This window comes from Thunnus maccoyii, chromosome 2, assembly GCF_910596095.1.
Source record: "Thunnus maccoyii chromosome 2, fThuMac1.1, whole genome shotgun sequence".
Classification (NCBI taxonomy): Eukaryota; Metazoa; Chordata; class Actinopteri; order Scombriformes; family Scombridae; genus Thunnus; species Thunnus maccoyii.
This window is the reverse complement of record NC_056534.1, coordinates 28,891,519-29,178,833: the sequence shown is the minus strand read 5'-3', so window position 1 is coordinate 29,178,833 and position 287,315 is coordinate 28,891,519. Positions and strand designations below refer to the sequence as shown.

The window sequence follows — 287,315 nt, the reverse complement described above, 5'->3', positions numbered from 1 at the left end:
GGGAGCAGGGTTGACCTGGAGCTGGAGATGAACTGATGGAACTGTTCGTTTTGGGGGGGTGCATGGCTTCTAACATGCCACTGCTGACCAGCTCCTGGACAGTGTCGATCGCAGAGCCTTTCCCCAGCAGGTCCACCACCCCAATCTGACGCAGGTGAGAGCGTGCGTGGGAGGCCAGGCCTTTTCGGTTTTCAAACTCCTCCCCGCAAAGAATACAGGTGGACTCCTCTGAGGATTTAGGTCGTTTGCTGGGAGGAGACGCAGGTGGAGAAGACTGATCAGAGGACCGTTTGGAGGAGGGCGTAGAGGGGCTGTTTGAAGAGAGCGACTCCTGTTGCTCTGTGCTGATAGGCTTGAGGTCCTCCTCCTCCATGATCTGGTAAAGAACATCAATAGGGCTGCCCTTGATCTCACTGTCAGGGATTCCAATCTGCCGCAGATGGGACCGAGCATGACTGGACAGGCCTTTGCGTGTCTCGTACCAGCAGCCGCAAAGCTGGCAAACATGGACCTCATCATTGTTGTCTGAAGCTGCAAGAATAAAGAAAGTTATGAGTAAAAGGCCTCACATCAGAAGGAAACTATTCTGTCAAGTCTTGTACATACAAATAAGAGTGTCATACCTAAAGTAATAGGGGCGTCAGTTTCCAGTGGCGCCCACAGTGGCTTGGTTGTGGTTTGGTGCTCTAAGGAGGATGAGCTGCTGCCTTCAGCCAGCTTAAGAGCAGGAGGAGATGAGGGGAGGTGAGAGGCTGTGGACTCTTTTGATCTGGCTGGAGATCCCTGATGATCCATCTTTTGTGGGGTAGTCATGACTCTACTCCCTGCTTTGTAGGAGGGGCTCTTGTCTTCTGGTACTGAGGGAGTCCTGGACTCCTGCTGGGATGTTGTTTTGGTAGGTGTCAAGGGTGCAGAGGACTCTGCTTTGAAGTTGGGCAAGGAGCCGTCTCTCTCCTGGATAAGCTGGTATAGAAGCTCTATGGGAGCTCCGCTGCTTTCTGACAAGGTCACACCAAGCTGCCGTAGATGGAGCCGGGCGTGGCTGGAGAGCCCTCGTCGTGTCTCAAAGTATGTTCCGCAGACTTCACATATAACTGGCATTGGGGTCGCTGTGGGGCAGTTCAGGAGGGAGTTTGTCATCACAAATGGAGCAGGAGAACTTAAGTCAATGTCTCTAGTCAAGAAAAAGAGCTAACACTCACTCATTTTACATATAAGATCTTGCCATTTACTTCCAGACTTGACAACCACTACTTATGTCAAGATCAATAACAATATAAGTAGCAATGAACATTAGTCACTGTGGATGCACTAATCTGACTTTTTCTCTCTAGATTACCAATTCTGATACCTGAAGTCAGTATAAATGCATAATTATCAGAAACTATGTGTAATTACCGGTAACTCATAAGCGTCTCTCTTACCTTGTGAATCCATGGCTGCTGATAATGCTGTGGGTTAATTTTGAGGGATGAGAAGGTTGACTTTCCCCAGACCCTTTGTGCCCGAGTGACAGAGGATGATATAATAATAACATTTTTTTAAAGTGACTGATATCAATCTGGTCCAAAGCTGAGTGGGGACACTGTTACTAATATTCACAACAATTTACAGATCAGCATGGATTTTTGTTGTTGTTGTTTTAGCTTCTAAAGTTAATAAAAAACTAAACCTGTTGCAGACAGGCAAACTTAAAATAACGTGACACGATTGTAACCTCGCGACAAAAAGCAGCATGTTGAGAATAACGTTATCCACTGTTAGAGAAACTTAATTACTATTTCTAATTTTACGGCTCGCATTTTAACAAAGTATCTCTAAGAGCAAAACTCAACAGACTACCATATAAAATTGGAAGTGACTGAAGATTTAAAAGCTCACTTTCTGTTGCAGCCTTTGTTTTGCTATGGAAGCATGCTAACGTTAGCTGCAGTGTAGCCCTAATAATTTTTTATTTTAGCGGAATAGCTCAACTAGCTACACATCCTGCGCCCTCGATTGGAAACCAAATTACAATTACCACTTATAAATAAATGTTAATTTACCGAAAAGCCTTGACAGACAGCCCCAGTACATCAGTTTCACACACGCTGACAAGCTTACCGGAAGTAGCAGGCAACATACCGGTTGGCGATAATTTTTTTCCCAGGATGGCGAAGTCATGACCCGCCCTACTCTGCCTCTGATTGGATTACCCTGATATTCTTACCCTAACCTTAACCAATCTCACTCCTCATTCCTAAACCTAACCAACCCAACCAACGAAAGCAACGAGTACTAGCCAATCAGAGGCAGAGTAGGGCGGGTCTTGACTTTGCCATCCTGGAAAAAAAATTGGGATGATTTCGGAAACTCACGCGAGATTTGAACACTATCCTTTACCTTAACTTAACCCCAATCTCGCGAGAGTTTGCCCTCTTGTTCTTGTTCTTCTTCTTCTTCTTCTTCTTCTTCTTCTTCTTCTTCTTCTTCTTCTTCTTCTTCTTCTTCTTCTTCTTCTTCTTCTGGTTTTATTCGCGGTTGGTAAATAGCTTTCAGGCGCATGACCGCCACCCACTGCTCTGGAGTGTAGACTAAAGATCTCCCCCCCTCCTCTCTTGCGGTGCCCCCTAGTGACCATCCACAAAGAAAGGTTTCATTGTTCCGCTAAATATTAGGTATAGTTCTTTATTTTTAAATAACTAGTAACTATTGTCCCACTGAAAAGTAAGTAATTTAATGTTGCTATTAAGTGAACAAACACTTTTAGTTTTAATCTTTTAATTCAACCTAATAACCTTCACTTTAGTCACCTAATAAAAATATGTATTTCATGTCACCATTTCATTTGTGCTAACTCTCATAAAATGTTAACACATTCTAGTTTTATTACCATACTACAACACATTTTAGGATGGAATATTTCCTTTAAATAAATGATAATAACTAATCAGAGGTTTAACATGCAATTGTCCATTTTGGTCAAGATGAACATATTGATTGTTTCTTTTAAAGCAAGTGCAACTGCTCCTTATTTTAAATGTAAGTATTTTTTAAACCTATTGAAAGTGCACTCATTACATAAAATAAAGAAGGTACTGAAGAGCAAACACTGGTAGACATGAACTGAGTCACAACAGGAAGTGGTGAAAAAAAACAGGGAACATTGAGATGGCAGGCAGACAGCTGTTGTAATCTGTAGACCTAAATTAATTTAGTCTATTGAAACCAATATAACATGACTAGTGTTAATTCAATACTAAAGAGAGTTATTTCCATTGATCTTTATTGATTATGTCTTTTCTTCTGTTAGCAGAACATCGCAGTCTGCAACATCTGTGGTCCGAATAGTGATTCACCTGCTGGCCCAGATCCACCATCACTTCTGCCTGCCATTTCTACCAGTGTATAGACAAAATCAAATGCTGAACATACACTGAAGTTTGACAGTTATGTTCATGCTTAAAAGGTTTGAACATGTAGGGGAACCTACTGTATATGCAGAAAAGTCTTATAAATCTTATAAATTCCAAAGTATAAAGTATTGTACTGTTATATTTGTTTTTCTGTGTGTCTTGTTGTCAAGTATTATAAACATGTTTTGACCAGTGACCTTACAAGTAAGGAAAACTACACTATACAATAATTAATGAAGTACAGAAGGAGGTTATAATCACAAGAAGAATCCCACATGGTTATGTTCAGTTATGTTTTAATCTTTATACAGTCTATGGTTTTAATACATGAGGTTTTTTGAAACTTTAAAAAAAATTATATTTGCATTTGTCACTCTGATTAAAGAAATCTATATAGCTGTCCTCACTGAAGCAGCTGAGTTCAGCCCAGAGTTTGATGAACAGTTTGGAGGTACTTCAGTTGGATTTTTCATGTTGTTTGACTATACTTTTTCTCCTCTGCTCTCATTCAGTAAATGGAAAATTTAGTGCCACCTATAACATGAAAATACTTCAAATCCATTAACAATAGCACTTTTCATCATCATGCATCAGCTTTTACTGTCAACGCTATCTTTTTTTTGGAGTGCCAGTTTTACTTGTGTAATTTTCCCACAGGCACTATTTGCCATTGATAGTGACATTAAATGGGTTGAAAATGACAGATGAAGATCTCCTCTTAAATGAGCACTGCAGAGCAAAAACTCTGATATCAAGTTACAACATAAACTCCAAAACAACTATCATCTGGAAATTTTAAAGGCAGTGGTGCAGAGAGAGTATCAAACATCCCTGCTGTGGCAAACTGAACAAAAAAAGTGAAAATCTATTGCAGCCATTTTAGCAATAAAATAAAAATTTTAAAAAAGCTTTTTAACTGTTTTGATTTGTTTAATTATTCTCTTTATTTAAACCTATTTTTCTCACTGTTTTTATTTCTATTGTGTGTTACTTTTTGTGATATTTCTTCTTTTATTCTTATTATTGATGAATGATTCTGGTTTCATGTGTCTATTTGCTGCAAAACTGATTTCCAAAGTGAGACATTAAAGAATGAACTAAACTGAAGTCATTTCTAGCCATTGAGGCCCTGTCAGAAAACTGCAAGAAACTCCATCCACATCCATGGAGTTTTACTGTCAGACTTGATATTGATTTGTAGATAGATGAATATATTTTCCCTTTACATCCCTGCTAAATGATCCCTATATACATGACAGTAATTGTTATATACATTACATTACACATGTAACTCAGTGAAAGAGGAGTTCTGTTCCACACTGTACAGACTGTGATGCTGCAGAGATCTGGAACCCGCTGATGATACAGAACCACAGACAGACAGACACAGTGCTGCCAGAACAAATCAGTCCTTCAACTCACATCTACTGAAAGTTCACAGAAATCTACTCAGAGAGACTTTTCTTTTGTTCTTTTTGTTCGTATTACTAAATTTGCATTGAATTTACTTCAAAAATGTCCATGGAATTGAGTGACATGTCAGGTAAGCTAGTAAAAAAATGTCATATGTCTTAAACTCTGAAAAACTGAGAAAAATTCTTCAATTCTGTATGTGAATATAGCTCAAATTTATGTGGTTAAACAATATTGATAAAGCCTTTAACAAGAGATAATCCTTACATTTGTCTTGAAATAAAGTTATTCTAAGGTACGCAATTACAATGTTTCAGAAGTTGTGTATTATTCTATTAATATGAGTATAAAGTATATGTATCAATGTTGAAAGGTCACTTTTTTAGTTTTAGATAGTGATAGAGTAAAGCCTTTGAGCAATCTATGTTAATGAGATCAACATTAATTTGTTTTGGGAAATATCTCTTGATAATTTTTTCCTTGTTGTATGAGATTCATTTGTCAAGAAAAAGTTTGTTGAAAAAGTAGTCAGTAAATGCACTAGTAAAATTTGAGTACATGGTGCTTTAACAATTTGAAGAAAAAAAACTGAAGCAATTTCATAAAATCATGTTTTTATATTTGAAAAAAAAAGGTAATTGTTTAATTTAATAGCAGGAAGTCACATGGCTAATTACAGAGTTCTAGGTTTAAAGAAAACTAAACCTGAAAATGTTTAGGTTGAAATAAACATAGTGGATTTTCATTCATGTCAGTGGACTTGCATTTATTATGCTTCCACTGGTTTGCACTTCGCTGTGCGTGTTTTGGAGTTAAAAGTTTGGGTTATTATCAAAAAATGTTTGCAATACCAACACATGATGACATAGATAGTGAGATAAAAATATACAATATATGTGGAATATAGTTTCTTTGGTCATCAGTTTCTCAGGTTTGCAGCAATTAAAGCAACCTGGAGAAAGATTTAATATTGACATTTTGATTTGAAAGAGCTTTTATGTCACTGGCCTTATTGGAAGTCGCTTATCTGGTGAGTTAGGGATTATTTTGCTTGTTTATTTCTCTGCTTCTACAGAAGAATCCTAACTTTTATCCCAAAAGATATGATCTCAAAGTGTTTGATATAATTTATGTGGTGAAGGAGTTTCTCAAAGTTTTAAACATGTGCAGGTGTGTGTTCAGGTACACCACAAAGCAGGAAACAAGCAGGAAAACTTGCATTAGAGATGAGTGACAGCATGACAAGGCCTGAGACACACTTCTTGTGTGTTTTGGCCGTATATGCTGTTAGGTGTACTGTTGATTGTGTCATGCTCTATGTGACAACATGTAATTTCATGTCGTGCTTTTCTCCTCTCATCTCTATCTCCTCTTCTTCCACAGATATTTTCCCAATATGTAAAGGAACCCTGCTGGCTTCACGCTACAAGGTGCAGGCCTTTCTTGGGGAGGGGAGCTTTGGAAAGGTTGCCAAGTGTGTGGATATTGTTAATGACACAAAGATGGCCGTGAAAATAATCAAAGACAAGCCCTATTTCACTCAGCGAGCATTGGAAGAGGTAGAGCACAAACAAAACTGAAACTGGACAACACACGTAACTTACATGCAGTTACATCTATCACATACTTAAAACCTCCCCACAGTAAAAGATTGCCATTCAGTTTGTCTTTAAGGTGACAGTGAGCAATAAAAATCTTCCACAGATAAAAATTCTCCAACAACTGCAGACTCTGGATGAGGACAAATGCAGTCTCGTAAGATGGAATGGCTTGTTCTTCCATGAAAGATTCATTTGTCTGAAGTTTGAGCTTCTTGACCTGAGTCTGTATGACTATATGAAGCAGAGAAGCTTCCAGCCTCTGTGCATAAGTGAGGTCCGCCCAGTTATACATCAGGTATGTTGGATTTCCTTCTTTACTATTCTCGGAAGTATCCATTGCAATGAGAAATCAATATCTATGTACTTTGTCTTGACCTAACAAGAATTAATAATTGTGTGTTGTCAGCTGACCACAGCCCTGCTCCACCTCGAGGCCCTGGAAATCATGCACGCTGATTTAAAGCCTGACAATATAATGGTTGTGGACCGTAGGCAGGAGGTGCTGCAAGTCAAGATCATTGACTTTGGCCTGGCTCGCCACGTGTCCGATGCTGTCCCGGGGTCATGTGTACAGTCACTGTGGTACAGGTAAGTGCAGCAACTGGAGAGTCATGTGGCAGAGATGCTGTACTGGGGAGCTCCCGGCTGTGTGGAAGTGTGTGAATGTGAGACACAGAATCACAGGGAAAGAGCCAGAGCTGATGTTACCCAGGAAAAATAAGGGTTTAGAACTGACAGCGTGACTGAAGATTTTCCTTTTCCTCTTTGCTTAGGGCTCCGGAGGTCATGCTGGGTCTGGTCTTCATGGAGCCAATAGACATGTGGTCTCTCGGTCTGGTTGCCGCAGAAATTGCTCTGGGCTTCCCACTTTTTCCCGGGTCTCACGAATATGACATGGTAAGCATCCTCTTTACAGACTGGAAAAAGTCCCTAAATTCTGGATTAGGTCCTCAATGAAGTATATTTACAAATGAGACGTCAGCACCTAGATCAAATGACAATATCTCTGTCTGTGTGTGTGTGTGTGTGCGCGCATGGTGTCTCCAGATGAAATTCATTGTGGAAACCCTGGGTCAGCCACCAGACTATTTGCTGAACAGTGGGCAAAACAGCACCCGCTTCTTTTGCATTGAGGGCAACTATAACAAGCAGACCTGGAAACTTAAGGTATCTATCGATCTATCGATCTATCTATCTATCTATCTATCTATCTGATGTAATGTTATGTGTCTGTCTCTTTGTAGACTCCTGAGTTATTTGCCAGGCAGACAGGGCACTATTACAAAGACACCAGACTCTTTCACTTCTGCTCTCTGGATACGTTGGAGGAGGTAAGTTGTCAGCTGTTAACTGACATTTAACAATAATATCTTCGGTTTAAATTGATATCTTGATTGGTATCCAATAAAGTTATTAGACCTGTTTTGACTGTAATTTCTTGTTGTTCCAGGGGATGTGTTTTGGTAACAAAGCTGAGCAGAATGAGCTGCGAAACTTTGTGGACCTCCTAAAAAAGATGCTACTGGTGGACAAAAATAGGCGAATAATACCCCTTCAAGTGCTGGAGCATCCATTCTTCTCTGTGGAGCAGCACGCTCACAGCAGCCAAAGTATAAACGATAAAAACCTGATGGTTGACATGGAGGAGGCTGAGGCATACGTCAGTCAACAGCTTTCCTCACAGGAGACGAGTGTCCACTCTTTTGCACTTTGCGATGTTGCATCCATGACCATGACTCCTCATATGGAAACAGTTTTTATTCATCCAGAAAATGTCTCGGCAAAGCTGGAGGATGAAGCAGCAGGGATCCAGCCTGGTTAGTCACATGTCTAAAGCCCTCACGATCTTCTTGAGTTTATTGCTTTGATCAAACTGACAACATACATCTTTGTGGCTTTCAGAGGTCACAGTGAAAACCAACAAGAGAGGCGGTGGTGTCAAGGAGTTCTTTAAGAGTATGAGACGAACCGTCGTCTCCTGGTTCCACCGTGAGGACAAAATGCCATGAATAAGCAAACCATCTGATCTACATGATCAGTCATGATTTATCATTTTTTTCATTTTTCATTTTATCATTTTGTCATTAAACCTGTTAAAAATGTGTTCATGATGTGTGAAGATAAGGCAAAGTGTAACAGAAATAACTGTGAAGTAAAATGCACAAATACACAGAACATACAGGTTTTTATACTGCATAGACATCATGCAAAGTCCTGGAGGTGCTCAGAATCATGCAAAGTTTGAAAATCAATGTTTCCATGGCAACTGAGCAAACTCTGCTGATAAGGACCATGAGATGTGGTTGAAGATTCCAGGGCAGCTACTTCTGCAAATGAACTTTGGGATGAGATTGTTTGTCAAATATGGTCAATATTTTCTAACATGCAAAAAGAAAGAGTCTGAGTTTTTCCCAGAAATGAACATTGAGATGTAACCCTGTGGATGGTATTTCATTCTCACTTAGCTGAGAGAGAGAAAATTAGATATTATTTGTTTTGTGTCGTGTACAAAAAAATGTAATCCTACCTCTGTCACCGTACTGCCTTATATGATATATGAAGTATTGATTGGGAGTGGTTTTACCAAAATTGAAGTACAGCTTTGGTCAGCAAAAGTGCATTAAACAAATCACTTGTCTAATTATTTGGCCAAATTTATGATCCCAACATAAGTATAGTAAATGTGTGTCCCCCATCGCCCAGAAATTCAATACAGAAATAGTAGAATGATTTCAATCTCTGTCACATAATTACAGAACAAACAACATCACACTTATTGTATATAACCAAATGTAGTAAATTAGACACTTTTGGCAAAGGCAAACTGTTGGTGTGATTCAGGTGGGAAAAGCCCTATGATCAGCACTCTGGACAGCACTGCTAACAGGGAATGTTGTCAAGCAGATATTTTGACTTGACATAGCAGGAAAAGCACTGGTGTCACCAATAACATTGTATGGATAACTCACTAAAATATTTTGTCTATCAAATATTACATTGTCATGCCTGCTTAAAGCCATAGCACATAGGTGGATTCACTCAGACACTGGTGTGGCAATACTGATCGATGTGTTGACCCTAAAATGTGCACGAGCATTTCTTGGACTAACCAGACAATTAGTACTCACGTTTTAAAAAACTGACCAATTGGTTCTGATAAAAGGTGCATACCTGTGTGTGGAAGTCAGTGGTGGTATTCAGATTTTAACTTACAGTAAGTCAAAGTAGCAATAACACACAATAGACATACTATGTTACCAGTAAAACTTAAGTAAAAGTACAGGAGTACTAGCAACAAAATGTACTTAAAGTATCAAAAGTACTCATTGGACAGCAGAATGGCCCCTGACAGTGAGTGATATATTACCATCATATTATCAGATTACAATTACTGAGGGAGCACTTTTAACATTGTAGCAGGTCCACATGGAGCTAATTTTAACTACTTTATATCCTGTTTGGTGGTTTAATCCTTAACACAGTGTATCATTCATTCATTTGTGAAATCCTGTAGGAATTATGTATTGTGCAATGTAAAGGGAATTACAGAACTATATATTTGAGTAAATGTGATTAGTCTGGAATTCTGTGTCTCAATCAGCAACATATAGGCAGACATAACATATTACACCAAAAATAATGTGTGTGCGCATGTGTGTATGTGTGTGTGTGTGTGTGTTTAAGAGTAGCTATATGCATATCACATAGGTGCAAGTCTTTTAGAAGCAGCATCAATAAAAAAAGGTAACTCCTGCACACTTACTCCAAGCCACAAAATTTAATCAAGATGTTTGGATCCAACTCGGATCTTTGTCATGTCAGAATGTTTGTAAAAATGGAAAAGCACACCCACATTTACACATGATGTGTACCAGCGGTGGAAGAAGTACTCAGATCCTTTACTCAAGTAAAAGTACACCTATGTAAAAATACTCAATTACAAGTAAAAGTCCTGCATGAAAAATCCTACATAAGTAAAAATGCACAAGTATTAGCAGCAAAATATAGTTTAAGTACTAAAATAAAAGTAGTGGTTTGGTCCCTCTGACTGATATATTATTATATATGACATCATTAGATTATTAATACTGAGGCATCAGTGTTAGAGCAGCATGTTACTGTTGTAGCTGCTGGAGGTGGAGCTAGTTTCAACTACTTTATATACAGTTAGCTAGTTTAGTCCAGTGGTTCCCAACCTAGGGGTTGGGCCCCTCCAAAGGGTCACCAGATAAATCTGAGGGTTCATGAGATGATTAATGAGAGACAAAAGAGGAAAAAACAGTTCAAAACAAGTTCTGATACACAAATCTGTTTTCAGTTTTTGTCTTTGATTTTTGATGAAATATTGGATCATATGAACATTTATTAAAATGAAACCATGTGAGAAGTTTAGAGGGATGAAATCACTATTTGGTGGAGCTGTTAACAACTCATAGACATCTGAAATGTGACCCTGACTACACACTGTTTTTTGTAAGATGTCAAAAGCCAAAAAGGTTGGAAACCACTGGTTTCATCTTTAACAATGTGTTTAAAAGCTTGTTATATTATCTATTGTGTCAAATCTTCATCTGAAAAGTAACTAAAGCTGTCAAATAAATGTAGTGGAGTAGAAAGTACAATATTTCCCTCTGAAATGTAGTGGAGTGGAAGTATAAAGTAGCATTAAATGAAAACACTTCAGTAAAGTACAAGTACCTAAAAATTGTACTTAGGTACAGTACTTCAGTAAATGCACTTAGTTACTTTCCACCACTGCTGCGCACTAATAGGCTGACAAACTCTGTGATGACAGGTGTGGTTAACCATCCAGCCAGCCCAGGGTGATAAACATCTCCAAGCAATTAACAATTCAATGAAGTACATGGAAAAAAAGCTGGAATACAAAGCCCATACTTCAAAAAATAAAACACCAAAAATATCACAAATATCAAAACATACATCTTATATATAAACATTACATCAGAGTCATCACCACATATATGAGAATCAACAACACCTCTGTTCAAAAATATATTGTTGTAAATTGGTGTGTGTGTGTTTGACATTATATGAATATCAGAGTTAATGTTGACATGGTTTATGTGTTCACCTGCTGCCCATAAAATCAATCAATCTCAACTTTTACTTTGAAGGAAGTTGTTTTCACTTCCGGAAAGCACAGCTGGTGCTGCCAGCCGCCTTTTAAACACTTGTTTTATTTTATCTCTAATGCTCCCTGTACAGTTATTTGTATTGCAATAATAATACGCCGCCTGCTTCTTGTGCGTTATTTTATCTCCCACCGGCATTCTGTGAAGACCCGCCCTACTCTGCCTCTGATTGGCTCTGACCCTGACATTCTTACCCTAACTTTGACCAATCTCAATCCTCAAACCTAAACCTAACCAATCTAACAAACGAAGGAATCGAGTACTAGCCAATCAGCGCCAGAGTAGGGCGGGTCTTCACGTAATACGGGTGGGAGAAAAAAATTAGGCGCTTGTTGCTCTAAGCCGTCCCTGCTCTGAGTCCTCTCTCCTCCTGCCAGCAGCGCGCCTCCGCTCTGCCAACTTCTCCTCGGCTTTACGTAAAGACAGGTGAGGAAATAAAATGTTTTGTTTGTGTGACTCTGCACTTTCACTACTTGACAGTACATGTGCGCGGCTCGGCCAGCAGTAGTCACCATTTGGCCTGGAACAAAGACAGGGTGAAGAAACTGGTTTACTATCGTTAGATAAGCTAACGTGAAGCTAAGTTAGCCAGGCTCTGCGGGTCATTTGCTCCTCTCCTTTAGTATTTGGGCCTGTTTCTGGCTCTTTCTTTGTCCCTGTGGCTGCGGCTTACTGGCAAGACAGGGCAGTGCACCCTCGCTTTGTTTAATCTTAGCTGCTGCCAATTAATTTAACTGCCTACTTTGACTGTAAAGCCCTCAACTGCATGGCTGAACTTTGACCAAGCAATGTGCCTTGCAGCCGCATATTCAAGATGACAAAGGATTTTCATCTATATTGCCTGTTTTTGAGTTAAGATCATGGCAAACAAATAGAGACGTTTCTTACTGCACATAGTGTGCGTTGAATCACCCTTTTTGCAGCAATTTCAAAAATTAAACACCTCATGGCTGTTGTTAAGGCCTGGTTGGATCAACATTATATTTAACGTGTAACATAACGTATTTCTATAGTTGCACGAGATAAAACTCCAACATTTATAAAAGTACCTATACATCCTTCTTATAAAGACATGTTTATGTTTCCGCTAAGTGTGACCCCTTAGTGGTTTTTGCTTATCATGGTTATGTAAGCTTCCTAATAGGCTATTGTTCCCTGCTGGCTGAACATGACTTGCATGTGACTTTACATGGTTTTTCTAACTGAGCAAGCATTTAGGCAGTGCACCAAGTATGAAAGAGCTGCTAAACCTGGGTAGTTAAGCCTCAAGCACTTGGTCTTTTCAAGTTTAAATGTAATGTTTGTTCTTGTGCTTATGTTGAGCATTTTGCTGCTGCTACCAGGTGGTGCCTCAGGCTCCACCCAGGCTGACTTATCTGTATGATGGTTCGTGAGAGTCAGGAATATTCTAGTCACTATATTTGCTCTCTCTCAGTCATTTACCACCACCACCACCACCATGTCCTCTGGAAATGCTAAGATTGGCAAGCCTGCCCCAGACTTCAAATCCACAGCTGTAGTGGATGGACAGTTCAAGGACATCAAACTGTCAGACTACAAAGGTAACGTGATGTTATTTCACAAAGATTGTGTACACAAATGGTAGTATTATTTAGTGTTTGTACCTTTTGTTAACTATTTCTGTTTGTCAGTCTAACGTTGTATTTACAGTACATGTAAACCCACCCTTTTTGATTTTGTGTAAAAGTATCAATGTTTTTATTTATTAAGAGCATATTTAAAGTGGGTTGACTGTAATCAGTTCTTCATTTTGTGCTCTTCAGGGAAATATGTGGTCTTCTTCTTCTACCCCCTGGACTTCACGTTTGTGTGCCCCACTGAGATTGTGGCTTTCAGCGACAGGGCAGAGGAGTTCCGCAGTATTGGCTGTGAGGTTATTGGCTGCTCCATCGACTCTCACTTCAGTCACCTGGCCTGGTGAGAACTCCTGCTAGCTGAAAGGAAACCATGACTTGAGTTTAATTATAATTCATGTGCTTGAATGCACTGGGGACCTCACCACTTTGTGTGTCCAGACGCTTCACAAGATTAGCATTTTGGCCAATAATTGAATTTAGCTAAAACACACACCGGCCAAATAATGTTATCCACATTGACAGCATGTGTCAGCAAGTAGAGCCGCATTAGCAACAGTTTTTACTGCCTCTGTTTCAGCCATTATTTTGCAGACAAACAGTGTCTTTAAAGCACTGATGATGCATTTGAACTGTGTGTCACAGCAGATCAAACTGTTGTGTATCTCCACAAATATACAAAACACTGACTTGTTTTCTGAAAAAGAAGAAAGCTATTAGACAATAGCTGTAGTGCAGACTTTACTTCCTTAAGATTTTTAGATAAGACCTTAAGTGTAACTCTTAAGAACTTTAGATGAGATTGACAATTAATTTTGATTGGTGTAATAAACTTTGATGAAAAGGAAATATTGGATAGGGACTCAGCAGATATTGTCAGATTGGCAATTTCTAATTACATCGTTAATAATGGGGTTTTTTGGCTGATCTGAAGAAATACCCACCCCAGTTTATCAGTTTATCTCCTCTCACTCTGCTTCTCTGCATTCTCTCGATAAGTTCTCAATCCTGATATGCGGAGCAGAAGTAACGGTCTCTCGGTCAAACTGCTCTTTCTAGAAGGAATCAGAAGTTGTGAGAAATTTGGTGTCATGAGTTACACTGCCCAAACAATTCTGAGTGTATTGTATTACAGTTTAAAATTAGATTTGGCTTTTTGTGGATGTTACCTCAGTATGATCAACACGCAATGTCTTGTTTCAGTGTGTCATTATAGTTTTAAGGAAGCCTCATTTATTATTATTATTATTATTATTATTATTATTATTATTATTATTATTATTATTATTATTATTATTATATATTTCATTTTATTTTGTAATTCAAATTTTTATTATATGTTTGGTGCATGACAGTGCAGTGTTTCACATTGTGAGACATTCCTTGTTGCTTACATGTAGCATCAGTGGCATATAAAAACAAACAAAAAAACACAAAATTAATAAAATCAGAAGTGCAAGGGATTGTTAATAAAATATAACTAAGAAGAAAATCCATGCAACAGATTGTAATATTAATTACTATCAGGACGCAACATTCATACTACTGACTTATCAGTCAATGTGATACGAGATCCCAGACTGGTGCCTTGCTCTTGTTTCCGTCATTCATCCTGTTAAGCATAAGCTTTTCCATTGTTTAAGTATTGTAGGAAGCCCCATTTATTGAACCAGTTATTTAAAAAAACTAATTTATATTTTAGATTTCCAAAGATATTTTTCATCTTGCAGCATGAGTTTAGTTATTTTGTCCACTGTTATACAAATAGTTTTCTTGTTTGAGATCTTGGAAGGATTCTACACAGTACCTTAAAAAATACATTATGCTCTGTGTATAACATCACCTTTTTAAAACAAAGTTTATATATAAAGTACCACTACATGCAATATGTATTAGTGATGGGGAGTTTTTTTTTAAATGCTTGAAGTGTATCAGAATAAGAAAAGAGTAACATGGTCCTGCAGTGTTGGTGCACTTAAAACACTAAATGGGATTTTTTGATTTGCTGATATATTGTCTTTTTTTTTTCCTACAGGATCAACACACCAAGGAAGCAGGGAGGTCTGGGTAGCATGAAAATCCCCCTCATAGCAGACCTCACCAAGACAATCTCCAGAGACTACGGTGTACTGAAGGAGGATGACGGCATCGCATACAGGTAGCCACTGTCGAGAGGGAGCTTGATAAAATATAATACTCACTCTGCTGTATGATGACTACGTTAATAACCAAGTGCGCACTGAAAGTGTGGAGAGACTAAATGAAGTAGAATGAACAGTTTTTATGAAATGGTGACTCGGAGTAACCGATTTATATTCTGGCATCCAAATGTGTGTCTAACAAGGAAAACACAATGAGATTCAAGTTTTGCAATATTGTGCTTTCAGTCGGTTAATAACAATTTAAAATTTGTAGTATCAGGACACGATGATCATACAGAATAACTGTGACTATCGACCAGGAATGTCCACTATTGCACAATACTTAAACCTCTCACTTTGTGCCTCTCAGGGGTCTGTTTGTGATCGACGACAAGGGCATTTTGAGGCAGATCACCATCAATGACTTGCCTGTTGGTCGCTCTGTGGACGAGACTCTGCGCCTGGTCCAGGCCTTCCAGCACACTGACAAACATGGCGAGGGTGAGTAAAGGAATAGTCCGCTGTTTTTTCTGTTCAGGTTGTTTAAAACACACGTAACGTAAACAGGCACTTTGACAAGTATCACTTCTGTTTTTATTTTTTGAAAAAAAGTCAGTTTAAGCAGGTTTTTTCTTAACTGTTGTGTGATCATCACACGTAAACTTATCTATAGGAAACAAATTTCTTCTTGTTGAAGTTTCCTGTTGCGGTGAACTAACTTTGAGTAAATGTAGTTTAGACGCATGACCTTGCATTATTAGCTTACTCTCCTGGGTATTCACACTTGCACTTTGTTCCTGCTCTATGCAGAGTTCAATGTCTGTCACAGATACCTTACAGTACACTTTGTCCCTTCTCCCTCTGCACACAGTGTGTCCTGCTGGCTGGAAACCTGGGAGCGCCACCATCATCCCTGACGTCGAGAAGAGCAAAGACTTCTTCTCCAAACAGTAAATGTGAAGGTCTTCTCGCTGACTTCCTATCTGTAGCACTTGCCTTCAGATGAGGGGTGTCCCTGTGAAGCAGTACCTCATGGCATCTAATCTATTAAACCCAACAAATTTTCAGTTGTTAGATAAAAATCCTTTTGTTGCAAATCTTATCTTTGTACGTCTGGTGTACAACTGGTGGGACAACCTCATAGTCTCAAGCACTGAAAGTTTAGTATTGTTTCTTCTTTTTTTTTTTCCAAGAAAAGTATTGATATTTTTCCTTGTTGTCATTAATAACTCATGTTGCCATCATTATTAAAGCCGTGGGAAAATCATGATTGAGGTGTTGGAAGTTTTTTTGTCTCTGGACTGCTGTATGTTATGCAGTGAATGTGATTCCATTTGTGACCTCTAGGTGGTGCCATCAATCTTCCTGAATGAGTTTTTGGTGCCTTCTAAGTTTAGTGACTTTACAACTTAGAGATATCATGCAAACAGACACGTTTGCTGTATGTGACCTGGGACGTGTGCCTGGCGGAGGACTCGAGTACGTCACAATATCATCAAGTATTGGTTAATTTTGGAGTTATTGTGACTCAGAACAACAACCTGGTATTGCCAAATAACAGTGAGGCTCATTGGGAAAGAGGGGATTGTCGGATGTGACTTAATACAGTCCTGCATGACTGTCCCAACCACAGATACTTTATACTGGTTAGGAAGATAACCATCTGTATGTATCCCAGTGTGTTTTATATCTTTACCAGGGTGATGTCTACGGTTTTTGTTCCCCATTTAGTTTGGAGGTAACATTGGGTGACACTTCTTTGCTAAATTAACCGAAGTAAAAACATATCTGATATTTCATTAAACGGCATGTAAGTTTTTCTCTGTCCAGATAACATAATTATAATTTATGTCAAAGATTATATACAACTTCTAGGACATTTCCTGTTACATGTGGAGCCTACAAATAATTTGTGACCTTTAGTCTTCAATATTTGGGTCTGACATCATTTGCTGACACCAATTCTTGTAAGTAGCAACCAACTTTTAACCATCAGAAAGAAAGCCTGCTCTGCATGTTTGTCTGGAACTTTCTACAACCATTTTTCCTGAACTAGTGTTCTCACGGCTTGTTTTGGGAAATTGAAAGCAGAATAGGGAAACTCCCCAAACCTGAATATACCACTCATTGACAAACCTCTTCATCTACACACACACATTGTGGTGTGAAGGGGGCGTGATGGGGAGAGCGCAGTCTCTCTGACGGGCAATGTAGGAGGGAGTTCCCGGAAACCTTTCGTGATGTGACGTTTCTCGGCGAAATTGACCTTATATGGACTGACGTATGTACGTCAATAAGGAAACAATCCTACGCTGGGACGTCTCCAACGTCAAGCAACTGCTGCTGCTGTAAACTTTTACTGCTGACCAGAAATATCACTGACAACAGTGTGGTTAGTTAACGAGAAATAGACTATTGCAGTAATTCCTATGAGGGGACATTTTAAAAATAGACATTACCTCAATAACAAACAACAACACCACATATCTCTTATTTCATAATTTCATTTACTTAAATATATACTGTACAAGTAAAAAAAAGACAGGCTCATCAGGCTCAACCCGACAAACACAAATAACTTACATCAGAATTGATCACAAATAAAGTAAAATGTAAACAGCCAAGACGACACTTTTAAAAACGTAGTCAAAAATGCCCAAAGTGTTTTAGTCTTGTATGATATATGTGTAGGCTACTTTTCTTTGAGCCAAAGAAACCATAATGATCCAGTTCTCATACAGACAATGTGTAAAGACATTGTTCATGGTGTAATTGTCAGTGCAGTTGTTGTCCAGTGTTTTTTTTTAAAAAGTGCATTGTTTCTTCAGTAAGACTTCACTTTGGGCGCTAACATGAGCTGGCAGCCACTGCTCACATGTGTCATCACTTTCTGTTTGAGTTGGGCCACCTGCTCCCGCAGTACAGAAGCTGTGTTTGAGAGTCCGGCGTTGTCTGTTTTCAACACTTTCACCTTGTCCTCCAGGCGAGCGATGCGTTCCAGCTTTCGCTTCCGACACTTAGAGGCTGCCAGCCGGTTCCTCAGCCGCTTGCGCTCCGCTTTCATGCGTTCCTGGTTCTCGATATCGACGGGGGACATCGGCGGAGAGCTGTTGTCGCTGCTCAGCATGTCGGGGACTGTCTGAGGCTCCTCTTTCAACCCGAAGCGTTGCGAGTGGATGCCGGCCCCGGCCAGGGAGTGCTGGAAATGGTGAGAGCCGTGCGCAACGGCCTGGGGGTGCTGGTGATACTGGTGGTGTGGCAGGTAGCTGATGGTGGTGGAGGGGTAGCTGGCAGCAGATGACAGGCTGGGGTTCGTGGTGCAGCTGCTCAGGGTGGTGTACTCGAGCGGTTCTGGCTGCATGGAGGAGCCGAACACCGAGGCGGGCGCCGAGCAGGCAACGCCACCCGTGCCGATGGACACATTTGGGGGGGCCATCTGGTTCATCTTGTGTAAGTCGTCCAGCGCTTTAACAAAACCGTCAGCAAAACCCTCCTGCTCCTCTGTGATCCCGCGGTTGTAGAGATACTGGGTAGGTGTCGGCGTTGTAGTGATGACCCCGTTGCTATTCTGGATGATCAGTCGCTCCAGTTCAGGAGAGGCGAGCTTCAGGGAGCCCACGTCCGCCGTCCCCGCTGAATAGAAATCACTGTCGGCGCGCAGGTGCTGTGACTTGAAGTTTGAGTTCCGATATGAATCGGAGAAGTTCAAGTTCATGTTCTGCTTTAGCAGCTTGTAGTCTGGCAGGGCTGCGCCTGGATGGCCATAAGCAGAGAGAAACGAGTCGTCATAAAAAGGCTGTTCCATTATTGTGGACATATTTCAAATCAGACAGTCAAATACAAGAGTGCGCTGCAAGGATGCTGCTTGGACACCGAGTCTTCAGTGTCCAGACTGATTCAGTCTCCAAGCACAAAGTCCCGCTGTACTATTATACTGAAGATCAAAGCTATCAAAAACAGAGCAAAACTTCCAAAATAGTGGAACTGTACTGTACCAAGTCGTCGATTTGTACCTTTAGTTGGAATCAAAGGCGGAGTCCAGTGACTAATTCAGATGTTTTCATTCCACTCGTGTGTAGGTGAGTCTTTTGCGCTCAGAGTATGAGCTTCACTTCAGTTTCCTCGTAAATGACAAGCGGCTGACGCGATCCGCGGTATTTATATGATCCGAGCACCAACTTGTAGCTGATTGGTTGTCTCCTCAGCAGTCCCCACCTTATAGACTGTCATAGACTCATGACGTTGTTGCCAGGAACAAGGACTGTAAACAAGACGAGGCCTATCGGCGTGGGGGGAAACTCAACCCAGGTAAACACTTAAAATACATAAAGTGCGCATCCACACTCTGTATTTTATGAACAAGTCAGTTTACATGAGCCTCACAGCTCAAAGTCATCAAAAAAAAAATCCAGCCTATTCCAGCCTTACTGGGACACTTAAAACACACCAACATCCACTTTTGTCCTTCAGAACAGTCCCATCCATAAGGATATATAGGCTGGCGCTGAGTCATGCGATCCAAAGTGATATCGGTCAGTCCATATTTGGGTATCCTGGCGCACCAGTTCCTCCCTGACATGAGCGGGAAGCCAATCCCCTCCTGGCGCTCATCCAGCTCTCCGGGATGTGGGAGGCGGAGGAGGCGCACTGCTGCCCTCCCTCACCCTGCAGGCGGGGACAGGATGGTTAGGTGAGGAGGGTGCGTAAACTATTGGGCGTGATGTCTTCAAAAATGCATGAAGCATAATAGGTGTCTGGCAGAGGAAGACATACTCAGGATATCAGACAGGTACAGTTAAAGTAAGTTATACTCATGTAGTAAAAACAATAGGCCAATAAGTGGAGGATAATCAGATCATTCTCACAATTTTTACAGTGCGTAAAAACAGTGGAGCCAGATTGAACTTCTCTAGTGTTCAGACTTTATGCGTTCCTATAGAAATTACAGGAGCGTAAACAAATGACGGAGCCTTGAAGGTATTTCAGACTGAAGACATATCCCCTAAACTGAACACCTGTTTGATAGAAAGACATCTTTGTCTTCTCTGTATGATAATAACCTCTGAATCACTTCCCAGAGGGCCATGCGCCCACGCATGTTTGTGTCTTCTGTTCGACTTTCCAACCTTCTGCTTTTACCTATCCTCAGGTCACGTGTGTGTGTTAGTGTTTTCCTCATTATCATAGGACCTCATCAGGTATTTAATCTTTTAAAAATGGCAAATTGACCAGAGGAAAGTTAAAGCTTAATAGATCTAAAAATGGAATTAAAGGAACTGTCCAACCAAAAGTGAAAGTCATTACGTTTTCACAACCATGTCAGTCGAAACACTGAACAAACTGATAGTATCAGCTTTTCTCCCGGGCTGAATTTCAATAGAATATCTTTTACTTAGAAAAGCAGCCCCCACCCTCCTCCCCGCAAAGAAAAAAAAAAGCTCAATTAAATATAAACCGTTCACAGTCGAGTCAAATTTTCAACGACAACATCTCCTGTTTTTTTTTCAATGACAGACTCTTCTGGCAGTCTGCAGCTGGGTACACACATGTTATGAGACATTCCAGTGAGGAGGAAAATGTGACAGATATTGTGGTAATAACTGGACTTTTGGATTCATAGTGTCATTGTTATGTGTGGATCTGAAAGATTTTTTTTTTTTGAGCTGTAAAAAACTGTCCAGTTATTGTGTGTATTTTAGGGTTTACAGAGGTATTCTAGCGATTTAGTATTGCACCTCCATAAACATACAGGACTCATTAAAGAAAGAATAGTCAAAATCGAAGCAGCAGAGGCTGAGAAATTCTGACTTTTAGTCTCTAGTGTGCAGCGCCTTTTTCCTGTAATGCACTCACTTAAGTCTCTCTTCAGACCCCTTTCCCTTTCTGTTTCTCCCTTTCTATTCTCAAACTGAGATACTGAGATTACTTTATGACATCATCAGGATTGTTTTCTCTTTGGAAAGCTCTCACTAGACATGATATACCTGTTTTGACAGTTAGTACTAGTTAGTACTAGTCAATTGGTACTCCTCATGACGAGTAGACTGAACTTAAATGTACAAACTTGGTGGAGTGTACTTTCGATTTGATCGGTACCTGGCTGTGTTCCGTGGCCATACAAATTTCAGCAGTTTCATTTGATACAGAATTTGAATTACAGGTTGAACTCTTTTTAACTTGTTAATAGGTGTTTTTCTCATATAATAAAACCAGATTGACCCTTCAAACTTTGGCATTAGCCAAAGCAACTCTTTTAGGCTATAGCTGATGCAACACTATGCTCTTCCTCAAGTTTTCAGCTTGGTCAGAAGTCATGCAGTGGTCAGTTTGGTCTGAGTCCCTCCCACTGAAACTATGGCCTGATGTGCTGGTCAGGTCTCCTGTCAGTGAGAAGAAACATCAGGGGAAGCAGAGAAACAGAAGTAGTTTCAGGGAAACAGAGTGAAGTATCACTCAGTGGTCAGTTCCAGTTTCAGAGTGACCTAATCTACTCACTAAAGGTCACCATAGTTAGGCTACTGATATGAGATGTCACAAAACACTGACCTCCTATTGCATGGTGTATAAGACTGTACATAAATGGCTCAGGGGATGATGATTCTTAGGAATATTTCATTTTATTTATTTACTTATTTTGTTTTTGCTTTTGTTTTCTGGCCTGAATATGTGACTCAGAATCTCATCTTGAGCCTGATTGAGTGAGGAACATTCAAAATTCTTCTGTGGTTTGCAGTTACTTAATTTGCATGCGCTAGAAACTCTACGCTGGATTATTTACATGGGACTTTCCTATTTGAGACCCTTAATTGGCTGCGAGGCTGTGAAGAATTTCTTGCTTACATGCACATGATTATGTGCGGCTATGCACAGAGTATTCACAGAAGCACAGTTCAAACACCTCATACATGCAATTCTGTCACTGTGTTTGAGCGCTGGTGTGATTAAGGTTGACAGATAGGACGACGAAGAACAAAAGCAGCAGGAATATGAAGGGAACACATGAAAGCAACAGAGGAGCATATAGGTGCAATCATTGCAGACGGCGCCTGTGGCTGAGCCACATAAAGACACTTTTTCTGTTTTTCATTGGCTATTAGCACATCATAGGGGTATGTGGTGACTGCTGGCAGTACCCAGGAGAGAGACCGAGGGAAGGTGAACGGAACTGTGAGAGGCAGAAGCCCACAGAAACATACATGAGAGGAAATATTCAATTTGTCATGCCATGCAGCGTGTCATTTATAGGAAAATCTATTATCTTCATCACACACCTGTACCCACTCAGTTATTACAATTAGTTTTTTTGCTGACAGAGCTGATTTAACTACAGCGTGAAAGGTTGTAAAGGTTTTGTCATTATCTGTCAAATTGACTTTACAAGAAATTAAGAGATGGTATGTTTAAAATAATGGTTTGAATTTGGATTCATGAAATTTGGGTTGTCTGCAATCGCTGAAAGAATCATGATAATTTCTTTTAGCTGAATGGTTTAACTCATTCAGCTTACATGAATATTCACAAAGGGGAAAAAAAAATATACCATGAGATCAATTATAACAGAAATACAAAAACCCCTATACCTCCTCCAAAAATAAAACAATGATAATAAACAGTAGTAAAATACAGATAAACAAGTTCTGGTGAATACCTGAAGTAGGTTTTGTCATAAAGAATAAGAAGATTGGGTTTTATTGGACATGTTGAATGTAATTCAAGTCCACAATTATTGTTAATGTGGTCCAGGAATGGGCTCAGTGTTGGTCTAATGACAGTCTAAATATAACTTGATATTTTGAACATTAGTTCTAGCTAGTGCTCAAATGATGAATGAGTAATTCATTTCTATTGTCTCACAATGATTCTATATCCTGCTGGCCAAGCCGCATCACAGTGTGTTGTAGCTACGCTGTAAATTCTCAGGCATCTCCCTTTTTACAGCTGACATGTTGTTGTGAGGTTTGAATTTCAGTGGTTGGGGCAGAGATATTACCAGAAATGTGCCAAATTGTAATTTTGTTTTATATATGAACATCTTTATGAAGATCACTTAAATAAAACATCACACTTCAACCAGCAGAGCTACCTCTGAATCCTGTCTGACTATTCTCTATAATTACTTCACTGACTTCAAATACAAAACTTTTTGTCAGAAAAGGACAAAACTGTAAGAACGCCTGAAAGCTGATGACGTTCATTTGGCCTTCATCATGACTTTAACTCCCTCCTTCCCTCCCATCACGACCTCCACAGCTTATTCAGGCACTAAACACTGGCCAGCTTCATTAAATGAACCAGAAGTAACATCTCTCCTGCGTCTTTGGCAAGGTCTTCTGTGCTGGAAGCTCAATGACCTGGAAGTGGCCTGTGGGTGTGGTGAGTCAGGTAGGGGTGTTCGGCGGGGCAAAAAGCTGGCCGTCCCCACGAGGAGACAACAACTCACTCCCGCACACAGCATATTAAGTCAGAAGATTGTTAGTCAGTTCTTTAAGTGTGTGTGTGGGGGGGGGGGGGGGGGGGGGGGGTCACTTGAATTAGTACTAACAAGCAGCCATTTTCAATTTTTCTTTCACCCCCTTCTCTCCTCTCTGAACTGAACCCCCTCCCCACACCAGAAGCCCTTTCTTTCTTCTTCTTCCCCCTCTTCGTTATTTGGCTGCCTGTGGGAAATTGAACCGCCTTGTGCATGTAATCGTTTTAATGAAGGCATGTTTAATCAGCATATTCTTCGTCTGTAGCTCCCAGATAGTGCCAAGGAGCCTTGTAGCGACGAGAGACCTTTAGCACAAGACAGGATGATTGCTGGGGCCAAATGAGTGTGGCAGGAAAAGACAGTCGGACCCAGCTGTCCCCTCGGGCTGACATAACGCATATGGAGCTGTCCTTCCCACTTCCCCTCCATCTACACGGATGCTTAAACTCCCTGTCACTCTTCCAATCTGTAAAAAAGGCAAACAGCAGGAAGTGCAGGATTTAATTAGGTCTAATCTGATTTTACATGCCCGTTTGGTTTATTAATTGAGCTGGCTCATGTTGCCTATTTGGTTTGAAAAAGGCGAAAATGTGAACTTAACGGATAGGTTTGGGTTTTTTCAAGCCTGTCTTACTAAAATACTGACATGCTCATATGTACACGGGTTGCTACCAAAATATTTGTGTCCAAAAACACAGACTGTAAGAATACTCCAGCTATCAAATCTGCACTTTGCAGACTTTGAAATTTACTCTGAGCATGTCTTGAGAAGTGAAAGCCAGATAGAGTCAGCAGACTTAACACGCCGCTACCAGAATGTATCCCTCCAGGGACTTCATTCCACAAAAACAAAAAGAGGGAATTTTGTACTAAATAGACTGTAACTTTGGAAAATACCAACTCGATTTAGCTAACTCTGAAGCCTCATTATAGCTTCAGCTATACTTTGGAATGCATGTTTGCACAGAACAAGGGCTGTGGATGTTGTCCTCCATCTCTTACAATGTACTCGCTCTGGGTGATTAACTTCAGGGTCAGTATGGAGAGTAGGAATTGTTACAGCAACATGTACATATTGGCATGTCAGTACTGTGTTAAGACAGACTTGAAAAATGCGCAAACGTATCCTTTAATTTTAAGTGGGGGACGAAACTGAGGATAATGGTGTTGATTATAATAATAGTATTAAAAGTATTTTGACATATTTTAGTCAATGCTGTTGGAGACTGTAACATCCTTTGTCTTGTTCTGATCAATTATATAGTAACAAGAGTACAGCCATGCTAACGACTCTGTGAGGCTGTACTGGCACAGTAGAGCTTTAAGCTAAATGCCAACATCAACATGCTAACATGGTCAGAATGACAACAACAACAAAAGCTTCGACCTGATGATGGTGCTGGATGAAAAGTTAAAGGATCACCTTTAACCAAGGTTCACCCTCAGGGGAACATGAATTTCTGAACCAAATTTCATGACAATCCATCCATTAGTTGTTGAGATATTTCACTCAAAACCACAAATGTGAACCTAATGGTGGCAGAGAGGTCAGGGGATCTCCCAAGTCATTGAATGTCTGTACCAAATAGTGCGCCGATCCATGTAGTATATATTGAGATATTTCGGTCTTTGCCTTCCTACCATCCCTCGACTGCTAGTGTGGCTAAAAAAAATCCCCCAGTATGAATTTTATTGTGTATGTTTTATAAGCCTATGTACATTTGTGTGTATAATGCAGTCATCACTGATAACTGCCTTCTAATAATAAGAGAAGGAGTTTGCTTTTCTGGCCATTGTAGGAGAAGTACCTCAAGTGGATATGAGCTGTTATTTAAAAAAACACACAAAAGGTCCCAGGCAGGTCATACACTGGTGTTAAATGAGCGTAATAATAAAGTGACAAAGCTGAGTAAGAAGCCAAACACACCCTTCTCTGCAAATGCACCCAAACACGACACATCATACGTTTGCTGTGAAACCATGAGGGCTGACATACTGTAAGTGACTAAAAGGTTGCTCAGAGTGCAGTGACATAGTCTAGCATCTGATCACGTAAATCCACATCATAATAGATCAAATGAAATGCTCATACAAAACAATATATATCTTATCAGGCAGCAGCATAGCACTGTATGGGCCTTTTTGTATTTGTTTTTCACCTCAGTTAGCAACACACAGACACCAACTGGATTCAGATTTGTTCTAAACTGCAGGGAGGAGAGGTGGGATGTGTTGCGGATGTTTGATTCCTCTGTCTGACGTGGGTCCAGAGTTCCTCTTTGTGTGAAAATAGGAGAAGTGAATGTGAGGCGGCAAGAGGCCAGGGTGTGGAGGATTTGGGTACACCGCATTTTCATTTCCTCAAAAGTTGCGGTAATGTGCCAGCTGCGGTGCTGGTGTGGCAACAGCAGGCTTGAAAAGGTTGAGGCCTGGATTCAAGGTAACAGGTCAACAGATAGGACAAGGATAGAACAAGAACAAGGACACGATCAGGAGCAGATAATCATTCAAATTGATTGATTTATGGGCTGGGATTTCTCATGAGGGGGCTGCATGTGCGTCACTAACCCATCCTCAAACAGGACCGGTAGCTTTTTATACGAGACGCATTAAACCGAGATGTGAGATACAATTTTTAAATTCGGCTGCTGCCTTCATTAACCTTAATAAGTCACACATTACTCACTGAGTCATTGCTGGGTACACCTCATCGTTCAATACAATGAAGTTATCGTCTGCAGCCTGAAGAGTGGTATCAATCTTATCCTCTAACTCTTGCCAAGAAAGCAAATAAGAGAATTCTAAAGAAGTTGAACTATTCTTAAAATGTTGGCTGTTGCACATGTGTTTGCTGGGATTAAAAGATTCTTACACAGCCTTAATAGTATAATTTGGGCTTGCATGCACTTGTGAAAAGGCATGTTGTTGCATATCTACCATGCATTTTATCCTTTTTGTTCCTTTTTTGATTAGTCAACGTTGTCAAGATGAGGCTGGGTTAAGCATTAGGTTGCTTTTCATTGTCACTCAATTCAGGCCTGATCAGAGGCCCTGAAATTGTCTCTGCACAGTCCGACCTCGTGTAAATGTCTCACCCTCCCACTTGGCATTTCTGCAACATTCCTCCACTGAACTCATCGCTCCTGTGAAAATAAAGATGGAGTGAAAATATGTATTGACCTGTGAGAAAGCGGACTCATTCACATAAGGGCAAAGTGTAACATTAATCACAGTAGCTGGTAAATGACTTGGCTTATTTACTCTCGACGTGTAAAATGAGAAGCTGTGGTATTGGTTTGAGGTTAGAGCCTCACTTCAGCCTACACAATTTCCCAGCAGGTAATTTAAATGAGAGACGGTAGCTATGTTTATCTTTCAGTGCAGAGACAGTGTCACTAATGGTAGATGTTGTTCCTGATATAGAAAAATAGGTTAAATGGGTATATCTGGTTGCTGTAGTAGGAGTTTGAAACCCAAACAACACACCAGGAAAACTGATTTCCAAGAACTTTTTAGTCTATCTCTAATTTATCTCATCGTACATCTTTTTCTCTACATGTATTAATGTGTATATTTCTATAAATATAGCTGATCCATATACTAGCTTAGACTCACAAAGCCATGTGCTTTGTGAGTCTAAGCATATCACCTCTCTGCATTTTTGTGTGTCCCTGCCTGTGATTTAGGGCACCTGCATTATGAGAAATGTTTACCAAAAAGACACAAAACAGATACAGGGAAAGGACAGTGTGTCTAATCGCGTGGTTACTGGCGAGATCATTGGTGCGAGCTGGGTTGAAACTGTGTAGGCGCTCGAGGCGCATTCTGATGCCTCTCACTGTCTGATGATCATTGAGACTCAGCACTTCTAGCCTCTATTGCTTCCTGGAAATAAAGCAGAGTGAAGTGAACAGAAGTGGATGCCATGATATGGCTGCCCGAAAATACTTATCATGAATTTCTGAGCCTTGTATAACGGGCGTAACAGTAAACAGAAGAGGAAATTGTAGAGCACTTAGTACGTAGATTTATCTAGGTGAGCAGTATGTAACTTCCGTGATTGCCCCAAACCACAGAAAAGATCATCAAAGTCAGTTTCAGCCGTTCATTCTTTCATTCATTCATGAGAAGAGTGAGCACATCATACTGTGCTTTACACAGAGATGTACATTTTGATAACAAAGCAGACTGATAATGCCCACGCTGTCCTGGTTTACGGCTTTCATAGTTTTCAGAGAGATTTGGTCATACTTTGAAAGCTTGAAATGTCTTAGTTTAAGCCTTTTCATGAATACATGTGTGTATTTGTGTGGCTGTTACAGTGCCTTATGCAATGTCATCACAATATATCAATCCCATGATATAATGCACATAGCACAACATGATATTAATCTCATAATCAAATTGCCTACAGTGAGAGGGATTACAGTCATAATACATGCTAACTTAATCTCCTAATTAGTCATTCGAGCCACTTAAACATTCGTCTGAATTCGGCAGTCAGAGGCAATTCACTCAACCTCATAATTTACTGTTTCACAGCAATGTCGAGATGACACCAACGAGTAAAGCCCACTTCTATTTTCTTTACCAGAAGTGGTTCACCAGTTTGGGTTTTCACACACACTCACTTATACGTGCACACACACACACACACACATAGACAGACAGGAACTTTCCTGCCAAAGGATAGTTGGTTTCATTCTAAGAAAGCCAAATGAGTGAGAACAAAGGCGATCAAAGGCGAATGCTTTTTATATCTGTGCATCAAATGCATCTATTCAAAACCATAAAACAAGCCCCTAGATCATTTGTGGCAGCCGATATACAACTATCAATCTGCACAGAGAGACATTTCACACCTTGAATGTAGACATATTACTGCCGTGTCTGCTCCATCATTTACTGTATCCACTGTTTTCAAGACCTTTTACTGACGTGTGTATGATGATTCTGGTTGTGCCCTTTGTTCCTAGTTGTCTTTTATCTGACAGCTCTATGATGTAAATAGAATTTCCTGATACATTACTCACTGCTTTATTACAGCTTCCAGACCTTATAGTGCAACACAGTACATGCATAAAGGTTATACCGTATGGGTGGTAGTGTGGGCCAGCCACATACTGCGTATCATTAACAGCACCTGCAAAGGGAAAGTTCTAATTGCCAAATTATAAATTACACACAGTAGCAGGTCGTTTTAGCCCACAATAACAAAGGCTGCGTCCCCATGAAAACAACAAACCACAGACACTTTTTGTAAACGTGAGACTCATTTGTGTCATTTGTACATTCACACTCTCCATTTAGTCATGCGGTAACATGACACATACACTCACAAATACATGTTCATGTCACATGTGTATGTATGTATATTTCGCTTTTCATGTTTTCAGTTTCTGTAAATTCCACAGCAGTCAGTCTTGTGAGGGGTTATGGTAAAAAACTGCAAATCTCTCGGTACTGACAGATTTAATTTGTTTTGATAAAGACATAAAAATAAAACTTTTCTTTTCTTTTCCTGGACTTAACAAAGTTGCAATAAAATGCACCTTTGCTCAGTTCAGTACAGTCGGGGGGGTTTTGCCTCTACAATGTCAGTTGGTCTGGTATGACCAGTAGCTGGTTGTTAATGTCAGATGGATATTGCTGTGTAACTGACATTAATGAGTCACTTGTCACAGTAGCCAAAAGTTACATAGAATTGCTTTCAAACAGAATTGATAAAGGCAGCACCACTGCTTAATAAAAACATGAATCAGGCCTGGTTTGATAAACTTCTTCATGAGTCATATACAAGTTTCCACTGGTGTATCTATTGTATTTTATGTTAATGTCCCCCTCCAGTCAAAAATGTGTTTTTCTTGTTGTTACATAACTGATGATGATGATGATGATGTTTGAGCTTCATTCTGCAGAATGATATATGTGCAGTTTGACAATTTGAAGGCTCACATTTATCTGCAGAAGGTGGAAAGTTTTGTGCAGAATGAGAAGGTTTCTCCTAAAAAACTACGTATAGACTCATACAAAAATAATCCTTCTCAATCATCACTTATGACCCACTAAAAGTGTGTGGCAGTGTCTGTATCTACAGAGACTCTGCCTTCTGCCTGTATTTTCTTATTTTACTGTGTTCAAGACGTTTCTAGGCATCAACCTTTGGGCGGTAGGTGTGTAGCCTCCAACCAATATAGCGTGCAGGGTGTGAGGGCGGGACTCTATAAAAGCGTAGCAACTTACGTAGAGCTTCTGGTGTCTTTGAGCCGGGGAGGAGGAGCCAACTTTGAATGTTGTGTTTACAAACCACAACTGACAAATCCTACAAATTCTGCCTTTAAATCTGCATTAAAGGCATGTACCTATGAGTATGATTTTTGACATCACAACTAGTTTGGACCCAATCCTGGTCCAATATGCAACTTACACAATTGTGATGTGGAAACTTGGAGCCACCAGTGCATAAACACTGAGAATAGACCTTTCAGTGAAGTAGGAGACATCTTAAAACCAGCGGTTAAACTTTGCAAAAGTAATATTTGCATATTCATATTTTTTTTATTTTTTTAAGAGAGAAAAGGAGAAGATGTAATTTTAAGGACTTTAATTAGAACTAGAATTAGAACTTCTTTGTGGAAAAACATATCAGACACAAATAATTGTTCAAGGCAGAGTATTTTTATATTTCTTAAAACCTGTCAGGAGGGGACCTTTAAACATGTGAACCACACCCATCACAGTACTGGCTAATGTTATTAGCATGCCAGTTTTTTGTAAGCCAACAGCCACATGGCAGTGGTGAGTAATGAGAGAGACGCATGCAAATGTATCCAACACAAGCTTTAGCAGAGACTTTCTTGGTTTGATCAGTTGTGACATGCTTCACTGTCACAAATACTGACTTTATACACTTGTTAAAGCCAAGGACCAAGCAGAAGCATTGCTTTTATTAGACACATTAGTGCACATGCTATAATTCTTCATCACCAATGCAAATGTTAAACGATACAGCCAAGATTGATATCAAATCAAACCTGTTTTTATCCAGTTATTCATATCAGATCAACATAAAACTTTAGAATCAGCTATGCTATAATCACATCTGTTTTAAAATTTAAGACTAACTAATTAATTTAGTTGCTCTCCTCATCTGTTTTTTGTCATATAATTTTTGTGAATTCCACCTTTCATATTCATCCCCCTCTCATTCCCATGAGAGCAAAGGGGAAAGAGAAACACAGAGGGGGGGAAACTCAGAGTCATTTGTAGTCATAGGTTCTACAAAGAAACATCCCCTCTGCAGCGGCACTGAAATTCAAAAGTGGTGAGCGCTTCATTTTTAGCCTTTTTGGTGAGGTGATGAACCATATGTGCGTGTCTCATGAATTCAGGACTTTTATCAGAACATTTGGTTTCATTTCAGTTAGGTGCAGAATAGACGGATAATACACCAGCCCTTAGTAATCAGAGCTGATGCTTAAAGATGTCTCCTCATAGTGTTCAGTAATCTGTCAGGTAGTGGTGGAGACAGGCGTGACTGGGAGAGGCCTAGTGACACTTTCATCAATGCTCATTGTAGTGAAACCACTAATATATAGAGAGTGAGAGAGAAAGCTTTTAGTCAGACAACCACAGCCAACTCAATTCTGTCTGGCAGTGAAACGGTTAAACTGCGCTTTTGCTTTTTCTGCCTCCCAGCTGTCTGGTATTACTGGTGGAGTCTGGTGCCCAGAAATGAGGTGGAGGGTGTTATCAGTCAATCAGATGGGTATGATAGTATCTATCTATCTATCTATCTATCTATCTATCTATCTATTTGTCTCTATTTGTCTCTTTTTCTCTCCTTTTGTACAGGCGTGCATTATGTGTGCTTTGCTGAGCATGCTGTTTGCCCTTGGGGTGTTTTTTATGTAGACATTCTTGGCACAAGTAATGTATTTAAAATTCTGCCCAGGGGTAACACTTGACCCTTGTTTACTCTGCAAGAGCACATAGATGCACACACACACACATACACACATAGTAATGATGAGAGTCCTCTTGTATGGTCAAAGCAAACACACATGCATGTGTGCACATGCAGACACCCGGCTAATTGACCCTTCCCTAAGCCCTAAAACCCCACTGTTTTCCAGTGAAGCACTGAACATGCAGTTTACAAAGATAACGGCAGCAGATTTACTACTTGAAATTGTAGTCATTTTTGAAACAATGGGTCTTTAATTTAAGACAGAAGTAGACAAAAACAGGCTTATAATTTCTCACCAACAACTCCCCCCTGCAGATTTGATTAGCTGTAGCTAGCTAGCTAATCAACACTTTTCAGTAAATTGGTTTAGAACTCCATCTCCGGCTGACTTTTTAATATTTCCAGCTGACTTGTTTTAAAACAAGAACCCAGAAAAGGTTATTATGTACATATAGTACATAAGGTCAAAAGGTCAGCATCCACACTGGTCAATGATTCATGTAGAAAACTTGGAAATAAGGAGCAGCTTGTTTGTGTGTTGCAGGGTAGAGCTAGTTTGCCTATAGTAGTTACAATATTATAAATAAAAATGTAATTTAAACGTTATTCATTAAAACATACAACAACAACAGGTTTCTAACACATAAAGACAAACCTAGGCGAGCCACAAAGAGGTTAGAGTTTTTTTCTTTTATGTTTGTATTTTCAAATAGCATGTTTCACTTTTACAGGAAACTATGCTTCAAGCAGTTTGGCAGACGTAACGCTACAGTGCCTCCAGTTGCTTGAGTGTTAACTTCCCCAAACCAAATATGGATGTTTCAGTCCTGAACAGAGGCTTTTTCTAAAGAAATCTGTAACCTCACAAAATAATTACTCAACATAATGTTGTCAGATACTATTTGCTCTTTTGCTTTGGAAGTGTTACTCTTGTAAGTTTTGCACCTTTTGCACACATTTGCACCTTGCTTTGTATTCCATTCCATTACATTCATTTTGCAAACGTTTTTGTCCAAGGCACCTTGTATTTTTTCCTGCCACATACATTTATTCTTACACAATTTGCAATTGCACAATTTGACGTTAATTTCAAGGAATAATAGACCTCTAAAGTTGGAGTTTTACATTAACATGAAAGACAACAACGCTAAATAAATTAATTTAAAAAGCTGTTCCTGAATCTGATTAATGGAAATAGCCAATCAGTTCTCTCAGCATGCTTCCTGTTTTTAGTTTACCTTCTTGTATTTTTATACTCATATAAGTACACATTTGTGCCACTGTGTCTTTATATAAACTCAGAACGTGTGTGGGAGCTGAGCATGTCATATAAATATGATTACCGCTGATTATAGTACTTCAAAAGTGCTGTGAGTGAGACTGTGGTCCACAGTGAGAGTGTCTCTCTCATTCATAATACACTGAAACACGCCAAGTTACTAACCTCACATCCTGTGCCAAATGCAGCAGGAAATGCATTTCCTGTCATGAAATGCGTGTGTGTGTGTGTGTACGTGTGCGTGTCAATATTTCGTCTGCATATGAGCATCTCTTAACCAGAGTATACTTTTTTCACAGCCTTTAATTAATTACAAATTAGAACAGCTGGTTTATTTTCAAGGCCGACGACCTCCTCTTGATAATTATTATGCTGCTACAGAGGCGTGAGGGTTATTAACAAGTTGGAAGACAAGCGTAAAGTTCCATGGTATCAGCAGATCTAACGCACCAGTATAGCAGTAAAGGAAGTGCACCTGATATTGTCAAATTCATCCACATTTGTCATTAGTTTGTTGTCTCTGTCCCTAAATGACGTCAATGAATTTCTAAGCAATTAGATGATCTGAGAATAGATCCAACACAACGGCGACATTATGTGACTGTGTCACCAAACATAATCAGACCTCTGCTGCTGTGTGTGGGCCTTTGAAGCATCTCCGGGGCCTTCAATCACTCTCTAATCTCTCGTCTCTCCTTTATTTTACACACACCGATATTGAATATTCCTTTTCGTAACTTTATTATTTGTGATGACTTATTTAGCTTAGTGTGGGCAAAGTAGTCCCTGTGACGCAAAACTGTTGACTTCTCCAGAATTGTTCGCCACATCCCTCTTGACTAACAAGCTTTTTAACAGCTGTTGGATTGTAAAATCTCTCTCTTACACACACATAGATGAAACAAACACACGCACATACACACATCTGCCATCTCTGATTAACGAAAATACTATACTGTTGTCAAGGAAACAGCCAAAGTCTATCAAAATGTGCGTGTGTGTGTGTGTGTGTGTGTGTGTGTGTGTGTGTATGTGTGTGAGAGTGCATTTGTGCATCTTGGAATGGCTTCAGTGACGCATACATTTGCTCACAAACACCATGCCAGCTAACCGCCCTCTTTCACCTCCCATTCTGTGTTACAACATCCATCCATCTGTCCTCTCATCTTTCTCTTTTCTTTCTCTTTTCTTTCTATTTTTTTTCTTTTCTTTGCTCTTCTTTTCTATTCTATTTTTTTCTTTTCTCCCCTGTCTGAGCGTGTGTGTTCAGGGAGTTGTGGAACACTCAGTCCTTCTTCATGGAAAATATGAGGCTTTCCCTGGATTAGACATTTCTTCTACCTCACTGATTGATTCCTTATATTTCCAAGTATCACATCTTGTTGGTTTTAAACCTAATGAAAACTAGCAGAAACACAATTTATCAGTCCTGCTTATCTGGGCTGATTTGATTTGTTGATTTGATAAAAGGATCCTTGTAAGAATTTTTTATTTTCAAAATTGTTACCATAAAATAAAGAGCACATTGCCGTCTGCCAAAGCATGTTAGTTCGTGATACAAGTGTTAGCAAAACTAAGGTTTATTTTTACAGGCAGAAAAATCCCATGAGGGAGCGATGACTTCATATTGTCTCTGATTAATGGTTCTGCATGAGGATGGGGGGTGGATGGAAAACTCAGCCAAAATCTCTTCTCCTCTGTCCCTTCAAGGCATCTACAGCCTACATTTATACAACAGTGTTGCTCTAGTGGCAAACTTTAATCTTCTTCTATATCTAATTCTTGACTGTAAGGCTGTCCATCTGTCATTTTCCATGTGACACGCATCAAATTGTTGTTGATGTTAATTATCCCCCACAGATAAATAAAAATGTGTTTTCTCCAAGATTCTGTATAACCCTTTTGGCGTGTTTTAAGCCGTAGCTCCTAATATGGATTAATTTTGACAAGACAACAATAGCTATATTTAAAGACTAATCCCTAATCCACCGTTAAAGAAAGATTTAGGACTGGTACCCTTCAGTACTGATAAATATAAACTTCAGCTTCAATGTCAATCAGTTACATTTGACTGATTCATTTTCAGTTACAAGAGGAAAATGAAATTTATAGATGATAAAAAGAGTGATATGTGACCACATGTGACGACAGATCATAAGGTCACACAACTATCATCAGTAAGGTCGGAGAGTTGTATGATTTCAGCCTCTATAAATCCAGATTATTTAACTCACTCTAAATATAACAACACTCCTGTATCTACGGGAGCTCAGAGGACTGCAACCAATAAAGTTTGCCGCAGTTGGGCATTTTGGCAAGTGCTTGCGTGTGTGTATGAGAGTTTGAGACGAGTTTGTGTGTGTGTGTGCATGACTCGATCTGACTCACTGCTGTCCCCCCGAGTGCAGAGCCAGGGCAATGAGGAAGGGTTTATGTGTGAGTGTGTTTGTGTTATAGAGAGAGAGTGAGAGAGGGAGTGTGTATATCTGTACACACATATGTGCATACACGCTTGCCTGTGTGTGTGTTCATTTGTTCCATGAAGCTGCCCAGACCTGAACACTCTCCTCTGATGACTCAAGTCTATGACTGCGTCCCAAACTGAGCCTTTTTTCTATTTTGAGATGTCCAAATCTATGTTGTTATAAAATATTGTTTTGTACTCATTTTACCACCTGATTATAGTTTTTCACATCAGCAATCAAACTTTAAAGTCCCTCCTTTTAAAGGATTAGTGATATTCTGTATTATTTCTTATTGTCAGCAAATCCCATGAAAAGTCTGAAACCTACAATGAACTAACAAGTTTTTATTCCTCTTTGCTATAGACCTCCACTGTTGTCCAAAAACCACTTGATTTTGTGTAAATCACACATGTCGTCCTGCTGCTGTAAAAACTCACCAGAGCACCCAATCTGTATAGTATAGTCCCCCCAATAAAGAATAATTTACCCTGTTTGAGTAAAGTTTGCTAAAAATCTACAGTGCCCAGCTGTTTTAGGAAATTATTTAGCCTTACAAAAAAATATTTGTGACCCATTTTCAAAAATTCCCCTCTTGAGTATAAACAAATGGGCTCGGGGCTGATTGCCAGCGAAAGGATTAAGGACTCCCATAATGCAACTGAGTAGCGCTTTTCATTTGAAGCCCTCCACCCCTGCCTTCAAAATGCTTACTTCTTTCAATCCCCACATCTCCAGTTGAATATGTTAAGCCTCTAGCCCAAGCTGAGATATTTATTTCCAGAATCACAGAAGACATAACACGACTGCTTTCACAGGTTGAGTCACACTTCTCATGACAAATAAACTGAACTTCTTGTGTAAAATTAGTGGACTGCTCCTTTAATGCATTGTGGGTTTTTGTTCTACAGCATTTGTGGACAATAGAAAAAACATAGAATAAGACCAGATGATGTGAACACTGCCTCTAATTTTCACCAGAAGGCACCTTAAGAAAAGACAAGATAACAAGAACTTATAGATGAGGAGGACACAAGACGATGACTTAACAGCGGCAAAAACAAAAAGCCCTGAGCCAGCTGGCCTATTCATGTGATCTGACATTAATCAGGCTGCCTGTTGAGTGTGAACAGATTCGGCTGATAGCTGGTCCACCTGAACTTCAGTGTGTGACTCAGTCCCGCCAGCAGGAGAGTTGATAGAGAACAGATATCATGGACTCTTCCTCAGCAGAGTCAATTAAGCTGTCAGCGTGTGTGTGATGGGAGCGAGACCTGCTGCCTGTAAACTAAATGGAAAATCAGCATCATTTCAGGATTTTGGGTCTGTTTTTGGGGGGCCACCGTCTAGACTGATGGGAGGAGACTGAAAGATGAAAAAGAAAGAGAGGGGAGGGTTTATTCCCACTATGATGGTGCAATTTGACTTCTCAGTAAAAATCTTTTCCTGGTATCAATGTCGGGGGGGGATCTGAATGTGGTTTATCAAAAACATACTGCTGAGATTAAATGTGTGGTTTTCTTTTTGGCTTCGTACCTTATGTGTAATCATATGTGTTATAATGTGGTTGTATGTGTGTGTGTTATGTAAAATACTCTGACCGTAAAGAATAATTAAAATAATACATTAGAAAAACTGTGAGCTTATTGAAATCATTCATCATCCTGTCCACATCGCACAGTACCTATATGACCTGCAGTTGAACTGAGCAGATGAGAGTGAGGATCACTTTCAGACGAGCTGTCATGAGCCACAGTCAGTGAATGAGTTGTTTTAGTCGCGGCTGAACAAATAGCAGGAGGTGGGATGAAGGAAGGAGAGCGGCACCATCAACAACATTAGACAGAGAGGACCCACGGAGGTTAAAAGCTCCACGTGGAGACGTTCAAAGACGACGCGTCTGGAACTAAAAAGAGCCCATTTCAAACTGCCCCAGTGACTCACGGTTCCGTCTCCCGGCTTTACGGGAAATGGAATGTGTTTTTATTCTTCAAGGATTTTTTTTTTTTTTTTTCTCTTCTCCTTACCCGCCACCTCCTCCTTTGGTGGAGTAGAGAAGGGTCAGACCGTGGGTTAATGTTTGTTTGTCTGTGTGAATGTTGTGGCGTGTCTGTTAGTTCATGTGTGTGTCTCAGGTCTATACTTCAGGGCAGTTAGACCAAATTATCTCACTGGTGTCTAGAGAGAGCCATTCAGACTCTCAGGCTTATGTGGGTCTACTGAGTCCAAAACACCAGCTTAACCAAAACTGACACAAAGCTAATATAGTTGATCAGATAGTTGATCAACTTTCAATTTAGATATGAAAAACAAATCAATTTTAGAAAATGCGCTTTTTTGCTTTCTTGTGAGAGTTAGATGAAAAGATTGATACCACTATCATATTTATCTATTAAAGGCTACAGCAAGCCGCCAGCTAGCTTAGCTTAGCATAACGAGTGGAAACAGTTGGAAACAGCTAGCCTGGTAACAAAGGTAACAAAATCTGTTTACCAGCACCTTTGACGCTCTAACTAATAGGTTATATCTTGTTTGTTTAATCCAAATGAAAACCGAACTGTAAAACGACAAGTTGCATTTTTTCAAGGGGTTATGTTCCGCACAATTTCTTAGCCTGGAGCAGTGACTTCATGAGGTTTTTGCTTGTTAACTGGCAACCTCACTGCGATGACAGATCTTGCTGAACTATTCCTTTAAGCAAATACATGAAATGAGGGAAGCGCAGGTTTAAAACCAGAGAAGAATCTATTAAAAACAGAAGCGAAAGACTTGAAATTTCTCCCTTTTTTCCTGTTAAGCCTTTCAGTCCGAGTCCGAAAACCTCCATTTATCTGCCTGTTAACCAAGACCATTTGAAAATGAAGAACATTTTTGATGTGAATAGCTTCATTAGAAGATTTATGATGAATTACATATATGTCAAATTTAGTCAATTTTGGGTTTTTTTAAACAATTCTATTAAAAATAATGTCATTTATGGTCAAACATGTAAAGATGAGGGGTGTTGTATGTTGTAAACTGTAAATGCCTCTGAATGAAATAAGTAAAACTGATTCGACCTATTTCATCTGCATTCCTTAACATAATACTGGTGTGGATTGCAGCCTTTTCCCTATGGGTAACACGTTAAGTCCCCTTATTCAGCATTCATGAGCAGTATATTAACAGTTAATAAACGGTTTATAACACACTATAATGTAGTTGTAAGCAGATTTAAGTTTATTAATATATTTGTCACCCATGGGTGCTGGTGTATAAACATATAATGAATGACAATATAGTAAAACAGTTGTAATAATATAAAATATGCCTTCATATGAGAAGTTATAATTGTTGACAAATACTGCACATTAATAAACACAAAAATGTCCTTATGTTATTACATGTTTATATACTGCTTATAAATGCTGTATAGGGAGACTTAAGATAAAGTGTTTCCAGTAAGCTGCAAATCACCAGGATCACCTTACAAGGGATGCACAGATACATCATCAAATACATCAGCCCTCCATCAAATACTTTTTTTGTGAAGCTCAAATTGTTCTATTTTTCTCACTTGTTTGACACTGTTCAAGTGTTGCAGTTGATGTGTCCACCCCCTGTATTCCCATTGTCTTTCAGTAGCACTAGAATAATAAGAGTTTTTATTTATCTCCCCGTAACCATCACCTTACAGCAGTAAATACAGAGTCTTGTTCTGTTGCCCTGTGGCTGTTGTCAGTCAAAACCATCACCTCCGGCCCAGACTGGCTTCCTTGGAAACTCTTGGCCTATTTCTGTTTGCCTTGACGAGGGTTTTTCCAGCCTGAGGTGGCTATTTTGGTCAGATAAATACACAGTTGTTTTGGGAGCGGGGGTTGAGGAGCGAGGCGCAGATGAGATCACCTCTCAAGGCTTCTGAGCTGCAAAACAACAGGCAGCAAGACAAGACAAGAACTGCCTGGAATGGAGGCGGAAAATAAAGGCTTGGGAAATTATTGACATCCCGTCCTGGCTTCAGGTTGGCCTGAGGCAAGGAATCGGGAGAGAACCTGTCCGAGATCGAGAGATTTGGAAACATTTTTTTAAACTGAAGTAATATGTGTGATCATAAAACTGTGAATGAAGTAACTGAAAAGAAGGAAATGTGTTAAATAGCTGCTGAGTGTGTTCTGAGGCCTTTACCACAGAACAGAACAGACACGTCTGTGTTTTGTTATGTGATTAGTTTTGTTTGTGTGTTGCCGTGAGGCCATGGGAAAATGAAACTCACAACGTCTTTTTTTCCTTTGCAAGGAGGGACCATACTACAGTAGTCTTCATATTTGAGGGCGTCTTTCTTGCTGCCTCACTGTCTGTCTGTGTTTTACAATGAGAATGACTTGTGCTGCAGTTATCTTCCAATCAGTGGCTACAAGTGTGTGTGGGTGTGTGTGTTGCTGTGTACACTCATGGCTCTGTGTGGGAAAGACAATTTATTGCCATGTGGTTGTCTGCGGTTCCAGCCAGGTGTGGTGGTTGTCGGACGGGTGTTTGGCTTCGCTGCCAGGTACAACACCTGAGCTCCAGACAACAACAGATGAGCACAGTGTGCCGTGTGTGTATGTGACTGTGTGTGTGAGGATATTTTTAATCCACTACATGTATTTGACAGCGGTAGTTACTAGTTACCTTTCAGATTAAGATTTAACTGTAAAAATGTATGATGTTTTTGCATTTAATTTCTAAATTAAGTTAAAGAGTATACCTATGGTTGTCAGCCTTTTTGGCTTGTGAACCATTAGAGAAAAAAGCAGTGTCTTCTTGGGTCCTCATGTCACATTTCAGATGTCTATTAGTTGTTAGTGGGTTTCTAAAGAGACACTTCCTCTCTAACTTCTCCAGTGGTTTGATTTAAATAGCAGTTCAGCCTCAAAGAGGTACGATTATCCGATATTTCACAAAAAAAGAATACATATTTTTGTATCAGAACTTTGTTTTTTCTTCTTTCCTGCCCTATTAATCATCTCACAACCAATCAGATTTACCTTGTGACCTTTTGGAGGGGGCCCGACCCCCAGGTTGAGAACCACTGCACTAAATTAGCTAACTAGCTCCACTTTGACCAGTTAAAACAGTAACTTATACATCAATGGTATCAATATTAAAGGCCTTAACAACTTGGTGTCAACTTAACATAACGTTTTTAAACTTTCACTTTGGTAAAGAACCTGAATACTTCTTCCACCACTGACTGTGTGCGTGTGAGAGAGAGAGAGAGAGAGAGAGAGAGAGAGAGAGAGCGAGGCAGAGATTGTACTGGTGTACTTCTAGAGAAAGCGGAAAGGGACACACCCTATTTGTAAACATAATTTACGTGCATTATTACATAAAAAAGTATAAGACAAACATAATTGCACACATGTTTTTAAGGTGTGTGTGTGTGTATGTGGTTGGGGGTGTGTGTGTATACGTGTGTATGAAGCCTCACGCATGTGGAGCTTCTTAAAGTGTGTGGGTGTGGACGGCGGTAAAATGAGGTCATCATTGCTGCTGATTTATGTGACACACGATATTACTTACACTCCTGTGACTTCACCATCGTCCCCACTGACAGCATGAATAATGCATGTCCCATCCGAAAGATGACATCCTCCACTTTCTCCCCCCTTCATCTGCTATTTTATAAAGTTTACTTCATCATTACTGACCCATGTCAACGTGGAGTGTGTTTTTGTGTAAGTAAGTTTGCCCCAGTTTTATTTCCATTCCAGCTTCTGTGCTGATTACCTGCCATCTTCTATCCAGTTCAACAAGTTCAGTCCTCACATCGGTGGTTTATGAAATTGCACAACAGGAAGTGGGAAGGAGTGTGTACGTGTGTGTGTGTGTGTGTTGCCACACCCCAGTTTATAGAACTGATTGACATGTGACGATAATTCTACACATACGTGATACACTGTGTAACCGTTGTCTTAGCACAGGTGTCAAACTGACTCATCCCAAAAATTTCTCTTACGTTTCATTGCAGTTGAATCACAAGACAAGTATTGATACATGCAGTAAAACTCCATTTGGGTTTTTCAGAGGCATGTACTTATTTGCCTGTAGCACTGAGAAACATAACTGTCTACCAGAGATTAATAGTCATGGATGAGTGGCAGATCACATCCCAGATGTGCTTTTGACAGCTGGGCTCAGACATTTTGCCACCCAAGAAGCTCAGAGCCGAGCCGCAGGACGCCAACTTCCAAAGCGAGGTCACTGTGGTCAGTGCTGAACGGGCAAGAGCGAGAGGGCAGAGTGAAGGAGGGAGGAGGGGGGAGGAGATGGCGGAGGTGGGGTGATGTGTTGGGGGACAGAGGACAGCCGTTACTGTCAGCATCCATCAGGGAGCCCAGGGGTGACATGGAAGCAGGCGAGAGAGGGGGAATAAAGGGAGGAGGAGGAGGAGAGGTCAGGGCAGGGAGTCAGCCCTTAACTAGTCACCCCTCAGCCCTCAAGTACACTTGTTTGCTGTCCCGCTCCCCACCCCACCTCCTCCCTTCCCCATCTGTTCTCAATGCAGATGTGCATCCCTGCAGCTGCTGCTGGATTTCTCAACATGTTCTTATTAAAAGGGTCATGCCATTGTTTTACGTGTTTACAGCTTTAACCACAAAAAATGAGAATATTTTCCAAAACTTATCATAAATAGATTGGTTAAAAATTACAGGAAAAATCTGAATAAATGAGTGGAGAAACATAAAGAACTCAAATGTTTTCATATATGGAACAAGGGTTCACTGAATGCTTTGATGAATCAAAGAAATAAGAAATAATTATATGTTAATTTGCCACCGATCTGTAGTTTAATATTGATTTACTACCTCACAGCAGGCTTTTGGTGTCACTTCATTAGTTTGCTTTATTTTTGTTAAAATTACATTCTAGTCATATGGCCACCAACGACTCATGAATCAGCAACTTTTAAAGACAAGAAACAGTGATGTTAGTTAGTTAATTATTTTATACTCTTTATAGTCTTTGTCTTGTTTATAATCATCCATCTATTTATCTATTTATGTTATCATCACATGAGCAATTAAACAATAAATGGACTTTGTCTTCAATGTCACCTAAATCACATACAAACAAGGCCTTTTCTCTTTAGGGAAACCATTAAGCCAGCCTGTTTCTGTAGTTCATGGTAGTATATCTGAATGTAACTGCGCACACACAGATCTTTGACCTCTTCTTTGTAGGCGTTTTTGATTTCCAGACAGCTTGAAAATCTCTGTAGTCTAAAAGTCAAACCTTCTTTCGATGTGTCACAAATCAAGAATTTCTTTATATCAAGAATTACAAATGTCTTTGACCTGATAATCAGACTGAATTGTCATTTTGTTTCACTTCATGTCACTGAGATGTGGGCAGTGATTCAGATGTCTGGAACCAGGCTTGAATTTTTTTTTGTTTTTTCATTGTTGATTTTTATACCTTTTCATTACCTGTCTGTCTAGTCAGGGGTAATGTAGGCAACTTATGGTTAGTAGGCAGAAAAAAATCAAAAACCACAAGAATGGTTCTTTAATGTCAAAGCCGTCACAATATAATCATCCTTTTAAAGTCCAGTTTGCTTGCAGTAGTGGATCCCTCCCATCTGTCAAGTCTGCTCCACCTTATCCAGAAATAATAACATCCTCAGGTAGATAATAACCTGCAGTCTGACTTTGGAGACGTTGCCCAGTTTTCAGATCCTCCGCTACTGAGGGCTGCGGCGGAGGAAGCTGTGAGGCTGTTGCTGCAGGAGGCAGCTGGCAGTGAAACAGACAGTGGTCAACATGTACACTGTGCTGTGACAGGTGTGAAGTGCTTGTTAGGGACAAATCGGAACAGAAAGAAAAAATATGAGCGTATGGTACCTTTAAATTGAACTGATTTCATGAAAAAGGCCTGAGTTTTCCATATCAAAGACTTCTCACCTCCACCCACAGCTCACTCATGCCAAAAAAAATAGATCCACATTAGACCGTGGACCCCATTTTAATTAGATTTAAAAATTAGTCCTTTGGAACTGCATCTGAGAAGATTTATGTTGTTAAATATAACTTGGTACAGAATTATATAACTGTGAGTTGATGCCAGCAGAGCGTAGGGAAAAATCCATGAACAATATAGTCCTTGCACAATGCGCTGATGTTTAGGCAGTAAAATACTTGTACTTTTAATATAAACTCCCTGAAATTCACTCAAAGACCCCTGACAAGCACTGTAGCTAAATGTGATTGACATTGTTTGTAGAGAACAACGTAATACTCTAGTTTGTGTGCAATCACAGGCCTGAACTGCTGCTGTGTTTTATGGAAACTAGGAGTGAGGAGACAATTTAGGGAAGCGAGAATTACCTAGAAACAATTAAACAAGGAAAAAGACAATCAAGGAAATGTTTCATCTACTGGGTGATAAACTCACACTATATTGTAGACACACACACATACACACACACATACACTTCAAAAACAAGTCTCTGTACTTCATCTATCTTGATAACATTACAGACAGACCATTAACAAACAGTTGATTCATTCTGGATCAGACAGTACTGATAAAGTTGTCTTCTTTAAATAAAGTTAGTACAATAGACAGCCAAAAAGATACTGTATGTGTGTGTGACACAGAGAGGAAGAACGAGCCTGTAACAGACCCGGCTGATAGAAAAACACACACACACACACACACACACACACAACCAGAGAGAACCAGACAGACAGGTCCTTATGTACAGAATACTTCTTCATGAAGCAGGGTGTGTAAGACAGGGAGTGCCTGTAATACACACACGCACACACGCACACACGCACAAACTCACACACACACACACACACACACACACACACACACACACACACACACACACATGCCAGACAAAAACAAATGAGTTAGAATTGGTACAATAAACACTGACTGGAGTCACATGTGTGTTTATTCAGCTGAAAGAGTACGGTTGATCCTATTATTGCATAATGTGCAAACAAAGGCAACAAGTTGCAGTTATAAACAGTGTGTGCATGTTTGTGTGTGTACGTGTACTTGTATGCGTGTGTGTGTGTTTAAACAAACTAATCAATACAAATCTTGTGGTCGTACTAATGACCTGTTTTCATGTGTGCATTTACTGGCATTACTGTGTGCGTGTTATGTTCTTCATGTTCTTCATGGGTGTAGGTGTTTTTCCTAAAAAACATGTCCTATTTCTATCTGTACTTTTTGAAATTACAAGATATGAAACAACAGATATCTGAGATGTTTTCTCTGATTTTAAAGGAGGTGTATGTTTTTTGCTTTGTATTTTCATTATTTTTATTTATTTATTTTTCTATTTTGTGAAGAGGAATATGAAAGCCCGGGTGTAATTTTGATTTCCGATATGTTTCTATTTTTAACAATACAACCTTCTTTCACTTTCCAGTGACCAATTCCTACATCATAACACCTCATACACATCATAGATAAAACTCATTAATAAAATGTTGTGATTCAGTTAAACCATATTTTTATGATATTTTTTTCAAACTGTCTTTGAATGCAGCATCGCTCTGTATTCTTTAGTCTTTTGTATAAAGGAAAATTCTGGTTTCATACAATCTAGGTCTTACTTTTGTAGGTTTGGCATCATTTATATAGGTAATAATCATATTGTACTCAGTAGGCAACACTGCTAAAAGGAGTCTGACGGGGTGAGAAACATAAACAGTCACATGACTTACAGGTTTTAAACAGACCTGCAGGTTAATCAAACATATCTCGAAGAGAAAACAAAGGTAAACAGTCAAATTATTAACCAAACTGCCTACTGTAATCTACAACCATTAAAAAAACTGACCTTCCGGTTGAACTTGGACTTACAGTACCTACAGTAGATTTGCACACCCACAGTTTTCCGGTGCAATGACTATTGACATTTCAGGTGTGCTCACTTTCAGTTTTACCTCCAAATGAAGTGGTTTAGGTAACCTGGTCGAACTGTTGCCATGTTTACAACTATATGATCATCTGACCATTGAGCTTTTATCCCCCATTGGACAAAAGTACAAAAATAAGACCAAATGTGCAATAAAGAGGACTTTTCTGATGCAATCAAAGTGATTGTGATTTTGCAGAAATCTTTCATAATCTCAGTGTGTGAGACTGTAGCTCAGAAACTACAGCAGTAGGAGGGAGATTTCACAACAGATGTTCAGGCCCTGCTAGCTAACAGGAATCTGCGGCGCTTGGTGTGTCTGTTGTGGCCTTGTGAACTGCGTCTCTCTTAAGAGAGTAAACATTTGCAGGTTTCAGATGAGGCAGATTTCAAGAAACTTGTCTACGAAGGTTTCTTTTCTTCCCACATTTTTCTATGTCTGTTTTGTTTCTTTCACTTTTTTCCGTTTCAGAAGCGCATGTCTTCCACAAAGTCCCACAAGCAGAAAGTAGCAACCTGCTGTATACATACAGCAATAAGTGAAATGTGTGCAAATACAGTTTACCATGTGGTAAATATGGTCAAACCATTCGTGAGGAGCTGCAGAGCTGATTTCAGTCGTAATTAGATAGTTTCAGTAAGCCTGCCTGCTGACCTCAGTGCTCCTGGTTCCAGAGAAACATGTACACACACACACTTCTTTGAAATCCTCCCCCACACTTATGTTTTCACACTTAATGGCAAAAACATAAACCACATTTCCCCTGAAGCCAGCTCAAAGACTGGAATGGGTTGACCTTTGCTAAAACTGTCTCTGGGAGACAGGAAATAGAGACCTCCTGAACACATTCAGCCACTAGCGGCCAGAGATTTTCTCTATAGCTTGATCTTGCCTGATATGCTGATAATGCTGGCTTTTGATGCTGGTCAACTGATAATCAGGGGAACTACGGTATTTCTGGGTCACTGAAACTGGTAATGACTCAGTAAAACAGACAAACAAATGTGCACACTAACTCATGGATCTTTGTGGAAACATTAGAGCATGATATGACACGACTGACACAAGTATAAACAAAATTCCTTCTTATTCTTTTCTTATTCTTTTCATCAATGCATTTTTATTCCTTAATCCGGCCAACCATCAGGGCAACAAACATGAGTCCTATGCTAATGTGCTTTTGAGATACCCACGTTTATACTCCTACATTTCAACAAGAAGCCATATCTATTGTTGAGCTAATTATATTGTGTTATACCCACTAATCCCCAGCCCAGTGACTGAATGTCCAACAGTGAATGTGCCCGAGTCAGCAGGATGGCATCTTTGACTGTGGAGAGGAGCCAGAGCACTTAAGCCTGCAGCACCTCTCCATATTGTTCTGTCTGCCACACAACAAAACCAGGGCCTCTGCTGCAAAACACAGCCAGGAGCAGCACTGAGCTGCAGAGAGCCGGGGCAGGTCAGGGGGCCGTTGGTGTACAAGTTGGTCAGTCACGCAAACATTTCTTTTTTGTTTGTTTGTTTTATTGTTTGCTATATTCTGCTTGGCTTTGACTGTGTTGTGATCTCAAATAATGACGAGCAACGAGAAAGCCAGACCGTTTGATACTATGACAGCAGAGGTGAGTTAGTGTCTGTCCAGACTCTGATACTTCTTTGAAGTACCTTTGTCTAATGTCATTGTGTTAAACTGTCCTGGTAAAACACTTTTCAAATGGACAGGACTCTCAGGGAGATAATACAAGGTCCAGATGGGAACAGGAGGAGAAACTGATTCTTACAGCCTGGCAAAGTATGGTGAGTAAATAAGGGAAGAGTGACTGTTATTCATAACTCATAACTGTTATTCGTTGAACTTTTAATCACTTACAGTCAAGTGCCATTTGTCATAAGTATTTGAGAGGTAACGATATGCCATAACATTGTGTCATATTGGTAAATGATATGCACATGTTCAATCATGGTGAATCAAACCGTTTTAACAGAAACAAACACTGTAAGTTGTTGCTTAGATGAAATGATGTCTGCCTTTGTCAAAGCTTTTCTTTTGTATTCAAACAACTCTAAATGGGTCAGGAAAAACTCATGCTCACTCAAAATCAGACTTACTCTGAACACTTGAATCACAGCTACACAGCAAATTTACCACTTTAAATAAGGCCAGATTTTTTTGCATGATGTTTCATACGCCCCTTTTTACCCCAGTTTGGATGGTTATCACCAATTTCCCCTGAACTGTAGTCATTTTAATCACTAAATTCATTTTTGGCCGTGAGAAACATACAGACATCGTTATGCTTTCTCCAGTACACATGATGTCTTCTTCTCAGCTACCAGTGAGGAGCTTCACTCGGAGGATGGACCATAGACAGAGTTCATGCTATCCCTCACTGGCTTCCCACAACCACGCCACGAAAGGGGATTGAGTCCCGGTCTTGTTTTGACTTTGTGTTATCTGGGTACTCCATTCAGTGACGTTTTATCAGGTTAATCTATGCTGATACAGCAGTGATAGTAGTTGCAGTAGCACTCAGATTATTAGTGGTAGTGGATGTCGGTAGGATCTGGTTAACATGCCTACATTAGAGTATTATAATGTTTTCACTAACAGCTGACAGTTGTTATTGCCTCTTTCAGTCCTCTGCTCTGCAGCAGCAAAGTCTGTGTGAGGACTCCAGAACTCCAGGCACTGCCCAGTCTTTCCTGGCTAAGCAGAGGCAGTCCACCCAGGCCAGGAGGGCGTTTTCCCTGCAGCCCAGGTAGGACCCTTCATCGTCATGGAGAGCCCAGCTTCCTCCTGTCATGGGCAGATGTGGGAGAAGGTCTCTGTGTACGTGCTCTGTTTGGTTTGCCGCTATCACCCCCTGCTGGTAAAATGTGGTACTAAAGTGACAATTTTGTAATTTTGGAACTAGATAGAAACTAAAGAAGTGTCATTGATTATGTTTTTATATCTGTATTATACCTAAATGTATGTACATACATGTATATCCTATAAATAATCACTAGATTGTCAGTTCCATTCCTCATTGTGTGATATTTCAAATTTTATTTTTACAGGTAAGATTCAATTTCCATTAGAAACAATGCAAAACAATGACTCATTTCATGCCATCATTGTAAAGCTATTTTGTTAACTCATTCATTCTTTCCATTTGTTATTTGTTTAACTTACATTTTTGAAAATACACAAGATAATGTATTAGAGATCATTCTATTTACAGGTTTATTTTAGTAATCAAGGTAAATAAAGTGAAAAAGAAAACAGTTTTAACACATTTGTCTTCTTTTCGGCACCATTTCCAGGATAAATTTTGATTAGGCTACATCTTTATATAATACAGATTTAAGTAGTGACAAGCAATATTTTCTACAAGATGTTAACTGAAGAACCTGAACATTTAGTTTCTCATTTTGAGAAACAACTGGTTTCAATTGCATCTCTTCAGTACTGTACAGAGGTAGTTCTGCAATGTGTTTAGCCTAGCTTAGCACAAATTAAGCTCTAAGAGAAAGAGCTAGCCTGATTCCTTCAAAGATACCCTGCAAAACTCCAAAGCTGTCTTATTATGTTGTATTTTCTGTATTTAACAAGAAAAATACAACAACAAAAAAATAGACGACACTGACGCTTTGTAGACTTTCATAAATCTTGGATGTACTGGTTAGTGATTTGCTAGCTGCAAAAACACAAAAATGTAAATAAGACACTTTCTGGAATGTGTTTTTTTCCTTTTTGTGATAGAGGCCAATTTTCCCTGCCTCCAGTCTCTATGCAAAGCTAGGCTAAACCTGATGAAATTTGTGTAGCCTAGCTTAGCACAAACATGTAATCTCTGTACTGAACATACAGGTATTAAATTAATATTTTTCTTCTCCCACACTCAGTAAGACTATGAATCTTCCGTGATGTCAGAGTATTCCTTCAAAATGCCATCAAATACCAAACTTTTCCCAGGTCCCAGATGATGTGTTAAAATTCTGTACAGTTCACAGTTGACTTTGAAAAGTCAGCAGTGAATTGGGAGGATGTTTTGGAAAGTTTTTATGAGAAAATCTGGGAAAATCTGAACAATCTTATTTCCAAAAACTGCCCCAAAGGTGCTGTATACTCAAAGTAAAAATGAAAGCACGGTTCCTTATCTATGACTAATTTCATTATCGTAAACGTGCACTGAATCGAGCATTATAGTTTCAAAGAGTCAAAAGTTCATGACAACATCATAAACCATTGTCCCCCCCTAAGACCCAGTGAGTTCTGATCCCATGCTCACACTGCGAAAACGTTGAGGTTCATTATAAGATGGCACAGTGAGGAAGGACATTTTGTTTCCACCAAAAGGAGGTTTGGGAATGGCGGGTACGGCTCTGTTCTGGTTGATAATTGGCTGCGAGCTGCAGTGCTCCAGACTGGAGTGGGCAGTGGGGTTAAACAGGAAGGCAGAAGGGTGACGGGAGGTGATTGGAATGGCAGAGTTCGGAGTCTCTTTGGATTGTGAGGGGGCGGGAGGAAGTAGTGACACAGGAGCTTGGATCTCCCCCCTTGTACTCTCTGTTTTCTCTCCCTCGTCCCTTGTCTGGCCATCTTCATCACCCCTCCCATCCCTTCCCCTCCCCAGCTTCCCATGGTTGAAAGCAGGGTGCACTCCTCGCTTCTCCTGCTCTGCCCCAAACTGAATCTCCAGTAGAGGCGTTGTGGCGCTCTTCTCGTCTCTAAAACTACTCACGGTGCTCTGGGTGTCCTGCCCCAGCCCTGATGGCAGAGACCCCCCTTTACCTATCTTACAACTTTCATTGTCTTCATCATCGCTGGTGCACTGGTCAATGCTGGGGGAGTGGCGTAGCCTCTGAAGCTGGGCTGAGGTGCGCCGAAGAGCCCCTCCCATGAGGCCAGTGGGGGAGGGGGCTGCGTTGAGGAGGCGGTTGAAGAGGGCCATGTTGGGGTGACGACTGCCTGACTCCTCCAGGTTCTCAGCAATGTCCTCCAGAGGCTGGAAGTGCATCTCCTCCTTAGGAATCCTGTCAAATGGCACCAGAAATGTCACAATAATTTCTGTTAGATCAGACATTAAGTTGTTGGTTGGTGTCATCCTCTATCGAGGGTAGATAATGGATTGTTACTCTTCCTCAGACCTGACAACATCACACTACTTACTTTTCGAATGAGGTATGAACACTTTCACTTTCACCACCGAGACTTTCCCAGCAAGCAGGGGGATTCAAAGTGAAAGTCACACTCACAAGTCGAGTACACATACAATGAAAAGGTAAAACCGAGAAACTTACGCCATGTCGAAAGTGGAACCCTGGAAGGAGGGTTTGCGGAGAACAAAGAGAGTGGCAGCAGTGTAGGGTGGTCTGGGGTTAGAGTCATTCCAATAGCGGTCTCTTTCCATCATTGGCAGATCTCCGTACATCTCATCCACCGCCATCATCGACACCTGCAGAGTGAAATTCAGACAGACACACACAGATCAAGTATCCACAATAAAAATGGAAATAAACTTAATTCCCAAAAAACATGAAACATAAGACGAGACCTGTTTGCAAACTGTCGCAAACAGAACTGAATTACTGAGTGCACACAAAGTCTCACACATTGGCAAAGTAAACAGTATTCAATAATATGGCCTAAGACAAAGAGACAGCATTAAGAAACCTGGAAATTTCTGTCTATCAACCAGTTCGTCTCAAAGTCATCATCGTCTTCTCCAAAAGGGTTGATCAGCTGCTCGGCGACCTTCAGGACAAAACAGAAACTTTTATAACAAAACTACGGGATCTTTACACTCTACTTGTTAAAGGAGAACATTCAATATTTGACCCACTGTCTGACCTTGAGCCATCCAGCGTAAAAGAAGAACTGCAGCAGGGTAAAAATGGGCACGTAGAGGTCAAGGTCATGACCTGGATAGCCTTGACCAGGGTCCAGGAACTGTCGACCAATTAGACACACCAGGAAAAAACTGTACACTGCCAAGGTCACCACCTGCGGGGCAGATATAGGTAACAACTAACAGGTTAGAATATCTTATAAGTTTCTTCAATTATGGCATGTGGTATAAAACAAAAGGCCTCCAAAAACTTAATCACGAACTTGTACTTGAACTTGTAGTGTTCCAGTATGTTACCATGTAACTAATTAAAATAAAAGGTAACATTACCCAACTCTGATCAAACAATATGACAATGTGACCTGCCAAACAGGTGCAACTACTAACATTAATGAGGGTTTAATTACATTTAGCTGAGCTAATGATATTTGTCAAGCTGCCTTACCAACACACCTAAATGGAGAACAGCCATCATTAACGTCTTTAATTACACCTGTACTTTTTCTCCTTTGACAAGTCAAAGTATTCCTTTGAAAATGGTCTGTAAAAGCAAAGTCCAGGTGACCAGACTGCTCAGTAAGACAGGAATAGACAAGTACAGTAGTTGGCAGATTTATATTGGGCAGCCAAGGGTTAAAGAAATATTTGTCGTATTTGTGTTTCCTATAGACAACATCTTCCTGTTTTTAGATGGTCATGAAAATCTGCTTGAAACATCATTTCATGCAATAGCAGCTGTGTTGAAAAAAATGTGGTTTGTTGATAAAAAGTGAAAGGTTTTGTACCTTTCACTTCTTATCAACAAACCATGTGTATATAAAAATTTCAGGAGCGAAAAAGCATTGCAGTCAGAAACATAGTTACTGAGCTTTAAAATCTGCTCTGCACACCACTAAAGGCAGTGACAATTTGCAGAACTTTATCAGCTTCAATTTAGATGCTTCAGATCTACTTTCGGAGATTTTGGATCAATTTAGCAGCTATGGTGCAGTGTTTTATTCCTGATAATAAATCATTCTCAGTACGCTACATTCCTGATACACACTTCTGAGTGGCATCCTCTCCACTGCAACGGCCATCAAGGCTCATAGGAACTGCAGTATAGAGAGCCATTCAACTAAGCAAACTGTTGGTGAAAACTGACATAATCCGTCCCCCTGCACTCATTAATGTGTTCTTCTTCTTGTTCCTACAGTTGGATCTTTGAACTTCATGGTGCAGAATGATGTATGTGCAGAGTTTGTTTTCACTTTCATCTGTTGAACGTGGAAAGTTTCTCTGTACTCATTAAAAATCTGATTTTAAGGGGCAGGCCCCTGAGCGTGACTTGTGGCTTCACAACTTTTTTTGAAGCCAATTGTGGTCCAGTGTGCAATTTACACTAGTTTGATGTGGAAACCTGAACCCCCCAGTGCACAAACACTGAGAATGACTTTTATATTGAAGTAGGCGATGTCTTATGTTCTGCAATTAAGCTTTTGAAAAGAAATATATTTGCACATTCATAGATTCTGTCATTTTAAATGAGAGAGAAGGAGAAGATGTCAATTTAAGGATTTTAACGTGGTAATTACACTTTTTTTGTGGAAAAACCATATCAGACACACATTATAGTTCCAAGAAGAGTATTTTTATGTCTTATTACATGTCTGGAGGGGATCTTTAAGTATTGTTCAGTTATCTAGGATAGTTAGGTGTTTCAGTGTTGGGTTACTTTCAAATGCAATTTACCATGGCTTCTCCACCTCCAGCGTGCCACTTCCCAAGCTGCTTACCTGAGTGTAGACCAGGGGAACACTGATCATGTCATAATGAAACAGCATGCTGCACTTCCCTCTGAACGCATTCAGCTCCTGTTCACACACAAACATTAAGCTGTCTGAGATCATTTAACAGCATTAATCCGAACTCTGAGTCTGACTCTATAACTATGTGAATATACATCTTAAACCAATCTACGCAAGAACTGTAGTTTCACTTATAAATCAGTAGACCTGTGTGTGTGTGTGTGTGTGTGTAATGGTGCACCTCCAGCAGCAGTTTTAGTGTGTGATCATCTTTGATCCTGCCCTCGCCACGTGCCACAGCAGCCAGGTTGGTGAACCAAACGCACGGGATCCAGTATTTGTTATAAGGCGAGTGGAGGCCCTCAAACTTCTTCCGTTCCTCTCTCGTCATGAATCCTGCACAATGATTTTAAACAGTCAGTTCAAAAGGAAACAGCAGACTAATAACTTCACGACTCATTTCATTTCAATTTCATTTCAAAGCTGGCATGTAGGTAGGAATACAACAAGACATCACATCAAATCAGTGTCATTTGTCCTAAGCCTGAACTTTTCTTTGAGTCAGATGTTATTTGTCCAAAGAAGTTGACATAAAGTGAGCGAGAACTGATTGAATGTGTTCAGTGAAGATGTCTTAGCTCTATCTTATCACATCACTCTGACATAATGTTTGTGACTTTGTAAAACAATGTCACAGTGTAAATCAAACTTTGATTTCACCAAAAGATGCAACAGGTTTAACTCAGAAAACATTGAGGAGGGGATTGCCACACCAGTGTCTTATGAGCTTGCTGCAGACATTTGATATCTTTTGTTTATCACCAGTGAGTTTCATGATGTGCCTGTCTCTGTGATTTCTGCTGCACTTGCTGGTGTAGGGAATGTTCAGGAGAGGAAGAAACACACTCTCATGACGTGAGCGTGTGACTGATCACATTGCTTCCTGTCACTTTTTGAGTACAGTAGAAAAGTCAAGCTGACAAACTCAGATAGGTTGTAATGTAGAACAGAAGCCAACAAACACAAATGATTTAAGGTTGGGGTTTTTTTTGTACAGTAACAGCACAGAGGTGGACACAATAACACGAACACCCGTATAACATAACTAAGGCTGAGCCCCACCATCCCCATTGCCTCCCCTGTCCTTACACACTCACCAGCCTCTACTACATGGTCCATGGTGGGGAAACGTTTGAAGACAGCTGTGCTTACAGATCTCAGGATGAGCAGGGACGACAGACTGGCGTAGCGCATCATAGTGCGTCTCAACAGGCGGCCTCGCTCATCGCTCCCCTGGAGACCCCCTGACAGGACGCACATGAGCCTGTCAGGGAGTGGGATGCTGGTGTACTGGCTCCACCACCGGTTCACCACCAGGGTCACATAGAAACCTGCTCGCACCAGTGGAGAGGAGATGCAGGTGTTTACATCAGACCTTGAAGGAGGAGCTAAAAGTGGTCCAGGGACTCAACTCAACTGTGGTCTCAGGGGTCCCCAGCAAAATTAAAAATAGTAATAAAAATAGTTCCCAGCAGATACACCAAATAGCTGTTATTGTCAGATCATTTTGACTTATTGCAAACTGTATATAAGTGTTATCAAGTATTTTAGCCTACTGTATATACATACACAAAGAAAGAGAGAAAAGAATGAATTAATGGAAAAAAGAAAATGCAGAAAAATACACTTTGCAGTCTGTTAGAATAGTGGGTTGGTACCCCATCTCTGTTGAGGAATCCTTGCGAAAATGTGTATTACACAAATATTTCCTAGTACAACTAATAGTAGATATTGCACAGAGATAGAATGATTTTAATGGATATGGCCCCCAGGTTATAAATATATTGAGGAGAGGTCCTGCCATCCAGAGCTGAAACCTAAACCTATGAGAAGTTGTCAGTGTATTCGTGCTTACTACCCTCTAGAGTCCCAAACAGGTAAAAATCAAAGAGCTCTCATATATTTATTATTATATACAGTATCTCTAATCCTGCCCCCTCCTCTGTTGTTTCAAATTTGACAATGACCATTAATGCTTACCCAGTACAAAGGACATAGGGATGAGGCTAGCATAGTGGTTGCAATAAATTGCCAGCTTTTCAAAATACCTCTTCTGGTCATCATACAGGAAAAATCTAAAAGAATAAAAAATGATCCAGAGTTTACTAATAATTTGTGAATCACAGCACAGATCATCTCGGGGACCAGTAAAGCTCTTTCTGTCCTACCTGTAAGTGATGCTAATGGCAGTATACATGGCAAAGAAAGCCAGGAACTCTTTATATAACACCTTGTAGATGCTCCCTTTCCAGGCCAAGAGCAGCTTGGAGAAGCCACAGAAGCGAGCATTAGCGACTCTGGCCGTGTACGTGACAGTCATTGGTGACAGCCAGTTTATAGATCCTCAGAAGAAAAGAGCTGTAAGGAATCAAGTCTGTAATTGCACCTGCAATGAGAACAAAAGCGGGTCAGAGGCCATGAACAGGTGGTCAGGAGTAACAGGAGTAACTTTTTAATGCCTATTAAAGAAAAGTTACATCTGTTGTTTTATGGGTCAAATTTGAATGACATGAATAACAAAAATTACAATAAAACAAAAGTAATAGTAATGAAATCCTATAAAAATAGTATAAACATATTGTGTAGTAAAATTAAAATTATGTTTCATGCCAAGAAAGTATATTGACTTGAATTCAATTGTAGAGTGGTATGCAGCAAATATGATCCCACGCACACACACACATACACACACACATACACACACACACACACACACACACACTCTTTCACTCACACCCTACACACACACAGACATACATACATACACACACAAACACATACAAAGAGAGAGAGAGAGATCTCCTGTTCCCCAGCTGTATTTAGCAGACTTTCTCACGCTTTATTTCTCTCATCACATCTCACCATACACCTGGCACAGCGTGAACACACGCGCGCGCGCGCGCGCGCACACACACACACACACACACACACACACACACACACACAACATGCTGGAGATGACACTTGTGTGATTGACCAAAATAAAATTTTGTTTGAGGAAATCAAATTGACTTTTCTCCTTTTTTCATAGCAAAGTCTATGCGGTCAATTTTGACCCATAATGCAACAGATGTAACAATTGCTCATTTCAACGTATAAGAAAATATAAACAAGTTATGTTAGGAATTATTTTGTTTGTCACATCATGTCAGGGTCTTATTTACCTGTTCTGTTCATCATAAGCAATAAAATAGATAAATTGTGCTTATTTTAAACTAAAAACGATTTGTACATTGTAAGTTAAATGTGGTCTAAGGTACATAAAATATCAAAGTAAGTATGTATATATTATGGTTATGGATGAATAATAAGTCATTTAGCAGATAAAACATTTTACTGGATGAAAATTAGTGTTTTTTCTCAGTGCTTTTTAATGAATTCAATCACGGGTCAGATTTGACCCGCGAACACTAAAGGTGTAAACACTTTTCTAACACATTAGGAGGGTTAAGTTATTGCATGAAACTAAATGATTAGACTATTATGTTAGAGCCAATGCTTTTTGTCTTTAAAGAAAGTATCTCCTTACCTTTTGTAGTGTTTCGTCTTGATGGATGTGCAAGTTAGTCAGCGCATCTCTGTGCGTAATTGGCACCACTGGAGAAATGACTTCATATCTCCACTCAGCAGTATAGTCTTCTCTGTGCGGCTCTCTAGGCTCGCCAGTGGTGTTTTGCTAAAGAGCGCATAACCCTGATATCCCCTGGCGTCAGCACGGTTAACTCGAGGCTCGGTCGGCTGCATGGCAGTAATCCTCGGAGCCTCCTCGGTGCGTCCAGTGGTCAGTGCGCCCCGGGGTAAATCCCCAAAACTAGGAGGAGGAGCTCGTTAGCGCGGCCCCCGACAGGGAGAGCGCGGCTCAGTGATGGACCACAAGCGACAGGCCGCAGCGCTGGGGCACAAGGAGCGCACAGGACCGTTCAGTACAGTAGGGAATTATGAAACGGGAGCAAGTGGACCATGGCAAACATTCGTGTTGAGTGATATGAAAACAAAATCCATTTTCACGCTTACAGGTTTATAATCATCTATGGAAAAACATCATAAAATACCAAATTACTGGAAGCAAAATGCGTCTTATTTATTTTTTTAAACTTACTTTTTCGTTTTATGAGAAAAAAATCCCAGTGGGGTTTAATAATCCCACTTGTTCCCGGTACAGTTCCCTACCAGGACACTTTTAAGGGAAGGATAGTACCTGTGGTGCTCATTAGGCCTACAATACTTCTAAGGATTTTCTGTGAAGTTCATTTTTGAAGTGGCACACTTTTTTTTTTGCATGCATGCATCTCTCATTTGTATAAACTGAAGTTTTGTATGATCTCAGAGGGAGGTTTGTTTATTGCTCCTGAACTGTGATGTTGAAGGTTAACTGAGGCTTAATGCTTTTGTCAGTTTGGTGTGTGTGCGCGCGCTTTTCTCCAATTAACACACTGTTTAACTATTAAGCAGATCAAAAGAATGACCACAAAAGGCTCTCAGCTGAGGCAAGTTTGTTTAATTAACACTCGCAACATAATTTAAAGAAAATCTATAGAAAACAGATTATTTTTACTCAAAAGCATTCAGGGACAGAGGGGACATTATGCTTTTATTTGAGGATGAATTCACCTGTCATCTATATCTTTCTGTTGGAACATATAGGAAAACAATGAAGCATCAGGTGAGCCAATCAGAGTCCAGTATTCAATGACCAGGGCTCACCATTCATTTGTTCAACATTTGATCAAGCAACATTCAATATATTTGTAATTAACAATGCACTAAATAAGGCTACTAATGTCTTTCAATAGTGTTTCCATTCAGTTCTCAGCAAACATGAGGGTGGACACAAAATGTTTGACAGAGAAGAGCATTGGTAGAGTTTTTTGAGCGTTGTATGGGAACCTTGTACTGGGAGTTCAGCGGTGTTGGGGTTCACTCAAATTTAGCTTCCAGCTGCTCAAACATCAAGAGTCTCACCACACATTTGCTTTTGAATCTCATAAATCTGGTGCCGTCTCCGACAAAATGCCACCTGGAGCAACCACAGCGGCCTAAAATAATTAACAGAGGCCATTAAGACTGTCAAGTTCAAACAATTACATAGCTACCACCTACAGGGCTTAATTCAAAATCTTGATGGCATTAGGTAACTGCATTTACACCATGATCACTGTGACAAATGGGAAAAGACACACTTGAGACTGCTCTCGTTTTCTTTATTGCAATAACATGGATGGTCTTGGTCAAGGACAAAACTTACTTAAGACCACAGGTGTTTTGTTTGTTTTCATTGCCCTGCCGTCACACCCTGAATCTGTAGAAATTTGGATGTAAATTCCAGATGTGTGAGAGATGAATGTGTGAAATTGAAGTCAAACTGGAGAACAGACACAGCCACCAAACCACACAGATTAAACAAGGCATAAACATCAACCATCTGAAAGCCGTTTTATCCTGGAATACACAGCACCGTCACTGGGAACACTTTGAGGCTGGACACAGCGTGGGATGGAAAAGGGGAAGTTTGTTTCTTGTTTTTTTTGAGAAAAAGTTAAATGCTTTAAAGTAGGAATAGTACAACTGCCACACAGACAATATGAAGGAAAGAGAAGGTGAGGTGAGAGTAAGGCAGCACTAATCTGCACTGTCCTATCTCTGTAACAATGTAGTGGATCATGTATGTGTGTGTGTGTTTATGATTTCATCAGCTCCCCTTCATTAAAAGCGTGTGTCTCGCTGTAGCACTGAGCACGCTCTGCTCTGGATGGTGGTGGGCTGAGGACTGAGTGGATCATCTTGAGGCCGTTACTGCGGGGTTTGAGGCTGGTTGGGGGGAGCTCAGAGGACGTGAGTTCAGACTGCAGAGGTGTGGTCTTGTAAGGGGGAAAGGGGAGGTCCTGCGGGGATGGAGATCACTTGTTTGGGGGTTTGTATGGTTCCAGTAGTTGCTTCGAGAATGTGTTGACCTTGTCAGCACCTCGAACTTCATGGGGCAGCAGCGGCAATTTGACTATGTGGAAATCTTCATAAAGGTCCTCCATCTGTAGGGAGAAGACCAAAGACACGTGACATTTAATAAAAAGCTAAAGGTGTCCAAGACACTTTTTTGCAACTGCAGAAACACAAAATACAAACTACATACCTGGTCCAAATACTTGGACTGAATTTTATGGCGGGCTTCACACATTTTACATGGCCTCTCTATATCGGGGAAAACAAGTTGGTTGACAATGATGTTGTGTGTGTCGATGCGGCACTTAGCCAGCTCCTGGATCAGCCTCTCCGTCTCATACAGGGAGAGGAACTCGGCGATACATACACAGATGAAGGTGGTCTGTTCCTGAGGGATACAAGTGGAAGAATGAGAAGAGTTACAACACATAGACAGTAACAAACAAATACAACAAGCTCAAATGTCGAGTTGCTCTAAATATTTAATGTATTATGGGTACGTCAAGACATTAAGACGTTATCTGCAGAGCCAGCGTAAATGCAACAGATCAATAGAGTAGCTGAGCCACAATATAACGGAGTTGCCATCAGGAGACAAGTTGCAGTGGAAATAAAAAACAAACTCTATTGCTGGGGCAAAAGTTAAACACATTACTGTTTCAATAACAGGGTTAAGTGCATAGTAACACTTGCTATTTTGAAATGTGCTTAGGTTATAACTCCAACTGTTTTATATTTGTGTGACTTACGGGGTCTTTGAACTGCTCACTGACTGAGCGGATGACTGGCAGGGTCTCCTCGAGCTTAGAGGCCAGCTGGTCTGCATTCATGTCACCCAGGCCAAGCATGTTACACATCTAGAAACAACGAGAGAAGAAAGAAAGAAAGAGGGGCTATGAAGTCACATAAAAGTTAGTGAACGTCTACGGTCAATGAATGGCTGTATCCGCTTGTCCCTCTTCACCTGGGAGATGAAAGGGCTGATCTGGTTCTTGATCTGCATGAGGCGGCCGAGACCACGTTCCACAATGGTGGGGAAGTTGAGCAGCCTCAGTGTGTGGCCAGTGGGAGCAGTGTCAAAGACTACCACTGAGAAGTTCATTCCTTTCACTAACCTGAGACACAAGGGAGAGAAGCATAATCATGTGAGAGAGCTACTAAAAGATGGGGTGAGGATGGGGATTTAAAAAGTCTCACCAGAACCGTGAGTTATGATAATAAACTGTCTGTAAGTAGCAGAGATCTTGAATGGAGGGAAACAGATAATAAGCTTACATGCATTGGATCAGCTGAGTAGTAGTGCCATGAAAAAGTTAAGTAGAGCAACTCTGTATCGGCACTACTTGTAATGTGTGTAAGGTGGTTTGATTTTGCACTGATTCAACTGTCTTACCTCATGACCTCTGCATAGCTCATGGCCTCATCGATGCCAGGAAAGGCGCTCATGGCCTCCTGCATCATCTTCTTGCCCATGCTGAGCATGTTGTCCTCCTCGAAGAACTCATCAGGCAGCTCTGCCACACCCAGGCTTGGGTCAATCTCCTGCACTCACAAACACACAGAACATTGTGGAACCACGATACAGCAATTATTTCTAAGGGCCTCTGGGCATTCAGTTTCTTACAAAATGCTGGCTTGTGCTTCTGAGACCTAGATGTGTAATCATCATGGGACTTGAACAGTCAGTGGCCTCATGAGGTGCATGACATTTAGCAAAGAAACATCAACAGAAATCACTGTAAGCAAAAGTACCTACGTTTCTGTCTACTTGACTGATTAAATTATCAAAGTGTTTATGTTTACATCAATAGTTTTTTCTAGTGTAACTTTTACTTTTGCTTACCTGTTAACTGTATTCATACCTCTCGACTACACATCATTAATTTTATCCCAATCGGTACATTTACACTTTACTCTGTGTGTTGTGTGTTTGCTTCTTGCATGTTGCCTTACCATGGCAAAGAGGTTGTCATAGCCTTTGACCTTAGTAGGCACCTTAGAGAACTTCTGGTCAAAAGCATCAGAGATGTTATGAGCAGGATCAGTGGAGATGATGAGGACACTCTCCCTGACCGCAGCCAGCTGGACAGCCAAACTACAGCTAGAAAAATGACATAAGAGACAGACAGGTTAGTAGGTGGACAGGACAGTGTTTCACAGTAGCACCTCGTGATATATTTATATGTATATCCTAAATTCTGCCTGTTGTTATGCATGTTCTCTTTTCCTGGTCTTAAACGCTGCATTACAGAAAGCCAGCTAAGTGATACATTTTCTAAACTTAAATGGTTTTAGCTGAATGCTTCTAGCTGCTTGGCAAATAGATCCACGATGCTTTGGTCGTAAAAATATGTGACTTTGTAGGCATTACCTGGCCTGCTTTATAAATAGTGACTCAGATGTGCAGTCCTGCCGTAACTGATTTTGTCAGCATCACTAACTCTGTGGCCTCATCGAGTCAGATATTGAGCAGACTTGACAGCTAACGACAACGTATTAGCTTAAGTTAGTGCTGTACTTTAGTACAAGCTAAGTCCATTGAATTACAACAAAGTGGAAAGTTTTCCCGTTAAGAGAGGAAAGAAGCAGGTTATATTATTATGAAACCATCTCAGAGAGACGTGAATCCATGTGTCAGCTGGCTAACGTTAGCTAGTGACAGGGCTTGACAGCAATCAACCAGCTGGCAAATTGACCGTTGGTTTAATAGTCTAGCTAGCTTGAAATGTAAAACTGTTTCTGTTTTAAGCTGGTAAAATAACGTTCGCTACATCGACATTATGGAAAGTAACAGATCGGATTAAATAACTGAGATTCACGTTAACTTTATGGTGACGGCTATTTAAAACTAACGTTAGCTATGCTAGCTGCCAACGTAACCTGAGTCAATATGCGGAGGCTAATGAACGTTTTCCTTCCACTCACCTACATGTCGTTTTACCAACACCTCCCTTTCCACCTACAAATATCCATTTCAAAGATTTCTGCTCGATGATATTCTTCAGTGTTGGTTCTAAGGGCTCCACATCAGGCGCATCTTCAAACTCGTCTTCCAGTGACGCTGCCATCTTGTCTGTGTACGCTGGAACGTGACGTCACAGCTCAGACTGCTGCCTTCATGCTCGTCGGACCTTTGGCTTTCAACGTCTAACTGTCTGAAATTAAAATACTGACAGTAAGAGAGTTAGCTATAATTTTCCCCCCATCTCTTTATTTATAGAAACCGTCACTTACAGAATGTAAAGTATATATATATATATATATATATATATATATATATATATATATATATATATACCTTAAAGGACCAGTGTGTAAGATTTACGGGGATCAACTGGCAGAAATGGAATATAATATTCATTATTATGTTTTCATCAGTGTATAATCACCTGAAAATAAGAATCATGTGTGTTTTCATTACCTTTAAATGAGCCCTTCATATCTACATAGGGAGCGGGTCCTCTTCCACAGAGCCCGTCATGTTTCTACAGTAGCTCAGAACGGACAAACCAAACACTGGCTCGAGACTGGGCCTTTTGCATTTTTTGTGAGTTTCGCAGTCACCATAGGCTCTCCTACATGCTTGAAGGGAAGAGGGAGGGGAGATGTATTCAGTTGGTTGCAATCTGCAACCTCACCACTAGATGCCACTAAATCCTATACACTGCTCCTTTAAAGGGAAACTTTGGTATTTTTCAACCTGGACCCTATTTTTCCATCTTTTTGTGTCTAAGTGATTAATGGGGACAACAGACTAATGGGGACAAAGTAATGTAATCCTTTGGGGCAATTGCGCACAATCAAAGTATATCCACTAAAAATGCTTGTTTTTGCCACTGACAGGCTCAGATTGTTATTATAAGTGTCTGACAATATTATGGAAAGGACTATACAGAGAAATAAAACTTTTTCTTTACCTTTAGCTTGATCCATTCTGTTTGTTATTGTGTCTAATCAAGTCTCGCTCAAGGAGAAGTCTCATTCTGAGATCTCGCCATAGTTGAGTTGTCAAAATCAGCTAAATATTCAACCATGAATCTTTTAGATAACACAAAGCTACGCTTTCAATACTCCAACACAACAAACTCCTCTTGGCACTCCTCTCTCCAAATCTTTCATGGATGAATATTAAGCTGATTTCAACAACAACTCAACAAACTGACGGGATCAAGTGAAAGGTAAAGAAAAACATTTTGTTTCTCTGTATGGTCCTTTCAGACACTTATAATAACATTCTGAGCTGGACAGTGGCAAAAACAAGCATTTTTAATGGACATACATTAACGGTGCGCTATTGCCTCAAAGGATTACATTGCTGCCTGTTTTGCAGCTGCCGGCTGCAGTGATCTCACTCAGTACTGGACCAAATTCAAAAATTGTAACTGTATGTGCACATTTCTTATTGTTTATAAGTTGGATAGACTCAAAATACTTTCTAAATTCAATCATGTTCAAATGATGAACGAGACCTTAAGAATTTTATTTATTTATGGATGTGAAATTTTCAGGCTAAAATTAATAAATTGAAAGTCCGTTGAACTATCTGGTTTTTGTTTTCATAGTATAGTGTTGTCACAGTGATGTTAGACTAACAAAAGCTAGATGGCAGTAATGAGGCTTCCTCACTGTTTTGATTGATGAGAATCAGAAATGTTTAAGTGCAGAACCACATTCACAACTGAAAAATGATTTTAATCGAACTTTTAATATTTTCATTTATTTCAAGCACAACTGACAAATGGAAGTTATACTTTTTTCAAACCTTTTTTAATAGTAACATGTGATTATCATACAGATGAATAATGATTAAATAGCATTATAAATCATCAATAAAAAATATAGTTTCAACTTCAAGCGATGGCTTTGCATATGTCATATGAGAAAGAAAGCAGACTGAAAACCATACACATTCACTGTTGGCTTTTGAAAACTGCTTCAGCTTCTGCAATTATATGCTAACACCTTAAAATGGCACAAAAGGACAAAATCTGAAACTCAGATTCACCCATGAGACAGTAATTGAGAAAAGGTGAAAAAGAGGAAGTAACAAGTCTTGATCACAGAGTATTGCAACCACTGCTTGAAACACAATGATACAATATTTTCCCACATGAATGTTAATGTTGCATGACCCACATAGCAGTATGGGACCCATATTATTAGCAATAGAAGACATTTACTTGAAGTTTAAAGAGGCAGGCATGTGACCAAAATGTTGTAAGTTCAAATCCCCAGGCTATCTCAAAATAAGGAAAGTGAATAAGTAATCTCTACTTAAACACAAAGGCAGTTTGTGCAAAAGGTAACAACTTTTCTTGAGAAAGTATTTAACCATCAAGAGCAAATATGTTTATTATACTCTACCTAAAACAAATACCAGTGATGCACAAGAAATTTGACTTTTTTTTTCTTACATGAGTAAAATCAATTCAATCACAGTAAAAAAAAAAAAAAAAAAAAAAATACATAAGCATATGGAGCCCCGGTTGCAGGTGAGCTGAAAATTTGAAGCACTGGTGAGAAAAATATTCATTTACATGAGCATGTACAAGCTGTGACCACAGGATACGGCACCTGCTTCCATGAACACCTTCTCATTGCTTCACTTGTCCCCATCTCAGTGCTGCCATCAGACCTGTTAGCCTTAATCCTTCTGGACCCATCACCTTCCTCTTCCTCTCTGATCTCCAAGCAGTGCCAAGCCAGAATCTTTATGTACGCTGTTTGAGCTCGAATGCACTCCATCCCACTGGGAAAGGAGCAGCTTCGCACTCCGTCTGATCTTTCACAATCAGTCTGCCGCAGCCAACGTGGCCAGAAAGCAGCGCCCAGATCCACCCACTGGTAACGTAATCCACATGTGGCTGAGCGCACCAGCCAGGCTCGGACTGAGCTGACAACATCTGAAGGCAGAAACCCGAAGTCCAGACCTGCAGCTTCCTCTTCTAGCTTCTGGCGATGGTTTGTTGCAGCCTCTCTCAGCTCTGGAGAGGCACTCAAGTTGAACTTGTCTCTGAAAGCGGTGTAGTTGGATAATTTGGCAGGTAGTGAGTGAGGTGGACCATCATCTCCCTCTAAAGTCCAGATCCCGGAGGCCTCAGATGGTTGATCTAGGGACATCCAGAACGGGTCAAAAGAGGATCCCAGAATACGCAGGAGGCGAGAGGGACGGCGATGTCTAGATTTGGGCATGTAGTGGTAGTCTTCTGAGTTTGTCAGCAGGGTGTATGGGCGAATCGGCTGCGAGTAAGATGGCAGACTGGCTCTCAGCTGAAGAAACGGTGAATCCCAGCCTGTGTCCTCCTCTGTCACATTTGGAAGCTGATCCTGGGTTGAAGCCTTTGACGTTAAGGCTGCAGGTCCATGTAGGAGGACAGACACATAAATCAAGCAGAGACAGACTCCACAGTTGAATAGTCTGAACATGGTCTTAGGTTTGGATGGTCTGGAACAGAAGAATGAAAACTTGCTCGTCTGGTCTTCCTTTTCACTCATTTAGTTTGGGTGCTCCCCTGTCTTCCTATTATTGGGTGCCTCAGGGACTCTGTGTACTCAGCACCAGACATCCTTGGGCTCTTCAACAATAACATACTGAAATTAGTGCCTTATCACACAAACAGCAGACATATTATTGAGTGTGTCCAGAGCACACCTGAGCTCCCACCTATCATTCAAGGCTCTGATGTTTTGGCTATCGTACCATTTGCAAAAATACAAGACAAGTCTGAGAAGCTTTGGTTTCACGTCATGTGTTGATACTTCAACTTGAACAAATTCCTATAAAGTAAGTAGTTCTGCACATTTCACAGCGAACATAATTTGACCTCGATTTGCTCGAGTTGTGTCGGTTCCGTCACACAAAATTTATACACACAACTTTATAGATCAGTTAAAAAACAAGCTTCAGGGTAAATTCCTCTCATGGTAGTCGAAATAATCACATAGCAGAACAAATTAACAAGAAGGACAGATGAAACATGTTTGCCCCATTTATTCTCTCGCACAAAATCAGCTGTCTGGGTCAAAGGCACACTTTGGTGTAATATCAAACATATTTGCAACATTATGCTTAACTGTAAACACAAATCTAGGTTTTGTTTACATCAACATTATAATATAACATATTATACATTTCATAAATACAGTCACATAAAGTTGTTTATAACCACATAAACATAACAAATAGCAGAATTAACAAAGAAATACTGCATTTATGCAATGAATTGATTAGGCAACAGTTCTGTAGTGACAGGTTTTATTGTGTGTGTGTGTGTGTGTACTTTCAGACACAACCTGACTTGGCACAGTGTGTGACGTATATTTCAGTGTGATGGTATGTGCATGTTGACCTTTACATCTACCTGCTCCTCTTTCTCTGTTCCCAAACTCAGAGTGAAAAAAGCTGGTCATGTGATCTGTTCTCTTGCTGGCTAGATTGTGGCGTTGGTTTGGATGTGGAGGGCGGCACACTGCGAGTCGTCTGGCCGCTGTGGTCTGCTGCCATCGCCCGATCCTCCAAAAACTTATCAAACTCTGAAAGGGACAGATAAAGTTAGAGGTGTGAGGAAGAATTAGGAAACATTATCTTTACACAGAAATAGCAGCAATGGACCACTAGAGAAATCAACATACCTTCACTGGAAACTCCCTCACTAACTGCAGACTGGTCTTGCTGCATTTTCAAACACATCAAAACACAAAGAATAAAGATTACATCACACTGTTATCATATGTTTAAGAGTTTGTTTTTTGCAAAAGAACACTGTACATACTGTAGATAGTCTCACCATATCACAGGATAGCCATTTGTCAATATCATTCTGCACAGAGTTTTTCACTGGTGGCACCTAAGAAGAAAAGTAAAGGATAAGGTGACACTGTCTTTTAGCAGTTTAATACATTGTACAGAACAAGTTTATTCATTGTTTATTCAAAGGAAATATCTTGTTAAAATCCATTTGTGTGTTAGTGTTTTCTACGTACCCCCGCTGTGACCTGCAACCTTGAGTCCAGAGCTCCAGCGAGGCCCTCCACAGCTCCTGGGTCCTCATACCTGACACTACACACACAAACACACACAGACACACACATAGTGACAGCCTGGCCTAACAAGATCTCAAATGAGGAACTATCTCAAATGAGGAACTATATATATATATATATATATATATATATTATATATATATATATATATATATATACGATGGCTCGGTCATGTCCTGAAGATGCCCAATGAAAGAACACCTAAGGTTGCCTTGAGATGGACCCCAACTGGGAGGAGAAAGAGAGGCAGACCAAAAACCACCTGGTGAAGGACAGTGATGATGGAACTGGGAGAAATGGGTCTCTCATGGGACGAAGCACCGGCCAAAGCATGAGACAAGGTTCAGTGGCGGCGTATAATTGAGGCCTTATTGTGTGTCCCAGCCCAGATGAAGAGGATAAATAATTAAGTAAGTAAGTCACCAGTTAGCACCACTCACCTTTTCCTCTGCTCAGCCAGGGAGCTGCCTCTGGTTTGGGCAAACATGTCAAACTCCTCCTCCTCTTCTGCAAGACAGAAGGTTGTAATTTAGACATTCACAATTGACTGTAAAACAAAGCACTTCACTTTATTCTCTAGTTTTCTGTATAACACAAATTTACTTCATGGAAAACAGCATTTTTACTAGATATGTCATGTATGCACCAATAGGAATATTATAAAATTCTGGTATTGATCAAGTCTAAACCTGCATTTTCTAAACAGATAACATGGTAACAGCAGAGCATTGTGAGGATTTCCTCATGGTGACCATAGTTTCTTTTCCTAGTTAGTTTTCTGCCATCACAAAAGCAAGACACAGGTGCAAATCCTGCATCATCGAGACTTCAATGTACATATGGATTTGGTGTTGCAAAAAGAGGGCAGACGTGAAGCAGAAGTTATACACCGATTACTCACTGTGGTTGGCTGATGGCCTCTGATTGGCCAAAATGCTTGCTGCTGGTTGGCTGGTTGTTGTGATGACAGCAGGTTGGCTGAGAGTTGAAGGTTCAGGGCTGAAGTCGATGAGGCTCCGGCTGCTGACAGGGGTCTGCTAGGATGATGACACAATGCAATGGGCGTCACACTCAACTAGTGTGTGAGTATATTCTTTAAGTCCAAATGATGGAAAACCTTCAGACCTCACAGTTGTCTGAAGCACTGAGTACTCAAAAGATTATTTCAAGCAAAAGAGAAAGTCAAGCTCTTTCTTACCTGTGAAGTATTTGTAGTTTGTGCCTTGTTAAGTCTGTCAAACCTAAAACACAATTACAATACAATGAGTATAAACTCAGCCATAAGCAAGTCACATATACTTGTATTTCACTCTTATAACAAAAAATCTGTTCCAAAAAAAATACAAAACAGGTCGGCTGCCACACACCTCTCATAGCGGATGAAAGCGTTGTTGAGGTCATCGTTGACCACGAGCAGCTCTTCAATAAATCCTTCTTCCTGCAGCTGAGGGATGAGCTCCACCACTCGAGTCTGCATGCTCTTACACACCGAGTACAGCTGCTGCTTGGGCAGAGGAGGAGAGGTTGTCACAGCCAGTGACATGGAATGACTTAAAGGAAAATAATCATTCATCTTTGATGTTAAATCCTGTCCAAGAGTTAATTTATGAGCAAGTGTTCTTATTTGCTTTTTTTGGTGCAACCAATTTTCCTTAGACAGCTTCATCTACCTCCAGTCACTGATTTCCTACATTTCACCTAATGCTTTGAGAATTCAGTGGGAGGTAAAGACCAAAGAATGAGCAAAAGACCAGAGAGATTGAAAAGTGTCATAAAGTGTCAAAAGAGAGAAATTAGTGACTCTACCTCATGTATTTTCCCATGTATGAGGGAGTTTACAGAGGAGCCCTTTATCGCGGATGTAAAAAATTATTCAACATTTTCAACTATAAAATTCCACAGTACCATCACTACAAGTATCTAGATGCTGCATACATATGAGATTAAAGCTTATTGTCCGTCTAAATTGGAGTTCAAGACTTGGATAAAGTAGATCTTATAGATGATTCTGAGTCAGACACACACACACCTGTAGCAGCTCTGTATCATCCGGCTGACTCTGCCCAGGTTTCAGCTCATTCAGCATTTCAGACATCACAGTGAGATTTCCCTTCACAAGCGCCAGCTCACTCCGCAACTTCTGTTCCTGGACAAGAGAAAACAAAACAAAAACAAATCAACAGCAGCCAAAAACCACAACACAATTCAGTCCATATTCTAGTTATTTTGTGTAGATTAATACAATTCTGTTATGTCAAGGCAACATTGGCTTGATTGAGAAGTGTAAAAAGTAACTTAACAGCAGTCTGAACAGCAATGTTTGACTGACCTTTCTTGTTAAAAGTTTCAAGTCTTTTTCACTTCACTGACCACACCCAGGATCACTGAGTATGACTGGATGAGGTCAGAGGTGTACTCAGTTGCATCTGTAACCACACCCATCAGTGATGTCAAAATGTACTGATCACCATCTGCATTTCTCCATCACTATTGCAAGATGAAAAGATCGAGTTCTGGAGGTCAGCAAAACAGGATGTTCAGCTGCTACTAGTTGCATAACAAGTCAGTATTAAAAAGCCTTTTTTCATGTTTTTTTTGTTTTGCAACACTGAATCACAATGGAAGTGATTATGATTTTTGACACAGATCAACAGAAAATGTCTCTTTACTGTCAAACTGAAAACAAATCTCAAAAAAATTATATTAAGGCTACAAATATCATCAACGGCATCAGCCCTCAGTCCATATCAGTCAGTACTGGCTTTCCTCACTAGCTCTATGAAGTCTTTCACTGTGGTACCTGTTCTGCAGAGAGTGAGGCTGGTCCTTCACTGGGCTGGACTGGAGGTGAAGTATTCTGAATGGGAGCACTGGTAGAGGCTTGAGTTTGTGGTTGATGTGGTGGAGTGGTGACAGGGGTCGTCTCGGGAGTCCCGTTTTCTGGGATACTCTGTAAAATGAGGGCAGAGACTGTGAAGTCTGGTAGAGAGATACAGTATGTGTTTGAGTTTGTGAGTCACTCTGTCGACAGACTCACTCTGTTGGGTGTGTGGATGGGGGACAGAGCATCCAGGTCTGTCATGGGGAACTCCAGACCTCGTCTCCTCAGGTCGTCGTATACGTACACCACCCCTGCAAGGGAGGGAGAGCTACGAAACGCATCCGCCCACGACTGGAGGATGACACAGAGGACATATGAATACATAAAAAGAGACTGACTCCTAAATCAGTATTCAATAATACAGCACACAAGCAAAGATTAAATGCGAGAAGAACAAGAAGACAAGAAAAGCAACACATAGAGAGAACAGAAAGGAATTGTCCTGCAGGCTTTACAAGGCTGACTCTATCAAATGTTATCATTTCTGCTAGAATGTGCTTTCATACAACTGGTTTCCACTGCATAGTGCAGGACAGTATGAAGCTATTTCAATCACAAAGAACACTAAAGATAACACTGTTGTTCTTGTCCGTAGCCATAATAGAGTCAAACTTAGTTGTAGGATGTCAACACACCACTGATTTATTTCACAATACAGGTAAAGACGTGTCAAACCACTCAAAAAAAGCAAAAGAAAGAAAACAGAGTACAAACAGTTTCTGTGTGCTATGAGAGCATCCACATACCTGTATGAGGCTGAGCACCCTGTCATGAAGGGCAGTGGGGGGGTTATATTTGGGCAGGATGGAACGGACCAAAACTCCTTCAACAAAGTCCTGAGACGTCACCAGAACATGAAAGCGATGGCCGCAGTTCTTCACACAGGCCTCGAGAACCTGTGTGACAGTGATCCAGTTACAGTATGCAGCAGAGAGAAGGTGCAAATATCATTCAAGCTGCTCCAAAAGAAGCTTTTTCTTGCACAGTCTCAATACAAATGTTGATTTAGCCACTTGAATAAGCATTTATACTGAAACAGTCTCCTCTAAGCCACCAGCCAGTGAGGTCAAGGGTCACTCTGGCCTTCAGATTACACTCTCACGCCCCTCATTCCTCAGCTCATGACGGGGCAAATGACACTTTAACGTACAGACGATTACTCACAGTAAGAGCCAACATGATCTCTCTGAAGTTCTTGTTTCCAACGATTCTCTTCTTTATAGCTTTGACTGCATCTCTGGGCCTGAAAAACACAACTTTGCATTGGATGATCAGTTACCATATTCATCCATGTTTATATTTCTAAAAGAAAAGTAAGCAATTATCATTAACAAACTAAAAGAAGATAAGAACATATGGAAGGTATCTTTGTTTGTGGCTCATGTCTGCAGTGATAAAGAGCTAAAGTCTTTTGATAAAAAGGTAACTAAAATATTTCTATTTACTTACAACCAACTTACTGTACATGTCAAACTACTATAAATATTTTGGATTTCAGGCATACAGTGATATTCCTCATAGCATTACAAACCAAACTGCATAAACTGAGATTGGCCTACATAACTAGCTCATTCAGTCACAACCAGCTGCACGGCCGTACAAAAAGAAACCATGAAGAAAGTGACACAGTAAAGAGTAGTAGTAAAAGTAGTAAACATGGAGACCTACATACATACAGTGTATTAGGTAGTTAGAAAGGTAAGGCAACATGCCCCAGATGGGGACAGGTAGCAGCTAATGTGGTTTAATGAAACCATGTTACCGTGTTCTTCTTTTCACCAATAATCATTATTCTGACTTGTATTGAGAAGTCAAGAAAAAGAATGAAAGGACAGGACAATCTCTGTCTCTACAGGCCAGAGACCACAAATCATTGAGCAGAACAAATTACATCATTCCTACCCCTCGTCTGTCTCGTTGATGATATCACATATCTCCATGTTGAGCCCCCAGTCCTCCGACTGCAGAGAGCTGCTGGTCGCTCGCTCTATCAACAGAGAGGGAATTTTATGTAACATAAATACAGTAATACTAGATGATACAGAAATAGATCACAATAACTCGGCGTATTTCTTCCGATATCCTCATATATTTGCAATCTATGTATCCAATGTATCCATGGATCTCTACAGGCAAGTCTACACAGCACAGAGGATTAATTAAAACACCTGAAAATCTGTATTTTCATAGTTTTCAAGTATTTTCATCATAAAATTTGTGACAAAATAAGCGACAATCAAAGTTAAAGGGAAAAAAACTAAACTAAACTAACTAAACCAATTAATCTTCCATTCACTGATTTTCATTTTGGCTACTTTTGGGCAGTGCAACAAGCTGTAGACACACCATTGACATATTATCACCACACTTCTTGTGGAGAGTGTGTTAGAAAAAAAAAAAAGCATATTTACGCACCCTGCAGATATGCAACAGCATGTGCATTTCTTTGGAGCCATGTTTCTGGTCACCTGATTAAGGGTTAGAGCAGCTAATGCTCCTCTATGTTCCCCAGCTAGTTGCTAAGTTTGTATATATGCCATTCTGGTGAGGAGCAAACAGTGTACAGTTGGTTTTTTCAGAGCCTGCTGCATGTGGAAACTACGTTAAAGAGAGCAGTGAGACTTTGCAGGCTGTAAAACCAAAACAATGAGCTGAAAGAAGCTAAAACGCTCAAAAGTTGTGCAGTGCTGAGGGCAACTGCGGAGACGAGTCATCTGACCCATTGTTGATATAAAAATATTGATTAGAGCAGCTTTAAAGTTACAAAAAAGCTTCCTCAGTTTACTAATTAAGAAAGGCTTTAAGTACCACTCTAGCAATTTCATATTGCCCTTCCCATTAGGAGACTTGTGTGAATTGTCAAAATTGAAGCACCAGAGGTCAAGATATTCTGACCAAATATGAGTCAAGCTCCAAAAACACTGGATCCTACATTTCCCATAATGCAACTCGACAGCATCTGTTTTGAGACCTTCCCTGCCTTGTAAACACATGTCTTTCAACCTCCTCACCCAGTTTGTAAAGCAAGCTTTTAGTCTCTGGGTCTAAACTAAGATAACCCTGATAACTTGTATAACACTGGCTCCTTTAACAATTAAATCTGCTGGCTTGTTGGACTGTTTGGATGTGGCTGGATCTGATTTGACTGAAAAAGGCGCACATTCCAGACAACATAAGCAAACAAACTGTCATCACATTATGATCCAGATTGGTAGATGGAAATACCCACCATCACCTTTTTCCAACCAAACACTGCCCACTTTAAACCAGAGCACAAACACAGAAGTTTCTCCTCAAAGTGTCTTTATGGGAACTCATTGTTTATAGTAAGAGGCTGATTCAGAAAAATGGGTTTTTCAGCTCAAACATGTCTTTCCCTCTGAACTACTTAGCAATCAAAGCCAGCTTTCCTGAACTCCAACCCTCACAGGCTCCTCATAAATCTCTAAATCTCCTTCATTCCTTTCCACCAACCCCTCCTCCCCCACCACCACCAATACACACGTCTCCGATCCCTCACCCCTGCCTTTCTCAATCCCATTTACTCTCTTCCCCTCCTCACATCTACTCCCTCCCCTCCCTCCTTCCCCAGCTCCCTCCACTTCATGTGACTGTCAGCTGCTTCTGTTCTCATTCGCCTCAGAAGTAGCTGAAGCCTCTCTGACATTCATGTGTGAGAAAGTGAAGTGGATGAGATAAGAGGAAGAGAGGGTTGAGACGGGTGTGTAACATTTTCTCACTACTCATGACTGTCCAGATTACACATCTTTCCAGGCATCACCGGCTGGCCTCAAGCATTTTGTGGATGTGTGGGGATTTGCAGTTTTTCACAAAAAAAAGAAGCAGCCATTTAGAGGAAACTCTGCTGCCTTAAACGTTGTCTGACATGACATATGCTTGTTGAAGACAGTCAGTAACACTTGTGATTGAGGTGTGAAACTGCTTGACAAACATATGATTGAGGAAGTGAGAGGAAAAATGAAGTGGCTCCTTTGCTATCACTGGTTGGCATATTGTGGTGTCACTTAACTCCGAGCCACCAATCACCTGAAAGATAGAGGGTAATGAGCCCGCCTCTGTCGTCTGATTAGCTCTGAGGCTTTTAATGATGTTTCTGTCAAATATGGAGTTCATTAACAAAGCTTTTAGAGTATTTACAATAGAAAAACAAATGTAAAAGTGTTATGAAGTGATTATACACCAATGGCAGTGTGGTTTTAAAATGCTGAAACATGTTATTGCTTGTATAAATTTAAATAATGACGCCAAATTGAATCCAACGGTGCACAACTTCTGTGTAGTTTTAAAAGCATCTGCGACTTACCGATTCTCTGACCGACGGGCGTTGAAAAGGGGTTTCCTATGAGAAACTCCATTTTCTCCCCGAATGAAAACATCTTCGAAAATGTCAAGCGTCCAACTCCTCGACGTTCAGGCAAACATGTATTGAGCTCAAAGCTGCGGCGTTTCCTTTTGCTTTCCGTGTGTACCGCTGCCTGAGAGGCGCACTAGCTCTCCTGCGCCGTCACGTGAAAACACACAGACACAGACACACAAACACACACACACACACACACACACACACACACACCCAGGAAACACAGAGGCGAACAGCTGCTTGTTTCATCACATTTTCAACGATATATTTTTGTATTTCTTTATTTACACAAAGGTTACAATAAAAATATTTCACGGTAAAAATTATATTAAATTGTGCAGGAGAGGAAGGAAGCCCAGAGGGCTTATACAAAGTCCTCCCCTTCATTTCAACAAGTCATAAAAACATACAGTCTTAAAACAATATAACATCATACCATTTACAAACTCACCAATATTCAAAACAGTTGTGAATTGTTGTTTTTTTTTATTTCTGTAACTCCCAGTGGTCCAAAAAAGACAAAAAAACAAACCCTACATGTTTAAAATCTCTCAGATGCAATTAGATGGACCACAGTGATCTATCAATCAATCAATCAATCAATCAATCAATCAATCAATCAATCAATTTTTATTTATATAGCGCCATATCACAACAAAAGTCATCTCAAGACTGTACTCTTTAATTTACAGAGACCCAACAATTCCCCCATGAGCAAGCACTTGGTGACAGCGGTGAGGAAAAACTCCCCTTTAACAGGTAGAAACCTCAAGCAGCCCCCGGCTCTTGGTGGGGAGCCATCTGCTTTGACCGGTTGGGTTGTTTAGGTTTAGGTTTACATTGTCCTAAATGCACTGCTGCAGAAGTTTGATTGAAACTTCGATCCTCTGAGGTACAAAACAGAACAAACCACCATCACAAACTGTCTAGCATTTAGAGAAACATATTTTCCACAGATGTGAGGGTCTGATATGCCGTCTCATTTCACAGTGCTTGCCACTGATAAAAGGATGTGCAGGAGCTATCTTAGTACAGCAAACACAGACAAAGACTTTTCATGCTTTTCACCATTCTCACACTCTTATTTTGCAGAAGTGAGAAATGTTGTCATCTTAATTCTGTCCTGTTTGTTTCAATACACAGGGTTACCACAGTCTGTTGAGTTCTTCAAATAAAAAAGACCACAAATTCAAATAAGAAATTAATTCAGTGTAAGGTTGAAGAAGATTTTCATCACAGGTCAAATGCACAGTGTAACACAGGGTCGTTCTGAGCAGTGAAACTCTTGAGACAAGGCAAGCAACAACCACATAGTACATAAAAAGAAAAATCTAATTATCAAGAAAAACACAAATAAGGGCAAGTAGAAAAAAAAGTATAAAATGTTACCCTGACATCTATAGTGTGTGCACCTTTGTAAATATGTACAGACTTACAACATAATTCTTAAATCTTGAAATGGTTTGTTATGGTCTCTCTAAGTGCATCCTTGGCATGAACAAGTTTAGGAACCTCTGGTTTAATGTGGCAGGCTGGCAAAATCTAAATTGACTCAATCAGGCCTCATAATCAAAGATTATGGGCCTTATGTAGACCATGAAGATATCTTGATAGTTCAGAGTTTTCTTCCCTTTTAATACATACAGTGATCTTCAAAGTCGCCTCAGTTGAATTTGTGGATGAGAAGCTCCAGAAATGATTACCTCAATATTTTGGGTCACTTGTTTTCATCTTTAGTAGGACTCTTTCCGTGAATCAACCTTGAGACTCATCTGTCCATGATCACTTTTCCCCCCAAGGTCTTTGACACTATCATCTGGGATTTCTCTTTTTTTAAGTTTCTAAATAATTCATCATGCTTTTGCCATTTATCTGAGAAACAAAGTGTCGTAAATAAAACCCCTCATTATAAAATCAAACATTTTTTTCCCCAGATTTTGTTAAATCACTGTGAGAGTATGTGTTCCCACAACCTAAAAGGACATAAGACCAATGAGAGTAACATCCCCTGTACATTCAGAAATAGAAGTGAATATGAATAATATGTATATGAGGGGTAACTAAGTGTTTACTGTGTTATTTTGTAGAAATTCCAGCACCCACACCTGAAACCATAGGTGGAGGTTTCCTGGAGGTTGTTGTGAAGTTCTGGTTAGTTTGACACTTTTTTTGTCAGCAGCACCATCTAGTGCCTTAACTGTAGGCTACATGACAACAGAGAGGTCACACTCAGTATTTACAAATGGAGTGCAGGAGGATTTTGAGTTAAATTGGTTGTTGAGTTATATCTTAATCATCATGAACATTATCTTATTAACCAGCTGCTCTCATGACACAGTGTCCTTATAACGATTGTTCAGGTCCATCTTATTTAATCTGTTCTTATCTGTAATCTTTTTACAGTACATGTCTAGAAAAATAGTGAACACTAGCATTACTGTTGATAACAATCAGAATCAGATTAAGTATTTCTCAAAAGTACATAGTTGTATAGAGAATTTGGCCATTTTTATCGGTGTAGATGAATTATAGTTGTATAATACATGATTGACCGAAGAACTAAAAGGGTCAGGGCCCCACAAGATACATTTAGCTGCTAGAATATATTATTCATCCATCTATATTAATATCTTTATACATTTCATATGTAAGAATACATTTGTCCAAAACAGCATTCTGTATGAATACTGTATGTAGTGTCCTTTTTGTATTTTTGCATTATCACCACTAGGTGGCAGCATTGAATCTATATGGACCATCTGTGATACCACAGTATTTCTTGTCTGACTGCTGGTGTTTCAGACATGCAACCTCACATTGACAACAAATAAACCATGTACTGATGGGCTACGGACATCGATGAAATAATTACAATCACTCTGATATACAGACTGACTCCTTCTTTGGGAATTCCCACTGATGTGATCTGATTAAGGAGTTATAGTGAGATCACCTACTTGTCTGTTACATTCATATCTTGTGCCTCTAGTAAAGAAAATACTTTCGGTAGAAATTAAGAATAAATTGAGGCAACACATTAGTTCTTTTTTTGTCCACTCAAATATATGTTTTGCCTCTGGTTGCTTCACTTGGATGTTTGAGCTTCATAGTGCAGAATTCTGTGCAGTTTGACACTAAAAGGCAACAAAAACTACTGATCATCTCAGGTGATAGCAGTCAGCAGGCACTTCTGTTCTTTATTGCCCAAGAGCTCTCAGCCAAGAACCTTTGGCACTAAAACCTACAGCTCTACCTGCATGAATTGGAAGTTATGTTTTATGACAAGACTTTTATGCCAAAATGAGATAATGACATACTTTTACAAGACAGTTCAAAGTTAAAAATTAATGTTACTAAAAGAGACAGTTGGTAATTCACGTACTTTACCACTTGCACTAAACCAGGAAAGACACTATCTATATCCTGGATCTTTTAGATATTTAGATGTTATTAGATTATGGTTGACCTTTCAAAACTTCTATGTATGTATGCCTTTTGGTATTAAATCTGAAGTAATCAGAGCAGGTATAAAATAGCATCTGTAAGTGATACACATGTAAATTTACATCTGAGGTGTAAAATTAAACCGCATCAGTCATGACTTGGCTGGCAGGTTGATGGCTGCTTGGCTTGTTTGTTTTTCTTTTGCATATATGACTTGTGCATTTGACCACATCCAAGTATTACAAGAGAAAACGTGTGTTGTGTTTCTCTGGCGGTTCAGTCGTCTGCGTCTCGGTCTTATAACTACAACTCTGGTTCATTTCCTGTCTTGATGATGCAACAGGTTGTAGAGTAGAGTAATGTGACCGTCCCTCAACTGGAGCACACAAGTACAAACTCCCAGTTCTCATTGTACATCATACTAAAGTGTCCTTAAAGAACAAATTTGTCTGTTTTTTTATCTCTATAATCAGATAGTTTTGCATTCTACCATTCAAAAAAACAACTCTAAAAGCAGACATGTCTTTTGTTTTACTCTGTAATCAATTGGGCTGGGCAGTAATTAGCTTATATTGGTTATCAGTGGTATCATATTCTGTCAATATAATCATATCATGTTTTTGTTTTACAGAATGTTGTCATCCATATTAATGGTTTTAATCAAAATGTCATTTGAAACTAACACAATTAGTTTTGCGCATTTTAAGAGTTTTGTCTGCTGAAATGGAACCTGGTTCATTGCAACAACCATTAATGTGATTATTCTTTATGTGATTTTGCATGTTTCTTATGTAATCCTACATATTGCTATCATAAAAAATAGTTTTATTGGTACAGTAACATTGGTTTAACCTTATTACAAACACCATCTGACAAAATTGTATGTAGCTCACTCTCATCTGCTGAAGGGGGAAACTTCCTCTGAGCTCAACCTTAAATGTTATCTGTTATCTAAGTTGCACAAGTGTAATGTGGAAACTTGAGGCTGAGACTGATCTTATGTCCAGAAATGAAAAATAATCACATATTCATGGATTTTGGATTTAAAGGTAATTAATCATGTTAGTGGACGTTTTGGTGCTATACGTCTGCAAACTGGTATGCTGTTTCTCTGGGAAACAGTGTGGGAGCAATTATTGATTTCATGTGTCACACTTTCCTCATTCCTACTTGTTTGAAAAGCAGATGTAAAACAACAAAACACAAATCAGTGAGGACACATTATTGATCCAGTAACTTGACACATGCGGTGTTAAAAAACCTGAGGATAAAAGTCAGTGACCTTTGACCTTTGAGTTCCTCAATTCTCTGGTTCACAGATACCTTCAGGCCTCCCTGTAATTCTTTCATGACTGTAATGGCACAATCCATGGTGAAACTGCTTTTTATTGGTCAATGACTGTTTTCATTCTCAATTTATCTCATTCATGAATCCTTCAACTGTTTCAGAAACAAATTTCACATGTAAAGTTTCACCAATCCACATCACCATCGCCTGGCCTCTCTCTCTTTTTGCAGACACGCGGCTTTACTCGAGGCATTGTCTGTTCAGTAGATCAAAGAGTCAGATTAGAAAGCCCAGAGGGATGCTGGACTACAGTGCGGTGGTGAGGAGGAGAAAACGAGTGTGTTATCTCTTTTCTCCAGGCTGTATGACCCGGCATAATGCAACAACTTAAAACCGTCACACACATTGTTCACACAAAGAGGTCTGTAACAGGCCTCTGTGGCTGATGGCATTCATGTTTCCTGACAATACATGAGCTGGCAGCACATGAAACAGCTATACGCCAGGAAATGATGGGGAGGAAAAGTTTAAATTTTTGTATGTTTATTCATGTTTGGTTAAAAAAAAAAAAGACATTTGAGGTTGATTACATGAAGGAAACATCTCTCTTTTCTAGATGTTTCCAGTAGGCTCTTGTAGTATGTGTGGTTGTGGAGAATAGTATGCTTGAGGGGAGCTTGTAGAAAACCACACACACACACACACACACACACACACACACACACACACACACACACACACACACACACACACCACACACAAGCAGCTTTTAATCCAAAACTGCCACACAATAAATGGTATAACCATCCATAATTTCAGGAGCCTTGGAGATTGCATGCATGCATGTATGAATGCATGTGTGTGTGTGTGGTTGCACTGGTTGTAAATTGATCCCTCCTACTCTCGCTGGTTCGTTGTGCAGAGGAGGGGCGAGGAGGAGGAGGAGGAAAAGGAGGAGGAGGAGGAGGGAGCCGAAGCAGGAAGGAAGGCAGGCAGAGAGGGAAGGGAGGCAGGCTGTGAATGCTAACAAGCCCCGTCGTAATCATACAGCTCCGTAGGTAGGGTTTCATAAAACATCTTGCAATGGAGAGAAACGACGACCACTATTAAAGACTTACTATGCGCCAGTGCCGCGTTCGCACAGTGCGCGTGCAGCAGCCTCACCGTCGTCGGCACGTTTGATCAGAAAAACCGTCTTTTTTCCGCTGAGTGAAATGTATCGCGACTGCTCGGGACTCACATTCTGACAATGGAGATTGAAAATATCGTGGCCAACACGGTTCTCCTGAAGGCAAGAGAAGGTAAGCACAGCTGAACGGCAAAAAAGAAGAAATTGAGTGTATTTTTTTTCTCCCACCTCAGCGACATGGCCATGGACGAGCCTGAGCTCCTCGGCTTGTCCGCCCTGGGATTTATGCTTTCTCTGTCTTCCATCCCTGCGCAGCGCTTTGTCTCCGGGCAAACTCCAAACATATTCCGTTGAAATCAGCTGTTTGGACACCAACAACACACATATTTACCGGGCAGGTTAACATAAGGCCCAGCTGGCTGGGGGTGAACAACGCAGGGAGTGTTTGCAGCATCGCGGTTAGATGGCAGCGTTGCATTAGAGGCTGTCGAGCAAATTTTTTCACACAAGCACCAGTGGGGTTTTTTATGGATATTTACAAATTACGATGACATAACGGATATTTAATGGTATTCATGTTACATGGTATTGAGTGTGGAGCAACATATAGCTACGCAGTGGGGCTCTGTGTCTCGGTACAGCTTCTTCTTACCTGTCATTGTAGGTTTCGGTGTGTTTAAAACCTAATTAGGAAGCTGAAGTGAATGTGTGGTATTATTTGACGCAAAAATATGCCACTGCAATGCCGTTTGGCTGTTGACTGGGAGCTGCTGAGGTGAAGGAATAATGTTAAGAGTGGAGGTTTTTGGGTGCAGTGGGAGACTGGAAGAAGGCCCACCGTGTTCCCCGGCGGCCCAGGCGCTACAGCCCCGGGTGTGCACGCTGTTCAGTGGGCCGGTGATCCCGCAGCAGCTCACCTGGAGGTGGAGAAGAGGCGAGTATCCATCTGTTTCCAGGAGATGGCAGAGCAGAGAGGCTACTTTGTAGCCAGTGAGTGGGCGCAGGGTGGGTGTGCAACACTGTTTCAGCAGCCAGAGGAGGGAGAAAAGCTGTTATTACTGCTCGATTTCCACTCGTTTGTTTCTCTTCCAATCGGATTGGACACCAGCAGACGGGTCTGTTGCCTCTGCGTGGCCTCAGAGGATATTGTGCAAGTTGATCCATTTTATTCGACAGCGAGTCGCTCACAGTGCGTACATGGCTCGGGGGGTCGCGGTTCAGTGTGCGCACGCAGAGGCCTTCCCTGCTTATGGTTTGCATTATATTCAGACTACGTTTCAGTTCAAGACTAAACGCCAACACTGCTGTGAAATGGATTATACACAGCAGCAGTGAATCCATTTCATAGCAGCCGCTGCTCCTTACGAGGCATCAGGCTTTCCTTTACCTGTTAAATGGTGTTAGACGTTGTCATGAGCGTTAGCCCGGGAGGTTGTTGTACACTGATCAGATCTACAGGCTGAATACCTGTCAGGATTTAGTCCTTTGTCGCCACAGACTCCAAAAGGCCCTCAGTGATAAATGTGAGTCCATAAACATGCAGAGAGTGGAAGGCTAAATATGTGATCCTGGTTCACCATAATATTCTCTATTTCAATATTAAGATTAATTCTGAAACATTGGGATTAACCAGTAAGTGATATGACAGAAAATTGATTATGATAATTCAGCAATGATTTGAGTCATTTACTAACTAAAAATAAGAATGGAAGAGCGGAAGTGGTGTGAAGGTCGTGTACAAGTGATGAGTTCATTGAAAATATAATAAATAGATTAATCAGTAAAGACAACAATGAGTAGTTGCGGTCTTAGTGATGATTTCAGATTTAGTTGTTGTAAAATGGAGACTTCAACCACCATGTCAAATGTGTTGAGTGTACAGTCAGCAGTGTTGTTTTTGAAATATTTCCCCCTGCTATACCATTCACTGTTAATTAACGCACTGATTAAAACAGCTAATGGCTCCCAATTTATCTCTTTAAGGTGCACAGGAGACTAATTTGATTTTAATTGGTCTTTCCAGAGGTGGGTGTTTGCAGCTGTCAGAGTGTTTGGGGTATGTCACTTGACAGCTCACAGTTGTCAACAATGGCAGTGTCACGAGCTGTGGAGCGATCCCCACCACAAACACCAAAACCCACGTAGAAAAACCGCTCCTGTGAATCAGAAGTCAGTTGCCTATCTCTCTCTTAGGTTATCTTCATGCAACATGGCATCCAAGCTTCTACATACACCAGAGTTGTACATGGAGGTGGGTTTTTTTCAACTGCAGGAGCTGGGTCCAAGCTCCTGAGTCAGCAAGTTTGCCCTGCTGATGTGTCCTTGAGCAAGACATTAAATCAGTTGTTCTCAATCTATCTGATGTCACTGCGCAGAGAGGAAATGACAAATTCTCAGTGTAGGGCTGGCTACTTCGTGTTGGTGCGCACAAAATCATAGGTTTTCTTTTACCAGCGTTTGATATTCTCCATCCCAGAATTAACACATCTGTTGGTACTTAGAAAACCTTTGTGTCTGGCAACAAGATGCTCAAAATGTTGACTTTTTGGCCAACTTTTTCACACCTGTGCATGTGAAACTGGGTGGCCGGAGCGAGAAGTGTTATGACAGGGTGTGCCTAGTCTGCTACAGTTGAAATGACACGTCAAGGGAAGTGGTTTGTGTTGTAGAGATGACACTACCGCCACTCCCCATCCCTGCCTCAGTGAATTTCACACATACGTGTGGTACGAAATGTAGAAAGGAAAAAAGCCACATTTACAGTGTTAAGGGATGTTCTGGCTGCATTAGGTGACGGTTGCATGAGGCGAAAGTCTTCTACTTCTGGAGAAAACTCTTGCTATGGCTCCCCTGAGAATATATTAGAAAATTTTGGGAATGGCATTTGCAAGAATACCAAGAGGAGAGCTTTTGGCATAGATGCAGTCCACAGTTTATGTGGATGTAATAGCTCAGCCAAGAGAGTTATTTTCAGCAAAGCAGTTTGATTCCCAATGGTGTCATATATTACAACATCAGTAATTGTACTGACAGTCCAAACCCTTTTTCACACAGTTAAGTAGTACCCATATTCATTATTTACCTATAAATTGTAGAATCTGACTGATATATATATATTGGAGGGCTGGTGTAATCGGCTAATATTGGTTTATCACAGGCGGGACTTGGTGCACATATTTGGCTTATGTTCACAGAAAACCTGCAGTACATAATGTAGTTAAAAGCACTCAAGATAATTTAGAAACAGTGTTATCATAGTTTGTCCCACAGACTCCACTGTTTACAGTACTTTGCAGCACCTGAGTTGGCAGAGCACCCTATCATAGCGGAGCAGATGGTGGTGTGAAGTCTGCTGAGAAAAATTATGCTCACTCTTCAGCTGTAAAATATCCTGCCTCCATTACATTTATTTGTCAGAGCTCTAATAACCAAATTGGAGGGTTCCTTTTTTATTATAATTTTGCAATAAAATATAGTTTATATGAAATAGGAATCTTTTAGATGAACAGTATGGTTGTTGTATCTCAATTTGGAATCAAGCTGCTGTGTTGAAAAGCTGCTTTATATGAGACATATTTTCCTCTTGTATACATGGAAAAGTCAACGAATGCTAACTCTAATCTCAACTGTGATGCTGTCAACATTAAAAATTAGGGCCCAAGCGATTTTTGGGGCCGATGTCGATATTAGGGATTAAAAAAATTCTGATATTATATAGGCTGATAATAATCTTATATATACATAATATATACATAAACACATTTTTTGCAGTGATCCCTCAAACATGGTTATCACGTAAACACTTGTGACAAAGACACGTAATGGAGGCAAGATATTTTACAGTTTAACAATAAACTTAATTGTATAAAATGACATCAGTGCACTGAAACTGTAAACTTCACTGGGAATTTAATAATTATAAATTACTATAAATAAATTTAAAAAAAAAAAATAAAAAAAATTATATATAATAGAACAACATATATGCCGATACCGATATATCTGTGAATGGTCAATATCGGCCAATGATAATGGTTGGGCTCTATTAAAAATATTGCTGTTGTAAACTGTTTCAATGAAACTACCTCTGTATGTTCTTACATCATTATATGTAAGAAGTCTGCACATTACGTCATTTTGTGATCAACTGATAGGATTCGACAGTAAGACCAATAATCACTATCAAAATATTTATATTTACATCAATACTAAAGGTAAACATATACAATAGAGCTGCAACTAACAATTATGTTCTTTATGGATCAATGTACATATAATGTTTTGCGATTTAATCGTTTGGTCTATAAAACATCAGGCAACACTGTAAAACGCCTCTGAATGTCAGGGAGGAACATTTCTAGAGGCCAAGATGACATCATCATTGTCTTGTTTTGTCTAAGCAGCTGTCTAAAACCCCTAAATATTTGAGTATAAAGTAACACAAGAAATAGCCGTCAGTTCTCCTGTTTGAGAAGCTGAACCGTCCAATGTTTAACAGCTGCCGATTAATTTTCTGTCAATCGTCTAATTGTTGGAGCTTGAATATACAGTTTTCCAACTTTTAACATTTGAAGATCGTCTTAATTGTATGATCATGTCATAAATTACAAGCATTTGTATTAGTGCTCTCTGTGTTGTGTGTTGGTTTGTTTTGAGTGAAGATGTTGAACGAAGGCGAGATGAATGTGGGAGTTGTTCTTTTGTGGGTTTTTTTTTAGACAGCTCTTGGACATCTGGGTAAAAAGCTCTAATTGAAACGACTGAAAAAAATGTTAGCAAAAGCTGTGAATCTGGGGTTTATTGCCTCTGCTCTTATTTCAGTGTGTGACTGACTACATTACCCAGAATCTCTTCTGAGAGCTGCTGTTTACTTGTTGCATTCAGCTGTGAGTTATAAATATCGTAGGTGTAGAGACCAGTGGTGATGGCATGGTCTGAGCATGACAAAGTTGCACCTCTGAGTCAAAACACAAGGTGGTAGTGGCTGTAGTGCATTCTGGTCTATTGAGATTTATTGTTATTTAAGAGACTGAACTCTGCTCAAAGTTTGTGAAATGGCAAATTGGAGGTTCTGATACCAAAGCCTGAAGACTGCTTATGTTTCCTTAGCTTAAAAAAATCAGCAATTAAGCTTGAATGTAGCTACAGTGGTAATGTATTGATGTGATATAAAGTTTTATACATTTGTGAATAAAAAATGTGCATTGTATACCTTTGCCACAAGTGCAGTAAGGTGAAATCTAAATTTCAATTTTGAGTTAATAAGAATGGCCAACTATTCCTTGGAATAAAGTGGTGAGCTGTCAGTGACTTTGGTCAGATTCAAGCTTTGGAAGAGAAATGAAATTGTCCAAAGGGCAGAGAAGAACAGGGTTGAATGTTGCAGCTGATTGTTATCACCCTTTAATACAAACTTATGTACACCAGGAACATGAGCATGTTTATCACATACTTCATTTTACTACATTTCCACACATATTTTCATATTCAAATGTAAGCAGTGACTCAACATAAAGGGCCTTTTACCCCTCGCACCTCTGTGCCTGGAATCAGATCTCACTCGATCTTTTTCTGCGGTGTTTCTTTCGTTATTCCTGCTGTCTTCATAAAACGGAAGGAATGTGGACAGTCCAGTGCTCACATTCCTCTGACAAACAGAAGACAATTTAATCCTGCTTATGTAACTCATTTCCACCTTACATGTTGGAAGCTTCCTTTTTTGTTGCACAAGAACATTACACATGTAAGTGGATGTGCCTCTGTTGTCTGGTGTCACTAACCTCTCTGCTCTCTGCCCCCTCTCCACTACCCTTCAAATTGCAGGCCAGCAGGTCCTCTCAGACCATTTGTGAGGGTTTTCCTGTGACGTTAGCCAACGTAGCTTTATTAGTTTTGTGGTCATAGCCAAGCTAACACTTGTTGTCATCACTCTGGGGTGTTTCCTCCAGCTGAGGCTCATAAAACACATTGCTTTGTGACTGTCCCTTGATGTGGGACTCATTTTACAGTTATTACACCCACAAATGGGCGGTGTGGAGAACGAAACGCAGTGTGTTGCGCACATAGCTCCGCTGCACAGCAGCAGCAGCAGCAACGGTTAGTTGGGTGGCTACCGGAACGTTCATTAGCACAATTTCTTGGCAAGCTGAGTAAGCATGAAGAAGCACTTTCTGAAGCACTTTGTGAACATCATAGGGACATTGTTCCAGCCGCCTTAGTAAATATAAAATGGGCATTCTTCCTATGAGAAGCCAGCTGTCAGCCTGCTTTAAAAAATGTGTACAGCCGGGCTGACTATATTTACAAGTTCTCATGGTTCAAATGAAGAATTTGTTTCTAAAAAATGAGCTTTTAGGGGTCAGTCAGGGTCAGACTTAAAAAGTCCCTCATACTTTATTAATTTGCTTTTTTAAAACATCCCTACAATCTCAGTTTTGGCATCAGTGGTATGCACTGCCCTTGGTTAAATTTGATGTCAGTCCTGCCTTTAAATATGAGTTGAAGGTGTTGTATTATCAAAGATAATATTCAAGGAATAATATGTACTATGTGTTCCACACTCAAGGGCTCAGTGCTGTTATATGTTCCTGTTCTTTCAGCATGGCCATGAAATTAACCAGTGGGCCCTTCATCTGAGAGACAGCTGTAGATAACATATAGATGATTAACCTCCCAGTTTGTCCCCTTACACACTCCAACTCTGCATGTCTTGCTCAAGTGTAGTCTCACTGTGTCTCTCCCCCCCCGTCTCCCTCAAGACACTGTAAAAACAAGAGTCAGTTTTCAAGCACTTCTCAGTTAGATTTAATGGAATATCTCAAACACGGAGATGGGGCAGAGGAAGGAAAGGTCTTGCAAAACACCACAGCATGCTGCTGGAATGAGCGAGAGCGCATGTTTTTGTGGTGCGCTGTGTGTGTGCGTGTATGTCTTTTCTCCTCATGTGAAAAACTGCATGTCCTACCTCGTGTGAGGCTTAACCCCCCCCCCCCCCCCCCCCCCCCCCCCCTTCGCCCAGCCTGCTCCTTTATTGTCGTGTCCTGGAATTTACTCCGATGTTGTAATGTTTTTCACATTTTTGCACGTGACATACGCCTTCTCCCAGGGCCATATGGAGAGAAAGACAAGTCTGGCCATAAAGAATTAACGAAGGCATAACAAGAGAGGAGAGCTGTTTATATGGGGGAGAGCTGTTTATATGGGGGAGGGGAGCCAGAAGTCATAGAGAGGAGGAAAAGGGAAGGGACATGTGAGAGAGGTGAGGATTAGAGGGGAGCAGTGCTGCCTGATTTTCACATGTCTCTCTTTTCCTCTCTTGCTCAGCTGATGTGTGTCTTTCAGTGCGAGTATACAGACGGATTACCTTATGCAAACACCGGGCCTTTGCTTTGAATAGGCAGCACAGATACTCGCAGCTAATGTTTTCCATATCAGGGGCTACTCCGGCCAATCACACGCTGTACGGGAGAGCGACTGGGAAAGCAACAGGCCATTCATTTATCATGGCCAAGCTCCATTGTGCCTATGTGCGTGTGCATGCTCATATTACAATGGGCCTAAACTATGCGTGACCCTCTCTCATTTCCTACCATTTAAGTCATGTTTTTGGGAGAGCACCGCTGCCGTCCAATCTGAACCTCCACCTATGCAGCTGCTGCAGGGTGTGGAGGCAGACCCGACAAGGCATGGGCTGGTACCAAATATTCAGGGTACACTTAACGTTAGCCAAAAATATCTTGGTAAACAGCGTTATCAGTGTTTTGAAAGTTGGAAAAATTGCTGTTTGTGCCAAAATGTAGCAGAGTTACCTAAGAGCTTGTTTGGACTTTTTAGCACAGTGAACATACCTCATTTTTACTCCTCTGTATTCTTTCACTTTTCTCTTTTTAAGGGCACGTTGAGCCTGATCTTTGCATGCTCTGCCGCTTGTTATGTTGGGGTTCAGGGAAACAAACCGTCGTGCACTCATTAAAAGTCACTCTGTGTAAGTGCAGCCCAACTGCCTGAAGCATATTGTGTGAAGATGTAAATACTGGCTGCTCGCTGCCGTGGTCGGTCTGTCACTGTCACAGACGAGCTGGATTTTCTGGCCTTGTGGCTGTTATTCTGAGTGTCAGCATGTGACATGTGTTCATCAGATGGGTGAGCGGCTTCTCCCATATGGCGATGCAAAATAAAGAAGGGTTGTGAAGACAGCAGCGCCACACTGCTCTGTGTTCACAGTAACATCTGAAAAAAGCTGGGAATCACAGTTGAGGAAGTTGCCAGTGATGCTGTTTCACCATCCAAGTGTTGTTTTTTTTTCATCACTGCTATTTCTTTGATTTTCTTGGAAGGGCTTTTATTCACTGAATATGTGCACAAATAATCATTTTATGGTATCCATACTGTACATGCCTTATTATAACACTTTTCTCTAACTGTATAGTAATTATAAAGAACAGTTAGTAAAACAATCTTATCTCTTTGGGTTTATCTGGGATTTACCCAAATACAAAGAATTCAAATGAAATACCTCCTACTATATCTATAGTTTTTCTTTAAAGGCTTGCTGCCTTTTTTATAACTTGTAGAAGAAAATGTTCATACCTGTTTCTGTTTGTATTTGATATAAATCCGCTTTACTTTGAGACTGACTGATACTGGATTTTTTTTAGGCTGATACTGATATTGATATTTGAGAGTTAAAAACATTTTTTTCTTTAATAAACACATAACATAACCTCTTCATTATCAGTTAAAGGAAAATTCTGGTTTATTTGAACCTGATGTATTCCCCATAAATGTGGCAGCTGTGACTCTATGGCTGTATTCGGAGCCACCCACTACATAATATTGATGTATGCAGTATGTACTACATACTATATGTAGGATGTACTACATGTGCAGTATGTACTACGTACTGCATACTACGTTTCATAGTAGTATGCAGTGTGAAACTGTTAAATTGATTAAATTTGCAGTACGCTTAGCCAGTTCTGTGATATACAGTATTTGGTGATGCATCAGATTCTGTGACAGAATCCAATGTGTAACCAAATATGGTGTAACACTGGGTTTGGAAAGTGGAAGTAAACAATAGCACAGCTAATGGCAACGGTCGAGATGACCGGCTTCTTTCTGAAAGAGTACGACATCTGGGTGTTTTTGGCATACTGCAGACTACATGTTACATTTTGGCCAAATCAGTATGTATTGTTAGTGTAGTAGGTGCTTTTGAATGCAGCCTATGTCTCCTGCTAACTCTGCAGCTCTGATATTGAGATTCCGATTGAGATTCAGGTGAAGGAGGCCTTGCGTATACTTACGGTTATAGGGGCAACCTCCGTCAGCCTCCTACAGCTTTTGAAATAAACATGACTTTTAAATAAATCACTTCAAAAAAAATTTCTGAGTCTGAATGAAAGTAAACACAGGAACTAGCTGCCTGTAGCAGCATTTTGGCTAACTGCACAGGGAACTATATCCGGGGCAGTTTGCCAGCTAACCAAACCACCCACATTCATCTGTGGTTAGACTGTAAGGGAATGCAATGACGAATTATCCAGTGGACTGTGAGGATGATCGTGAGTCATATCAATTTGAACGGCTAATCGTATTTATTTGAGCCAGAGTAAACAGAAAACAGAGTAAACAGAGAGAACACAGAGATAAAACAACTGGAAAACGAAGAATTGAGGCAGAAAGGCAACAGGATCGTCAGGAAAGTCAGCGTACAGCAGTGGAGGCTGGTCCATAGAGGCAGAGGAGGTTGATCCTCCTCTATTTTTTGAGAGGCAAAAGGGAGAACAAAATATAAAAGAGAATATTTGATTATAAACCATTACAAATCTCAGTATTACTTATAAAGTATTTTTCCTCCTCTTTGGAAAAAATCCATTACAGATATTCTGTTTAAAATGCTTCAACAGCGACACCTGCAGGGAGGGAGGAGAAAGAGCAGTGTGTGAAGTGGTGGTGGGGGGGTGGAGTGGGGGGACAGTGGAGGATGGGTGCCTGCTGTCCTCCGCAGGGCGGGATCTCTCACATTGGACTTAATGTATTTCATTTTTTTTCATGCTAATCTGTGATCGGCCATGACATGTAAAATGACGCTCCAAGGGAGGACGTCCTCCCTTACCAATCAACAACCAGAATGCAATATTGACATCGAGTTGGTCCAATGATAGTTTCCAGATTTCATCTTCAATTCTCTCCACTGTAAGGCAGAGTAGCAGCAGTAGATAGCTCCTTGCGTTAGCCAATGCAACAGCTGGCTTGTTGTAGCAGCCTGAAGGACTCTTTATACATCCATGGAAGGACTTTTAAGGACTGTTGTTAAGCTAATGGGAAAAATGATCTGGACTGGGCAGCGCAGCAGCAGCAGGAGGCTGGAGAGAGAAGCAACCGGAGAAACAACCAGGAGAGTTAGCTTGTTTGTTGTTGTTGCTAATGATATAAGACTGGTTAAGCAGCAGCCATAAAGTTCTGTTAACTAACATACAAGATGACCAACAGCTACAAATGGACGTTATGACATGAATACTTCATCTCCATGATAGAAAGAAGAAGACGTCAGATAACGTGAGTCAGATACAGATTCTCTCTCTCTGTCTCTTTGGTCACTAATTTCATCTCTGATGGTTAAATGTCTCTGTGTGGCTTTTTTGTGTTTTTTTTTTATCTCCTTAACAAGAATGCAGCAGAGATCATATAATGTGTTGTGGGTAGTTTGCTTGTTGAAGTTACAGTGAGCTGTCTTTTTAATTGAGTGCTTGTTCAGTCACCTGTTGATGTTGTATGACTAGTGTGCAGGAGGTCTGGCTGCTTGCTTCTGACAGTTTCTTTAGTTCGTTTTTAAGCTGAGCCATATATTGAGTAATAAGCTTAAAGTAACTAGAATAACAAGCATTAACTAGTGGTGTAATGGATTGTAGTTGATCCGTATGGATTGCCCCCCACGGTTCGGCTGGCATATGAACTGCGGATTAATTGCAAAATTTAATGTCTCAGTTTAGAAAAAGTAAACAAAAAGCTGTAAGTATAAGTCATGGGCAGACAGAGTCTAACAGGGATTTTGAAGAGCAAAGATCAAACCAGCATCTAACGGTTCCGAAGTGACATTTGAGTTATGTTTACCTGCTGTTTAATGTGCTGCAGCTGAGCAGCTAATTAGCATCTAGCTGCTAACTGACGTTAGCGGTGAATGTTTGTTATCATCAAGTTTTGATGACGTGGACAGAGGCTGTTTCATTCACTGTTTAAAAGAGGAAGGTTTCATGCCTCACATTGCAATAACTGAGCACTGAATATTTTATATATTTTATTTTGTTTTATTTAAACATTGGACATCTTTAATGTTGTTTTCATTTAAGACCATGGGCAAAAGTTCCTTGCTGTTTCTTGATGTAAGTGTGTTACAAAATTAATGGAAATCAAAGTTTTATTTGTCTCCCCCCTTTTTTTCGCTGATCCTAATAATGATCTGATCCGTGACTCAAATCCATGATACGATCCGAACCGTGAGTTTTGTGTTCATGTTAACACCCCTAGTGTTAACATGTCAGCTTTGTAGACTATATTTTGTATGTCGTCCACATAGATAAGGGTGTGTAAGTCATGTATTTGATACATGCATTAATACTTTCTGATTTGAACCTACACTTTTAAATCTGTGAATGTTTTTAGTGTTCAATCTTTCTTGTATTCAGCACTGATCTGAATCTGTATCACATTATAAGCTTTGTTCTATTTTATATATTTCTGTATACTAAGAAAATACATAGGAAACACGTGTAAATCATGTGATATGTTGTCTGTTTTTGATGAGAACATAAATTTGTTGTCACAATAGAACAATACTGTAAATTTGAATTTCACTTTGTTGGTAAAATGACACATTTGAACCACTCCATGGCTAAAATGAGCACTTCTTTGTTTAGAGACAATATGTATATGCTAAATGTCTTTAAAGAAGCAGCCTTTTCACCACTCAAGCAAATTGTTTTATTGGCATATAAAATTGCCCTCCACCCCTCCGATTTCATCAGGTGGGACAATGATATAGTTTGATGTGGTTTGTTGTAAGATTCCATGTTGGTTTTCCTCTGGTCCTCCCCAATTTTTTGAGTCACCAGCCACCACCGGTGTACAGTAACGGTTACCTCAGAGAAACTGTTGTTCTGCAGTCACAGCTCTCCTCTCCTGATGAGTGAAGAAGAAAACTTCTTCTGGAGAGTGGGACTTATTGCTATCAGACTTGGAAAATCTAGACATGTCTACAGATAAGATCTCCCAGCTGTGTAACTACTATAAATGGATTTACAGCGTTTATCAACATTGTCGTTCTGGAGGTTTTTTGACCTCCACAGAATCAATTGGAAGAAAAGAATGAGGTCAGCTGGATCAAATGTTCAGATCCACATGGTAAGGAAAATGCGATTACAACACATAACGGTGTGAGGAATTACAGTATGTTAGTCTCTATCATCCAGCGGTAATTCATGATAACTGCACATTGTGGATCTGGTCATTTTATCCTTTTTTTTTTTATCCGTTTCCAATTTGGAAACTTGCAGACATGATTTATTTCATCAACTAAGAAATATGTATTATAAGAGCTGGATACCGGACTAAAAATGGCGCCCATTCAGTCCTATGGAAGCAAACCCAGCAATGTGGAAGCAAACCCAGCTTCTGGGTTTGCTTCCACGTTGTTCCCACTGAATATACGCAGTAGTGTTTCCCCTGCTGGCCCCACCCGATTTTAAAATCGGCTTGAGGAAAATTTTACAAATATAAAACCTCCATGGATTAAAAGTTCATAATAGAAAGAGTCATGTTTGCAGTTCAAGGTGTCCTATCAACAGTTTTACAGACGTCTCTTTTACAATGGTGGTCTATGGGGAAAATGCTTTTTAGGCCTCAGGGGTTTTTTTCGCTGCAATACTGCAAGTGGCCACTGGGAAAAATTGGCTGCAAGGTGGAGCGGCAGCGCCCTATCAAGCTCTTATTATACATCCATGGCAGGAGCAGACGCTGAGCTATCCACAGCCTCAGACGTAAACAAACTGACATGCAAACTGCCCCGGATGTAGTTCTCTATGCATTTAGACGTAATGCTGCTACAGGCAGCCAGTTCCTGTGTTTACCTTTGTTCCGACTCTCAAACAAACTTTTGAAGCAATTCATGTAAAAATCATGTGTATTTCTAAAGCAGTAGGAGGCTGATGGAGGTTGCCCTGACGGTCGGTATACATGAGGCCTTGTTTGCCTGAATCTCTATCTGAATCTCCAGAATCTCAATAACGGAACTGCAGAGAGCAAAGTTAGCAGGACACATAGAGTCACAACTGCCACATTTATGGGAAATAACATTAGGTTCAAATAAACTTGAATTTTCCTTTGATCTGTCAATTATTTTCTTGATTAATCGATTATAATTTGGTCTATAAAACATCAAAAAAGTGTGAAAAATGTCTTGTTTTGTCCAATTAACAGTCCAAAAGTTAAAAATATTCAATTTACTATCTTGTATGACCAAGAAAAGCAGCAAATCTTCACACTTAGGAACTTTTGGTATTTGTGCTTAAAACAATTAATTGTTTATCAAATTATTTGCTGATTAATTTTCATTTGATCGACTAATTGGCTTATTGTTACAGTTAATGAAGAAACATTTGAATAAGGATCCCTTAATGTTTTTGACACTCTTTTGCACTAAGTGGAACATTTTTCAATTATAAAATAAACTTACTAGTTCCCTGTAATGGGCAAACTATGCACAGTAATGTAATATAACACCACAACCATGTATTTTTGATTTCTTTACTGCAATTTCTTGTTACTTAGCTGCTGACATATACACTGATACAATATATCTGATGAGCTAATATTAGCAATATATAGGCCTGCCGATAAATATATCTAGATCTAGTTTCAGGTCTGTAAGGTCGTTTTTTTTTCCACATCGACTTTTGGATGTGAAACAAGTTATGAACTCAATTTGAGCTGACATTAAAAATAAATGTGAAAGTTGCAGGAATTCAGACATAAAGCATCTGGGTCGAGATGATACTGCTACAGTCTACTGTGTGACTTCCAGTCTGGCTCCATCTCCTACTTGAGATGAAAGCGAGAGGAAAGGGAGGACAGGGAGAGGAGCGTTTTTTGGGAAGGTGTCGCACTGAAGTTGGCCTCCAAGAGCGTTGAAAGCATGTGAAAACCCCAACCGATCACAAGGGAGGAGGACAGTACAGACGGAGACGCAGGAGACCCATGAATGTAGTCGCCAATGCACTCATAGTTCACTCCAGACAGACAGAAACACACAAACAAAAGCAGCATGGAAGTACTGTCGGTGTACTCCCTCTCTTTCCTTCTCTCTCTTAGTGTATTTTTATCTCTTTCCCATACTCCCATTTCTTAAATACGTATAACCAGTCAGACTTGAAAAATGGAGGAAACGCACCAAAATACACTTCAGACAGAAGTTAAGATACTACTATTAAGTGTGTCCATACCTTCTGTAAGTAGTGCAGCTAATTAGATAAAAATGATAGAAAATGAAATTTGTTGCATAGTAATAAGACATGAAGGCTCCATCAGATGTTTTGCATTGAAGCCACTTGGCACTCTCTCCTTTAAGACATGACAGACTGTTGGCTCTTATCAACAAGGAAGAAGAGGACTTTGGTAACGGAAAGTTGTTTTTAAACTAGCTGAGTGTGATGTTGGGTCATCCATTCATCTGTGGCCAAAGCTGTCAGGCAGTTTTTTTTTTTTTAACGGCATCTTTTGTGGTGTTTTCCGTTTGTTGGATAGTTGACAGTAGAAAGCGACAGGAAACATGGTGGGGAAATGGGGGGGGGGGAGAGGGGCGTTGATGGGAGGCACGGGCGGCCAGTCTGAGATGTTGTTGGTTAGATGTTACACGTCTTGGGCTGCCGTGCGGCCAGGATGACCCCGCTGCTGTCTGTAAATCTTTTAAGGAAAGGAATGTGCAGGATTTCTCATTCGTCGACATCAGTCTATCTCGGCATGTTGCAACTTTTGAATCTCGTCCCTGCAGCGCATGCGCAGACCTGCCCTGAGATCCTGCGCAATGATCTCAGAGCTGGCTGACGCGAAACTGCTCTGAAGCCGGTGTTTATGGAGGGCCCCGTTCTCTCGGAGGGGAGAACCAAAGTTAAATAAATACTTGCTCCATCCTGTCTGCATTAAGGGCCTGCACACATGGCTTTGACGTCAGAGTGACATTAAACAGGGTGGGGTGGCCCGGCCAGCTCTGACAGGCACGTGCGCGTACACACACACACACACACACACACACACACACACATACACAAACACTCTTCCACAGCTTGCTCTTAAAATCCCTGTCTTTCTTTTCTCTGTATCTTTGTCATTTTCCTCACTTCTTCTCTCTGTCTTTTTTTCCATCTGACCTCAAGTTTAGGTGACATTTATCTCCATCATGTCTTTTTTAGAGTATACAAGCATTGTCACTTCCCACCCTTATTGGCACTACACGTCCTAACACTTAAATTTCCTTCTCACACTATCAGCCTCTGACAGGGAGGACATTAATCTCTGACAATTTGTTACTTTTTGTTGAGCCGATTTGACTCTATTCATCAATCATTCTGTGTTTTTGGCTCGAGTGGGTACAAGGATTTCTCCTGCAAAATACCTGGCCAGGTGCAACTGGCTATCATCAGATGATAAGAGTGTATGACAGATAATCCAATAGTCAAATCTAACATTTGTCTTTGCTGTTTTCTTCTTTTATTTTTTTCCTTTTGCTTCATAAAGGGAACATTTTTGTACTCGTGTTTTTACATCTATGTGTGGATGTGTCTACATGCCCTGCAGCCCCACAACAGGTCTGTCAACATACCTGTCAATGTCTACAACATGAGATCAGTGTGATCTTATGAGCTTCATTAACAAAACGTCAACAGGTAGCTGCTGATAACACTCCTGTCTAGTCGTTCAAGGTGTGTAAAAGTTAAAGATTTGTCTGTTTTTTTGAAAGTGTGTGTTACTATTTCTTCTCCAAATAAATTGTGACCACTTGTAGTGTTGACATCTGGCTCGGTGAGGCAGTTTTTGGTTGTTATTGTTCGCCATGAACACAGGACAAGACTTGAAAATATAATTAAATGTAAAAAAAGTGATGAAAATGAAGAGGCCTGTTGTGGTGAAATAGCGATGAGGATGTTTTTGATGTGAGAACACGCTCACTGGTATCAACAATATGCTTGTGTGTATTGTGAAGGTGTTGTTTTGCAGGTGTTTCACCCCCCTTTATGTGTTTTTGTTGAAACTGTCACGTCATTGCTGGACCAGCTGGTGTTTCGTGAACTTCAGGGCAGAGGATTTCCCTCTCCGTCGTCCTCAAACTGTAACAGCAGACGTGGTTCAGTCGGGTTCGGCTAGTTTATTTTCTCAGCGTTTTAAAACATGGAGTTGGATAGATGGGAAAAACAGCAACGTGTGCCCAAAGATAGTCGATGTTTAAATCCACTGACTCTGAAACCAGATGTGAGTCTGCAGTAAGAGCTTTCTGTCCTGCTCTCTGTCTTCCTCACTAATATCTTACTGCCTAAATAACAATTCAAACTACTGAAGAGTTTGTTTTTTCTACTTATGTAAAAAGATGCCTCCTGTTATCATCATTTGTATTTTAACGACAAATTAGTGAAACTCAAAAGGCATGTAACAGTTTAATAGGGTTAGGTATTTAGCCTGAATACTTTTTTCACAACGGCTGGGATGTGTCTGCAGCATGAAAGTAAACTGAGTAACAAACTGTCAATTACTGAAAGCTGGCGTGAAATGACTGGTCATATGTTTAGTGCTGCTACTGATTCTTTGAGACAGTTTCTAATTGAAATCATACTTTGCAATACTTTTTCGACTGTATTTTATTTAGGATTAATTCTTGTATAGTTGCTTGACAGCATTTAACATTTGAGAAATGTGGGTCAAATGAAGAAAAACATGATTTTGTGGAAAAATAGGGGAACTCCACAGATTGTGAGATTACACATCAGTCTGTTTACAGGTGTTCAGGATTACGCCTGTGAAAAGACAAACAAAACGTTTTGTGGTTCCAGAGGGAGATATGAGTCAAAGTCTGATAAATTGACTCAGAGTTGGTTGGCGTTGAAGCTTGGGGCTACATTAGCTACTAGCATAACACACCCAAATATCCAACCAAACTGTTAGTGATCGAGTTGCATTGTGGGTAATGTAGGCACCTGATTTTGACAAGGCAGAAGTAGGCATGGATTTGAAAAAAATACAGTATCTCTGGTTCTGCTTTTAAAAAACAAAAAAACAAACAAAAAAAAAAAAAAAAACTGTCCATGAGTCCAACAGTGTTAGAGGAGTGCAACACTAAATCAGTAGGGTACTCTTTTAAAGTAAGGTATCAAAAAGCGTGTCGTTTTGTGTTGGTACTGTATCGTACAACTTTTCTTATTATAGCCACCCCTGTCTTTTATATTATATCTATGAACTTACTACTTGTCAATTCATATCTAGTCCGCCATGTTTTGATTAAGATATCATGATTTTGAAATAATCACATAATAATGTCAGATTCTCGCTGCATATTACCAGGGCTTTAAGTGAAGTTGTAAAAGCTATTTTGTATGATCAAGAGTCAAAAACACCAAATAAATTACATTTCCGATGATCTGGCAAAAAGATGAGTAAGCGCATGCTCACATTTTAGAAGTTGTTAACAGTATGTAGGGTGTTTTTTTTCCAGTGAAATGATGATCATCAATTGTGATCATGCATACTACCGTACAAGCTTTCTTCTTGTCTGTTTAAATGTCTGCTTTGTGCTTTGTAAACATGCCGGTTTGTAAATGGCAGCAGCAGCTCATCAGTGTACTACTTGTTATTCAGTACTCTGTCTGCCTCAAGGAGTACATACCTCAGTTTACCCCTGACTATTTCTCTCTCTTTCCTCTACACACACACACACACACACACACACACACACACACACACACACACACACACACACACACACACACAACACCGCCCCTGCTGGTGTTGGAATGAGTGTTTCAGTAAAATATGTGGAGTGACCCCAGTCTTCTGAAGAGCACTGTTGTGCCTAGAGGTCGTTCACCCCTCACATCGGGGTCATCTGATCTGCCAAAAGGACCATCCAAACACCACCCTGTGTGTGTGTGTGTGTGTGTGTGTGTGTGTGTGTGTGTGTGTGTGAGTGTGTGAGTGTTTTCACTGAGATAACCCATGAACGTTATGTTAAATTTATGTTTTGCTAATGCTTGACTGAGACTGAGCTCCGGGCACTTTGTATATGTGTGTGTGTGAGACAAGACGAGTGCGTGCCCCCATGATCTTTGAAGCTGTCAACATTCTTCACCACATGTTCTGTCATGATGCATGGAGGCGACTGGTGAGACGAACCAGCTGTTCCTGCCTCTGGTCACAGTAAGGTCAACATGCTCACACATGCACGAGCGCACACACACTTGGCTGGATGTCGTCTTGTTCTTGTGTTAAAAAAAAATGCCACTGGACGGACGCGGTGAAAGACTTCCAAGTGCAACGTCGAAACAGCGGCCTGATGGATGAGCTGATTTCAGTGTCTCTCTGTGTCTCGCAGGTGGAGGAGGGAAGAGGAATGGCCGCAGTAAGAAATGGAAGGAGATGCTAAAACTCCCCCACATTAGCCAGTGTGAGGAGCTACGCCGCACTATTGGTAAGAAATGGGGGGAGATGATGCTGTGTGTGTGTGTGTGTGTGTGTGTGTGTGTGTGTGTGTGTGTGTGTGTGTGTGTGTGACGCAGAAAGATAACGTGCCATGCTGTGTCGTTGGGGTGGGTCTAACTGAGGGAGGAAGTTCAGATTGGACTTCCTTCCTGTTTCTACCCGTCTCCACCCACAGTTACAGGCAGGGGACAGGAAACGGTGTGTGTATAAGTGTGTGTGTGTGTGTGTTACTCAGGGAATACGTTTTTAATAAAGTCTTACGTGTCAAATCAAAACGTCTTCAACAGTGCTTACGTCCCGTTTTCTACATCCAGGTTTGACTTGAGAGTGAGGGGCAGGTTCCTCTCTTTGCGGCCCAGACAAGTACTCTACTCCTGAGCTACATTATCTCCTTGCCCCCCCCCCCCCCCCACCCACTCACCCTAGTCCTCTGAATATATTTGCCTGTGTGTGTGTGTGTGTGTGTGTGTGTGTGTGTGTGTGTGTGTGTGTGTAATAGTGCGTCACAGCTATCTCTGCCAGAGATTGCAGTGCTACCCTCCCCCACATGCTCTCTCCCTCCCTCTTTTCTATCTCCATGCCTCCCCCTCCCACTATCTGTATCTCTCTCCCTCCCTCTTTCCACCACTTCAGAGCAACACAAAAGTGGGAGGACAGGAGAGTTGTGGAGGGAGTGTGAGTGGAAAACTGAAACAGAGAGACAGAGAGAGACCGTTACAACGGGGGGAAAAGATCTCTTAAGTACAGGAGAGAAACGGCAGGGAGAAAAGGAGGGAGGATGAGTGAAAGAGATGAAGATGCACATACTCCCTGCGGTGATATCTCTTACTCAGCGTCGATTGTGTTGCTTTTGTGCTCATCACAAATCATCACCGACAGATTTGATTATTATTAACTTGAATGTAACTGTCGTCAGCTGTGATAGATTACCTGGTTTAAAAAAACGGCACATAAACGTCACCTAAAGTGTGAAGGAGCATCATACTTGTCAAGTCTTACATATTTATGGCCGTTTATATTATAACTTTGCAGCAGAATCTAAAAATGGGCTATATGTGCATGCGTGTGTGTGTGTGTGTGTGTGTGTGTGTGTAGCAGCTGTTGAGGGTTACATACGTCACTATTACATAGACGCTATTGCGTAATTTCCCTATCACACAGAGCGCAGGATCAAAATAATCCCCTTTGCATACTTAAAGACACAGACGTGTAGGCATTTGCATCTACACACATGCACACACGCCCCTGTGAGCAGAGACGCACACGCATGCCCGAACACAGTGTAGGCACAGTGGATAGAAAGATACAGTATAGTGACTGATAGCAGTGTCTTTGTTGTGTCTTGATAATGTCAGGCATTTGACCTTAGCCTTGACAAGTGTGCAGTGCTTCTAGGAAGCCTAGATTACATTATGTGGGCTGCAGCCACTTTGTCTGCCAGCCAGACTACTCTCTCTCTCTCTCCTTCCTCTCCTTCCATCTCCTCTTCCCTTTTTTTTTCTTTCCTCTGGTATCCATCCAATACATACAGCACATGTGCACCTATTACCTTAGCAGTTTGATCACTGCAGACATGTTTGCTTGTCTAATGCGCTCCTGAAACCAGAGGTATTTTGGATGGAGACTAACAGCTCTTGTTGCATAGCAGCAGTGAGCATTGCTGCCTCAAAGATGTGCACACACACACACACACACACACACACACACTATTGTACCTATTGCACACACACACACACACACACACACACATTAGTGCACATAACTGTCTCACTAACTCACTCTTGGCCTAAATTGGAGTTTTAATTAAGTCGTAATTGCAGCTTAGTCCACTGATCTAGTCCAGGCTAGTTTAAGCCTCACAACTCTTCATTTCAGGCCTTTCATTTTCCTCGCCCATATTTCTCTGACACCTTGACGTCCTATACGCTCTCACTCTCTCCGTCTCTCTTTCACAGTTGTTTTTCCTCACGACAGGGGAGAGTGTTCTCTTACGCAAAGGGGAAATTTTTCATTGGTGGAATGCTGGCCTACGTTCTCATATTCAAATGATTTAGAGCCTGGATTCAGCTTGGACACACACACACACACACACACACACACACACACACACACACACATACACTCTAACCCAGAGCCAGGCCAAAGAAACTGCTCTCTTTTTCACTTTTCACATTTCTGCTTAAAATTTAAGAGTCAGTTAAAAGATGTAGATGGCGAGCATAAAAAGACAAATCTGTAATTATACATAACATTTAGCGTTATTACTATGTTTGCTTTTGAACATTAATGGACATTGACCCTAGCGATGTTGTATGTTCAACCCAGTAAGGCTGGAAAAACTAGAAACATCTCAGGACTAAAGAATTTACTAACATCAGATTCTGCTGTTTTATTTTTTTTTAAAAAATGTACATTTTTTTCAGAACCTCAACATGAATTGCCTCTGTGGTAGTTTTTTACTTTTAATGTGCTGTTTTTAGAAAATTGACTTGTTTACCCATTAAGTCTATGAAAACATAGATACTAAAATCATTCATGTGTCGCTGAGTATAGATTGTTGCCAAGTCCCAGTTCTGTGTACCGTTAAAATGTAAACAAATTATGACAGAAAATAACACAGTATATACGTAAACTGCTGAGACTACTACCTCCTATTTCAATGGGAAGTGAAAGTGATGTGTATGTGTGTGTGTTTGTGTGTGTTAGTGGGAGGGGGGTTTAAATTATTTTAGTTTGTATAATGAAATCTATTATCATTTTTAAGATTATTTTTTGGCATATTGCCTTTATTTGACAGTTAGTAGAGAAAGACAGGAAACACAGGGAGAGAGAGATAGGGGTTGGGAGTCGAACCGTAGACGTTGCAGTTATGTGGTATTCACCGTAACCATAAGGCCACAACTATTATTGTTTTGTTACTAACGGGTTAGTCATGCATGTTGACACATGGATCATTTCTGTGCTCAACAAATGTTACTCAATCGGTCAGTTACTTAAACATCTTTTCAATAATGTTGAACAGTTTCTGTGATTTTTTTCTTACGCAAATTGGAGTGTGTCACCTCAAAGAGTGACCAGTCATGGGTATACAGTTTGGGACGAGGGGAGGACATTAATCTTCTTTTGATAATGTTAAAAGTAAAGTTAGGCTTTGCTTTGGGGAGAGAGAGAGAGAGAGAGAGAGAGAGCGTGAGTGAAAGGAGAGTAGGACTGTCGCAATAATCGCAATATTGCAATACCGCACTATAGACAAGCCAGCTGCGGTGGATGGCAAGCAACCGCCACAACTGTGCTGTGTTCATGTTTTTTCTTTTTTTCGTGAGTCTAGGCCCTTCTTGTTTTACACTTCAGTGTGTGTTTATTGAATGTTTGGCGGCTCCCCCGTTCCAATCTGGCAGCACCGGAGGATCCCGCCTGGCATGCGCAGTATCTCGCAGGCTGGGGGCCAGCTAACCTGGCACTCATAACAGAGCTGGGCTTGGAGTGAGCCGACAGGGGGTCGATGCTGATACGGGGTAGTTAAAAGCATGTCTGTATGAATATTTTGTCTTGGTTATATGTTAAACTCTCCCGGGTCACCGCGTGGCCGAGCAGGCTGCCATTTAATATGTGAGGTAAAGTAGTGTTCCACCAATCATACGATGTAAAGGAGCGTCCAGCCAGACTCCATTCATAAATCCCAGGTGGGGACTCTGCTGTAGACCAATATTGTTTCCTGCCACAACATGATTAACAGTGTTTTCCGTGTTCGTCAGGTGCTGCTGCTCCATTTGACCGACACATAATCAGACTAACATACCTTGATTTTCACAAAAAGAAAAAATAAAAGCCAGCGCTAATACCGCATAGACTGCATACCGTGCTATTGAGCCACCCTGAATCACTGCAGGGGGAATTCCTTCACTGTGACAGCCCTAGCGGAGAGCGCAAACCAGAGAGAGAGAGAGAGCAGCAGTGGTCAAGCGAGGAGAGTGAGCGGCGGTAGCAAGAACAAAGCAGTGATTGAGAGAAATAAAATGTTATTTCCTGATTGTTTCACAGTGGTTTACGTTCTAAAGCACAAATGAGTAACCATCAAACACTCAACAGATGACTTACTGTGGCTACAGACGCTCTTAGTTTCATTTTCCTCCTCTGCGTTTCTCTTTTTCATTCATTCATTACAGTTCAACTCCATGTCTGTAGTGGACAAGTGGCTCATGGAAGCAGACAGAAGGAGGTTGGAGTGAACACACGCACACACAAACAAATGCCATTATGTTCTTTCTGTCACTGTTCTATCTTAACGAGTACATTTGTGCAGATCTCTCAGAATTGTCTCAGTTCTTGACACAAGAGTTTATTATCAAGGTCATCCATACTCGCTGAAATGTTATTATAGTATCATAAACTCTGTTCTCTTCTCCCTATGTATTCCATACTCTTTGGCTTTACACACAATATGGAGAAACCTACATTTATACACCATTCATTTACTGATCCAATATGTTCCTAATGTTGGATATTTGTGTTATACCATATTTTCTCAAATAAAAGACAGTAGTCAATTAAAAGCCAGGTCTCTGATAATGGCTGGGGGTGTGGTCAACATGAACAAATAAAGGCCACCCCCAAAAACAGGCTGGGGAAAAAACAAAAATTTAACAGAGCAAACGGAAGCAGATCAGAAAACAATGAGGCTTTGTACTATAATATGAGCAAATATACTTATCAAACAGAGGGAATTTAGAAATAAAGGCCTCTCTCTAATATAAGCCTGCTTCCAATAAAGACCTGGTACCCTCTGCAGTTGAGGTAAATAAAGACCCCGGCCACTGTTTGAGGAAATATGGTATATCAACATTACATATCCATAACTAAAGGAAAACAACCAAATCTAAAGGGAACATCACTGTTGTACATGTCATGTATACAATCAATAAATCACCAAAATTATTGAAAAAAAGAGTTATTTTCATTTTTTGGCTGCTGAGCCAGTAAAACTCTGATCTACTAAGTGGGTCCGTGGGGGGAAAAAAATGTTACATTGGACACTGCAAACCTAATGTCCTTAAATCTGTTTGTGTAGCGATATCCAGAAAATGAGAACTACAAGAATCTGTTATCTTAAGCTTTTTGGTTGCTGGAGAGCAGACACTAACTATTCAAGCTAAGAGAGCATTCAAAGTTCATTTTCTTCTGATCCAGAGTGGAAAAGTTGACTTTGTTGAATTTGGTTTGTTTAGGTTCGCAATGCCCAGTTGCAAACAAACGAACTCATAAACAAAAGTCCTGTGTACTCAGAAGTAACTACTGCAGTGTTAGTAACTTGTCCTGTGACTACGAGACACAAGATTTTGAGGGAAGTTAACTCTTGTTTGTGTGGAAGTAGAGACCACAGATCCACATTTTCAGGCATTGATCATACCCAGCTCAAACAACATTGTTCTCACCTGGCCAGATGAATCAAACTACAGGAGGAAACACTCCAGAGTTCAAATGAACAACTTCAAACATTTTTGCTGTACAGGTGCCCTAAAATTGCCTTTATCAACTCAGAGTATGAGGGGCTTTTCCAGCTGAACACAGCTGATAGAGAAACGCCAAAGCAGGCCTCCCGAATCTTGGTGATCAAAGATGAAAGGCAGTGTCTGAAGGCAGGCACAATGCAATACAGTTAGGGATCTCTCAGTGAGATTTTGTGAAAGAGCTTTTGTTCTGTAGATTTAAAACGCAGTGGTCACACAGTGGAAAGGGAAGCAATAAAAATATCATATCTCTACACTCGGCTGTTTGCTCAGCCAAGTGATAACTTTGGTTTTGTGGTCGTATAAATGGTGAGTTTGAATGAGAAGCACTGAGCTGCAGAGTTGCTGTGTAATAAACAGCGCAGCTGGGAGGGCTGTCATGAAGATTTGATTTACTGTTGGAGGTTGTCCTGTAGCTGTCACCACTCAGAAATTTTCATCCCATGCATCCCTCCTCCTCCTTCCTCTGTGCACAAGTGCGCATGTGTCCATGAATGTGTGTGGCCTATTTTTGTTTGTATGTTTATCTTGTGTTTGTGTGTGTGTGTGTGTGTGTGTATGTGTGTCCTTACTGTCAGCCAGTGATGGAAAATGTCCTGGGTCTTCTTCCTCATTTGGTACCAGAGGAAATATGACTCAAATGGACACCATTAGTCCTAATAGACCGGGGCCAGCTGCACAAGAGACACACATGCATAGACAACACGCAGAAAACAGAAAACACAGACATGCTGTGTGTTTTGTTTTTAGCATATTGTAGCACATTTGAAATTCCCCCCAAAAGTAACCTGTCTCTTAGTTGGTACATTTTCCGTCTTACCCAAGATTGTAGTATCTCTGCAGATTGAAAGTATGTCTTTCAATGGGATTAGCCTAGTTTAGCTAAATGATTGGACGAGGCTATAGCTCTTCTCAGAAGTAAGGAAATATTCATTTAGATTTAACCAAATATGGAGAGTTGGTCTACTCTACCTAAGTTACAAATTGTAACATTGTGTATATGTTATGTACACTCCTTGTTTTTTCTTTGTAAAAATGACAAAGTATTCAAATTTAATATGAAGTAGTTTTATAGTAGTAAGTATCAATTTATCTTTGGATAAGAAAAGAAAAACCCAGGTTCATGTATCAGCTTTTAAGAAAAAAATGTACTTAGAAAATAAGAGTTATGGACGCTAGTTGAACAGAGGCTAGCGAAACTGTAGTTCTCTTTTTTTTGTTTAATGTTATAAGTGTAATTTTTAGGACACAGGCTTTTAAGTCTATCTGAGGAAGAAACTATGGATTCTGTTAATGAATGAATGAATAATTCTGATGTGAAGAATGTGTATTTTTGTACCTCTGAATAAAGCTGCTACCTGTTCCAAGTACAGATAGGTTAAGGTAGTGAGATAAGCTTGGCTAATGTTGCATAACTGCTCATAGAGACATTAAAAAGGCTTCCCTGGGTTTGTTTCTCACTATGGGTAGGAAGGAGAAAAAAAAACATGGTTTCACTATGGGATACGCCTTCCCACATATTCCTCAGAAGCATTTATCTCATTATGCCAGTCCTGATTGGCTGGTGATTGTGGCGTCCACGTCAGGTACCTACCCTTAAATAGCTTGTACTATGATGCAGCATCATTCAAAATAAGCACCTCGCTTTGCTCCCGCAAGAAGGGTTGTCTGGTGAGACATCTCGCTCATGCACCTCTGAGAACCATTGAAAGGAGACGTGTCCCTCCCTTTGACACTACTCCTCAAATACCCTCAATTTACAGTCATAAAGGAACCTGGTGAAGGAGGTTCTAGCGCTCTGAATAGTGTTAATTACATTCTGAGTAAGCCCCTCTGTATGTAAATTATACCACTGACGGGCCAGGCCCGTAGTGCCAGGCGTTCTGGGTATGGGTAAAATATTGTCCCCCCTGCCTGGGACAGTATGTCCTTGTGTAGCAGGCGTTGCCATGGCTGTCCACACAGGAGTTGATATATCTCTGCCAGCCAGTGCGGAGCTATTAGAGTCAGTTTGTGGTGGTGCCCTCTCACTCTGGACAGAATGGGGTATCAGAACCAAAGGAGGAAATGGGTACAGGAGGACGGGCAGCCAGACATGTGCGAGCACGTCCACACCGAGAGGCGCTCCTACATCGCGCATTTCTCTTGATGCGAACAGATCTACCACAGTGTGGTGGTAGCGCATCCACACTTGCTCCACAATCGCACAGTCCATTCTCCATATAGTGGTGTGCCCCTGGACAGCACATCCGCCCTCAGGTTCAGAACCGCCGGGACGTGTGTCGCTCTCAATTTCGTTCCCATCCTCGTCATCCTTGGATATGAGGAGCTCCGAGCTGTCCTCGTTGTCATCCTCATAATCCAGCTCCAGCATGTCTTCCAAAGAAGGAGGTGCCATGGCTAGGTCTAGCTGTGAGCCCCAGCTGGCACCAGCACAAGGCCCGGCGTCTGCATTCTTCCCCACCTTATCTCGGTTGTCGACCTGCATGTCACCGACAGACAGGTAAGGGTCTTTTCCAGACAAGCTAGCTTGGTGTGCTAGCCATCATCGTAGAATCTTGACGGTGAAACAGGCACCGTGCCTGCATGAACCCAGGGGCTTCGATGGCAGTCGGGCATGTTCCAGCCCAAGGCAGCACAAGCAGACCTGGAGTCCATCTTTGTAAGCTGGTTTGCTAATGGAGAGGAATGGTGAATTAGCTGGTGTGCTCATTTGTAGAAACTGAGCGTCTTGCCAGTGTGCTTGTTGTGCGAAACTGGTAAAGCACCCAGGCTACTGTGGTGGGTAGCCGAGGCTGTTGATTGAGAGTTGATTGAAGGCAGCTAGCGCCCGGCGACGGAGCGGTTCGCCAAGATAGCTCCAGTCTATGGACAGCTAAGCTAGCTAGCCTATGCAACAGTTTGAGATATGTGGCAAAGTGAGAAGAGGTGTTTGAATGACGCTGCATTGTAGTGCAACCTATTTAAGGGTAGGTGGTTCTATGGACGTGGCGATCAGAATTGGTGTTATGAGCTAAATTCTTCTGAGGAAAATGTAGGGAGGCGTATCCCATAGTGAGACATTGGAATGAATGAGAACCCTCTTAATACAGTCAGTGTATTGCAGTTGTAGTCACAACCTTTTTACATGAAGCCATGTCTATTGGAGAGATGTCATTTTTGAAATTTGTAGTGTAACACTTCTGTTTGTCTCTTCTTCTTCTCTCTTCTTCTCAGAGAGGGACTACACCAGTCTATGTGAGAAGCAGCCCATTGGTCGGCTGTTATTCCGTCAGTACTGTGACACCAGGCCAGAGCTGAAACGCTGCATTGAGTTTATGGACGCTGTGGTAAGATTTTGAATGAGCCCATTACTAGTACTCTGCTTACACCTGTTCTTTTTTCACACATTTTCTTTTACCTGTCTGTCCTTGTTTCTCTGTCTCAGTCTCTCTCATCCTCTCCACCTCTCTGAGCTTTCTCCTGTGGGATTGGTCTGATTTGGGGCCTGCAGAACAAGGAATAAGAGCGGGGAGGAAGAGAGGGGAAAGAGAGAACTTGGTCCTTTGCCTGGTCTTGGCAGTAGTACTGGGTGGTAGGTGGGGTGGGCGTGGGGGGTGATTAGCAACTTAGACAGGCTGTCAGAGAACAGACCCCTCCCCTTCCTCCATGCACTCCTCCATGAGGTCAAGCCCACGTCAGAGGCAGGTCCCCTGGGTGAGCAGGCAAACACAGGCCCAAGCTTGTGTCTAGGCCCCTGGAGGTATTTGTGAAAGAAAAACATGGGGGGGAATCATACTTATTTAATAAAAACCTACATTAGTCTTTTTCAAGGTAGGTAGACAAGCACGTACGCGCACAGGGAGATGCATATACACTCTCACGCTGGCTGACAGAAATGCAAGACATGAAACAAGAAACATTTTAGTGCTTGACATGGACTGTTGGTCGCATAGAGGACTTCATGCCTCGGCTGTGATGCGTAGTAGCGCAGCTCAGTCCCATTCCTCTCTGCCGAGCTTGTTTTCAAACAAAACACACAGCTCGGAGCAGTCAAACTCCAGAACATCTCCCTGCCTACAGCCATATTTGACCAAAAACACAATCTGTGATAGTGCAATGGGGAAATAGTGAAAACTGAGGCGCCATCCTGGTAGGTGACAAGAGTAACGGGCGAAGCGGGATGACGAACATGGTTGCCAGTTTGCTGCCTTGACTAAGATGAGATGTTTTGTAACTGGTAACATCTTTCTATTTGTCTGCAGTCCCACGCTCATTTCTATTTTAATTTCTTTCTCTCTCTTGTTTCTTATTAACCCCCTCACCCTTTCCTCTCTCTCCCTCTCTCTCTCTCTCTCTCTCTCTCTCTCTCTCTCAGCCTTCTTCTTCTTTCCTGCCTTCTGGTGCCGTCTCTCTCTCTCTCTCTGTCTCTGACCTTATTTGGAGTGATATTAAAGATGGCTGAATGAACATGGCTTCCTGCGCTGGTGTGGTTGCTCACACTTCTATTCTTCTGACAGGCCATGTACCAGCTAGCTCCTGATGAGAAGAGGAGGGACTATGGACTGAATGTTTTAGACACATACTTTAATAATGGGGTAAGACACATACACAGACTGATATCTTGAGAGTCCGCAAGAATTCTTTTGATTTCATTATAAGATAATATTGCATATCGTATATGCAGAATTACATGTTAATTCTTCCAGTTGTTCGTCTCATTTAACTGCATGATTAAGTGCAATAAACTGTAATTTTGAAAGGATGTTTTCTTATTCTCTGTATTGTTTAGTGCTTTGTGTCTTGATGTTATCAGTACACATATGAACACATGTTTGCCAGTGACAAGTTTCATTTACACCCCTGTCTGCAATAGTGTTGGGCAGTGTTCACACCTCTGTTTTAGTTCTCTTGGTTCGTTGATGAACATTATTGGTCGAGACTCTACTTTGACTTCATCTAACAGAAATGATGACCCTCCTCTAGAAATACAATACAGGAAATAGGCCGCCCTATACCGCAAGAAGGAGGAACTGGATTGTTTAGTTTAGCTTTTGAATGTGTCCCATACCATTATCAAATAGTTTACAGCGTTCTCACCAGCCTAAATGAACTGAACCAAAATGACAAACGAACCCAAGTTTGTTTAGACCACACCAGACAAGTGAGGTGTGACCACAGCCTCGTTGACATGCTCTACCAGTTTACCCATACAGGATCACAAGCAGAAAGGAGGATAATGTTTTGATCTGTTTTCTTAGCCTTGACAGTCTGCAGTCATATTTGACCAACCTCTCACTTTGTTTCTGTCCCTCTGTCTGTCTGTCTGTCTGTCTACCTGCCTGCCTCACCCTCTTGTTTCTGTGTCTATTTAACCCTCAAGTCGGCAGCCCATCTGCCAGACATACCGCAGGAGGTAGTCGCTGGGTGCCGGGAGAGACTGGAGCAGAGTCCGTGTAAGGAGCTCTTCAATGACTGCACCAAGTAAGTCTCTGTCCTCTCCACACATGTCGGATTACTTCTTGTAATGTCCACGACTATGATCTGACATGCAGCTCTCAGTTGTGATCAGCACTCCCACACTCAGTCTGTTAATGAAATGCTTGTTCGTTGGAAACGTATAGATTTGTTTTTCTTTATGATCTGGCTGTCAAAGTGCAGTGGCACTAACAGAAGCCTGTTCCTTCAGAAAGTGTGTGTGTGTGTGTGTGTGTGTGTGTTTGTAGACTGTGTGGACTAGTGTGCCCTGTCACTAGTGATGATGAGGCAGCTGGCACCTGGAGTGCAGCATTACACACACACACAAACAAACTGGCAAACGAAAAGCGATTGAAAAAGAGCAGTGGGCAGAGAGAGCATCCGGATGGCTGGCATGAAAACAACAGCCACCTCAGTGTTCCCCCCCCCCGTACACACACTCGCTCTCACACACAAACACAGATTTACAAACACACACTCTTGCAGGTGTTTCTGCTTCCTGCTCTGAGAGCCAGGAGAAGCAAACAGACCGGGGATTATTATCCCGAATGTACTTCTCATTGCACAACTTAACTTTGTTTTGGCTCGATAATTTAATTCTGCCACAGTTACTGTGGACTTGAGCTCAAAGAGATATTGTGAAATATATGTCATGTTTGTCACAAGTTGTCACATTTAGCATGGTAATGATAAAGGTAATGATTACTATTATATACGCTGGTGTTGTTTCCCACATTTCCTTAATGGTTTTGGTTCACCTTTAATGAGTTTGTATTGATTAAAAACTGTATGAGCAGTTAAATATTCTTGATGCCTGAACTGCACTGTGTGCTGATTTGTAGGCTGAAGTTCATGTCAGATGTTATTGGTTGTACTATTAAAGATTAATTAAAGGGAATATAGTCTATTTATAGAGAATTGTGACGTGAATACATTTAGGCTGTTAAGAGATACGTAATGCTGGTATAATGATAAGTTTTGTTTGTCGAGCTTTAACCAGGACCCCACACGTCACATCAGAGAGTTAAAACCTGGGTCAGAGGCACTTTTAACAGACAAGTGTACACCAAATGGTTTTTTAAAAAGCTGTTTTTGGATTGTGTGAATAATGTGGCAGTGACTTGGCAGATGACATGTGAATCCAGATCTGCGTGGTGCACAGAAAACATAACATTGCATTTTATTTATTTGTCATGGATCATGTAAAAAAAGAATTACTCTCAAACAAGAGAAAGAAAAATATATGACCTAAATATATCACGTCAAAGCCACATTTCCACAGTCCTGGCAAAAGCCGAATTTCTGTGAAGTCCCAACTTTGAGCCACACAGGCCGACTTGGGTTGGAAATGCCGCGAGCAGCCTCTGATTCACTTCTCTGGGGAATATCGGAATCTGCTCGAAGGATTTTAGCAGAAGTGGGAATCACGGTTGGGAAAATACTCATGTTCTCAGCTTGTACTCTGGTTTTGACTTTATTTGTTTAAAAGCTGTGGGATTTATGAAATAAATTACTCATATCGTGTCGAAGCTGGTCAGGGTGACTATGAAGGACTCTAAAGATTTTTTTAAGATTAGATGAATTTGTTTCCCAGGCATGGATTTAACTAAGTTATCTACATTAATAGTTTTGAAATGCTGTAGTGTGTGTGTGTGTGTGTGTCATCAGTCTGTTAATGTTGTCTTAAGCTCATTAACATAACTTTGTTGGCTTGTGTTTTAGCACAGTAAGATTTGCTTGAGAATTGAGAGGGTGACAAAGCGAGCAGTGAAGGGACATAAGAAGAGGGGTGTGTGTGTGTGTGTGTGTGTGTGTGTGTGTGTGTGTGGGCGCGAAGAAAGAAGGCTCTGCTAGGAGGAAAGGTTGGGCAAGGTCAGGGTTTGGTTTTGAAACTGGAAACGTCAGTGTTTGAGGTTAAGATGAACACAACACACCACACACCTGTCTTCTCTCTTTGGCGTCTCAGGTTATGGTCTGCTGGCCCTGTTTCCTTCCCCTTCTGCACGCATCTCTATTTTAACATCTCTGAGTAGTGAAAAAGGCATTTAGTAGGGCAGAGAAAGACTGTGAGAAAGAGAGAGGCCACAGAATTATAACACTCAAATTCCACACTTCATTATGTGGGAAGCACAGCATCCACTCTAGTCAAACTTCTCGACCGGATTGAAAACAGAGCGAGGGAGGAAGAGATATGCCCACTGAAAGCACAGTATGAGGGGCTGGATTAGAAAACTCACAGAGAGCGATGAAACGAGAACAGGAAAAAAAAAAACGGAGAAATTGGGAAAAGTGAGGTGAAATGGAAAGAGAGTGTTAAGGAAAGCGGGGCAAAAAACAGGCAGAGTGTACAAACACAGAACAACACAGGCACGTGTTTGTGTTACCAAAAGCCTCACAGCAACACTGTTTTTGAATGGGATTCCTGTTCAAGTTCGTTCGTCACTCCTTCCTTCCACTATCATTAATATTGATATTCCATTGTGGAACTTTAATTTTTTTTTTCTTCCGATAAGTAATTTTGACTCAGGGTTTATCCTTTTTTTTTTTTCTCAGAGGGAAAGCCTGTAGGAAAGCGTGGTGCTGCACGTGGAAACGTGACTTTTGGCAGAGCCATACACACACTAGCAGAAATGTATTAGCTCACTCATGGATTTTCTTCTGCTGCAGTGGAACATACGGTTATGTCATAGCAAGAGTAAAGCATGGCTGCTAAGTACATGTATATCGTGGTGTTTTTTAATGTATCGCCTGTCTTGACAAAGGTCTCTCTGCTGATTTTTCTCCCCTTCTCTTTCTCTTACCCGCTGCCTTCCTCTAACTGTATAGCTGTGTTTATTTCTACTCCCAGCGGTGTCTGTCTGAGGCTCGACTCCAAGAAAGCACTGCTAGGCTCCTGCCTTTCTGGAGCCCCTCTCTTTAAGTATCAGGGGACAGTCTTGACCTCTAAGACAAAGTGAAGTTCACTGACCTGATAAGTGAACTTGGATGAGAAATGTTAGTCATTCACGCCATGGTTTAAGAAAGGAATTAAGGCAGGAATTTTGTGCGGGCGAAACATTTGGTGTTCTTCAGACTTTGATGACAACGAGGTATCATATATGTTGAGGTTACAGGGCAGACCAGCGCTTTGCAGGAGATTTTAATGAGTTATAAGTGACATGATTTTTAGTACAAACCTGACAAAATCTTGTACACGCTGTACCCCTGTAAAGAGTTGAGATCTCGTCAGGCTGGATGAATGTTTATGTCATGTGCAGAGTAACTTGGTCCTATGATGACATAATTCAGTTTTCTTTTACACAGCAGAGGGTACTCCCCTTGTGGAAACTCTCTACTCTCGTGTCTTTTGCCAAGAACAGCCACCCCAGTGCTGTTGGTAACCACAGGTAGCTTTCCTCGTCTTCTTTAGTGATGAAGTCATTTTGAAAAACGGTTAAGGAAACTCTCCTAGACAAATATGAGCATCTCTCTTAAACATCGGGGTTGTAGAAGAGATATATGTCGGCTGAAACGTTTGGTTTGCACACTGGTCAGCAGTAGAGAAAGCATTACTGGTGTAATTTTCACTTTCTGCTATGGTTCAGGAGTTGTGCAGCTGACCTCTGAAGCGTTCTGCTCATGTTAATTACATGTCAATGGTTGGAATAGCCTCTGTACCAGAGTCTTGTTTATTGGCTAGCACAAGTGCTGCTGCTGTGGCACATAATAGTTACAGAGCACAAAATTGTCACCGATACCGACCAGTGTCAATGCAGTCATGTTTTAGTTTGAGTACAAATGCAGATGGGTAAAACAGGTTAAGCTTTTCTGACGTGTCAGTCTCAAGTCTCTGGCCTTTGTCTCAGTCTCTCTGCTACTGTGTAAAACAGATAGAAACATGGACTTCTGTAACAGAAGCATTAAAATACTCTGAATTTTATTTAGCCTTTCCCACTTGAAGGCCTGTAAACAAAGTGAAATATTTATTGACTTAATGGATAAGCAAAATGTTGAAAACTGGGTAAGTATGTGGGACCTTTGACCTCATGCACTTTTAACAATGTTTTTCTTTTCTTTTACAAGTTTGGAAATCGTCTCCCACATTTTTCAGAATATATGAATATAAATTTGATCAGTCATTTTTGTATTTTTTGCCATAGTGACTTAAATGAATCTTTATTTTTATCTGTTATAGTCTTTAGAGATTAATGGACTAATTAACATCCAGCTTGTAATTACTTTGGGTCAGTTTTTTTAACACAATTAGTACAATTTAATATAATAAATAAATATAATACAATATCTATATTATTTGTATGTGACCAGTTCAGGTGTACTAATAGTAGGTCTGGGGTGAAAGAGTCACAGTCTACAGTCATAATCTGCAAAAATCTTCTCAATGGGAAGCTCATGCGAGCATAAAGAAGAACCATCAAAGCTTCGTTGAATAAATTCAGTCTTACCTTGAGATCCGGGATGAAAACCTACTGACTTGTATGTTTTGACTGAAGGGGCAAACACCAAACCCTTAAGAAGTGGAGCCGCTACCGTGGTGCCGTAATCTCCCAAGATTCCTCCGGCATCTGGTTCTCCTCTCCGTTAGAATACGTTATCAGTCAACAATGCTGATGGCGAGGATAGTAGATTTTAAGGTGCTATGATAAGCGCAACATTTTTGCTACTAGAGTGTATCTTTTTTTTTTTTTTTGTTTTGTCACAAAACCTTGAAGTGTAAACTCATCTCAGCACAGTTCAGTTCATTTCTGTCTGGTACGACAGTGTTAAAGGTGACCTGGTGTTTAAGTCAACATCTGCGGTCAAAGCAGATGAAAAGGACGCTGACACAAGAGGCTGCCAGGGTCGTGTCAAAGATTCATGTTCTCGCTACTCTCAGTGAAGTGACAGTTGACATACGGACCGGAGTCAATGAAGCCGTGACCTTTCATGACCCCTCCTCTCCACAGAAAACTTTATTTTGATGAAGTTTTTTTTTTTCTCCTCTTAAAGCAGGAATCTTACAGTTTTTATGTGGATGATTATGTCTGTATGTGACTCCAGCGGACAGACTCACACCCACATTCACGTGTCGGGTAAAGTGAGATTAGATGTTCCGCTCAACCTCCCGCTCAGTCAAAAACCAGTTTCCCTAAATCCCCAGTTTCCTGGTTGAGTTGAGCGGAATGTCTCTGTTCAAAGGCATTTTTCATTTTTCACGGTGGTGTATCGACACACAGTTTTTTCCGTCTTTTCCATTGAGAACCGCTTTGAACCGTGACACAGCCAGCAGCGCGTAAACACACACACACACACACACACACACACACACACACACCAACACACCCAAACATGCACATGTAAGTCAGATAAAGAGGATGTTTGTTTTTTTAGTCATTGTGATGTTAAAAGGAGTTATAGCTCTCTGGGGTAGACAAGCCAGCTGTCTGTTTGTCTGTCTAGAAAATTTGGCAACAAGTCATACATGAACCTTTTATTTTTTTTTTCCTGGTTAGGAGTGACATGTTGTTTACATCCTTATTAAGTCGTTATTAAAATGATCACCAACCCTTTTTTTTTCTCCCTCCCTCCCTCCCTCTCTCTCTCTCTCTCTCCAGAATAGTTCGTGATTATCTGAGTGGAGCTCCATTTTCCTCCTACCAGGAGTCCATGTACTTCTCTCGCTTCCTGCAGTGGAAATGGTTGGAGAGGTGGGTAGTCACTGCAGATTACACTCTTGGTAATGCAAATATGTAAACCGTTCCTTACATACTTACATAAAAATGACATCTGGGACTGTATATGCTTTAATTATTAACAGTTCAGGTTAGTCTCACTTCATTTCCACTTCTTTGTTTAGGAAGGGTAGCGCATTGTCTTCTTTAAACTACCAGTTCATGTCCAGACTTTTTTATTTTTTTTGGAGAGATTATCATCACTACAGAAAGAAACTTACAAATGAATATAATTTAAAAAAAAGAAAAAAGATAACCGTGTGTTAATAAATGCTTACAGCAAACAAAAAAATACAGAAATGCACAAACAGAAGATAAACATTACAGTATACAGTATATACAGACCAGTAGCAGGAGAAGTGTTTGCACCCAAACACAAAGGTGGTGCTGCCAATTGGCGTTTCTGTGCGAGTGGTTAATAATTGATGATGATTTGCATAATGGCTGGCAACCGAAGCAGGGTGGAGACAGCAGTCATCAGGGCGGATTAATAATATATTAGAGCATTACTCTGTCTGCACCATCACACGGTCTGAGAGAATGACATAACCCATCAGTTATTTTATGTCTCTTACTTGTTTTGTCTCTCTGTCTCTCTTCCTCTTTGGTCTTTCCATCCCTGCAGGCAACCAGTAACCAAAAATACCTTCAGACATTATAGAGTACTAGGAAAAGGTGGATTTGGCGAGGTGAGTATCACGGCAATAACTCTTGACTCTCAATAACAGTTTATTGTGGTGTTTTTTGTTATTTTGTTTTTTATGATGGATACCGAGCCAACGTTATGTTCCTTTTACACGTCAAGCTTGGAACTGAGATGTTAATGTTAATGATTTAAGTTGGTACAAGTAACAGTTAGCTAATACGGCGCTGTTTATGTGTCCACTCCAGTGATGTTAGGTGGAGAAATCTGTGGTGTGACATATTAACTTCCATTAGTTACACTTTTAAAGAGATTTTTTTTTTTTTTTTTTTTTTTAAATGTGTGTGTGTGTGATCATGTTTCCTCGCTGCTTGTTTTTCCAGGTTTGTGCCTGCCAAGTACGTGCCACCGGTAAGATGTACGCCTGTAAAAAGCTGGAAAAGAAACGAGTGAAGAAAAGAAAAGGTGAAGCAATGGCACTAAACGAAAAACGCATTTTAGAAAAAGTTAACAGTAGTTTTGTAGTAAGTACTACCTTTTTCTTATTCAACTTTTCAACCGAATTGTACTTGTTTTGTGTGTGTGTGTGTGTGTGTGTGTGTGCGTGCGTGCGTGTGTGTGTGTGCATATGTGAAAGCATTATTGGTCGCTGCAAATGAAATTCAACTGGCGTGTTTGCAAAGGCTGTCGATCAGCTGTTAAAGAGAGCCGCTGCGACTCAAGTTCTGTTTGTTTAATGACGTCTGCGCCAGGTGGACAAGCTCCTGAGTCGCAGTGGAAAGAAACATGATGGGATGAAGTGGAAACAAATCAGTCACATGACATTATTGACTAGTTGCAGGTGACAGCGCACTGCGGGACAGTCGCACACTGCAGCAATCAAAGCTGCAACAACTGCTTCATTATTTGGTGACAGACCTGCCATTTTGCAAACATGCCATATTTGAGTTTATTTGAAGCATGCTGTCAGATTTGAATCATCTGTGATGTTTTTTTTGTTTTTTTTCAAATTGATTGAAATCTGTTTTGCTGACATTTTTATACATTTCTGTTGCATTCTGTTGATGTTAAAGAGCCAAATAATAGATTGAAAGCCATATCTGTATTCTTTGTCACACGTACTTGTACACCATTGGTCATACGCTTTTTTAACTTTCTGATTTCATTTTTGTGTTCCAGCTTGAGTTCAGAATAGATTTCTTTAGAAGAAACTTAAATACATTTTTGCACAGGAGGAGGACTGTGGATTTTGGCCCCCGTCACTTACATTGAAAGTGCTTCTAATGGCCAGTATGAACAGGATGAATGATTATGGCAAGAAAAACCTATTTCAATGTTCATTTGGGCACCTGACTGTTGTTTTAAGACAGACTTGAAAAACTGCGAACCCGTCATTAGTGGAAATTTAAAAAGTGCATGTCAGAGCAAGAACATGAGCTTTTCTGAGAAACCGCAGAAAAGAGGAATATACAACAATTTCTAAAGAACTTCTCAGAAGTATTGCAGGCTCATACATGACAGTGAATTTCACAGTAAAGCAACAGCACATAGAAGAAAGTAGTACAGTGTCCGGGCTCTGAAAAAAAAAAAAAAAACTGCCACCGTACCACCATACCTCAAACTCTTAATAGTGGCGTTGCTCTTGGCTGATTTTTCCTATAGAGGATTTCTATAAATTGAGCCATAGTCATGAGTAAGAGGTGTTTTTTGGCTGGCGCTTTAATGCCAAGCTTCAACGCTTTTCAGGGAGTCACCTATCCTTTCATTTGATCCATGCTGCACTGAGCGGCAGAAATCTAGAGCTGACAGTCCATTAACATGTAAGATGATACATTAAAGGAACAGACCTCAAAGGGAGATATCTGTAATGTTTATGGATCCTAGATGAAATATAAGGGGACATGTGACAAGAAAAACAATAATGAGTAAAAGAGTTGGCATTTGTCAGTCGGCAAATTTTAAAATATGAGCCATCTGAACTCCTTTTACCTCTCACTGTGTACACCTGTGATGCAGCGTGTACGTCCCTGTTGCATTTTGCTCTGTTTTTTTTTTTCTTTCCCTCTGCTCTCGACACCCCTTGTACGTAAAAATGGAAATGCTTGAATTTGAATCCTGCTCGACTTGCGCTTGTTGACATCAGGACTCAAACGCAGTTGGAAAACTGGTGATGTGTGCTTGTCTTTCCATTTCGTCCAACTGTACACACTAAGCATCTCAGGTGCTCAGACAGGAAAAGAAAAATTAGCTTTGGCTCAGTGTTGTTATTCCAAAAAATGATTGTTCCAAAGACAAGAAAATTACAGCAAGTGCTTGTTTAATTCTCTTGGAACATGGGGAGGAGCGACTGGAGGGATAAGCATGTTCATTTCTGCTCTGTGGGTCTTTGTGCAATGTGTACTTTGTTAACTGTACAGAACAGTGATATTGATCTGTTGTGCAGTAACCTGGACTGTAAGGGAGCAGAGCTTCTCCATGTTCCCCGTTTGAAGCTAATGGTTGTGTTTGAGTTGTACTAGATGGATTGGTTTAGACGTTTTCTGATGCAGGCTGAGCTATGTTGCGCGTCCTTGTTTTGAGTGAGTCATGGCAAAAGCATGTGCATGGGCATGCACACACATACACACACACAGAGGCTGGAGTGGGCTTGTTACAGAACCTCAGACTTGCAGCTCTTGTCACCTGGGATTGGCACATGATTCTCTGTGTGTGTGTGTGTTCGTTCTCTGTGCTGCAGGCAGAACTGATGACTCTTCATGTGCCTCTCTACCTACGAGAGCAGCTCTGTTGCCTAGCAACACTGACCAAACAGCAGTAGCAAGGAGAAGAGTCAAGTGCTCTCTCAAACCCCTCATTTCTCTCTCTCTCGTTATTCTTCTTTACCTTTTTTTTTTTTTATGATCAGTGCATACTATTAGTCAATACATACTGTTAGCTTATGTTTTCACATTTAACGGCATACTCTGTGTGGGTGTGTATGTGTGTAACTCAGGGCAGAATGACCCTGTTCTAGCATTTCCAGCAGGTGAGACTGAGGTACGAGCCAGCTCATTCTGTTGCAGACTTGGCTGGCTATCAATTGAATTTTTTAGATTCCGGTGCCAATACAATAAACCTGTTTTAAAAAAAAGACGGAAAAAACAAGTCAGACTTGTCTAATGTTGTATTGATACAATTTTCCATACAAATCTCTGCTCAAATAAGATTTTTTTCCTCAAATAGTGATTTAAATCTGATATAAATATCTGATCAAAGAACAAAGGAACAAGACCAACTTTTACTTACTGTTCTGTGCGTTACTTGACAAGATGAACAGAGGGAGGCAGAGCGGATGTTATGCACTTCATGATTCACCTCCTTTTAGAGTAAAGTCATTTCCAGTAAGAAGGTTGCCTCGGGTTTTCTTGATGTCTGTCGTTGTATTACATTGGCATAGATGTCAGGCATTAGTGGAAATTTTAATGGTACAGTTGAAATACTTGAATTTCAAGCTTCTTTTGGGGTATTTTTAATAGTCTTTTACACATTTAAGAAATCACAGACACCAAGCTTCAGTGTGTTCCACATCTTTTCGTAGTTCCAAGATCAATAGAAGTGTCCATTGCTAATGAATAAGCATGATTTTTGGAGGCCTGTTTGCTTTGGCTCGTGGTGTATTTTTGTGTCTTTGTTTCCATATGTATATGTATGCGTGTGTGATGCTCACTTGAGATCACACAAGAATTTTCCCATCCCCTCTTGTGGTCCGTCTCTGACTACATAGTCCGCAGCAGATGGGATTCCTCCCGATGGCAGCAACATCCTGCTTGTACACAACAGCGCAGCCACACACACTATACCCTGCGTGTCACTGACCCAGAAGGGGGAGAGGAAAAAAGACAGGAGGGAGGAGGGGGGGCATTGGGAATGAAGAGGGAAAAAGAGAGATAGATGGTGGGATTAGAGAGAAACGACATGAGGCAGTGGAGTCAGGAGTGAAGAAGAAACTTCTGGTTTTCCATATCTGTTATATCTCTCTCTGTGTTTCTCTTTGTGTACATTCCTGTCATTTCATCTGGGATAATGGATGATTATTTAGGACATCAGACAAACCAAATGAACCTATCACGCTCCTCTCGCTACCCTGTCTCTGACCACGGCTCTTCCCTCTTTCTCCTCCTCCTCCTCCCCCTTTCCTGCCTCAAAACCCCCCTTATACACCAACTCCTTTCTTCTTAACTTGCTCCCTCTCCTCCCTTCTTACCACTTCCCCAATTTGCCTCCCCCTCCAGGTTAGTTTAGCATATGCCTATGAGACCAAGGATGCGCTGTGCCTGGTGTTGACCATAATGAATGGTGGTGACTTAAAATTCCACATCTACAACATGGGCAACTCGGGCTTCGACGAGCAGAGGGCCATCTTCTATGCTGCTGAGATCTGCTGTGGCCTTGAGGACCTGCACCGTGAGAGGATAGTCTACAGGTTAGGTCACATGCGGGTCAGGAACTGTTTGGGGCAGGTATAGACGGGGTTGTAGGACTCAGATGTAGCCATCTTTTTATATCTTGTGAAGATGTATACACATATTAGGACAGCATCAGGCCTAGAGACATTTTTCATGAGTATTTTGAAGCTCTTTGTATCCGGGGACAAATGTTTTGAGGTTTACGACCAGAACCACATTATGTAATCTTGTTGTTGTACATGAGAATAAATGTTCTGGCATTTAAAGGGGCATTCCACTGATTTTACACAATTTTACGACTACTCTGCCTGTGAAAACAGTCATATAATGTCCTCTGTGGCTCTGAAGGAGCCTTCTAAAGTTTGAGAAAATAACTGATGTCATAGTGATGATATCAGGGAAGTAGGCTTGAGACTTGTCATGTTTGAATTAGGGGTGTAGGATTTCAAAGACGTAGGTTTTTACCAAGCAGGGAGGGTCTAAATGAAAGATGCTGTCCAGTTGCATCATGGGAAATGTAGGATCCAAGATTTTAGAGCTTGACCCAGACTTAAAGTCTTTGTTTAATTGACAAACCTAATTAATAATCATCATTAACTGTATGTTTACCTATTTCTCTTAGCTCTGGTGTTAATAAGAAATGTATTCTGGAAGAGTGTTTGTGGCCGTGTAAGATTGGGACAAGTAGAAAGTCCAGGTTGATGAAGTGTGACTGAATTATTGGTGCACCGATTGCACCGAGGTGTATTGCACCTGTCACACTCAGTGGAGGCTCAGAGTAATGCTAATATAAACACTGATGTTCTTATAAGACACACGCACCCACATTCACATGACCCACATGGTCACATGAACACACACAGTGTTCCTTAATCTATGCATGTGTTATAGTAAACTTTACAGTTGGCATCGTGCTTGAATTTGACATTAGTGAAGCGCCCCAGCTTTCAGATTTCATAGCTATTGTAGTGCAGTAAATAACAAACTTTTAGTGTCTTGCTTTTTTCAGGAAGTTTACAAGACAAAATGGTAATGCAATGATTAGCACAGGTAAAAGAGTGTTTAAATCAAGTAAACATCTGAATGAGTTTACAGAAGGGATTTATTAAAAGACACAAACTTTATGAGCCTGATATCTTTAAGTCAGGAAGTTCTGTTGCAACACTGGTAATGACAGCTCAGCGCAATACAGTGCATGATGGCAAATATAGCAAATAAAGATATGTGCGCAGATAAAGAATGTGATAATACCACATGAAAGATTGTAGAACAACAAACACACAGGAAATAAAAGACAATGAAATGTCAATGAAATGACAAGTAAATAAAGAATACTGTTTTCTGGCAATATAAATATTTATCCAGGATTTCATTCTTATATCTTAATTCTTAGATCTAAGTTCTATTTTTATACGAGCACAGTATCAAAGGTATGTTTTTTTTTTCTTTCTTTTTTTCAGGGATTTGAAACCTGAAAACATTCTTCTGGATGATCGTGGTATGTCCCAATTCACTTTTCTCACTATTCAAGTCAGGTGTGTGTGTGGACTAACGTGTAGGTGCACGTGTTTTGATGCTGACTGTGGATGACGAGACAAATGAACAGTTTGTAACTAGTCCAGTGTGTCTTGTGCAAGCATAGCAGCAGAGTGCTTTCCTGTCTCTCACGGGCTAAAAAGTCACTCTTCAAGTTGTTCACATCACGCTCTCTCCTCTGAGTCATACTCCCATATCATCTATTCTCTCTCTAACATGGTCTTATCTTGAACAAGAGGAATTTCCTCTGTGTCTCTCTTCAGCTCTTACTTTTTTCTTAATACCTTTCTCTTAAAAAGATCATTCTAGGGTAATATGGCTGTTGTCAGGGTGCTATGGCTTTGACCTTTACACTGCATGTTATTGGTTTCTGTTATTCCTCTGTAAGTCAATATGGATAAAGTTATTCAGTAAAATGTTGTAATCTGTTCTAACCATTTAACATGATCTTAATGAAGTCTGTAATCTGTGAATCTTGTTTAGGACACATCCGAATTTCAGACCTGGGTCTTGCAGTTCAAATCCCTGAAGGAGAGACGATACGAGGGAGAGTGGGCACTGTTGGATACATGGGTAAGAATTTACATTTTTCTTTCAAAAAAGTGTGCTTAAAATCACTGAACTTTCTACACCTCTTTATGAACTTTATGACCTCTCTCTCAGTTCACCTCAATTCAAACCCCTCTGTCGGGTTTCCACTTGTTCGGACCTCTCTTTTCTCACCCCTCATCCCTGCCTCTGCAGCTCCCGAGGTGATCCAGAACGAGAGCTACACCGTCAGCCCGGACTGGTGGGGGCTGGGCTGCCTCATCTTTGAGATGATCCAAGGCCAGTCGCCCTTCCGCAAGCGCAAGGAACGCGTCAAGCGGGAGGAGGTGGACAGACGAGTGCGCGAGGACCAGGAGGAGTACTCTGATAAGTTCTCCGAGGAGGCGAAGGACATCTGCAGACAGGTGAGGGTGAGGAGATGGAGGAGACAGATTGCTGTGGGATTTAGGTGAAGGGTGGAAGGGAGGAAAAGGAAAAAGGAAGGAGAGCACATTAACAAAATTTGTTCAGACCTGTGGCAAATGAGGACATGGAGAGAGAATGCAGAAAAACATTGTCAAACTACTTCAGGATGAGGATTTCATGTCGAGAAGTTCACGTCTTGATAAATTACATGAACTGGTTTATATTACGACAGTTACTGTCTTTACTATTACTAGCACTGGCTTTAATAGGGAGGCGGCTTTTATGTTCTGCCACTCACTTAATAAACACTGACACAGTAAAAAGCAGAAGTTGCACAATGAGATATTAGATGCAGGCTGTCTGACTGACAGTATTTTATTAGAACATCTGACTCTCTGCTGTTGCAACATGTTGTCTTGAACTTTATTTTGGTCAATTACAAGTTGCTGGTTTGTTTTGAAATGGGGCCAAATATTTACTTCTTCTGAAAAGGCTATAAACTAGGCTTCCTATGGGAATGGCTGAAACACATTCTTACAGAAAGATGTAATTTTTTACAATAAAGCCTGTTGCCTGAAATGTCTTTCTAGATCATTGATGAACTACAGTATATGTTATAATTCTGTTTCAAGGTTATATAATAATATTTGTTCATCATCATTTGTTTTTTTAAGTATATCCACATGTCCTGTACACTGTGGTGAGCTGGAGCTTATCCCAGCATAATTATACCATAAAATGTTTGTGTTGTGCCTCGTTGTCTGTTTCTCTCAAAGATGACGTTATCCCTTATTATGAAGGCATTTTTTTTCTTTCAAATGCACCTTATTCCTAAACAAATGCACCTTAACCTGTATTATCAGATTTTTATTTATTTATTTATAATTTCTATATTTATATTTTGGCTATTTGAGGACAGCAGACCATTTAAAGTTGTTTTGGCAAACCTGTTGGCAAATTTCCTACTTACACATCCAGTAGACACAAAGCGATATTAACATTCATTTGTAGTTGAGTTTGTGGTGATCTGACAAGTACAAATTCAATATTCAATCTCTCTTTTAACTTGCTTTTGTCTCTAACTTCTCATGAGGGAAATATCTGTCTCTGTAGCTGCTAAACACACCGTTACGTCCACCGGCTCTTCGCTTACTTTTGACTGTCTGTTTAGTACCGGGCAGGCAGCGTTAAGTGGGTTCATTAGAGATTTTTCTCTGAAAACAGCTGCCTGCTCTTGCTGGAAATGATGCTGAACAAAAACAGTAAAATTGTGGGGCCATAAAACCAAAACTGAAAGACGCTCTGTAGAGCTGAGGGGAACTGCAGAGCCTGATGATAATTCTACATTGGTTCACCACTATGAACGACCCCTTTCACATTGTACTTGTTTATATGAAAATATTGATCAGTGCAGGTTTAGGATCAGTTGTTTATTATAACTTGGCTTGGAATATTTTCTCTCTCACCCCCTCTGTCCTCCACAATCTCACTATTCTTGTGTTCAAAGAGGGAGCCATTGAGCTTCTCTGTGCTTGAGCAGGAGGGGACGGGACGTTTATTTGTGTGACGTGTTGGAACATTCTGACCTGAGGTTCAACAGAATCAAAGACTCCCCAGGGAGAAGAGAAGAGGGGGTGGGTGGGGTGGTGGCGGCGAGGGAATAAAGGTTTCAGCAAGAAATAGGAGAAAGATAATAAGGAATGGGAGAGAATACAGCAGGGGGGGAAAAAGTCTGCAATGCTAGAGAGATGTAGCTAGTACTACAGCCCAAAATAGAGAAGTGAACTGAGATGTCAAGAGCAGAAAGTGAGAGTCTCTGCTTTGAAACCTAGCGTAAATTGTGAAAGAGTTTGGCAAGGACAAGAGAAACAAAGGGGAACTACAAAGAGAGAGTTGGAGATGTGGTGAAAAAGTGAGAAGCCATCAGCTTGTTGATTGTGCAAGCAATCACTGTTTGAGTGACAACAGGGCCAGTCGGAGTGTCCGCTAGTAGCCAAACCACTAAACAGCACTCATCCACTTCATAAGCCTGCTGTACCGTAGGTGGTGTGGTGGTAATATTATCCAGAAGCTCTCATAGAGACGGACAATGGCGCTCTCTAATTCTATCCATGATGGTGCTGTATTAACCCCTGAGTGTATGGATTTGTGTTGTGCCTTTATTAGATTATGTTGGGTCAGATATATGAAGTCAAGAGGATTACATGCAAACCACGTCCATGTGTGTGTTTTGTATACATTTAAGTAGAGGGATTAGTCATAAAACTGTCAAGAGTTATCCAACATTGTAGGAATCCCCTGTGTGTGTGTGATTTACTGGTCGAGTAAATCACTGGTAGAGTAAATCACAATAGAGGTTTGTTTTATGTTATTTTTAGTGAGAAATGTGAAATATATTAAGCAATCATTTATCTGCTTACTACACGCACATCTTTAGGGAGTTGAAATCTCTTTTGCCTCTTCTTCTTCCTCCCGCTGTGTTGTCAGCTCCTGGCCAAGGACCCCAAGGAGCGACTGGGTTGTCAGGGTCGCGGGGCCATCGAGGTCAAGCAGCACCCCATCTTCAGAAACATCAACTTCAAACGGCTGGAGGCCAACATTCTGGACCCTCCCTTCAGCCCCGATGTAAGAACAACACACATAAACTCACACACTCACAGTCGTACATACAGTCTCCATTCACAGCTCGTAGCCTGAAACCTTGGCAAGCTGCAAATCAGCATACAGGAAATACCATTGTCACAAGTAAACAAACACTTCCATTATAAGCTATTTATCATGGTAGCTGGTGGGGGTGGTGAGAAGCAGGAGTGTGATATCCGTGTCCTTGTTTGAAATCCCCGTTTGAAACTAGCTGACAGAATGGAAAATATGCTTCCTATAGCATTTAAAGTGAAGTTGCCCTGTTTCACAGTAATCATGAGCTGTACTCATACTGGAAAACTCTCAGATGTGGATATGTGTCACTGCGGACTGTGATACAGAACTCCACCTTCCCTGGAATAATGTAGTTCATCAAAACAAGACGCTGTAAGCTTTTATTTCAAGCTGCTCTCATGGACTTCTGCCTGGGATAACAAAGCTGTTTGCAGAGGGAATCATTACATTTTCAGTGTCATAAATAGACTGAGTGAGGGAGAGTGACTGGCCCAAGAGGTTAAATCAATAGTTGAAAGTTGATAGTGTTATCTGTGTTTTCTATTTTGGGTTATTCAGGTCAGTAGGGCCATGCTGAGAGAAAACAGAGCAGCAAAGAGTCCACAGGCGTGGTGTGAAGATTTTGATGTTATTGAAATAAGAATCTGACTTAAACTATTTCAGGTTTAGTGTTTTACAGCTTTCAAAGAAGATAATTACACTTTTCACAGTTGTTCCACTTCTTTGATTTTTATTCACTCTCTCTTTTCCTTGTTTTTTCTGTTTCTCTCTCTCTCTCTCTCTCTCTCTCTCTCAGCCTCGAGCCGTGTACTGTAAAGACGTCCTGGACATCGAGCAGTTCTCCACTGTCAAAGGCGTGAACCTTGACCCCACCGACGACGACTTCTACCACAAGTTTGTCACAGGCAGTGTCTCCATCCCGTGGCAGAACGAGGTACTGCAGGCCACTGAGATGATGTCATCGTCAGACACAGACAGTGCAGTACACTACTGGTGACATAGAAATACCTGTATGAATGAAGAAGACCTTGGGGTCAAGTAGAGGGACAAATTCATGTTAATACACACAAACGTTGATATACTGTTGCCTGTGAATGCGTGAGGTTATTGAATATGTATGAAACAGAATGTGGAGGGTGTTCATTTACATCCTAAATGTCTTACCTAAATGGATACTATAACAGCTGCTTCCAGATGCCTCTCTAGAGAAACTTCGTCTGCAGAGAGAGTTGTACTATAAACTAATGACCCAAGGGCCTCTAGTAGAACCAAACCACTTAAATAAAAGGCATACATTTAGATAACCGGGCTTCTCTTCCTTTGCAGATGATTGAGATGGAGTGCTTCAAAGAAATCAATGTCTACGAGACTGACGGGACGCTGTGCTCAGACCTGGACGTGAACCGGCCTAACCCTCCACCAAAGAGAGGCTTCTTCTACCGCCTGTTCAGAAGAGAGGCAAGTGCTAGTGCTCCGGCAACTGTCCGAGGGGGTGGGGGCTAAGGTACTTCCTCTCTTCCTTCTTTCCTTCCTTTTTTCCCACCAGGCCTTGTCCAGTCTCAACATGTGAAAACTCCTGACCCATGTGAACTTCTGGAGATCTTCTCACAATGCAGAACAATCCCTAGTTATAGTTGGTTGGATTAAGGCCTCTTTTTTCCTTTTCTCTTGGGTTGAATATTTCAGTCCCTCCTTAACCCTTTGCATATTCTTTCCTCTAGTTGTCTTTATGCCACTTTTGTTTCAGAGGGTCAAACGCGAGGAATCTTTTTCTTGAGAGAAGCTGGTTTGTGGTTGTGGGAAGACCTGATCTGAAGCTTTTCAGATGCAGTGATACATATCACAAAGTGTTTGGCAGGGATAATAAATGTTTCTAACATTCACTTTTGGCAGCAGGAGCTTGTCAACTAACACGTAACATTTTCACTACCTTTGATCTGGTATTTATTGCTGAGACCTTTTTAATTTTGTTCATTCTGTAATTGTTTGTACTTGTGAGTAATCTGGGGACAAGAGGGGGCATGTCTTTCTCACTTTTTGAAATCCTCCACACCAATATCTTGATGTCCAGCTGCCAAAATCAAGATTAGAGAAGCAAGGAGTTGATAGAACTGTCAACATGCTCATCTCAGTTGCCTTTAGTTGTTATTGTGAGCTCACAGCAATAAGCTTTACAAGCAGCAGTGAGTGCTTTACTTTACACTTGTGCCCCACGTTTCGCCTCTCAGGCTGCATAGAGTCCATCTCGTCTTGTTGGTGGAGGTTGTCGGGGCTCGTATGCAGCCTGAGAGGAAGACTGCAGACACTACACACTACTCCCTCTGCATGATTTTAGTTAATATTAAGATATCTATCATTACGTTTAAGGTCTTTGTCAAGAAAGTAGGGATAGTGCATCAACACAATAGAGATCTGCATAGCATTTCTACATGTTTTTTGTTATACTACCAATTTAAAATAAAGCATAGTGACCAATTTCATCATAATTTGTTATTTGCTACCAAACCAATGCCTTTGCTTGAATCACATGTTCTCTGTTCCTCTCTAATTTACCACATGTCAGCTGGTACGTGCTCACAGTAACGTGTGGGTACAGCTTTTGCCTTACAGCGCATAACACTTGTGATGTGGTTAATTCAAGGTCAGCACTTCTGGAAAATAAAAAAAAAAACAAAACAAACCCTCATCTTGAACATTTTTGCCCGTGAGATGGTGTAGTGATCAAAGTTGCTAATGATATATCCTCACTTTTGGTTCTTCCCAGGTCTGTTTTAAGAGCGGTTACAGTGACGATGAGATCGAAGAGCCCTCGCGACTTTAAACCACTCCCTCCACCTCCACCTGCCTCCTGCCTAACCCCACCCCCCCAACCCGCCGCTGAACTTCACCACAAACTCCAACCGAGCGCAAATCTTAGGAACTCAGTGAATGTTGACCTGTATTTATGAGCTGTATTAAAAGTGTATTATAATTAAAGAAAAAAGTATGAGTTTAAAGATTTTGTACATTTGTACTTGAATTTATGTCTAGATGTATATTTTCACTAAAGGTTGTATTGTACAAAAAGCCATAAAAGTACCACTTGAATGCATACATTACATTTTTATTTCTTTTTTTTAATTTTCTTTTGGAATGAGTATGGATAATGTGTATTGGGGAGTTTTTTTAAGAAGCACAGTACCAGTTGTCTTTTTATTTTTCTCAATGTAGCATAAGGCCTTTTTTTGTTTTTATGTGTGCTGTATGTTTATCATTGATTTGGCCAATGTGACGTGTTGTTAGCACATCAGACCCGCCCGGTCCCAGACAAACCCATAGCCTATGTATCCCCTCAAGGCTCAGGTAGATCTGAATGAAGCTTGTAGATCCAAATGTTAAGGGGAAAATAAATCCAGTCTAACTTTGCTGTGTTTATGCCATGCTGCTTAAACCCTTCCCGTGCGTTTCCACCTTAAATGTCCACCTGTCCTTTCGATCGAAGGACACGAAGTTGACCTAGAAGTGATAATCCATGTCCTTCCGTCAGCTCTGTTAGGCAGGTTGGATGGCAAGTATTGGTGTTTGGCTGGTGTGTCGTAAACGGTCTTCTAGGTGCCTGTACCAACTCGAGTCTAGCAGAGGTGGCATGGATTTATTTCTGACAATCTTTGAGACCTGGAAAATAAAGGAAATATTATGGAGGGCTTTTTCCATAATACAGTACAAGGCCTGATAATTATCATTAAGTAAATGTCTGTTACAATATTCACTCAGGCAGAACAATTCTGGTGATTTCTCTTTATTCCTCATCTTTTTTTTTTTTAAATTTTTTTTTCTTTTTTTTTTTTTAATCCTGCTTCACTTTTGTTGTGCTACCTGGCTTTACCTTGTTTTCCTGACCTGTCCAGTAATTATGAACCTCTTTTATTTCATCTCCTTTCCCTCGAATTATCCAAGTAATTTGCTGTCCATATTTCTTAGTATAACAGTAAATCTGAGACTGGTTGACTGGTGAATGAGTTGGAACATAGTGACAGGTGATGGTGATGAGGATGATAGGGTGGTATCAGAGATCTGACCTGCAGCCGACAATGGCTTCATCTAGATAACAAATTGCTGTTGCATCAAACTAACTTCCATTGATTCAGCTGTCAGCAGCTATTAGCCTCTGCACTGAGTCGCGATACAGCCTGCTTTGGCCTGTGCGCCTGTTGATCATAGATAGCACGATGCCCGTCGGCCACATATCCTGCTAGTAGACCTCCAGCTATAATCCTGTGGCTTTAGCTGTGTTTGTTCTAGATAAAAATAAAATCTGTTAACCGTAATAGCGCCCACCTTTTTACTATTCCATTCAAATCTTGTGTGTTGTTCTCTCATAGGAATGACTTGAGACAGTTGCTTGTATGCGTGTAGACGGGGAGAAACAGGTGGATAATATTTGAACTCCTGCCTGCAGAGTTACCATCATCTGTGTACAGGAACACTCGACCACTTGCAGAACCACAACTGTTGTGCACTTTTGTTTTTATCATAGAGGAAGTTTTTGGCCTCCAAGTTAACCAATCGTGGACAAATAGATTTTCTGTGCATTACCCAAACATGTTACAATAAGGATTCAACATGTTCACTATTTGTGTTTGTTCTCACTGGCATTTCAGAGGCATTTGAAGCCATTTTGCTTGTGAATTTTGCTTTTGAGGCAGTCGCTGTTTACTCCCCCACCACCTGTTTTAATGCTGTGAATACCCAATCTGGACATGTTAGCTTCGTGTGTGTATATGATACTGTATGCAAATGCAGCTTTAGTTCAACCTAATGCATTGAAGTAAATTTGATGTCCAAATTGTGAAGTTAGAAATTAAGTTACTGAAAAGGTTCATTCATTGTGATTCTACAGATGTTTCCAACATCACTAATAAAACAAAGCAATGTCTGCATTTTGTCAATACAATAGGTCAAAATCATGTAGGGACTTGAATGTCACTCAAACAACTCAAAACTGCATATATGTGAAATGGTACGCATATATTTCCCCACCCGGTTACTAATTCGGAGAGTTGGCTTGTTCTAAAAGTTTTGTCCCCTGTTGCACATTCCATTATCAAAATCAGGAATCAAACGCATCTAGCTGTTGCTGGCTTGTCACTTGAGTTTCTGAGTGTTTTGTTCTTATTTGTTGCTCTCAGGCACATTTTGAAGCTGATTTCTCTTGCCTATGTAGATTTTAGCCTTTTAGCTCTTTAGCCTCAAAAACCTTGTAAATGATGTATTTCTAACATGTAATTAAGCTCTAACCCACATTCGCTCACTCTCACAGGGAAACTAAACTGTGTTCGCCACCCATGCCTCTGTCATTGTTTGGAGTAACTTTACTCTTCTACCATCCATATAGCAGTAAATAAATTCTGTTTAGTTTCATTGCACTATGGTGTGTTTTGACAATGACTATAGGAAGTGTCTTTAACTTTTTTGCCAATGATACCAAAAGCAACATTGAGTAAATCAAATGTGTTTTATTATCTGAAGAATTTACTGAGGAAAGACTGACAGCCTTTATTGTATGTGCCAATTACCAAGTTAATTTATGACATCCCACCTTTTTCAACCTCTTAATCCTTCCGTCCATTCTGAGAGAAATTCCTTCACATAAAGGAACTTTAAACAGCTCAACAGTTTTGAATGTCCGCACTAAGTGCATTGTAATGCCTGTTTTAAAAAAATACATATGTTTTATTACTCAAGCATGTATCGGTTTGTAATACTTCAGGTTCCTTGTATATGTAAATGATGACCTTCTAGTGCCAACATATCTCACTGGTATCTGAGGACAACTTTATAAATGGCAAGGTGACCAGCTGAGCTGGCCCTGTTTGAACACATAGCAAGCATTCCTTCTCTCCTGCCTTCCTCAAAGGTGGTGATGGTGAGTCAGCCCCGCTAAAACTGGGATGACCCTCTCCAGCATCTTTAGAAGTGAGAGATCCTCAGTTCCTTGATGTCACATGAATCTAGTTTTGGGATAACCATTGATGTATGCCTGGAGATTCTTCTGGGTTTCACTTTCAGTCCAGATATGTCAGTGAAGTGATATTTCAAGGAAGGGAGGAATGACAAATGCTTTATTGGTATTCAAACGGGGCCTGGGACTTCTTGATTTTTTTTTTCTTCTTTTTGTATCTGTACAGTCATGTCGTTCAACCACTGCAGTCATTGTTAATTCTTGTACAAGTTGTATCACTGGTTGTTGTACCATATCTGACATTTGTAATTATGAAATAATACACTGCCATTTGTATAAAAAAATATGTGTCCTGACTTATTTGTGTCATATCTTAATGTGTTGTTTTTTCTGTGAATAAATGGGCTTAGATGGGAGGAATGAAAAATAGACTTGTGTTGCAAAAATCTGTTATGTCTAAGCCACGATATGTAACTTTTGCACTGGTGGCATGAGAGGATATTTAATGCAGGTTTATTAAGACTTTCACTACTACTACTTCCTTGACCCCATTATATGGGAATTCATTACAGATTAAAGTTAAATATTTCTTTCTATTGGACAGTTGTCATTTCTTCATTCATTCTCCACCCCTCCCACTGAGTCAGGGATGGGTAGATTAAATTATCCGTGTGTGGGTGAGAGCCTTTACACGTATTTTCTCCTTGATCTGATTCACAGGAAGCTCTCATAGCCTCCTCACTCCTTTTCCTTGCGGGATTGATACAAACTTCAGTATTTCTGTTGCGCAAATCTGTTTTTTACATTCTGTATTTCAGCGGTCCCGTGACAGCAACAATAACAAACAAAAGAAAAAAAACTCACAGTCAGTCATTGGTTCTTTCTCATGTCAATCAGCACAAAAGCGCAATCTGATTGGTCGCTGATGGACTCCTCCCCCTCTCTCTGTCAAGCTGTCACGTTTGCCACTTCCTGGTGTGATATTAACCGCTGCATCAAAGATGGCTTATCGACCAACATTTTCTTCACGTAGGAAAAATATTGTGGAAGGATAAGAGATTATCTTGCACCACAGAAGGCAGAGAGAGCAGGTGGTAGCTGTAGCGAGCGGTGTTAGCACTCTCGTCGCGCTACGCACCGCTCGCTCTCCAGCTCACATTGTAAATATTAGCTAAACCAAGCTAGCTTTCTTTCTGTTTGGTTGCTAAAATGGCCACCATGGAGAAACTGATGAAGGCCTTTGAGTCTTTGAAGTCATTCCAGCAACAGCAGGGACCACCAACCGCCGAGGAGCTTGTCCAGAGACAGTAAGTGGGGTTTTTGTCTAAACAGCCGCGGGGTTACACACGTAGCTTAGCTCAGCAGCTAACGGCAGTGGCTCACAGGCTTAATAGCTGGCTCGAAGCTAATTACGCTAACATGGAAGCTATCATACAGATACTAAGATTTTATTTCCAACTTCACTGTTATTTTAGAGCCACTTGTTGCTGCTCAGCGAGGTTTCTTCCCTCGGTATTTTCTGAGTGTCCCCTTGGCGTTGGAGTTTTAGGTATCAGATTTTACTGTAACACAGGCGTTCGTTAATTAATGCCCACGCACCTGCAAAAAAGGGGTCAGGGAGAAATTAATATGTTCAGTGCCTGCTGGTTAATGGGTTGATCTCAGGAGAGCAAGCCATATTCACAGTCTGAATGAATACAGTTGTTATGGCTCGCACGGAAGGGTACATATTGTGACCAGGTGCATTAATTACTATGGTAGCCCTCTTGATGGACTGACGTCATTTACGCCTTGTCCATCGCACCCCGTGATCCCACCCTGATCCGAGAGGTACTGGGGGGGCTGCACGCCTTGTTTTCTGCTGTGCTCCTGGTTAAGGAGTCAAGCCTGTTTAATTCAAGAACTCATGACAGACAGCTACAGTAATGACCGTCTTTTCCACATTTTAAAATGTACATATTTTTTAGCCTATTATATCATGTCAAGTGCTGTGTTTGTACCGAGCAGACTCATCACAGTGTGACCAATTTATTAACGCACTAGGGTCATAATTCGTTTCGTTATTTGTGTAACAGCTATAGTCATGGGCAGCTGTAGATGTTAAAAACTCAATTTTTTTTGGTGAGCCAATAAAGACTTACATTATCTTGGGAAAAGCCAGGTCTTTCCAATCATGAATTCAGCTTTCTGCAGTCATTGAAAAGCATTTGTAGCACCTCGCTCTGAAAATTGCACCTGCTCTGCTGTCACAGGATTATCATTTATCACATCAGCGTGATACCAGAACAAGTCATGAGCAAGATGGACAGAATTTTTATTGGCATACAGCGTTACGATCACAAGCGATTATTACAGTGCGGGCCTGGTCATCTCCAAGAAAACTTCCACATTAATAGCTTGCATTAGTTCATTTGCATGACCGCTGTGGTGCTTACTGGGTTCATACACAGAGGTAATTGTTCATAATCAATTATGTAGCCATAGGTAACAATGCTACTTCTTTGCTCATTAAATAATGTAAAACAGCAGATATCAGGCGATTATCCTACTCTGCATCTTAGGCAATGTTACAGATGTCATTATGGTGATTATATATGTTTAAATGATTATGCGGTTGAATAGTAGCCATGATTTTTGATGCTCTGTGTCTTCTTGCCTCCCCCTTAGTGATCTTAGATAACTTGCCACACACTGCAACAGGCTTTATTCTGCTGTCAGTGCTTTGATATGCTTTATCATTAGATGCAGAATAAATAGGTCTGAAATCATGTCCTTGTGAGTTCCCGTTTGAGACATAAAAGCATTTGAAATGGATGTTTCTCCCTTTTTAACAAGAGAAAGTTGTTGAATTTGGCTAAAGTTAAAATGTGCTGTGTGGAGATCTACTCAATTTTGTTGATCTCTTGCAGTGAAATCTAAAAAGGTGAGCAGTGTTTTATGGGGCGGTGCAGACTACTTATATAAAGTATTCCATCCATTTTACTGTTGGTCTATTAGCAACAGATGTAATTAAGATCCTGAAATGACTTCCTGCATGTAGTAAATTTCACAGTGACACTGCCTCAGTCTCTGAACCCAGTCCCTCCTTGTCTTTTGCTCTGTAATGCCTTCTCTCCGTTCTTCTCATGCTCCCAATTTTCTTCACAGGAAAAAGGAGCAGGCTGCCACAAAGAAGGACAGGGTGACCCATTGCCTGACGATATGTGAAAACATTGTGGCTCAGTCTCTAAGGTAGGCCTTGCTTATTCTACTAAAATCTTGTTTGTTCCAGTCAAGCCTTACACCTAACGGAGTGTGATAACAATTGACCAAAGTTGAATATTTTGTTGCCAAACTGACAGAATGGTTGCCACATATTAAATGTTTATTATAGGAGTGCTAAATATGATCTGCTGCATTTATTTTGGTCCACAGCAAGTTATTATAATTACTAGCTGGATCGCTGTGAATATTTGTATGGGAATCAATAATAACCACTGGATGAGTCCTAACAAATCTGGTGACCTTTCAGCTAATGCTCTCAGTAGCTTATTGGTTGATTTGCTTTAAGCTCTCTTAGGTATTATTGGCTGATTTGATGATTTTAGTCGGGCCACCCTCTAGTACCAGTGGGTTGTTTTTTTTTTTGTTTTGTTTTTTTTGTCTTTGATGAAGGTGAGGAGAAAGGCATGGATTCAGGATAGTTGGAGAAAAGCTGTTTGGCTTAAATCCAGCTGAATGGAAGAATGACACTTGTGTGGGGGTGTGTTCATTTAAACCTGAAGTGCAGAACTTTTGTCTCCCAATCTGGCAGTGATAGTGTATAGTTAAATAGTCCAATTAGTGGAGGGCTAAACCGGAAGTTGACTGGCTCAGCTGGTGGAAGTCTCTGGTTTGCATCCTCTATGGATGGCCTTCAGCTCTGGCAAACCAATCGTTGCTGGTTTATGTAAAACGCGCCACCGCAGTCACCACAGACACCAGATTTAAAAACTTTGTATACTGTGAAATACACAGCGATTTATCTGGTGGTGATAGGCTTAATCAACATTGCATTAAATCATTTGGTAAGGGCTTGAATGTAACGGCCGTTCATTTATATGTAAAAGTCTCACACTCCAGCTTTAAGTGTTTCAAGTGTGAACAGTTATTCATGTATAAACATATTCTGTTGAAAGTTAAATATGTGTGTAGTTACATTTTCCTCACTTTCTTTCCTATGGTCCTGGGAGCAGAACGTCTCCAGAGTTTCAGAAGCTGCTGGGCATCGCCATGGAGATGTTCCTGCTCTGCAGTGATGACAGCGAGTCAGATGTCCGGATGGTAGCCGATGAGTGCCTAAACAAAATCATCAAAGTGAGCAAGACCCCATAAACCTCCCACCAGGCTTTCTTCAGCATTCTCCTCCACCCTGATTTAAACAAATAGCACCATAGATTGAGTTTCCCAACCACACTTTGCTCACAGGGAGCTCAGTGGTGCATTATATTGACATGTTTGCAACAGGCTCCTGATATTATCCGACTTTGGTTTCTGTCTTTTGATAGTTTACAATCCAGGGTTCCTTTTTACTAAATTACTAATTGAAGTTACATGTTAGTGTTATTGTGCTGATGATTCTTGATCCATTTTATCCTCAGGCACTAATGGATTCCAACCTGCCTAGACTGCAGCTGGAGCTGTACAAAGAAATTAAAAAGGTAATGAGGCATGTGTCTGTATTGTGAGTCATTTTTTTGTGTTATGCAACTGAATTCATCTCATTCACTAAGGTTTGACTGCCGTTTCATGTAAAATGTGAAAATGAAAACGCTCGCTGTTTCTCTTGTAAGATATTAGTACGATGCTAAAAGTGGTGATGTTGGTACTTGTGATGATGATGATGTTTGTGTATTTTGTAGAATGGTGCCTCTCGGAGTCTGAGGGCAGCTTTGTGGAGGTTTGCTGAGCTGGCCCACCTCATCAGACCACAGAAATGCAGGTATATGCACAAGTGCCTGAAAGATAACTTTTTACTTCATTCATATAAATACAAATAGGTTGCAATTTCATAATCTAACTATGCTTCAAATACTCTCCTCTCCTACTTTCCTTTTGTTTTGCATACTTTTCCCTTCATCCGCCTCCCTCTTGCGATCCAGACCCTACCTGGTCAACCTGTTGCCATGCCTCACCAGAATCACCAAGCGGCAGGAGGAGACTGTGCAGGAGACACTGGCTGCAGCAATGCCTAAGATCATGGCAGCCTTGGGACACTTTGCCAATGACGGCGAGATCAAGGTATCCTCTCACAGGGTTCTAAAGCAGAAACATTTGAAATGGTGTAGCAGAGTTTCCCCTTGTGTTTCTTTCTGCGCCAGCTATTCCTAAATCTTCTTCCTGAGGTTTCCTCTCTTCATAAGTATTTATTTCCCATCTTGGCTCCATAGAAATATTTGTCTTGAAGGCTTTCTCCCTTTACACGCACAGACATACAATCAAATAGAAGATTTTTAATGCAACACACTTTCATGAGGGCATATACATATCTGGAAATCCTTAAAGCTTGTTTTCATTGTTGTCCAACCCTTTTTTTGTCCCAGGTGTTGTTGAAGTCATTTGTGGCCAACCTGAAGTCCAGCTCCCCCACCATCAGACGGACAGCAGCCAGCTCGGCTGTCAGTGTGTGCCAACACTCCAGACGCACCAGCTACTTCTACACCTGGCTTCTGAACGTGCTGCTGGGTAGGACACACTCTACATGCTTGTTGATAGAAATATGATCACCCTTTTCCTTTTCGTACGTTGCAGATAAATTGGATTAGATTGGTTGGATTGCAAGGCGATGCAGAGACACTTTTCTACTTAACAGTTAAACTTATTTCAGCAAGCGTTTGCGAGCTAGTTTGGCAGGACACACAGGCAACAGACATGTGCTTGACCTCCTGTCTGTCCTGTGTGCAGGTCTGGTGGTTCCAGTGGATGAGGAGCACCCCAGCCATCTGATCTTGGGGGTGCTGTTAACCCTCCGCTACCTGATGCCTCTGTTGCAGCAACAAGTCAACACCACCAGCCTCAAAGGAAGCTTCGGAGTGATGAGGAAGGAGGCTGACGTACAGCCAACACCTGAACAGCTGCTACAGGTTAAGAGAGTGTGTGTGTGTGTGTGTGTCTGTGTCAGAGTGTAAGTTTCAATATTAGCATACTTTTGGCTGAAGATATTGACCACACGTCAGACCTACATGTGATTTTGTCACTGTGATCAGAGCTCAGTTGACGATTAATCCTTTTGTGTGTTTGTGTGTCTACAGGTATATGAACTGACCCTACACTACACACAGCACTGGGATCACAATGTGGTGACAGCAGCTCTGGAGCTCTTGCAGCAGATGTTCAGGACTCCCCCACCAGAACTCCTGCACATGCTCATCACAGCAGGCAGCATTACACACGCCACCGTGTTTCGGCAGGACACTGAGAGTCGCGCGCGCTCCGGCAGCATCCTGGAGTTTATCGGTAAACACATCCGTCAGCATCTTAATGTCCGGCCACTGGTCGGGACTATGCTCATAAAGCTCGTTATCCCCTTTTTACAATCTAATGTTGCTCCTGCAGTGTTTACATACATATGATTCTGGTAGCTTTTAATTCATTAACCCATACTGACTTTGCTAGTTAATCACTCGACCAAACTGCACTTTTCTCTAGTTTCTGCTTTGATATCTGTTTGTGGCTTTTTCTTTGCTGGCTTACTCATTCTCTTTTGTCTGTAATTAATTGTTCGCGTTTCCTACGAGTCTCGCGGCGCTTCTGCTGCTTTTCTCTTCCTCACCTCCTGTTTCTGCTTCCTGTTTCCTGCCATTTGCAGCGGGGGGAGGGTCTTCCTGCAGTCCACTCCTTCTCAGGAAACAGAGAGGTGACTAGTCTATTTATCTCTTCTGCTCGCCTCTGACCTCTTACTGATGTGTCAGTCAAGGTTTGGGAAAATTTACCTCCAACTGAGTCACTTAAGGTGGTGGATTTTCCTCTAAATTCTCGATATTTTGTTAAGGATGCACAATATTAGGATTTCAATGTATATATCCTAGAACTAACCATTTCAAGAAAATCTGAAGCAGTTTCTGGTGTTTTTGTTTTGTTTTTTTTTACTCAGTTGAAAGTAAATTTCTCCCACCCAGGTTTTAGTCTCTTTCCCTCACCTCAGCTAATATTGATGCTGGTGTGTTATATTGACCTTAAACCTGTTGTTTGCAGGTAAAATGCTTTCTGGGGAGGAGGATGGGTTGGAGGATGACCCAGAGAGGACTGAGGTCACCACTGGTGCCTTCACAGGTGAGTCTCATCAACCAAGAGGTGGAATGTAAAATAATTGGCAACTGTGGCAGTCTTACTCACTATATTTTACAGAAAAAAATCAAAAATTAAAGCAGATTGGGGCTTTACCATCTAGTTTTGTGTGTTTCTTTCCTCCAGCGTCTGTTGTCGGCGCAGACGGCTCCTCCGCAGCCCAGGTGGACATCATCACGGAGCAGCCGCGCTCCTCCCAGCATACCCTGCAGCCTGGCGACTCCGTTGACTTGAGTGCCTCCTCAGAGCAGGGCGGCGGCGGCGGCGGGACATCTGCGTCAGACACTCCCGAGTCTCCCAATGACAACGAGGAGGAAATGCTCAGTCAGAGCTCCAGCGGCGGGGCCAACATCACTCCAGAAACAGCTGACTACACCACACCGGAGAACGCCACGCCAGAGGGAGGGCCCTTAGGAGAGGGCGGGACACTGCTAGGCACTAATGATCGTTCGCTTCCACCCAGCGACTCCTCCCAGACCACCACAGAGGGGCCAGACTCAGCTGTCACTCCCTCAGATGTAGCAGAGCTGGTCAGTCTGATTGTGCGGGTGTGAGAGTGAGATTAAATTTGGTTTAAAAAATACCATATTTCACTTCTGTGTTTTTGTGGTATGCAGAGGACAGCATACTTCTCTAGATACTGAAAGACTCAATTACCAGTTAAAGCTACCAGTACCTGTAAACCTAATGGCCTAGTTCCTGATGATTAATGATACTACACTTCATAGAATTAGGATTTGTAGAATGGACAAAATTTTCATCTCACTTTGGTATTTTTTAGTGGTGGTTTTTAATTGGTTGTGTTTTTAGCCCATTACCTTTAAATTGCATATACTTAAAATTACTGTAAACAATTACCCAAATTCTAGTATAATTTCTTCAGTTAATATTCTACCTTACATACAGCCATTAGCTTCAGTTCATGCTGTACAGTATTAAAAGCCACTTTTTGTGAAAAATCCTGCCAATGTCGGGTATAAACTGGATTGGGAGAGATAATAGGTTTATCAGAACTTTAAATATGGCCGACTCTCTATTCAAAGAGATGGGACGCTTGTCTTCTTATGGCCTTTTCCTACAGGTAGTTAATGGAGTACAACATGCAAACCACTTGTATGGTCATTTTTGAAATTAAAATACAGAAAAGATGTGAAGTCACTCCCTAGGTTCAATCATTTGTTTTTTTTTTGGGAGGCAGGTCATGTTAATCTGCTTCCCTCCAGAGACATTTTGGTGAGTTTGTCCATTCTAACAATTCTACCTCTATGATCTTGCCCCCCTTCTCCTTTATCCTTCTGCTCACTTCGTCGCAGTCGTGCACTCCATTGCCGCGGGTGATTGAGCCGCCCCCGCCCTCGCCAACTTCCACCGAGGGTCCCGATGCCACAGACAGCGACTCTTCTGTCTACACTGCTTCCTCTTCGTCGTCTTCTTTCTCTTTCTCCTCCTCCTCCTCTTCCTTCTATGCCACCTCCTCCTCCTCTAGCACTAGTGACAAGGTCAGCCGATTGGACACTTTGAACAGAGTGGGAGGGGCTTGCTTGTCTGCCTTTTCTACTTTTCCTCCTTTCGTTCGCTTGTTCGTCACAATGTGCTCCGTCATTGTTACTTTTCCTCTCGTGTTGTCACTGACAATACGTTATGCCCCCTTCTTTTTTTTCCTCGGCTCCATGTTTAATGATTTCCCTCCTAAAAATGCGATGCTTTTGAAAGGCTTTTGTAAAAAACAAGCAACCCCGACATCCCATGTTCAGTGGCCTGGAGTGGAGTGTTCAAAGTAGAAGCATGATGGCCACTAATTCCTTTTGTTTTCCTTAAAATTTGTTTCCCTCTAAATATTTCGAGAGGCGGTGACGGGCTTTTGTTCCAGCGGTCAAACATCGAGGGGATAAAAAAAACACTTTTTCACATTCTTAGAGGAATACTTCGTATATCTTACCAGGAAAAAAGCTGTTGCTAAACTAGATCTAAAAGCTCATGTAGATGACAAATAAATTACGCTCATCTCGGTGGCATTCACTTCAAAGTCAATAGTTTGGATCAAAAGCTTGGTCTTCCTCTGGTGCTCAACCACAACTGTGGAGTTCTCGAGCCTGTGCTTTGTTCCTGTATGCAGTTGATTTGCTGTAATTCGCATTGACCCAAGCATGAAGTAGAGTTCTAATAGGAGAACGTTTGTTTGACTTGCAACCTGGTCTTTGTTTGTGATGCTGTATTTGTCTACAACCCAGAAAATCTAACTCAAAATGAATGAGTCAAAACTATTTTGGTATCCTTTGCATGTGGTTGTGTTTGAGGTGTAAAGTGAAGTATCTGTAAAGTTAAGTTTTGTTCCTTTCTGGAGATGGTTGTTCTATGTGTGTGTGTATAAGGTGCTGGATGGCAGCGAGAGTCAGTACTCTGGGATGCAGATTGGAACACTACAGGATGAAGAAGATGAAGGGGCAGCACCTTCCTCCCAAGAAGAACCCAGAGAACCATTCTTACAGCCAGCACTGGGTATGTTTGTGTGCACAAATGGAGACATGCTTACACAGAAACTGTGGTTTGTACAGAAAATTATTGAAGCACTGATAATGCCTAATTGTTTTTGTTTTGTGTGTGTGCAGCTCTGAGCAAACCTCATCTCTTCGAAGGTCGAGGTCACAACCGGCAGGGTTCAGACAGCAGTGTGGACCGCTTCTTACCAAAGGATGAACCTGCTGAACCTGAACCGGACAACAAGGTAAAGACACAGCCGTACAAATCTCCATGCCAGTATTTCACAAGGGAAGTGAAAGTAAAGGTGAAGCATCTGATTGTTTAACTCTTCTGCCTTTTTCTCAGCCATCACGTATAAAGGGTCCAATTGGACACTATACAGACCAGGGGGTGGAGCCTCTGGTGCACTGTGTACGGCTTCTTGCTGCTTCCTTCCTGCTGACAGGACAAAAGAATGGTGAGTGTTACCAAAAGGGCACATATGTGTGTAGAGTAAATAAAATGAGAAATATAAATTCTAAAATATAAGAGAAAGAAAACACACTCTGGGGAAGCTGATGTCTTCAACAGCAAAAGGGAGTGCTGGCCTGTAAATAAGCAGAACCAGTGATGCTGGCCCAGTTTTTGAGAAGCTCGGGTTGAAGCATCTGTGTCAGTTTTTTATTATATAATACTTAAGGACAGTAATCCATCAATTTGATCTGCTCATGCTTCAAATAAAAACTGTACAAATAAATGAACGTGAAGAATTCATAAAGCGTAACTACTCAGTTGTCGACCAATTAATACATTTTTTAAACACTACTATTGTACAATTATAAAACTTAAAAACATAGGACAATAAAATTTTAAATGATATCAAAAACAAACGAACAAGAAACTTCAACACAGTCGTTCACTTCAATAATTCAGAATAGATTTATCTGACTTTCCGCCATCAGACTGGTCACATAGCTGCATGAGTCTCTGATGTTTCAGTGTGTCAATCTTTGCTTTGTGTTTGTCCAGGTCTGACCCCTGACAAGGAGGTGCGAGTGAGCGTGAAGGCCCTGGCGGTCAGTTGTATCGGTGCAGCGGGTGCACTGCATCCTGAAGCTTTCTTTAATTCCCTCTACCTGGAGCCGCTGGATGGCATTCCAGTAGAAGGTAAGAAATAAATAAATAAAGACAATCCTGCTTTGTGGACAAAATTAAGACTCTCACAACAGTTTACAAGTTAGGTTTATTCCATTAATTCAGATATTTTTTATTAGTGTTTTACTAGAGCAAAGTCCTATAATTTGTAGGACAAATGAGAGGCTGTGCAGTGTGCACACCCACACAGGTGTTTTCACTTACTCCGGCTGATTAGAAGTCTGCTCAGGTTGAAAGTGGGCAGAGCTTACTGAGATGTGTGTGAGGTCACCAGCCCCCTAAACTGACAGGAGAGTGAGGAAGATGTCAATTAAGTAGAATCTGTACACACCCACACAGTCCTGAGGAGAGGTCTAATCAGGCAATAAGTGAAAACACCTGTGTGGGTGGACTGTTGATATTTCAACTCTCACATGTGACATTCTGTCAGGCATGAGAATTGTGCACCCTGCTATGGAGAAATGAGAATTTGTCATGATACAATTTGTATGGATTAGATAAGTAACAAAATGCATCAACTGGCTGCTCTTATTCGTGTGCCTTCAGCACTGCCTTTGACCCTCGTTCCTTTCTCCGTCCCCTTGCAGAGCAGCAGTTTATCAGTGATATGCTGGGCCTCATTGATCACGGGGACCCGCAGATCAGAGGGGCTACGGCCATCCTCTGTGGAGCCATCATACAGGCTGCACTCACCAAAACACGTTACAACATACACACCTGGCTGGCCGGTGTGCAGAGTGCAACAGGTGAGTGTGTGTGTGTGGGGATGTTTTGTGCAGCAGTTTGTCCTGGTGCTGACACATTGTTGGGAACCTGAGTGCTGTTTAGAATTTTAGGTTAAATATCACCCGTGTGTCCCGTTCTTCTCCAGGTAACCCTCTGTCCCTGGTGGATTTGGTGCCTTTGCTCCAAAAAACTCTGAAAGATGAGTCTTCCGTCACCTGCAAGATGGCTTGCTCTGCAGTCAGGGTAAGACATTTGTGTGTTTTTAATGTTAGTAGAATTAGTAGTGCACTGTGTATGTCTGTGAATCTGACGTGTGTGTGTGTGTGTGTTTCAGCACTGCATCATGACTGTGTGCAGCAGTACCCTGAGTGAGCTGGGCCTGCAGTTGGTGATAGACCTGCTGGCTCTGAGGGACTCATCCTATTGGCTCGTTCGCACTGAGCTCTTGGAAACCCTGGCTGAGATGGACTTCCGGTAAGATGGATTCATGATACATTTTTGTATTACTGGAGCTACCAGGAGACACTGTTTACTTTAATAAAAACATAGCTTGGAACACATCAATACAATGTATTAGCTGTGATTGTCCTTTAGAGATTTACTCTTTCCTGTCTCTCAGGTTAGTTAATTTCTTGGAGAGGAAAACTGAGACTTTGCACAAAGGAGATCATCACTACACTGGGGTAACTTCTCATTTTCTTACCTTTCCTGTACCCTTTTTGTTTTACACACTCACACCCAAATGCAGAGTATATCTTTTCAGTTTTCAACATCTGAGTTGTCATCTGGTCCCTAATTTGTCCACATTTCTCTCTATCCAGCGACTGCGGCTGCAGGAAAGAGTTCTAAATGACGTAGTCGTCCACCTGCTGGGAGATGATGACCCCAGAGTCCGGCACGTGGCAGCCTCAGCTGTCAGCAGGTATACACTTAATAAACTAATGTAGTTTATTCCTTGGGGATATACTCCAACTCTGGTCCAGAATGTATCCCAATATTTTTCTTTTTCCTTTTGATCTGGCAAACCCATGTCTGAGGCATTTCAGTCCTATAAGCTGCACCCGGATTTTTCTTTTTTTTTTTTTTGTTGGTGGAAAGATTACAGGCCCCACAAGCATGCTAACATGTTAACTTTACCTCTCCCTCCTTATTCTCCTTTTAATCCCTTTCTTCTTCTCCTCTCTGTGCCTCTCACTCTAACAGGCTGGTTCCCAGGTTGTTTTATGACTGTGACCAGGGCCAGGTGGACCCCATAGTGGCTATCGCCCGGGACCAGAGTTCAGTCTACCTGCAGCTCCTGATGCATGAGACACAACCTCCCTCCCAGTTCACAGTCAGCACAATCACAAGGTACCTATACACACACACACTTTACACGGGTGCACACTCATTTCATGTTGCATTTCATAGGCTCTCATGGTCACAATTTTACTAAAAATAATTGTTGAGCCATCTCGAATTCAAGCCTTCCATCAAGCAGTTCAGTGTGATCATAACTGCCTTGTATTAGATTAGAAACACAGCATCTTTTTTTGAAATTTCAAGTTGTTCAATTACAAACGAAGCCCATGAGGAAACCACTGAATATAATCTTTGAGTAAGTGAATGCTCTTCTGTCTGACAGGACGTATCGAGGCTACAACCTGTCCAACACTGTGTCTGACGTCACAATGGAGAACAACTTGTCTCGAGTTGTCACCGCTGTCTCCCATGCTTTCACCTCCTCTACCTCCAGAGCTCTGACCGTGAGCTTTCACACTCGCACAAACGCACTCATACATCTTTTGTCTCACTTTTTCACTATTTATGCTGTACATTGGCAACAATTTAGATTCTAGTTGATAATAGTTATTGTGGGTTATTAGTAAAATTGGCACAACAGCAAATATGAATAAAAGATTGTTACTATGTATTAACATAATGTGCTTAAATTCTGTTTTTCTGCTGCCTTTTTGTAGTTTGGCTGCTGTGAGGCATTGTGCCTCCTGGCTTCAAATTTTCCAGTGTGCACTTGGAACACAGGCTGGCACTGCGGCTACGTTAGCTCTAGTAGCAGCTTTGCATCTCGCTCTAGTCTCAACCGCAGCAGGGGCAGGGCCCTCAGGTTTGTGTACACACGCACACATATACCTCTTCATGTGACTACCCATGTAGTAGTGTTATAAACACACCTGATTAACTCCTGACACTGTCCCTCTGTTATCCAGTCTTTCACAGCCCAGCAATGCTACGGCTTCCTCAACCACCTCCTCATCTGCACCAGACACGGAGCGAAGAACTCTGACAGTAGGAATGGCCAACATGGTTCTCTCCTTACTCTCCTCCGCCTGGTTCCCACTGGATCTATCTGCACACCAGGACGCCTTGTTGCTTTCTGGCAACCTGCTTGCTGGTAGGTAGAATGTATAGAAAAAATTCACATGATCATGTAGCTTGAAATTAGAGGTAAAAATATAATCCAACTTTAAACAAAACTTTTCAGGCAAAATCAGTAACTTGTTATTGATACTCCTGTTCCCAGCTGTGGCTCCTAAATGCATGCGCAACCCCTGGGCTGGAGAGGAAGAAGGCAGCAGTGGCAGCACAAACCCCAGTGGAGGCCCGAATAAGATGGAGGAACCCTGGGCAGCGCTTTCAGAGCGCTCCCTGGTGGCTATGTTGGAGCAGCTATTCTCACACCTACTGAAGATCCTCAACATCTGCGCCCATGTGCTGGACGACACACCACCAGGACCAGCAGCTAAGGTAACTTTGACAGAGAGCTGTTGATTTTTTTTTTTTTATAGTATCATGGTAATGGTGGTAACGGTTTTCATACGTCTCCCTCCTCTTCAGGCCACCCTCCCCTCCCTGACCAACACCCCCTCCCTCAGTCCCATCCGCAGGAAAGGCAAGGAGAAAGAGGTTGCTGAGCCCAGTGTTGCCCCTATGAGCCCAAAGAAAAGCAATGAGGTCAACACAGGTACATGCAAACCCACCTAACATAGGTTCAGTTTATCTCTCTGAGTGTCTGTGAGTATTTAATGTTTGATATTGTGTTTTTTGTGAGCAGGCAGACCAGCAGATGGCACAAGTTCAGCAGCCGTAAACAAGTCTACCACCCTCGGCAGCTTCTACCACCTGCCACCCTACCTCAAGCTCTATGACGTCCTCAAAGCTACGCATGCTAACTACAAGGTCAGAAAACGCATTCATTTGTAATCTAGTTGCTCACATGAAAGAAACCTGTTTTATGGTGGTGGCAGTGGTTGGTAGTGTTGTTGGTCGATTGATTGATTGATTGATTGATTGATTGATTTTTTTTTTTGCTGTTTGTCTCCTAGGTGACGCTGGACCTCCACAGTAGCCAGGAGAAATTTGGAGGGTTCCTGCGTGCTACTCTAGACGTTCTGTCTCAGCTACTGGAGCTGGCCACACTACATGACATCAGCAAGGTAAACATGACTTTCAGTTCTAATAGACAGTATTAATATCAGTGGGAGCAGGAAGGAGGATGTTCTGGAGGATTGAACAGGTCAATATAGATACTATTCAAGTTATTTTGTTTCATTAATATAAGCCAGTAAATTCTTGCTCATAATAATCTTGCTTTTTTTCTCAGTGTGTGGAGGAAATCTTGGGCTACCTCAAGTCTTGCTTCTCCAGAGAACCAACCATGGCTACTGTTTGTGTACAGCAGGTCAGTAATTTGTGTGTGTTTCTGATTAAAGGTGTGTTTATTTGTGTTTTGAGTTGTTTGTGTGTGTGTGTGGCAGTCTTTCTGTGGTTCCAGCACTGAGCAGTGTGCTGCAACCAGTGCGACTCCACACAGAGTGAGGCTGGTTCCTGCCGACAGGGCCTGTAAAGGCATTGGTTTCCCTGTGCGATGGTTCCATACATTCATTATTATACACGCATAGCAATATACTGGCTAGATGACCATCTCTTCACTTTCTTTTCACATAATGAATTCTCCTGATTCTAAGAAGCCAGAGAGAATCAGCAAAAAAATGCTTAAAAAATTGACTATTTGTAATAGTCACTGCCTGTCAATTTAGAATTAATACCAGATATAACAAAGAAAGGGATTGTACTTAAAAATGTCCCCTGTAATAATTACTCCTGTGGAGGCAAGAGCCCTTACTAAAGAAGTGTCCCATGAAAGACTAAAGTCACTGAATTACAAGAGCAAAAATTAAATGATCACAATTTTCACAGATTAAAAAAATTTCACACTATGTCACACCAACATCTTTGAGGAACATTACTGTTTAAAACCGGAATATCCTGCGTTAAGACAAGACATCCTTGGAAAATTGATAATAAATGCAAAGAACTGACTCGCTAGTTGATGATTATGTTCCACTGTAGACCTTTATTTATGGCTAAATTCGAGAATCTAATTGGTAGATTTAATCAAAGTCAGATAATGTCTCTTATTAAATTAGATTTGATTTAGTTTATTAAGATGTTGCAGATTTTCAATTCATTCCTTGCTCTAACAGTTGAAGACTTACTCTTGTTCTTCAGCTGTTGAAAACCCTGTTTGGCACCAACCTGGCATCCCAGTACGAGGGCGTCCTGAGTGGACCCAGCCGTTCCCAGGGCAAGGCTCTCCGTCTTGGCTCGTCCAGCCTGCGACCAGGCCTCTACCATTACTGCTTCATGGCACCATACACACACTTCACCCAGGCTCTGGCTGACGCCAGTCTCCGTAACATGGTGCAGGCTGAGCAGGAGCAGGACACCTCTGGGTGGGTTGTAGCACATAGATCACACATGATTTTTGTGTATGAGGCAATGTGCTTAGTAGAACTCAGAAATAAGTTAACATAGAATAAGCAAAGCATTATAGACCCATTTTTCTCCACTTCCAGATGGTTTGATGTGATGCAAAAAGCATCCACCCAGCTGAGGTCCAACATCGCAAATGCAACACGCCACAGAGGAGACAAGGTAGACTTATATTGCTCTGCTTGTTTCTTATTCATTTATTTGAGTGAAGTGCTGCAATTCTGAAAGCTCTGGTTTCATCTGATTTCCCAGAATGCCATCCACAACCACATCCGTCTGTTTGAGCCGCTGGTGATCAAAGCTTTGAAGCAGTACACCACCAGCACATCTGTGGCCCTGCAGAGACAAGTGCTGGATCTGCTAGCCCAGCTCGTGCAGCTCCGAGTCAACTACTGCCTGCTGGACTCAGATCAGGTTAAACACATAAATAAAATGCATACATTCTTTTGCATGCAACATCTGGGACTTTACTCACTTGGGAAAACATTTTCTATGTTCCAGGTGTTCATAGGGTTTGTCTTGAAGCAGTTTGAGTACATTGAAGTGGGACAGTTCAGGTAAGTTTGCTTTTTTCTGTGAAAGCAGGGCGATCTGTCTCGCCAATCTTCACAAACCCATGTGTCTCGCACAAAGCTGTCCTGCAAATGAATTAATAAATGTTGCACTTTTTTTTTTTCTCAGAGATTCAGAGGCCATCATTCCCAACATCTTTTTCTTCCTGGTGCTGCTGTCTTACGAGCGTTACCACTCCAAGCAGATAATCAGCATCCCTAAGATCATCCAGCTGTGTGACGGCATCATGGCCAGCGGCAGGAAAGCTGTCACGCACGGTGAGAGGAATGCAAGCAACACACACACCACATAGGCACTTATTTCTTCTTTTGGTAAACATGTTTTACATACTTTTTTCCTTCCTCTACCAGCGATTCCAGCCTTGCAGCCAATCGTCCATGACCTGTTTGTCTTGAGGGGCTCCAACAAAGCGGATGCAGGCAAAGAGCTGGATACGCAGAAAGAAGTGGTGGTCTCCATGCTGCTCAGGCTTGTACAGTACCATCAGGTACAGTCTCAAATACAAGGCACATAGTATCTGCGTACCATAAAGTATTTTTAAGCGATCCAAGCCTTTTCTTTTCCTTACATGTGTCTTTATGTGTGTGTTGTAGGTTTTGGAGATGTTCATTCTTGTACTGCAGCAGTGTCACAAAGAGAATGAGGACAAATGGAAGAGATTGTCCAGACAGATCGCTGATGTCATACTTCCCATGATTGCCAAGCAGCAGGTGAGATATGCACACAGGTTAAGATGTTTGTGCTGTTAATCAGCTGGGAAATCATAGAATTTAATTTATGCAAGGTCATCATTGTGAAAAATCGGCATTCAAGTAAACTATTATCTGCTGTCAACTAACACATCTGTGTGTTGTGTCTCCACAGATGCATCTGGACTCCCCTGAGGCGTTGGGAGTGTTGAACACTCTATTTGAGAGTGTAGCACCCTCCTCTCTGAGACCTGTAGACATGCTGCTCAAGAGTATGTTCACCACCCCGGCCAGCATGGTGAGACATCTCATCTGATACCTGAATATATGCATACACATACACTTACCAAATTGTTGTACCTAAACATCTTGTCTACTTTTTTTTTATTTTTTTAAATTGATTGCAAAATGTTAGTGTTTTCCACAAAGTCTGAATTATAATCAAACCTCCGCTCCTCCAGGCATCAGTAGCTACAGTCCAGCTGTGGGTTTCCGGTATCCTGGCGGTGCTCAGAGTGCTCGTCTCTCAGTCCACTGAGGATATTGTCTTGTCACGGATCCACGAGCTTTCCCTCTCCCCACATCTCCTTTCCTGCCACACAATCCGCCGCCTCCATCAGCAAAACCCTTCTCCAAATGACCCATCCGCTGCCGACGTGCTCGGTAACCAGGAGTCTAATGGCGAGGCACAAAAAGCCCTGCCCGAGGAAACCTTTGCCAGGTTAGTGTGTTCACTGTTGTGTATATTTTGGAAGCCTCTGACATCAAGAATTTAGGGGTGTTGCTACTCCCTCCCTGCCTTCTTGCAATTTATTTTCCTTCACATGTCTGACTTCCCTGTCCTCACCCCGTCCCCTCCCTCCAGGTTCCTACTCCAGCTGGTAGGGGTGTTGCTGGATGACATTTCCTCCAGACGGGTTAAAGTGGACATTACAGAGCAGCAACACACCTTCTACTGCCAGCAGCTGGGCACACTGCTCATGTGTTTAATACATGTCTTCAAAAGTGGTGAGCATATATTATAATGTGTGCATATATTACATGTTATATTAAAACGTTTTACAAATCAGTGCACTTTGAATGTAAGCCAGTTTTCTTGAAAAAAATGACTAACCTTTCCCTTTTTCTTTTTCTTGCTATCCAGGGATGTTTCGTAGGATCACAGCTGCAGCCAGCCGCCTTCTGAAGGGCGAGAGTGGCAGTGGACAGACTGGCGGCTCTGAGGCTGGCCTCTTCTACCCTTTAGAGGGTCTGAACAGCATGGTGCAGTGCCTGATCACCACCCACCCCTCCCTGGTGCTGCTCTGGTGCCAGGTCCTCCTCATCATCGACTACACCAACTACTCCTGGTGGGCTGAGGTGCACCAGACACCCAGGTAAGAACAGTGAAGGCAGTATAACGGAATGCAACAAATACAAATGATAAAAACTAGAATGTTCTTACTAATTTTAGTGCACTAGAAACCATCTGACAATTCATTGTGCCAATTAAATGATGTAGATTTTCTGTTTATACTTGAGCTCGGCGCAGAGGGTGTAAGGATAGAAGGGTTATATGCTGTACAGATTGTAAAGCCCTTTATGATTTTCCGCTATATAAATAAAACTCCCTCCCAAACTTCCCGTCTGCCAACCCTGTGTCCATCCTCCTTTCTTTCCCTCTATCAGGAGACAGAGCCTCTCGTGCACGAAGCTGCTGAGCCCCCACTCCTCAGGAGAAGGTGAAGAGGATAAACCTGAGTCCCAATTATCCATGGTCAACAGAGAGATTGTACACAGGGGAGCCCTCATCCTCTTCTGTGACTATGTGGTGAGACTCTTTAAGAATGTCGGACAATACAAAATATTTACATACTGTTGAAATTAATTACAAATAAACCGTAATACTATTAATTATTTCTAGCTGCAAACCGTTGCGACACCATTCAAACCATTTAGAGTGACTCTTGCCAAGGTCGGGATAGATCTTGCTCTTTCAGTTCAATTGTGACTTTTTCCATCTCCTTTAGTGTCAGAACCTCCACGACTCAGAGCATCTGACATGGCTGATCGTCAACCACGTACGTGACCTCATCAGCCTTTCCCATGAGCCTCCAGTGCAAGATTTCATCAGCGCTGTGCACCGAAACTCAGCTGCCAGCGGCCTCTTCATCCAGGCCATCCAGTCCCGCTGTGACAACCTCACTACTGTGAGATTACATCTCTTTACCCTTGTCTTTTTCCTCTCATCTCAACTTCTGTTTTTCCTCTATATTCAGGTTGCCCAGTTTTACTCACTACTCAGTGTTCTACTTAATTCTCTTATTTCTATCATTCATTTCCACAATTGAATCTTATTTAGACCACCATGTTAAATATGTGTTAAATGCTGACGTGTATCATCAGTGAGGTAACACTTTTTTTTGCACTCATCTTTCTTTCTCTGTCTCTTTCTGCATGTGCTTCCCATTTTTCTTTGCAGCCTACCATGTTGAAGAAGACTCTGCAGTGTTTGGAAGGCATCCACCTGAGCCAGTCTGGCTCTCTGCTGATGCTGTATGTGGACAAGCTGCTCAGTACACCCTTCAGGGTTCTGGCTCGTATGGTGGACACACTGGCGTGTCGCAGGGTAGAGATGCTGCTGGCTGAGACACTACAGGTACAGTGAGGGTTTTCTTGTCACAGAGGAGTGTTCTTGTAATTTGAACACTTGATAAGGCCTAATTTATTGTCTTGCAAGTAGGCAACCTGTATGGGTTCAAAAGAATCATAAATCCATTATAATACAATTGGTAAACATACTTGGATGCAAATGTTGTGTCTATCGGTGAATATTTGGAGGGGAAAAGCTGAGAATGTTTTTACTTGGGTGTTAATGCTGAAATTTTGAACTTTAATGTAGTGTACTTGTCATCTCCTTCAAGTTGATATTTTGTTAATCCTTCCACCCTCTAGAATAGTATAGCTCAGCTGCCTGTGGAGGAACTGGACAGGATCCAGGAATACCTCCAGACCAGCGGCCTGGCTCAGAGGTAACGCTCACTGGCATTACAACCATTATGAGGAATAGCGTGCAGCATTAAAACACAGGGTATTAAGTTTTACAATGAAACATTCTGTTGTACACATTTACTCACATTAGATTTTATAGGAATAAACAGAATGTCAACAACAAAACCATAAATAAAACAAACTAGTTAATAAAAGCAAAACATTAAGATGTCCAAAACCAAATGGATTGAAATACTGGACCCTAAATGATGGGAAAACTACCGGCTCTAATTTCATTACAATGCGTAGCAGGGGAAAGTGACATTTAAGCATTACAGCCAACCAGACTTCTCACCTGTGCCTGTTAACAATCTCTGTCAAATTGGAAAAACTAAAGGTGTCATATCCTCGTTCATCTTTCCCGTCACAGGCATCAGAGGTTTTACTCCCTGCTGGACAGGTTCCGAGCCACTGTTGCTGACACCAGCAGCCCCACCCCTCCTGTGACATCACACCCCTTGGATGGGGATCCACCCCCTGCGCCTGAACTGGTCATTGCAGATAAGGTAATGAATCAGCGTTTGAGTCTGTATTCCAGGTTTGACTCTGTCTCGCTCACAAGCATGCAAGAGCAGCTTTTAGGAACTTTTTTGCTCAACAGCACAAAAGAAAAATACTTTTCTTGCGGACGTTTTGTCGTAGGAGTGGTATGTGGCTCTGGTGAAGTCCCAGTGCTGTCTTCGTGGAGACGTTTCGCTGTTGGAGACTACGGAGCTCCTTACCAAACTACCTCCTGCTGATCTTCTCAACGTTATGAGCTGCAAGGTAACACAGATACAAACACACACCACCCCTTTTTTTTATTATACATACTGACTCCACATTGACTCTATATTAACACCAACTTAAACTTGGTCATTTATTTTCCAGGATTTCAACCTCAGTCTGCTGTGTCCATGCCTGAGTATGGGAGTGCAGCGGTTAGCACGGGGTCAGGGGTCACTCTTGTTGGAGACAGCCTTGCAGGTGACCTTAGAGCAGCTTGCAGGGGTTACACAGTCACTTCCTGCCCCACACCAGTCCTTCCTGCCGCCCTCCCAGTCACAGCCGTACTGGGACCAGCTGGCTGATGTGTATGGTAAGAGTGGGAAGAATCAGGAGGAGAGATTGGTGGATTAAACACACAAGGCAGAGTCGTGTAATTTCTAATGCTGTTAGATCAGAGTCTGGCTCATTTAACAGACGAAGAAGAAGTTTAGATTTTAAGTAAGTTTAGTGAGCAGGAGGAGTTGTGTAAATCACTGAGTGCTATATATGACAAGCAGGAAAACTGTCAGTTTGAAGCCTGGAAAATCTGTGGACCTAGAGTTGAAGTATTCTCTGCATTAATGCATTCAATGCATCAATGTGTTTCAGATAAGCCAGGTTTCTACCCCAGGGTTTTGTCGCTCTGTCGAGCTCTGTCCCAGTACCTGCTCAGTGTAAGCCAGCTGCCTTCCTCACTACATATCCCGTCTGACAAGGAACACCTCATCACCACCTTCACCTGCACTGCCGCAGAGGTAAAAGACCACATATTAACATGTTAAACATTTGATTGTCTATTTGCCTGTTGAGTGTTTTGGGTGAGAGGACTGATTCTTGCTTGTAGATTCATAAAATGAAATGAACAAAAATATTTAATTTGTAGTTTAGAAAGATTTTAAGATTTCAATGCTTCACTCAGTACAGTTTACTTGACATTTGGTGCCATTTATGGGGATGGCATTTATCCATTACCTCAAGCATGAGCCACCAACATACAATCTTGTCTAGCGTTCAAATGTGTTAGTTATGGTTCTTGAACACGTGTGTGTCTCTCTCTCTCTTTGCCCAGGTGTTAGTGTGGCGTCTGCTCCAGGATCACGTGCCCCTCAGTGTGGACCTGCAGTGGGCTCTGTCCTGCCTGTGTCTGGCTCTGCAGAAGCCCTGCGTCTGGAACAAACTCTCCACCCCAGAGTACACCACACACACCTGCTCCCTCATCTACTGCCTACGCCTCATTATGGTTGCAGGTAAGGAGGCCAGGAGGACACATTTGTACATTTCCTATGACTTAATGTGGTTACATGCCATTTTAATAAACAAACAAACAAAAGCATTCTATGCTGATGGAAAAAACTTTGTCTTGGCCTTCCAGTGGCTGTGAGTCCCGGAGACCAGCTTCTGTATCCAGAGAAGAAGAAGACAAAGGCAGAGAGAGACGCTGAAGAAGACCAAGTGGACTCACCACATGCTGACCGTGAGCATTCACTTACAGAACCATTTAAACTGCTGGGTTGTTTCATGTAACTTAGTATTTCAGTGCTTTGCCGCATCACTCCATTCAATGTCTAATGGTGTTCTGAGCAGATCCCAGGTGAAAGCTGGAGGGAATATATGACAGATTCCCTCATTGTGTTGCAGACATGTGTGAGTGGCAAGCATGTGAAATCATGGCGGAGCTGGTGGAAGGCCTTCAGAGCATCCTTTCCCTGGGTCACCATAGGAACAGTGCAATCCCTGCTTTTCTCACACCAACCTTGCGCAACATTGTGATCAGTCTGTCCCGACTGCCTCTGGTCAACAGCTTCACCCGAGTACCTCCACTGGTCAGTATGTGAAAGAAATTGTATCTGTGGTTGTATATGTGTCTGCATGGCATACAGTATAAACTTTGACATACTGTGCTTGTGTGCAGGTTTGGAAACTGGGCTGGTCCCCACAGCCAGGAGGAGAATTCGGCACAACGCTGCCTGAGATCCCCGTGGACTTCCTGCAGGAAAAGGATGTCTTCAGAGAGTTCCTCTACCGTATCAATACACTAGGTACAGAAACACACACACACACACACACAGAGTTATGAAATGGGCTTTTCCCTATTGTCTCCATTCACCTGTGCACATTTAGTTTATAAATGTGGCATCAGTGAGGTTTTTTTGTCTGAATGTGACCTCTACATATTTCCTCACATAGGCTGGAGCAGCAGGACTCAGTTTGAAGAGACCTGGGCCACTCTGCTGGGGGTGCTGGTCACCCAACCGATCACAATGGACCAGGAGGAGGAGACGCAGCAGGAGGTATACGCACATACTATACTAAAAAAAACTCATGACTCCTATGTACCTGCTTAAACACTCACACAAATGCTTACTTTGATGAGAAACATCCACAAACATTTATTTGTTCAGAGAGTAAGCACTAAAATACTGTTTCATGATACCTGAAAAATTTAAATTCTCCTGAAATTCTGTTCCCCTCATCTATTTTGCTGTCTAGGAGGACTTGGAGCGTACCCAGTTGAATGTGTTGGCAGTGCAGGCCATCACCAGCCTGGTGCTGAGTGCCATGACTCTGCCCACTGCTGGCAACCCTGCAGTCAGCTGTCTGGAACAGCAGCCCCGCAACAAGAGCCTCAAGGCTCTGGAAACACGGTAGCTATGCAGCCCTTTTCTGTTTCCACTGTAGTAGTGCCCTAAAGAAATATGCAACAATATTTGGAGATTTTTTTGTGTGTGTGTGTGCCCAGATTTGGAAGGAAACTTGCAGTAATAAGGGGTGAAGTGGAGAGAGAAATTCAGGCTCTTGTGTCTAAGAGAGACAATGTCCACACACACCACCCTTACCATGCCTGGGACCCTGTGCCCTCTCTGTCAGCAGCCTCTGCAGGTAACGGACAACAAACATTTACACACTTTTTATATCTTTAGCTCCTGCAATGACGCCTACCACGTGTTTAATTTACTAAATTTCTTAATTTCTGTTTCAGCAGGCACACTGATCAGCCATGAGAAGCTACTGCTTCAGATCAATACAGAGAGGGAGATGGGCAACATGGACTACAAACTGGGACAAGTAAGAGACGCATGAAAGAAGAGGAAGGAAAAATAAAGGAAGCTTGAGGAGTGCTAGATTTTCAATAGTGTAATGCTAAGGGTTTGTTCTACTTGTCATCGCTCTTTCTCCAGGTCTCCATCCATTCAGTTTGGCTAGGTAACAACATCACCCCGCTTAGGGAGGAAGAATGGGGTGAGGATGAAGAAGATGAAGCAGACACTCCAGCACCCACCTCCCCACCCATATCTCCTATTAACTCCAGGTCAGACAAATAATTTGCAGGCATACACACATTTCTTCAGTTTCTACGCATATGCACTGAAACAAGCACGCACACGCCCTGACCTACTGCTGTCTGTCTGTGTGCTTTCAGGAAGCACCGCGCAGGTGTGGACATTCACTCATGTTCCCAGTTTCTTCTGGAGCTCTACAGTCAGTGGCTGATCCCCGGCTCCCCGAGTAACAGGAGGACTCCGACCATACTCGTCAGTGAAGTGGTCCGATCGGTGAGCTACGATGCACATGCTCAGATATCATCTCGCTTGTTCAGCTAAGGATCTGTCTGTTCACATTAGTAAAAGGTTGTCTAAAATACTAAAAAGAATCTTTATTAGATTAGAGGAATAAGCTTTTATTTCCTTAAACATTCTGAGAATAACCATTCTACAGACATACTAATGCCCAGTATCACTGGCTAGTGTGCAAATATGTGTAAATAAATTAAAATATTGAGCAAATATTTGAGGGTGGATCCAAGAAATAGGCCTATGACCTAATGTGAAATTTTCTTTAGGTTTCACATTAGGTCATGTTAAACTTGACCTAAAGTTTTTGTGGCATCTCTCTCTTGTCTCTGTAGCTGCTGGCAGTGTCGGACCTGTTCACGGAGAGGAACCAGTTTGACATGATGTTCTCCACCCTGATGGAACTACAGAAGCTCCACCCGCCCGAGGATGAGATCCTCAATCAGTACCTGGTGCCTGCCATCTGCAAGGCAGCTGCTGTGTTGGGCATGGTGAGTAGAGCTGTGTGTGGGTGGTGGATGGAGGAGGAGTGGGGCAAAGATGATTTTGTTATATAGAAGAGCTGTAATCATTTACCATTAAAGCTACAGACAATATGCAAGACACCTCAACCTTGTGTGTGTGTTTTTTTTTTTTTTTTTTAAAAGGACAAAGCAATAGCAGAGCCCGTGTGTCGCCTGTTGGAGACGACCCTGCGCAGCACCCACCTGCCCAGCCGCATGGGGGCTCTGCATGGAGTGCTGTATGTGTTGGAGTGTGACCTGCTGGATGACACAGCCAAACAGCTGATCCCTACCATCTCTGAATACCTGCTCTCCAACCTTAGGGCTATCGCTCAGTGAGTATCACACTCATCCTCTGTTTCAGAAACACACACACAAACAGACCTCATTTCATCTAATAAGCTGGATTAATGATGAAAGAGCCTCGGAGAATATGTGTTTAATGTCAGTGACTGCACTGTAAGTAGATCTTGAAATAAGTTTGTTTCATCCACCTTAATAAGGTGAAGAGTGCAGTGCAACTCTTGGCCACTAGGTGCTGCTCTTCACATTTCAAACAAATATCAACTGGTCTTTCTATTTAGTCCGTTTCGTCCAAAGTGTATTTGGGCCCATTACTTCATATATTTCTCTCCTCTCCTGTGTCCTGCAGCTGTGTGAACCTACATAATCAGCAGCATGTGTTGGTGATGTGCGCAGTGGCCTTCTACATGATGGAGAACTACCCTCTGGATGTAGGAGCTGAGTTTATGGCTGGAATTATACAGGTAAATAAGTCTTTTTCTTTTATTTTAAAAGAATCAGTCTGCATATTTGTGACAAATTAAGTTGTATCCTGAATACTTAAGTAACTCATTAGCTTTTTGCAGTGTGTCTGGCATTATACATCCTTTCCTTTTTGATCTGTTCTTTGTTTTCTTATCTCCTGCTTTTGTCCCCGTCTTCCAGGTGTGCGGTGTGATGGTGTCGGCCAGCGAGGACTCCACTCCCTCCGTCATCTATCACTGTGTGCTGCGGGGTCTGGAGCGCCTCCTGCTGTCAGAGCAGTTGTCACGCGTGGATGGAGAAGCGCTGGTCAAACTCAGCGTGGACAGAGTGAACATGCCGTCACCACACAGAGCCATGGCTGCCCTGGGCCTCATGCTCACCTGCATGTACACTGGTAAGCAAGACGCTAATTAACTGACGCACATCAAATCTACCACTGAATGCACTGTTGTATCTAGCATGTGGGCTAACTCACCAGCATGCACAACATTAAGACTGGTGCTACCATTACTGCTGCTGTGACTTGACTTTCACAATCCGCTGCTCACTATAGCATCGAGCTAGCTGGCTAACTCACCTGCATGGACACTCTTTATTAGTGGTAGACTAATTTATAATTGGCTATCCCCGCTTAAGCTTGCTGACCAGCAAGTTTAACTATTACTCTACCACAATAAAGCTGTGTCCCATTTATTCCTTGTGTTCTCATCCTAGACTCCATCCTTTCCTAATAGCATGTAAAATAAAGCGTTATCCCTGTGAAGTGACCCTTCCACCTCCTCCTACATATTTGCCTTTGCTATCATAAACTACAGAGCCCACTATCACTAGAATCTTTTTTTTAAATCTTGTTTGTTCAAGATAACTTGTGCATACAAGACAAAATATCTTACAGGACTTAAGGGGTTCTGTATTAACACCTTGCAAACACCTAAAAATATTGTATCATGTAGGATTTGATTTGCTGTTAAATGATACAAAAAGTGTTCCTCCACTCAACCCCAATCCCACTTGTGGCCTCTGATGTGTAAAAGTCAGTAAAGTAGTGTCCCATTTCTGCAGTTATTTTATCTCAACCCCTCACAGCTGTGAGTGACTGAAACAAAGGGGAAGTGTTAAAGAGGAAATCTGGGACAAGCTTAAGAATAACTATGTGGGAATGTGTTGCTGCAGCTAGGCGTACTGAAAAACTGACTTGCGAGCTTGCGCCTGACTGTGTATGCCAAAATTGCATGCAGCTGACAGTACATACTATCCACATGACAAATTGCTGAACGTTTTTATATTTAGTGATACATCAAAAGCGCACCGATTTTATATGCATGAGAGTCTCCATCTTAGATTAATGTTGTATAATGAAAGTATACTGTGCCCACAATTTCAATCGTAACAATAATTTGTCATAGTACCAAATTTGCATGTTTACATTTGCCACATTTACACATCAGCTGTCTTTACACCCACAGTTAGTAATGTCAGTAACACTTGCTTGTACTCACTGTGAACCATGTCATGACTAATATTAGCTATTTAAATTCATTACATCTCATAACAGTGTAACAGACATTTCAAAGCTCCAACCAGCCTTATATGATGGCATTTAGGAAAAAAAAATCCTGCTTGCACCCTGCATGTGATTTTATGTATTGTATACATCTGATATACCCTACCTCTAACCCCTACGTTGGCCCCAACTAACTCTAGCAACCCTAAGCATTTTCTTCTCCTTGTGCTGGCGGGTTAAATAACATTTCTTTGTTGCCAAGAGCAATCCAGCAAATTCTTTGAGTAAACCCAAACTCTTGCAAACCAACTTTTTAACTTTGTTCATACTTCCCTTTTATGTGCTTTACAGCTAAGCAAGCTGAAGCACATTCAGGTCACAGGAGAGGCTAAGCTAGAATGTAATGTACTCAAGAAACATGCAATAGAAAACCTCTAATACTTTAAGCACTAGTCACTTACAAAAGAAACTACAAAGGAAGGAATATAAAGCCAATTTGACTGAAGGTAGCTCCCAGAAATTCACCAATCTTCTATTTTGAGGTCAACTAAATTCTCATCTGAATCTTGTGATTATCGGTGTCCATACCCCTATTCTAACCTCTCCCCCACTGGTTCAACCGGTGCCACCCCCCCCTCTCGTCTTCTCAGCGGTGCTTGCGTCGGGTTCAGAAGTGACAGGGGTTAGAGGTCAGGTTGACTCTGGCTCTGCCGTAGCGGAGGCGGCGGGCGTCACAGCGGGTCATGTTGGTTTCTCCTCAGGCAAGGAGAAAGCCAGCCCCGCCAGTCGCCCCGCCCACTCTGACCCTCAGGCCCCAGACAGCGAGTCGATCATTGTTGCCATGGAGAGGGTCTCTGTGCTCTTCGACAGGTAGACGCACTCCCACACACACACATACACACACACACACACACCCTCACTTCTACATAAATTGCAGAGCTTTGGTAACAGAAAAAGACAACGTTACTTATTCTCCAGCTTTCTTCCTTCACCTTCAAGGTGATGATCTCTGTGGGTTTGTAGTGTCCAAAAAATAATTTGATGTTGGCAGCTGCTGTAGTTCTTGATAAACCGTAGATGCACTCGTTTTGTTTCCTATCATGATTTGCTCTTCCGTGGGGGGGTGTTTCCTGTTCGCAGGATCAGGAAGGGTTTACCCAGCGAGGCTCGAGTGGTGTCCAGAATTCTGCCTCAGTTTCTGGACGACTTCTTCCCACCACAGGACGTCATGAACAAGGTCATCGGAGAGTTTTTGTCCAATCAGCAGCCCTATCCGCAATTCATGGCCACTGTCGTCTACAAGGTCAGTAGTAGGGCATGAGTTCATGCCGATCAAAAATACATTTTCTCTCTGGCAGTTTATGCCCTACTATAACGAGCTGGAAAACATACTTTGCAGGAGAGTCATAAGACAGAATGTGATCTGATAAACGTATTTCGACATTTTGAGGTGTTTTGCTATTGTGAATGTTGGCTCACTGTCATGGCTTACTGGGATGACACATGGATAGAACAGAGCCATTATCAATGTTATTAGTAACACCTGTGCTTCTCCTACTTTGAAAAATGAAAACGGTTGTACTTCACTCTTTGTATTGTCAAATCAGATTCTTTCACCAGACAAATACAACAGTGCTCTCAAGTCTCTGCTCTTTTACTGGTAGTTTGCTTCTTGCAAGGAGCCTGACACAGAATTTCAATGAAGTTGTTACTTGGTACCTCCATTTTGACAACTCTAGCCAGCTCTTTGTCTAATCAGACCTGTTGTCTGATTTTAGACAAAGGTTGTCAAGACAACATCAAGCAGGAGCAGAGACACTGTGACCCTTCTTTCCTTTTTTTTCAGGGATGTAAAATAAAGAATAAACGAGATCAATGTCATTGTACTGTTACAATTGAGAGTATAATAAAATAAGAAGCAGCATGTCTGCAAAACCTCCAGTGAGAATCTAGCCCAGTACATGAAATCTGGACTGGTCAAACTGGGGGGAGTGGTTTAAGTGGTGATGCAAAACTGGCAATGCCTTTTTAAAACTACATGTTGTAGATGTAAAAAAAAATAAGCATGAATCTGTGACTGTATTGTGCATTTTTTTGTTGATTCCTTTCCCAAGTATATCTACATTGTCTATTGTTGCAAAAATCAAACTGAATGCTGGGCTGCTTTTTTCAGACGCTTTAAACAATGTCACACTTCAGTGAGATTTTAACTTTCCTTCTGCTGTGCATCCACCTCCAGGTTTTCCAGACACTCCATGCCACAGGCCAGTCATCTATGGTGCGAGACTGGGTGCTGCTGTCCTTGTCAAACTTCACCCAGAGGACACCGGTGGCCATGGCCATGTGGAGCCTCTCCTGCTTCTTTGTCTCTGCTTCCACCTCCCAGTGGATCTCAGCCCTGTATCCTTCCATGACATACAGTAAAGCTCATGAGCGAGACGCTGATTGAGTTGTTTATGTAGTAGCATAGAGGTGTAAATGTACCAAACAGTGTGAGCTGTTGTCCTTAACCCCCCTTGCTCTTAACCAGACTGCCACACGTAATCAGCCGAATGGGCTCCAGCGAGGTGGTGGATGTCAACCTGTTCTGCCTGGTGGCCATGGACTTCTACAGGCACCAGATTGACGAGGAGCTGGACCGCAGGGCTTTCCAATCTGTCTTTGAGACTGTGGCCTCGCCAGGCAGCCCTTATTACCAGCTGCTGGGCTGCTTGAAGTCAATCCACCAGGATACATCACTCTGAGGGTAGCGGACTGAGATGGACACGGAGGCAAAGAGAGTAGCTGTGGGGCGGGGGGGGGGATGAAGCACGCGGGGAGAAAAGTGGATTAGAGTGATGATTGTGGTAGGGTGAGAAACGAGCTCACCATATACACCTCAAGCTGAGACGGAGGGGAGGAAAAAAATGTGTTAGAATAATCTACTGTAGCCTCATCCGTTTCCCTCCTTTTCACTGATCTGAAATGAGAAGAACTACTGATGTCACCATGATGAATTCAGTAGTCAATCCGTATAACTATTAGGGTGTATGTTAAATGTAAAAGGACAGTCTCTGAATAGGAAGAGTGATTTATATGAAGGACACTGACTGCAAAACCTTCAAACTGTGGTTCTGCCTACAACCACAACCCCCTCCCCTGCACAGAGCATTCCTCGAGACGAACGACAGCACCTTCGAACACTTCCTCCTACCCAGCACCTTGATTAAAAAAACAAACATATAAAGATAACATTAATCAAACACAAAATTAGATTTATTTTCCTGTGAGGACTTGCTTGAGTATTGTGATGTCAGTAAAGTCAAATAGAGAAAAAAAAAATAGAAAATGCAAAGTATTTACTATATTTCAAGTTTCAATGCATCTATTTTTCAGTGCATTTTTTGTTAGAGTGCTTAAAGTCTGGTTAGGAAACTGACAATGGGCTGACACAGGAGATGTAGTCAGAAATGCCTGCTTAATGTTGTCAATAATTAGTATCTTTTGAAGACTTTTTTTTTTTTTTTTTTTTTTAAATATTTAAGTTACTTGTTGTCCTTATGTGACACACACAGAGTGAGTTAATAGTAAAATATTTTATGTGTAAGAATGATCACTAATAGCCATAGTAATTTGTTTTCAAGATGATGATGATGAGAAGCAGGGGATGGATGTTGCACATGTATACGTCACTGCAAAAAACGGGCAACTTGTTTGCACCCATTTCAGCAAGTTGTTACAGTTCCTGTATCTGTGCAGTGGCCTGTTGTGGATGCGTCATTGAGAGAACAAAGAACTAGACAGGTATATATTCATTTTCTGCCGCTTTCCAAAATTATACAGTTTTAATTGTTTTCAAGGGCCCATATACAGTATCAACACTTGAGACAGTGAAAACTGTTGAGCAAGAAGAATACCAAAATTGCAGTGTGGTTTTTTTTAATTTTTTTTTTTTTTTTATCAGTAGCAGAGGGGGAAAACATTTCCTCATGATTTTATGATATTGCTCATCTGTCTAGTCCTTTTTTTTTTTTTTTTTTTTTTTAAATTTCTTTCGAGTCTTGTATGATGATCCCACAGTGCACCTGAATGATTCCACCTGTCCATTTCCTGTACTTTTTTAATTCTCAGGATGTTAAGATGTGATTATTATTGTTGTAATAAGACAAAGTAATTTACAGTCATCTTTAAATGGAGTTACCTTCGTATCTTGTACAAAGTAATTGTAAAGTAATATGAAAGCCATGGTGCATGATAAGAACTGTGTAAAGATGAGAGATCTTTAAATTGACAGTAAGACAATGTGATGCCATTTTCTTTTCTGTCTGTCCGTTTTAAAACACACACATAGATATATGATCAGAAAAAGAAAAAAAACAGTGAATCAGAAGACCGCAGAATGCAGAAAGCAACAAGCTTATAGTGTTTTTATTGAAGACTTGACCTTGAGTTGCCTGGGAGCGTGCTGGGCTTCGTTACTCTGTACATACACTTGCCTTAGATAAAGACTGAATATATGTATGTCCTGTACACTGAAAGCTTGAAAGCATGCTTAGCATTACTGCTATTTTCTTGCATAGTCCTTAATACTGTATTTCCATGGGTACTGTTGTGTGGAAGAGATGCAACACAATCCAAAGGGAGCCTTGTAACCTTAGCAACCAACAGCAGCTTTGACAAATCAACAGAGGAGGAAGTGTAGCGTAGTGACGCCACGGGACAGCAGGAATTTTCTGTTTTTGTTGAGCTTTAAATATTGTTTTGTCTCTGTTAAAGATTGGTAAATATTTCATCATTCATTGTCTTTGTGCAGAATATTAAAAATACACCTAGCACTTAAAAACTTGAACTTCTTCTCATGTTGTTAGGCGCTTTCTGGATATGCAACGAGTCCTACAGTACATAAAAGTAAAAACATCACAGCGATTTTGTTTGCTCAATATGGTACCACTTTCCAACCTTAAAGGCAATGTGACTGGTTTCCTTTGATCATGTTAAATTAATGTATTCACACAATAAATGAGTGAGTCCTCTGCTGCTTGGCAGACTGCAGCTGTTATTGAAATTCCAGTGTGAGGCCTCCCTGAAGCAGATTAAATGAACCTAAATGAGTCCTGTTTTCCCTCAGTAGGAAGATCAACAGTCTCTTCAGAGTCTATTTGGATTTTGTGTCGAGAGGGTAAAAGTAATGGAGGATGTCAAAACAACCTTTTTTTTTTCCTGCACTGCTTTAAGGAAATTATTCAAAAACAGGATTTCATACTGCTTGAGTGAACAAAGTTTCTTTTCAGTTTGTCTTTGAGTATCTTCTCCGGGCATAAGAAGAGCAAAAGACTGACTGGACACCCCTGCAGGGGGTAATGCGATTGCCCAGAAATCTTTTGTGGTTTTGGGAGATGGGCGTGGAGGTCAGGGACAAAGGTCATGTTCAACTGGTTTAACACGCTTCCCTTGAAGACATTTTTTTCCACTTTCCTCCCATTTGAAGAAGGAACAATTCAGAGCATATTTGACAACTTACATTGTCAAGTTACTGGTTTAATGTAATAAAAAAAAAAAATAAACGCTGAGAATCATTTAAAGCTTTTCTCTGCCAGGTTCATAAAATGTCCCATAATGTGAACTGTCTTTGCGATTAACATGTTAGTGCTTGGCTCTAAAAAAAAAATACCTCTTTTCCCCTTTCTTGAAAATACAGTTTGGCGACTACCTGCCGCTATTTAGAATTACTCAATGATCCTGTTTCTGTGGAGGCTGCAGAAGAGGCACAGACTAAGAATGATGGGATTCCCTTTCTTCAGTTTGGACCCCCAGCAGGACCCTCGGAGCCTTCACATTTATTTTTTACAATTGCCTGTAAAAAAAAAAAAAAAAAAAGAATGAAAGAGATAGTGTATTTCAGTTGATTTGATTATTTTAAAGAGATTAATCACTGCATATGATCTGTTGAAAACATGAATAAATTATTTAAAGATGTTAAAGCTATCTTGTGTGATGCTCGTGATTTGATTATATGACTTTCTTCCTGAGAGTTCAAAGGCAAACCAGAAGGTGTCGTATGTGCTTTCAGGTAAAGATAGTACAAATTTGATTGCTCAGCACACACAGGATCCACTGTGTCTCCGCTGTGTTCCTGTGAAAATCGCACCAACATGATCAACCTGGGAGGTTACAACTATTAAAACGTTCTGCCTTGTCTTCCTCTGTGCCAGAAAGAACAAGCTGTTTCCACCCAACAAGATTAGCCAGAAGGGCAACAAATGGTCAAGCTGAGCTGGGCACACAGAAAATACACCATTTACCAACATGTTCTCATTGAAAAGGTCTATTGTAGCATATTATATTTATATAATGTCATGAATCCAGTTATCTGACCTTTAACTGACTTCTTACATGATCAAGTTATCACATTTTGCACAATTTCCTTTTCTCAGCAAGCCTGTAATTCCCTTTTATAGACCACACAGTATGAAAATATATGTGGCTCCTGGTTTTTTACAGGAGCCCATTAAGATGTTGCTTCATGATTAAAAGGTATTAACAAGATTACCCAGCAGCTACCATATGGCTCATGAAGCCCTGAGCTAAAATCATGATGGCCCAGGTATTAAGCAACTGCACATGGCAAACACTTCCAATGGCTGAACTTTACAAAGGGTTTTATCTTGTCATCTGTATGATTTACAGTCAGCATAGCACATATTTACAATGTAAAACTAAGTACATCATTAAGATGAGCAGATTCCAAGAAATGTAGATATCCTAACAATGTTTTAGATATTTCTGTAGGAGCTTGTTGCGACTCTACATAGCAAAATCGGAACTTTTGAAGGTAAGAAAACCAACAATAATTCAACAGGTGTGTGAATGTCTTACTGTGTTGTAACTGGTTGTCTTTCTAGTTTGAAACAGCAATTCAGGTATCAAAGTTAAGCTACTCTATACACATCAAAGATTTTTTTGACACTCAGACATGCAAATTTCTTGCTGAAACAGGCAACTTTTATTACATCACTGACATGAAGAACAACTGTTTCACATTTAAGCTGTTTTGTGAATTTTGAGTCATTTTTAAGAAAAAAAAAAGTTTCTGTGATTCCAACTTCTCAAATGTGAATATTTTATGGTTTCTTTAGTCTTCTGTGACAGTAAACTGAATATCTTTGAGTTGTGGACAAAACAAGACATTTGAAGACATCACCCTGGGCTCTGGGAAACAGTGAGCGACATTTTTCATCATTTTCTGACATTTTAACTAATCAATAAATCATGAAGATAATAGACAGATTATAGACAACACTTTTTATTCTCATTCATTCATCATTACATTTATTAGCAATAATAAAAACAGGCAAGATCTTAATATTCTAGTGTGAGAGTCCAAACTAAATGTAGCAGCGTATCAGACAGAGCTTTACAAAATGAACAACTTACATTAATATCAGCTTTAAACTTTGTTATGTAATGTTAGTTTCAACAATTTATTGGTGATTGTGTATTGGACCATAAGAAAACACACAGCGATAGACAAGTATGTTGAGTTTTCAACGACAAACAGGAACACCCCACTCCCCTGTCCCCACCTGCCTTACCACCATACAAACTTATAATAAATAAAAGTAAAAAATAATAAACAGATTAATCAATAACGAAAAGAATTGTTAGTTGCAGCCCTAAGGCTTTTTCATCATAACTCATTATTATTATCATCTTTATGTTGTGTTCTATTGTATTAATACTGTAGCGATTTGAGTTTCACTATGAATGAAGAGTGCAGTACAAATTAAATGTATTATCATTATTATTATTATATTTAATACATAGTAGTGTTATCTTTAGTTCAAGGACCCTTCCTCCAAAAAAACAGACAGGGCCTGATGTCACTGCTCAGCAGCTGTTTGCCCTCAGCCTCAGTAAACTTGTCTTTCCCAGACATAATAGATAATATAGCCAATATGAAAATAAGGAATTTAAACACTTTACAGTGAATTTTCTTGCATTATTTGAACAGTTTGATGCCCCCCTCCCCTCCCTCTGCTGCCCACTCTCTAAACACACCTCCCTCTCCTCCGGTCCTCCTCCTCCTCCTCTTTAAGGCTACTTCGCCAGATGGTGCAGCCTTTTCTTTTGTTTACCCATCGTGTCCATGAGTTTACCTAACTAACCTTAGCTACAAAACTATGGCCACTGCCCGGGCAGCAGCATCGTCTGGCACCGACAAGTAAGTCATTTCTCTCACTACTTCTCCTACTAAGTGAACCCGCTAGACCAAAAAACGTCTTTTGTCGGAACATGAAAAAAAGACCTGCATCCACCTTTTTACTTTGCTGTCGCTGCTTTACAACTTGAGGCGTTATGTTACCCAGCTGTTGTCGTTCCCCTCTGCTGTCTCTCTTTCCCGCTGCGTGGTGGTAAAACACACATCAATACACGCCCGCTGTTATCAGTAAAACGCCCAACATTCATCAGCTCTACTAGTCACGCTGAATTTTTGACACCTGTGGAGTCCGGCGACTGTTGATACTTTTTATTTGGGATTTCTCAATCTAACTTTTGTCAATTTATCCACATTAACCGTTCACTGTTTTGACTGACAACCCGGGAAACCAATGACAGCATTTAAAAGCCTGTGTACACCGCCGTTGTCATGGTTACAGGCCGACATTCCAAAGAGCTGGAAATCGAGGGGCGGGACTAACGTTTAAGCAGGGGTGGATGCACTTTTTTCGAACAGTAAGTGACGGCAAGAAAAAAGTTTTTAACTCTTGTAAATGAAAGGAATAACGCATGCACTCCTCCGCTGTAAAGTCATACTAATACATGCTGTTAATATCCCTCAACAACGGCCATTACCCTAAGAGACCTAGCTTTTGTTAGCATGCGCGGCTAACCTGCTAACGGCAAATGCAACGCGTCAGCTAACTTTTCTTACATTTTCATCTCAGTGAATGTTTTGGACTCTGTATTACCAAATAGTAGAACACGAACGAAAGCGAACCGCCACGTTACTTCTAAGGAGTATGCAACTTTATGAAAGTTAACAAGCTGAAGTTACCACACAGTGCAGGTGTTGTAGGCTGGGTCTGACCAATTTACCTGCATGTCTGCCAGGTGTGAAAACGCCTCTGCTTTGAAAACATGCTTCCCCATTGGACAAAAAGTGTTCAGACTCCACCCTATCCAGCTTTTGCTGCATGTAGAGTCCCTTCCCCTCCACACACTTTATTTACTACCATCACTGCACTCAATAACAGTATAATAATTGCATTCCTTGACATTTTGTCAGATTTTATTACCATATTGAGTTGCTATACTGCCACATAGGCTACACAGACAGCATATTTGGTCTACATATAAAATAAAAGTATGATAGAGGCTCAGGTAGAGACAACAGGAGTATGTTAGTATAGGAAAAAACTCTCATGGTTGACTTGGCTCTATTCTGCTCTGCTGCAGGTAAATGAGCGGGAGCGACTGACACCAGGATGGGATTGCTTCAGTAGCGAGCCGGTGCCAGAGCTAAAGCCAAACTCTCACCCCTCTGCTGCATTTAGAACTGCGACTCATTTTTTCGTAGCAGCTTGACAGCAGAGCCGTTTGACAAGGAGACAGACAGTGGATATGTGTCCCTGATTGAGCATCACAGAGCATAGGGACGTATAATGACTAATTGAAACTCACTCAATTAATGGACAAGAGAAAGTTCCCTGGCACAATGTTCAGGCAAGGGGATGCATCATCCAAGAGACGCCCTGGTGGTGGAAGTGGGCTCGGTCTGCCCCAGCCTCCTCCACCCTCCTCATCCTCCTCCACTCAGCAGGGCCGTATCCGGGCTGTGGAGGTGGCAAGAGGGAGAACCGGGTATGGTTTTACACTGTCAGGCCAAAGCCCTTGTGTTCTCAGCTGCATTCTGAAAGGGAGCCCTGCGGACTATGTGGGTTTGCGATCAGGAGACTACATCCTCTCTGTCAATGACATCAACGTCTCCAAGGCGTCCCATGAGGACGTGGTCAAACTGATTGGACGCTGCTCTGGCGTCTTGAAACTAGTAATTGCTGAGGGGGAGCGTCACAGACGACACCATCACCACCAACGCACCTCCGGTGGTCGTCACCATAGCAGCAACACAATGGCAGCATCTTACCTGGACTCATGCTCTAGCGATGATGAGTTGGATGGTTTCTACGACAATAGTGTTAACAACAACAATAACAGCAGGTCAGGCTGTGGAGCCCGTGGGGGTTGGTACAAACCTAAACTGGATTCTAAGCAGCTGGGCATCAACCGGGCAGAGAAGGTGGTGGCGGAGCTGCAGTCTGGAGGAATTTTTAACATGATCTTTGAGAACTCCAGCCACTCTTCCAGCAGCTCAGACAAGGACAGACCTGGGGTCACTTCATCGTCCAAACCACGTCCGCTGTCTGATCCAGAGTTCCCCCCATATCGTAGCTCCTCCCGTTCTCAGAGCAACCCCATCCTACTCTCTGAGGAGGAGATGGCTCAGGTTCTTTGTGATGATTCGGTCTTCCTGGACTCAGACTTCCGCCATCTGCACCTGCACCACCATGAAGAGCAAGATGTGGATGTAGGAGATGGGGGTGACATGGGCTTAGAGCCTGGCGAGGGCATCCTCAATGTGGGCATGATTGTGGGCTATCTTGGCTCCATTGAGCTGGCCTCCACAGGGACGAGTCTAGAGAATGACAGCCTGCAAGCCATCAGAGGGAGCATGAGGCGCCTCAGGGCCGAGCAAAAGATCCATTCACTGGTCCTTATGAAGGTTAGATTAAATGTTCTGTATCCCATCTGAGGACAATAACTTGACATATTTTTTAATTCAGCATAAACAATAGTGGCTTAATGTAAACTCAGTTGCCTAGTAAGCCTTAATCTTGTTTGCCACAAGGCCTCAAAGTCAACACTTAACAGGTCTGTTAGCATTTATACTTTAAGTGCTGGAAAGCAATAAATAAAATGACAAGATTATTCTATTGTAGCAGTATAAACACAGTGTATCAAGATGAAAATTTGTCTGTCATCATGCAATTGCTAAGGATGTCTGGTAACTGTGATTGTCTCATTATTTCCCCTGCTATCAAGTCGTGACATGCGTTACGTATATCCTTCCAGGTCATGCATGACAGTGTGCGTCTGTGCAGTGACAGAGGTCAGGTCCTGGCCACCTATCCTGCAGAAAAACTTGCCTTCAGCGCCTGTTGTCCCGATGACCGGCGATTCTTCGGACTGGTCACAATGCAGGCCACAGATGACCACGATGACCGTTACTTCAGCAACGGAAGAGATGAAGAGGGTGGTTTGAGGACCTCCTGTCACGTGTTCATTGTGGACCCTGACCTCTGCCACCACCAGGTGTGAACAGAGAGACAGTGATGGAATATAATTGTGATTTACAAATCGCACTTCAAACGGAAATACCTCTGCTCCATTTATCACAACTCTATCAAGAGTAAAACCTGAATAAACGGAACTGAATAAATGTGTTTATACAGATACATGGCACATTCTATTATGTAAAATCTGACCTGAAGACCTCACATTGAGGGCGTAGATGTGTTTTTCTACAAAACTGTAACAAAATAAGCTAGAATTCTCAAATATGTGTTTTTTGTAATTTTGTGTAAACACAAAGCAGCTGTAAAAGACATTTTCCTCAATAGAATACAGTCTAAAATACCACATTTCTGCTTCAAATGAGGAAATATCTCATTACAGAATAAGTAAATAAGAATAAGAATCTGGGCAAGCTTTCAATTCCAGCTTGGCAGATGTCAATACTCAGTGCTACAGACATATTTTGGTTAGTACTCAAAAAGTATTGAGGTATGATGCTGCTTGATTTTTTTTTGTTTACAGAAAGCCTTAAGTTTATTTAATTTGCTTATTCTAATCAGCCATAGAAATACTATCAGTTACATTTTATTCAATTAAAAAACATTTAGCAGCAGATACAAATATATACCTGTGCATTTTTTTTCAAACGTTTGACATTTAAATGCTTGTTTTCTCAGGTCCATTTGGGCGTGGCCATAAGGTTTGGCTTTGAGTGTACCCCTGACCCCGACACAGGAGGCTGCCTGGAATTCCCCCCCAGTTCCCAGCCTCTCCTCCAGTTTGTCTCTGTACTCTACCGGGACATGGGGGACAACATTGAAGGGGTCCGGGCCCGGGCTTTCCATGATCCAGACAACGATGCCCAGCAGAACCACAGCACCAGCAGCAACAGTGATAGTGGGATCGGCAACTTTTTACCAGAGGAGAAGAGCAACAGAGTGCTTTTAGTTGACCTTGGAGGTCCTCCTAACAACAACCATGTCTCTGGGCCACGCCACTGGGACAGTCCACCTTCATCCCAGCAGGCCTGGAGCCCCACCCTGGGAGCCGCAGCCTCTCACCCACCTCCTCCTCCTCCACCAGCTCTGAGAAATGGCCACTACCGTCACGAACCACACCTGGCTGACCTCCCTCACCCTCTCCCCTTGGCTCACCCTGACGTGCCCGGCAGGCACTCTCGAGGTGTCCACCCACACCACTACTCACCAGGGAAGCGGGGAGGAGCTGTGGGAGGAGGAGAAAAGAGAGGGGCTGGAGGAGGAGCAGGAGGAGGGGTGGAGCCGCAACGGTGGCTGCCAGTCCATGTACTGAGAGACTGGCGTCAGCAGCACCACCACAGCCACCTCCAGGGCCTGAGCAGCGATCAGGAGTCATACGCCGAATCCACCGACGGATGGTCATCAGCTAACTGCAGCACCCTGCCCCCGCCCATGAACAAGATCCCAGCTGACCGTTACCGGGCCCCACTGGCCCCTGGAGACCACCTGCCACCACCTGGAGGGAGCCAGCCTCCTCCTCCTTCACATCCACACACCCACACCCACCGGCTGGCTGCTCAGAAAGATGAGTGGGCTAAGAAGCTATTTGGTGCTGGTGACAGGGAGAGAACTGGGGCAGAGAGAGGTGAAAGAGAGAAGAAACGAGGGAACACCAAGGATGGAGAGAAAAAGGTAAATTTTTGATAAAATTGTGAAAGTGTTTTTATTAGTCATACCCTTGATTTTTCTATCAGTTTTCCTGCTGACCACTGATTTTATTCATTTTTGTTCACATATTTTAACCTTATAAATGGTCAGTTTTTCCATAACAGTTCATTTTATGATGTGTTACGCTGTGCCAGTTTGCGGGTTGTGGCCTTTTGGAAGAGTTGTGTTAAAAGTGAACATGAGATGAGAAGCCCGGGCAGCAGGTAGCATCCCCCATCACACACCCGTGCTGTGGAAATTTACTCTGACTAGAGTCTGTCCAAGACTACAGTTTATCGAGGCTATAAATCCATCTGTGTTCATCCTCCGCGTTCTCACCCTTTCCCTCTCAACGCCCTGCATTTAATTCGTTCAGGTCTTGAATGAAGTTTCTTTCTCACTCAGATGTAAAACTTTTCAGTGGTTTGAAAGTCTCCATGGACCATGTTTACCCCACCAAACATGCCTGTACTATATTGAATAATGCGAGCACCCCAGTTGGCTCTCTCCCCAGGCTTAGTACAAGTGGATTGATAAGTTATTTATCCCCACTGCTCCAGTATCAGATCATATATTATGCACCAGCCAAGCATCTGCCTTCACTTGAAAACCACCTGTTTCCCTCCGTAATGAGTCTCACTGGTAATAGCAGAGCAGCTTTTCAGACAAGTTTTAGTGGAGTAAATGTATAGTGCACAACTAACAGCTTTTTCCTTGCATATGAAAGTTATAGAGTTTCAAACAACATGGTTATATCAATTAATGTGACAAACAGTAGATAAAAACACTTTAAATTTTCCAATTAAGATAAATCTGCAGTTGAATGCATTGGCTGCATTATTTAGTGGGAATAAATTTCCTGTTGCATTGAGATGCAGTCCATTATTGACTGTCTGCTATTGTTTACAGACAAAAGAAAGGAGCAGATACATACAGAGAGTGAAAGATATATATCCAGCCCGACTGGATTCCCTCTGCATTAACCTCTCATCAGCCAGACTGCTGAAACGCTCCTACAGAATCTTTAAAACTATGTAGGAAACAATTGCATCGTCTCTGACTGGATTTACATTTTAAGAAGTTGCTGGGGATAGACTCTTGATTCCTTCATATTGAAACAGGCTGGAGTTTCCCCAGTAAAGCTCTTAGAGGACAGGGTCCCAGGGACCCCAGGGGACAATCAGAGGAAGTGTTTACTAGGCGAGGGGCAGGGTAGAGGCTGACAGTGACAGGAAGGTGGATGTTAACCTCTCTGAAAAATGTCTTCTGACTGGAGACACAGAGCTTTGGAGGCTGTGGCTGTCACGGAATGCCAGCAGTTGAGACAAAATGCTGATTCTGCTGAGATGAATGTAGATTTGTTGCACTTCATCTATCTTTCATAAGTATGTAATACTTTTTTGAGCATTACCTGACTTGTTAAAAACAGTGTATGTGTATTAAGTGTATTGAGGCAATGTGATTTTAATTGCCTATGACTGTTTGCCACATGGTGGCACTGTTTCACTGTTTGGAACCTGCATTACCTTGATCCTCCATAGGAAACCAAGCCAGTTTTTTATTAAAAAAAGCTATACATTAATTTTTCTTGGTATCTGAAGTGTATCTGTCCAACAGAGTAGACATGATTTTTCTCTACTTTCATGACATGTTTTAATTGAATACCTCACTGTGGAATTAAAGTCTTTAAATATACCAAATACAGAAACAAGCAGTTTAATCTTGACTCTTGAAATATGATACATATATTATTTATTTTAGATTTTTTTTTCATTTATTGTATTTCATGTAATCAAAAAAGAACCATTTAATTATACTGACTGTGCCTTCAAGGCTTTAGCACATTAATTCAGCTGTGGTCAGATTAGTGTAGTGTTTAAGTGTTTTGTGTGTGTGTGTGTGTGTGTGTTTGGTTTTTATGTTGACAGCTGTATTGTTGTAAACAGGAAGGATACCTCTTTTCTGTGACATCGATAGCATGTGTTTGTGTGTGAGGAGGAGAGAGAGAGAGAGAGACAGGGGGGAGAAGATCTACTGCACAGATACAAGCTGCGAATTTCCCACTAAAATTTTTGTCTTTCAGATGTTTCTCTGAAAAAGCTCTGGTGCAGCCACACCCATAACAACCCCAGCACCACTGGCTCAGATCAACAGACATTCATTTTCGGTTTAATTTTTATCCAAAATCTCAGTTCATCAAAACCTTTTGTTTGCTTTCCTCATCTTAGCCATCATAAATAAGAGTTGTTTTTAACAGGTAAAACAGAGATTATGTGAGAATATTTGTGTCAACATCAAATCAAATGTTCAAATCTGTGTTATCTGACACACATACACACACACACATACACATGCAGGGTTGACTCGGTATCCAGGCAACACCACTGGTCATCTCCTGATGAAATGCTGCCAAGACCTGCTCCTAATCAGCCAGTCAGATTCAACATGTGTTATAGTTTGGCCTCTGGAGCCTGTCAGCATTGATTCATTCCTCATTAGTCAACTAGGGTCCATTGATATATGCTCTATGCTACAGTGTCTGAAGAAAATGCCATTTGTGAGAAGATAGAAAGCACCAGAATATTACTGTTGTTCTCTAAAGACAAAAGAGCAACAGTTGTTAAAAGGTTAATTATAGACTAATTGTAGACTGTTTGAAGTCAACGCAAGACTAAGCTGCTTCTCATCTTAGTTTATAGCACCAGTCAGCTTGGTTACATCACTGTCAGATGGCTTTTAACAATAAATCTTGATGACCCAGTGACTAATTTTCTCATGTGCTCATTTTAGGCAGCAGTTTATGGCGTCATGTAACAGCTGGCCACTTTTAAGTTCAGTCATTCCAGTTAGTGGGTTTCCACTGCAGTAATCCTTACAAAAATATGAATATCTTGAATATGATTTGTATATATTATCATTAGCTTTATTATTAAATGAAAGAACAGTGAGCAGACACAGTAATAAAACCCAAATAAATGTCCATCTCTTGTTTTTGTCTCTGTGCTATGGCTGTGGTTGACTAAAGTACAATCTGGTACTGCGGGCAAAATGGCAAGACTGTACATGCCTAAGTCTAACATGTGGAATTTAACATTTAAGTGGAAAAAAAAGAAACCCCTCTTAAACAGACATGCATGTGTAACAGCAAAACTCCAGACAAGGCTGCACTGATTCTGTTCGTGTAAGCAAAAGATGGTACTGAGCATGTTATGTTATATTTTCATTTACATGACAGTTAGACATTCAATTTTCTATACCACCTGTCCTACTAGTGACACTCAAGTAGAGCAGGACCTGGCTCAAAAGTCAATACACACAGATACCAGTCATATGGTGAAAGGACATTGTTGTTTTTCTGTGGTACAGATTAAAATTTGTGTTTGGATAACGGTCAGGATAATTTACTATATGTTTGGATAATGCAAACAAATAGAAAAATTATCATATTATTATCAATGGAAACGTTTGTTTTTTTTTATTAAAGTTGTGTAATAATGTAGACATCCACTGAATTTATGAGAGCATTATTAACAGGTAAACTCAAGAGCATGGTTGTTATTGAACATAGTCCACAGTCCACCAAGAGTGTGAGTACTGTAAAGTCCCCATGCACTAATAATAATAAAGAAATAAACTGAACAAGGGTGTGTTAGAGAGAATGAGTGGTCTGTTATCAAATTATTTATTACGTATATTTTTTCAGGTGTCTGTGTCATAGCTCGACAGATAATGGATTTTTAAGGTTGATACAGATAACAATACTGATATTTGATAACAATATATTGGCAGCTATTACTTTTAATACAGAAAAAAATGTAGTACAATTATTATTAATTATTATTATAATTTTAGTACAGAAACACATAAACAGACATTTTTGATAAAGATCCCTTAAAGTCTCCTTCCACTCAAAAATGTGTTTTTCTTCTTGTTCCCTCACTTGGATGTTTGTGCTTCACTGTATGATGTATGTTTGACACTAGAAGCTTGTTTTCACATTCTTCTGTTGAGGGGGAAAGTTCCTCTGGGCTCATCTTAAACCTGCAGTGCAGGACTTTTACATATAAATCAACACCAGTTACATTCAAGCCCTTGCCAAACCAGTTCACACAATGCTGGTGAAGTCTATCACTACCAGATAAATCTTTCTGTATTTCACAGTATATGGAGTTTTTTAATCTTGTGTCTGTGGCGGCATTCCCGCGCTGGCACACTGGTAGTGCTGAAGGCGGCCGAAGCTAAGTATCCCAGAATGCATTTCACACCAACTGACGGTGATTGCTGTTGTAATTTTCACTGTAGGACTGTTAGTAGGTCACTTTATTAAATTTCAATACTTTTTCAGGTGAGAAAGTAACCATTTAGATTCCCAGTGGTCAGTTTATCCAAATAACGCCTGTTTGGGAATTTGCACCAATGTTAAGGGTAACCATAGAGACTTTGCCGGTTGAGCCAGCTAACTTCCAGTTTAGCTCTTCACTAACTTGAATGAGGAGAAAACAATTAAATCATGCAGCTCTTCTAGACTTTCCAAATGTTATCAGACCAAATGGATCAAATTCTGATAGTGAAATGAGTCATTTCGCCAGGGTTGTGACACTCCTCCGTTTTTTTATCCTCCGTTTTACAGCTGCAACAGTAGTGACATAGTCAGCTACAGCAGAGCCTATGACGTAAGCATGTGTCAACAGAGTTTTTGTAATTACTGTCACTGCCAAAAGGGGAGACAAAAGTTCTGCACTGCAGGTTTAAATCTGAGTGTACCTACCAGCATGATTTTGTGACATCACAATTAGTTTGGAGCCAATCCCAGTCTAAGTGTGATGTTGATTACACAAACACTGAGAATGGAAACATCTACACAAGGAGGAGACGTCTTTTGTCCAGCAGTTTAACTTTTGAAATTAAAAATATGTGCATATTTATAGCTTCTGGATTTTTCAGTGAGGCAGAAAGAGTAGTGTAAATGTCATTTAAATGAATGAGATAATGTACCTTTCTGGGGGAAAAACTTTACTAGACACAAATGATTATTCAAAGTAGAGTATTTTTATGTATCTAAAACATGTCTGGAGGGGATCTTTAAATGTTTTTAAGATCTGTGACCAGGACATCTACTGAAGGTGACATTTTACAGTTGATTTTACAGTTGAAAAATAAACAATAAACATATTTTGGTGTTTCTATGCTGGAATTTCTTGTTACTTATTAGCAAACATATACACCAATACTAATATATCTGCCATAAACTAATATTGAAGAGTATCAGTAAAGAGTGACAAAGTATGAGGAGAGAGGGGGAGGGGAGTGAACTCTGGGATCTTATGAATCCATGAATCCAGACCACTAAGAAACTCCCTGCATCCATCAGTTTTCCTATAGTTGGAAAGTCAATTCAGTTGGAAAGAGCATTGTTTTATCATACTCATTCAGTTCTACACATTCACACCTGGGAGCTTCCCAATACAACCTAAAGTACCTTTCTTAGCGGAAGCTCAGTAGCAGGTGTTGAAGGGAAGACACACACTAACCCTTGACACCCCACAAACCTTTTCTCACCTGGTCTAGGCTGAGACCTGGCAACCTCAATGACACCAGCTTGCTTCTCTGACATTTCAGCTACTGCCATCCCTACCTGTATGCACTGTATCACAAATGGCACACGAACTGAACACGTGTATCTTTTCTCCCCTCAGGGTGGTCGGTTCCGAGGTCTGACCATGGGCTTCCCTCCTCTCCCCCAGCGCTCCTCGGCCAGGCGCTCCTTTGGACGCTCCAAGCGTCTCAGCCTGGCCCGCTCCCTGGACGACCTGGAGGTAAGAGCAAATGCATGCAAACATACAGTACCAGCACACATATACTGTACATACATCCACCAATGAGTGTTGAGTGTTATTGCGATGCTCTGAACTGCCTCGTCTGACCGCTGTGTTGTTGTCACATTTGAGCCACACGTGCACCATCCATCTCTAATAATAGCAGCTCAAGCGCATCATACATCCTCACATGACACTTAAAGCCCTCTTCTCATATCACCATGGTAACATAGCAAATAGAACGAGCCAGTATGCACCTTTCAGCTGATATTTTAGGGTCATAGACTTAGATTAAGACATACAGCTTTGATAGCGGGGGACTGCTCTATATTAACTATGGTTACTATTTGATATGTGCAGCCACACATTTTGCTGTACAGGTTCAGCATTTTCTGCCGACTGGGTGCAGTGTGGCTACACCAAGGCGAGAATCCTACTTTTGCTCTCCATTTAGCTGCAAGAAATGACCTGGTATCCAGTCATTTGAGAGACATGAGTTTTGCCTAACAATATGCCTATTTAGTCCTACTTTACAACATTTTATAAAGAGAAAGTCTACAGTGGGTACAGCGGCTGCTCTAGTACTCAGGCAGGAGAGATACAATAGACTGCTATCATGGCTACCACTGTAAGTGCCCTTGGGGCAAGGCCCAGGTTTGTACACGGTTATACTCAACTTAATTATGTTGAAATTTAAATATATAACAATCCATTTCCAGCATCTTTTTTTGTCAGCTGTTCCTTCAGTCTTAAAGTGAGTGAAAAGACAGCAGCTACAGGATAACGCTGTACACTAAGGTTAAACTGAAGTAAAACATACTGTGTGTTATTCTCATCATGGCCTGCCTGTGTGTATGTATGTGTGTGTGAAAGTTTGGGAGACCATAGAAGAGTCCTGCTGTCTGTGAGCGCGATTCATAACAGCGGCGTTGGTTGTCTCTGTTATCCTAAGATAGAGATCAGAGGAAAGCTAAATGTTTCCGCCGTTTAGTGGCTACTTGGGCACCCTGGGAGCAGATAAGCAGATTCCACTATGTTGCTTCAGTAGTAATAGTTTTTCATATACATTTTTGGCATTTTTCCTTTATTGGACGGCCCAGTAGAGAGCGACAGGAAGTATGGGGAGAGAGGGAGAGAGACTGAATGTCAGGACATGCTGCAAAGCTCCCTAGCTGGATTCAGACTGGTTGACGCTGCTTTGTAAGTCAACATGCCCAAAACTATATTTAAATATAATTAAACACACAATATGTAATTTCTGTCATTAGGGGTCTCTCAATCAAAACAATAACAAAATATGGAGTTTGATGATCTCGTGAAGTAGTGTGGGATCATGGGAGTTGTTGTCTTCACTGTTAAACAACCAGCTTCTCCCGGTTAGGATTACTTCAGTGGTCATTGCTCAGGAGGTTCTTACCTGGAGCTGATTTATCCACAGAGGTCTCCTCCTCTCCAGAACAAACAGACCCAGGGATTAAAACCAGTAAAAACACTGAATAATGCAGTTTCACATTAAAAATCAGTGTTTCTCAGACGCTGCTCGGCGGACACAGGACATAAGGAGGGGCTGGAAGCCGAGCCGCTGTTAACATTTGCTTAGCTTGTTTCTCTGATAATTTAAGATCCAGACATTCAGCAGGTTCTTACCTGGAGCTGATTTATCCGCAGAGGTCTCCTCCTCTCCAAAACAAACAGACCCAGGGATTAAAACCAGTAATAACACTGAATAATGCAGTTTCACGTTAAAAAATCAGTATTTCTCAGATGCTGCATGGCGGACACAGGACATAAGGAGGGGCTGGAAGCCGAGCCGCTGTTAACATTTGCTTAGCTTGTTTCTCTGATAATTTAAGATCCAGACATTCAGCAGGTTTTTACTGGGAGCAAATTATCCACAGAGGTCTCCTCCTCTCCAATACAAACATACAAAGGGAATAAACAGGTAAAAAATACCGAATAAAGCAGTTTCACATAAAAAAAATCAGTGTTTCACCGACATATTAGTTACTTATGTTAGCCTTAAAGTGTGTAGCTATGTGTAGATTTTCTGAGAAAAAAAATCTTCTGAATAAATTAAATTCCTCAAAGAGAAAATCAAACGCTAGACGACTTAAAGCTCCGGATTGGCTGGCTTATAATGGAATTGGAAAGGGGTTATACTTTGCTGTACTAATCTCCATGTTGTGCCTTGAAGCTGCCTGACAGAACACATTACAAAGACCTTTTCACAGGTGCACACGATGGCTGAATTCCATTAAGCTGCTTCAGTTTCAGGGTCCTGGTATTGTGCATGATGACTCATTGTCACACTGTCATGGCTTACTGGGAATAGAGCACAGCCATCGTTAAAGAGGTACTGCACACTTAAATGTGTTTGTTGAGCTGTAAACTAAATGATATGACTGCGCTGTGATGAAACACATCAATGCCGGTGTTAATATTGACATAGAGTCGGCTGGTTGGGGCTTATCTACGTCATGAAATTTATATAAGAAAATAATGTTAACACCCACCTACCACTCTTGTAGTTGAGCCGCTAGCTCAGCTACAACACAGTTACCACACAGAAACATTTACAAAGGGCCATGAATTTGCTTCTGAATGTGACTCTCTATGTTTCCAGCGTGGACACACAGAGTCTGACAGCAGCTGCTCATGGCTGGTTAGCTCTGACTACCACCTCTACATCACTATTCATGCTACACTGAGCAGTGGTCAGTCGGTGTCCCCTTACCTCTCATGTCACACACTACGTAGCCAGGTGGCCACGCCCCCTACAGTCGTCTGCTGTGCAGTCCTTTGCTGCATTTTTTAAACATGCTTGGAGGGAGGGAGCTAGCAGAATTTGGGTGTGCAGTTACTCTTCAATGTTATAAGTTACACCTGAGCCTTTCCTACAGGGACAAGTCAAAATATCTGCTGTGAAAAAGTCCTATACAACATAGCCTCCATTCCATCATATATATATTTTTAATCATGACACAGATAATAACAAAAACCACACAGCAGGTGGTAATATTTGAAGCATCCGTGCATTTCAGTAGACACTTGGATTGTCCACCGTTGTGTGTGTTTCTCTGTCCCATTGCCAGACCATCCCATTGCAGGGTTTCTCTCTTCTTTTCTCCTCCTCACCCTCATTCCCCGACCTCCCTCCCCCTTTATTCTACCTTTTTCTTCCGGTCGTTAGGCCTTTTTCTCTTGCTGCACATGCTGTAATGTCCACAAACAGAGAGGGCTTTGTGTCGGGAGAAGGGGGAGGAGAGAGAGATTGATGTGTGTGTGTTTGTGTTGAGGGGGGTGGGTGGTGGGGTAATGGGGTTCGAACTTAGCCTGCACTTCTAATGAGCTCTGATGAGCACCAAGCTGACATTCTTCTCGTTAGTGAGGCCTCAACACAAAAGTACATAGAGTATGTAGACACACACACACACACACACACACACACACACACACACACACACAAACATACGAAGAGACATGCATGCACATACACAAACACATTGCAACCTGAAGTCAGTAACACTCAAACACATAAATGCACATAAGCTTACTATGATTGCACTATAATTGCAGTTAGTTTACACACACACACACACACACACACAGTTCTCAGCCATCTTGTTCACTGTGCAATTTAAGCCTTTCTAGCAGCTTTCAGACTTCATGCTGTTGTTGTTTGAAGTGTGTGTGAGTGTGTATAAAATATGCACAGTAATGTATGCACAGTGCATGTTGCCAAAGCTTGAGGCTTGCTGCTTATCTTGTGATGGGTCTAATTGTAGAGCTCAACCCTAACACACTTAACCATTACACACATACACGAATATGCAAACAAACAGACATTGTCTTATGACAACAGTAAAGGGAAGGAAGTCAGGCTGTACACATCTGCCCCTTTCCAGCTGTGTGTCGATCTTAAGTTGGAGTATCTGCCATGTCATTAACATATACTGCACATATATATGCTCTTATCGTATTTTTCGAGTCAGCAAGATTAAAAAAACACCCTCACATGCAGCTAACTGAATTAACCATTTGAAAGGACGCTGACACACACGCAAACAATCTCAAGTGGTCCTAGAAGGCTGAACTGTGTATGGCAAGGTGACTGTGGGTGCAATTCGTCCCAGCTGTATAAGCTATTTACTAGTAAGACTCACAAATGAAAGCAGGCACAAATAATCATTTAGAGGTCATATGCACAAATTTAAGTACCAAACAATGCAGACAATAGGCTGATTGCAGGGCTGATTGCTTCTGTTTCCTCCACAAGCTGCAACATAATGATAGGTGGAGGAAGATGAAATTTCCCTCTAGTGTAGCTCAAGCGTTGGTGGGAGAGGCAATTCTAGCAAGGGAAAAAAAAGATGTTTTACCAGTGCACACAATGTTCTCTATATGTTTTGGAGAAGAGAGTGAAATGTGAAAAGTAATCAGCCGTGGGGCTATCTGGTGGCATGTTCCCTCAGGGGAAAGGTTTTGACAAAGTAACAGTTTTATTCTTTACAAGAAGCCTTCTGTGGAAGGATGCACATATTGTTTAATTTTAGCAGATCTAGTATTTTACAGGGCCTGAAATTCATTTTTCAAAATGGGGGGGAATTCCCCCCCTTAAATGCTTCATATAGGGGGGATTTATACACTTTGGGGGGGGATACTACTTAGTCTTTCTTTTGATGGCTCCCTCTTTTCTCTTGTCTCCATCCTTTATACTTTCCCTGTCCACTTGTCTCCTCTGCTTCATCTCTTTCCACTTAATAACAACTCTGTTTAAAAAAGTTGCAAGTTTGTCTTTATATGCTTGCGAGAGATGCTGCAACAGCAGAGGGGGCTCATAGCCTTGTAGAGAGCGAGAGAGAGAGCGCGCCATGTGTGTTGTCCAGGGTAGAAGTCGGTCGGTCTGATGCAGCGCTTCCGGCCAGTCGTCCTGCATTCAGCACCAGTGCAAACGTTGGCTGGCTTAAGGTTTGGCAGCACTAAAGCTAAAGCAGGTCCAAAGAGATTCTTCATGTCATTTGGTTTATACAACCTCAATGTAAGTTTTGTATAACATTCCCCAGATTACAGTAATTAGTGCAGTGCCCGTTCAAAACGTCCCTGTTCTGAACAGGCCAATTGCTTATTATTTCTTGAGAACCGCATGTGTATGTGTCAAGTGACAAACATATCAATTAAAACAATAAGGATTCAATAAATTAAATGGTTTAAATTCAGACAGAAACTTCACCAGTGAGATTAAATTGAGGTTCAACCATAGAAGTAGTTTACGGCCTTCCATTGGTTGATTCTGCTGCCAATCAAACATGTCTGCACTCCTATTGGCTAGTTATACTGCCTCCACCGCTGTTTTTTTTCTCCTGTGTGCAGGTGTTCTTCTCTCTCAGGCAGTTTAACTAAGCGAGGCATGTGCCTTTATCTCGCTCAGCAAGTGAGAGTCCAGAAGCCCCACCCAGATATGATGTGGCGGTATTTATATCAAACAGCCCTTGCTGCACTCAGACATGGAGCTGAGCAGCTCACTGTTCACTTGTTTATTCAAAGTGTATTAATATCAAACATGTCGTGTGTCCAAATTGCACCAAATTCGACATTGCATGTCCTTGGGTTCCCAGCAATGAACCCACCAAGTGTGAAGTAGATCAGATGAATGGCTCTCAAGATTTTCGAAGGACAAACATACAGACAGACAGACTGTGAGAGAGGTTTAAATAGTGGTTATCATATGATTTATTTTACTGTATATATTATATATGTTACAAATGTTTTCAAACTAAGGGGTCAATGTTTGTTGTCAATTCAGTGTGAACTCTTGAACTTGTTCCTATCTGAGGGTTGTTTGTTGACCTCTGGGGTTAGCTAGAGATAAACAACCCTTTGCCTTAAGTCTATTGCCTAGATGAGCTAAATTTAAAAGATGTCCTTGCGTGAAGTCACTGACCATTAGGTCTCTGTAAGTCATAGTATGACCATACTTGTTTGTAAGAGGGTGTAACAGTTTGTGGAAGTGTCCATTTAAGGGCCTGACTGTTTTTAACTTTTTGAGAGGTATAAAACTGTCTGGTTTGTGTGGTCGCAATCTTTAGAGAAAGGGATGGCTTAACAACATGCTTTCTCTCCAAAAATACAATTGGAGACTCACTGTCACACTGTCTGTTGTACAATTGTATTTTTGTTTTGTTTTTTTGTATATGGACATTTGTATAATTGTTACTGATTGTGTGAAGGATTGTACAGTGTCTACAACTGCGTCAACAAGTAACAAGGTTTAATGTTCTCTCTTGTGTCTTTGTGTGTTCTTGAGTGAGACATGCAAAAATTTCCATGACAAGACAGACATAGATTCATAGATGAACTGCAGTGCCCGTTCAAAACATGTCTAAGACATCCTGCAGTAAGTCTTGAATGTAAATGCCATGTTTCGTTCACAGTACAAAGTTCAATAGTAGAGCATTAGTCTCTTAAACTTTTTCAAGTCATTATCACTATGGATGTAATCCCACCTATGCCCATGTTGTGGGTTGCAATGGCAGGATGGCGGTGTCCGTATTTCCGCTTGTTGACTCCACTTGCCAAAGAAGCAAATCAATGTTGTATATAAGGTTTTTTTTTATATATTTCTCTAGAACGGCTCATTCAAACAATTTCACACTCGACACTGCACTTCCTTGAGCCCCCAGCAATCCACCTGCCAGGTATGAAATAGATCGGATGAACGATTCTCGAGATAGGTGAAGGACAAACATACAGACCGATAGAGCTTCCTTGCTTTATTGTTAGATGACCCTTAAAGTGGCTATGTATAATCAATATTTTTATTTTATAGTTTCTATTATAACCAGGAATTATCACTCAACTGTGCAGCTCCCCATGAATTTATGAAGCTTTATAGCGAGCTTCACCTCATTGTTTTGCTGTCAAGTCTACAACTTTAACCCACAGTTAGTGACCAGCTGGTGAGCATAATCGAGAATTTACAGTAGCAGTTAAAGAGCCAGATATTTCCCTCAGCAGTTGGTAGAGACCCAAACCAGAGCTAAAAGAAAGTGAAAGTGTTGGATTTACATTCACCAGATGGACAGAAACACGACTTTGAATGATAATGTTGCTCCGTAACTGCTGGATGCGTAAATAAGCAACTGTTCAAACAAATGTTAGATAACAAGTTCCCCATACCAACTTAAAAGTTAACGATAATCGGTGTTGTGTTCAAAACTGTTTCTGCTGTCTCCAGGTGACCAAAAGATAATTATTGCAACTGTAATATTTTCATCATGTCATATCCCATTTTTGATACCATTTATGGCTGTCATTTTATCAGCAATAGACATTCAATATTTCTTTATTCATTAATGTCTTTCTATATGTATTCTTTTTGTGCACTTTCCCTTTGATTGCAGATGGGCATAACATTACAGACATGTTGGATTTTCAATATTTGTGTAGTTTTGAAATACCAAAGCCTGACAGTTTCTATCTAACTTATCATTATCATCTACTACATAGATGTGTGCCTGTTTGTGAAGTGTATGTTTGTGTTGGTTCATGCTTTTTATATCTCTGTGCTTGTACTTGCATGACTTACCCAAAAGCTAATTGACTTAGAACCATAATGTTGTCATCTACCCTGCCAAGACAAATGCAGTCTGTCTCTCCATGGGGAATTGTGGGAACTCTCATCTAATCTCACACACAAACAGGCATCATGGCCTAAGCACAAGACATTTGCCTGACAGTTTCCACTGTGCTCTGAGGTCAACTCACCTTAAGTTTAAGTTCAGGATCTGTCAAATTCCCAGCAAACTTACATGTGATCTAATATCTAATGCTCTAACGATTAGAATGTTTAAGAAAGGCAAAATATTGTTATGAGTATTTCTTTGTCAAACAGTGGTCTGATAAGAAAAACATCTTAAACCTTAAATGGTGTTTTTAAGTCTTTCATAATACAATACTCACATGCCCATACAGTATGGAAGTGATGGGAGGCAAACCCACAATCCTTGTTCTGTGCAAAAATGCATTCTAAAGTTCATCTAAAGCTAATATTAGGCTTTGGCAGTTTCATCTGGTCGAGTCAGGAGGGTATCTTCCAAACTTAAGGCCATTTCAGTGCAAAATTCCCCACACTGTGTTGCCTTGCTAAGCCGCAGGGAGCCACTGTGATAAAAAGAGTGAATTTTTGTGCTAAAAAGGCTGTCACTGGGAAGCTATCCACTTGCTTTGATTAACTGTGACTGCTGTGGGCTCATATTGACTTTGGTACAACTTTGGCATGCATTTTTTTGTTTTACTATTTTTTTTTTTTTTAAAGAGAACCAGGACTGTGGATTTTGTCTTACATTGTAATAGCATGAGGAGGGGATCTCCTAACGGCCAGTATGGACAGAGTTAATGATTACAGCAACAAAAACTGTTTTAATGTACCGAATATTGAGTATTGTTTCAAGACAGACTTATTTTAATTGTAAACCTATTCTTTAAGGTTCAATTATGGCTCAGTTGCTCAGAAAACTCCTGTGTGGAAGGCTGTGATATGCAGTTGAAAGCTCTGGAAAATTATAGAAAGTTGAGATTTTTACTTCAAAATAAGTATATACTGATTAAACATCCAAGTTATTATTGATAATTATTAATAAGTCAAGGATGAGGCTTGCGATATTTGATGACCAAACAAACAAACACGTCTTTTTTTCAGACTTTAGAAAGCTCTCTCTGTAGTCACAGAAGACATACAGTGATATACAGTTTTACATGCTGAGTAGTACTAACCCTGATGAGTAAACTGATCTTCATGTGAAATCTGTTGAGTTCCCCTTTAAAACAAAATATTCAGCCAAACTTTTACATCATGTCTGTCTATGTTTTTCACACACAGCCAAACCCAATGTTGAAAACCAATGTAAATACAGTGCTGGGATAGACTCCAGCCCCATAGTGACTGTGAATTGGAATAAGCGATATGGACACATGAAGGAACTCCTCCTAATTATGTGAACACAGGGCCTGAATATCTTTGTGACATTACTTTAAAACCCTTTCCGAAGCTGTTTAAAGTGATGTTTGTTGTGCCTTGTAGTGAAAACATTTGTGTTCCTGTTGTGTGATCGACTGAATGCGGTTGCTTCCTGTGTGTTCCTGTCTGTAAAATACTTATTTATCAGTGCTCAATATGAGTAAAGTGGTGCTTCACCCGCTTTCCTCACCCCTGGGCCATGTAGAGGATGGGCAGGAGAAGGGTTTGTGTGGGAGGGAGGGGGTGTTAGGGTGAGTACCGCCACTGTCTGTCAAGGCATGTTGAGGAATGCAGATATTTCCTAGCTCTGCTGTACGCAGCCATATCATAGATTCAGATATCAGTCCATGCTGTCAACTCACTGTTTCTCTCACTCTCCTTCCACTTGTGTGCATGTTTGTATCTCTCTTTCTGTACTCTGTCGCCTCTCAGTCCTCCAGGATAGATCATTGCTAAACCCTCAGTACATCCACTTCTCCCTGTTTTGCCTCTTTCTCCCCCTTGTTCTCCACCCATCATGAATGTCAGTTTACTCTCCGTGCTCCAGAGACATGCGTGGGGCATACTAAGCAGATGACAGAAGAGCACTGAGGGTAACACATTCACCCAGCACTGATCTTATGTGTGGGTGTTTGTGTGTGTGTGTGTTCCTTAATGGCAGGGGTCTCCCTCTGCAGCCCTGCCTCCGCATTCGTCTAGAACGTGTGTATGTGCGGGTCTCTCAGACCACAGCAGTGTGGGTGGAATAGAAATTATACAAGGGTGGGTGGGTGGAAAAGCAGAGAAAGAGGAGGGGGAGAGCAGAGAGGCAGGGCAAGGGAGACGATAGAGAGAGAGAGGAGGGGAGATGAGAGAGAGAGAGAGAGAGAGGAAAGGGGAATCAAGCGACAACGACATTCTGTAGCGGTTTGGACATTTGAAAGCCATCACTTCATCTCTCTGCTTGCACACACACACACACACACATTGAACAGCTGATGACAATGTGTGCTGAGGGGAGCTCTCACACGCAGTGCTGAGGATTACTTGTCTCTTCCTTCATGGAGCAGCAAACTTTGAGCGTGGATTCTGAAACGGCCGCTGAACCAGTGAGTAACGAGTTGCGTGTGCACGTGTGTATGTGTGTGCGCGGGTATTTGTGTGCGTGTGCTCTTCCTATATTTGATGCAGTCGCATCTCACTGATGACTCCCTTGCTTCTGTCACATATTGCATGCAGATTGTGTTACACAATCGTGACTTTTTGTTGACCAATGTTACTGAAACAGATGCTGTAGGTTCTATCAGAACTATAACTGTGTTTGCCACTGTGAATGTAAAGCCTCATCAAACTCTTTTATTTGAACCGTGAAGCAACAGAACAAATGAGAGCTACTGCTTAATGTCACAGCTCTCTGCTTTTGTTGTTGTTGTGGACCTGTCAGTTCACACTCCAATACATATGTCTTTAGATTTAAATGTGTTGAATGAACTTAAACTTTACTTATGAGGCCTAGCTCTGGAATGACAGATCATGTGACCTGTGCAAAGCCAATCACAAAGCTGTTTCTGGCTCTTCTGAGTTAAAGGGAAGCCTGTTGATTCTTTGATTCAGTCCATTAGATCAAAAACTGCAGGGCATCGAGAGAGGAAAGAGACAGTGTTGTATTTATTTTCCATGGATCTTACTGGGAATTGTTGTGAGGAAAATATTTTGATATGTTATTGTAGTCTGCTATTCAAATATAAAGGTGCCAATTAGTTACAGTATGTCTAGTTGCAAAAAATAGGACGAATATTTTATACTAAATGTACATTGTGTTAATATATAACATAGTATGTGGAGTGAGATTATAGTCAACAAGGTTGTTTCATGTAGTCAGTTGGGTCAGTTGTGTGTGTGTGTGTGTGTGTGTGTGTGTGTGTGTGTGTGTGTGTGTGTGTGTGTGTGTGTGTGTATGTGTGTGTGTGTGTGTGTGTGTGGGCAATCTTGAGTGAGGGGGTTTTGACACTCTGGTGGAAAGCAGCACAGGACATTATTTCACTAAACACAGCAGTGAGAAAAGAACGGCCTGAAAGCCCTCTGACCCAGCACACACACACACACATACACACACACACACACACACACACACACACACACACACACACACACACATACACATAGGCATAAAAACACTCATTCATATCCCCCCCAAAAAGTGAATAAGCACACAATCCGATGCTCAAAGATAACAACCTGCACGCACATCTTCTATGTGAGGGTGTGTGTATGTGTGTGTGTGTGTGTGTGTGTTCCTCGTGATATCCCCTGGGAGCAGAGTGTGTTGGGGTAGGAAAATCAGATGATGAGACAGGATCAACGCTGCTCCTGTACATGAAACACCTCAGGAGGCCAGGAGTCACATCAGATGTAGCTCCAGTCTCAGATAAACACAAGTGTTCCTTTTTATCTTCATCAAGTGCCAGATGGGTGCAGTTTACCACATCAGCACAATCAAACGGTGTCATGTGATAAGTCAGTTGCTGGGCTGTGAATTAAATGCACTCAAAAAATACAGAGGGTAGACAAAATTATACAAAAAAAAAAACGTACCAGTTTGAGGCTTCAGTTTGAAGTGCTGTTAAGCAAATATCCTGTCAAGTGTCTTTCAGTCAGTTTGTTGAAGGTCTGCTTATGACCCCTGTTCCTCTTTACTAGTGTAGTTTTCCTGTGCTTGGCATGAGTCATCATGATTTTTTAAACATTTATCCCCTTGCCATATGACAGAATTTTGCAACATTTGTGACTGTTGTCACCAGCTTGTTAGCTACTTACTACTGTAAATCACAATTTCAAAAAGGAGCAACACGTGAGTCACATCAAGTTGAATAACAAGTAGTGGTACGTGTCTCTACATGTAATAGAGATATGACAGTCACCAGTTTGATGAGTGGGATTTCAAGGACATATTACACAATTCACAAATAGGCCACTTCTGTTATTTTGGCCAACATGCGTATGTTGACTTTCCTAAATATCATCAGGTGTGTGTTGTTGCCAGTGACGTCTGCCTTCAGCTGGTGGTCTGTCTAGTCCCATTGATAAGGCTGATTAACTCATTGTCATTGATTTACTGTCACATTTAAATAATCATTGGTACAGCTAATGGCACATTTCTTTCAGCATCAAAAGAAAAATGATCTGAAGAAACAAAAAAGCTTTTTTCCTGCTCTGATGTACTTGATGCCTCACCTCAATAGCAACAGCAGAGGGCACTGTTGAGTTTTGTTGGATGTGGGTGTTAGCGTGCAAGTCAGAGAAACGAAGGGATAATAAACTCTTTTCTGCAGCAAAAATATTGTCAGTGGTTCGTTTTCTTTGGCAGAGATGATTTGAAAGTGAGTAAATACAGATACAATATCGTTAGTTTGACCATTAAGGAAAACCATCTGTTGATTCCTAGTGTGCTGCTGTATGCTAACCCTCCATATTCTCAGTTAAGACACTGGTTCCTGTTCACTCTATTTTATTACAGGTGTAAGTTCTCAGGCACCATGCTGAATTTCAAGCATAGAGCAGTTTTAAATTCATATAATACTTAATTCAATACATTGTACATTGTATTTCCTCCCTAGACAACTTTTCAGGCTCACAAATCTTTTCTTGCTTTAATCCCTGTTATTATCATAAAGTTAACTTTTTGAATATTTCTCATTATGATGTTAATTTGGAAAAGTTAAAAACTAATTAAAAATCCCATTATATACAGGGGTTAGGCAAAATAACAAATATAGATTTGGGCAATATGACAATATACAATGAGATGATATGATTCTGTCCGCCATCAGAGGTTTTGATATTCTGTTAATAGTAAGGAGCTAGCCTTTCCTCTAGTCATATTCATCTATTCAATGAACATGACTACTTTATGTTAGTGTTAGAGTTGGAAATGAACCTGAATTTATCAGATAATTAATTCACAGCCTGATATAACCCACTTAGTTTATATGCCAACAGATCTAAGTATGCTTGTGTGTTTAGCAAATGCTTTGTACATGTACATGGTTAGCCAAACGTTTATTTTAACCATAAAAGTATGTGTGGTTAAAATAAAACATTGTTTCAGAAATGCTAATTCACTCTAGAAGCACAAAATTTATTCAGTGCTAACTTTTAGCGTGTGTGTGTGTGCGTGCATGCATTGAGTGCACACAAGAATGTCTCTCTGCGTGTGTAGTCCTGTTGTGTTACTGTCATCAGATATTTGCAGAAGAGAATATTTCCCTCTTATGTTGAACTGCCCTAGAAAAGACCATAATCTAACACACACGCACCCAGATACACACACACGCACAGTTGCACATTCTCACAAACAAAACAAAGCTGCTTGGCTAGACCACAGGAATCAGACTAAAGAGAGGAGTGAGACATGAGAAATCCCTCCTGTCTTCTCTTTTTTCTTCTCCTCTCTTTTGTTTTCTTCTCTCTTCCTTTTCTCACCAGGATGTGGATTTAGCCAATTTAAACTTTGTCATATCCCACTTATCCCATGCGGCGCCTGGCACCTCTCTCTTCCCCTCCGTTGACAGATTTGGGCCGAGCTTGAGCACAGGTTACTCTTAGACCACTTATAGTTCTTCCTGGCCTGTTGAAGATGCATGAATAAACTAGCCAGCTGTTTTGAAATAAAATTTGAACAGTGCAGCTTTACTGGTATTTGAGGTGCATTAGCTGAACCAGGCAAACTTGGAAGTTTTCAGGTTCTACTGGGCGGCCTCTTTAGCGCTAGCAGCACTGGTAATTAGTGTTCTGGCAGCGCTGTCAGCCTCAGTGTGTGTGTATGTGTGGTAGTGGTAGTGGTAGTGGGGGGGCTGAGTGCCGGAGCCATCCCTGATGTTGCTATGATACGGGGACGTGGAAGGCTAACATTAACTTTAACAACAATATGGCGCAGCGTTTTGAGCTCCATGGCCTGAAATGGCACTTGTAGTGCTGAAAAGAGGGCAGTGAATGTCACCTGTTTTGGGCTAATAATCTTTAAAGTGACACTTTCACATTGAAAATAATAGGAAGAAATTTCTAGAATTTCTAGTTAACACAGGTCCTGACAAAGCTCTTAATGTCTTATGGTTTTTCTCAGGGTTTTAGAGGATGTAGCTCAGCTCTTTGATGTTTTATTTTTGGGGGGAGTGGGGGTTGGCACATCCTACGAGGCGAGACTTTCTAAATAAATGCGCACAAAATGCAAATACAAAAGACAGTTTTATATGCTGTGATATATTTGGATTCCCCACAGCTCTACAGTCTGGTACAAGGCCTGCTCATAGAGAGAAGATAAGTGGAGACACTCATTAACAGTTAATTAAATACAGTAATTGTAATTGAACATGAAGACAAGACAAATACACACACAGTGCAGCTTAGTGAAGCTACACACACACTCATTTACTGCATGTCTTTTCCAACCAGTGTATGGTTTATTCCAGTGAGTCATCACCGTCGAAGACAGTGGGATCAAAAAGACAGATTGTGGAAGTATTTGAGAAGGTGTGAGAGAAACTCTTACTCTTTTTTTGCCAAAACAGGAAATTAGGGGGAGCTAGGTGTAGGCTCAAGGCCATATGCACAAATTCAATTGCAGCCTTTGTTTGTGTGTGTGAGAGAAAGAGTGAGTGTGTGCTGAAGTAGTCTGCTCTGTCCTGTGAAGTGCCTTTGTTAGCTTCAGTTGACCTTTTAGCAAACCTTTAGAATTTTCATTAATCTTTTTAAAGGAGTTTTTTGTCTCTCTTTTTATCCCCTCTCTACTTCTCATCTGTCCTTTTTTAACACATGAAGCAATAAACATAAAAATAATTTCTTAAATCGCCAGAAAAGATCTGACACAGCTGAATTTGATCAGACCTAAACCTTCATGTACTGCGATTTGAACAGGGAAGTGTAGGACGAGGGTGGAGAGGTAAAGGCTGTGCTTCAACATGATTGGCAGACTGACCTTTGTTCCCTCCCCTTCTCTGTAACTGCTGCCTGATGGGGGCGTGTCACTATGGAAACGAAGCGGTGTGTCTGTGTGTGTGTGTGCGAGAGAATGGAACTTCCTAGTCAGTCTGTCAGTTCAGGTTGTGGAGGAGTGTGTGTGTGCGTGTGTGTGTGTGTGAGAGAGAGAGGAGAGGGCTATATAATGTAGTGAGAGAGAAACTGTGTGTGTTTCCTTCTCGCAGCTTTAGCAGATAGTTACAGCCAATTCAACGTGTGTGTGACAGATGTGCCGAGGCATGGCTCCCTCCGAGTCAGCTGTCTGCAGTTTCCTGTCCTAGAAAACTTCCAAAGAAGCTCAGTTAGCGTCAGAGTTCGCGCGAGTGTATGTGTGTGTGTGAACATGACTGTTTTTGTGTGCTAGATATGTAGATTAAGCAGTCATTAGGTTTTCTCCTCTGTGAGAGGAGAGCAGGATGAGCCTGAGGAAGAGGCTCTCCTTCAAGCGGGTCTGGAACTTCAATACAGTGAGTAGTATACACACACACACACAGACACACAACACACTTACTGTGCTTTACAAGTGGTCTGTAGAAAAGTACTGAACTTCTAAGTACATTTTAGTAGAAGTGTACAGAAAGAGTTATTTACTCATCTGCTCATTTATTCATGTCCATGGAGGCAAACATAAGAAGACAAAGTAGTTTCAAATAACAAACCTAAGTCTGACTGGTTAGGCTGTTAAAGTGCCACATGTAGAAAAAGCCACAACAAAAAAATCAGCTGCACTTTTCCTGATGACAAGGCGTCAGTGTCGTACTCCAGTTTCAGCTCGCCTTGTCATGAATATCAGAGAGGGATGAGTGAAGGTGTCTGCAGTGTGTACCAGTGTTGTTCCGCTCGCTACACGTGCGAAATGCAGGGACAAACAGGAAAACGAGGGGACTATTACATACAGCAGAGAACACAAGGAGAAAGAGGAATCCATTACCTTCAGAGCATACAGTATGAAAGGGGAAAACACAAGGATGGGAGGCACAGATAGAAAATGGAAATGAATGAGAGAAAGAGAGAGAGAGAGAGAGAGGACAAGGAGCTCTTGGGGGGAAAGAACAGAGCAGAAGTTAAAAATGAACAATCCATTCTGTGGACGGTGGTGTCAGACTGGGGAAGTGTGCGTAAAGGTGAAGTGAGATAGAAGAAAAGAAAGACTCACAAGAGTTTGAGAAAGCTCCAGGCTGTTTCTCTTCCTCTCAAAGCCAGATGTGTTTTGGGCCAGGGCGGGAGATGGAGACAGAGGTTGGGACAGGGCCAGAAACTGAGACAAATGGAGGCGAAGACAGAAAGAGCCTCTTTTTTTTTTTCTTGCCTCTGTGTGTGTGACCCAAAGTTCGTCCTGTGCATGTTTAAAGAAACTGAGCAAAAACAGCTATAAAACAATAGAAAGGTAAGCTGACTCTGCTCTCTCAGTACTAGTGAATTTCACTTTATTTGGTGTGTGGACTGGCAGCTGTGAGAGCGTGTGTCTGCGGGTGTTCAGACAGAGGTATTTGATCAGATTGTATTGTATTCACGTCTGTTCCCTCTTCTGCCTGTGTGACGGTGGTGCGCTTAAGGCAAGGAGCCAAGTAAAACAGACATTTATCACCCGCTCAGCCTCTGAGTCACATCTCCTGTGCGGCTCTATTGTAGGGAAGCAAACATTATCTGCATTCCTCTCTTTCATGGAGAGTAGATATTGATTCCTGAGTGCATCGCAGGGATTTAGGCTTTCCCAGAATTCCAGAGACAGTCGCAGAGCATTTCACATCAGAATAAAAAATTAAGTTTTGAAATGTTTGTTGAGATTTTGAACCCATGGGGCCATTGACACGGAGTTTCCTGATTGTTCTATTTGTTTATCCGTTGCTTTAGTCAGTTATGTATTTTCAAAATCTTTCTGAAAATCATTTTTTTCAGGAAGTGCTTAGATTTGTTATTTGTGCATCTACATCTCAGTGTTGCAAGGAATGCACCCCCCCCCCCCCTCCGTGTTCACACCTGCGGAGCCTCATTTGACTGACTTTTGGATCATTACAAGCTAATCAGCTTGTTTGCCTCATCTTGCCTCACAGAGTTAAGCTACGCTAAAGCTAAGTGGTTTCATGGTTGCCAATCCTGGCAGAGTGAGTCCGGTCTTCTCAATGGCAGCTACTATTCACCTCATATTCAAAAGTAAACACACAGGCACGCACACATTGAGACTGTTGGCGCAACAGCTTCCTCCTCAGCTGGAAGTGTGTGTGTGTGTGTTTAAGCGTGTGCAGTTTGGAAACCTGCATTGTGAATTCCAAGTCACCTTTTAAGGACAGCGTGTGTATGTCAGTTGTTCAGTTATAGGTGTGGTCTCCTGTGGTAATGCCAGTGTTTACAGGCACATGAGTACACTTAGAGGACATGTTCAGTGTTCTTCCATATTTCAGTCTATTCAGTCATCTTTCACTTCGCTCTCACACCTACATAAGAGTGGATTCTCATTCCTTACCAAAGGTGGCAGTTACAGCTCCAGTGTCGGAGCCAGGAATAGGTTCCTGTGGTACAAACAGGGTTGTCTTTGTGAGCGCTTGTGCGTATGTTATCCCTGACAGTTTCTCCCACAGATAGACATATTTTATTCACCCTGTCAAGTGTTACTGGCTGCTCTATGTCTCATCTTATAAAACAGAACGTCTTTTTCCAGGAATCGTCGTCCACCTAGAGGCACATACAACACACAGACAAGGAACGTTTCGGAAACTTCAGACTGTTTAAAGAGACTTTTATGGGTTTTGAAGTATTAATATTATGATAACAGTGAGAATGGACACCTGTAAATTATACCGTGTGTTTAGCTCTAGTTTGAACCCAATGTCCAGAGTGCATAACTGATGATGTAAACCACCCCTTTCTTACTAGTCACAGCTAATAAAGCACTTGGGACCTGCACACAAGGTGACCAACCACTCCCTACACACACGTTCACACACATACACATACATAAACCCAACATAAACAGGCTGTGCATGTGGCTACACGGTGGCATTTTATGTTCAGGGAGCTGAAAAGTAGGAGGATGTAGGTGAACAAACATGTTTGGACCTGTACACAAAGAAACCATGTTTTACACATAATCCAGTGGGGTATGTTATCGCTACTGATCAACAGTCATAATATAATGCCTCCTACATTCTTATCAGTCGCATCTTGTATGTAGAAGATTTCTGTGTATAGACAGGGATCCTGATGAGAGACATGCATCATCAAGTCAACTGGAAATAATAAATGGCCCTGGATGTGATTCAGACCAGCGTGTGTTGCAAGTGAGTGTTATAAAGACATATCTTATCTTTTGTTGAAGTGGGTGAGGGTGTTGAATGTTGACACAGTGAATATATTTCCGAAGTATCATTGTTCAGAGCACAGTCAGGACTTCTCAGAACAATTCAAGATTTTCCAGCAGCCGCTATAAATTAGGCCACTGAACCAGTTACAATTGGGGTATATATGAGGTTTGATGTTATTGATATATGATGATATCTACCAATAAGGGCTGAAATAATTAGTCAATCAATCAATTACAATTACTTTTAATTAATATTTCAGTAATTCATCAAGCAAAAATGCCAAACATTTATTGGTTACACCTTTTCATATATAATGATTAGCTGCTTTTCTTTGGTTTATATCAGTGTTTATTGAATATTTTTGGGGTTTGGACTGACAATTTGAAGATGTCACCTTGGGGTTTGATAAATTATTATGAGCAATTTGACTTAATTATTTGATGGATTTAAAAAAAACATATGAATTGATATTTGTTACCTGAAGCCCTACTTCAAATGACATTCTGCCCACCAAAGAACACTGACAAGTTTACTTTTCAACTTCAAAAGGTCCCAGTCTGCACATATCTCGGTTGCAGTTCTTTCAGTAAGAAAGGTTAAGGGACCCTTTTCAGAAATAATTGTTTCTGTTATGCGTTTGTTTAAAACAAAGTTTAAAAAATATAATGCTGTTTCAGCTAATATATAATCTGTTTTTAAACTCTGTCAATTTGGTATCAGCCACAAAATCCAGTATTAGTCAAGCTTTAGACTGCGTCTGATGTGTCTGTGATCACAGCTGTCAAGTAAATTTGTCTATTTTGTATTAATACATCAAATAATTGTGGTATACTGTGTTGCAAATATTGCAGATAGTCAGATTATATGCTCTGGAATACCATAAAATTCAAAAATGTCAGAGCAAGAGAAAGTCAAATACCTGACCAAGCTGCTATTGTCAATCACTGATTTAAGCTTGTATTTAATGAAAGTGTAGACTTTCTTTTAGTGCCGATGATTTTATTTCTGCAGAAACATTCAGTTTGATGTACACAGAAACAACCAAAATATTCCTAGCCACGGCTAGGAATATAACGGCTGTCATGCAGTATCATGACTGACTCTATCTGAGACAGTTTAAGTGGTGAATACATAGCATGTTGACTGATAAGAAGAAACCATTAGCTACAGCTCTGCAGTAATTCACAAAAATCCTAACCACAACACACATTGAGAGGTTTTGCTTGGAACTTTTTTTCTTCTAACAATAAACCAAGTCTTCCGCAAATGTGGAAAGCCTAATCATGACTATAAGTCATGTGCAGCTGTGTCACTTTTTTTCTTCTGAACTTATTGTGCATTTACTGTATGATGGGGGACATAAAGGCCCCATTAATATCTGTGGAAATCAGCATCACCACCAATAACCGTAGACAATATTGGAGCTATGACATATCAGTAAAAGCTTATTGCCAGTAATGATGTAGTAGTCTAATAAAGTCTTAGAGCAGTTGAGACTGAGAGCACATGGAAGCTATGAACTGGAAGGAGAGTTTTGTTGGCTGCAGACTGTGGGAGATATATTTGATATTATGACTCTCTATTATCAAAGCACAATTTTCCAGATGCATGCATCCCTGTGGATAGAGGCTTGGATAGAAAATCTTAAGGAGGAATTGAGGGAAAGTCTGGAAAACCCCAGTCATTCCCTGTGGGCTGTCAGGAATGACCAGGATCTGCCAGGAGAGGAGGGGGGACACCACTGGAATGACAGAGGAAAGGGAATGAAGAGAGTGAGTTGAGGGAAAAAATGGAAGGAGAGAGATGGTAATGAGGGACAGAAGAAGAAAGAGCAAGATGACTGGATAGGGGGAAAACAGGAGACAAAAGGAGGGAGTTTGAAAATAGGTTAGAGGGGAAGAAAAGAAAGAAGAGAGGAGACTTGGGGCCTCGACCAGGGGCCAAGCCGCTCCACTACAGAGTACGTCTGGAAGTGATCACGCTGGATCTGAATGGGGACGGGGGGTGAACACACACACACACACACACATACATTCACAAATGCAAAAGAATGCACCCTACATACAAAAGACATCTCTAACAGATGTTGGCCACATGCACATCGGCTACACCCATATAAAATACACAGCATGTCGTAACACACACACACGAACACACATGCACATCAGAGACACTGAAATGTGTGTGAAACGAGAAACGTGTGGGACTCTAATCAGTGTGAGGATCGGGTAACCAGTCTCCACTGCTGAGGTTTCTCCCTCTGTCATTTTCTCTTGTCCCCTGTGCTGCTTTGACCACAATCAACTCCTATAAAATCACATCAAATCTCTTTAACATGTCGGTGCCAACCTCTGCTCTTCCAGGGACAGTCTGAAATAGATAATCCCTGTGATTACACTGACTTTGCCATCTGGGCAGGACAGCTTGACTCAAGTGAGGAAAAATGGCCAAGATGCACATGAATGGGGCCTGGAGAGGGTGGGGGGGTGAAGGGGGGTGGGGGTGGGGGGTCAACTTAATCAGATTTATGTAGTTTAAAAGTGCACATTGAATCTGCATCGGGATGTTGCACAAATGAATTAGAATGAATTGAAGATGATGAGTTTTTACAGTAAAAGCTGTGTGTGAATTTTTGAAAACAAGACTTCATGACAGACTGAAGATTGACTACTGTGTGTTTATATGCACATGAAAAACTAGACGAAATCAGGTTGTGACAGGAAATCTGGTAATGCATTTGCCTACACTGATGTAACCCTTTTACTGTAAAGCCTGCATATAGTTGATCCTAGGACGGATTGTTTTTGTGTATGAGTGATATATAAGATGCTGCTTCTTGAAGTTTTTCTGAGGGGGCCGGACTGGAGAGCACGGTTTTTTCCATATTGTGTGACTATGTCTGAATTTAACAGTGAGGAAACTGACTTATTTAGACCCTTTTAAAGTCCTTTGTTAACAAGCAGATTTCTATTTTTATTTTAGTGTCAGTTTCAATTGTAGTCATTTTATTGATTTTAACACAAAGACATAGTCCTTCAACAAATAATCTTTTTTTAGTCATCCTGCGTCGTTCACAGCAATTTACAGTGGAACAAAACACTTTCATAGCCACATGGCTTCTCTACAGCCTGCCTTCGGTTAAATAAATAAGCATAAAGTCAGTCACTAGCAAGATTGGTGGTCAGATTAACGGCATCAAAAGCCTCTGACAGATTGACCGTGTGGCTCGGTGTTGATTTTTTTATTTTTTTTTTTAACATCCAGAGAGCCGTTGTTAGTTTGATATTCCGCTATTTGCTTCCCTTGTCTTTCTCTTATATTCTCTTTGGCAAACAGTTCTGTCTTAAATTGCTGCTCACCCCTCCTCTGTTGTCTCGCTTCTATCTCTCTCTCTCTCTTTCTCCCTTTTGTCTACTCCTCTCCTTTTGCTGTGCCTGAGTCACAGAGTGTTTCAACTATGTTCCAGAGTTAGCTACATTACTGATGTCTGCGTTGAATGATCTCATCCCGGCTCAGCATGTCTGGAATAAAAATCCCTGAGTTGTATGCTGTGTGTGTGTGTGTATATGTGTGTGTGTGTGTATGTGTGTGCTGTTTTGTTAGGGAAATAGAATTTGAGTCTGAACTGAGTTCTCTCTGTCTGTGTTTGTGTGAGTGGAAAATAGTAAGACAGTAAAGGCTGTTGATTAGATGCAAATTCAATGAAGTTTGTTATGTTGTCTGTTTGGATATGTTTTGTGTAGCTGTATGATAAATTCTAAAATTAGTGATTGTGAGATACGGAAGTAAACAACACACCTCATTGTGAAATCGGGGGCAGGTAGGCCTAAAAGTTCCCCTTTTCACACTCACTCACACACACACACACACACACACACACACACACACACACACACACACACACACACACACACACACACAGTAAAGCCACACCCCTGTGAGGAGGTTTTCTTGCAGAGCAAGCACAGCCAGTTCACAGATGATTCCACCCACACACAAGACAATGAGTGTGGGCGCTAACCTACTGTGTCATGATGTGAAAGTGTGTATGATAATGGGTCAGATCCTGTGAGAAGAAACAGTCACTCTGTGTCCGTGTCTCCATGTGGTCAAAAGCGTGTGTGCCTGGGCAGCTGCCTCTTGGCCCTCATGTACTGTTCCAGCTTGTATGAATGTGTGATGAGGAGAGATCCTAATCCATGTCTTTCTGTGCTTTTTTACAGTCTGCTGCAGTCTCCGATGGAGGTGAGTTGATCTGTTTTCTCAATACTTATTCTCATAATTTTGTTGACCTTTCTCATGACCTTATCTCAACCTTCTCTCTGCCAATTTCTGTTTTTATTTTGACATTCAACACACCCTTGACAATTATCTATTGAATTGGCTTGAATTGACCTGCTCAACTTCTGCCCCACCTCTACCTGCTCTGCTCCAGGCTGTAACCTAAAGATAGTCCCAACTTTGTAAACAGATCAGCTGTACAACAAGAACTTGCCGTGGCAAGTCATGGATGGGACACACAGCATGAGACAAAAGAAGGTGTTGAGTCAACTTTAAAGGGAAAGATTAAATTCTCAATGGCTGACATGTTGCTTTTACTTTACTAATTCTTCCGTGTGTATTTGTGATGCAGTTCTTAATTAGATGGAATAGTTTAATAACTGACAGTTCTACATTACCACAATGTAATAGCATGTCTAAAAGAAAAGGTGTTTATAGCTTTTCCAAATGGCTCGCCTCCTCCAAGACGTTGATGGTGTTGCACTCATAAAAAGTGATATTATAGTTGTGTGAAACAGAGTGAGAGGGAAGTTGCCATCCTGCAAACCTGCTCACCTCTACACACCTGGGCGTGCTTGTCAGATTGTCATTTTGGGAAGTAACAAAAATTGGCAGACATTATCTATCCACATATTGAAGTTGGAAAGGTGCGGGGGAGGGTGTTTCAGTCGCTGTTAGATGAACCGACAGACACTTTGTTTGAAGCATACTGAGATTTTAATAAAACAAATTATCTATATCAGGGTTTAATTTATTACTGCTCACTTCTATACTATCAGTTCTGTGTTTTTTATCAGCATGTATGTCTTAATAGGATTTACTCTGTGTTCCCTTTTGGTGTTTTGTTGTGTTGTTCTGGATCTCATTAGATGTAAAGTGCTGTGTCTTGTGTGCAATTAGCATGTGCCAACAAAAACGAAAGGTCTTGGATTTAGGAGACTTTCTAATGGAGCTTTAACGCCTCACGGTGCACTTAAAAGACACAATTTATGGCTAATGGGTGATAAAAGGAGGAAGAGGAGGTGAGAATCAACACAAAAGGGATGTAGAAGCCATGGCAGACATGTTTGTTTATAACCACTTATTCACACCACGTGTCTCTGGAAGAGAGGATGTTTTGTTTGTGAGCGCAGTGGAAACTCATTAACGCAGTGAAGGTTACACAATGAATGTTATCTCGGTCGGGAGGAATCCTGCACAACTAAACAGACGATTCTGTAAGAAAGTTTCTCCAATATTCTCACTAAATCAAATTGATATAAGAGATGTTTGGGATTTAGAGCTAAGTTGGGTTTATTGCAGCAAGTTACCTGGAAGTGCCTGGTGTTTGTAATTTTCTCTTGAGCATTTCTGCTTTCTTTCCAATAACACTTGTAGAGATTATTGATTATTTTGTGAGCAGCAGTACTGAGGGTGTTGATTGTATGAGATGATGGCAAAACGCTGTCCAGCATTATTGTTAACTTCTGCCAGTTTAACTCCTGTCTAACATAGACTCCACTCAAATGGCAGTTTTAAAGCCCCTAAAAACTTGGTACTAAATCTCCAGTTTTTTCCATAACATTAAATATTCATTATTAAATAAGCATAAACAGTAATCATCTGGTATTATTTATTAAGAGTTAAACAGTTAATAACTTAACTAGTTGCCTTCATCAAGACTGTGTGAGTGTGGTTTGATCAGATTTGATTGATAGTGGCATGGCAACATAAACAAACAACTTCTATCTATCCCATATCTCAACTGTCATCACATTTCAATTCAAATGTCGCTCAGTTCTGATGGATACTCAGAAATATGTGTGTGGGTGGGGGTGAACCGGACAGTCATCAATGGAAATAGTAAAAGGGTGGGTTTTTGGAAAGTGTAGTCTTTGAACCGATGAGGACGAAGGGGCATGCCCATTTAGGGTTTTATAGGTCAATCAGAAAGCTCTCATGTGAAATAACCCAGACTTTTCTACTGTGGCAGATCATTTTGTGTTCATTGTAGGACCCTTTCAATCATAGTAAGAAAACTTGTTTCCTGTATGTCGGTAGTGATAATAGTAAACACTAAGTGTTGATTTTTAATATAACTTGCTTTTAATTCATTTCATTTTTAAATCCAATAATAAAACACACCCTTAAAAAACATACTAAATCCATCTTTGTAAGTTTTACATGATTTTGTATTCATGGTTCAGTGTAGAAGGGTCGAGTGTGTTTTTAGAGCAGACATTTAAATACAGCACACAAATAGGAAATGTAATCATTCATGTAAATAACATAAAATGTACTGTATGCATGAATTTAGGCCATTTCTTGAGTGTAAGTTACTTACATTTTTGACAGTTACACGAGTAACTGTCCCTGTATGACTGTTGAATGTTAGACTGTACTTGGAGAGTGACGTCTGAAGGCCTATAGCAGAATCACAGTAGTAATATTATATGATCGGTAGTGTATATATATTTTGTATTGTGCCTTGTTGTAAACCTTTCTCACAAATTTTGATTTATTTTGATCTGTCAGAAAAGTCAAGACAAGAGTGTAGGTTGATGTATATTCTTTCTTCTTTGTGTGTGTGTGTGTGCAGCTGCAGGCCTCATTAGTCTCAGTAGTGGCCTTCCTTTAACAAGCTCCTCATCAATACTGCAGGTTGTGTGTATGTGTGTGTGTCTGTGTGTAGAGGCATACATGTGTGTGCTCTTGCGTTTTTAGTTCCCTCCTCCCTCGGCTCTTAATTATTCATCATCTCAAGGCCTGTGTGTGCTTGTATCACTTACCTACCTGGAAGCTCATAGGCACACGCGTATGTATGTGTGTGTATTTGAATCTATGTGCGTGTGCATGCTGTGACCTGACTCTCTCTGTGGTCTCTCAGGTTGTCAGCTGGGTTGCTCACCACCGACAGCCTCTTTCCTTCCTTCAATCCCTCTTCTTTTCTTCCTGTTTTCCATCCTTCTCTCTTCCTCCCTGTGATGCTGTCATCTGTATCTGTGTGTGTTCGACCTGGTGTTGTTTGAGTTTGCGAGAGGCCCTGATAGGGTGAGTATGGATGGAGGGGCTTGGTTACCTCTTAGGATTCGCTACCTGCCCCGCTGGCACCACACAGGCTCCTACCAGCTCTACCCAGGTGAGGAGACAGCTGGTGTTTCTTGTCTAATTAAAGAAAATGCAGATTTTAGGCACAGAGGAGATAACATATTGACAGTAGAAGGTTTTGATGTTGGTTATCTTTTAGTTTACTGGCTACATCATTATAAGGCCATGTTTAAGAGGAAGCTTAAAGAATCTCCAGATCACAGTTAGTTAAATAAATGTTTTTGTAGCTACTGAATGCAGACTATGGATCACATGAGCTTAAACCTGTCTGTTGGCAGAAATGTGGTAGAGCGAGTGCTGTGGTTAAAGATGTTGTTGCTAGTCTGAATGGTGTGACGATTAAATACTGTGGCTTACATTTTTCCAGTGAACTCGGCCTTTGCTTTTAGCGTTGCTCTTCTCTATCTTCATTACAATATGACAGTGAACTGAACTAAAGCTGAGCATTTTCACAGCAAACTATCTTTCCAAACGGTTGACTTCCTTTTGCATCGATATTAAAAAGTGCCTCTTTTTGAGAAGTGGACATCAGAATGAAGTTATTCAGTAATCTCACTTAAAGCCCCTGAAAACTTGGTTTCAAATTTGAAGTATTTCTCAATAACAAATAAGAATCAATTAAAGTTTGGAAAGATAAACATGCTTAGTTCTTATTTATAAGGAGTTTCAAAACTTCAGCTGCTTCATCAGGACTGTGTGGGTGTGGTTTGATCAGATTTTGACACTGGCCTGACCCCTCAGATTGTCATCTCATTTTGATTCAAATATTGCAAAATCCTGGTTCACAGAAGTATTTGACATCACTATTTTCCAATACAGAACAGAGGAAAATATAAATACAGAAATCCCTCTTGTGAAATAACCCAAGCTGTTAAAGTTTAGCAGAAAATTGTTTGTTCTTGTAGAAAATAGGTTTCAGGACCTTTAAAATCTTACTTGTTGAATATTTCCAGTTAATTTCAGTTATCAAAGTTGCAGAAATTGTAATGTCTAACTGTTTAAAATCAAACTTTTGCTTGGTTGGGTTGCGTGTTAGCTTAAATGACGATCTTGATACTGTCTGCTTTTGATAGAATTTTTATTCTGATGAAGAAAATGTGGAAAGTAGAAAAGCAAAACCATACAGTTACTAACATAATTCCTGTCTTAGCTCTCACTATTTTTCTCAAAAAATGTGCATATTGTTTATAGCCTGGTGTTACTGTTGTGATGCATTTCATATTGTTGGAGTATCTCTGTAATAGACTGATGATGATCTATCCAGGGTGTGTGTTGTGATAGACTTCAGTTCCTGTGACATTGAGGAGGAAAATGGATTGGTTGATGTTGGCCTCTCATTCACAGCAATACAGAACCATTAATGAGTGAAGCAGAAGTCTCAGGAGTTATTTACTGTTGTTAAGAACTTAATGCGAGTGAATGAGCAGGATTAAAAGTATCTTCAGTGTGAAAATTGTCATTGATAACATTAAATAGGAGAAAAATGAGCAAAAGCGGAAATCACACTGCAATTATCCATTTCTAGCAAATTTCAAATTTTCCAAGTAAATCGCACAGAACTTTAGCTTTGGGCAGGATACTGGTCTTTCAGTTTATTTACAGGATTTGCGTCGTCCTGGGCACCTGACCGGTGATGGCTTCCCTCTGGCAGTTCTTGTATTTTGTTTTATCTCAACTGAGCTGCCCACTTTAAGTTCGTCAGGCCTGAAGCTGCATTATTCTGGTTATTCTCAGCTTCTCTCCTTTTTCCTTCTGCCTCCTGATCTTGTTTTTTTGCTAATCTGTCCAAACATTAGGAACATAGACACTCTGAGGTCTGGTGGTGGGAAAAAGACTAGATTCTTAGATGCATCTCCTTTGAGCAATGAAGCATCCATGTTCAAAACTCCTTCATTTGAATGTTAAAATAGTGCTTGATGAGTAAAATTTGTTTTGTCTGATATAGTGCAAACAGTGGTACACAGTTCTCAGTTTGATTATTTAATATGTGACTTTTGTATATACTTGCCATAGTATGTCACAGCCCGACGCTTAGATAGTGGCAAGAATAGGAGACCCTTGAGTGTCCCTTGAGAATTATAAAGTAAGTGTATTTACAACAAATGAGTTGAAAGTAGTTCAAACAAATGTTTAGGTCAAATCTGTAATATCAATATTGTAGGAATTGTATGAGTGAAAGTTTGCTGTATGGGTGTTGTGTTGCAAAGCGAATGATAAAGCAACAAAAAACCACACCGTGGACATGTGAGGGTTAACGAGCTCTCACTGGATTGGCTGCTACCCTGGCCTTATCATCAGCTGATAGTGTTGCCTTCAGGTACAGATCCTGCAGACAAAGTGGCTATACATTTAGGAAAAACCTGTTTATTTATCTTAATATGTACTGTAACCATATCACACAGCCAACAACATATTGCCTGATGATTCTGCTGTTGTGATTGTGTACATACAGTAAAAAAGTACTGAAATCTAAAACTGAGATACATCAAGAGATTTATTTTTTTTAAATCATTGGACCCTGATTACAATCAAGTTGGGAAGTATCTAGAGATTTCAAGCCCTACTGAGATACAACAAGTACTTGATGTTGCATGTGTTTTTTTGTGTGTGTGTGTGTGTGTGTGTGAGCACAGAACTGAACAGCGTGGAGCTGCAGGGCTGCAGCAGCGACAACAGTCTGAACAGTAATGCCAGCCTTCCCAGCGTCCAGAGCCACCGGCGCCACACTGAGAGGAGAGTGGCCAGCTGGGCTGTCTGCTTCGAGAGGCTGCTGCAGGACCCCGTGGGCGTCCGCTACTTCTCGGTAACAGCACATGACGGGTGGTGGCAAATGCACATTCACAAGGACACATAAGCGGTCTCCAACTATGAAAGGGACTTAAATGAAACCTTTCACATGAAATAAAAAATTAAAAAATAACAGAAAGAATAGAATAGAAATATAGAAATTAAAGGTGGATTAGAAATAATTTTGTTAGCTGAGTATTCTGCCGTATGTTGGGACATTATGTTAAAAAGTAGATCATTGCTAAAAAGTTGGACTGCACTTATTTTAGAGACATTTTTGAATGTTACAAATCTATCGTGGGGCTGAACCATTTGATCAGGCCGGCTTGCAGTTTCATTTTGTTTAGACTGTGTAATGTCTCTACTGGCAGAATCCTCATCAAGCAAACTGTAAGAATGTTTTTACAATTTGATGCAACAGATTTTGCATTCAATTGCTTGGATAGCAGCTATAGAGACAGACCTACTGTAACCACTGACCTATACTGCATACAGAGATGATAAGTGTCCTATACAGCAGGTATACAGTTCATACTCTATTATTGCACAGATTCACCAAAGGATTAATTTCCTTGCATTTCATCATATTCTAAACTGACTTTTTTCGTTTATTATCTCTACACAGCTGATGTAATCATGCTTGTTACTGTAGGACACTTCTGTCCGTATATTAGTTTGATTTTTATGTCATTTTTTTATCCACATTTACCTCTTTGTGCTGCAGGAATTCCTAAAGAAAGAGTTCAGTGAGGAGAATATCCTGTTCTGGCAGGCTTGTGAGTTCTTCAGTCACGTCCCTGAGAATGACAAAAAGCAGGTAAAACACTCACAAGCACATAGTCAGATCACACTCATTTATCCACTGACATCCCCTCTAGCAAAGCAGAGGGAGATGTGTTACTTAGCTCTCTTCACTCATCTTCTTTGTCTAAAAATCTTGTCTTTTTTTATCTCTACTTCAACATCTGTTCCACACTCCATGTCCCTTACTGCAACTCACTCTGCTTGACTCTCCCATCTTTTCCAGTTATCTCAGCGAGCCAGGGAAATCTACAACAGCTTCCTGTCCAGTAAAGCCACCACACCGGTCAACATAGACAGTCAAGCTCAGCTCGCCGACAACATCCTCAACGCCCCCCAACCTGACATGTTCAAGGAGCAGCAACTGCAGGTAGCGTATACATCAAACACACACACACACACACACACACACACACACACACACACACACACACACACACCAAGAGAGTTAACTAGCAACCCAAGGTGACTAGCAAACACTTCTGTCAAACAGGAAGCATCTGATCCAGAGGCTATACTTAGATGACACTGACCTCTGACCTTCCTCGTGGGGGGGAAGTGAAAGTTTTCCCTTAAGGACAAATTATTATCACTAATAAAACTGAAACAAAACAGACCCTTATTGAAAATGTACTAGTATTACAGCACTGGGTGCTCACACAACATAAGGTCAACTATTCATCTTCGCCTGCTGTCTAGCATCATGGATGTGAATGGCCTCTTAGATCTCCAAGTCATGGAGGGGGGAGAATTACTGAAAAGGTCTATTGATTTCAACAGCTGAGCTCAGATGTTCAAACTGATAAGAGTCACAAGGCTAGAAGGATATTCTCATCATCACCGTCTATATTTTTACACATCAAACATGCACACATATTCTCCCTGAGACACACACACACACACACACATCAAAGCCTGACATGAGCTTTTCCAAAATACCCCTGGGCTCATCAAGATCTCGTGGCGCCATTGACTCAGAATCTTGGGTCAGACTTATACACGCATGAGCTCTTAAACATACACATATACTTCCACACTCGCACCAGGCTCTTTCCTTTTGTTCTTTCCCTCCGAGTACATGTATCTTTAACAAGAAACACATGAAAATATAACAGACACATTGGCATTTGATTTACAGAGCATGTTCATGCTCCATAAGAGGACACATCCTCTGGACCAGTGTTGGTCATTTGTGTGTCAGTAGTCATCCATGAACATGAACAACCTCGAAGGGCTGCTTTCAGCATCTGTACGCATCTTCTTGTCATCAATTTATTCAGTCTTTGCTATCTTTCTCCTTTCTTTATCCTCTCTAATCCTCCTCCTTTCTTCATTCCTTTTTCTATCCTCTTCCTTTCTTCATTTTCTTTCTTCAATGCTTTTACCGTAGGTTATTTTTCCATCCTCTCTACCTGCCCTCCATCCCCTTTCCTTTCCTGTTTTTCCCTTTTCCTCCCTCCTTTTTTATGCGCTTGTTCTTTCCTTCCTGTATTTTTCTGTTGCCCACTGATTGCTTCTTTCCTTCCCTTTAGATCTTCAACCTAATGAAGTTCGACAGCTACACACGGTTCCTCAAGTCTCTGCTGTACCAGGAGTGTATGTTGGCGGAGGTGGAGGGCAGGCCCCTGCCTGACCCTTACCATGTTCCCAGCAGCCCCACCTCCAAACACAGCACCACTGGCTCCGACCGCTCCAATCTCTCCACACCGAAGAAGGTAACAACACACACAGCTTATAAATATATAAGTATATAAATATAGATAAGCTTGTACTGCTTCTTACACCAAAATACAAGTGGTTATTGAATTTCAGGGGGTCACAGACTTCCTAAAAATCCAAACTATTTTGAAGAGTTGGAACGAACCCCAGTATTTTCATAAGTAGAACAGATAAAAGGTTTTGAAAGGCACTGCATCTGACTGTGTCTGTGTGTGCTCTAATGAGCCTGCTGTGTGTGCAAACTACTTTGTCTACCCCACTTCAATCATTTTGTTTGTGTCTTACAGGAGGACAAGAAGAGCAAGTCGGGCCGATCTTTGAACGAAGACAGCCGGGATGATTCAGGAGATCGGAGGAAGGGCATGTTCTTCTCCTGGTCTCGCAACAGGAGCTTCGGCAAAGGCCCGAAGAAACGAGAGCTGGCTGACTTAAACTACAGTCAGTAGTTTTCTTTATTTTATTTTATTTTTATTATTTGTCCTTTTGTGGAATTACTCCCTCATTTGTTTTTCTTGTAGACACTACTGATAAGTGTATTATTTTTCAGATTTCTCTGGCAGCAACGGTCGCCGTGAATCGCAGGGTTCACTGTCTTCAGGAGCCAGTTTGGAGCTTGGGACTTCGGGGTCAGGGAGGAATGAGGTCAGTCTGGAAAGAGACATCGCCAGATAATCAGTTTAGGCATTACAGCAATGGGAACATAGACATTCATGTCAGCATAGAGATGCTTTTTTACTCTCTTCCTCTCATTTAATTTAATTTATCTGCTTTAAAAGTAACTTAAAATAAAAAACATTAAAATTACTGAAATAATGTCATAAAAACTGCTTGTTTATCAGCCGCTACCTCTATTGTTTCTCTTATTATTTTAACCCTCTTCTCACTGTCTTTATCTCCTCTCTAACTCCTGGTCTCTGTCTCTGTTTTCTTCCTCCAGGGTGATGTTTCCCGTGGTGCAGTATCAGTGTCAACAGAGCGTGGAGGGGGCAGCGCCCCCTTGAGGCAGTGTAACATAACCTTGCCGGATGGTTCATGTTGCTCTGTGCCACTGAGAGCCGGAGTGTCCATCAGGGACCTGCTGCTGGGCCTCTGTGAGAAGCTCTGCATCAACCTGGCAGCTATAGACCTCTTCCTGGTTGGAGGGGAGAAGGTACAACACAAATGGATGTGGGGCTGTCCCAAATATTGTTTTTGGCCTCAAAGATTCTGTAAAAAAATAGGGTCAGTTTGGTTATTTTAAAAAATATAAATAAAAAATTTAAAGCTGCCTTAATCATTAGTTCTACATGAACAATTGGTTAAATGACTATATTAAATATGAAAGATGTCAATCTTGGTGACAAACCCACAGACTTATTACCCAGTTTCTCTCAGTTCTGTGGAGCGTTTTAGTATCTTTTGGGTCTTTGTTTTGGTTTTACTGTTTTCAGTCTCACTGCTCAAACAGGCAATAGATTGCCAACATGTCAGCCATATTAACTTCATAAGGTCATAATATGTCAAACATGTTTGATTTTCAGCTTGTCGTGAAGTTGTGCCCCCAAGTACCCAAAACAAAAAATTACATATGTATTTTTGATAAAAGATGTAAAAAAAAAAGAAGGATTTTAGAGCAGTAATTGTCATGATTTTGTTTTCTTCTGCTTTATTTAACTCTATTTTTCTCCCTGTGCTTCTCTGTCTCGCTCTCTCAGCCACTTGTTTTGGACCAAGACTGTATGACATTGTGCTCTCGAGACCTCCGACTAGAAAAACGCACTCTCTTCAGGTCAGTAACATGTAGTCGTAATCAAGTTGGCTTTTATGCAATATCAAAATAACCTTTCCAACCAGTCCTTGCTATGTTGTTACCACTAACACTACAGCTACAGAGCCCTACAGGAAGTGTTAATTCTGTTCTCTCTTGTTCCAGACTTGACTTGGTCCCTATTAACCGTTCAGTGGGTCTAAAAGCAAAGCCCACCAAGCCAGTGACTGAGGTCCTCAGGCCTGTAGTGGCCAAATATGGCCTGCACCTCTCTGATTTGGTGGCACGCATTGTAAGTCCCCCCTCAGCCTAGATGCCTGTAGACAGACAGAAATAGACAGACAAGTCGTGATAAAGTTATTCTCATTTCGTGTGTGTGTCTGTTTGATGCAGAGTGGGGAGTCGGAGCCTTTAGATCTAGGCCTTCCTATATCCAATCTGGATGGGCTGCGAGTTGTATTAGATATAGCAGAAAACACCCCTGAAAAAGGTAAGGAACACACACACACACACACACACACACACACACACACAAAGTTTCTGTCAACAAATGTGAGCTGCTGTCTCTCATTACCTTAACAAAAAATAGCAATTGCATTGCCGTCTCATTTATTATCATTTTTCATCAGTGTCATTACATCTGCCTGTCTCTCTCCTTTGTTCAGCAGACAAACAGAAAGCAGCTCCCTCTAAGAGCCACGTCCCGCCCTCTACCAGCAGAAACCAATCAACAACAGTAAGATCCCCTCCAACTTCTTATTTCCAATTTTTCCTCTCGCTCTGGAATGTTCCATAACCCACCGAATGTCTCCACTTCCTGGTTGATGATGTCACGCTACTAAGTGTCTCTCTCGCTGTCTTCAATCACCCATGTCTGTTTGCAATGTGTTATAAATGTGCGCAGGTGTATGATGTGTGTCTCTGGCAGCGTGCAGGCTGTGTGTGACTGTATTATGTGCACTGTCATGTGGGGCCAAGAGCCCCGTCACACTCTCAAGGATCCTAATGTTCCATTATTGTGGTCTGCCTGTGGCCGAATGCATCACCGACTTTTCTCTCTGGTTTGCTGGTTCTCTTTCTTCCATAACAAATCCACTGGCCAGGTGATAAATGCCCGGCCTCGGAGAGCTTTTGCTGGGTCTCAAAATCTCCAGAAACTCCCTCTTTCCACCTGGAAGGGAATTAGTTGGTGGTGGTAGTACTTTTGATTGCTGTCTAGGTTTTCTTGGTATTATTGGGGTTTTAGCTTATTGATGACCATCTGAAGTGGTCATTCATTACTTCATTACTTGTTCGATTCTAATGGAATTGTTTTTAAAACAGACTTCTTCTTGCCTCAAGGGCAGTAGTGTGGCACTTAAGTAGTAGATAGTTAGTCCCTCTGGTGTTGTGGTGTGTGTCATTGTTAGCCTACATGTTGGTGATGAACACACAATGTTTGACATTGTGGTTGTCTGAATGGAACATCCTACATGTCTTTAATTAGAAATTATATGTTTTACTAGAATGATTTTCAATCAATGTCATTCATTATTGATTACATTAAGCCAACGATCTCATTATCCCCCATCATGGAATCATCATGTGCCCCCTATCCCTCGTCAAATTGCTCCCATTTTACAAACTCCTCACCATCAGTAGCACTGGTTCCCACGTGTTGTCAGTACTTGTGCCCATACTTGCACCATCATGACTCATCAGGGCTCTAATGCCCCGCTCCACTTTCCTTGTGGCCCCCAGGGGGAGGACAGGCCATCAGGGAAAGCCGGTTCAGCCCACCCCCATGGGGAAAACGGCAAGGCTGGGCCCAGCCCTAACACAAGCAGCCATCCCTTACCCAACCACTCTGTCTCTCTCCATAAGGCTCCGGAGAAAAGAAAGCAGAAAAAGATTAATATAGACGAAGCTGAAGGTAAAGATGAAACGACCTCCCTCTCTTTCTTTTGTGACCTCTTATTCCTGTAGCTGTGTTGCTATGATCACACTAACCCTTTTTGCCTGTCTGCAGTATTGCAGAAGCAGCACCAATTGCTTTCGGAGCTAGCTAGCTACATGTAGCACAGTCACCTCTGCTCACACTGAATGTAGCTTTGACTTGTCTAACTGATTAATACACACCCTCTGCTGCATGTTTCCTGAATTACAATCAATGTGTTTCACTGTATTCAAACTGTTGTTTTGGGTGATTATTCATTTGTGTGTGTGTGTGCGCACACATGCACGTACATGTGCGTGTGTTTGTGTGTCTGCACTTGTGTGTATGTGTGTGTGTGTGTGTGTGTGTGTGTGTGTGCATGCAGAGTTCTTCGACCTCATATCCAAAGCTCAGAGCAACCGAGCAGACGACCAGCGAGGCCTGCTAAACAAAAGCGACCTGCAGCTCCCAGACTTTCTGCGCCTGTCGCCAGCGGCAACCAACCAGGCTGCGCCTCCTCCCTACGACCCTGAGCCAAGTTGCTCCACCCCTAATTCCTGTAACCCCAACAACGGCAGCTTCCCTAGCAGCGGTCGCCGGGGCAATAAGGCGAACAGCAATGACAGGGGAGGCGGCACCCACTTGCTCAACGCGAGCCATCAGTCTCAGAGCTTGGACTCTGCATTGGGCACTGAGAGTGGAGGGGGGAGGAAAGCCAGACCACCTCCTCCATTTCCTGGCACCATCTCCCCCATCCACCCATCCCAGGGTGCCCAGCGTGGTCTCCTCCAGGACTCTGGCAGGGGAGAATCAGTCCAGATGCTGGAGGAGGACACCCGGTCTGATCTGACTCTAGTGGGAGAGGGGGACATTAACAGCCCCATCCTCAACTACGTCACTCCCTCAGCCCTAACGTGCAAACCCCACCCACGACCCCAACAACAAGCACAGGACGGTCGGCCTAGCTCAGGTACCTACCCCGTGTGAACTCTATAAACTTTTGAACTTTCACCTCTTCCTTCACCTGACTGCGAGCGGGACTGGAGACCCTTTCAAGTCAGTTTGAAGTTCCTTGTCAGCCATTTTCAGTCCAGACCTTGAGAACTCTCGGTCTGTGGCTGAATGGCCCAGAATGCATCCAGATCTTCTCCCTTCCCCAAGAACATGTTTTAATTTAACAAATCACTTTCTACAATTTAAGTCAAATTACAAAAACATTAAACTCCAGATTCAAGTGTAAAAATACAGCTAATACAGCTACAGCTTACAAATAATGTAAAAAAAAAAAAACAGAGCTAAGACCCTCATCACATACAATAGAAATAAGTGTTCATGTAGTCAAATAGTGAGTTGATATAGTGATGTATGCACTACCCTCTGGCCAGCATCTACTGTAGGTTAACAGCAGCCTTAAGATAACAGGTCAGGCACATGACAAGAGGAAAAATGGATGCATTAGGCTTGGATGGAGCTTGTCTTTGGAATTTCCCTGCGTGGTGTGTATCTGTGTGAACTGTTGAGCGGACTCGCTGTGGATTTGTTTCTGGAGACGTAAGCTCGAGGGCGAGCTCAGGATGACTTGGTGATGACCAGTGCCAAACTCCCTCCTCCAGCCCCCCCAGTGTACAGAATCTAACAATGCACTTTAGCCAATTACAAACAAGACTTTACACATCCTTACACATTTTAAAATCATTTTCTCCCTCTTTTTTTTTTTTTTTTTACTGTGGACACAGTTTATTTCATGCTACAGGTGGTTGAGCTGCCTTCAGAAAACAGTTGATGATATTTGCTAATAATCAGCTGCTCCAAATCCAGAGCGGTATGGAGGCTACTTTAGCGCACTTCTATGCGGACCATGTGTTATTTTCAACTTATTACATGCTTTTAAACACACTGCATGCTGACCCTATAAATACAGACATATGCTACAGTACCATGAACGCACACATTTGCTCAGCTGTTCTTTATCGACTCGAGCACAGTACATTCTGTGTTTCCAACACTGTTCTCTCACCTCAGGCGTTTCTCGTGTCACTCATGAAAACAGACTATAGCGACGGCGCACACATGCGATCTCGCTCTCTGACCAAATAATCCAGAAAGTTCTGATCCGTCTGTATGTGAGCAGTTTTCTCTTTTTTTTCATCTCCGTCTTCTTCTTTGCACTACATCGCGCAGCAGCATCTGTTTTTGTTTTGTTTTTTTTTCTTAAATGAGTTTTCACAGTCTAGCAATTCAACAATGTTTTGAGCTGTTATTTCCTACAGGGACTCAGCTGGAAAAACTGGACTAACAAGTCAAAAGGTTTCACTTTTTACAGGTTTTACTCTTACTTTATTCTGTACTATATTCTCCAGAAAACATTAATTTATCCCACATCCTTTTAATTTTCACTATCTATCAGTTAAAAGTATTAATTTGTATATAGTCAACTTCGTGAAATCACCGCGTTACTGTAGTCATTGTTGAATTGCAATGCAGCCATGCTGTTTCTTCAGTTGTGTCACAGTAGAAATCAATTCTCTGTTCTGTTCAGTTGACTGTACTGTCTGTAAATAGATCAAATAAATGTTTTAGAGTTTAAACTCTCTCTGCAGAGCATCATGTGATTAGCCTCCTTTCTTTTCTTAGACTTTCAACAATATCCAAGATACTCAATTCTCCTCACTTCATTTTTCATGAGTGTGTGTCCCACATTTGTATTTAGCACTTCTCTGCATCGAGGTGCTGAACTGGGATCAATGTTTACATGGAGTTTTTATATGCACCCTCATATTCCAATTGTTGAAGGAATAGAATGACATTTTTGGAAATAGTTACTGCTCTCATGTCTGTCTGCTGGAGCCAGACTGAAAAATGAAGGAAACAGTTAGCCTGGCTCTGTCGAAAGGTGTATATATAGGTTATATGCAGTATATGTGCCGTATAGATATGATGTGTTATATCTTGTTTGCTTAATCCATGTTTAAAAACACCAAATAGGAGTTTTATGAAGGGTTGTACAGACTATTTCTTCCAGAAAGTTAATGCCAAGAAATAATCTGGCACATAACCCCCCCAAAAAACCACATCATCTTTATATTTCAGGTTTGTAAGGATTAAACAAACAAGATGTTAATTACTGATCTTTGGAGGTGTTGGCAGACAGATTTTGTTACCTTTGGACAGTGCCAGGCAAGCTGTCGACCTGTTTCAGTCTTAGTGCTAAGCTAAATAAAAAGGCTGCTGGCTGCAGCTTCATATTTACCGAACAGAAACGAGGGGCAACAAAGTGAATAAAGGCATTTCACAATATATCAAACTATTACTATTAACTATTACTATTACTGGCATATCTCAGATGATCCTGCTCATAGTTCTTGTTCTTAAATTGAGCCATTATAGTTGAAATGCTTTTTCAATACCAGTAAAGAGGATTCTTAAGTTACGTTTTTCTTTATTTTTTTTCTTTATATATTTTTCTGTTTTTGACCTCTGTCCACCTCAGCCTGTCAAACACTCTCTTTCTCCTATCTAGCTTACTTGATATTCCTCTCCCTCTCTTTCTATTGCCTCTTCTGTTCTTTCCTCTTTATATATATGTGTGTGTGTGTGTGTGTGTGTTTGTCTGCAGGACAAGGCTTTTGTTTCGGGGTACAAAGGCTTTTTGGGGGTACTGGGCTATTAGCTATGCATGGGTTCCCCTCTGCTCAACGCCTTGTTAGGCAAGCTTTGTCATGGGCTCTTTGGTAGCCCACAAACAAAACTAAGTTCTGTTTCTTCCTCATCCTAACACACACACACACACACACACACACACACATACTCGTTTCCACTTCACACATACATGCTCGCGCTCACACAGAAGCGCCTACATCTGCGTGTCTTTAGCATCACATGATGATCTTATTCTGTAGCGGTTTTCATTAGAATAATTCTTCAGTGTTTTCTGTTGTGTTTGTGTTTCCTCCGGTACTGACATGTGACAACAGCAGCCAACTGATTGTATTTAACCAGTCCATATAATTAACCCGTCCATCTCCGTACAGAAACAGAAAGGGAGATAAATATTTTTCAAGATTTTTCAAGTGTTTCCCAGAAGACTCTGTCAAAGAAATGCTGGGAAAATAGAGTGGAAAGGACAAAAAGACAAGGATCTGTATGTGTAAAGAAACAAGATAGTGATGGTTTTATCAGATGAGAATAACAATACAAAGTCCTTTCCATCCTCAAAGTGTTGACATTCAGTAATGTTTACCTTTTAAGAGCATTAAAATTGAATTTAATTCTAATTTAAATTCCAAGGAAGTGCTGAAGTTTCTTCAAAGTAAACTAATTCCTGGGTGTGATTCTTCTTTTCATACTACAGGACCCAGTCAGTTATCTTATTGTTGCTGTAATTGCATGGGAAAACCTTGTACACAGGAGCTGTTATACGAATACAGTTTTGGCTCTGTGTTTCAATTCACTGGCTCTTTCTGGGACCACTGCCCATGTGTCTACTGGCCAACAAAAGCCCTCTAGTGCGGAGCATCTAGTGCTTGTCACCTCAAATGGCCCCATCTGCTGGTGAGAGGAGAAACGTAAAAATGGTGGACAGAGGAAGAGGGGGGGAGAAGACTTTTTTTTTCTCATTTTCCAGATTACACTGTATGATATCTTGAGTTGAAATGAGCTAATTAAACATACTGTAATACTGAATCGAGAGCTTAACTATTTCATGTGCTTGTAGTTACTCTAATACACTTAAAAATTGCTCTTTCATTCGAGTTATTGTACATCTTTTTGGAAGAGTAAAACATACAGAGTAGTCACTTTTATGGCACAATCATTAAAGGCTCTGCACAACACACTGGCAAAGCTATGCGAGGAATTATGTGACATATAGCCCATTAGTCTTCAATACAGTCCTTGCTGTCGAGTAATACTGAAGACAAGTTGCAGCACTTGTACTTGGTACAACTCTGTCTGTACATCTGCCAGAGTCGGAAGGAGACTGTATCAGTCATCCATTGAACCACAATGCTAGAAAAAAAAAAAAAAGACTGTCTATCTACGCCTTAATTTCAATCTTTCTTTCACTGCTTTTGTTTGTAATAAGCATTTGTCACAGCAGATATTTTGACTTGTCATAGCAGGAAAAGCACAGGTGGAACTAACAACATTAACGATGGCTGTGTTCCTATTATCCTCATTAATTACACTTGTGCTCTTTCAACAATTTAATGTCCACATGTCTGCTGTGTGAGCAGCTTGTTCTAATTGATTTATTTGCACCTTTTGAAATAAGACAAAGCCATTTAAAAGAAAAAAAAAGTAATGAAATGAGACAACAGTCTGAAATCAAAGTCACATAATTGTGTAAAAAAAAAACGAACTGTGAACAAAAAGAAGGCACATCAGCTATCACCAACAAAATACATCTCTCTGTCTCTCAGCCAGTAGATGGCAGCAGCCTGTATTAAGTGGACAGGGTCTCTCTTCCCTCACACACACACACACACACACACACACACACACACACACACACTGGCAGTGAGCACCATCTAACCCTCTTTCCCATGATGTCATAGCCAAAGGCCAGTTTAGGAATATCTGTCACATCCACTTAGTTTCCTGCTGCTTCCCAGCTCTGTGTGTGTGTGTGTGTGTGTATGTGTGTGTGTGTGTGTGAGATGCTGTATCCATGGTGTTGGCGCAGTTGGCTACAGTCTGGTCATGGCTGTCAAAGTGTGACATTTGACTGAATTTGACAGAATATGAATAATCTTAATTTCTCACTCTCTTCTTCATATGCACATAAACACAGAAGGATGATGATATGTTCTAGCTTCAGGTTATAGACCGTGTGTTCTTGTTTTTTATCTTATTCCTCACTGCACCACCAACTTTTACCGACAAACGCAGAACATTCTGGACTTATTTTGTGTTTTCTTGGAGTGCTCCTTGCATGTGGATGGTTTGCAGTGGCGGTGAGTGTTTTGTCATTTCTTTTGCCTCCTGTCTGTTTTGTCATCTGTTTTTTTTTTACTGCAGCCTCTTCTTCCTCAGGTAAAGACAGAGACAGATGGAGAGGGATGGTGAGAGGAGGAGGAGATTTCAAAATGCCTAGCAGAAGAACAACATCTTCCAACCCCACACCTCCCTCTCCATCTCCTCCTCCCCCCCCTCCCCGGCCTCCCCTTCGCTCACGACGCAAATCCAAGTCACCTTCATCCCGCTCCAACCACGCAACTCCAAAACGAGCCTTGGATGTTGACAAAATCGAGGCCGCTGCAGACTCAGAAGACACCAGGCAAACCCGCAGAGGTTCCCGAGACCTCCGGTGCTCTCGGGGTTCAGAACTAGACAGGAAGTGGGAGGGTGTGGCCTTGGAGCTGCGTTGCCGTGGAAGCAGGACGAGGTCAACCGTGTACCAGACTTCAGAGGTTCCCTCCATGGTCAAAGCCAAGAGACAGTTGGAGCAAAGTGAGGGCAAACGCCAGATAGACAGGAGTAAATTGAAAGCAACCTTTGTTTGAGGAGCCCACTGACTCACGGACTGTCTGCCCCGCTCATGTCTACTCTGACTGCACTGATGGAGCAGCTGAAACGTTTTCTAGGTTTCAAATTGAGGTTAAGAGCCCAGTGTCAACAACTGTGCAGCTGCTCCCCAGACTACCTACTGAGGGCTACCATTAGAAGACAGCAGGCTGAGATTAATCAAAGGCTGTGTGCCAGTTCCACACTACATACTCATTCTAAGCATTGTTTGAGTACGTGCTGTATTGTGTTCACACTGGAAAGTAACAGAAGACACTGTAGCCGTCAAAGTCGGCGCACGTATAAGCATGAAAAAGCATAAAGAGTGTGTAATTTTGGAGTGCGCTTTTGATATCACTATGCACAAAGGCAGTGCTGGAGCTGCTCACAGCTGCAAAAAATCAAAACACTTCATGAATGGTGGTAAAACAGCTGCAGGAAAATAAAAAATAAGTATTAGATTTTTGGGAAAATATTTTGTCTTCTCCTTGTGAAGTTTAACTGGCAGTGACATTCAAAAGTAACCGTTTGTCTTCGACTAACAATGCTTTTCATTCTTGATTTATCTGACCAATATTTCCTAAATTTATAAATTAATTGTTTGGTCTATAAAATGTCAGAAATAGTGAAAATTTTTCATCGCAATTTCCTTATACATGTACATTATGATAAAACAGAGAAAAGCAGAAAATCTTCACATTTTATAAGCTGGAACTGGGGATTGTTTGGAGTTTTTTTGCTTCAAAATTGACTAAAATTATTAATAGATTATTAAAATAGTTGCCAGTTAATTCAGTTAATTAACTGATAGTTTCAGCTCTAGTATGTAATATGGTGTCTGGACACAGCAGCATGCAGGAGAAAACCTGCATTTCTGCATTTTGACATAAACCTGTAATTTTAAGAGGCAGACAAAAACTGTAGCAGTATTAATTTTAGTTCTTTTTTCAATATGTCTACCAGCTGAAGTTACAGTTCAAGGTTAACGTTTAGAAAAGGAAACCCTCATCTGTCTTCTTATTTCAGAACAACACAGTGAAGCAGTGACTCTCCGTGAGATAAATATTATTGGTTTTGTGTCCAGACAATTAATAACTTCACACATTCACCTGTCCTTTCAGAGAAAAACTGCCCCAGTCCCTTACAGTACAGGGGCACTGGAGATTAAGTGCCTTGGTCAAGAGCAATGACAGGAGAATTTATATACCTTACTGTTGTGAGACAGACACCGAGTCAGTATCCAGTAAAACCAGGAGGACTGCTGTATTCCTCTCAGGATTTGCTCATTCAGTGGACATATGCATATTCATGTTTATGTAATAAAGTATTTTCTTGAATCTCGTATAATAATTGATTTATAATTGAGACTCTGAGGCTAATTTGTTAATTTAACATCTTAATTGGCATTATTCTTGAGGCAGCTTTTACAGATTAACCTGGATTGTCTACAGACAGAGCTGAGGCTCCTCTGATTAGCTTTAAGGCAACATGAATCCCTGTCTAACACTCGGCTGAGTGCCAGTTTTATGAGTTAAGTGAAAGGTACGCGAGTTATGCGGTTTTAATCGAATTAGCTCCGCTGTAAACAATAAGCACTTGACGCAGGATGACAACTGTACTAACTCTGCAGGGCCCAGCGGGGGGAGGCTGCTGTCTCTCCCCGCCGCGGTGGTCTAACTGTCGGGGAGAGAGTGCAGTCTGCCGGCGGGGACTGCGCTGTAAAGGCTATTTTGAAAAGTGACCCCTTCTCTGTGAGCAGGGGGAGGCACAACACACACACACACACACACACACACACACACACACACACACACACACACACACACACACACACACACACACACACACACACACACACGCACAGCTGCTCGGAACCATGACAGAAGATGACGGATACTGTTGTCGCGGAGGGACAAGTCAAGTTTAGAGATGGAAAAAAGGTGAATTCCACCAATGTTCTTCTTATTTTAAGCTTAAAAATATTTCCTCTAAACTTCAAGGCCGACCAGAGGGATATATACTTTGTAATTTGTTGTTTCTTTACAAACCTCTCCACAGTGGAAGACTCGGTGGGTCGTTCTTCGGAAGCCCTCTCCGGTCGCAGGTAAGTGGCGAAACCGCTTCTATTTTTATAATCTATAAACTCTGGTCAGTTTTTGCACATTTTCACAACCACGCAGGATCAGCTCAGTCACCCGTAGCATTCGGCACTAATATCATCCGATTTTCTGAAGTTAAACTAATCACAACTTGTCAACCGGACTCTTGGCTGTGCGCCACAGGAGCGCATAACGCAACATATCCGCGTCAACACGTGTGGGTGTTGCGCAGTGGATGCAGCTGAGTTGATCGAGTCATTGCATTTATTAAATTGAGCAAAATCACCTTGAAACGGTGCAGACGTGTCCTCTTCAAATTAGGAATGGGGACATAAAATCACGAGGGCTCTATAGTGCCAGTTGGATTTAAGGTTAATTATTTGAAAAGCTGCAACCACAAACAGAAACTGTGACATAACTTTAGTGTAACAGGTTTTTTTTCTCCGCAAGTTTGGTAGAAAAAGGGAGCCACGTGTCTTTAAAAAATGAAGTGAGTTTCACTTGAGATGCTGTGAGGACACTGAGCTCATCAGCACACATACCATGACTACAGGAACTGGCAGGAGTGGTGGGAATGATGTACTCTCTCTCCCTCTCTCTCTCTCTCTCTCTCTGTGATCATGTAACCTATGTGCGTACATTTGTGTCTTGATTTTCATCATCAGCTGTGCCAACCGATCAGTTCATTGTTTTAGGGATTTGTTATGACAGCTGTGCCACAAACACACGCAGGCACGCAGCAGGGATTACAAAAAAGTGACAGTGTTGTTATTCTGCTATTAATCAGAAAATTGACTTTTGAGCCTGTCAGTCTTTAAAGCTTGTCATTCTCTCTCTCTCTCTCTCTCTCTCTGTGTGTGTGTGTGTGTGTGTGTGTGTGTGTGTCTGCCTCAGACTGTCTGTCTCTGCTGGTGTATAAGGAGAAGAAGAAAGGGAAGGAGAAGAGTAGCGGCCACAAGGAGAGGCTAAATGTGACACTGGAGGTATGTATATGTTCGGCTGCAGCAGACCAAAGGCTGGCTGCCTCTGATCTGAAGTGCAGGTGAATCGCACTGGTGGCAGTTTTATTACAGCGCTTTGATGGATACCTCAGGCTTCCTACTGCTATCATGAGACTGCTGTCACATGTACACAGCATAGATCAAATAATGCTAATGCCACATAGGAGGAGGGACTTGAAGTGGGTCACATTAGAATGAATGCCAGTCAGAATTTGTCAGCTATAAAAGACTTCTGGCAGTTAACTATATGAGTCCAAAACATCACATCAAGACATTTTAAAGCTCATATTGTTGTTATGTGTGTAAGATTATTAAGTCCAAAGGGACCAGAGAGTCACAAGGTTCACTATAACATTAATGAATTCAGCTTTCCCCGGACAGACTGCTCACTCTCTGATATTTGAGACTGCCTCGTGTTTCGCTCTTGAGTTTCAGTTTGTCACCTCCTTTGGCTGGAAAAGTCTCTACACCTGATATCAGAATTTAATTTGGATGAATCCACTTCACCTCTATCAGGAGAGATGATAGAACAGGAAAAAATGATATTTTACCAAATGCAGCCATCTCAAATGTGATAATAGAAACAACTACTCTGCTTTGTTAGGGCATCTGTGGTGTGGAGCCAGGGACGGGCTACGACGGTGTATCCTACACCCTCTCCATCCTCTGCCTGGCACACACGCTGGTCCTGGGCTTCCACAGCCGAGAAGCCCTGCTGGCTTGGGATGCCCGCATCCGTTACAGCCTGGGAGAAGGTCAGTGGTTTGGCCTTGTGTGGATGTCGCAGTGCTGTGTTGTTGTTTGAGGGTGTGATGTGCAGGGTTTTGTGCGCTGAAGGGGAAAGCTCGATAACACGCATCAAAAATGTGTGCTGTTTGTTTTATAAGTTGTTTTTTTTTATCAAGTATTGCTGCAACAATCCTTGTATTCATGAAGGCCCACAAGTAAAGCTTTGATTCTCCAGGTCTAGTCGTATCTGATCTCATCCTCAAACACTGAGTAGTTGTAAATGTGAATAAGAAACTTTTCATCAGTTCTAAAACAAACTGCAAAAAAGATGATGAGTTTGGAGTTCCAGAAATTGATGAAGAGTTCATTCACTGTGTTATCAATCAACAAATTATTCCTTCAAACCTTCGATCAATGTATATTACAATAATTTCTTGCTATTGTTGAGTAAAATCGGACTACTTGTGTTTTTAAGAGCATTTAGGACAGGGTATTTTTTTAATCACTCATTGGCCTTCACGTGTTTTCAAAGCCTGAAAATCTTCTGTAATTTGACTGAATGGAAGATATTTCTGCATGTGAATCAGTGTTTTGCTTAAATAAAACATCTGTGCTCACTCGTAAAGGTTAAAAATTAAAAGAAAAAAGCCACTGGAGGTCACTTTCTGAAGTGGAATTACACAAACAGATGCAATCTCTTTCCCATCACATTGGCCGTTCTTTATCTGCAAAATCTGCTGTCTCGACATCACAACTTTCTTTTGAGTGGAGAGTGGGTATGGAAAAAAGAGTGGACTGTGCCAAAGTAATGTACCTTATAAAAGTTATGTTTATCTTATACTATAGTGTGTTCCAAATTTTCAAGAAATAATGCCTCTAAAGGATCATTTTTATTGTAGTATTTGGTTGTTTGTCCCTCCTCTACCTCAGAGACTTCTCCTGCACAATAAGAAGCTCGCAAATGTGTTTTCACGAGAACTGAAAAATATTTTTCAGAGCCTTATTACCACAATAAATTCTGAGGAAGATAATACAATCTTTCATCTGTTGATGCAGTTCCAGCCAAGCACCTCAAAGTATTCAACACTTTAATCATTTTACCTATTGTTAAAAACTCTGGCTTTCAATTATAAGTTAGCAGCGTTTCACAAAAGAATTTTAACTGGCAGGCCTCATAAATAACTTTTTATCTCTGTCCAAACTTTCTTTATAAAACTAGTCTTATTGAGAACATGTTCCCTCAACTATCATGAATTTTAATAACTTATTTAAATGACTCCGGTCTGAATTTTAACCGTGCCAGGCTGTGACTCGAATGCGCTTTTTTTTTTTGCACAGATGGCACTGTCACTACCTATAACATCTCTCCGAACAGCTAATTCTTCCTCTGAAATATCACCTGCAAGATATTTTCAAGGCTCCATTCATTTCTTCCCCTTAATCATATTATCCACAAGCAGTCTGCTCCTTCATCACCATGTGACTGTAACATATCTCCCCTCGAAAACCTCTAACAGCAGCTGTCTTGACTTTTTGAATTAGAGCCATCTTAGATATTAAGAGCTCAGTGTCAGAGAACATCTTCCAGTTTAACGACACTAACTCTCTTTTCTGTTCCTCTGATTATTAAAATAAAATTCATAACACGAACGCTGGATATTTATCTTCCGATGTAAAACTCACATCACAGAATCTAGGGATGATTCGGTGTATCCACCACAACCTTGAGCTGACCTACAAAAAGTCCTTCACAGATTTATTTCCTCTTGTAAATCACTACAGCTCCAATTACCTAACAAAAGTCTATTTAATGCCTGCATGTTGTCTACCATGCTGCTGCAAGGCTTTTCTCTTCAGCCAAATGTAGAAACCGTTTCATCTTAATTTAAATATCCTCCACTGGCAGCCTCTTATACCGGTGGTGTTTCTCGTTGTAGTATACAACATTTTACATTTCTGTTAACATTTTCACAAGCATGCTCATTTCCTCCTACCTTCCAGGCAGCCACTGGTTTTAATTCATTTCACTATGCTATGCAAAACGTTTGCAGAGATTTTTTTAACACAAAGCATGACTTAGCCCTCAGCTACATCTTTGACTGTTCAGCTGCCTGCAAGACAGACTGCACCTAGTTATCCAGGCAGAGCTCTTCAGTTCGCTCCACAGACTTAACAGAAAACAGCAAGCGTCCTTTAGTCTCTACATAAAATACGTTTTTATGAATTTATTTACCATATAAATTCTTAGATTTTTCAGTCTTTTTGTTTATTTAGTACAATTTTATTATTGTCTCGTGACTTCAAGGATAGATGATGATTATTTTTACCCACCAGGCTCCACTGATGATGCTCTGTGGGCAAGTATATAGTTCTACATGTACAGTATGTAAACTGTATGTGATGCAATACAGTGTGTGAGAGGGGGAGACAGAGCTTGGCGCTGAAAAAGTGCCATCTGCACAAACTGAGTGATGACAAATTGCAGCCAGCAGAGCTTAAAGAACTGCTAAATCATCATTATCACCGCCATCACTGTTTTATGTGTGCTTGTGTGTTTCTGTGTGTGTGTGTGTGTGTGGTATACTGTTTGTTTTTATGTTCCACCTCATTTGTTTAGTGATTGATGTGGCTTTGTGATCAATGATACCTCTATTGTCTTTATGACTAAGTATGTGGGACACACACACACACTCATTTGTCTTTTTCACACCTCTCTGTCTGTCTGTGTTTCACTCCTCAGTCCACAGGTTCAGCGTCAATGTGGAGCCAGGTACCAAACTGGAAAGTGGCCCCGCCTCCCTCCACCTGTGCAACAACCTATTGGTCCTCACTAGGGGCCTCCCTCCTGTTGTCATTGGCCACTGGAAGTTGTCGGCGTTACGTCGATATGGTGCTGTGCCAAATGGCTTTGTGTTCGAGGGGGGCACTCGCTGTGGATACTGTGAGTAAGAGGTTTTTCTGCTGTGTGAATATAGACACTGCAGCCTGCAGCCAAAAAGGCAACACTAACACTACTTTGGCAAAGTACAGAGCCTCACATAGCTGACTCAGTTTTGTTGTTGTTGGTATATTTCTTATTTGTGTGTAACTGGACAAACCTAGATCATATAATGTGAGATACTTTCTAACTAATTCAAACTTTGTTTCTTGGTGCCCATATTGATTGAATGTTGCACAAGAAAAGCGAGACGGTCAAATATTGAAAAAGTGGTTGTTAATTATTCTGTCTCTTACAGAAAACACAATTTCTTTTGTTATTTCTTTTAAGCCAAGATGGCTTTGAGTGACCACAAAAAACATCATCAATTTAACTCTTGTTACATGCAAATACAAACAACTAAATTAAGTTGAAGATGCAGCTTGAGGGATATAAGAAAATGGTACCAAAATCCAAAATCTAAGGTATCTACATTCTATTTTTTAAAGTGTCTCCTTTAGATAAATAAATTCTCCTCCTAATTTTACCTCTAGGGTTTGCAGAACGATAGCTCTGTCATTTAACACTAACAGGCCAATAAATAAACCTGTGATTTATTGCAGGTGTTTATAGAGTAACTTTATCAATGTAAGAAATGAACCCACCACACTGTACTGTGGGCCTGCCCACCAAATAATGCTGTGTGTGTGTGTGTTTGTGTGGTTGCCAAGGTTTAGGTATCCTCTGAATGTCCAGTTGATGTGAGCTTGTATGTGAAGAATGAGAGGCAGTTTTATGTTTTTGGGAGGGGATGTGTATGTGCGTGTGTGTGTGTAAGAGACACATGGACGACAAGAAAAGTGTTTAATGGGACACTTGCAATTTCCAGGTATGCAGATACCTGGAAATATGCTTATGGTTATTCCTTCATCTCCTCACTGTCAGTGTTTAAGAGATATAACAGTGTGAAGAGAAAGTTTCTGAGTGCAATATGCACTTATGTGACGTCTGTGTGTGTGTGTGTGTGTAAGCAGACTCATGGCTCCTACAGGAATAACCATGAGGTCCAGAGGCTCTGGTTTCAGTGTTCTGATGAGCAACAGCTATAAATACCGGCCTCCCCTGTTGTGGTCACTCAGCCAATCACATAGTGCCCGGGGGCTAGACAGCCAATCACAGTTGCTTTCTTCACCTTATGTACATATTACCCAGCAGGCACAGGGATGGTAGAGAGAGGGCCTCTTGGTGTGGCAGAAAAAAAGAGTGAGTGACAGAAAGAGAGAAATGTGAGAGTCAAATCGGCAAGTGACATTCCTTGCATGACTGCAAGGTAAAAGCAGAGTGTTAGTTTACATGTTTACATGTTTATTTGTATTTGGTGAGTATATGTGAGATGTGCCAGCAGTCATTTTATGGAGTGTTGTCTGGTTTCACCAGGAACATATTTTCTTCTGGACATTTACAAACTAAATTTTCTGTTTTCAGTCAGGTCCCAACAGTGTTTCAATCATTTGTACATTACCCAGAAATCACAGCAAACACTTCAGTCTCTTATCTGTGACACTGCCCAGACACAGTGAGTAGTTGGGAGTGTTTTATCCACTTGTCACCAAGCAGAGGTAGTGCAACATGGCTTATATATGCAAATATTTATGCAGCAATTGTGTAAGAGGATGTGCACTTGCTTTTCCTGACAAAAGTAGAAATTTAGCAGATAACACAGTACAAAACTACCAGACAACAGATACTTTGTGTTTTGGAAGGGTCGGTCATTAAAATTGAACATAGTTAGCTTTGCTTCAGCTAGCATCTCCATTAAAGGATAGTTTAACATTTTGGGAAATAATCTTATTTGCTCTCTTGCAGAGAGTTACATGAGAAGATTGATACCACTCTCCTTCCTGTTAGCACTGATTTTCTTTTCTGTTGTCTCACCAATACTTTTTGCTGCTGTTAGCGACTCAAACCAACAACAATAATGTAAAACTCCCAGAGTGAAATTCACTGCTGCATAGATTTTCATCCAGCACTGGTTGTACTTCTGGTCAGATCAGTCACTTTATAATGGTCATTTTTCTCAGCTAACAGATATGTCATAGCAGGAAAAGCACAGCTGTAATTATTAACATGAATAATGGCTGTATTGCATGTCAGGGTCCTGATTTCATGTTCAGGGTCCTGTCTGTTGGTGCTGGTTCATTGTCATAGCTTACTGGGGCATCTAAATAGAACGGAGTCATCATCAATGTGTAAAGTTACACCTGTGTCTTTATATGACAAGTCAACATATTTGCTGTGAAAAGCTGTGTTCTCTCTGTTCTCTTTCCCTCAGAGGCTTTTATGCTCAAGCAAATCAGTAAGCGAGTCTCTCGGTCATCTAATGCTGCTGTATAAAAATATTTTACCCTTGACTGCCACAGTGCTCTCTGCTGCAGCTGCACTTTCAAAGTCAGCTGCGCCTCGGACGATACAATTTCTGGCTGCAGAGTTGACGGCTTACACCACAGTGACGTGACGAGCCTTTTTACTGCCATGGACACACACACACACACGCACGCACTCTGTGACCAGTCCTGTGGGATAGCGGGCAGTCTTGCTGTGCAAAGCCTTTTACTAGGCAATAATCAGTTGAGGCAGCTTCCTCATGAATGTTTTTTTGGACATTATACAGTCAAATACACACACACAGTGTTTTAGTGTGAATCAGTATGGAGTGAAATCAGTAGTTCAGCTCTTATTGGATGTGTTAATGAGGCCACAGTGTTCTGTAATCAATGATGTTTGGAGCAGAGCCTGTGTCTTAGCTAGACAGATATTTTCTGGCTTATCAGGCCCACACGTGTTCATGTAGGCCTCATAGCCAACACACACACACACACACACACACACACAGGTCCTTAGTGCACACATGCATACAGTAATAAATGATCCTCTGCAGGGTTTGGATGTCCATCAAACCTTGTGATCTAAGTAAAAGAAATTTTAAGCCGACATGCTATGTCAGCAATCTTTCCATGTCCCTCAGCAGGCGTAAACACACACACAAACGCACACGTACACACGTTGTCTTGTAGTTCAGTAAGTATGTTGATGCACGTGTGAGTTTGTTTTTCTCGTGTGGCGTTCGTTATATGTTTTAAATTATTATGCAGCATTTCTACATCAGACAAAGTCATGTTGTTATAGTTTGTCCATATTCTCATTAATTCTGGTTAGTATAGTATAAAGTAAAAGGCAACTTCAGCTACTCTGTCATGTGTCATTAAGGTGTGAATGACCAATAGAAGTTAAAATGTCTCTGACTCTCTATTAGAAGTGATGAAGCCTCTTGGATGAGTGGTGAAACATTCTCAAGACAAAATATTGGACAAAAGTCTGACCCATTACAACTATATACGTCATTATCATTTTCACAGAAAACTGTAGTTCATAGAAAGCCCAACTCTTACACTCTGTAAACCAGTGTAGAGGATGGAAGTTGTCTGTGTGAACAAATAAGCTGAACACCAGTCCCAAGTAGACAAAAGACTGGTTGTAATGTTGTTATCCAACAGAAAAGCTGCTCATTTCCATATTCAATATAAAATTGACTGCTACAATATTTATTTGTTATTAGAAAATAAGATCTGTCTCCTTTAAGATGAGCTTTCATGTCGCCGAACTCAGCATATTTGTGAAATGACTGGAGTCCAACAATGCCCCTTGGTGTTCATAACATAATAATAATAAAAAAAAAAGTATAAAAGTAATAAAAAAGTGAATATGACTGCCAAAAAATGCCTTCCAAGAAAATCACAGAAAATAGAGAAATACATCTTATTTCATCCCAACACATCCTAATATTTTTCTTTCTAACACTAGATATGTCTCTTTTGATTAAAAGTTGTTCCAAAATTGTTTGTGCAGGGAAAAAAGCATTTCAAGGCCTCTGATTATGTTTATTTTTTACCCACCAGATGAAAAGAAGAAAGTAGAAAGAAATACAACCCTATGCTGCTTACGGACAGAATTATTTTCAAACTATGCATGAGATAATTTCAAAAGAAAGTGTAGGATTTAATAAGTGGAGTTATACTGGACAGTGTTTGTACATTTAAGCACAGCTTTGACCGATCAGGCTTTAAGTGATACTCACCTCCTGTAGACCTTAAAGGCAGTTTTTCAAAGTTTGTAGTTTTGTCTTACAAAGTTTATACAGCTACCTTTAAAGTTTTCAAGGGCTGAGTGTTTGATACATAAAATATAAATCTTGGTGGAGGCATGTGTAGTAGAGCACAGCAACTCAAGAGGGAAAATTGCTAATACTGTTAATGCAGCACCTCCACCGAATGGAAAACTGATTGATGTAATCGAGTTAAAGCCATAAAGGAAAAACAAAACCAAAAAAAAAGATAATTATAACCTAATTAAATTCAGCTTCCAGTTTATTACGTACATCTTGCTAAAACTGATGCAGTCTAATACAACAGCTTTGAAATAAATGTTCAGTTTTTGTTTCAGAGAGGTTGTTGATTCAACTTTATGGTTATTTTGGAGACTTTGTAGTTTGTATTGTGTTATACTGGATACATTCCAGCATCAGACTGGGTATCTGTCTGACGTCATACCTGCATGAGCCATCCTTGAGCCTGCAGTTTATGTTATCTAAGTATAGAACAATCATCCAGTGAACATCTTACAATGTAATGCAATTCAAACCACAAGCCTAAAAATGACAGCAGAGTTGAGTAAACATCTCCTCAACGGTCGACATAAAACATACTGGACATTCACAAAGGTAGTGTTTACATTAGATTTTATTATGTTCCTATTATTTTGTCCAACCCCAGTAGCTGTGACTGCACTAAATCATGAGAAGAGATCTGAAACCTCAAAAAGTCTCTTTATCAGTCTTTGTTGCTTTTTTTTTTTTTTAACAGAAAATGTAAAAGATAGTTACTATGTGAAATTCTGTCATACAAGCATAATTTCAGCTAATGGCCGAACAAAGATAATATCTATGATTATATTTTCTGCTTCATCTCCTTCTTGCTGTGAAACTCTGACTGAGCTTGTGATTCGATGAGTTGGCCAGACATTTCCACTCACTCCAGAGAATACGATAAAATACATGATGGCTGATGAGGCTGATTGGCTTCCGTTACAATGAATGTTCAGCGATGAGAAAATCTTTTCAATCAGTCAACTGGAAAAGCTAAACAGAGCTCTGAAAGCATATTTTAATAAGTAAGAAAAATGATAAGTTAGTAAGGTTAAGTACGTTTTGTTGAGCTTTGGAATTTTCTTTTAGATTGTCTCATAAATACAAACATAATGTATCACAACTAAGACACATTTTCAATACCAGTGCTTTTTTTTTTCTCAAATCTGTTTCTTAGAAATGACATTTAAAACCAAGACACTTTGCTGAATGGCATTACTCAGACTGACTCAGTTGTTATCTTTCCAAATAATGTGTTTCTGCTCTACTTTCTCAGCTGTTACGCTCTTTTATTAGCAGCAAACTCAGTGCATAGATGAACAAAAGAACAAAGATGATTTTTTTTTTTTTTAAACCAAAACCCTGAGTAAGGGCTTACTTTGTGGCTGTCTTTCAAATAACACCATGATGTGAGATTTTGATGTTTCATGAATTTTTGCTTGTCTTGTGTTTTCACAGACTCCTACTTCTGTGTTGGCTTGATAGCAGAGGGGGGGGACGTTTTATGTAACCTTTAAATGAAAGGCTTGTTACTGGCTCAAAGAACAGCCTTGCGTTTACAAGAGCCCTCTGAGCCTCAGAGGATATTGTTTGGCCTTGCGCAAAAAATTGTGATTTTACTCATTATTTTACCACTTACTACAGATTTTTTTTTTACCTCTGCCTTGTTGTGCCACACTGTTCATCTATCTTCCAGGGGCTGGTGTGTTCTTCTTGTCCTGTTCAGAAGGAGAGCAGATCAGTTTCCTGTTTGACTGCATCGTAAGGGGCATCAACCCCAGCAGGGTCCCGCATGGCCTGCGACCCGCCCTGCCAGGTGAACACACACACACACACACACACACACACACACACAAACACAAGTATCGAACAGTATCACTCCAGCTTTTTTACAATATACACACAGAATATGTCTGCAAACATAAATAAGATGCAGTGTAAGCAGGAATTTCAGTCTTTTAAGCAAGGATGTTTTCAAAAGGGTCCCACTGCTCTGAACTAAAACAATCAATCATATCGGTATGTGACTCTGTGACTTCCATTATAAAAGTTTACTGCCTGTTTAGTGTGCATGTTTAGCATTTGTCTGAGGCGCCATGCTAACGGAAACATCACATGCTTAAATCCCCAAGGGTCACCCTGTGGATTAGGGGGTTATGCCTTTGCATGTGACTTGTGCACTATTGTAACATACTGCTAATTTCACAGGCATTTCTAAGACCTACGATATGCAGACAGAGGGTTTAGTGACAGCTGAAAAGACAGAACCTGTACAGGACAGATACCAAGGATCTGACAACTCTATAATACCTTTGTATAGACAGAGACAAGCTTATTCCACTGTGAGAATGTGCTAATACAGCATACGCATACACATCTCAGGGTCTATTTTTGGTTTTTGATATTTAAATGCACAAAAATCCACAGTAACTCCCTCCTAGCTTTATTTTTTTTTAATACTGTAACAACTGACTTTATGAAGAAACCTTCCTCTCCATTTCAGCAGTTAGCTACTGCAAATAAAACTGCTCTTAACACTTTCTGCAGAGTCAGTTATCGTTTAAATTTATGATAGTACCTGACTATTTTAGACCTGGACCCAGTTCTCCCATCTATTTCCATCATACTGATGGATTTTAACTTTCCTGTCAGTAGGTTTCTGTAGAATTATATTTATCCTGCTTGTCAGGGTGCAGTGGTGGAAGAGGTATTGAGATCTTTTATTTAAGTAAAAGTTGCAATACCACAGTATAAAAATATTCCAGTACAAGTAAAAGTCATGCATTCAAAATCGTACTTAAGTAAAGGCACATAAGTATTGGCCGCAAAATGTACTGAAAGTATCAAAAGTAAAAGTTCTCATTATGTGTAATGTTCCCATTTAGAGTGTTATATTTATTATATGTAAATATATTATTGGAGTATTAATTAATATTGATTCATTGACATATACGTGTAATCAGAATATATCAGTCTATAACAATGCATATTTTATAAACTGATAATTTTAACATATAAAATATTGATCTGAAAAGTACAGTAGCTAGTAACTATAGCTGTGAAATAAATGTAATGCAACACAAAATTTGCTCCTGAAATGTAGTGGAGCAGAAGTACAAAGTAGAATAAAAAGGAAATACTCAGGTAAAGTACAAGTATCTTAAAATTGTATTTAAACACAGTACTTGAGTAAATATAATGAGTTACACTCCACCAATGTCAGGGTGTGAAGTGCTCTTCTGCAGTTCAGTACTGCCAAGGCTCTCCAAAAATCAACCAAAAAAAAAAAAAAGTCTCCCTCTATCTTACACTGACATATTTATAAGCTCATGGATGAGTTGCAGTGGTGAAACTACCACATTTACTAAAGTGCTGTACTTGGTACTGAAGTACTTTAACTGATTATCCCTTTTTTGTACATCTTATAGTTATATTACACTACATTTCAGAGGTAACTATTTTGTGGCTAAGACTTCTGTATTTAAGTAAAATGTTGAATGTGTGACTTGTGATGGAGTGTTTTCACATTATTGCTACTTTGACTACAATTAAAGTAATGTAAATACTGAAAATATGACTAAAATATACATCTATATGTTGTACATGTTACAAATTGAATATAATAGGATTGGATTAGACAGATAAAAACACAGGCTAACATCTGTTCTGTGCATAGTTGTAGGCCTGTAGGTGGTTAGAGTTGGGTCAGAATCACGTCAGTCTAATGAAAAAAAATGGAAAAATAGCATCCAGGTTGAAAGTGGCCGCAGTTAAACTTCAGCCTCCCTGTAACTTTTATTCTAGTGTCAGCCAGCCTGAGTCAGTCTGCTCTGGGCCCCACTGTAACCTCACGACATTCAGTGCTGTGAAGCAGCTATAATTAGCATAGACTAGCAACGTTAGCAAATGTTAGCTGACACCTCACATAGCGTAGTGAAGAAACTTGGCATCTGCACGTTAGCATTAGCTGCTCCGGTCCAGAGGCAGAGATCCAGGGGTTAGGTTGTTGACACCTATACACACAAACACCCTGACCCACTGCGACGTTCGCAAAATGACACACACACACACTCTTACACCCCAGAGGCCTCCTCCCTTACACCCGCCTCTACAGTATGTATATATAGTAGGCATTAAGTGTGTAATTGGCAGGGTTTTACACTAAATTGATGTTCCAACAGATAATCGAGGCGTCTATAGCCTCCTCTGGGAGATGTTAAATTTACAAGCCAGTGTAACAGATGGAGACACATATACATTGCAGACATCTTAAGGAGGAGGTTGATGAGCACAGTAGGGCTCTTACAACACAGTGTCTATGGTAAAAATACATATAATTTAATCAGTATTTTTTACTTCCAGTACACTTACTATACAGTTAATAGTCTCATAAAAAGAATCAGTCAAAGATAAGCAAGTAAAGGAAGTTAAGATGCAAATACAACATTATCTGTTATAAATACAAAATGTCAAATTGTAAATGGTAAACCTGTGTGTATTAATGTGTCCTTCATTCCCCTGCAGTCTAAAGGTTTTATGATGTCTTTGTGTGTGCGTGTGTCTGTTCCTTTCTGTGTGTAATGTACAAACAGCGGATCCCTATGCTGACCCAGCCTCAGCAGAGGAACGGATCAGCCAGGAGGCATCAGATCTGGAGAAAAGACTCAGCATGTTGTCTCACTGCAGCCTAGCGAGCAGCACAGGTACATTATTCTATGTACTTCACTTCAAGCTATTTATGAGTAACCAACATGAGCACTGTAATGTATCAGGGGGATAGCATGCATCATCTTAGGGCTTGTAAATTGTGAGTCTTTTATTCATCATTGAACCTTGTCTCCTCAAGCTCACTGGATGTCTGTCCACACAAAGGCTTAATCACTGGTTTATATTTATGAGGCCATTCTAGAGAAGTATAGTCATAATTGTGTGTGTATATTAGTCAGAAATGTGAGGCTCAGTATGATTTGTTTTTGCTGACTGCCTCCAAAGCTCAGAGAGAGTCTTGGAAAGTAAGCCTTCATGATTTCTGCCGTCACCGCATAGAAACGCCTGCAGAGGACTTGAACTGTAGCGAATGAGAGCAGTTAATTGAAAATGAATTTCACAGGGTCACAATATTCTGTACCCAGAGACAAACTAACAGTTTGATTTACATATTATTAATTAAATGTTGTGTATACAGCAGTTTTAATTTCTGGTTTGTGTAGGATGAATGCATCTCAGTGTGTGTCTGTGTCACTTTGAGGATTGGTTAATAAATTACTTCAGCAATAACTTTCTCTTCAGCCTCCACTTACAGCTGCAGTACATCTGTTGCCGGGGACGACCACAGCAGCATCTCCAGCTCCTCCTCCAGCCAATCAGACGCAAGCTATGGAAGCAGAATTCCACTGTGGGCGGAGCCGTTAGCTAGGCCGCACCTCTCCAACGAGACAGCGTCAAGCTCATCCACGCTGAAGGTTTTGGCCAGCTCAGATGACCGGCTTTATGCTGCTGTGATGGGAAACTCTGGTACTCGTCCGTCCTCCGCCCAGCTCCACCCTCGTGGTCTCCATGACAGCGGGCGGCAGAGCTCATTAGACAGTGGGATTGGGATAGCGGCAGGCAGTCAGTCGTCTTACTCAGGGAGCTTCTCCTCATACACAGGGAGTCTGGACACGGCCAGTCAGGGAGGAGGGGAGGACTTTGGCTCCGTGGCCAGTTTACCTGCCCCACCTCCTCTTTCTTCACCTCATTTCGCTCCTCCCCCCACTCCTCCTCCTCCTCCTTTTCCCTTTCAGTCCATACATACCCCAGAGCTCAGTGGTGCTACCTCCTCCTCCCGCTCTTGTGCCTCCAGATGTAGCTCTTGTCCATCTCAGGGGCACGGTGAGGAGTACCAGATCCCCAGCCTGCTCAGACTGCAGTATGATACCCCAAGGAGTCTGCTCCAGTCCCTGTCCCTGAGGGAACCCTCAGCCCAGGGAGGCCCACCTGGGCTGGACAGGGACAGCAGGAGCGGTGGGGATGGGGGTGGTAGCCAGGGACAAGAGTTCAACAACTGCCCCACAGGACCCAGGGCTCAGCGTCAGCCCATGATGCAGCGCTCACACTCCTGGGGCAGTGAGAGGGCGCCCTCTGTGGACAGTGAGGGGAGGTCGACACCCAGATCACCGCTGTTACCTGGAGGCTTTGTTTGTGGAGAAACACAGGTACTGATGGTCTCACACTCTTTCAATCAATCAATAAACCAACTGAGCAGAATGTTTCACATAGGAGAGACTATACATGAGTATCATGTTAGCTAAGGCTAAGACTACACGTACCTTTAAGACCTTTAAGTCCTCTATGGACTTAAAACCCCATGTATGGAACTGGATCATTTCAGTTCTATATTTTAAACAGGCTCTAAGTAAGACCAGTGAAGAGAAAATATGCTTTTTTGAAACATTTTCATAATACTAGAGTCTAATCACCCTGAGGAGATTTGGTTAATCACATTATAATACAGTACAATCCAAGAATGTAAACAGATTCTCATCATTATATAATTGAATCTCTGCCCTGAACTGATATTTTTCCCAGCTTCAAGCTCTCTTTGGGAGTTTAGTCTCTGTGCTAACATTTACATTAACAATAGAGACTTAATGAAATGAAACGAGATGTTTGCAAATCATCATGCAAATCACTTACTCCAGCTCTTGGATTGCTCCCACAGTTGCTAATCTCTCTTTAATGTGCCTGCTTGCATTTATTAAGCCCACAGTGGTATTTTTTTTTTTTATTCTTGACCGAATAAATGGGATCTTATATAACTATCCCTTGTGCTAATAAGCTAGGATGAGCTCCCCAGTAGAAATATGGTTTGGATGTTAGGGAATAAGGAAAGAGGCTGGGTGAGTGATATTACTGAGGTTACCAAGTTGGCACCTGCTGTCAAAGAAGTTTAGCTGTAATAGAGTTCTCTGTAAATTTAGGCATCCTGGAGTGAGCTCTGAATGTCTTTTTTCTCTCTTAACAAGCGACAAAAATTAGAACCTCTCTCATATATTCCGACAGTAATAATTTTGGGATGCACTCTTAACTTCTGAGGACCTGTAATGCTCTATTGTGCTAGTGGGATAGATCTGTATCCTGACCACATTTCAACAGTTTTCATTAATCAGATCTTCATCAGGGTGAATATTTGCCACAAGGGAATCTCAAAAGGTATAATGACATTAAATAGAGCAACCCTGTGCCTATTCATGCAAGTACACATGGGAAATGCAGTTCACAAATGAAGTTCCCAAAGTCCAAATTAACTGGGAGCTCCACAAATAGAATGTATCACAAGAACCGAGGATCAATCAATACAGGAATACCTGTATTGATTGATCAGAGGTAGTAAAAGGAAAGGAAAGGAAATAGGGCACAAACATCAGGAAAGTCGTCATAAAGTACAAGACTTACAACCTTCTAACACAGCAACACACACATATATATATATATATATATATATATATATATATATATATATATATATATATATATATATATATATATATATATATATATATATATATATATACACACACACACACATATATATACATATATACATACACATATACATATATGTATGTATGTATATATATATGTAGATAGATATAGATAGATATATTACCTGTCAGAAATGTTGGTTCAACTTTATGGTAATTTTTGAGGTTATAGGTTGTCCAGCAAATTGCTCATTAAGTGTTTCTTTAGTCGGTCTTAGTGAGGATATACTGTATGTCTTATCACTGCTGCTCTTTGTAAGTGCAGTTTTATTCTGTTTGGCCTATGTAGTCATTTTCATTTTTGCCCTTTCTGCCTTACATAATTTTGCAGTGATTGCGACTGATGCACCTGCAGTTCAAGTAGCAATTATCTGGCCTCTTCACATATATTCTGCTACTTGTTATTCAACCAAATGACTCACTTGGGTAGCTGCCCTCGAAAACACTGCATAATGCCAAGAAAGAATGATACCTAAACTTAACTATTTCTGTACACAATATTCTTCATCACTACCACTGCAACACAAGACTTGGAGAGCAAAAACTTCTCTAACCATTTGTGAGCTACACCAGCTCATGCTGTGCTACTGCCTGCCTGGCTGCCTTCCTGCACTCACAGCATGCCTTCTCTGTCTCTTCCATATGGGGAGTTTGGATGTCCCAAAGACATCCAATGTCAGGACTTTGGATGCCTTTGGTCTGAAGACCACAGGCATCGGTTACATGGTGAGAAGATTCAAACACCAGACATATGTGACAGTGAGTCAAACCCAGGTCCTTCTATAACTGCAGGGTGACAGTGCTCATCTCTGAGCCAATGAACCGCCCATATAGGAAAGCAATAATTGTAAAAAATGAGGTGTGAGTTTCCATCAAAAACCTGTCTAGAGCTGCTGTTATTTTCCTTTTGATACATTTGTCTGAAACCCCAAAATCCCCCAGAAGAGACTTCTTCACATTGTGTATAATTAATTTTCTGATGGGTTGTGAAAAGTGCTTTCCCCCTTGTAGCGAGCAAATTATTATCAGAGCAGGAAAGGAAGCAGCATGTCTTGTGATTTCTGACAGCTTGTGTAGGAGTGTGTGTGTGTGCGCGCGCGTGTGTGCGTTCATTATATAGCATGTGTACGCTGGAGAGAGAGAGCAAAAGGGGACCCAGAAAGTTAATGAGCAGTGATGAAACAGACAGAAACCCTCAGAGAGGAGAATCCTGTTGTACGAAGCACAAATGAGTTTTCTTTATTCATCAATCCTCAACTCTGAAGTGTCAGCGGTTCAACGTGGCAAAAAATACACACTCTTCATGTCTGTTAATAAGATGATTCCTGCTTCATGTCCGCTGAAACAAACCATATGACAGAGAATATTCCTAAAGCTGGAGACTGCTGCGTTGTTAGCTGGTGTGGGCAGGAGAAAGTGGTAAATTGGGACACACTGTCAGAGATTTCTAATGTCTGAGCCAGCTATCCTTTTGTCTCCTGTCTGCAACCTCTTAAAGATGTCAGCTCTGTTCTCTTGGCTCTGTAACACCCGCATTTCTTCACCTCATGCCCTCACACTTCCTTCTCTCTCCTTATCAATCCCTTTATAAATCTTTCTGTCCACGGCTGCTTGCATTTCCTCCCCTCTCACCATCTTTTTTGTCCTTGTTTCTCAGTATTTTAAAAAGTTACTGTTTTCCTATTTGACAGTGTCTGTGTTGAATGTTGCCAGGACAAATATCTAACCCTGCCATGACGGTAACTTCTCATATCTCCCCACACAGTGCAGTCATGATTTAGACAACTACATTTCACCAGAGCAGTTGCGGTCTGCAAGGAACAGCTGCTTCACGCCGGTAAGGTTTTACTTGCTTATGTGGCTTGTAAAAAGAACTGTAGTAGGTTTGAAGTGTGATTATGTAACATTTAAATGAAGAAATACCAGTCTTCCTCTTAAAATGAATAGTTGAGTTCATAATAAATAAAAAACAGTCTTTCTCATTTCAATACACTCAGTGGTTTTGCTGCTACAGCCTTACTTGGTCTGGTATGACCAGTATCTTATGGTGGCTAATTTTAGCTACTGTTACATTACATATTACCATGTCACAGATAAACATGATGATGACTTTAAAGCAACTGACGGGAGCATTAAAGGATAAGTTAAAGGATAAATCAGGTGTCCATATAAACATTGAAACAGATTTTGCTTGCTATAATCACTCTTCCTTTCTCCATTCTACTTCGATGTACAGTAAGTGATGGGAGACAAAATCCAGACTTGTTTTTGGTGCAAAAATTTATTAAATTTTTTTTCTGATAATATGGGACCTCAGCAGTTTGAGTTAGTCAAATAAATAATATCATTCACAGTTATAGTCCCTTTAGTAAGAAATGTCCTTTTTGTATCTCGACAGACAGTGTTTTCCTGTTGAGCTGCAGGAGAAGGATCGTAACAAAAAGAGACTTTGGCGCTAAAAAGACTGTAACTTTGAAAGATATTGATTTGATCTGACTAATTTGGAAGGCTGAAGCCGCATATTAGTGTCAAATAAACTTTTAAATACTCTTTGGCTGTAGATTTTGTCCCCCATCCCTTACATTGAAAGTTCATTATAAGGGATCTCTGAATGGTCAGTATGAACAGGAGGAATGATTGCAGCAAGACAAACATGTCAGTGTTCATTTGAGCACCTGACTGTTGTTTTAAGACAGACTTGAAAAATTTTGAACCCGTCTTTTAAGGCAGCTTAAGTTTTACAGATACAGAAGGAAAGAGTAAGGTGTTCCAGTGCTTCAAGATAAAACCTTTTAAATAATCCTTTTGTCACTTACTTTATAGGTTGACAACTCACCTTCAGGTCCATCACCTTCTGCAGATAAACCAGGTGCAGTGTGATTGTGTCTCATTGTCTCGCTGCCACTGTGTGAATTGAAGTGGAACTGTGTCAGTGTCAAACACTAATGTGTTAAACTGTGTTCCCATTCAGACCCTCCTCTCTGTGTGAGAGAGGAACATGATGACAGTGGGGATGTTGGTAATAAGTTTGCAGGTCTGAAGAGGTGGCTGCCCTCTTTTCCTCCCTCTGGACCTCCGCCTCTGCCTATCACACTGAGCATGCGTCGCCCAACATCAGCATGCGGTAAGAGTATTACCTAATTTCTGATGAGTAAATTGTCATATGTCTCATATTTGCCAGGTGTAACAGGTTTGTCTTGGTGTTTTTCTATCAAGAGTAGCGTACTATTGATTAATTGTCAATTTATTGGCAAGGATCAAATGGGCAACCACTCTAAAGAGCTCTCTTTTTTTGGATTTTTCTCTCAGGTATGTTCCAGTCTCACAGTGAAGCTCCTCCATCTGCACCCCTGGACACCGGGCTACACAGTGACAGCACTGTTAATTATGTCAACATCCCTATTAGCCCCCTGCCAGCTAGAACTAACAGAGAGCTCCTCTACACAGAGCTGGACCTGCAGGAGCCCAGTTCATCTCCAGTCTCCAGTCCACACAGTGCTGTCAGAGGTAACACTTTGCAGCTCTGCAGACCCAGTAAGAACACCGAGCCTTAAATGGACATTTTAAATCTCTATTTTTCGTTTCCTGCTGCTTCTTCCTTTTCCATCTTTACATCAGCCTTTGTGTCAGGTTTTTCCCCCCAACTCTCTGCCACCCACAATGCATATAGTGCATTACAAATGTCACCCACTGTCATGAGGGAAAGTTAACAAAGACAGGAGGAAGGAAGGAAGAACAGCACAGGGTTATTAGAAAGTGTCCCGTTGCTTTGCAAATATCAGTTCTTTTTGGCTAAATGTCATCTATCTTTCTCATGCACCGCCTTGTAACTAGAAGCGTGGCAGACGTACAGACTAAAAAATTTACAGAGCAGATTTTTTTTAAACATTTGGTTTGTTTGAGAGCATCCTGCTGCTACTTATTTTTCTGATCTGCCTCTCTGTATCCATCAGTGATATTTGAAGAAGTGTAAGGAAACAGAGGCTGATTTTTACCCGTAAGGAATAAGGAGAAACTGTTTATTCTGGGAACAGACATGAATTAAATTTTTATTGCTGCTTCAGAGCCTAGTAACACATTTTTGGACGGTGAAAATTAAGCAATTAACAGCAGTGACAAAATCATTTCCAGCGATCTAAATGTTTAAAAATGATCAGGTGTTAATTGGCAAACTGAAAACGTGTGCATTTTTAAAATCACACAGATAAAAATGAATGTTTTATCGATATATTCCAGCACTAACAATGAAGAAAATGTTGTCATAAGAAAATGGTGTAAGGTTCAGCTCCGTATGAGGTCAAAGTAACGTTGCATCCCAGGTATTGAGAGGTCATTGTTGTATGTCACAATGTTAAGTTAATGCGTCATACTGTAGACACACATTTCTTCTGTTTTCTCCCCTTTTACCACTGGTACCACCCAACCAGAAGAGGGCTCCATCGGGTATGCCCACCTAGACATCGCTGCCATGGAAACAGCTCAGAGAGTGGGGGCGGAGCACGTTCAGGGCAGGCAGGACAGACTGACTCAGCTGGAGAGCAGGCGGAGAGGGCCACCGACCTGACTTTGCTACGCCCAACTCGATGACACTTCAAAACAGTTCTCAATGCTGATTCTCTGCATTTCTTCGAATAAGCTACATTGCTCATCAATCATTGTCATACTCATAAATACACACACAGTACTGCCAGTGAACAGAAATTCCTGCAAAACAATCCATTCCACTAAGAATAAGAAGAAAATAGGAAATGCCTGGGAAGTCTCTTGTATAGCTGCTTATGGATGTTTGTCATTTCTTTGTGTGTGCAGTTTCCTTCAACCCCACTTGTATACTTAAATCAGTGTTCCTACATTTCACTTGTTGACTTTTACCCCCAAATTTTTTGGGCTGCATGGCACTTATGTCTGCTGAGACAAATGTCAGAGGGGAAACTGGTTATAACTGCCTTTAAAATTCACTTGAATGTTGGTAGAAAATGGCCTTAATCTGAAACCAAAACCTGATGTTTACCACTGATATTCTAGATAGCAGACACAGATATACAGCGATGTATTGTGATGTCACATTGTAATTTGTTAAGCTTGAATTTATTTCATATTCTGGCTAGATTAACTTTTTTCCTGATTGGAGCACTGTTTGGGTGTGAGTCTGTTTGTTGTTACCACTCTAACCAAGAGGTCACCAACTGCCATGGTATAAATTCATATTATTTATCACAGGGTTGGAGCAGAATATCATCACACAATGAGATCAAGCCTCCCTCATCACACTGACACTCTACAATCGACCGTTAAGAGTCCCAGCTTGCTTGGCTATCATTCCACATCAGAGCTTGAAAGCGTTCGATTGAAATAAGCAGCTTAGAGTTATATCTCAGGTGCAAATTACATTAATCCAGGCCCATGTGGCCAAAGCAGGACATGACTGAGTAATCAGCCAGCCAGTAACATTCATCACTGTAATCAATGTCTCTGCTTCTGGTCTGTGAGAGGGCAGGAGTTGATGAATGGAAGAGCACAGTGTGTGTTCCAATTTCTCACCTCCCTCTTGATATCATCGGGACAAATTGTCCAATATCTGACACTAATTTATTTTTATGGTGGTGTTTCCCCACTAGTGTGTCTGAGGAGGAGACGAGGAGAAACAACAAGAGGGGGGGGGGGGGTCAGAAAAAGTTAGTTCTTTACCAAGAATAGCCTGTTAATGTCTCTGCAGGAGCTGCTTTCTTCTACAGGATGTGTAAATAGTATTTGCTTTTATTTATGCCAAGACAATATGAATAATATTAAACTATATTTTTCAAATATTACTGTTTGTATGTTGTTGGCACCTGTATCTTACTGAACATTAAAGATTGCTGTTACATTTTCAGGTCCCAAGTTTTCAGTGCTTGTTATCTGAATCTACAGAGCATCTTCATCTCATATTGATAAGACAATATCAGTAACATGACCACATTTGAGCAGGCCAAGGTATGAGTTACTACACTGGTAACAGCCTACAGTATGTGATGTAGCATTTATTACTTGCACAGCTAATGACAGACAGGTGTGGACTAATTGTCTAGCTACCAATGTGCCAATATTCCTATATTGCTGTTCCCCAAGACCTCGACCATCACTCAGCAGCTAAACCACATCATCTGGTTAAGTGGACTCAACTATCCCTCAAAAACCACCCCTACAAAATTTGTTTTTCTGTGAGTGCTGCTACATTTTCAGTTTTTGCACAACAACCAGACAATTCTTCTTCATCTGCCTGTCATTAGCTGTACCAGACTAGTGTGTAAACTATCCCATCGTTATTTCATCTGTACCATGATTAATCATCTGACTAGTTATCACAATAAGGCCAGCTGATTTATAAGAAATCTCACATATGCGTAATATGTACAAACAACCCACAATTCATTCATTCAGCAATTTTGTAAAATCAACAACAAATCAACAACTATTGACACTAGAAAAGTAGAAAACCTCCCATGGAAAACACTGATTCTTTTACAGTAGTTGAAAGGGAATTGGGGGGGGGGGGGGGGGGGGGGGGGGGGGGGGGGGTGGCGGCGTATGTTGTGTGCTGCAGAGGAAATTATTTCAGTTCATTGAACCTTCACTGAGATGATGACCATCAGCTGAGCTTCTCAGAGCTCATTGTGGACGAGTCCCTGGCGAGAGATCTTGTTGTTCAAGTCCTGCATATGTTTCTTCATCTGAAATCAAGTCAAAGAATCAACAGTCAGTGTCGAACCTGTCTCTCCCTTTTATTCAACTTTTATTCTATCTCAAATATAAATAAAGGCGCACACACTGGCCTTAAAACTACTGACAAACTCCAGTAGATCTACATTGAGTTTTGGTTGTTTTCATTGTGAATTTCACCTCAGACTCTCCTCAATCTTCTGCAAGGATATTACTTAATTTTACTAATACTGTCTAGGAATGAACTGAATATGTGGACTTCACATCTATTACAATACGAAAAGTGCTCCAACTTTTAAGATTCATCTCCAATTAATCACCAGAGCTCACTCGTTTTTTGAATGCTTGGGTTTATCCTGGTGCTTTGTGATACACTTGGTTATCAGCTTGTTTCCTAATAACCATGATGATACAATATGTGTAAATATTAATACAATGTACAATATTTATAACAGGTTTTTTCTTGTGAAAAGTTGAACAGTTGTCAACAGCCTTTTGTTTATTACCAAAAACTGTTGTGCTGCGAGTCCACAAATGAGAGAGTCTACTCTTCTGTGACAGGAACAATATCAGGTGTTGTTAACCTTTGTCCCCTGTTTCTGTGTAACTGCATTCTCTGGACACTATAACAATGTTTTATTCCTTGCCCATTTTAGTTTCTATAGCAGGCAGCAGTTAGCCATTGGAAATAGCTCAGTGGTGTTTGATGGCAGAATGTGGAGTAAAAGCTAACAGATGACCCTCTTTATCCCTCCTTACCTTGTAGCCCATCTCCCGGGTCTTCTCAGCAAGTGTGTTGTACTTCTCCTGGTTCCTCTTGATGTGCTCTTTGTCTCCTAAAGCCTCCACGTGTCGTAGCTTCTGGTGAGAAAGCTCCAGCTGCTCCTGGTAATGGCTGTGCTTCTCCACCTTGGTCTCGAAGTGACGCAGCTCCTCCTAAATGAACAAGTAAAGTTGAGTCAACACAGAGAAGTATAAGTTCAGTTCGCCGTCAGTTACATGGATGGCTGCGCAAGGGAGCCAATATGCGTCTAAAGTAGAGAAAATCCCAGCTGAATGTTTCCCTGTGATACATCTGATCTTGAAGCCAGATATCTTTAAAAAAGAAATTGAGTTGTTCACTGCAATCCTCTGCCTGTATGACAAAAGGTTGAAGGAGCACAATGAGAGATAGGAGGAGTGGAATACTTGGGTCAAATGTGTAATGCATAAGATGTTATCATAATGATGTGCTCTAGGCTTCATGGCTTACCTACCTTACACAAGTAGCACTTAGCTAAAAAAGTAAACTATAAAAGTGAATGCAGCAGATGCCGAGCACTTGATTAAAAAGTTTCTGCAATATTAATTCTAAGAGTTAGACTGCAGTACTGTGATACAACAAAAAAAACTGTTATCTGGAAACAAACTGGTGAGAGCAGAAGTGTCCAAAACACTGTCACAAGAGATGTAAGAGCTACCTTGAGAGAGTCCAGCTCATCGTCAGTGAGGTTGGCTCTCTTGGCAGCCTCCCACAGTTCAATCACTCGGGGCTCCCGAAACTCTACAGAGGAAGAACAGACAGACAGAAAGATGAAGCGATAAACTATCCAGGGAGACAAGTTTGGAGCCTCACCAATACTTGCGCACTCATGAGGGAGGGAGCTTTGAAGAGGAGCAGCCACAGCAGATGTTTTATACAATACAATCACAACAAGCAGCTATACTAGTTGCTCAATAATTTGGTGTATACAAACAAAATAAAAAGAGACGAAAACTGCTTGAATTCAAATCTCAGCTTGAGGTGCTGTCACAGATTTCTTTTCACTCCGCAAACTCCTTAAGCACAACAAAACTGCAGGTATAACAAAACCAGACGGAGAAAACAGAGAGAAGGAGATTAAGACCATTTTGTCTAAGAGGAGGCGGGAAGCGAAAGGAGGACGAGAACAAATAGTCGAGTGAAAAGCGAAAAAACAGCTTGAGGGGAATGAGGAGAGAGAAAGTAAAGGAGTCAGTATGAATCAGCAGAAGGAACATAACCTTTATCTAAACTCTCCAACAGACACCCACTGAAACCTTCACTACAGAGACTCCACACACACACACACACACACAAACTCTGCTATACACTAGACCAAAAGCAGCGAAAACAGTTACATGTTAACGTCTGTGTGGAGTGGAGAGATAAAAAACTAAAATAAAATTCAATCACGAGAGAGTAATGAATGTTTTCTCCGACTTAAACAGCACAAGTACACGCTGTTCTACGTCACTGGATGGTTGCTGCTTTAAACAACCTCTTTTTTTGCGTCCTTCCCTCTTTTAGAAACATATTAAATTTGAAACTAAAAGCACAAAACGCTTACGTTAATCCATTAGCATATTAACACTCTCCAACTGTGATATGGCGGAGCGTGTTATTATGATTACAAATCCCAGTGATTAAGCTGATGAGATAAATGCAGAGTGAGACTGATATGCAGGAAGAGACAAGCTGTGTTGTGTGTGTGTGTGTGTGTGTGTGTGTGTGTGTGTGTGTGTGTGTGTGTGTGTGCGTGCGCTTTCTCTCACCACTGTCTTCAGTGAAGCCCTCGTGGCTGAGCTTGCGGAGGCGCTCGAAGCCCTGGTTGAGGTCTCTCATTTTCTGCTTCAGCTCCGTGTGCTTCTGGTGCAGCACATGCTCTTTGGTGTCGCCCTCCAGGGGAGAGATCACATTCTTGTGTATTTCTGTTGAGACGAACAGACGGATGGGAAAAAAAAAAAGGGGTGGTGACGGGGCGGGTTAGGAGTCAAAAGCCGTCGGGTGGGAGGTTATGGCGGTTTAGAGAGTAGAGGAAACGAGACAAGAAAGCATGAAGAAGAGAGATTAGTAAGGGAGAAGAGAGGAGATTAATGCGATGAAAGAGACACAGAGAGGCAAAACTTAATAAGGAGAGTTTAGTAGTAGCCATAGAATAACCTGTAAAAGTTTTATATTTATGACTTCATCTAGATTATATTATCATACATTATATATATCATTTATTTTTTCATAAGAACCTTGATTAGCCTACGAGCCTTATCGCATTGATTAACACCAGATTCCTGCCTGTCTCACCCTGGAAAAAGGTGAGGAGATAACTGGATAGCACCCACACTGACTCCGCTGACATTTGGATCAGAAGAAGAAGAAAAAAAAAAAAAGTCAAAGTGAAGCGGAAATGAAAACTGGGGAACCTCGACAGGCAGCGGATGGAAGTGACGGTGGTGTGGTGGTGCGCGGAGACTCCCCTCAAGGCAACGTGTGATTGGCTTAATATTTAAATGCATCAGACAAGCAGAAAAATACCTCCGGCTTGTTCGCGAGAGACGTAGCGCATGGTGAGCACTAACAGAAAAGTTCTGGCACGAAACAGCTGCAAAGTGTCAGTCACGTCAAAAAGGAGACGTACCCGGCCTCGCTGCGTCTATCTGAGACACACTGAGGCCTGTCAGCATCGGTTTAAAACTCCCGGCTTGATGAGATTTGACAAGAGCTGATAGAGCGCAGAGCGGTGGGTGGCAACATGTGGTACCTGCCACCTACACATATGACCAGAGGAGTGGATACATCGCCTCAACAAACACAACACAGAGCATTTCTGACTGGATGCTGACTTTTACATGACTGACCTATTCATCAGCAGAATGGGTGACAGCCAAATAAGGGTGATAGAGAGTGAGGAGGTGTTCTTCTTTGCAGTAATCTACTTTGAAAACAGCATTGAAAGATAGAAAATTGCCTTATTTCTCTGCAAAATTTCCCTAGTTTCATTTGAATATGTAAATTTTTAACTTGAGCATTATCCTTGTATGAGCTTAGGAGCCAACTTGTGATAAACACATAACTTCATACAGAAAACACACCCTAAGGAGCAGTAAAGAGCTAGCGAAGTGTGTGCCGTTATCAAACTGCTACTTAGTTGTTAGCTTTCTTGAAAACTTTAGAGATTTCAAACATCAAGGAAGCAGCAGAGGAGAGGAGCGCAGGGCTTAGACTCGAAGACTTGGCCTCAGAAAATACCAATAAAACTAAGCAGAGGCGGTGTGACACCTCTGCTCAGCGAGAGAGCAGAGGGAGTTATTCGAGCGGCTCACCCTCGGTCCTGCTGACAGTATCCATGAGGATATTGTATTCGTGCATCTTGTCCTTGTGGTGTTGGAACTCTCTCTTCAGGCTCATCAGCTCATCCTTGGAAAACTTGCCTGAGCTCTCAGCCTGGCAGGGGAAGAGTCATCGGAGAAATAGAAGAGTCAAACTTCGATGTAGCAGTAAAAACAGGCACATTTTGGATGGAAAAGGATTCTTGATAGGATCACTGCAGTTCCAAGTTATTTCTTGCAATTGTAATAAACATGTTTAATGTTAGTATAATATACATATGAATGTATTTAAACATTGTTAACCCCTCTCACAAAAATGAAAATAGTCAAAGATTAAGATTAATTTATAATCAGGATTTAAGTTTCAGTTTTAAAAAGTGTAATTTGGAGAATTCAGACAGAGCTAGAGTAAAACTCTCCATTTCCTTTCTCTAACTAGCTGCATACTTAACTTGTTGTCTGTCACAAACAGCATGTTTTGTGTGCCGGTGTGTCATTTATTCATGTATTGCACAAGCTTTTGAAAATAATGTTTTTAACACAATAATGAAGTTATTGAGTCTGGTGTAAACATTTAATGACTGTTGGTGCTGCTGGGTGAGAATCTTGTAACTGTAAGCTTGTAACCTCATCAACTGTTTGGTGCACCTGCTCTTTTTTTATTTGAAACTGAGAGATATTCTTTTTTAGCTGATTCAAAGTTCATGTCTTTATGTTTTTGTAACATCGTTGGTAGATTTTTATCCACCAGCAGCAACGCGGAAGCTGTAAAAGTGACACAGTGACACTACAAAAAGGCACCGATTCCAACGTATATCACACCTTGTTCCAGAGTTTGTTCAGCCTGGGATCATCAAATATGTCTCCCTCTTTGGCGTCATGGTCCTTCAGGGAGTTGCTCTCAAGTGGCCGCGTGTCCCTTTTCCCATCCATCCCATACTTGGCCAAGATCACTGCAAAACACAACCACAACATTTTTTTGAAACACTGCATCAAATATACATATGCACTGAATTTAGCTGATTTCAACAACTCAACTCTCATGAGATTTCAAAACAAGACTTCTTCTTGAGCAAAGACTTGGTTAGACACAATAACAAAGAGACTGGATCAAGCAAAAGGTAAAGAAAAACATTTCATTTCTCTGTATGATCCTTTCTGTAATGCTTTCAGACACTTATAGTAACAATCTGAGCCTGTCAGTGGCAAAAACAAGCACTTTTAGTAGACGTACATTGACAGGGCGCTATTGCCCCGTCAGATTCCATTGTAGCCCATTTCGCGGCTGCTGGCTGAAGCGATCTCGCTCAATACTAGACCAATTTCAAAAATTGCTGTCCCCATTAGTCACATAGACACAAAAAGATGGGAAAATAGGGTCCAGGTTGAAAAATACCGAAGTTTCCCTTTAAGAAACATTTCTTAGTGCATCCACAAACTGCCATGACATAAATTCAAGTAGACGCTTTCTAGGACTGATAACTGATGATGTTGCCACATATTTGTTGACTAAGTTTCGATACTTGTCAGTTTTGTTGCAGAATCGATATTTAGCAGCATAATATACCAGCAATCTAGTCCTGTTTCATTTTGGACCGCTAGAAAACGACACAAAGTTGGACTTGGCTCAGCCCTCATTATTCTGCTCCAGTAAACCTTTACTGCAGCAGCTGATTCAGCACCATCTCAACTCCGTAGTAACCCATCAGTGTCACTTATTAACCAGTCACACCTCATAAGGAGAGTGTTTACATACAGGGGGGGCTAGTTTTAAACCCTCATAAACAGGATGCAGGAACTTGGAGACAAACTCTGGAGTGCTGTTGGCCTCATATATTTTATATTTTATGTGTGCAGTTGAGGCTCTTGACCCAAGTGATATACAATGACTGCAACCGGTAAAATGAGCTTACACCCTCAGATCAACCAATTTACAAGCAAGATGTTCAGCTCTGGCTCTTGTCAAACCCAACAGACCGTAGACACAGTACAGGAAAAGACTCAAAAAACTAAGTATTTCTGTCAGTGTTTCATGCATTCTCCAAACCTTTCACATACTAAATATATGTGCCATGGATACAGTCTACAGAGAGTCTGTCATGAGATGTTAGCAACTGCCTAGCCTTAATGGGGATCAGATATTATATTCCTTATGGGACTCCGTTGCTGGACTGGAAAGTAACTTATAGTTTTTTTTACATAAACTTTCTTTTCCAGTATGAGACATTCCTTTGTGTACCCTTTACCATGAACACTGTAGTACACAACAAACTCTAGAAAAATTGTGCTTGCTCAGGGCTTGACATTAGCATCCTCCCACCAAATGTGGGTAGAATTCAGCGGTGACGTGTAACACAGTCACTCCTACTAGTCACTTTGACGGGTGGTGTTCTGTGTCGTGAACTCTTTTGTCATAAACTGGAGCAGCGCTGCAGATCGATCCGAGGAAAACTGCTGCAGCTACGAGAACATGGCCAGGCTGCTTACACACACCCATCATGGACCTTACAGCTGCATCCACACACACACAGCTAGCAATAACTGAATTGATTAGACAAAAGAACTTGTTCTCTACTGCAGAGATTTCCTCTACTTTGTATTATTTACTATTGTTGTTGTTCATAAATACTTAAATAGACAAAGTTTTTCTCTTGCTAAGTTTTTACAGTTTAATTTTTATCTTTTCAATTGATCTTCTACAACCCTGCACCACTTTTATTAGGCCTATATGTAATATGAAGCTACTGTTTTATTGTCTTTGTCTTAATCGGTTGCATGTTTTCATACAAAAGAAGCTTTACACACAACCTTATCAGAGCTATAACGATGACTGTAGCGTTTCACATTTTATGTAGTCTTGATTTGGGTGTTTATAGGGGTCATTTACATTTAAAGCGTTGTAAATCTAGTTCTTCAATTAAACTGAAGCACACCATAGTCGACTTTAATCAAATAAAACAGAACAACAAAATTGTGGCTAGTGAAAATGCTGAGTGGCTAGTAACTTTAAAAAACCACTAGCCACAGTGGCTGGTGAGCAAAAAAGCCCTGTGCTTGATCTATCATTAGTCTCAACTGATCTGTTTGAAGCACTGGCTTTAAATGGCAACACTGATAAAGTTTCATACTAAGTTTCATAGACTCTACATTTACTTTCTTAACCTCTGATCAGACATGACGCACCTCTGAGTACCATATGCAAGACACGAAGATTATTTTTTTAAAAAAAAGAAAAAATCCTGTATTTTCGTCAGGGGCGACATCACCATCACCAACCCAGATTTTGAGATGAGCTGAGCTGAAACTCCTGTATAATAGCTTGATATATATATGTTCACCCTTGAATTCTTCAGGGAAGTTCACTAATAGCCAAGGTCTCTTGTTCAAGGAACACCCTGATCACACTCACAGCTTCCCACTACTACCACAGCCAGATTTATCCTGCCAGTTAAGGGAAAAAGCCTGCTTCTTTACGGTATTTTTTACATTTAGTTAATAGTAACAAGTGTTTAGATTGACATTGTCCTGGCCTACATTTCAAACATCATTACTTGTAAAAAAAAACATGCAGTTTTCAGCAAAAAGGGTGCAAATCTTCAGGGCAGAATGACTCTTCAGTGATTAGAGGTTCAACTGAATCCTGAAGTGATCAGCGCCAGAGACTGCCTCACCATTAAAGTTACGTCGGAGCTGGGCCTCCTTCTCCCCGTTTTCATCCAGCCCCTCCACCTTCATCTTCTTCCATTGCAGCTCATCCTTCTCCTGGATTTTCAGGTCACTGTGCAGCTCGGCCTGTCGCACTGGGGACAACTGCATCTATCAAACCAAATAACATAACGTTAGTCAGACAGAAGGCGGGAGAACTGAGGGTGTGAGGACAGAGAAGAAGTGGTGAGGAAGGACAGACAGGAGAAGGAGAGTGATATAATGACAGACCAAACACACTGTTACAGCTGTGTCTAAACATTTTGCTTAAGTAAGTGTTGTTTACTGTGGGTTTAATCTTTAATGAAAATGTCTCAGTTCCTAGAGAAACTTTTTTTTTACAAGTTGAGCTGGAAACATACTACAAGTGTAATTATATTGACCATGATGATGAATTTCGAGATCATAGTCTGCACTGGTCTGATAAAAAGGGCACCAGGAACAGTCAGCTCTGATGAGCAGTCAAGAACGACTCAGGTGAAGGCAAGATAGCCAAAAATGTTGATTATAGCATGGTATACTGCAGAGGAGATGTCTAACTTGCTTAATTTTCAAGAACTTGCACTCAAGTCACATGGGTCTCCTCTGTGTGTGTGTGTTCTCAAAGATAAAAACAAAATCCTACAAAAATACCATTTCTTTTTGCAGTTGGATATAACCCTTAAAGTACCCTAACATAAGTGTTGTTCTGCCTTGTACAGAAGCGGACATATTTCCACCAGAAAGATGTGTACAATTACAGTCTCCTGCTGTGAACCACAGACTGAGGTCTACTGGGGCCACTGGTTAGTAAACGAACTTGTCCAAAAGGTCCTCAGCTGTGGTCATTTTGAAAGAGTAGAATTGTACTCATGCTATCGCACCTTGCTCACAAGTTTTCCCAACAACCTTACAGAACCAAGCTTGACAGCTTCTTGGCTGTAAATGTCAATGTAATGAACAAAGAATATCTGCACGACTAATAACTGAAGTAGGTTTATAGCTAACTATGCTTGCCTACCTGGCACCAGTTTGTGGATTACGGCTACTGCATTATTATCAATGAAGTACACAGTGAGAAAAGCTGCAACCTGAATATATATTAGTATTTATTGACTTCACTGACTGACCACTGGTGATTTGTGCTAACTAATCGTGTCGCGCTGCTACTTACAGTTTCTACAGCTGCTAACGTTACAGCTGAGCTAAACTTTAATCGTAAAGATTATTTAGCTTGTCGGACACATACGTACCCGTTGAGCCTTTTCCCACACCTGGTTGAGTTTAGCTATCCTGAACTCCACCGTCTGTTCATCACTGCTGCCCGACTTGGCCTCGTTCATTTCCCGAGAGTATTTCCCGGCCATTACACCCACCCCGAGACACACAACAACAACTACACACCACGGCTTCATCTTAAATACACACCAAACGACAGAAAAGCTAACGTTACCGAAAAAAATACTAGACTGACATGGAGCACGAAAACTGTTCCTGTTATTGTGACTCACTGGAGTACCATAAGTCATGTGTTCAAAAGGGGAGGGCATTTCCATAAGAATTGCATTCTGGGATATGTTGTTTCATGTCCCTTCCCTTGTGGGCTTGGTAAAGCGGATACGACCTCCTTTAAACTACAATTCCTGAAATGCCGCTGTGCCTTGTTACCTGGCAACGGAGGCTGCGAAACCCTGAGCAAATAGAAAGCCTCCACGCGTTTACGTGACTGGATGCTGCTTACATCCTCTCACACGCTGCTGTATGAGGGTCTCTGTTGTACAGGAGGTTTACATGGCTTGCTGGAGTTCATTGGAAGGTGTGAGTTTGTTTAGTAAATCTAGTAACAGGGATAATAAAGGGGTAATTCAGTTTCATAGTAGACGCAGCCCTTCAGGAACATTTCTTTGGAGTTAAAGGATAGGTTCACAAATCTGTCTTAAAACAACAGTCAGGTGTCCATATGAACACTGAAAGAGGTTTTCCTCGCTGTAATCATTCCTCCTGTTCATACTGGCAATTAAAAGATCCCATTCAAATGCGCTTTCAGTGTAAGTGATGGGGGCCAAAATCCACAGTGTGTCCACACAGTCAAAATGCATTTAAAAAAGTTTATTTTAAGCTTAAGCTCTCTGAAGGTCAAGTGGATATCTGATATATTTACAGTCTTTTTAGCATCAAATTCCCTCTTTGTGTTTCCTCAGACAGTGTTTCCCTGTTGAGCTGCGGAGGAAGTATAGTAACAAAAAGAGGAACTTTGACACTAAAAAGACTGTAACACTGAAAGATATCTACTTCATTTGACTCATTTGGACGACTGAAGCCTCATATTAGCTTCAGATAAACATTTAAACACATTTTGTACATCACTTATATTGTAAGTGTTTTATGAAGGGATCTTATAATGGTCAGTATGAACAGGAGGAATGATTAAAGCAAAAAAAAAAAAAAACACCCCAAAACCCTATTTCAATGTTTATTTGGGCTCCTGTTGTTTTAAGAAAAGACTTGAAAATTGCGAGCCCATAGTTTTTTTGGTTTTAATATTTATTCTTGCAATTCCCACATAGCTACTATTTGTAGACTTATCTCATGTTTGTGTTTTTGCTTAAAAAGATTAGTATATTGTTATTTATCTCTTTAAAGAGTGCAGCACTCCTAAAAAAGTAGGAGAAAGAGTTCAGAGTTAGAGTGAATGAAATGCCTGTATATGGTAATTATACCTACATGCCTATATAGGAGTGTGTAGATAATGCAAAACACACACACACACACACACACACACACACACACAGAGCTTTATGAATTCATAATTTATATCGTTCATCACAAACTCATGCCAATCAAGCTAATTTGATTTAGTGAGAGAAAGAAGGAGGGCAAGCTCTTCATCATTTATCCACTGAACTGATCACCTTGGCAAAATTGTTTATACAGCATTCATGCCAATGCACTACAGTAACTGAAGTGAATTCAGTTAAGCAATATTAAACTGGGAGGAAGAGAGGGGGAAGTGAGTGGGACAATCAGACAGAGAGACAGTATATTGTACTCCTCCGCCTTGACAATATTGTTTAATGTTGATAAATCTCATTCAACTGAGATGGGATTGGATTGAATCAGGGGAGAGGTAGAGACAGAGCGAGAGAGACTGTGAGTAATGGACTCATGGGTGACTGCTATGCAGCAATTCACAAACGCTCAACAAAAGACCAAACAAATAACATACTTTTTCACAGTAGTTTTAAAATGACATGCTACCATTAGTCAGAAAACTCTTTTATTACTTTCCTGACAAAAAAAAATCTAATTAGAAATGTTATTAAAAGATGGATTTTACCTTAAATTACATTGTTTGAAAAGCAGCAGTCACTTTCAGCAGCGGTCAATTTAATCATCTGAAAATGAATGGATTTTAATTGGGATATTATAAAATTTAGAGACGCAGTAGACCAGACAAAGATAAGCTAGTTGTTTTATATTCTATAACTGCAGTGTTGTGTAATTTAACAAGCAGTTGTTTATATTCATTTTCCCCGTGACAGTTATTTGCTGTCCCACAAATTGCTGTTGACTGAATATAAGACAAACTGCGAGGATGAGACACTTAAGTAGATGAATTAACAGCTTAGTCTCTGTCAACTAGTTATTAATATTGTCCTGATACCCTCAGCTTCTATTTGAATAGGCGAAATATTATATGTCATGGTAATTATAGGTTAAAAGACATCTGCATAGTAAAAAAAAAAAGTCCTTTTCTCATTTGTTTCAAGTGACTCTCTTGTGGAGATGCAGTGCTTATCAACCGGCCAGAGATATCCTTGGTGAAGGGGGACACTCTGTTCTCAGGACTGAGACAAGACTGATGTACTGTACGTGTCTGGCTGCTTTCTCCATTGATGCTCCCTCAGGGGACACTGAGCTCAGACATTTTTGATTTAACAATACACAGGAGTTTATGGCAGAAACTCTGAGGCAAGCAGTTATTCAAGACAGCACTTTATGTCAAAACATTGTTGCTTGACACATTACTTGGCATTACTTTGACATTTGAGGCATTTAGCAGAAGCCTTTTCTGGTGTGTGTTACATTGATTGTTAAACGCAGGGCAATCTTGTAGTATATGAGCAACAAAGTTAGAGGCAGCATACGCATTGAAAAGAAGAGCAGGGGTTAGGAGCTGCAGTGTCCTATGATTATTAAATAGCAAAGTTAAAAATATTGCTAGATAATTATATTCAGAGTGAAGTGTTCTCAGAATGGCAATATTGATATCTAGTTTCCGAAAACAGAAGACAGGCAGACAGTAAATGAATACTAACATCATATCTAATAACTTTAACACATTTTTGCCTTTGAAAATGTTTTGAAAATGTATTCTAATAACTTCTTGGAGGCCTACAATCTTCATACCTTATTTAATGGCACATTTAACCAAATTCAAGTTGATTTTAATTTGGCTATTATAATAACAACACTAACTTCTTAAAGATGAGGTTGTGCTTTGATCAGATATCGCCTGCAGTATTCATTTGCATATGACAAGGCACCACAAACAGGAACACTTACAGTATGAAACTCTCTTGATCTTTTCCAGTTCCCATAACTCTCCTCCTTTCCTCTTTGTTGTGTAACATCTCTGTTTACTGCACTTCTACATGTCAGGTTTTTTGCTTTAACGAGCAAAAATGTCTGCAAGAGATCCGCTACTGATAGATCAGCACTAGCTGCAATTCAGAAGGTCAAACAGCACCTTGTCAGGAAACAGTTGAAACTGTCACATCTGTCTCTGCGTCTGGCACGCCTGCAGCATCCCTGTGCGCACGCATGCACACAAGCACAAGCATGGATACCTTGTGGATGAATGAATAATATTGAAATGTTTAAGTGAGTGACATGGACAAATAAATAAATGTATTAATTAATATATGATTGAATGATAAAAAAAAAACAATGAATTCACTTGCCTCTGTAAAAAATGGCTTCTTTTTTGCTGTGAAACATCTGTGTATCTTTAAGTGTGATATAAAATTAATATTTAATCTGTAATAATATTAGTAGTATGTCAATAAAAACACATTTTAATCATCATTGGTCCACATTATTAGATGGAAAATAAATAATTTGAATTTCTACTTCATGAAGTGTTATTATTTGGATGTACGAGCATATCTTTGCATGGGGTTGCATTAAAACAACACTTCAACTATAAAGACACAATGTGGTCTCTTTCATAGTTATTGAGTTATGATGAATGCTTTTAGCAACAGGTCAGAGACATTTTTCTGGACAATGTTGGTGTATTGGATAGAAATGTTTTGTATAGTTTTGTTAATTCCCTGCGCTTCTTGACATACTTGTAGATAAACTCAGTTGTACTCAATTGTAATTTTATAGATCACAAAGAGACAGACTAAGTGTCAGGTGTTGGTTTGGTTGTGATAAGTTATTAGCCTGCACAAATATTTCTGCCAGCAAGAGTCTCTGGAGTAGGAAGTCAAGAAGGAGAGAGATATTAGGCCGGAAGGAGGCTGCAGCACAGCAAACAGCCCACAGTGCCATGACTGTTACATAAACCATGTTTGATGACAGCATCATTTTGTCTCCCTTTGGCTTCCATTAGGTGGAAAGAGAGAAATTGGCTGAGGCAGGGTATGAGAGCACAGAGACACAGAAAACACAGAGCGAAAGAGGAAGGAAAGAGAAGAAATCAAGACTGAAACAAAGAGATTGAGATAGCCGGTGTTTTATCAGCAGGTTGTGTTGTCCTGTGGGTGTGAGGGAGAGTTGTAATGAAATGAAGGACATATTCAATCACTGACCACGAACAAACACAGTCATTAAGACCAAGTGATTGCAATAAACAGGTTTCGATCATCTTATTACTTGTGCTAATTTAACTGCAGGGAACAACAGCAGCAGACATCACATTAACCTCAGAGTCTATCTCAGCTCGAATTAGCTCCTCACTAATACAAATTTCAGCATTTCAAAAATCAAACAGCTATCTGATGGGACTGTACTCTCGACAAAGCTGGGATTAGTTTCAATGCATGTTTTTAAAATAGCAGTTTGCCTATGTTTTGCAGGAGCTCAGTGGTGAATTAAATTTAATTCATATTTAATGACTGCAGATATACCAACTATGTTTGCTGATAAAGGAAAAGAAGTGAATTTTTTTCCACATGACAAATATTTTTATATTTTCCCCTTTGCTTGTCACTCTGCACAAATCACCCTGCCCCTTGACTTCTGAGTCACATACACTAGAGCTTAATATTCCTTCCATGTTTTGTAAAAAAATAAATATACTGGGTTGTTTTGCTTGCTTTATTCTAGATCAGACTGTCAGAGTGAAATTGTAAGACAGATGAGATTTTATACAAAAAGAAGCAGAATCTCAATTAGCATAATTTATGGAGATGCAAATGACAAACCTACGCTCCTTACACTTTGTCAAGGACACTCCTTATTTGAAATGATGCTTTGCCCCCATTCTCCTCCATAGTGAACTGCATGTCACTGCCCCAGTATGAAGGGCTGCCCTAAAGACTGGGGATTGGTTCTGCAATGCAGCTTTTTTTTTTTTTTTAACTCTCTAATCATTTCCACCCTGTTTTAACAATGAAAGCTGGTAGATTGTCCACAGTCTCTAACTGAGCGAAGCGTTAAGAGACTGACCTGTGAGTCTATCTAGTGCACATCTCGCAGAGTTCAGTGAGCATTATATGGACTTTATGTCGGTCACATGCAATATGATATATGTCACTGCAGAAGGAGATTTGTTATATAATGTTCAAAGTCAGTGTCTGTCTCTTTCATGTAATTCTGTCTGTGCCAGCCCAACCTGGGCCTTTGAAAAAGAAAGAAGGAAGGAAAAAATGGAAAGGAAAAATACAGTTCGTTGACATTTTCTGCAGCTAGTGTCTGTTCTACAGACATCCAGTTGCTATGTCTGTGTAGGACATGTTGGGACTGTGATATATCCATGGCCATAGTCACCCTGTACACCACTGTGGACATCTGGGCTCTGATGTTATATTTTGTTATATTTTAGTTGTATATGAACATAATTTCTAGGAGGGTTGCTTTGTCTGAATATATGAAGTTTCTTGTTTTTACCCATGCAGGTGCAGAACATGTCTTAATCCCCAGTGGAGGAAGATGCTATGATCAAAATGTCTGCACTGGTTTTAGAGCATGGCTGAAAAATAAAAGAGCTTCTATTTTTCACATCTGCAGCAAGAACTTTTTTTTTTTCCTGATGTCCACAGTGTCTAGAATCCCCTCTACTCATTTTCAGCATTACAAAATGATCAGTTTCTAGCATTTTTCAATCTGTCAGCTGCAGCGGCGGCTTTCAACTCCTGACATCTTTGATGCAGTTTCCAGCCTGAAATGTCAGTGCAAAAAGGAGTTTTCTGCTAAGAGGCAAGTGATATGATGTTGTCCATTTTTGAAAAGCTAAAAATGGGCATATTCAGTCCTAGAAGTGTGCAGCAGTACAATATATAACTCATTTCTAATGTCATCAGAAGAAAATGAATATACAAGATATAGTAGAAGTTTAAGCTTGGTTGAACGGTAGAATTATGTGCTTTGGATGAAAATGTGCAATTGATTAAAGACTGCACATCTGACATTAAAGTTCAGCACATTATGAGTTACTTTACTATTATGTCGTCATACTTAAATGTAAAATTATCAATAGGATAATCAATTAATTAGAAATAATAAATAAATAACTGGATTTATTTATATTCATTAGACTGAACAACTGTGACCTTTTAACCAGTATTATAAGTAATTTTGTTTTTTTAAAGTTGCTTACCCTGACTCACTTCCTTATTTCTATTTTAAAACCTACTGGCATGGAAAGGCAATACATTTTAATAGGAAATCGATAAGGTTGATGTGCCAGTAATAGCTTGTGTAATATCATGTTCAGTGCTGCCAGTAATGTGTTCTTCTGCCTTACAGTCAGCTTCACTTGAGTTGACGGGAATCACTTACTTCACTCACACAAGCAGATACATGTAACTATGCTTCACATTTCTTTGTTTCTCTGGCAGGCCTACATATTCCTGTCTATAAGCTGCCAATCATCCCATCAGCCTCTGGGGATTTGGTGCTTCTTATTAATTAATATGGGACAGCTGCCCTGTACCAGACTTGAAGAAAATGCCGAATGTGACACCCCTATGCAACTCAATTACTGATCAATAGGCCATTTACAGGGAAGACATTTTGATACATCATAGTCGGAGAAGCATTTGTGTGATTAATAAAATGATAAATCCATGAAGCTGCTTCTGTTTCAGGATCCTTGTTAGAAAGACAAAGCCAATAAGTGACATTGTTATTGCTGGAGGTGACAGCAGATTGGACTGCACTCTCAACTGTACTTGACTGAAGGCTGCACCTTGTTAAAACAGCATCGATCTCCAGCAGTGAGAGACAGAGACAGTTTGTGCCTAGTTGGCAAGTGCTGTTCCTGAGGTTTAATGATGCCATATAAGTTAATTTCAGTTATATGCGATCATACATACTCATGTTTTCATAATTAGCAGTAAGCTAGTGGCAGGTGACAGTAGCATGTGATAATAAACATGATATGCTTTGATTCTGTGATTTACCGTTGCCAAACTTGTTGATGTTGTTACAGTGTAATGGATGTATGAGGAATAGTTTAATATTAGGTGTAAATGAGTAGTTGGCCACTGGTAAGCTCAATTGGCAAGCCGGCTGCTCACTCATGAACTGCAGACACCATCTTGTAATCCTTTTGGTAGCGGCTCGGAAATGTTTAAATACTGTGGACTATAATTTAGTGCTGATTTATTTTCTTTGTTATGGAAGCTCAGCCATATGTTTACTGTGCATAATTAACAAGCTTTTTTTATTCATTTGCTTTCAGTGCATTCAATGAAGGCACATTTAAGGGACAGAGTGAATATATGGGATTGTCTGTACATGATGCTGTGACCCAGACACTGTAAATCTGATTGGCTGGAGCAAAGTTTTTGGCTTGTGATTTTCTGTTTTTTTCTTATTGTCTTATAAACAGTGCTGCATATTTGCCCAATTTTTCACAGAAGTGAACACAACAGTTTGAATTAGCAACAAACTGAATGTACTACTGATCTGAAAACAGTCAGACTTAGTGATGAACAACATGGAAGTATGAGCGGTGAAGCATTCACTTACTGCTGTACAGTATGGTCGCAAATGAAAATGAGTCAACGATTTCACAGTGACGAATCTTTTAATTAGACTGAATGAAACAATTCGAATCAGCAAAGTGATTTACAATTTACACCTCTAGACCTTACCTGCCTCCCACACTGTCCTCACTTCCTCCACAATCCTGGTACACGCTGGCTCACCGTCACACTGTCATGACTTACTGCTACACTTGAACAGAGCGAAGCCATTGTTAATGTTATTAGTAACACATGCGCTTTTACTACTATGACAAATCCAAATGTCTGCTGTGAAAAAGTCTTGTTGGAATAAAATGTGTGACTAATCAGAGAAATGGGAGTAGATAAGAGTGGTAGGAAGTACAGGTTAATAGATACAGAAATGGGAAGACGGTTTACTGTCTCGCAGATAATCATTTAAAGGGAAAATGTCACTGAACAACACTGAAATTAAGTTTACATGTTGTGCACACAGATGCTGTGACAAAAAGATTACGTGACATGATTTTCACATGTTAGTATTGTATATTACATTAAGGTAATCACAAGTTATAGTAAGATTTAAGCAAGAAGAACTTTGGTAATGGAGATAAAATGCTTCAGTAAAGGTCAGGGTAAAGTTTTTAGTTAAGGTAAATAGGCAACATTTGAAGTGAAATGGATATGAATGGCTAACATCTACCGGGTCAACTTGGCCTTAAGTTACACTGTGCTATTTAAATGTCAAAGTACCTCCTGGTTCTAATCACGTCTCCTTCTCTTAATGTTTGTGTGGTGAGGAAATGTACTTTGCTTACTTATTGTCTTACTTATTGTGCACAAAGCACATTATTGGCATTCACTGATATCATGGTCATTTTGTTACAATTGATGAGGACAATTTGAAGTTGCCCTCTCTGCTGCATCCTAGAAAAAGGACAGAATATGCAGTGGAGCAGAACCACTGACCAGCCTTAGTGTTTTTGTTGTTTGTCATTCATGAAACAAGTAAAGAAAGAGTTATGCCTATGATGCTATCAGAAGTTGCCAAAGTATACATGTATTAAAAATGCTAACTTTCCAACAAGTTTGCAAACATATGCTAAAACCAATCAAATCTCCCTATAGAGAAATGTATAGTTCTGGTAAGATTTTAAATTGATGTCTTATCAATATTGGTCTAATCCAGGCTAGATGAAATGGAGGGTGAAAGAAAGAGAAGAATGAATTGTTTAATTGCCTAAATGCTGTAATAAACAATCTCTTCTACAATGGATTCACATAATAAAACTGTTTGCAGATACACTCAACTACAACACACCAAGATCTTGTATAGGTTAAAAAGACTGCAGCTACTCTTTTGGTGTCAAAAGAAATACAGAACTCTACTGCACTTCTTTCACAAAGAAAATGGATTTAGGTATAACCTGTTCTCTTACCAGTCTAATACATCCAGTCCCTGTGGAAAAATGGGTGCATGTTTTGATTGATATTGTTATTTCTTGTATTACTCCTCTGATTGAAACATGCTTTGCTGGAGTGTGTGTGTGTGTGTGTGTGTGTGTGTGTGTGTGTGTGTGTGTGTGTGTTTGTATGTGAGACAGAGAGGTGGTGGATTCAATATTCATTAAATGTTCTCAGTCTGCTGACCTTTTCCTACCTCCCTCCCTGAGTCCATGCTTCATTTGATTCAATAAGAGACGTTAATTTTCAAAGCAAACCTTCACTTACAGATTTATTCCCTGAGGGTATTGCTTTGTGTACAGAGAGGAGAGGGAAGAGGGACAATATAGATCAGCTGGGAGGAGACGGATGACAGTGGAATGAGGAAAAGAAAGACAAAAGGGGAAGGCTAAATAGCCTGTTTTGCAGTAGAACTGTCATTTTGAGTTTAGGAGAGGGAAAAATACCATTAATTTGTGCTCTGACAGGGTCCTTGACTCTATGAAGGTGTGCAGATTTTTTAACTCCACTGAAGCAGATATTTATAGTAGAGCTGAAGCGGGGGAAAGGTGTAAAGAAAAATATGAGGAGGATTATAAGATGGTTGTTCGAGGCAATGGAACATTAGCACATGAGAGCGCAGTGTGAAGTTGTCAAAATTCACATTTTGGCTCACCTGGGAGAACAAAATAAAACAGAAACAACACCTGTCAGACTGTTGACAGGCTAATGTCAAAGTATCTGTTTAATATGAGATTTCAATTCTTGCATAAAGGAATTTGTCATGAAATACATCAGAATTAAAACTGTAAGGCTGTAATTTGACTTAGGCATCCAAATGTTGTAGTGTTGCACCTTTTTGGATTAAATGACAAAGACATTTTTAACAGCATTTAGCAGATGTTGATTTTGGTTCAGCGTGTTGGTTTGAATGTAAATTTTAAGGGCAGAAGAAGAAAGTAAGACTTTGAGCTGTGTGTGTACTTTGCTCATACTGAAAGGCCGAGATGCTCACAGACCAGAGCCAAATGTCTTGACTGCCGTGGGTAGAGGGCTCTATTCGGAGCTGACACAACAAAGGAAGCAGGAGCAGACAAACACAGCATGATCGTTCCTCCAAAAGAGCATCTTTGTCCACAGAAATCTGTTTCTCAAAGGCCAGCTGTAGCCCGGGGCTGGCTCCGTGGACACAACAGTGAAAACCTGGTTTCTCTTGTTACATCGTAGACCCTGCTGCTTGCACTGAACTGAAACAAGCACGGATGCAGGTAGGCTGCCGGGACTCGATTCTGTTGATCAGTGTGTACTTGTTGGAGACCGACTGTTGTGGAGAATACAGACTGTAAAATTACACTTGGCTTTCATGAACACGTAACACATATTGAAGCAAATATAATAAACATGTGATAAAAACTACCTTTGTGTAAGCCAACATGGATCAGAGGCCTTTAAAGTTAGAATCCTCAAGATTTCAATTTTTATTGATTTGGTGACACTTGTGGTTACCATGGTAACAGCAAGTGTGGTTTAACACTACAGGTCCAAGGGGTCAGAAAACATTCCCGAAAAGCTACTTTGTCAGAAATACAGAGGAGTAACTGCTGTATCAGTTTACAGTGCAGCCAAACAAACTCACAGTTTTAATAAATAAGACTAAAAAAGTCAATAATTGGCCTTTTTCACTCATGCCATGATCATTTTAAGATGAAGATGGTGTGAGTGGTCTCAACAGCAGGGCATGGTGAAAAGAGCTGGTTACCTTGCTGAGAAGTTGGAGGGGTGCAGCCTTTTGCCTGCAGATACTAAAACTCAACTCTGTTCAACTTTATGTATATAGCACTTCATCCACAACACAGTTAGTCCAAAGTGCTTTACAGCACATACAAAACTGATCAGAAAATCATCTGCTTTACAATAAAATCCTGTAAAGCAGCAGGAAATGTTTGGTTTGCATTAGCAGTAACTCAATACAGCTTTAATACAGCTGTATGAGAGTGAGCAGTAAACAGAGAGGCTGACATCAATGAGATAAAATTACAAATACAAGTCAAAGGTTTGGACACGCTGTCTCATTCAAGTGAATGGGAAGGTGTGTCCAAACTTTTGACTGGTACTGCATTTGCATCATTTCCTGTGAATCTCTCCTGCGTGTGAAGGCTATTTGAGTAGCGCACGAATGGTGGACTCCGCCACTAATATTGAAAATTACTGAAGAGGTAATTTCAGAATGTAAATACATTTAATGGGTATTGGTTAAAACAAACAAACATGACAACCATGTTATCAAAGGATTATAACTTTAATGTGGTCAGAAAAATTCCACCCACTAGTGGTTGAAAAGGTATTATGCCTCCCACCACACCCTCCCCTCCAGTCCACCCAACACCCTGAAAAATGACAAAACATCTCAAAATATAATGGACATCTAGGTGTTCTTGTATTGTGTCTCCAAACTAGACTTTCACTTTGAATATTGCATCTTGGAGTTTTGCTGAGATTTCTCTGCTTAAACTGCCATAGGCATCGAATTCCTCTTTCATTAATACTTAATTGCTGTAAATGTTCAATAGTAAATTCAGGGATAATCACATTTTTACCAAACTGAACTCCTGAGGATAGGTATACCAGTACAAGGTAATAAAAAAGATTTTCGCAACATAATTTTCAATTAAATATTGGCCTTCTGAGATTTACCTGAAACTGTTTTGCATGTTTGAATAATTCATAATTACTTGTAGCCTAGAGGTAACAAGTCGGATAATTGCAGAGCAATATACTTTTCTTCACAATTGTGGTTGGCTAAATGTTTACTTTTATAAACTACTTAAAGAGTGCCACTGGAAATTACATAAATTAGGCAAAAAGGCAATATGTATGAATACAATGATAATAATAAATGAATAATTGAACAAGCTTTTCTCATGCATGGTTCCATGTGCTTGAGGCACCTGTGAGATGTTTTTATAATGACACAGGGACTCTGTAGAATATCAAAATATCGATTTAATGTGAAATGCAGTGCCATAAATTATACTGAGCATCATCTCTGGAATTTGAAAGGATGTTTTGTCAGAAAAATGGCCAGGCTTCTGGAAAAAATGCACGTCACAGCCTTTTGTGAATCATTGTTGTGATCCGATCACAGCATGGTGCCACTCGCACATACAGCTCCTTTTAAATTTTTTCTGACAGTAAAAGCCTCAGGTATCATGATAAACCACAGATCTCATGCGCAGAGGCATGCAACTCTATTTACCAGAGTAATGCATGTGAATGAATACAGTCCTAACATACACCTGCCCTTGGAATTCAAAAAGAGGAGAATACAGAGTGAAAGTCCCTGAGTCCCGGTGAGCAGCAAGGAGCCAGATAAATAGAGGATTGAAGCTGTGAGGTGTTTCTCTGGGGAGTCTGTCACTGAGAACCAAAGACTGTGGGATCTGAGGTGGGCTTCGAATTGGGAAAAAAAAGAAAAGAACAAGCTTTATACTACCATACGAAACTTACTGCATATGTCATCTATATGATACTTGAAGGTACAAAGTGTGAGTATTCGTTTGAAATCCATTTCTGAAAGTCATTTCTCTCTACTTTCTCTACAACAATCATAAATTGCTGTTGAGTTGTAATCTTACATATATTAAACATAAATAAGATAAATGTGTCTGGATAACATAAGGTGGGAGAGAGCGAAAGCAAAATTGAAAGAGGAGGAAAGTGAGAGAGAGAGAGAGAGAGAGAGAGAGAGAGAGGGAGAGAGAGAGAGAGAGAGGGAGAGGTAATGTCTGTTTGGAAGGAATCCAATCCATTTTCATAGAGCCGACAATCATCCGTCTGAACACAGATTTTATTGAGAAACTTATCACATCACTTAGATTAAAAGTTGAGATCAAAGTATTCATCCACCTGATTCATCGGTGCTGGTATGCAAGCTGCCAATTGAAAAAACAGCTCTTTCAAAAGCTCACACTGTTCAATTTTCCAATTTATTTCTTGTAGATGTCATCTCATTGAACATTAGATGCAATTTCAGTCACCCATCTACTGACGCTGGTAAAGGAAATGATCCTTTACATGCTGAGGTGCTGAGAGAATTACATTTTTATTGAATGTGTGCGAGTTTGTAAAAGAGAGTTCTTGTGAAAGTTTGTGGGAGATGTCAAAGAGCGGGTGGACTATAGTTGGAGTGAGGAGAAACTGTTATCTTTAATTCATAAGGAGCAGGGCCATCATTGAGCATAATGTTTCAAAAAGACAGAGACCGTGAGAGTCAAACAACAAGAGCAAAGAGAAATAAAGGACAAGAAAATGAAAACAGCCCAGCGGCGGGTAATGCTGCTCAAAGAGAGGACAGGTAGATTTCCTCAAAGGTGCGGTCATTTTTATTTTACATCAGAGTGTATGGTTTAATGGTTTAAAGGAGTATGCCAATGATTTTATACATTAATATCAGATTACTTGTCATTAGGAGAACTATTCAGCCTGTGAAAACAGTTAAATGTCAGTATAATGTCTTCTGTGACTCTGGACGAGCTTTTTCAAGACTGAGAAAATGACAAATGATATCATAATGATCTCATCAGGCAATTTTTTTCCTAGAGTGTCCATGTTTGAAAAACATGGGCATTCACCAGACAAGAAGGTTCTAATGAAAGATGCTGTCAAGTTGCATCGTGGGAAATGCAGTAGTACCCAATGTTTTTGAAGCTTGACTTAGACTGGTAATAACGGTCAGGATATCTTTGCCGCAGATGCCTTCTTTTAAAAATCTAGGTCTAATCTTCCCAACTTTATGGAAGTGTAATACTAAATTGATGGTGTACCCCTCCACTCCTGTGGAGATTTTGACAACTATTATGGCTTTGGGAGCACAGCCACAAAATGAGTGTTTGTACGTGTGTGTCTGAACCTTTACAAATTTACAGTCAGGCAATAAGGGACAACAAGGAAATATTCCTCCCACAGCCTGTGTCTGTAATAATTTGCATTCCTTCTTGTTAAATCTCTGCAAGTGTTCATGCTGAGTATAACTAACACGGCACTGTGACTCTGTCAGCGATGTTCTGTAATGTAGCCATGTGTTAGCCCTGAAGCTATGCGCAGCCTTCTGTGAACAACATAAAAGCACACAGTTGGGCTCTGTCTCATTCCATAGGCAAACTGATATGTTCAACAATAAAGGAAGACAAATACATTTCAGAGGAGAACATCCTATTTACTCTATTTCCGTCTCCACTATAATGTCTCATTATTCTCTTTTCCTTGTTCTGCTTCTTGAAGCTTTTGTCTTAGGAAGTGATTGAAGTCACAGTTCATTCCCTCAACCCCTCCCTTGTTAAAACACATCTGTGGATATACTGCCCTGAATGCTATATGTTGTTTGAGAGATGAGTGACTCAGTCTGCACACTCTGTCTTTGATTTATATGATTAATACGATACTTCTGCAAACATCAGCTGTGGAGCAAAACATTAATGTGACATCAAGTCACAAACACATTTATGTCTGCATTTTTGTTTATGGCATTTGGCAGACAATTAATTTTCAATGCTGCTCAGTGTTTATGAGTAACACAACACCATCAAATCAACTGAAGACAGATGTTTGGAAGCAAATGTCTAAACCAGTGCAAGATGCACAGCATGTCGGACCAGGATATCAAAAACACAGAACAATTAGCTTGAAATATTCAGAAGAAGTTAACAGATGGACTTAAAACTTTAGTTATATTGTTGTTAACTTAGAGAATTATCAAGTGAGAATATGACAATGAAACATCTAATAATAAATGAGACCATAGTTTTATTCTACAATCTAACAACTACCTTTACTCCCCCACCATCTGCCACACCACCTCCTGGACACCTCCTCCACCTGAGTCATCTAAAATATGTAAAAATGTACAAACAAGAAAAGATATCAATAAACCAGAAAACAGTGCAGTAACCTGATTTAAAGTGGAAAAAACACAGTCCAAAAGCCATATTTTTAATCAAAGTTTTTACAAAGTTATGAACAATCAAGTTTTAGAAAATTAAAAACAAACAATGGAATAAGCAGTGCCAATATTTTTTCTCATCTAGTCAGACAAGTGCAAATATTGTTTGTCAGAACCTTCAAACTCTTCTCAGATCTGGCATTCATTTTACTGAACAGTGTATTTTTTGATTCTTATAATAAAAATGCACATTTTATAAATTCAGTCTTGTGGTAGCTGATTATTTGATCAGTAGCCACCAGGGTCATGTTGTTTCTCAGATGTTTTGTAATACTCGGCAAAACATAACTAAATCTTTGAAGAATATTTATGCAGGTCTTTGTTTAATAAAGTAGAAGGAATATTAAGACATATGCATTTAACTCATAATTTATGGTGACATACCAGTGACTATTAATAGGATTATAACTATAACTGAGTTGCTGAATTCTACAAAACAAAACTTTTATCATTGTTCCTGATCATCTGAAAACTCTGATCAAGTCAAATCTTGTGTTTTTATTCAACCATGTCAACTTTAATAATAAATAATAAATAATAAATAATAAATTCAAGTGTGCTTTTTGATTGGAGTTCAGCTATTATCAACTGAGAAATGGGATCAATTTTATATTTTGGGGAAACTTAATTGTCATACAGTACGTGTATTAATTTCCATTCTTCTTCTATTATGACTGAAATGGTCATCACGTACAGTACTACAAAGACAATTTTGCCATTATTGGACCTAGTATTTTTGGCACTAGTGTAAAGTTTCAATTTAATGGGGACGTCCTGGGGGCATGAGTATGTGCAGAAAATACTGTGTGTTTAGAAAGAGTCACAGCTCTCGTCAGTTGAAAATTGAAAGGTTCTGTGTCTGAAACATGACAAGAGCTGAGCCACAGTCGAATTTAAATACACAATTCTACTGCAATAAATGGTTAATATTTATTATCATAATTTCCAGATTGAATTGAAAATGTACTGGTTTCTTACTATACACTATACTCTTTAATTTGGGACTTTTGCACCCTATAAGGCTGAGCTGAGGCTGAGTTCTCTTCAAGTTGTCATTACTAAAAATTGTTTGGTTACCAAAAACTGAAGTTTTTGAGTGCAAGTTTTCCATTAGGTCTCAACAAAAACAAAAACTTTATGGTACACTACACAGGGGCATCAGGGCATGAAAAATAAAACTGCCTTTGTTGTTGTGTAGCGGTGCTCTGCTATTTGATGGTTGCTACAGGTGGGATGATTTTGATAGATGTTTTCTGAAAGCAGTAATATCACCTGATTGAAGAGGAGAAAGTGAGTCAACTGTAAAGACAGAAGATATATAGTAAAGGCAGTGTGTGTGTGTGTGTGTATGTGTGTGTGACAGGCATAAAACACAAGTTAAAACATAACATACCACATGCTACCTTAAGCATGTGTGTGCGCGTGAGAGGGAGGGTAAGTTGCCAGCAGCGAAAGTCATAAAAACAGAAGGCTAACAGTTGGGCTTTTGGGAGAAGATACAGTACATCTGCCGCCAGTTCCCAGTACTCCCTTTTTTGTGTGCGAGAGAGAGAGTATGTGTGTGTGTGTGTGTGTGTGTGTATGTGTGTGTGTGTATCCACGCGCTCATGTGCACACATGGATCTTCCTGGATCTCACATGGATGTATGCTGTTACAGTAGAAGCTTTATTTCTACTTTTCACAGCAGTCTCACTATGCAAATGTTATAGTAATATAAAGACAGAATCCAAGTAGAATTTCTACCTCAACACTAAAAAAGTAAAAAGACCAAGCTCCTATACACACAAAGTGCTGCAATAATGGATTACCTAAAAATACAGAATAAACCCACCACACATTAGTCAAACATTAAAATGATTGGTACATTAAGACACTGAGATCATTACACATTTTCATTCATGTTTCACTATGTCCACAGAAATTTGAACATGAAGCAATGCAATTTATACGTGGAGGTTATTGAAAAGTCACATGGTTATTGTTGGTGCTTCACAGTAATTTTGATGTTTTTTATGTATACGATGAAATACAGTGCAGTCAGGTTGTGAATCAAAACTCCATCTCTGTCTGTGTGAGTGTGGATGCCATATAAAGCTCCTCACAAACCATACATTAGACTACTATCACGTCTTCCTGAATAAATTCCAGTTGTATTCACAGAGAAACAGAAATCATATATCTGTCAAACATTCTTTATTTTGCTTTTGATGAGGTTTTTTTTTTAATTTTTATCTACATAACAAAGACACAGAATGTCATACAGTTTGAAACATCTGACATCCTCTTTTACAATGTGATTGGTAGCGGAAAAATAAAGCATATTATCAGTAAGATTCATCTTAAGATACTTTAAACGAAGTGGTATTTTATGAATACTAAATACATGTATTCTTTTTAAAAGATGAAAGACTTACTGTTGTATTTATTTGATGGTGTTTAGTAATGATACTCATCAGCAGTTTCCGGTCCCAAAGGCACAGCAACAGCTGGCTCAGGTTTGCAGCTATGCACAATTTATGGTGTGTATTTTATCTTCTTTCTATCTCATGGTGTAGGGTCCGAAAACTTAAAGACCAAAATGCCGGTCCCCCCATTTAAATGTTCGTATTTACCTGTAGCTCTCACTAAAAATAGAAACATAGTTTTGGCGTGGTAGCCTGGTTAAGACACATGCCACATAAGTGCAATGTCCGTGGCTCGATTCTGGCACTGGACCTTTGTGACATGTCACCCCCAGTCTCTCTCTTCCTTTCATTTCCTGTCTACTCTGATTTAAAATGAACCCCAGAAATATCCATAACATATAGCAATATTAATGCATCATGTCATTTTGTGTCCCATATCACTCCCGACTCCCCCCACTGCCCTAAAAAATTACACAGTGAGACAAAAAAAGCAGTGTCCATGGCATGTACACTACTTTCAACAATCCCACAATGCAATAATAACTGTTTTATGACTTCATAGTTGTAAGTGTTGACACAAAATTATGATGATTAGTGAGTCCGAAATCTCAATTTATCACTCACTGGTGAGTAAACTATTGAGTGTCTATTATACACAGGACAGTGAATGAGTGAATGAGGGAGTGACTTCTCACACAATTGTCATCATATGTAACGTGGATTCCCTCTTGGGTACTGTACATTTATAAAAAGTAAAAAAAGTAAAAAACAGAAAAGTGATGCACCACATTTGTTTTTCCTAACTTTTAAATGTATTTTCTAAGTGACAGTTAGACAGTGGCAGTGATATAAAAAGAGGGAATGACAGCGAAGAGAAGAAGGAAAAGTGAAGGACAGAATAGAAGAGATAGAGCATGTGCACTCATCCGCATGTGACACAGTGAGGTATGAGGTTATTATCTCCGCCGAGCATAAGTCCGGAGGGGATCATGTGTTTGGTCGTGATTTCTGATTCTTTCTGACCTGATTTTTAGTGCGCATTTATGACTGTATGTTCAAGGACCTCTTGTGGTTGTAGTGATTCACAATTTTTGAAAAAACTACTTTATAACACCATTTCTTATGAGCCTGAAGCTTAGACTTTTGTATTTTCAGACAAAGCTTAGACTTTCCTCTTTTCAGTCCTCGCCATTTTACAATATGCCTTACAACATAGCAAGAGACATTTCTAGCAATCAGCTAGGCTAAAAATGTGGCTTACCTAGTCTGTTGCAGGCCACATTTTGGCCTTTGTTGTGGCTCAAAAACTTACATCCATAGAAAAGTGGGCTCATCTTGAATCGGAGCATCTGCAGATTAATTCCATACCTGATATGTTATGATCCACTGCAGTTAGGCACAGTACGACACGAATAAATCCCTGTTATCTTCGCTGCCATCTTGACTGTACACACCTGGTGGAGATCTGCACTCTACTGAGTGCACTCTTCTAGCTTCACATTTAGATGAATTGAATTTCACACATAAGCTCTTTAAATCTGCCATTTGGTGTTCAGCTCATATTATATGAGACAGCCTGCTACTCTGTGAAGAAGAGAGAGTACTTTATCAAAGGTCAGAGAACAAAACTGTCTTCATTACTGATGGAGGACATAAACAAGTGAGTATTTAAGTAACTGAATATTGTGAACATCTCTATGGTTTCTCTTCCTTTCCTCTAAGACTTTTGAATGCTTACACACTGATGAATATACTATAATATAATATAATATGTATAATCTAGTATCTACAGTATGTTATGCATTTGTTCATAACTTAACTTAATAAATAAGTTTAAATATGTGTCACTGAGTCAGATTCCCATACCTATTAACTGCTGCCTGAAGTGATTCAGATTCTCTCTTAGCGATCAAATGAAAGAAGATTAAAGCAGCCTGATCTTGGAATCAGACAACAGGAGACCTCATTAACATCTTATCAAGGCTAAATAATACAGCAGAATCAAATGGCAGTTCACACTGCAAAACAACCATGTCAGATTAACTCACCGAATGTCACCCTGGAGTAATTCATTCAGTGAATTTAGAGGGACATGCTTTGATTAAACAGTTTAATGGTCACAGGAGGAAATGATCAGAAATAATTAATAATGGTGGCAATTAAAGTAGGGAGCCTGTACAATACATGGCTCAGCTTTGTCTACATGAATTGACTGAGGCTATTCAGAGTTTTTTTCTCTCAAGATTTTTAGCCATGCTAGCAGCCTGGCTCTAGGGATGGCAATGTTGGTTGGTCAGGAATGAAATATCTCAACAACAATTGGATGGATCTCCATGACATTTTCTTCAGACAGTCATGGTCCCCTGAGGAGGAATCATATTTGTAATGGTGATCCCCTGACTTTTCATATGATGCCGTCAGAAGGTCAAAGTTTTCACTTATCCAGTGAAATATCTCACCATCTACTGGATGGATTGGGACAAAGTTTTCCTCTAGGGCCACCATGAAGTTGAGATTTGTGGTTTTGAGTGTTATATTTTGACAACTACTGGATGCCATGAAATTGAGTTCAGACCAAGGGGCATCTACCACAGCTTGAGGCTGAAGCCAATGCAGAAGTACCCTAAAGTGCAATGCAACCAATGGCCACTAGATGCTGGCTCCAAAAAATCCCTGGCTCCAATAGACTCCCAATAAAAAAGTGTCAACTTCTCTTTAGAAATGCAAAGTCAAATTTTTTTTCAACGGGTCATTATGGTCTTAATTGCTAAATTCGGGCCCTCTAATAACTGTGCTGGTGGCCATTTTGGAGATTATTACTCCGTTAAGATTTGAAAATGTCCGTTAGATTATTGTCACAATATTTCGGAAGTTTAATATTAAATGATTATGATACCTTCCCTGTTAGCACAATTTAACTTAAGTAGAAAATGTTAGCCCAAGTGTGCGCTCAGCTCCAAGCAGCAACTCTGGGCTTCAAATGGGCTCCAATGCAAACCAATTGGTGATGTCACACCTTGCTACGTTCATCTCTACAACACCTCCTCATACTGAAATTACAGAATAGGTCTATTTCCAATGACTCCCAAAACAACATATATGTGTGTGTTCAGCACCCTCTATAGGACGGATGGCATTTTCAGAAAAACCCATAGGAGCGTAATATATGACAACATTAATATACTGCCTTCCAAAAATGTTACAAATCACTGTTAAAAAATAATTATGTTTTTTGGTTTGACAACGCTGTGGTTAAGGTCTGGTTAGGTTTAGGCACAGAAACCATTTGGTTATGTTCAGGGAAGGGTTAGGGTTAGGGTTAGGGTTAGGGTTAAATGATTAAATGGTTAACCAATGGTTTGGGTTAAAATTATTACTTGAAATGTGGTTATCCCCACATTATGTTTTTTAAAAAAATGTCCTGACTTGTGGTTGAAAACATGACACTTGCGGTTGGAAACGGGAAGCAAACAGTGGTCTCCTGCAGCTATGTCCACTTTTTGACTTTTTGCATCCTCCCAGCCCGCCTTCACTTAATAAGGAAGTCACCTTATATTGACGTCGTAATTACTATGGCTGCTATATGGCGTAAATGTAACAATAGGTTGTTTTTGCCAGCTGAATTTTAGGCCTATACTGTTGTTTTTCTTGTGAGGACCGGCTGATCTTTATGTACAGCTGGTGGGTCAGACACTCATATCCCTCTCAGGATGAATTGTAATAACTTTATTCTTTATTCAAATTAATAAACAATATAAATGAAAGTTCCTCCATTTTCACACAATCAAGCAAAAAAAAAAAAAAAAACAGAACAGAAAAAAAACAATAGGATGAAATTGGTTGTTAAGCTTACCATAGTGATGCAAATAATGAAAAAAATATACTTTTTGAAAATCCTGAGCTCTTAAAAATAACTTTTAGATTGATAAGATTGGTTTCCTAAAGACACCTGCTTTCTAGTTCGTTGATGGCACTGACGATATTGGGAACTCTCACATGATGAAGAATGCAACACTTTTCTCTTCTCTTCTCAATTTTCTTACCCATCCGTGCAAGACAGCGGAATACAATGCACCTCTGCCATTTAAATTATATCTTGGCACAGAGTATGTGGTTTGATAGTGCCATCCACTTTGATGATTCCTTAAAAATTCACTTGACCTGAGTGAGATGAAGAAGATGACAGCGGGTGGGCCAAGACAGCCTGTGAGTAAAAGCTCAAAATTTAGAGGGCTAAAGTCATTATGATTCTCTTTTAACATCCATGTAATGTTAATGATGCTGGTTATTAACTTTCATTTTTTGTGACTCAGCAGTTCATATCTTACTGCCATTTATTAGCATGCATATGTACTGCCTTAAACCAGGAAACTGATAGTGCTCTGCATATTGTAGGATTCATGGCATGTCAAGAATGAGGCACACAATGTGGCTTCTGTCACGATGTTTGCATTACATTATAAAGGTCGACACACCATGATTTGCATATTTATTACCTCTTGTTTGATGTATCCTTGCTCATAATTATAGAGCTGGAATTCGAGGATTAAAGGGTAAAAAAATGTGTGGAGCTTAATGTGTGAATCTGGCCCTGCTGTATGATTTGTGTCCATGCTTGCATGTGTGTGTGTGTTTTGCTGTGCAGCATGTAGCCATGTACACCCACTGGCCATCTGTACCTGCTGTTCCCTATCTTTGGTCCCTGCTGGTCCATACAGGTACAACGTATCAACCAAAAGTACACTTGCCTGTGCTAGCCAAGCCAACATTATTAGCTGGCAGTTACGCTTGTGCATACAAACACACGCATGCTCATACAGTAAACTTATTTTTTGGGTAAGCATTTATGTCAGATTTCATGATCTAAAACGCTGTTTTCTGAACGGACATTTAATGGCTTGACTATATTTCACTCATCTCACATATCCAGTTCACAATTTTCACTTTGTTCATAAGGTTCAGGTGGTATTTGCTTTGGACAGGTGTCATATCTAGGGTTGTGCAGGAGATAAAAGTTGCTCTCCTTCAATGAGACATTATGATGAACTTGTCCCTGATCCCTGCATTGATCCCCCCTGACGTGCTGCTGACATGCTGCAGTAAGGGTATTGTCTCATTTCTGGTTGCCGGCTGTGTTACTGATAGCGTTTTTGCTGCTCTCAACTCAGTTAATTTTGCTGTATTCTTCATTACTGTAGATAATGTGCATTTAAACTTATGCTAGTTCTGCACTCTTAGCTCTCTCCTTTTAGCGACTTTTCTGCCACAGTTGTAGTAGTTACTTTAGCTCAGCAGGATGTATAAAGAGTATAAGATGTATAAAGAGAACTGGATACAGCATCTGAGGTGGTGCCCCATTCATTCCTATGAAAGTTGCTTAGTGGCGCATGAAGCCAAAAAAGTTCAACTTCTTCTGTATTGCTTCCGCGTCTGTTGGGCCCATAGAGCAAGTGCACTAGTGACTTTCGCCAGCTGAGCCGGCTACTTCCAGTTTAGCCCTCTGGCTAACTTGAATGCAAACAATTCAATCGTGTATCTCTTTTACACTGTCAAAATGTGATCGGACCGAATGGATCAAATTCTGATGACGAGTCATCTCGCAGGCTTTGTAATGCTCAAAAAAAAAGATCTGCTGATTTACAGACATCTCTTTCACAACGTAAGTCTATGGGAAAAAGTCTTTTTGGGCCAATCATGTGATGTAATTACACGGTTTGGCTGCTATGTCAAATTGGCTTCACAGCCCAGGGCTGTTCCTGGGGGCTTGGCCTAATCTGACCAGTGATGACATGTATAGCCACATCATCATTTAACCACTGGCTGTCAAGGTGGCGTCCAGCAAACGATGTGGGCTTTATAGACAATTGGCGGACCTTCTGGGGAAGACCTGGTCTGATTAGGAGAGATGGCGTATATCCCACTTTTGATGGAGCTGCTCTCATATCTAATATGTTTATTAGTTTATTAGTTTAGTTTATTAGTAGACCAAAACCATGACAACCCAGAGTTGAGACCAGGAGGCAGAGCTTCAGTCCTACATGCTTCTCTGCGCTTCCATTAGAGCAGTTACCCACCCAAACCCCCATAAAAACTGTATCTGTCCCCCAACCACTTAAATCAATTAAATCTAAAGTAAACAAAAGAGGAGTTATTCACAAAAATCTAAAAAAAATTGAAAAATAAACCCCACCACTGCAATAGTACAACAAAATAGGAGAATTACATGTGGACTCTTAAACATTAGATCTCTATCATCTAAAACCGTATTAATAAATGATCTAATCTCAGATTATCATGTTGATTTATTTTGTCTTACTGAAACCTGGCTGAAGAATGAGTTAGCCTAAATGAATCCACTCTCTCCCAGTCATATTAATATTCACATTACTTGAAACACTGGCCAAGGAGGTGGACCCTAGACCTAAACTTAAGCCTTGTTCTTAGTCTTTCACACCCAACCTGGAAAACTTTACGGCCAGTTTTTTTGTTATACTATACCACCCTCCTAGCCTGTACTCTTAATTTTTATCTGAATTCTCAGATTTTTTTTAATCAAATTTAGTCCTTAGTACAGATCAAGTAATTATAGTAAGTGATTTTCAAATTCATGTGGATATCGACAATGATAGCCTTAGAACTGCATTTATCTCATTATTTGACTCAATTTGCTTCTCTCAGAGTAAAAAAACCCACTTACTGTTTTAATCACACCCTCGACCTTATTCTGACATATGGCATCGAAATTGAATATTTAATAGTTTTTCCACAAAATCCTATTTTATTAGACCATTACTAAATAACTTTTGAATTCCTATTACTGGACTACAAGCCATTAGACAAAAATGTTTTCACTAAATGTCTGTCTGATAGTGCTGTAGCTAAATTTAAGGAAGCAATTCCATCGGTATTGAATTCAATCACATGTCTCAATACAACAAACTCTTATCCTAACTTTAGTCCCTCCCAAATTGATCATCTTGTTGACAGTGCTGCAGGCTCACTGTGAATGACACTTGATTCCATTGCCCCTTTAAAAAAGAAGATAATAAAACAAAAGAGGTTAGCTCCATGGTATAACTCCCAAAAATGCAAATTAAAACAAACATTGCAAAAATTTGAAAGGATATGGCGTTCCAGCAAACTGGAAGTATCTCACTTAGTCTGGCAAGATAGTCTTAAAACATATAGGAAGGCCCTTTGTTTACTCATCATTAATAGAGGAGGAAAAAAACAGCCTTAAGTTCCTTTCAGCACTGACAAAGAGTCATAACTCTATTGATCCATGTATTCCTATTGCTCTCAGTAGTAACAACATCATGAGCTTCTATAATGATAAAATTCTAACTATTAGAGACAAAATTAATCACCTCCTGCCCTCAACAGGCACAAATTTATCCCCAAACACAGGAACCTTAGAAAACCTGCTGTAAAACCTGATATATATTTAGACTGTTTTTCTCCAATCGACCTTCCTGAACTAACTTCAACAATTTCTTTATCTAAAAGGCTATGTGCCACAGTTCTTTAAAGTAGCTGTAATTAAACCTCTTTTCAAAAAGCTTACTCTTGATTCAGGCGTCTTAGCCAACTATAGACCCATATCTAATCTTCCATTTCGCTCTAAGATCCTTGAGAAAGCAGTCACCAATCAGTTGTGTGACTCCCACATAACAACAGTATATTTGAGGATATTCAGTCAGGATTTAGAGGGCATCATAGCACAGATACAGCACTGGTGAAAGTTACAAATGACCTCCTAACTGCATCGGACAAAATCAAAAAAGCATTTGAAACCATTAACCATCAGATCCTATTTACAGAGACTGGAACATTTAATTGGCATTAAAGGAACTGTATTAAGCTGGTTTAAGTCCTATTTATCAGATCAGTTTCAGTTTGTACACATTAATGATGAATCATCCATGCACGCAGTTAGGCACGGAGTTCCACAAGGTTCTGTGCTTGGATCAATACTATTCACCTTATTTATGCTTCCTTTAGGTAATATTATTAGGAAACACACATAAATTTTCATTGTTATGCAGATGATGACTGATTACTGAATTTATTATTATTTGAAGCCAGATGAAACCAATCAGTCAACTAAACTCCAAGCATGCCTTAAGGACATAAAGACCTGGATGGCCTGCAACTTTCTGCTACTAAACTCAGACAAAACTGAAGTTATCGTGCTTGGCCCTGAACACCTTAGAGACACATTATCTAATGATATAGCTACTCTAGATGGCATTGCCATGGCCACCATCTCTGGCATCTGAGAGTTATCTTTAATCAGGATATGTCCTTTAGGAAACACTCAATAAATTTTCATTGTTCACACTCCCAAGTTTTAACCCTGTGTTTTCACTGAATTTTCAGAATTTTTAGCCCCTGTGGTTCTAAAGTATCATAAAATTATGATTGTTGGGGATTTTAACTTTCATGTCAACAACACCTAAAATCGTTCTACACCTGAGTTTTTAAATATTACTGAGTCCTACAATTTTGTCCATGTTTTTTGTCCAACATGTGCACGGTCCAACCCACAACTGTGGACACACATTAGACCTAGTGTTTACACTTGGCTTGAATCTAGACAGTTTCTCCATTAGAGATCTTGCGGTCTTTAGCCATATGTGTATCCTGCTTAACACAGTTTTCCAAACTACTACAAACCCCAAAAGCAAACAGTACAGTTCCATTTTCTCAACAAATACACAACTCAGTCTTACTCCTCACTTTTTAACTATTCTTTCTAACATAAATGACCAGTTATTAGCCTTTAATTAATTATGCTTATCCACACTGGACATGGTTGCTCCTCTCAAGACTAAACTTAAGGCCACTGTCAAAACAGCTCCATGTTATGCTGCTGTAGGCCTAGACTGCTGGGGGACTAAGCTCCTCTATCCTCCTCCCCCTCTCCATCTGTATGCATTCATTAACCATTAGTGTTACTATCTTGGCTTTTTCCTCTGAGTTTTAGCGCTTTCTCGTCCCACAGGTTCCTATGGATCAGGGTCGTGGACTGACCCCCTAGTTATGGATTGTGGGCTTGCATGGACTGTGGCTGCTGGGACCACCGTGGTCCTACTTGACACCCACACCTGCTATTATTATTATTAGTCATACTTCTATGATTATTATTATTATTATTGTTGTTAATGCTATTATTGTTGTTATTGTGCTTCTCTGTGTGTCTCTCTCCCCCATCTTCGCCTCCCTCTTTCTCTCTCAACCCAACCAGTCAAGGCAGATGGCCGCTCACCTGGAGCTCGGTTCTGCTTGAGGCTTCTTCCCGTTAAAGGGGGGCTTTTCCTTGCTGCTTTCACCAAGTGCTTGCTCATGTGGGGATGTTGGGTCTCTATAAATTAAAGAGTATGTTCTTAACCTGCTCTAAGTGAAAAGTGCCCTGAGATAACTTCTGTCTGATTTTTAAAGATGCCTTCTTGATGTGTTTTAAGACATTAAAATACTCTGCTTTGATAATATTTTGTTTTTTTTCACAAAAGACATAAAAAAAATCTCAAAATTACATCTAGTCCCTTTGTTGAAAATCCAGAATATCTGAATATGCAAACACTGTTCATTGCGAAACCTTAAATACTAGATGAAAGATGTCTCAAACTGTCATATTTTATATGATGTTAAAAAACACTTACACTAGCAGTAGATATATTTCCAATCAACACCTAGGGCCAGATCCATAAAAATGGATTGCACTGTGAATTGCGTAGCATTTGCATCCACAATCTGCCCCGTTTTAAGGTCCTATTCACAAAAGATTTTGTGTTAATGATATGCTGGCGCAAACACGCTCAAAGTTTTGCAGCTGAGTGCAATTTGCCCTTGTTTTGCATCTGTTTGAGTGAGCGAAGCGGGTTCCAGTGTTTCAGGCTTTTCTCCACATTTCAACACACAGATTGGTCCATAATGAAAACTGCACAGAGCATAAAAGCCTCAAATTGTGTGTCTTTAACTAGCAGAGGTGTGCACACACAGTGGTATTTTGTATTTCGTGAATTGTATTTTACTTTTTTTAATTTACTTTTTTTTTGTACTTCTCTCGTATTTCACATCTATAACATAATCTACTGAAATGTCAAATGTCAAAATACAGCTATTAATGTGACTCAGGCAGGTCTGAAACATGTTAGAATAATATTGGTCAGGTGTCACTGAATGTATCAGTGACACCTGAATATTAACAGAAACATCAGTACTGATGTTCTGTTTGTTGCCCACAGCTGGCTGTGCGTCACAGCTGGCTGCAGCATCACAGAGCAGCTGAAATGATAAGTGTGTCTCCACACTGAGAAAGAGGCTGTGTGTATGTACGCACACACGGCACAGCAGCCATAACTTCATTAACTCTGGATTGGTCAAGACCTAGACAGTAATTAATGTTCTGTGTTAGACTGTTTTTTGCAATGAGGTTTGAATGTATGAATATTACCTAATTTACATACATGCAAATGGAACAGGCGCACCAAGATGCTACTTGCTTGGCAGCACAGTTTGCGGTGCATTTTACCCTTTGAGGGTGCTTTGTGAATTAGATGCTATCTTTTTGTCTCATTTGCACATGTTTAACGGCTGCAAAAGCCACACAATACTTTTTATGGATTTGGCCCCTAGTGTAGTGTAGTGTGTTTTTCATCAGGTTTTGGGGTCTTGAGAAGGTACACATCCCATTGTTATTGAAAATCCCACTATTTCCTGATTGGTCGGGTGTATAGCTGCTTGGTCTATTCTTAGTGGATGTTTTCCACTCTAAAATCATACTATGAAAACTGATTAAGGCTGACTTTGTGAGTTTAAGATCTCACTGATATATATATCTGCTATTATATGATGAAAAACGATAGCTCTATGATATACCTGTCAAAAAAAAAAAATACAAAAAACAAACAAACAAAAAAAAACATCGGACTTTAGACACTTTAGATGTGACACATGTTCACATCAGTAAGGTGTCCAAATGAACATTGACACATGTTTTTCTTGCTGTCATCATTCCTCCTGTAAATATTAGCCATTTAGAGATCCCTTCATGATGCACTTACAATGTAAGTGATGGTGGACAAAGTCTACAGTCCTCCTTCTGTGCAAAAATGTATTTAAAAGCTAATATGAAGCTTCAGTCGCCCAAATCAGTCAAATCAAGTCAATATCTTCCAAAGCTTCTATCTTTTTAATACTAAATTCCCCCTTTTTGTTACAATCCTTCACTGTTGAAACACTGTTGAAACACTGTTGAGACACAAAGAGGGAATTTTTACTAAAAAGAGTGTAACTGTGGAAGATATCCACTTCATTTGACTAACTCAGATGGCTGAAGCCTCATATTATCTGAAGATAAACTCTTACACATTTTTGCTCAAAATGAGATTCTGATTTTGTCCCCCATCACTGAAACTGTACTGTAAACAATTAGGAGGGGACCTTCTAACAGTAAGAATGAACAGGAGGAATGATTATGGCAAGCAAAACCTGTCTCAATGTTCATTTGGGAACCTGACTGTTGTATTAAGACAGACTTGAAAAATTACGAACCTATTCTTTAATCAAAATGTTTCGCAGGGCACCTTCTCTCAGTTCTCAGCTCTGAGCGCTCTTCCCACACTCCCCGGTCTCTACTGAACTTTATATGTGCCGAGTACACAGAAAGTATATGCTGATTCACTACAGTTATGTGGTTAGTGTGTGTAATTGTGCATGCATGAGTAATGGATGAATACGTCTCTGACAATGAGATCAAAAAGCGTGAATGATGGAGGACATAGGAATGGAGTCAGAATGAAAGAAGAGAAGGAGCGACAGGAAAAACAAAAGAGAAAGGGTGGCAGCAAGAGACATTTTTGAATCTTGCAGCTCTCCACCTCTAACCAGATTTCTTGCCTACTTTCTCATTCAATTCCCTTGGCTGTGGATGATGCAAAATTAATTTAACACTTTTCATTCTCAGCTCATTTACAGCAATCAACCCTGCCTTGTTTTGTCAACTCTCTGCTGAATTCAACAGTAATTCATTATGTATGCACATTTGTGTGTGTGTGTGTGTGTGTGTGTGTGTGTGTGTGTGTGTGTATTCCCTATGAGAAACCTTGCATTCATGTCACACTCCTTTATTGCCTTTTGTCCTTTGTCATCTCATGTAATGCCTGCAATATCCTTTGTGGGTATCTGCATGGGCGGGAGTGTGTGAATCTGGAAATAAATTTGACAGTGCAGCAAATCAAACAGCCCCACTGTGTGTTGTACCTTGCCATCCTCACTATTCCCTGACCAAATGATGTAATCATATGCATCAGAGACTTGCAATGAAAGTCACATTTCAAGGGTGAATACTGGACTTCAAATAAAGACATTACAAGAAAAAGAATCTATCAGACCCAATTTTACAACTTGCTGCAGTTATCTGGAAGCTGACTGATAGTTAAAAAGTGAAATGCAGGCAAATGTTGATTTCTTTTCCCTATTTTAACATCATACTTACTCATTTTATATCAGAGAAAATGCTTGGTCAGTGAAAAGCAATGCACAAGTGTAGTCCCTCTGTGGCTTCCTCATCGCAACAGCCTGTTTCTTTATTTCTTTTATTTCCCCCATGAACCAATTTTATCAGCAGCCGTGCACTACATGAGCTTCATATAGTGAGGAAAAAAAGAGAATTGCTGTGCAGACTGTGCTTTTCAAAAACTCCACTCTGTAAAATATTCATCCTCAAACATAGGGCTATTCTGGCAGTTTCTGGAGTACCACTTTAGCTTTGAATGTGCTTGCAATAGGAAGAGGAAGAGGAGGAGGAAGCTAAGAGGGAGAGCTTTGACTGAGTGAAAAGGTCAATGTGTGTGACTCTGCTCAGAGGTAGAGAGTCACTGGTCACACATAATTCAACAAGTGTAATTCAAATATAACCCACTTAGGCTAACCTAAAATGCCTTTTTTCACATAAGATATTTTGACATGTCACAAACAGTGGCACTTCTAGTCCATTCTAACCACAGGGGCCAGACTGGGACCAGCTGTTTTAGAGGGGCCCGTTAAATAAACTCTGAAACTAAGCGCTCATTTCAGCAGAAAATGATTCAGAAGCCAAGACAGACACATCATGTAAAGAAATAAAGTATAAAGTAGGACAATGTGTCATATTCTTCAAATGCATTGTACTGTTCTACTGTGACAACAGATTTATGTTCACATCAAAAAGAGACAATTCACATATCATGGATATAATATTTGCACTTTGCACCTATTATATTATTATAATAGTATTGTGTTTTCTTAGTATACAGACATACTGTATGTAAAGCACTACAAAGCTTACACTCTGATACAGGTACAGATCAGTACAGAATACTAAAAAGATTGAACACTAAACATTCACAGATCTAAAAGTTTATGTTTACATCAAAAACTATTAATACATGTGTCAAATACATGACTTCTCTTATTGCATGACATACATGCAGTAGTCTACAAAGCTTACAGTGTTCTTGTTACTTTAAGCTCATTATACATCACAGAGAAAATAAAGATCTGACAGGCAACCAGACCCTCTGCACATGCTTATTCACAAATCACACACAGTAAATAGGGGGCTGGACAACCAATACATGAAAAACTGGATACATTCTAAACGCATCAGGTTCTGTCCTTGTCCTTGTTCATGTTAAAAGCACGCTGTAACACAACAGCTTCAGTGTCCAGGCAAACAACCTACAGCACATTATATGATCCCTTTGCTACATTCTTGTTAAGGAGATAAATACATACAACAGCCGCAGATAAACATTTAACCATCAGAAAAGGGAGGGAGAGGGTGACTCTTTATCTAACATTTGTCTTTCATGGAGATGAATTATGTCATATTGAACGTCCCACTGCATTTGTTGCTATGTTGGTCATCCTGTTTGTTTGTTAACACAACTCCACTGCCGCTAGCTAACCAGTCTAATATCATTATCAACACTGGCAAACAAGCTGAGTCTCCCAGTTGTTTCATTTAAATGAAGTTGTCAACTTTCTGTTGTTGTGAGAATACATTATGACTGGCTTCACTAGTCACTTCAGAGTTTATTGTCCAGCAACTTCCATTAACATTTTCACAGTGAAATAAATGACCGTGACCACTTCTGACAGTTTGATACTTAATGATTTTTTAACCAAAGGGTGTGAATGTAGATAGATAGATAGATAGATAGATAGATAGATAGATAGATAGATAGATAGATAGATAGATAGATAGATAACCATTATTTTAGCAGGGGAAACCAATTGAGAGCAAAGCTCCCATTTCCAATGGTGCAACTGCAAATACGCAACCAAAACAACCAAACAACAAAAAGTATAAAACCAATAATCATATTGGTTTTTACTACTTTTAGCATAAATACAACACAAACACACACACAAAATACAAAAAAACACAAAGGAAAAGGCAGTACAATAAGTACATTTTACAGGGACAAAGCAGTCACAATTAAGAAATTAATTATACAAAACATCATTCAACAGAATCTTAAAATGTTCTAGGTATAAAAACTTATCTAATTTAAGGGAGTCCTGAAGCTTATTCCACCTATGAGGAGCATCATAATATTTTTTCCCAGTTCTGTGTTCATATATAGATAAACAAGGTAATGCATTCTGGTGAACAAGTGTGGTATCCCATATTTCTAAGTCTTAAAAGTGATGATAAATAAAATGGTAGCTTATTTAGGATGGCTTTATAAAGAAAAAAGAGACAGTGTTGTTCCCTTCGAGTGGTAAGTGATTTCCAACCCACTTTCTCATAGAGATATAATGATGGGTTCTAAAACTGTCACCTGTAATAAATGTAAGAGAACTGTGATACACAGCATCAAGGGGTTTCAGGGCATGCATGTAAATTACATCTGCATAGTCAAGTACTGATAAAAATGTTGCCTGTACAAGCTGCAACCTACTTTTAAAAGACAGGCACTGTTTATTTAAAAAACAAAAAACAACCTAATTTAAAATTAGGCTTTTTAGTCAGCTCCTCAACATGAGTTTTAAAAGATATTTTTTCATCTAACCAGATACCCAGGTACTTATAATATGGGACTTTTTAAATTTTAGACCCAGATATTGTACTTATAGTAAAGGAGGAGGATTTTTGGTGAATTAGTCTTATCTGGATTTAGATTTATCTGGATCAGTCAGTTGTGGGACTTTCTACATAACAATAGTTTATTTGAAGGATTTAGAGTGCATCATAGCACAGATACAGCACTGGTGAAAGTTATAAATGATCTCCTAACTGCATCCGACAAAGGACTTGTCTCTGTGCTTGTCTTGTTAGATCTTAGTGCCACATTTGACACAATTGATCATCACATCCTATTTACAGAGACTGGAACATTTAATTGGCATTAAAGGAACTGCATTAAGCTGGTTTAAGTCCTATTTATCAGATCGATTTCAGTTTGTACATGTTAATGATGAATCCTCCATGAAGGCAAAAGTTAGACACAGAGTTCCACAAGGTTCTGTACTTGGACCAATACTATTCACTTTGTATATGCTTCCTTTAGGTAATATTATTCGAAAACACTACATAAATTTTCATTGCTATGCAGATGATACCCAAATATATTTATAAATGACGCCAGATGAAACCAAGCAGGTTGCAGGTCATCCAAGACCTGGATGACCTGCAATTTTCTGCTACTAAACTCAGACAACACTGAAGTTATTGTGCTTGGCCCTAAACACCTTAGAAACACATTATATAATGATAGAGCTACTCCAGATGGCATTAC

At 40.7% G+C, this 287,315-nt stretch overlaps 14 protein-coding genes, 3 long non-coding RNA genes and 1 other non-coding gene across 42 annotated transcripts in view; 8 read left to right on the top strand and 10 right to left on the bottom strand.

Moving 5' to 3' along the window:
* LOC121888335 (protein Wiz-like) overlaps positions 1 to 2,126 on the bottom strand; it is a 7,963-nt gene extending 5,837 nt beyond the window's left edge. Inside the window, exons 1-4 of one of the 4 annotated variants that reach the window (XM_042399812.1) lie at positions 2,104 to 2,126; positions 1,425 to 1,497; positions 624 to 1,109; positions 1 to 531 (exon numbers count right to left, since the gene is read on the bottom strand). The exon at positions 1 to 531 is cut by the window's left edge and continues 234 nt beyond it. In XM_042399812.1, coding sequence (XP_042255746.1) covers positions 1 to 531; positions 624 to 1,109; positions 1,425 to 1,437 — 1,030 coding nt within the window. In that variant the 5' untranslated portion in view covers positions 1,438 to 1,497; positions 2,104 to 2,126. Of the gene's footprint in view, positions 532 to 623; positions 1,110 to 1,424; positions 1,498 to 2,045 lie in introns of all 4 variants that reach the window. The other 3 variants (XM_042399805.1, XM_042399793.1, XM_042399798.1) reach the window with 3 other exon arrangements.
* Positions 2,127 to 4,748: 2,622 nt separating this feature from the next.
* LOC121886900 (homeodomain-interacting protein kinase 3-like) lies at positions 4,749 to 8,513 on the top strand. The gene is made up of 9 exons (XM_042397275.1): positions 4,749 to 4,938; positions 6,192 to 6,367; positions 6,513 to 6,704; positions 6,816 to 6,997; positions 7,183 to 7,306; positions 7,457 to 7,576; positions 7,654 to 7,740; positions 7,860 to 8,226; positions 8,312 to 8,513. The coding sequence occupies exons 1-9, from the start codon at positions 4,911 to 4,913 to the stop codon at positions 8,416 to 8,418; spliced, it is 1,383 nt and encodes a 460-aa protein (XP_042253209.1). The 5' UTR covers positions 4,749 to 4,910; the 3' UTR covers positions 8,419 to 8,513.
* Positions 8,514 to 11,880: 3,367 nt separating this feature from the next.
* prdx2 (peroxiredoxin 2) lies at positions 11,881 to 16,568 on the top strand. 2 transcript variants are annotated; one of them, XM_042397292.1, is made up of 6 exons: positions 11,881 to 11,988; positions 12,998 to 13,124; positions 13,347 to 13,500; positions 15,193 to 15,315; positions 15,669 to 15,799; positions 16,170 to 16,568. In XM_042397292.1, the coding sequence occupies exons 2-6, from the start codon at positions 13,022 to 13,024 to the stop codon at positions 16,250 to 16,252; spliced, it is 594 nt and encodes a 197-aa protein (XP_042253226.1). In that variant the 5' UTR covers positions 11,881 to 11,988; positions 12,998 to 13,021; the 3' UTR covers positions 16,253 to 16,568. The 2 variants fall into 2 exon arrangements, with proteins under 2 accessions (XP_042253226.1, XP_042253237.1); XM_042397303.1 differs by lacking the exon at positions 11,881 to 11,988 and adding an exon at positions 12,031 to 12,098.
* Positions 16,569 to 17,786: 1,218 nt separating this feature from the next.
* On the bottom strand, positions 17,787 to 19,434 carry LOC121887614 (transcription factor jun-B-like). The gene has a single exon (XM_042398533.1). The coding sequence runs from the start codon at positions 19,113 to 19,115 to the stop codon at positions 18,123 to 18,125; it is 993 nt and encodes a 330-aa protein (XP_042254467.1). The 5' UTR covers positions 19,116 to 19,434; the 3' UTR covers positions 17,787 to 18,122.
* A 117-nt stretch (positions 19,435 to 19,551) lies between these two features.
* LOC121887623 (protein Hook homolog 2-like) lies at positions 19,552 to 48,719 on the top strand. 3 transcript variants are annotated; one of them, XM_042398545.1, is made up of 4 exons: positions 19,552 to 19,606; positions 46,653 to 47,005; positions 47,106 to 47,180; positions 48,021 to 48,719. In XM_042398545.1, the coding sequence occupies exons 2-4, from the start codon at positions 46,958 to 46,960 to the stop codon at positions 48,144 to 48,146; spliced, it is 249 nt and encodes an 82-aa protein (XP_042254479.1). In that variant the 5' UTR covers positions 19,552 to 19,606; positions 46,653 to 46,957; the 3' UTR covers positions 48,147 to 48,719. The 3 variants fall into 3 exon arrangements, 1 of the variants encoding a protein (XP_042254479.1); XR_006093014.1 differs by lacking the exon at positions 19,552 to 19,606 and adding an exon at positions 19,776 to 20,098 and having other exon boundaries at positions 46,653 to 46,869; XR_006093013.1 differs by lacking the exon at positions 19,552 to 19,606 and adding an exon at positions 19,776 to 20,098 and having other exon boundaries at positions 46,653 to 47,180.
* A 113-nt stretch (positions 48,720 to 48,832) lies between these two features.
* Positions 48,833 to 55,392, bottom strand: best2 (bestrophin 2). Its single transcript, XM_042391543.1, has 9 exons — positions 55,233 to 55,392; positions 55,045 to 55,139; positions 54,162 to 54,395; positions 53,246 to 53,400; positions 52,993 to 53,070; positions 51,220 to 51,372; positions 51,043 to 51,123; positions 50,670 to 50,824; positions 48,833 to 50,402 (listed from the first exon to the last, which is right to left on the bottom strand). Exons 1-9 carry the CDS (start codon positions 55,382 to 55,384, stop codon positions 49,625 to 49,627), a joined length of 1,881 nt encoding a protein of 626 aa, XP_042247477.1. The 5' UTR covers positions 55,385 to 55,392; the 3' UTR covers positions 48,833 to 49,624.
* Positions 55,393 to 57,547: 2,155 nt separating this feature from the next.
* On the bottom strand, positions 57,548 to 62,136 carry get3 (guided entry of tail-anchored proteins factor 3, ATPase). The gene is made up of 7 exons (XM_042433056.1): positions 61,927 to 62,136; positions 60,955 to 61,102; positions 60,395 to 60,543; positions 59,966 to 60,116; positions 59,751 to 59,858; positions 59,192 to 59,389; positions 57,548 to 59,090 (listed from the first exon to the last, which is right to left on the bottom strand). Exons 1-7 carry the CDS (start codon positions 62,067 to 62,069, stop codon positions 58,962 to 58,964), a joined length of 1,026 nt encoding a protein of 341 aa, XP_042288990.1. The 5' UTR covers positions 62,070 to 62,136; the 3' UTR covers positions 57,548 to 58,961.
* Positions 62,137 to 63,750: 1,614 nt separating this feature from the next.
* On the bottom strand, positions 63,751 to 65,897 carry LOC121886599 (noggin-2-like). Its single transcript, XM_042396717.1, has one exon. It carries the CDS (start codon positions 65,494 to 65,496, stop codon positions 64,531 to 64,533), a length of 966 nt encoding a protein of 321 aa, XP_042252651.1. The 5' UTR covers positions 65,497 to 65,897; the 3' UTR covers positions 63,751 to 64,530.
* An 80-nt stretch (positions 65,898 to 65,977) lies between these two features.
* On the bottom strand, positions 65,978 to 74,469 carry LOC121886583 (target of Myb protein 1-like). Of its 3 annotated transcripts, none has more exons than XM_042396687.1 (15): positions 74,250 to 74,469; positions 71,828 to 71,912; positions 71,090 to 71,168; positions 70,672 to 70,821; positions 70,082 to 70,216; positions 69,845 to 69,994; positions 69,074 to 69,190; positions 68,412 to 68,545; positions 68,243 to 68,285; positions 67,946 to 68,081; positions 67,485 to 67,551; positions 66,985 to 67,060; positions 66,789 to 66,848; positions 66,634 to 66,673; positions 65,978 to 66,534 (listed from the first exon to the last, which is right to left on the bottom strand). In XM_042396687.1, the coding sequence occupies exons 1-15, from the start codon at positions 74,320 to 74,322 to the stop codon at positions 66,389 to 66,391; spliced, it is 1,491 nt and encodes a 496-aa protein (XP_042252621.1). In that variant the 5' UTR covers positions 74,323 to 74,469; the 3' UTR covers positions 65,978 to 66,388. The 3 variants fall into 3 exon arrangements, with proteins under 3 accessions (XP_042252621.1, XP_042252630.1, XP_042252637.1); XM_042396696.1 differs by having other exon boundaries at positions 67,946 to 68,078; XM_042396703.1 differs by lacking the exon at positions 74,250 to 74,469 and having other exon boundaries at positions 71,090 to 71,181; positions 71,828 to 71,907.
* A 5,526-nt stretch (positions 74,470 to 79,995) lies between these two features.
* Positions 79,996 to 132,183, top strand: grk4 (G protein-coupled receptor kinase 4). Its single transcript, XM_042427499.1, has 16 exons — positions 79,996 to 80,336; positions 98,799 to 98,894; positions 107,629 to 107,741; positions 108,912 to 108,989; positions 109,775 to 109,875; positions 115,461 to 115,553; positions 116,203 to 116,266; positions 116,604 to 116,744; positions 120,492 to 120,682; positions 122,126 to 122,163; positions 122,685 to 122,774; positions 122,946 to 123,154; positions 125,643 to 125,780; positions 126,610 to 126,747; positions 127,140 to 127,271; positions 128,578 to 132,183. Exons 1-16 carry the CDS (start codon positions 80,285 to 80,287, stop codon positions 128,632 to 128,634), a joined length of 1,731 nt encoding a protein of 576 aa, XP_042283433.1. The 5' UTR covers positions 79,996 to 80,284; the 3' UTR covers positions 128,635 to 132,183.
* On the bottom strand, positions 129,379 to 141,768 carry LOC121907945. The gene is made up of 3 exons (XR_006099134.1): positions 141,681 to 141,768; positions 135,943 to 136,071; positions 129,379 to 129,467 (listed from the first exon to the last, which is right to left on the bottom strand). It is a non-coding gene; the product is annotated as an uncharacterized LOC121907945 (long non-coding RNA).
* htt (huntingtin) lies at positions 132,699 to 162,880 on the top strand. 10 transcript variants are annotated; one of them, XM_042427405.1, is made up of 67 exons: positions 132,699 to 133,061; positions 134,902 to 134,985; positions 135,969 to 136,089; positions 136,374 to 136,433; positions 136,635 to 136,714; positions 136,875 to 137,013; positions 137,316 to 137,457; positions 137,677 to 137,855; positions 138,024 to 138,228; positions 138,581 to 138,628; positions 138,967 to 139,044; positions 139,186 to 139,589; positions 141,432 to 141,558; positions 141,669 to 141,784; positions 141,886 to 141,997; positions 142,549 to 142,686; positions 143,262 to 143,420; positions 143,546 to 143,643; positions 143,735 to 143,874; positions 144,020 to 144,083; positions 144,222 to 144,322; positions 144,604 to 144,750; positions 145,025 to 145,145; positions 145,359 to 145,504; positions 145,608 to 145,792; positions 145,922 to 146,145; positions 146,236 to 146,362; positions 146,453 to 146,577; positions 146,724 to 146,834; positions 147,002 to 147,079; positions 147,910 to 148,133; positions 148,257 to 148,335; positions 148,426 to 148,587; positions 148,675 to 148,730; positions 148,855 to 149,003; positions 149,097 to 149,233; positions 149,340 to 149,456; positions 149,611 to 149,733; positions 149,897 to 150,156; positions 150,301 to 150,443; positions 150,580 to 150,811; positions 151,104 to 151,245; positions 151,445 to 151,624; positions 151,897 to 152,073; positions 152,370 to 152,446; positions 152,836 to 152,971; positions 153,108 to 153,230; positions 153,336 to 153,543; positions 153,822 to 153,967; positions 154,282 to 154,459; positions 154,585 to 154,686; positions 154,851 to 155,035; positions 155,125 to 155,251; positions 155,400 to 155,503; positions 155,703 to 155,857; positions 155,953 to 156,092; positions 156,196 to 156,278; positions 156,392 to 156,522; positions 156,634 to 156,766; positions 157,120 to 157,275; positions 157,432 to 157,622; positions 157,940 to 158,054; positions 158,236 to 158,449; positions 160,321 to 160,429; positions 160,700 to 160,862; positions 161,799 to 161,959; positions 162,090 to 162,880. In XM_042427405.1, exons 1-67 carry the CDS (start codon positions 132,964 to 132,966, stop codon positions 162,301 to 162,303), a joined length of 9,489 nt encoding a protein of 3,162 aa, XP_042283339.1. In that variant the 5' UTR covers positions 132,699 to 132,963; the 3' UTR covers positions 162,304 to 162,880. The 10 variants fall into 10 exon arrangements, with proteins under 10 accessions (XP_042283339.1, XP_042283329.1, XP_042283328.1 ...); XM_042427395.1 differs by having other exon boundaries at positions 160,210 to 160,429; XM_042427394.1 differs by having other exon boundaries at positions 156,193 to 156,278; positions 160,210 to 160,429.
* LOC121888857 lies at positions 147,149 to 147,280 on the top strand. The gene has a single exon (XR_006093342.1).
* Positions 162,881 to 164,135: 1,255 nt separating the features above from the next.
* LOC121907954 lies at positions 164,136 to 168,988 on the bottom strand. Its single transcript, XR_006099137.1, has 2 exons — positions 168,594 to 168,988; positions 164,136 to 165,392 (listed from the first exon to the last, which is right to left on the bottom strand). It is a non-coding gene; the product is annotated as an uncharacterized LOC121907954 (long non-coding RNA).
* rgs12b (regulator of G protein signaling 12b) lies at positions 167,316 to 215,628 on the top strand. 6 transcript variants are annotated; one of them, XM_042427428.1, is made up of 19 exons: positions 167,316 to 167,759; positions 168,995 to 170,318; positions 170,669 to 170,908; positions 171,568 to 172,560; positions 178,272 to 178,391; positions 200,927 to 200,948; positions 206,705 to 206,874; positions 207,583 to 207,675; positions 207,886 to 208,029; positions 209,192 to 209,374; positions 209,666 to 209,816; positions 209,926 to 210,020; positions 210,316 to 210,528; positions 211,073 to 211,146; positions 211,291 to 211,417; positions 211,519 to 211,615; positions 211,791 to 211,861; positions 212,866 to 213,037; positions 213,426 to 215,628. In XM_042427428.1, exons 2-19 carry the CDS (start codon positions 169,227 to 169,229, stop codon positions 214,025 to 214,027), a joined length of 4,659 nt encoding a protein of 1,552 aa, XP_042283362.1. In that variant the 5' UTR covers positions 167,316 to 167,759; positions 168,995 to 169,226; the 3' UTR covers positions 214,028 to 215,628. The 6 variants fall into 6 exon arrangements, with proteins under 6 accessions (XP_042283362.1, XP_042283373.1, XP_042283382.1 ...); XM_042427439.1 differs by lacking the exon at positions 167,316 to 167,759 and adding an exon at positions 167,769 to 168,271 and having other exon boundaries at positions 211,794 to 211,861; XM_042427448.1 differs by lacking the exon at positions 167,316 to 167,759 and adding an exon at positions 167,769 to 168,271 and having other exon boundaries at positions 212,989 to 213,037.
* Positions 206,876 to 209,739, bottom strand: LOC121907947. 2 transcript variants are annotated; one of them, XR_006099135.1, is made up of 3 exons: positions 209,664 to 209,739; positions 207,568 to 207,655; positions 206,876 to 206,960 (listed from the first exon to the last, which is right to left on the bottom strand). It is a non-coding gene; the product is annotated as an uncharacterized LOC121907947 (long non-coding RNA). The 2 variants fall into 2 exon arrangements; XR_006099136.1 differs by lacking the exon at positions 209,664 to 209,739 and adding an exon at positions 207,859 to 207,934.
* Positions 215,629 to 221,358: 5,730 nt separating the features above from the next.
* Positions 221,359 to 243,882, top strand: dok7b (docking protein 7b). Of its 2 annotated transcripts, none has more exons than XM_042427487.1 (13): positions 221,359 to 221,484; positions 221,603 to 221,648; positions 222,538 to 222,626; positions 223,249 to 223,399; positions 226,114 to 226,314; positions 232,188 to 232,307; positions 235,084 to 235,194; positions 235,781 to 236,685; positions 239,780 to 239,851; positions 240,838 to 240,883; positions 240,986 to 241,138; positions 241,324 to 241,521; positions 242,442 to 243,882. In XM_042427487.1, exons 1-13 carry the CDS (start codon positions 221,431 to 221,433, stop codon positions 242,576 to 242,578), a joined length of 2,283 nt encoding a protein of 760 aa, XP_042283421.1. In that variant the 5' UTR covers positions 221,359 to 221,430; the 3' UTR covers positions 242,579 to 243,882. The 2 variants fall into 2 exon arrangements, with proteins under 2 accessions (XP_042283421.1, XP_042283411.1); XM_042427477.1 differs by having other exon boundaries at positions 241,324 to 241,548.
* A 654-nt stretch (positions 243,883 to 244,536) lies between these two features.
* Positions 244,537 to 254,110, bottom strand: lrpap1 (low density lipoprotein receptor-related protein associated protein 1). Its single transcript, XM_042427512.1, has 8 exons — positions 253,755 to 254,110; positions 252,489 to 252,633; positions 249,640 to 249,770; positions 248,812 to 248,932; positions 247,267 to 247,422; positions 246,174 to 246,256; positions 245,473 to 245,649; positions 244,537 to 244,724 (listed from the first exon to the last, which is right to left on the bottom strand). Exons 1-8 carry the CDS (start codon positions 254,055 to 254,057, stop codon positions 244,656 to 244,658), a joined length of 1,185 nt encoding a protein of 394 aa, XP_042283446.1. The 5' UTR covers positions 254,058 to 254,110; the 3' UTR covers positions 244,537 to 244,655.
* Between the last annotated feature and the right edge of the window lie 33,205 nt (positions 254,111 to 287,315).

Coding starts and splice junctions, on each gene's coding strand:
- get3 (XM_042433056.1), bottom strand. CDS start 62,069: ATGGCAGCGTCACTGGAAGACGAGTTTGAAGATGCGCCTGATGTGGAG. Junction 60,117..60,394: donor AGCTATGCAGAGGTCATGAG/GTAAGACAGTTG, acceptor CTTGTGTCTCAG/GTTAGTGAAAGGAATGAACT. Junction 59,859..59,965: donor TCAGCCCTTTCATCTCCCAG/GTGAAGAGGGAC, acceptor CGTTGTTTCTAG/ATGTGTAACATGCTTGGCCT.
- LOC121887623 (XM_042398545.1), top strand. CDS start 46,958: ATGACGAGCAACGAGAAAGCCAGACCGTTTGATACTATGACAGCAGAG. Junction 47,006..47,105: donor TTGATACTATGACAGCAGAG/GTGAGTTAGTGT, acceptor TCAAATGGACAG/GACTCTCAGGGAGATAATAC. Junction 47,181..48,020: donor TTACAGCCTGGCAAAGTATG/GTGAGTAAATAA, acceptor TGCCTCTTTCAG/TCCTCTGCTCTGCAGCAGCA.
- rgs12b (XM_042427428.1), top strand. CDS start 169,227: ATGGACAAGAGAAAGTTCCCTGGCACAATGTTCAGGCAAGGGGATGCA. Junction 209,817..209,925: donor GCTGGCTGACTTAAACTACA/GTCAGTAGTTTT, acceptor ATTATTTTTCAG/ATTTCTCTGGCAGCAACGGT. Junction 210,529..211,072: donor TCCTGGTTGGAGGGGAGAAG/GTACAACACAAA, acceptor TCGCTCTCTCAG/CCACTTGTTTTGGACCAAGA.
- LOC121886599 (XM_042396717.1), bottom strand. CDS start 65,496: ATGAGTGAAAAGGAAGACCAGACGAGCAAGTTTTCATTCTTCTGTTCC.
- grk4 (XM_042427499.1), top strand. CDS start 80,285: ATGGAGATTGAAAATATCGTGGCCAACACGGTTCTCCTGAAGGCAAGA. Junction 115,554..116,202: donor CAGTGGAAATGGTTGGAGAG/GTGGGTAGTCAC, acceptor CCATCCCTGCAG/GCAACCAGTAACCAAAAATA. Junction 122,775..122,945: donor GGGCACTGTTGGATACATGG/GTAAGAATTTAC, acceptor CTGCCTCTGCAG/CTCCCGAGGTGATCCAGAAC.
- htt (XM_042427392.1), top strand. CDS start 132,964: ATGGCCACCATGGAGAAACTGATGAAGGCCTTTGAGTCTTTGAAGTCA. Junction 136,434..136,634: donor TGTACAAAGAAATTAAAAAG/GTAATGAGGCAT, acceptor TGTATTTTGTAG/AATGGTGCCTCTCGGAGTCT. Junction 155,036..155,124: donor TCACCCGAGTACCTCCACTG/GTCAGTATGTGA, acceptor GCTTGTGTGCAG/GTTTGGAAACTGGGCTGGTC.
- lrpap1 (XM_042427512.1), bottom strand. CDS start 254,057: ATGGAAATGCCCTCCCCTTTTGAACACATGACTTATGGTACTCCAGTG. Junction 252,634..253,754: donor TGTGGGAAAAGGCTCAACGG/GTACGTATGTGT, acceptor TTGGTTTGATAG/ATGCAGTTGTCCCCAGTGCG. Junction 246,257..247,266: donor GGGCTTCACTGAAGACAGTG/GTGAGAGAAAGC, acceptor CTTCCTCTGTAG/AGTTTCGGGAGCCCCGAGTG.
- LOC121887614 (XM_042398533.1), bottom strand. CDS start 19,115: ATGTCCACAATAATGGAACAGCCTTTTTATGACGACTCGTTTCTCTCT.
- dok7b (XM_042427477.1), top strand. CDS start 221,431: ATGACGGATACTGTTGTCGCGGAGGGACAAGTCAAGTTTAGAGATGGA. Junction 235,195..235,780: donor CAGCCTAGCGAGCAGCACAG/GTACATTATTCT, acceptor CTTTCTCTTCAG/CCTCCACTTACAGCTGCAGT. Junction 236,686..239,779: donor TTGTTTGTGGAGAAACACAG/GTACTGATGGTC, acceptor CTCCCCACACAG/TGCAGTCATGATTTAGACAA.
- LOC121886900 (XM_042397275.1), top strand. CDS start 4,911: ATGTCCATGGAATTGAGTGACATGTCAG. Junction 6,705..6,815: donor TCCGCCCAGTTATACATCAG/GTATGTTGGATT, acceptor GTGTGTTGTCAG/CTGACCACAGCCCTGCTCCA. Junction 7,577..7,653: donor AGCAGACCTGGAAACTTAAG/GTATCTATCGAT, acceptor GTCTCTTTGTAG/ACTCCTGAGTTATTTGCCAG.
- best2 (XM_042391543.1), bottom strand. CDS start 55,384: ATGACTGTCACGTACACGGCCAGAGTCGCTAATGCTCGCTTCTGTGGC. Junction 53,401..54,161: donor GGACCATGTAGTAGAGGCTG/GTGAGTGTGTAA, acceptor ATCATTGTGCAG/GATTCATGACGAGAGAGGAA. Junction 53,071..53,245: donor CACTAAAACTGCTGCTGGAG/GTGCACCATTAC, acceptor GTGTGTGAACAG/GAGCTGAATGCGTTCAGAGG.
- prdx2 (XM_042397292.1), top strand. CDS start 13,022: ATGTCCTCTGGAAATGCTAAGATTGGCAAGCCTGCCCCAGACTTCAAA. Junction 13,125..13,346: donor CAAACTGTCAGACTACAAAG/GTAACGTGATGT, acceptor TGTGCTCTTCAG/GGAAATATGTGGTCTTCTTC. Junction 15,316..15,668: donor GATGACGGCATCGCATACAG/GTAGCCACTGTC, acceptor TGTGCCTCTCAG/GGGTCTGTTTGTGATCGACG.
- LOC121886583 (XM_042396687.1), bottom strand. CDS start 74,322: ATGTTTTCATTCGGGGAGAAAATGGAGTTTCTCATAGGAAACCCCTTT. Junction 69,995..70,081: donor CCATCCACACACCCAACAGA/GTGAGTCTGTCG, acceptor CTCATTTTACAG/AGTATCCCAGAAAACGGGAC. Junction 69,191..69,844: donor CCTCACTCTCTGCAGAACAG/GTACCACAGTGA, acceptor TCTCTTGTCCAG/GAACAGAAGTTGCGGAGTGA.